Below are 244887 nucleotides of genomic sequence, written 5' to 3'. Positions count from 1 at the left end.
AAATCAAAAGGTTTTTATTGAACATAGAAGCAAAACAAATGTACCACAATACACTTCAGTTTGTCACCTTACAAACAAGCACATAACAAAATGACAAGTATCTTAATGAAAAAGAACAAAGAAAATGAAAAGGTCACCAAATCCAACTAGCATACCTCCAGTTTTACGATCGTACCATGATAAGCAATTATACAAGCATTTATACCCCTCTTGTGTATTTCCCTTAACTTTATAATACCCTTTATTCTTTCAGGGCAAACACAAACCTTTAGTTTTAGGGGCCTTGCAGAAGCATCATCTAGACAAGCTCTTTAGGGCTTAGACCTGGCATATCAAGCCAGGGGGCCCACAGTCTATCAAGTTTGGCAGGCCTCCCCCTATGTTGATATATGTATCGCTCAAAGATAAGAGTATTTTCCATATGCTGTATCCACGATTTAACAGATGGTGGGGTGGCAGACTTCCATCCCATAAGAATATTTTTTTTAGCTTGGAATAGGGCTCAGGAGAAAGCAACTCTCGTCACCTCCTCAGGCTTCATTGGGGCCCCAATTCGTGGGTAGCAGTGCAGCCCCCCTACAAACATTGGGCCCAGGGCAGGTGCCCCGTTTGCCCTGCGCTAAAGACGGCCCTGCCTCCTCTGGGACCACCGCCTCCAGAATACTTAGCAAACAACACATCTGGTCAAGGAGGACATTGGTTTGAAAAACACCATTGAGTGTGGCTAGAATCCCACTCCAATATCTATGGAGCTTGGGGCACTGCCAGAGGAGATACATCAGGTCACCAGCCACCAGCTTACACTTACCACATAGTGGGTCAGGTAGTCTATCCATTCTATGAAGTTTCACAGGAGTATAATGTGTTTCTCGCAGTATATATAGTTGGGATACTTTTTGCAAAACATTCAGAGAACAGGTGTTTACAGCCTGAAGGGCTTCCTCCCATTGATCACCAGACATAGGGCCCAGGCCATTCTCCAACAGAGCCAATGCCTTAATAGGTTGATTACCTAGAAAGTCAGTCAAAAGCATTAGTTAGCATTGTGAGATAAAGCCTTTTGTCTCTGTGGCAGTTTGAAGCAAATGAAAAATAGGGATAGATGATTCTACCCATTCCACCACCTCACCCTGTGCCCTGATAGCATGTAGTTGCAGATAATAGAATAACATATTGGAGAATAATGAAAACCTACACTGTAATTCAGAGAATTAAAGTAATTTCCCATTATAAAAATGTGTGAAAGGTGATTTACTACCTGGGAATGCCAGCTAGACCCCTGTTAGAGTTTAACCCAGGGGTGCCCAACCTTTTGAAGAGTAAGGGCCACCTAAGTGGCCTGGTAACCAGTCGTGGGCCATAATGAGCGGAGCGGGTGCATGGCAGCCCACTCTACTCTATAGAGCCCACTCTACTTTTTTGTTTTGTTTTTTTGCGGATCGGATTGGAGGTAGGCGTTTGTAAACGGACACAAGTGCATTTACATCTGCAACTCTTTAGAGGTGAATGAAGGGTCCAATTGGGTCGGACTGACCCTGTGAAAGGGGCCTATGGCTCAGTGCAGGTAACCCTCAGGTGCACTGCTATGCACCTGCGGATCAGTTTGAAAGCAGCCCAGTAACCACTGCCGAACAGATACTTACTATTAATAGCAGTATTCTATTCTATTCCATCACAGAGCAGGAGGTTGTGGGCCACATCAGAAGCCTACGTGGGCCACATGTAGCCCCCGGGCCACTGGTTGGGCACCCCTGGTTTAACCAGTTCATCATACGTTTTATTTCCCCATATCGGACTTTAGATTGTGAACCCCTTTACATGCAGCAATTATTTAGCCTTATTCCACACCTTTTGAAGGAGAGCATATGTGGGCATTTGTTTATTAGGCTTCTGGAACAGCTGAGCCTCCAAGCCCTCTGGGATAGTTTGTGCCCCGTACCAATGAGCAAGAGCCATGCTGATGGATCATTGGGAATGGAGAACATAGCTTCTATCAAATGCTGCATTTGTGCAGCCAGATAGTATAGCCAGGGATTAGGGAATGCCAGATCACCTCCATTTTAAGGATACTGCAGCAGCTCCAGTTTAATCCTGAGGGGATAGGTATTCCATAGTAGCAATCTGAAAAGTGTTCACACAGCTGTCCAGGTGCATCATCCAGAAGCATCAAAGCAAATTTGGTCCAATTAATAGTAAGGCCTGAGTAATGGGCAACATCTGAAACAATGGACATAATCTCAGGTAAGGAGATTCATGTCTCCCAGGAAAAGTAGCATGTCATCGGCGTAGAGCATGAACTTTTCATGCAATTCACCGTACCTACTCCCCTGAGGCTTTATAAGATGGGATATTATACAGAGTCACACTGCCACAGATGCAAAAGAGAACATGGTGATTTAATCCATCTTTTATCTTTTATGACAATGCCCCAAACTACATTTATATTGGAGGCAGCTGGTTGAAACATTAAATATGGTATTTAGGGTAAAAATCCTGTTGGAACCTAAATGTTGTATACTCAATATATTCGAGGGGGTGGTGGAGGAGGAACATCCTAGGATAGCTTTGGGTAAGGCTCTCTTCCAGGCCCGTAGACTAATTTTATTAGTGTGGAAATCCCCCAAACCACCCCCCCACACATAAGTCTTGGGTGGCGTCTGTAGGTAACTCCTTATAGTGAGAAACTCTAGAAAGTTATTGTTTAGTTAATCTTAACTGTGCCAAAAAAATAATAAAATTATATTAAATGTAAATAACAAATATACATCAATATTGCCAGTGAAGACACCATAAATAATAATAAATTGTCCTAATGTGATGTGAACATTAAACTGAAAGAAAGAAGCAATGTAACATCAATTAACCAATTGCCATAAGAAATTAATAAAACATCAATACGTGTGAAAAAATGATAACATTAGATATTGGAGTGTCCATAAAGTCCATGAAAAATATCTATTTTCAAAGTATTCCACGGTGATATGGTGACAGCAAAAATATCCAAAACGAACGTGAACAGTGCACAGCCTCCACCACAGATATTACTGCCGCTTACCGAAGGTGTATGGTTCCTTATTATAGAGAACCATGCAGAGCGGATGACTGATTCCCCCAGTCCAGGGTTTTCACAAATGGATACAAAGGAACTCAGGAACCCGTTCCCCTCCAAATACACTCCCTCTCACCGATTTTCATAAAAGATAATAAAACTCACAATAGTGTAAAACCCAAGTAAATTTTAATCGAATGTAAGAGACAAATGCACACTTACAGAAATAATGTCTAAAACGATCGTTCAGCAAATTCGAGCCGGCCGGTCTCGATTAGAGCCCAATACGTCCGCAAACATACAACGCGAGCTGGTGGCGTCAGGACGTCGCTCCTCCTCCCAACGTCCTGACGCCACCAGCTCGCGTTGTATGTTTGTGGACGTATTGGGCGCTAATCGAGACCGGCCGGCTCGAATTTGCTGAACGATCGTTTTAGACATTATTTCTGTAAGTGCGCATTTGTCTCTTACATTCGATTAAAATTTACTTGGGTTTTACACTATTGTGAGTTTTATTATCTTTTATGAAAATCGGTGAGAGGGAGTGTATTTGGAGGCGAACGGGTTCCTGAGTTCCTTTGTATCCATTTGTGAAAACCCTGGACTGGGGGAATCAGTCATCCGCTCTGCATGGTTCTCTATAATAAGGAACCATACACCTTCGGTAAGCGGCAGTAATATCTGTGGGGGAGGCTGTGCACTGTTCACGTTTGTTTTGGATATTTTTGCTGTCACCATATCACCGTGGAATACTTTGAAAATAGATATTTTTCATGGACTTTATGGACACTCCAATATCTAATGTTATCATTTTTTCACACGTATTGATGTTTTATTAATTTCTTATGGCAATTGGTTAATTGATGTTACATTGCTTCTTTCTTTCAGTTTAATGTTCACATCACATTAGGACAATTTATTATTATTTATGGTGTCTTCACTGGCAATATTGATGTATATTTGTTATTTACATTTACCGTAATATAATTTTATTATTTTTTTGGCACAGTTTATATTAACTAAACAATAACTTTCTAGAGTTTCTCACTATAAGGGTTTTTCGGTTTATAATTATTAATTTTATTTTTTTAGCGCAACCCACTCCTTTTTCTTTCTTTATTTCCAAATGTAGTATAACATTTGGGTTGCCGCTTAATTTTGTAATTTCCTATTTAACAAGCGCGGTTTTTCCTCTTTTTTATACTAGGTAACTCCTTATGCCTTGTACAAACGGTCGGAAATCCCGACAGACAAAGTTTGAGAGTTGGATCTAAAATTTTCCTACAACAAAATCCGATCAGACGTTTTCCAATCATTTGTAGAGAATTCCAATGGACAAAGTGCCACGCATGCTCAGATAAAATAACGAGACCAAAGCTATTGGCTACTAGCCTCTATGTAGTCCCGTCGTACGCAACGAACGTCACCTTGTTACAAATGATCGAATTTTCTGACAACTTTGTCCGACCATGTGTATGCAAGACAAGTTTGGCACAAAATCCGTCAGAAAAAATATGTTGGATTTTGTTGTCGGAATGTCCGACCGCGTGTACAAGGCATTACTCTTAGAAACCCATATCTATACACGTAGGGGCTGCCCTGGTAAATTTGAAAAAGTGTGGGGAATGTGGCTAAATGCCCCTGGACTCAGCCCGAAGGAACTATACCAGAGACTATTTACGTGTCTGAATAAACCATAAAGAATTGTCTTGTGTAGTCAGTTGACTGTGGTTCACGGTACCTCAATCTGTGTGGGATGGATACACTTTCTTAACACAGTGTAACATTTTGGAATGTATAACTTTCTGTTTATTACAATAAACATTTTCCTGATTTAAAAAAAAATAAAAAGAACTGTGCCTCGTCTTTTACATTTTTATGTGGTCAAATGGGGTTTATACAGGCTAAAAGGTGCTGGGACTCAAGTAGTTAAGTACCATCTGACTAAAGCTGGCCATAGATGGAACGAACTTCAGCCAGTTCAGCAGCGACCGAACGAATTTTGACCCATGTCTAGGCATTCCCATTTTTTTTTTTCCTTCAGCTCTCTGGCCGAAAAAAAAAAAAATTAGCCATCTATGGCTAGCTCTATTGACAGGCAGATCAAGACTTTGGACTTCGCTTAGACTTAATTTGCTGAACACTTGTTTCTTAGCAGCGATTAACAGTATTGATGCCAGAGACAGCAGCACTTTGAGAAGGAGGTTAGCAACAGTGGCTTTTGGGTTTCCATCACTCTAGATTTCATTTAAAGCTGGATTGCAGCCTTACTTTCTTGCAAGGTTGTACTTAGAAAAGCACAGAGACACAGTGATTTCACCATTGGGTTTAAAATATGGTATATAATAAAAACGGAAAGGTTGTATCTAGAAATTTTATTAGCATGTTGATGAGGGGGAGGAACCAGGGAGGCAACATCTAAGCAAAATAAATGTCAACTCTAAAGTCAACCTGTGCATAGGCAAAGCAAAAGTTTGACTTTCAATTGGACCTTGCATTTAAATGCCAAAAATTACCTCTAATTCTGTAGGCACCCTCCCCTTATAAAAGTGAAAGGAAAAAGTCAAGTAATTTAGAAGAAACAACTACATATTCTTAGTGATCATTCTGGCTTCCAGCAAGATTGCCTGGGTAATGGTGACCTAGGATCCGAGGAAGCTTTAGCCCTTGTACACACGGTTGGACATTCCGACAACAAAATCCGCTGGATTTTGTCCGACGGATTTTGTCCGAAACTTGTGTTGCATACACACGGTCGGACAAAGTTGTCGGAAAATCTGATCGTTCAGAATGTGATGACGTTATTTCATTACGACAGGACTACGTTCAGGCTAGTAGCCAATAGCTTTGGTCTAGGAATTTGATCTGAGCATGCGTGGCACTTTGTCCGATCGGAACTCTCTACACACAATTGGACAAAGTCCGATCGCATCATGTTTTCGGAAAGTTTTACAGCCCAGCTCTAAAACTTTGTCCGTCGGATATTGTGACGGAAACAGCCCGATGGAGCCCACACACAGTCGGATTATCCGTCGGAATGTCCGACCGTGTGCACAAGGGCTAAGAGACTAAATCCCACAAGAAGATCTCCTGCACAGTGCTTGAGCAACTTCTCATGAGATTTAATTTCGTCAAGGTTAGCAGGATCCAAGGAGAAGGCCCATTGACATTACCCGAGTGTCCAGAAGTTGTAGTGTAGGGTAAAGACTTTTTTCTTGTTTTTTCTATCATTAGAGTTCCTTAATGAGGGGGTAGAGGGCTACAAAAGTAGTAAACTCATACAAGGTCTGCTATAGGCTGGGTTGACACTAATCCAGTGCGAATTGCAGCTCAGTTTTCTGTGCGAAGATAAAATGATTCATTCAGCGGTTCCTCTCCGTTGTAGTTGCAGATTAACTGACCTGGGTGATAGGGGAGGGAGAAGCATTCCTGTTCAGAACGTAACACATCTGCAAATCAAATGTGTTCCCATTGAAGATTATGTGCCTGCAATTCACACAGCACTGTCTAGAAAACACATATGATCTTTGTGCAATGCGGAGTATGAATGCAATGCACATATGTGAATCATACCCATTGAAAATTACATGTTTGCAAATGTTCTGCGAATTGGATGTGGGGTAAGCTGCATCCAATTCACAAAGTGTGAACCCAACCTTAATGCCTGTCAAAATATACCAACCTCATTTGCTCTACTGCAATTCCATTATTCAGGGGAATTACAGAGAAATGCTCAATGGGGTTGGTTTACTAGAACTGTAGAGTGCAAAATTTGGTACAGCTGTGCATTGTAGCCAATGGGCTTCTAACTTCAACTTGTTTAAAAAAAAAAAAAAAAAAAAAACTTGAAGCTGATTTCAATGCTGAGCAAGATTTTACATTCTCCAGTTTTAGGATATCAACACCAACATGTCCCAGGGTTGGGGAACAAGTGACTCACTCCAAATTATTTCATGGGACAGCACTGGTGCCTTGCGGTTCTTCATTCAGCACTCTCTCATGGCTGCAGTGGGAGTCTACGCCTCTATGTAAGCTCCAAGCTGTGCCCTGTCTTTTAGGCTCCTTCTCTTCTATGGCTGGACATAATGGCCAAAGCATAGGTTCACTTTAAGTCCTTGCTTATTTACTGCCATATTGCACTGTATCGTTTGGGATATACTTACAGTACAGCACCCTTCAGTTTGTATGCAGAGCCCCTAGATATGGATACCAACTTGTGGACACTCCTCCAAATAATTTTTGTCTCCATTAAAAGGTACTATTATTAGTATAGCTTACAAAGACATTTTCGATAATTGTGCCCTACCAACCTTGTTTTAGGACCTTTTCTGTTCCAGCACTGCTGTGTCCATGCACAGAAAGTCAGGTCTACAAATCATGGGGTGATGAGTTTTGGCGACCTCATAAAAATTATTTTGGCTAAATGGGCACTAATCCCTACAGACACACTTCAAAATCTTGTTCAAGATCAACTCTTGTTCAAATCTTGTCTTCCTAGAAGAGTAGAAGCTGTTAAAGATGCAGATTTAATGCACTCCCACGTTAATGCACATAGGGGTTGTTTAATAAAACTGAAGAGTGTATAATATGGTGCAGCTCTGCCAGGTTACTTTTTCAAAGCTTAATTTGACAAACTGACGTTATAAGCTGATTGGCTACCATGCACAGCTATACCAGATTTTGCACTCTCCATTTTTAGTAAATTAACCCCCATAGTTAATGTGATGGTTGGATGATCACAAACTTTTGGCCATACAGTATACCAGAGCAACATCATTACTAGGTTACCAGGCTACAGAAGAACTTCCATTCTGCTAAAATGTTTTTTTTATTATAAGTAACATATTTTTGAGATCAGAGAGTAAAATAAATACTAGTATTCCAGAGCTACTCTTTTTTTAATAGAATTTTATTACAAAATATGTCATATCTCAATTTAGTTAGTAACAAAGTAATGACACTTGCTGAATAACATCAGTAACTACAACGAGAGGGACATATATTCTCAAAGGCCTGCAAATGTTTCTATTGCTCATACAATTTATAGCTATTTGTAGATCTGTTTCCAAAGTCAGAGCTAAAAATGCATTTTCCTTGTCAATGAGAAACTATCCTGGAATATGAAAAGTAAAACCGAAAATCCAAATAAAATAGATGAGGATTCAAAAATGTCCAAACTCCATCCAGGTCCAATTTCTGAGCATGAGTGGCATCAGTACGCTGCTGGAATTTGAAATAGATGGCTTCCATCTTGTCAAAAACACACCGTCCAATATCTGGTATGTTCAGGTTGTAAAAGAATTTTACATACATATGACATAATGTTCTCTCATAGGAGGCAGCAATATAAGGTCTACTTTTCTTCAGAGAGGTCCTCCACAAAATAATAAAATAATTTAGTTTTGGGTGGAAAAAGATAAGGGCAGCAGGTGTGTAAAAATTTAAAGGGGGCTTCACATCTGAGCATTGTGGTAACGTGAAGGAAAATGCAGTAAGTAGTTAACACACAACAGGCTTACCAAGCATGGTACATAAATTGTGCAGATGTGAACAGGGACTTGCACAATTTCTTAACCTTCTCATATGCTGGCCATATATATTACAATCTGATGGTACAGTCTGACATAGATTTACCAACAATTGTGTAGTTCTATTCATATCTGACCTGGTCAGATATAAATTGAATGCATTTGTTTGGTAGGCCAGTGCACTACATAGTTCTTGGTAAAGCTGAAGCAAATTGTACAGAGATTGTGTCATCAGAACATAACGCGTGGAGCGCTTAAATTCCTCCAATGATTTCCTTCCCTCGCTGTGCATACTACAGCGGCTTCTAGTATTCAACAGGGAATCTTCCAACACAAAACAAGCTGCATCACAGTGGACAAAAAAACTGCTATATTAACCCCAAAACATTTGTTTGGGGGTGCAGTGCTAAGCCTAAATGTACCCTTGCATACAAGCTTTCCCATCACTTTCCACCCATATCAATAATTCATAGTTTTGTTGGAGGTGTCTTTTTATAATTTCTTTCCTGAGCAATATAAAACCATTTACCCCAATTAAATAAAACAATGAGTCCCCATAATGTCTCTGTATATATACTTAGAATCTGATGTCATATATCTACAGAACAACACCATTACCAAAAAAACAGAACTAAAGTTAAAACGTAGATCAGTATTTATTTTAAAATTCGTCTTTCATAATGTCCATAAAAAAAACAAAATATTGCCTTTGTCCTGGTATAGTGCATAGTGATGCCGAATACTAGCATCTGATCAAATTATCCCTCAGTAGTCAGCACTTTGTAGGGCTTTTTGTTCTGGACCACCCAAAACTGTGATTTCAGTTGTGAAAGTGAAGGGCTGAATAACCTGGAACCATTTAGTCTGTCTAGGGAATACATCATTGAGATCTATCCTTTGAATTTGCAGGCTCTGCTACCATATGTAGGTGCCACTTTTCCTGTTATGTTCTATAAAAGTGCCTTTTATCACCTATATAAAAATATACAATCCACACAGATATAAAACCAATTGATGCAGATATTCAATTCATTGAAAATTAATTTGATACTTGATAACTAGCATAAATAACTGAATCTCTCAAGATATCAGATTCTTGTGAACCTCTGTACAAGAGGCCTCAGGCTTGGGTGGAGTGGCATCACCAGTTGGGGTTTACTAAATGCTGTCAGTCTAACATGGGTAGACTGCTGCCAGGTGCAAAGTAGATATTTGCCAGCACACCATGGATTGACATAAAGTAGCAATGTGTTGGAGTCACGCTGGACCCCATTGTCAGGTTCACATGCCTGATGAAAGTGTCCTGCGTGACTATGAAACATTGCACTCTCCTTGTGTTGTGATCATGCAATAAATAATCCATTTGGACGCTACTTTGCGTCAATCCACGGTGTACTGACAAATATCTACTTTCTGACTTGAACCAGTATCCAGCTGGTTTTTGCTGCAGCACCCAAACTTTGAGAGCTTATCCAGGAACGTGTGCGATGGGAATATGAAGTATTGCTGACAGGTGCAGACTCATGACCTCATCAGTATGCACTTCAGTGTTAAGTCACAGGCTGAGGCGGTATTTGAACCAAGCTGTACATAGAAGTGTAGTCTGCCTTATAAATACAGTAGCTGTCTGGGGTGTTGGGCTGGATCTTAGTCTCCCCATGGGATTTAAACTGCCCCTGTTGAGGCAGTTGGTGGTAATACTAACTTCAATACCGATTTTGGTACTTAAAGCAGAAAAAAAAGTTGTGCACAGCATACTTGCACATTATGGTACACTTACCTTAAGAGTGTGCCCTCCTGCAGCGCTGACCAATGTATGCTGCCAGCCATTGCTCTATACCCCATCACTGCCACCCCATTGGCTGTTACTCTGGGTCCACATTCATCCTCTTTGGCCATTAGCTAGCCTCTGATTATGTAACTTTTGCTGCACATGCACACAGGAGTTACGGTACATCGCTCCAGCATCAGCTCCACCATTCCTACCATGAAGAAGCGGGAGTGTACACTACATGGCCCAGACAGAATGTAAAAACCTGCCAGAAGCAAGATGCAGCAGTTTTTTTTTTTTGGGGGGGGGAGGGGGCATACTTTGTACACTTCTTCTGCTAAAAAAAACTCTACTTTCTAGAGGGTTTTTAGGTTTTAAATTTACTTCCACATTTAAACAACAATTAAAAAAGTATATTTCCCTAAGTAACTTGTTTATTTATATAGCACTTTTCTCCTAGTTGACTCACCCTTTTGGGGCAGATAGTAATGCAGCCATTATGACTAGGGCTGATTATCCTACCAGCCAGTCTTTAGAGTGTGGGGGGAAACTTAGCCCACGTACACACGGTCGGAGATTTTGCCAACCAAATCCGTCGGATTTTGCCCGTCGGATTTAGTCCGACGGATTGTGTCCGAAACTGTTGCATACACACGGTCGGGCCAAGTTGGCGAAAAATCCGATCTTTCAGAACGTGATGACGTAATTTCGTTACGATGGGACTACATTCAGTCTAGTAGCCAATAGCTTTGATGTAGGAATTTGATCTGAGCATGCGTGGCACTTGGTCCGATCAAAATGCTCTACACATGATCGGATTAGGTCCGTCCGGCCCAGTTGGTCGGAAAATATTTCCAACATGTTGGAAATTTGGATCGGACGGAATCAGTCCAATGCATACCACACACAGTCAGGTTTATCTGACGACACGGTCCGATAAGACTCATTCCGACAGATTCTCCGACCGTGTGTACAAGGGCTAATGCAAGCTGGGATTATATAAAAAACTCTGTGCAGATACTATCCTGACCTGGACACAAAGACACCAGTGCTGCAAGGCAGAAATTCTAATCACTAAGCCAGTGTAATGACAGCATGCGGACAGATCTAGTCTTTAATCAGAGCTATATCAGAGCCCTTCAAAGATTTATGAGTTTAGCAAGTGATTCAAAGCCCTTTCGTTATTCACAATAGAGAAAACAGTTTTGCATGGATGGACCATCCAAAAACAATGGACCATGGATGGACCATGCAATAAAAAATAGCCTTACTGTCTATAGCAAGCAATCAGCACTAGAAAATGACTAACAGAAACTGATTGATTGCCATGTGCAGCGCTTCTATTCATTCTGCACTAGTTTATCTGTGCCCTTTTTCTGTTGCTCTTTATTGAGCAATTATAGCAAAAGTCCCATTGATACACAGTTTAAGGCCTACAGATCCACATTTACAAAAGGTATAGTCAGCTGAGACATTGAGGGAACCTTTCCCTTGATTAGAAATAGCATTTGATATATACATATCACAGTATTTACAAAGACAGCACATAAACTGCTAGGCAGTTGTCAATGTCAAGGCAGTGTGGCAACTACAGAAATACCGAGCACAACATAGGTAGCTATACAGTTTTAGTCCCAAGTAGTGTATTACGGCTTCTGGCTAGTAACAAAAAGACTGATAAAACACTGAATTGCACTGAAATTGCTCGACATTTAAAATTTTCCGTAATTGAATTGCTATACTTTTAAAAATAAAAGAAAATATTTGAAGCAACAAATATACATATAGGATTGAAGCCTGTCAGTGTATTAGGAACTTTGGATTGTTGAGCACCTTAGTTATGACAATGTAGATGTCATTACTCAATCAACAGACTTTAACCCAAAAAATGAGCCAGATGTAAGTGAATGTTGCCCATAGTAACCAGTTTTTCCCTTTCACTCTCCCAGTGCAGAATGGGGAAAATAAAAGGGAGACAGTGATTGGCTGCTATAGTATTTGTTTTTCCTTTTGGCAAAAAAGTTGCAGGATGCAATAAATACAGTGAAGGTTAAGCTATATACAAATGAAAAATTACGCACTGGTTGCAAAATTAGCAAAAAAAATAAAAAATATGCGCAGAATGACACCGTATTGCACATTTCTTTCAGTGTTTACACATAAATGATTCTGCAGCCACTAAATCCGCTTGCATACTTGTAAGCATTTTAAAAGCAAAAATTTAAGCTACTTGAAACCCCTCCCCACATCCGAACGCAGTCCTGCCCAGATATTCCCACATGCCTTTTGGTTTTCCTAAAATCTACCCCTCCCCTACAGAAGCTAGAATTGGGGAGAGTTGGGTATGCACCATGATTGTATACTTGAGCAAGGAGTGTATTTTTATTGCATATGAACTTATTCAACTAGGCAAAGCTTATCGTGCAACAAGTGACAGCAATGATCCAGAGATGATTTTTCAGTTACCTAACTACTCCCTCTATGACTCTACTTTTTGTATTATTTGGCCCACTCCTTTTTAGATTGTAAGCTCTCATTCAGAGGACCTTTCTAACCCTCTTGAATTGTATTGTAACTGTTCTGTCTCCTTTAATTTTGTAAAATGCTGCACAAACTGTTGGCGCTATATAAATTCTGTATAAAAATTATTATATATGATTGGTTGCCGAGTCTCTGCTTTAGTTTTCACTGCTATGCAATACTTCGAAGGTGCTCCTTACATAGAAGGAATTAAAAAGGCACGCTGGACCAGGCCAGTTAAGTACTAAGACTGCCTAAGTCAAAAACAAAGGTCTGCATTGTTAGCTGTATTAAAGAATTGAATGTTTTTGCATAGGCAACAGTAGAGTATCACATCGTTTTTTGAATGCTTACTTGCTCAATGGCACAAAAAGCTGTTTTTTAAGGCAGAATGATCACAGATCTTCTCAGACTAAAGGTACCCATAGGCACTGCACAACTGTCATCTAATAATTCTGGGTGGAATCAGTCATTGGCACCTTCCACCAGTGAAGCAGTAGTCTATCAGCTGTGCTGAAATATTTGCTCAATGGCCAATTTTTTCCAGTGCATGCACAGCCCATACGCTCTTAAATGATACAGGCTTGCATGGGAATGTAACTGATAGATAAACAAAATATTCAGCAATCTGATGTTTTTTTGCTGCTCTGCCGCTGTTTGGTGCCCATGCATACCTCTAGAAAGAGTCATTGCTTTTCCTATAATCAATAGTTCAGTGGCTGCTTCCATGTTTATTGCATAATTACAGCACAACAATAAAATAAACACCCCTTCCTCACGCTGCGTATACCAAGAAATAACCGTTACATGTCCATTAGCGCAATGGCTTCGACCAATGTTTCACTTTCAATCCCATTTTGTTTAAGGTTTCCAATTGAGGTTTCGCTGTGCAAGTCTTAACTGCCTTGGGAGTCGAAACAATATCCGAAGACAATTCAAGTTAAAGCCTGTTCCCTGGAGCCATCTTTCAATTTACATCCATTATAAAAAAAAAAAAAAAAAAAAAAAAAAAAGAAACTAGAGCACAATAAAAACATTCCTAGGAATAACTTTCATTTTCATTCCAGCTGGTGACCCATTGCTTTTTTTCACTGTTTTGTTTTAATTTTCCGTCTTTAAATTGGCGTTCTTCTTTGGGAATTCGTACAGCATGGTATCGAGGGACACTATCATCGTACCTGGAACGTTTAAAAAATCCGCACTGCAAAAAGAAAGGACAAGAATTAGCACAGAATCTGAGCCTAGTTACGGGTCCATAAAGAGAACCTGTCTTCATTAGGCTTAGGAATACAATTTAATATGCAGTCTTAAATTATTAGACTTATGCAGCCCAAACCATTATTTAACTCCACCTAGTTTGTCTGAGGATGACTCAGTGCTGGGACACCCCCTGGGATCTGACATTTGCTGCCTGGGTAACTGCCTATCCCCATGCTAACAGCATACACTTGGGGGGATTTTCTAAAACTGGAGCATACAAAATCTGGTGCAGCTCTGCATAGAAACCAATCAGCTTTCAGGTTTTATTGTCAAAGCTTAAATGAATAAGCTGAAGTTATAAGCTGGCTACAATGCACAGCTGCACCAGATTCTGAGGGCTTAAGTTTTAGTAAATCTCCCCCACTGTTTCCCAGGTTCTGAGCGTGTAAAAAAAATGAACTAAGCCCAACAATTTAATGGTTTTCCAATATAGTTTCATTCGGGGTGTGCCGTGAATGAGAACTGTGACAGTTGCTTGAGCTCTCAAATGAACGGTCAAGACATTGTCATAACTGATCACATGTGCAGCACCATGACAACTGCAGCTCAAACAGAGGCTAAGATGATAGCTTTTTGGCTGTACTGGATAGGAGGGTTTTCGTTCTGCTTTAAGGAATGTAAAAAAACTCTGTAGCTCTGTTTTTCTACAGTATTAAGCTGGCCATATAGTAGTAGATTTTTGAACAAATATTCATATAAACATTCGTACAAATATTCTCACCATATTTGATGACTTGTTGAATATTGTTCAAAAAATTTCATTAGCTTTTAACATTCAATTTTAAAACAAATGGACTGGACTGAAAGAAAACTACATACACTGTTCCAAATTTGATCATTTCCCATCCTGCGCCATTTAATTTGTCCATCATTATGGTCAAAAATTAATGTCAGTTTGACCCCACTAAGGATGTTCATAAAATGAAAAATGTATAAAAGAAAATCTACTATTGTTTGGCCAGCTTTAGATAGTATACTGTATGTGTGTGCTTTCAAGTGGTTGTAAACCCTGTTACACCACTTGTACCTACAGGTAAACCTATAATAAGGCTTACCTGTAGGTAATGTAAATATCTCCTAAACCTGCAGCTTCGATCTAAGGTAAGTATTTCATAATGAGCTAGTATGCAAAGCATACTAGTTCATTATACCTTTGTCTTGCAGGTTCTTTTTTTACAATCACTTTAACACAGGACGTTCCCATAACAGCAACTGTCACACCACAGTGGAATCTGGGGCTTTGGCCTGCACCTCTGAGAGTTGTCCTCATGCAAATTAAAGTAAAAAAGGAGGTATATATTCATACTGTATGCACAAGTATAATAATTCAAGATTCATATTCTTCTATCAGCACTATCAAGACTGGTTCTCTTTAAAAGGGAAAATCAACTTTCTAACATGTAATATTGTAAAACAGGGCATTAAATAAACTCTGAAAATGGCATTCATTACTTATAATCTTTTATGTTCACACAAGCTGTTGAAATATATTTTTTGCTCAGAGGGAAATTTTCACATCTGGCTGGTAGCCAGCTTGTCTATCAGACCTAGATGACAATAGAATGGAATGTGTGCCAAGACTCAACAATTCTTGTGTTTACAGCTAGTAAAATAGAAAGTCAATACATGTGAACATTTACCCTAGAGGGTGCTCAAAGCAGTATTAAACCCAAAAACAAAAATGTATTGTATTGCAGCTTACCAGTTCTTAAGTTTCCTTTTTTTCCCTTTATTTTTACCTGGTGATCCTGCCAGTAAATCTGCTATTTTTCAACCTTCCTTAAAAGACCAAGCTATCCAGCAGAAGTGGCAGTTAGAGGGTTGAGACAAACCATTTAAGGGCATTTTCACAGTGAGGCGTTTTTCGAGTGCTTTTGCGTTAAAACAAAAAGCACCTGAAAAGCTCAAGAAAAATGTTTCTCTTTGTGTGCTGCACTTGTGGTTATGGTTGTAACTCTAGTGTATGCCTCTTGCATACTGTATACCTTGTTAAAATGAATAAAAAATAAAATAAAATTTGCAGCAGCTTGCGATGGTCTGCATTTATGTAAAACCTTTATCCAAAAAGGGAAAAACTGTTGTAACTGTATTAGCTGGAGTTCAGTATTGGTTAGTTAAGTTCATCTAAATCTGTTAGTCTAGTGTAACTAAGGCTCCCCATACACGTTACAATCCAGGGACGTGTGGTGAGGTCACTGGCTAGTATCAGAACCAGATACACACAGGTTACATACGCCATGAACGTTAGAGAGAGAGCAATAATTCTAGCACTAGACCTCCTCTGTAACTGTAAACATGTAACCTGTAAAATTAAAAGAGGCGCCTATGGAGACTTTTTAAGTAACGAAGTTTGGCGCCATTTAAAGTGTGATAGGTATCTATTTACTTGGCGTAACATCATCTTTCACATTATACAAAAAAAATCAGGCTAACTTGAGTTTTTTTTATATATATATAAAAAAACGCGTTTGAAAAAAACGCTACGCAAATACCATTTAACATAAAAAGTTGCAATGGCCACCATTTTATTTAGGGTGTCTGCTAAAGAGAAATATATATATATATATATATATATATATATAAATGTATGGAGGTTCTGAGTAATTTTATAGCAAAAAGATGATGATTTTTACATGTAGAAAAGAAGTGTCAGAATTGGCCTGGGTGGCAAGTGGTTAATTACCATAAGTAAGTAATATACAAATAATTATTATATATTATTTTTAAGGTAATTTACTATATTTTCAAAAACTGTACTCAAGCAGGTGGCTTAACGTACAAATTACTGGAGTTTGAAGTTATAACTTCCAACCGGTAATTTCACAGTAAATAGATAAATATTAAATTATTATGTTATAATATATAGCATATAAATATATGATTTAGCTTGATTAAAACAGTATCTTTTAAGCAGGCAGTGGATTCTCATTCTCCCTCTTAACTGTGTGAGAAAAACATTGGATTATGGGTAAATCTTATACACATAAACTCATGCTTTTTACTGCTAGCTAAGAGGCTGGGCTGGAAGGGAGCATGTGTCTTTTAGGCCGGGTTCACACCGTTGCGATGCGGGAACGCTGCGAATCCGCTGCGTTTTCCCGCATCGCATTACTCCCGCCGGCAGTTCACACTGCCCTATGCGGACGGCTGGGAGTGTCAATGATATGTTAATGACACCCCCAGATCCGTCCGCATATCGCAGTGCGATCTGCCGACTCGCACAGGAATCGGATCGCATGGTGTGAACCCCCATGCGATCCGATTCTGTTGCGGACCAAAAAAAGGGTCCCGTGCGAGTTTGCTGCGGGACTGATGCGAATTCAGCCATACTATCTGTATGGCTGAACTCGCATCGCTACGGAGATCGGATGTGATTTGCGGTGCGAATCACATCCGGATCTCCCCCCGCAGCAGTGTGAACCCAGCCTTAGACACATGCCCGTTTCTATGACACTGCAGTGAGAGGACAGCCTCCACTGCAGCATTTTTGGTCAGCTTGTTCCAATGGTGCTTTACCATTGGTCCAAGGCTCCAATCTGTCCATTAGGTTCAGTGCCTCTGACAAAAAGTGAGAGGCACTGTGAGCTCATCCTCTCAGTCTTGTATTTAAACTGGCTGCTCTGTATATAGCCTCTGACAGGCTGCACAAGAAGCCCCATATCTCTGGAACTATAGGTGGCAGGAGCCCCAAATGTTGACCAGTGGTGGGGTAGGACTTCAGATAGACCAGTTCGTCAAGCTATGACCCTCAAAGCTCAATGTTTTTTTTTGTTCATGGCAAGTGAGGCTCTGCATCACCCGACTGCACATCCCTGTTACAATCTGACCATACAGTTTTTGTACAATCAACTTTAGATCTATCAAAACTATATAATATAATGACAAACTGAAACAATCTAATCAATCTAGCAGGTCCCTGCACTACATATAGTACTTATTAGTTGATTTAAAGGAGACTGTACAATCAGATTGTAAAGTGTGTGCTGAGCTTTACACTACTGTCTGACTGACTATGCTGCTGTGCAAAGGTGTCTCTGTTGCTCCTCCAACCACAGTACAGACACCCCAAGACAGGAAGCATGCTACTAGCTGGAGCGCCAGGTAAAAATAAATGGAAAAAAAAAACCTGATGCAGACACCACATTTAATAATTGACAAGCTGCATTATACTAAGTTTTTGATTTTGGGATTAATACCACTTTCATTTTGTACAGGAATAGGTAATGATAAGAAATTAAAGCAATTTCAAAAGTCAGCTCAATGTCCTGCTTTACAAGATCTAAACCTGGAGAAAGATGAAATAATAATATTACCTATGCACTGTTAATTGCAATGTATTTTTTTTTTTTTTTTTAGGAAACAGATAGGAGAGCAAGTTACCAGACCCAAGGCGGTAGTAGACGGCAGAAGGAATGAGTTATCACTTATGCAGGATAACAAGTAGGAATATTTGGAAAGAACAGGACCACAAAGCAGAGGAGTTATTATTACCCGAGACAAGTAGATATGTATTTGTGCTCTGTATAACTATAAGCAAGCCTAAACAATATAGTTGTATGATCCTTAGAACAGATCATATGAAAACATACATTCTACTAGCATAGTAACTGCCAATAGTGTGCAAGGTGTCATTTGAGGAGACTTAGGGGTTGATTTACTAAAGGAAAATATACTGTGCACTAGAAGTGCAGTTGCTCTAGATCAGAGGGGAAGCGCTGCTGATTTCTATTATCCAATCATGTGCAAGCAAAAATGCCATTTTTTATTTTCCTTGCATTTTCAGATTTAGAGTGGCTGTACTTGCAGTGCACAGACTATTTACCTTCAGTAAATCAACCCCTTAGCATCCTATCAATCATTACTATATTAGTCAATTCAGATAGTGTTGCAAATTAATTGTATTATAATAACATTTTATATACATTTAAAATCGTGTTTTGTAAGAGGTTTCCTAAGTAATTGAAATAGGCTCCTGCCTATGTGATGTCCTAGTAAACACCTACAAACTGTATGTATATGGGTAGAGGCACTAAGGGAGATCCCTGTGTATAATGGAGGAACTGAGGAGGACTAATATCTGAATACACAGAAGATCTGAGGAGGACCCTGTCTATGGTTAGAGGAATTGATGAGCATCCATGTGTACTGTTAGAAAAATGTAAGAAATCCTATGTGCAATGGTGAAGGATTTTAGAGAGATGATGAGAGGAATTATGAATATATATGTATAGATTGACAAACTGAAAAGGATGTATGTCTATGGAAAGAGGAGAGTCTATGAGTAAGTGAAAATAAACCAATAATGACTCATGTGCTTGGGTTACAGGATTAAGGAGGGACAACGTGTATGGGTCCAGGAAAGATGGAGGACCAATGTCTAAGAGTGGAGGCATGCATGGTTAGCATGATGCAAGTAGTCCTATGTATACAGATAGTGTGTATCATTTTTAGGTATGAAGAAATGCCAATGTTTATAGGTGCAGAGATATACAAGGGCCCATGTATATGGGTAAAGGGATGAAGGAGGGCTCACATTAATGGATAGAGGGATGCAGTTGTACCCATGTGCATGGGCTGGGGAGATGAAAGAGGAATCATGAGTATAGGGGGAGGCATAAAGGAGGACCCATGTGTATAGGTGAAGAGATGATGGAGAACTTATGTGTATAGATGGCGGGTAAAGGAGGACCAATGTGTATGGATGGAGAGATGAAGAAGGGCCCATGTGTATTGGTAAAGAGATGATGGAGAACTTACAGTATGTGTATGGATGGTGGGTGAAGGAGGAGCGATGTGTATGGGTGGAGAGATGAAGAAGGGCCCATGTGTATAGGTAAAGAGATGACGAAGAACATATGTGTATGGATGGAGAGGTGAAAGAGGACCATTGTGTATGGGTGGAGAGAGGAAGAAGGGGCCATGTGTATAGCTAAAGCGATAAAGAAGGGCCCCTTTGTTTAGATGGAGGGATAACAAAGGGCCCATATGTGTAGATAGAGGGGTAAAGAAGGACATGGGTGTAGGGATATAAAATAGACCATATGTATAGGTGGAGGAATAGAATAGGATCTACAGTGTGTGTATGGGCCTTTTCTAAAGAGATTGTATTGAGCAATTATATCTGTGCCCATGTTCCACACTTAAGCTGCATCTAAACTTTGAATCACTATTCTATTACCACATCAAATTCAATGCACATTAAAATATTTGGAAATTAAAACTACACATTGTTAATAACTTCATTCTAATACAAAGTACACAAAAATCCAAAGAGTTAGTCTTGCCATGAAAATACGTTCACTCTTAACCTGATTTCTTTATACTTTGCCAGATGAAACACCTAGTTAATGCCATCAAATAACATTTTAGAAGAAAGAAGTGTAAGTATGAATTGTTTAGTCATTTTACATGCATGAGTAGAAGTCTGAACTGGGTGTACATAAAATCAACACATTTTTGAAGTCTCCCAGAAAGGCAAAGCACAGTAAAGATATGCATTCCGCTGATTAATCAAAGATAGCTCAAGCAGCTGATATGTTAAATTTGAAGACCTTGCAGCCAAACCAACACCCATAAGCTATGATTGAAACAATCAATTACCAAATCACAGAACGCTGATCAATACTATGCGTCAGATGTCAGCCTCTCTTTATCAGATGGCTGAGTATGGATTTCAGCTTTGTGATATGAGGCATCATACTGGTCTTGCTTACTTCTCTTGAAGAAGCCACACTACAAAGAATCAAGGTGATTAGATTGCATCGGATGATTTTTCAATGATTGGTGAAATGAAAACATACAAAATAAAAACAACAGTTATCACAATATGTTAAGATAAAATGCTATGTGTAAATGACACATGAATTGTAATTACATTTAAAAAAAATCCTCAGTTAAAATGGATGAACCAAACATGGCAATCTGCACATGATAAATGATGGGACCACATATAGGTCATACCCTACACCATCACGTTAACTGTTTTCCCTTTCAGATTGCTCAGCATCTACCACTTATTGATGGTAAGTTAAAAAATGAGAGATAGAATGTTACTGTAATATTGGTAATACGTGCCATGATCATTTTAGATAAGATTAATATCTTGGTGATGATGAACAGTGTTAGGGTAGCAGATCTGTTAAAATTCTTTGATCTCAAAGTGTACTTGCCAGGAAGATCAGAATAACCATACTAGCAGTAGTGCAAAAACTGTGTACCTTTGAAAAGACTGATTTCTGTGCTGCTTGGGGATCCTAGAACAGGGACTTCCAGGACAAACAGTATTAAAAACCTGGAATAGGTTTTACCTTTTTTCTCACGCTCACTTAAAAAAAAAGTGTTTTCATTGCAGTCTCAGCCCCCTTTAGAGATTTGTCACTTTGACTTCAATTTCACACATTTTTCTAGTGGGGACATAGGGTTGTGCACTTTTCAAAGTGCAGTTGCCATAGAGGTTAGTAAATGGGGTAAAGCTTCAGTTTGCAATCAATATCCAATCACGTGCAAAGAAAATAAAAAATATAAAAAATAGATTTTTTGCTTGCGCATGATTGGATGATAGACGTCAGTAGATACTGCACATTTACTAAGCTCTGGAGCAACTGCACTTTGCAAAGTGCACAGTCTATTTTCCTTTAGTAAATCAACCCCAAAGACTGCAAAAAAAAAGAAAAAATACTAATAGAGGTTTAAAAACATCCCACTCTCTCCGAATAATGGCCAGTCTCACAGGCCAATAGTGAGGAAAGATAGCAGAAGAAGCAAAGTGTTGACTTTCTAGATGAAGTCAGAATTTGCATAGTAAAGCACTCAGGGTTTTAGGACTCCCAGGATGTGCTACTACTTAAGCTGATAGGAACCTGAGCATGAGTATTATAAATTCCAGGTACCAAAGAAAACATGTCTGTGACCAAAACTTATTTATGTTACAAAACGTTGAAACCCCTGTCAGTTTTTTTTTTTTTTTTTGCAGTGGGGTTGATTTACTAAAGGCAAATAACTGTGCACTTTGCAAAGAGCAGTTGCTCCAGAGATCAGTAAATGAGTAGAAGCTCTACTGACTACCATCATCCAATCATGTGCAGGCAAAAATGCTGTTTTTTAAAATTTTCCTTGCACGTGATTGGGTATTTTTTTGCAAAGTGACTTACAACTTACTCACAACTGCACTTGCAGAGTGAAATTGCACTTTGCAAAGTGCACAGTCTATTTTTCTTCAGTAAATCAACCCCAGTGTGTAATTTTTGAGCTTTCCCCTCACTTCTAGTCCCAGAGACACAATAGGAAATAGATAAAAATCTTTCTAAAGTGAGGGGAAATACCGTCTTAGATCCCCCCCTTACATACTGTGGCTTTAATAACTGATGACTATGTTTTGTTTTCTGTAGCTATCTTCACATGGAACTCTAGTTGTGAGTTATCCCCACCATAAAACCCACGTCCCCAACTGTCGTTTGTTGCCATTGCAAAGCATGAATGTTTTATGCTTTAGTGTGGAATCCAGTTGTGGTAACCCTCAATGTTACGTGGATAGATAAAGAAGCCTAAGACCTTCATTTGTGAAATCAGCAAACAGGAATCCAGTAAATTATTCAACCCACGAACATCCAGTCAACACTAAAATATCAGTTGTAGGTGGAATAGGTCCTCAAGAGTGTATTGCTCCCAAAATGCAAATCCTTGGGTGTGCAGTGGATATGATTGTTGACTATTATATACTCACCTTCCATAAAATAAACACTACTAGTGCAAGCAATAAAATTCCAGAGAGTATGGCAAGCAGGATGATCCACCATGGTACTCCTGTGTACTGCGCTTGCCTCTTCTCCGGGAAAACCGTAACACGCACCTGCACAGGTGAGAAATACAGTGTTTGTCTTGGTTTACTACAAAGACTTTATTACAAATATATATTTAAAGATTTTAGGACAAAACTGTGATAGGTACAACGAAACTCAAAGAAATAAATACCCTGAAAAAAAGCTTTCCCTAATTGTTTGTCCATTACTGTTTCACATATGCACATTAAAGGCCTAGCCACATTTTCACACTGTAGCAACACATGGTAAAACGCAGATTGTAGTACACATCACAGCAACCCATGGCAACATCAGTACAGTACGCAATGTAATGCCCCGTACACACAATCGGACTTTCTGACAACAAAACCGTGAAATTTTGTTTGAAGGTTGTTGGCTCCAACTTGTCTTTCATACACATGGTAACACAAATGTTGGCCAACAATTACGAACGTAGTGACGTACAAGACGTACAGCGAGCTGATAAAAAGGAAGTTCAATGGTCACACACAACCCTTTGGGCTCCTTCTGCTAATGTTGTGTTTGGTGAGCATTGATTCCGAGCATGCGTCTTTGTACTTTGGACTTTTGTCCGACAGACTTGTCTACACACGATCGGAAAGTCTCGACAACACACATTTGTTGGTGGAAAATTTGAGAAAATGCTAGCCAACATTTGTTGGTGGAAAGTCTGACAACAATTGTCTGATGGAGCATACACTCGGTCGCACTTTCTGCCAACAAGCTCACATACAACATTTCCCGTCTGAAAATCATATCGTGTGTACCTGGCATTAGAGTACCTGCTCAGCAACACACCACAACAAATGTGCATTTTGGTGTTCTGCATTTGAAAAAAAAAACATACATTTTTATGGTGCAGTAAGGTGTGCTGCCAGTCAATTCGACATGAGCAACATACACTATAACACAATGAATTATCCCAACTAAATGGACTCTGAAACCCTGCCTCATACCGATAAGCAAAAACATGTGTTTTGGTTATACATATTTTTTTTATAAATACATATAACTGACATTTTTATATAGATTTTTTTTGGGTTGTATGGTTAAAGTTTAATAATATCACATTTATTTATATTTTGCCCTGATGAAGGAGACACAGATTCCAGAAATGATTTGGCACGCCAGGAATTTAAATAAGAATTCCAAAAATATATAAAGATTGCCATGGCATAGTACATTCCTTTGGACATGGGCACTGCTTCTCCTGACCTATTGGAATGCTCCCATTCCTGGTATTCCCCTACTTCTCATTGGTCAGGAATCCACAAAGTAGTAAAGGAAGAAAAATACTTTTGTGAAGCCTGTCCCTCCAAAACAGCCTTCATGTCAACAATGGCAGCTGCTATATTTCTAATTTGACCAGTTCTTTTACATGTTAATAATATTACCAAAATATGTTAATATTTTAAAAACATTATTTCTATGAGTAGTATGAATAATTATATGTGCACACATATTTGCTATTTTTTTTTTGATCTGCAGGAATCATGTTTTTTTGATCTTTAGCTGTGCAAGTCTTTGGGTCAGTTTAAGCTATACTAAACAATAACTCCAGGAAGCTTATCCAATAATTGGATTTTCCCGTAGCAGATATTACAGATACTAGACGGACAACCAACAGATCTTTTTACAAAACATCAGCATGAAAATAGGGCACAACAGGAACATAAAATGTAAATGTGTTACAATGTGTCCTCCCTAAAGAACCAGTATAATTCTTATTAAAGCATGCTAATATAATGAATTGGGCATAATGTCTTTTACCTGGTAACCCTCGTTTGACAATTTGATGTTCTCCGCTTGTGTATCAATACTGATGGCGGCTTTCACTATAATGTCCAGATAATTCATCTTTGAATATTCCTGGTAGCAGAAAGGAAAAGGATGATTAACTAAACTTGCTCTATTCAAAAGTGGTAATAATGTATATGGGGTTGCAGTGTTACCTCTATGAAGGTGCCATTCCATAGTCTTGACCGCACTTTAATGAATGCATTGATGTCCAGACCGGCAAGGGGGCATCTAATTGTAACACATTTTGCATGGTTTTTACAGTCCTACAATCAGAAAAGAGAGAAAAGGTGATATTAATCATTAGTAAGGTTAGAAACTACTTTTTTTTATGCTAACATAACATGAAGGAAAAATGTAATTAAATAAATAAATAAATAAAATAAACTGAACATATTAGGTTCTTATTAATGGCATAAGTAAATGTGATAGTTGATCTTATCATGATTTTTAATAGTAGGGGCATTAAAAATGATGAAGGAAAAATGCAAGAAGTGAAGGCGCTACAAGTCTTGGAATATTTGCGTCTGCTTTAATAAATTGTGGCGGGAAGGCAAATTAAAACCAAGTGAGGTGAAGTGAACAGGAGAATGATTAACTATAATGTAAAGATAGAATACAGAATACATTACCCTATGAATTACATGAAAACATCCAATCAGAAGCATCGAAACTTGGAAAAAGAATCTTAGTTTTTTTCCCCCATTATTGGATGAGCGCAGCTTTACCTTTTAAAAAATCAGGTCCTTAACAGAGCTAATTTATTTAATAAGCATGTAGGGTCCTGGTGCCCAACCTGCAGAAGTTTGGCATTTATTATGTGGCCCTTGGGGCCCTTGCAGACAGTGATCTGTTTTAGTGCTTACTTAAGTGAGTGAAAACAATATTCTTTAGAGTGGCTTTGAAAAGATAAAGTGGAAAAAAATCCCTAACTATAACTATTCTTAACCATCTCAAGTCCAGACACTTTCACCCCCTTCCAGTCCAGGCCATTTTTCAGCTTTCAGCACTGTCATATTGACAATTACTCACTCATAATTACAATTTCTAAATCATGCAACACTGTACCCAAATTCAATTTGTACTGGTGTGGTGGTGATCAAGGACATTGTGAGTGGTGTGGTGGTGATTAGTGACACTGTGAGTGGGTGGCAGTGATTAGGGGAAATACCAGTGGTGTGGCGGCGATCAGGGACACTGGGATTGGTGTGGTAACTGGTGTGCCGGTGACCACAGACACCGTAACCAGTGTGCCATTGATAACGGATGCGGTAACTGGTGTGCTGTTGATCACAGGCACCACCTGGTGTGCCGGTGATTGTGGATACCATACCTAGTGTGCCGTGATCATGGATACCATACCTGGTGTGTCGATGATCACGGACGCCATAACAGCCATGATGGCTGTAAAAGCAATCATTTTTCACTCTCCGGCTGAATTTCTGCAGCCATTGAGAGATACAGTGATAGCTGTGATTGATTACAGCTATAACATGGTACAGAGCTGCTGTGAATGGCCTTGTTCCATGTGATGTCTGTGGACGAGCACAGAGATACACAGTAGCAAACAATGTTGCCAGGAAAGGGTGTTGTTTACTACTGTCCATATGATTGCTAAATTGCTACAGCAATCACATGGTACCAGGGCTGCCCACAGTGGCCTGGTACAGTGATCAGTGTTCTGCTGTGTGGTGGACACAGCAGAACACTGTGCCCCAGTGTTCACCAACTCCTGTAGAATGTTTGCTGTCATTGATCATCTCCAGTTGCAAGTCTTATTCAGCTTAATGGAGCATTACATTCAATGAATATTATGTGCATTAATATGGTACATGTAAGGTGATGTAAGGGATCTGCACTTAAGCCCCCATAGTAAGTAGGTTGATTACCAGTGACATAAGTTATATATACAGTACTCATAAATATATATCTTGAATAACAGGGTTGTATTACTAAAGCTTTTCCTCAGGAAAATCTAGCATGATATGCACTATCCTGCTTACATTTCTATATACCATGCCTATTGTGGGACATGCAGGGACTTGTCACACATTGCTGGTCCACCTTACCAGTGTCATGTATTTCCTTTCGGAGAACAAGGAAAATGATTTCTTATCCTCTTCAGGTTGCCTTTCTCCGATCTCCCGCCTCTTTCGACCTTTTCCAGATTCCTGTCAGAAATGAAACATAACATGAACCTCAATGACATGGCTGACCCTTGCTATTATCACATTAGGGGTCTATGTATAGAAAATTTTACTGTATGAATGTGTCAAACAAATCTTCACCTTTAAGACTCCTTTCACACGGGGCAGAATCTGCTTTTTGCTCAGCAGGGGGATCTGTCCACTGATTATGCAAAGTCAACACAGACACAGCCCTCTCTGCTCTTTGGGCATTTAGGTGTAAACAGACTGGCTGCCCGTTTACACCCGACTGTCCTCCAATCCAATCCACCTAGATGGAGGGGAATGGATCCCCCTACACATTTTTTTTTTAAATCAGCATATTTGATAAATGCATTCGGCTTGTCATATAAGGATGAAATCCACGTCAAAAAATGCGTCCAAACCCCCATTTTTGAAGAATATATTGTAAGTATGGCCATGAGACAGTGTCAAATGCTTTTTTTATATCGAGCGATAAAAAAAACGCAGGTAAACGTCTGGATTTAGCGACATGGGCTAGTAAAGAAGCTCTATGAATTCTATCACTTGTTTGGTGCGAGGGGATAAAACCAACTTGATCTCGATGAATAAGTTTGCCTATTACTTGATTCAAGAGAGTCGCAAGTATTTTAGCTAAAAGTTTAATGTCAATATTAAGAAGCCAAATAGGACAGAATTTTGTCCTATTTTGTTTTCCTTGTAGCCGGTGCTGGCTGACATATGGAAGTTTATGTGACCGGACCAGCCTGAGATTAGCTAAGTATAGACATCTTTTTTACACAGGTTAGTTAGTATACAGTAGGGAGTAGGATTAGTTACTATCATGGAATTCCACTATAGGCAATCTTCAGTGAATATTCGCTGCATCTGTGCACATAATTGACACATTCGCACAGCAAACGTGTTATACATCGCATTACAGTCTACAGACCCTGTAATGCCTCACAATGTTGGAAGCCACCTACCAGCAAATTCAGTTTGTTAATTTCCTCCTTAGGTTGACAAGACACAGGCTCCAAGCCTTGGGAGTCTATTTTTACAATGTAAAGCAGCCATTTTCCATTCATGATCTCTTTTGGCCAGTAAATGTCTAAAAATGCTGTACCAAGAGCTTTCAGGGGCCGTCCGAAATTAGTGATCTGCAATTAAAAAAGAAAGAAAACATAAGAGTTGTACCTCAGTCAATCCCTGTGCATGCCTCCACCCCCCCCCCCCCCCCCCACACACACACACACACACACACATGCACGCACCTAGTATAAAACATAATATCGGAAGAGTGCCCGTGGTTTTCCCTTGACCTTAAAGCCCATTCACCACAATGTTGTGCACTCCAGCATATTCCCTGCTATGTGCTGTATTAAACAGTCAATTCAAAATTAATAGACTGAAATGCACCACAATAATAGAAAACTGCATTTTCCTGCAGCAAGACACACACGATACCGTACTTTGTACTGTGCTGCGAAAAGCACCGCAGTGGAGCCATGCACACAACATTCTTTACCGTAGCAAAATGGAGTACATGGGCCCTTATTGGCCATACTTTTTGGCATGCAAAGAGACACAGAAGCTGAGGTGGGAATAAGGTGTGCTAGGACTTGTAGTTCCAACTCAAAACTGAGCAAGTATTGGGACGTCTGCCTTTACACGCAGATGAACTTTAATGGCATCCCAGTCTTAGTCCGTTGGGTTCAGTACTGAGTTGGCCCACCCTTTGCAAATATAACAGGTTCAAATTTTCTGAGAAGGCTGTCCACAAGGTTTAGGAGCGTGTCTATGGGAATGTTTGACCATTGGGTCAACGCAATAATGAACCCTACAGACTAAGACTGGGATGCCATTAAAGTTCACATGTGTGTAAAGGCAGGCATCCTAATACTTTTGGTAATACAGTGTACCTCCAGTAGGACCTCTGGATAATATTAATTGCACTTATCTGCAAAAAACAAAAATACTACAATAGTGCAGTAACGTTTGACCAAAAAGTGCTTTTTGTATTTCGCGGATTTGTACTACAGTCCCTTTAACCTCCCTGGCGGTACGATTATTTCTGATTTTAGGTGCTTAAAGCGATACAATTATTTTGCATGGAAATTTGGCGTTTTATATTGTAGTCCTGTAATTCTTAGGAATAACTCACTTAAATCTGTCCAAACAAGAGTCTAGTAGAAATCCCGGGTATGATAAAGTTTGAAAAATGAAATCATAAATTATAATATAATAAATAATTATAAATAATTATACCAAATAATAATATAATAATAATAAAAATGATTCAATAATGTAATCAAATCAAAAACACAGAAATTTGCTCAGTTGCAGAATTGTTGCTGTCATTACTTTTCAGTATTTGACGACGGATCTCCCCACAAATCACTATCACTCAATTCTGCGAGTGATTCTAATTTATTATCGCTGTTTTCTAGCTGGTCTAAAACCACTTTTGCTGTAAAGGGACAGTTTTGGTTGCTATGGACAATCTTCAGTTTCCAAGCAGAAAGAACTGTTTTTATATTATAAAACGACACGCAGGGCACTGGGCAGACCACTAGGGACAAAAGGGATGTGAAATAATTACATACAGCAATGTAATCTGTAAGATTTCATTATGCTGTATGTAATTTGTGTGTTTTACTTTTTGAATTTGGCACCGTTGCGTTACAATGCTCGCAGGGAACGGAGCCCGGCTCCGTGATAGATCGAGCGGAATACGAGCCGCTCACACAGCGGGGGGACATCGCTGAATCCAGGGGATAAGGTAAGTAAACTCATCCTGGATCCAGCGATGCAATTCCGAGTCTGGCTCGGGGGTTACCGCTAATGGTTCTCAATTTTTATCCCGAGCCAGACTCGGGAATACCGCTAGGGGGGTTAACATGGTTTCCTATGTAACACATTCTGTAGTGAAAATCTGCAAAATGCAAAAGGCACTAAAAATGCATAGGTGTGAATCAGGCCTAAGGCCTTGTTCACACCACATTCAGTCCAGTACGTTTTTTTTCCCTATTTCAGAAACAAATGGATAGTAGGTTATATGGTTTCCAATGGAATAGTTCACACCAGTGCATTCCAGTTCCAGAAAAAAGGTAGAACATGCTGCATTTTTTCTGCACTGAAATGTAGTGGAATGATGTAAAATGCATCAAAAATGCACTGAAACGCACATAAAGGCACAAAAAATGCACCAGACCACACATGTCCCCATTTAAGACAAAGAAAGAAGAGGGGAAAAAAAGGTGCTGGAAAGCATCAAAAACTCATCAAAAACACGCATGGAGAAATGCATCTGGACTGCGTTGCTATGGTGTAAACTGGCCCTAAGGCCTGATTCACACCTATGCATTTTTAGTGCTTTTTGCATTTTGCAGATTTGCACTACAGAACATGTTCCATAGGAAACCATGGTAAATGGGCTGTAGTGAAAATCTGCAAAATGCAAAAAGCATTAAAAATGCATAGGTGTGCATCAGGCCTAAAGCTTTCTAAATAACTGACCCAAGAACATGTACTCTAATCAGCCACCGTGGTTTTTACTTCTCCCATGCTTTGTTAGAAAGTATTTAAATCAAAGACTGAAAGGCAACTGGCATTGTATAACAAGGTCAGCAATGGCAGTCCTAATATCTTTTTCAGGGCACCGTTGGGGTGTCGCTATTTGTCATCGGTGCTCAAATAAATTCACAGTGAACTGAAGAAATTATTGTATGTGGCATTACATGTTTTGATCAGCAGGGGGCGCTCCAGAATAATAAATAAAACAAGGCATTCGTTCACATAAACAAATCACAATACTCACTCTGAAATCAAAGTTCACCAAACTTCCAATATCGTCCTCTGTTTTCATGCCACTTTCTCCAACCACACTTCCTCCAAAGTACACCTGAGAGGGATCGGCAACCCTTATGAAAGAAAGAAAACCTATTAGAGTAAGGTACTTTAATAGTTACATGGTCTGGTTGAAAAAAGACCATCAAGTCCATCAAGTTCATTTGGTTTCGATTTGAAATGAGCTGCTTGCTTTATTTTTCTGGAAGGTACATTGCCTTTGGAACAGACTGCTTGCAAAACGAAATTTACATTTATTTGCAATTGTAAGACAAAGAACGAAGTTTTGCTAAACTTTATTTGTTCGATAACTTACCCTGATACTGACAACAGAAGCTCAACAACCACCCGGGCTTTAGCAACTACAGGGCCCAGGTTAGACTGAGAGCTTGTCCTGCAAAAGAAAAAAGAAAAAGTTCTTACATATGTAAGGAATTGTTAAATACTTATTTTTTAAATTACGCACCACACTGCCCAATACCGCAGCTGGGAACGGACAGATGCTGGAGCGATAACCCAATCACCCAATCACCCAATCACCCAAACCTTTACTATATCAGTAAATAAAAACACATACGTTTCCAACATGAGTGGAATCTGAAGTTCCTTGGTGTCAATTGTTATTTCATTTGTACTCATAACAAGATAAAATGTTACCTGGAAGAAAGCAGAGACGGATTTTTAATTAGCAGCTTGTTTTATGCGTCATTAGTTCACTTTGAAATTGCAATTTTTTACCTTTTTCTTAATCTTATGCCCCGTATGCACGATCGGATTTTCCGACAACAAATGTTGGATGTGAGCTTATTGGCAGAAAGTCCGACCGTGTGTATGCTCCATCGAACATTTGTTGTCAGACTTTCCACCAAAAAATGTTGGCTAGCAGGTTCTCAAATTTTCCGCCAACAAATGTTTGTTGTTGGACTTTCCGATCGTGTGTACACAAGTGCATCGGACAAAAGTCCAAGCATGCTCGGAATCAAGTACGAGCCGGAAGCGCCCGGTCTTGTAAAACTAGCAGTCGTAATGGAAATATCAAGTACATCTTGTACGTCACTACGTTCGTAATTGTTGGCTAACATTTGTGTGACCGTGTGAATGCAAGACAAGTTGGAGCCAACAACCTTTGGACAAAAATTCACTGTTTTGTTGTCAGAAAGTCCGATCGTGTGTACGGGGCATTAAAGTTGTTGTAAACCTCTGATATGAAAAATGAACAAAGCATATCCCTCTATATTGTGTACTTGTCTCAATCCAAAGCACTGAATGTGTTTTCTGTCTGCAGTCTGGTTTCTGATGGGCTGTAAATGATAAGCAATTTACGGGTAGCTGGTGCATTTCCCACCCTAGTCTTATACTCGAGTCAATATGTTTTTCCATTTTTTTGGTGGTAAAATTAGGTGCCTTGGCTTATATTCAGGTCGGCTTATACTCGCGTATATACAGTAGTGTGATTTTAGAAGTAGTTCATGCATTACATTTTCTGGACTTCAGAACAATTCACTGCCATAGACTATAATGTAAATTGTGCTGCAAATTGTGCCTGTGTCCTTATCAGCACTACTTGAGCCTGAAAGAAGTTAAATATTAGCCCTTTGCTAGTTAAACTTTTGTTCACAGCATCACTGTTCCTTCCTGTGACATGGACAGCCCATCATGGAAGTAGCACTGAAGTTGTATCAAATTGTTACAAATCCCACAGAAGTAGTGCTGAAGTAGTGGTCGAAGTTGGGCTTTAAATCACATTACTTTAAATCGTACCCGGTGTTACCGCAGACTTAGGAATTGAGAAGGATCGTGAAGGCTAGGGGAGCTCCAGCACCCAGCCTGTGATTGACAGCCTCGGCTGTGCATGTTTCCCTATGATTGTGTAGAGGGGGTTGTGTCCCTTCCCTCCACTCAGGTCTCCTAAGTCTAGTGACTTTATTGAGTTGATGTACAACCACTTTAAAGGGTATGTTCACCTGTATTACACTTAAAACTTTTAGCTAGCCTGGTGGTATGAGTCAACTGGCTTCTTAGTATATAACCTGGATACTCCAACAACGATATCTCCAAGCCATAATTCCCATCTCCATTTCTGTTAACCTGGAACCTTTGAGTAATGCCCAATTTTGTGTGTTCCAGCTCCTCCTGCTTCTTTCTCTATGATATAAAATTTAAAAAAAATACAAAGAAGAGATTGGGTTCTCCTAATAATGCCCAAATCTGGTGTGCAGTCCCAGAAACTTACCAACTCCCTAACAAATAAGCAGATGGTGTAACCTATCAAACATCTTTCAAATTTCTGGAATATTCGTTTTGGGTGGACAAGAAGGCAATATTTTTTTCAGGCCGGGTTCAAGCAAGCTGCGGCCGTGGCTCGCAGAGGGGGGTCCGATGCATTCCTGTCCGGTGCGAATCAGGTCTCAATTTTTGCCTAAATTTGGACCTGAAAGGGAGCCAAAGACGCACAGGACCCTTTTCCAATGCAGACCACAGTCGACCCGGAGGTGTGTGAATCGGCTCCTTTCAGAGCCGGTGTCCTATGATATAGAGTCCCCCATCGGATAGTGTCCACTGTGTACTGCGCATGCGCAGTACACAGCACACACAGATTCCGAAAATAGCCGAAGATGAACGGCGCCTGCGCTGTGAGTCCAGGTTCTAGCCCCACCATCCAAGTGGACATAGAGTTGGAATATAAAAGAGCCGAGCGCATTGAGGCCATGCCCGAAGTGTGGCGAGGGGCTCTCTAATATCACCAGCCCTATGTCCACTTGGATGGTGGGGCTACCACCTCAACTCACATCATCGTTCATCTTCAGAGATTTTCCAAAGCTTCCTCTGCTCCGTGCTGCGCATGCGCAGCACAGGGCGGACAGTATCCGATGCCAGGACACTATATGGCAGAACACCGGCCACACTCTCCTGTTATGCAAATTGGATGCGAATAAATCCGCATCCAATTTACATAAGTGTAAACCAAGCCTTAATTGAAAAAATTTACGTTAGAAGCTGATTGGCTGCGAGATATTTCACTCTCCAGTTTTAGTAAATCAAACCCAAAGTGTATGGATTCAAAGGCTTTTAACTGCAGGATTGACATACTAGGGGATATTTACCAAAACTGGAGAGTGCAAAATCTGCTGCAGCTCTGCACAGAAACCAATCAGCTTCCAGGTTTTATTGTCAAAGCTTAATTGAACAAGTGGAAGTTAGAAGCTGATTGGCTACCATGCACCACTGCAATAGATTCTGAGTGTCCCAGTTTTATTAAATCTCCACCGCTATGTCCCTTGCAATAAAGAATTATGAATTCTTACCTGCCTGTTTGCTATTTTCCTGACAATGTATACTGAGCATATATGCAACACAGTGTACAGTTTCAGCATATGCCGGGATGAATGAACTCCTGTGTATACGCGGGAGCTATGTCATCTGGGCACAACCAATCCAAATGCCCAAAGACCCCAATCCCAACAGAAGGTCGGGCAAAGATGTCATCAGTGAGGGAGCCCATGGACATCATAATGCTGGAGGGGAGGTGAGTATAGTTCCACTTTAAGAGAAACATTAAGGCTGCCATTACTGACCTCCCATTCTGAAAAAACGAGTTGCCTGACTTTCTCGAATTGTCTTTCGTTTTACTTTTGTAGTTTGTAAACTGTCCCGGATCACTTGCTCAGAAAGTACAGAACTCCACAATGTAGATTTATATCCTTTGTGGTTATTGAGGAATATATTTTAATGAAAGTTTTGTTCTGAGTTCCACTTTAAAGTGGTAACCCAAAACCAAAAATGTAATATATTGCAGCTTACCAATCATTACATGCAGTGGCTGCATTTGTTTTCATGTTTTAGTCTTTTCTCCCTCTGTGTTTTCACCTGGTGATCTGGCCAGTTACACACCTCCTGTATTACAGTACACAGAGACAGCTTTGGAGAGCAGCATTGTCAGCTGGGGGAAGGGGAGTGTTACTGGTGCACTAGCAGATTTAGATACACTAACAACTTAAAGCCAAACTTCAGCTAATACTTCTAAAGCAGTTAAAGCAACAGTTTTTTTCTTTTGTGATAAGGGTTTTACATAAATAAATAAAATCTGATCAGCTCTGAGGAAGTCGGTCTGTCCCCTACGTAAGCCTCCCAACCATAAAAGTGGAAGCTATCACTCACGGCTGGAGTTGGCGTTCAATATACCCATTTTATATTCTTGTTTGTGAGTACAATATTTTTTTTGACAAAGTCCCATCCGTTGCTCCCTTTTTTCTAAATATTGAACCCGGGATGGAGGAGGGGATCTGAACGGCCCCTACTACCTCATTTAAAGTCCCAAATATTGTTGCTCTTTTTCTTAATCATTTTTTCTGACATTCAATTAATGGTTATGGTGCTAATGCGCTAGGCGTTTGCGCCCTTCTGTTTTTGCATTGTAAGCACTCCTGTCAGTAGCAAATAGTTTGTCTCAGCTCTCTAACTGCTACATTTGCATAACAATTTGTTATGGGCTTACTGGCTAGATCACCAGGTGAAAAAAAAAGAAAGCCTCAAAATGAAAACGAATGCAGGCACCACATCTAAGAATTGGTAAGCTGCAACATAGTAATTGTTTGCTTTTGGGTTTAATACCGTTTTAAGCTTGTAAACATCTTAGAAATGTTATTGCTATATACATAAAGTATTTACATTTATAAATAAATGTAAAAAATAGTAAACAAAATAGTAATATAATAAATATATAAATAAATAAAACATTTATAAAATATAAAATTATATTAAATATTATATATATATATATATATATATATATATATATATATATATATATATATATTATATAATATAAAATAAAATTAAATATAATAGTAATAAAATAGTAAAACGAATAAGTACAATATTACAATAATTATAACTGCAATAATAATACAAGTGCATGACAAAAAAAAACGAAAATGATCACATACGTTGGCGTTTCTTTTGAAAGGGTTTGCAAGGTCGCACTCCACTATTGTTCTGTTTACACTCGGTACGCACAAAACCTGTTTTTCCTGTATTGTAATAAACGTAAAGAATAGTATTAAAGATCTTTGACCGCAGAACAGAAAAAAGGACAAAGTCACAGGAGAGCTTTTCATGTTGATTTTTCAGTTGAAACTCACAGCAAGCAAATTCCCAAATGAGCTTCTAATCGCAGTTAACTCTGGCGGGACGCTTATGGGAAAACTCCGATCCGATCAGACACGGGAGGAGATCACAAGCATGAAATTTCTCATATAAAACCAGCTATGGTCACACTTCAAGTATATGTATGGGCAAAAACTTCATGCATCACTGCAATATATTTACTTTACACCAAGTTTTATTCCTTTAAAAATGACAACGCTGCCCTTGCTGCGCTGAAAACCCAAAAATTATTACCAGCTCTGTCTGCCATTGTTAGACATAGTTACATAGTAGGTGAGGTCGAAAAAAGACACAATTCCATCAAGTCCAACCTATGTGTGTGATTATATGTCAGTATTACATTGTATATCCCTGTATGTTGCGGTCGTTCAGGTGCTTATCTAATAGTTTCTTGAAATGATCTATGCTCCTCGCTGAGACCGCTGCCTCTGGAAGGGAATTTCACATCCTTGTCGCTCTTACAGTAAAGAACCCTCTCCGTAGTTTAAGGTTAAACCTCTTTTCTTCTAATTTTAATGAGTGGGCATGTGTCTTGTTAAACTCCCTTCCACTAAAAAGTTTTATCCCTATTGTGGGGTCACCAGTATGGTATTTGTATATCTAATGCCATGTACACACGACCGGACTTTTTGACAGCAAAGTTCCGACGGAACGAGTCCATCGGACAATTCGATCTTGTGTGGGCTCCATCGGACCTTTGCTTGCCAAAAATCTAGCAGACTTTAGAAATAGAACATGTTTTAAATTTTTCCACCGGAACTCTGCCGGACCCAGTTCCTACCGAGAAATACGCTTGTGTGTATGCTAGTCCGACGGACAAAAACCGACGCTAGGGCAGCTATTGGCTACTGGCTATGAACTTCCTTATTCTAGTCCAGTCGTACGTCATCACATTCAAATCCGTCGGACTTTGGTGTGATTGTGTGTGGCCAAGTCCGTTCATTCGGAAAGTCCGTCAGAACTCCACCGAAAGTCCGTCGGACATAGTCCCTCGAAAAATCCGGTCGTGTGTACGCGGCATTAATCATATCCCCTCTCAGAAGATACACAGATTTTCTTTTTTTTTCCCAGCCCCTCTCCACATGCATTCTTCTTTCCCAGCTTGTTCTCAAATTGTGTGTAGTGAAAAACTGATCTGAACTGATCTAAGGCACCCTGCTGATCCCTTCTACCAGCAGCTGCCACTGCAACAATTTTCTGTCCACGGATGACATCAGAGGGGGTAAAAAAATGGTTTCTCATTATGGGAACATAGTAAAAAAAATAATAATAATAACAATAATGGGACATTCTTTGATGGGGAAGGTTAGAGGGGGTAATAAAATTGATTCTCATTATAGGAACAAAGTAAAATAAAAAATAAAAATAATAATACTGGGACATTCTTTGACGGGGATGGTCAGAGGGGGGTAATAAAATTGTTTCCCCTTATTGGAACAAAGTAAAATAAAAAAATAATAATACTGGGGACATTCTTTGATGGGGAAGGTTTGGGGCTACATTTGGGTCATGCCTGGAGATCACCTCTAAATGAGTTTCCAGTAGTGCTTGTTACTTACCTGTTGGTTTGTGGGGAAACTGACTGAAGAGAAAGACAGAGTGCTTGGCATATCTACGATAAGCCTGGCTTCATGGGCATCATCTCCATCTGCTGTGGGATTGTTAGGATTTGATGGCTTGTTTGTTACTGTAATTTCGAGAGCAATATGTTTCTGGTCCTGAAGAGCCAACACTGCAACCCCATTCTCTCTGTGATATCAGAAAACAGTAACAGTTAGGGCTAGTTCACACAAGCACTGATTTCTGAACAGTGGTCCGCATTCACATCTGAATCCCTCTTTAGTAGTAAGTATATGAGAGGTGGCGAGGAGGTGTATCCAGAGACAGATTTAGACATGGGGGGGGGGGGCTGGGGCACTTCAGATATTGGGGGGCCCTTATACACAGAGTTGGTTTAAATTCTCACTGACCGTCACACATTTTTAAATGCATGACACAATTTCATTCTGAGGTCACACATGCCCGCACACATGCAGCCACATGTGTGGTGTGCTTGAGCGGACAAAATTAATTTTTGAAAAACGATACAACATACCAGTCCAGATTTTTACACATGATGGCCAGCAAAATATTACATGATACATTTAATAAAAGAAAATACCTTTTTCATGATACATTTTATATTATTTTATTATTATTTATTTTTTGATATTTTTATATATATATATTTATATATATATATATATATATATATGTAATTTTTTTTTCATATATATATATTGTTTTAGATATTTTTTGCATAGAGGGGGCAGCACTGCCCTCTGAAAATGACAGCAGTGATAATGTTTGCTGCACCATGATGCAAAGCAATGCAGCTGTGGCATATGTGCACTCCTCTCCACTGTCTTTCCAACTAAAGGGGAAGTGGTTGGGCGTAGCAATACCATGGCTCAACCACATCATTTTAATGCCCCCAACCACTAATGAAAACGAGGCCTTATAGCTCCATTTATAAAGCAGTGGTGTGTTATAACCTCAATAGCATTGCTGGTTTTCTAATACTAGTGCTGCATTTATAAATTCTGCTAACCTGCATTAAAGATGCATTTTCATGTCTACAATATCGCTGCTTGGGAGATGTAAAGCAATACATTTAAGTAGAACCAGTTGCTCTGTGCTTTCACAAAGTTTCACTGCATTATTTATGCAGAAAGTAGAGAGTTCAGGATCAGTATATTGTAATAAAACATCTTTGCCATTCTGAAGCTTCCCTCCAAACACTTTGCATATTATTTTATGTATACTGTGATCTGTACTTGCCAAATATGCTTCAGAATTCTCCCTCCCCTGGCTGCAGCCATTTTAACTGTGTCTGTCTGCAGCCATTTTAACTGTGGGCAGCTGAAGCTGCTGCCTGTTCACTTCCTGGATTTACACACCTCCAGCTCTGCAGCTCTCACTGGCCCTCTTATGGTCCCCCCCCCCCCCCCTCCTGGCTAACTCTCACAAGAGTGAGAGAAAGAGAGAGCTGTGCATGATGCCATAAGCCTAGGCTAAGGACCAGACAAGAAACAGGAAGTGGGCTGTGTGAGGTATTTACTAGCAGAAGAAAAATCTTTTACTTGCCAAAGTTGAAGCAACAAGGGCAGAAGATTTAATAGATGGAAAGATGAAGAAATGACTGAAGGTCCCTGTTTAAGGAGGAGGTCCAGACCCCCCACAAAAAAATGAAAAGTCATCAGCTACAAATACTATAGCTGCTGACTTTATTAGGACACTTACCTGTCCTGGAATCTAGCGATGTCGGCACCCCATCCGATGTTTCCATCGGCTCTCGGGTGCTGCTGCCTCCATTGCCTGTAAGGGAGACCAACAGTGATGCCTTGGGCTTCACAGCCGGTTCCATACTGCACAAATGCGTGGAGCACACTGTGCTTTGTGAATGGTCCGGCGGCGGGGGAAGGAGTGGGCCAAACTTCCGGGGGACCTCACCGCATCGAGCCACACCCAGGTCTCCCAGACGTGGGGACGGGTAGCTGTCAAAAACAGGTACTGCTGTCCCCCCCCGCAGGGTGCCAAATGTGGCACCGGAGGGGGTGAGAAAGCAGATAAGCGGACCTTACACTTTTGGGTGGAATTCTGCTTTAAGTAAAGTTCCCCCAAAGTGTATTACAGAAGCCAATTTACCAACAAACAGCTAAATAAAGTGTCTTTTACACCAAAGGATTTGTAATTCTGTTCAGCTACTTCTGTGATTCATACACCTTTGCCAAAAAGCACAGTCAGTAGGGTGACGCCACTAAGTTATTTGTTAAAACTAAGGAATACAGTGGTGTCACCTCCCTGCCTACAGCCTGCAGCAACACATTGATATTTCACATTGCTCACTCTGCTTTCTCCTCCTGTCAGCACATGTGTATGCAGAGGAGCCAGACTGGTGTTGCTCCTACTGCTCCCAGTCTGAGCTCTGCTTTGCAATGAGTGTCAGTGGCTGACATCAAGAAAAATGCAGGTACTAATGATAGTTTTAACCCCAACTGTGTTAAATATTAAAAGCATTTATATATGTCTGAAGTTCAGCTCCTAATTTAAAATATGTTTAGTTATATACTTCTTCAGTTCGGTGTAGGTGTCCATGTCTTTATTGCAGAAGCTGTAAGAGATCTTCATGTTACTGTTGCAGATATTATCCTCACCGCATCCTTCTTTCAGAAACTGAGCCTAAAAGCAACATAGAAACTGGTTGGCTAAACATATCCATGGCATACGGCCTAGGCATCAGTATAGTCATATTCTAGTAAATCATTCAGTAAAGCTGGCCATACATTATACAATTTTCTTGTTCAATTTCCTTTAGATTTACCTTCAACTATGCAGTGCAAGGGCCTGCCTGATTGCATACACAATGAAAGTGTTTAGGTTTCACCTCAAATTACATAGTTTTGGTAAATCTAAAGGGACACTGTATAAGAAAATTGTTTGACCAGCCTTAGACTTAGGCTTGGTCTAAAACTACCGAATGCAGCACCTGAAAAAAGCCTGAATACCAGACTAAAAGTCATATTAAAGTCTTTGTTTTTTTTGCTTAAAGATAACATCTGATACTTACCTGCTTTGTGTTGTGGTTTTGCACAGAGCAGCCCCGATCCTCCTCTTCTCAGGTCCCTCGCTGGTGCTCCTGGCCCCTCCCTTCTGCTGAGTACCCCCACAGCAAGCAGCTTACTATGGGGGCACCTGAGCTGGCTTGCTCCCGAGCCGCCGTTCTGTGTATCCATTCAGACACAGAGCCCCGCCGCCTCTCTCTCTTCATTGGCTAAATGACTTTGATTAACAGCCAATGAGGGAGAGTCCTCAGAAAGCATAGGCTCTTGTGCACATTGCTGGATCGAAATGGGGCTCAGGTAAGTATTGGGGGGGTTGAGGGGATGGGGGAGGGGCGGCCTGCTGCACACAGAAGTTTTTTTTTATCTTAATGGATAGAATGCATTACGGTATTAAAAAAAATCTGCTGCCTTTAGAACCACTTTAAGCAAAAAAAGAAAAGGTTCGCATGCCCCTTTAAATACTTTGCTAGATACATATTAACAACAACGCAAATATAAATAATACAAATATCAATACAAATGTATAAACAACACAAATTAATTAATACTCCAGCAGTACCTAAGTGCATATGTGCTTGCAAATTAATAGTGAATACAAAACAATCCTTAATGATATACCAATAAATAAAAAATAATAAAGAAAGTTCATAAATATACACAGTGAACAGTCCAAGTCCACTCAAGGTACAGGCATACCCCACTTTTCAGTACACAATGGGGTTTATTTACTAAAGCTGAAAGGTGCAAAATCAGGCTCACTTCTGCATAGAAACCAATGAGATTCCAGGCTTCATTACCAAAGCTTAATTGAATAAGCTGGGGTTAGGATCTCATTGTTTTCTATGCAGAAGTGAGCCGGATTTTTGCACTTTTCAGCTTTAGTAAATAAACCCCATTGTGTACTTAAAAGTGGAGTATGCCTGTAATTTCAAATGATGGAAAGTGCTCAATGCCCAAAATTGCAAATACAGGTGCTCCTGTGGTAAACCCGCCGGCATCCGATCCAATAAAAATCCTCTAAAAGTAGATTCCAGCGGATCAGATGACAATCGGATGGTAACGGACATGCAGTCCATTTCCATCCAATCGCCCCATAGAGGAGAGCGGGTTATGTCAGTGTCTGCTCTGCATTTGGAATGGACACGGACCTGTCATCCGCCTGCTTAGCAAGGATCAGCGGAGAGATCCCCCACTAAACAGGCAGATTCCGCTTGGATGGATCCACCCCGTGTGAAAGGGGCCTTATCCACATGCAGAGCCTCTTACTGGAAAAAATTTATCTCACTCTAAGGAGATTTTAAGTGCTCCTCTAAATTACTACTTGCTGGCAGGAGAAAAGCCGCTTAAAAAAAATTCAGCAAAAGCCGCATTTTGCACACACGTTTATGTGCGTTTGACAGTAATGCATTCTATTGACCAGAATATTAAAGCGGTTGTATCCTCCTCTTGGAGATTTTTACCTACAGGTAAGCCTATAATAAGGCTTACCTGTAGGTAAAATGAATATATCCTAAACCTGCATGGTTTAGGAGCTATTCACCCTGATGTCATTGGCGCATGCACTCCGGCGGATCATGGCGGAAATTCAGAGATCTTTGCCGGAACGGAGGACTCCCGCGCATGCCGGAAGAAATGCAGAGGGAACACGTCAGCTCCTTCAGCGGTGACCGGGAAGCGGTGTGGACACTTTGTTCTAAGGTAAGTACTTCATAATGAGCTAGTATGTGGTGAATACTAGCTCATTATGCCTTTGCCTTACAGGTTTTTTTTTTCTTTTTTCTCAGGGCATACAATCGCTTTAATTCTTCTAGCTTATGGAATTCATCAACGTGCCTGAACGTGTCTAGCATTAAAGCAAACTTATGCTCATTTGTGCACGTTCATTCACTTTTTTCTGCCCAAATGCTCCTCTCCTGAACGTGATGGTCTTATGTTTCAGCCTGTAAACATCTGTAAACACCTATGTTTACATGGACATATAAGCTTAGGCTCTGTTCACACCTAGGCGTTACTGTTTTTCTGGCGTTTTTCCAGTTTTGCAGAGTTTTTGTACAGGCAGTTTCAAGGGTAAAAGGTCACCGATGTAAAAGAATTAAAACCGCCTGACATCTGCCAAAAAAAGAAGCTCCTGTACTTTTTTGAGCAAAAGGCATTTTGATTTAGGCATCAGAACACTGAGATGTGAACAGGGGCCATTGAAATGAATAGGATTTGTCTTGTTGGGCGTTTTTAGAGCTGCGGCTTACAGCAGAAAAACGCCCTAAAACGCCTAGGTGTGAAGGGAGCCTGATATACATGTGTATTTACAGGCTAAAAAAATGAACACCAAACGCCTGTAAACGTAGCATTTTTTTCTGCCCAGTTTGCATAAAGCCTTAAAGCAACGTGCATAGTGCAGGATCCTATTTACCAAAAATGTTTTCCCAATGTAGCTGGGTGCAATATTGTGCAAATGCAATAAAGAATCATACAACAACATCTATATACACCTCTACATTTTAAAGACATGAGCAAAATCATTCAAAAAAGCAGTAATAAAAATAAATGAGTTACCTCTGTTGTGATTGTTTTGGGCTCATTGGCATCCTGGATTGGAATAAGTTCTGGCAGGGAGCCACTTTGTCTCTTTTTCCGACGGACATTTTTAATATCCACAGTAAGAGACACAGGAATCTGTCGAAGTTTGTCTTTAATAGTTTCCTAAGATAGCAAAACAATTGTAAGTCTGCTGTACAGTAGTCGGGGGATTGATTTACTAAAGGACTGTTCACATTCAACTGAATGGTCGCTAGAATTAGTAAATAGGATGAAGTTATAGTCACTTCAATCATCCAATCATGTGCTTGTAAAGGTCCAGTTTTTTAAAACTTTTCTTGCACATGATTGGGTATTTACCTCATTCCACCCAGTCACGGTATCCCTTTAGGTGCGGGAAGGCCAGGCCAATCACAAGACCACTTCCCCCTTTTTGAACCCTAATGCCGCGTACACACAATCGAAATTTCGACCAGCAAAAGAGCGATGAGAGCTTTTTATCGGAAAATGCGACCGTGTGTAGGCTCCATCAGAATTTAGCTGGCAGAATTCCCGCCAGCAAAAATTGAGAGCCGGAAAAACTTTCTATGAGAAATTCCGATCGTGTGTATGCACATGGAATATGAGATGGAAGCTATTGAAGGTATTGAACTTCCTTTTTATAGTCCCGTCGTACGTGTTGTACGTCACTGCATTCTTGATGGTCGGAATTTGGTGTGACCTTGTGTATGCAAGACAGCTTGAGCGGAATTCCGTCTGAATTCCGCCGGGAAAACCATCAGAGCTTTTTCCGACCAAAATTCCAACCGTGTATACGCGGCATAATACTTTTAGTTTCAATATCTGTCCTAACAAATGTCTGTCTACTGCTGCCCTTACCTGTACATGTAGAACTTTCTGGAAACATTTGTCTTGGCCTTGTTGTCGTAGGGTTACTGTTCCTGGCTCTGGCAAATTCGCAATTCTGGAGGACAAACCTAATTTAGTCCTTTCACTTTCCACATCTAGCGTGTAGCCGAGGGCTGTAGGAAGCCAAAGAGAAGAATTACGTATAGACTAATACATAGTTATAATTTCTTATAATAGGAAAACAACAAGACTTAACGGCTTCAATACTGGGCACTTTTACCCCCCTTCCTACCAAGGTCAATTTTCATCTTTCAGCGCTGACGCACTTTGAATGACAATTGCATGGGCATGCAACATTGTACCCCAAAAATAGAGCTTTCATTCTTTTATTTAATCACCACTGAGTTTTTAATTTTTTGCTAAATAAACAAAAAAAACTGAAATTGTTGAAAAAAAATAGTTTTTCTTAATTCCTGTTATAAAATATTACAAATAAATAATTGTTCTTCATAAATTTAGGTCAAAATGTATTCTGCTACATTTCTTTGGTGAAAATAACCCAAATCAGTGTATAATATTTAGTCTGTGTGAATAGAGTCCATAAACTATGATATACAGGCATACCCCACTTTTAAGTACACAATGGGGTTTATTTACTAAAGCTGGAAAGTGCAAAATCAGACCCACTTCTGCATAGAAACCAATGAGCTTCTAACCCCAGCTTATTCAATGACGCTTTGGTAATAAAACCAGGAAGCTCATTGGTTTCTATGCAGAAGTGAGCCTGATTTTGCACTTTTCAGCTTTAGTAAATAAACCCCATTATGTACTTAAAAGCCTGTATATCTGAAGATTGATCAACCCTGATGTACTGACGGCCTATCATTTCATGAGGCCTGAAAACGACAGGACAGTATAAATACCCCCAAATGACCCATTTAAGGAAAGTAGACAGTCCAAGGTATTTAGTAAGAGGCCTGATGAGTTTTTTGAAGTTGTAATTTTTTTGTCAGAATTTTTGGAACATGAAGAAATTTTTTTTTTACATACTGTCACCAGTACAGTACAGCATTATCATATAACGGTTGTGGCGGTGATCAGGGACACTAACTGGTGAGCGTACCGAAAAAATAAATTATCCGACCGAATCCAGAACAGCTGTGCATAGTAACAGCTTTTCATTTCAGTTTGTTCAATTAAAGCGGAGTTCCCACTGTTAAAAAAAAACATTTTTTTAGAATGCAGATTTTTTTTTCTTTAAGGCTTGTTTAATCGCTGCTCAATTGCCGATTTCATAGAGGAATATATGCTATATTACTCTATCGTGGCAGTTTCCATAGTGCTTGTGGGCATGTGAAGCCCACAAGCACTATCTTCTGGGCTCTGGTGAAGCTGAGCGACCAGCATGCACCGCCCGTTCTCGCACATGCGCCGTATGTATGGCTCAGCGCCGCACACTTCTGATGTTGCCATCACAACGGACGATGTCGTCGGAAGTGCCCCTCCCCGTTGTAATGGCAACAAAGCCCTCGGCAATGCCCAGAGACTCCTGGGAAATGATGACAAGCATCTCCCAGGAGTACTAGCGAGCACTTGGAGAGGAAGAGGCAGATTACGAGGGACCCCCTAGCAACAAGCCTGAAAAGGTGAGTAAAAAAAAGAAATATTTTTCCACAGGTTGTTCTTTAGATTTAATGCTGCTGAATACTGTAAAAAAATTATGACTGGAACTCCGCTTGAAGCTTTGAAAATGAAAGATAAAAGCTGATTGGTCACTATGCACAGCTGCTTCAGATTCTAACTGTTCCAGTCTTAGTAAATTGCCCTCATAGTCCCATCCTTGTCATCTCACTGATATTTATATTACAGCAAATTATTTACCTATAGCTAGAAAGCTAATTAGAAAATAGTAATGCACTTACTTAGAACTGGATTGTAATTAAGGGGAATAGCAGTATACGACAAACAGACGTCAACTGTCAAACTAAACAATACAAAAAAAAAATCATTAATTAGAAAGTTTTGCCTGTTTGATTGCATTTAGTTGAAGCTGAACTCCAGGCAGATATAATATGATGTATTTATTCATTAATACATCATTAAGTGAAGTGTATTTTTTAAATGCAAGTAATGTAAGTATCTGAACTTGGCTTACAGTAGAACTATAAGCAAAACTTTTTTATTCATTTTGGATACAGTAAGGGGGGGGGGGGTTATAACCCCTGTCAAATTTTTTTCACTATCTGTGTCCCATTTGGGAGATTTCCTTTCACCTCCTGTCCCATAGCTAAACAGGAAGTGAGAGGAAATCCCTACAAATCAAGGGAATTACTTGGGGACCCCTAGGTCACCAGAACTAGTGTCCCCATTGGAAGATTTCTCCCTATTACTTTTTGGGAACAACACAAAATGTAGGTTTCTTTTACTTTCATTTTCAATGATAACGGTAAACTGGACAACTAGAGAGGGTGAATCTCCCTACGAGGACACAGACAGCAAAAAAAACTGACAGGTGTTCTAATCCCTTCCCATTCTATCCAAAACTAAAAAAAAGTTTTGCCTTTAGTTACACTTTAACATCACCTTCTTGCAGTCCACAGTACAGCAGAGCTCAGAAGGGGGAAAGGAGAAGCAGCACAAGTAGCCAATCAGGTGTGCTGTGGTGAAATAACAGAGAGATAAGCTTAAGGATCTGCTGCTTCTCCTCTACTGTCCAGTCGTAGGGTAAGGGTGGGGAGGGAGCCTGCAAGTGAAAGTGAAACTGCAGCAGAGAAAGATCATGTTCCCTCCCAAGACTGCACTGTAGGACAGAGTTGTGCAGATCTCAGAACTGGAAGGACAGACATACAAATCCCAGCTCCCATACTGTATGTATTTTATCTATGTATTGAGCTGTTTGCTTGGAGTTCAGCTTTAAAGTATATGCAAATCCTAACTGAATGACATTAGGGGGTCCATTTTTCAATTTAATCACCCAAGAATTATACAATTTTCACCCAAGATTTACCCATTTTTCACATAAGATTAAATTAGAAAAATGTGAATATGTAAAGTTGTGCAAATCTTGGGTGAAAACATTAAAAAACTAACCCCTTAGTTTTCAAAAACACTGTATTTTAAACAATTTACTTTTTTTAAATACTCGTGTCCCTGCTTTTTTCATCCTTTGTTGCATCTCGGTGCTGTAGATCTTTGCAATTACTTCCAGTCTACATGCAGACCAGCAATGACTGTATGGGATGTTTAATGGTGGGTAGGCTGATGGTGACAACAATAGACCATGCCTATACAATGTGTGCTGAACAGCTACTTGTGGTCTATATCTGTAACCTGTGTTATGCAGGCCATACATGAGTCGAATTCCGAACAAATTAGAAATCTGAAATTTTGTGCATTTTGTATTCTGATGGCGCCAACATTGATTTTAAAATTTAACCAACCAATCCTTCAATTTCTCCTCATGTTGCTACAGAAAATACATTTTGTGGCCGGGAATCTTCTTTTCTTACCAGGTCACAGCTCATGCACGATTATCCCATCATTGATTAGAAATTTGTCTGATTACTCAAATTTGATGACTGCACGAAAAGCGGTCATTGTTGCAGCCCCACTAATAGTGCAAAAATTTTAATGGAAATTCTTAGTTACAATTTTGGAAAGAAAATGACCCATTTAAGGCCGGTTTTACAAGGCTAGGGCACAACTGGGAGACAGAGCCAAAGCACTGCCACTCTATAACAGGAAGCGCCTGAACAAAGACCTTTTTCAATTACATGATCATGTTGAAGCTTATATGTTAATTTATTAATTAGTACTAGATCTCCTTTTAAAGCAGAAGGACAGTCAAAGCTTATTTAGCTGTCCTTCCCCTATGGATCACAGGAGTGAAGTTTGTTTTGCATTCCCGTGACCATTTTCAGCAGACAGTAGGCTGAATCCCGTTGTTGTCGGTTGACGTTACAGAGCCGGTCCAGGCTCGGGAAGGATTGCGTCAATATGGACGGGATCCACCCACATGACTGGACCGGCACCCAGCTCAGGCTCTCAGTGAGCCACATAGAGCCTGAGCTGCCCGTTCCTGCCCCTCACAGTCCAGTGCTCCAATGAGTGCAGGGCGGAGCAGAGAGCCAGTGACTGACAGTCAACAGATCGCTGCTCACGGAGCCCTTAGAACCAAGCAATTGGCATTGCTTGATCGATCGGTTCTCAGTTTTAGAGCTGGCAGGGGACAGATGCAGCATTGAACCAATGCTGCATCCACCTAAGTATGATTCAGGAAAAAAAAATTCTTTGCCTGGCAGCCTTTAAGCTTCTTCCTATCATTCACCCCATGCAGAATGGAGGAAAGGCCCCTATTACACTGGGGTGGAAGCGACGTCGTTTTACCATCGTTTTAGCGGCAGTATTTGGCCGCTAGCGGGGCGGTTTTACCCCCCTGCTAGTGGCCAAGAAAGGATTAAAACCACCGCAAAGCACTGCTGCAGCAGCGCTTTACCAACGGTATAGTGAATACACCGATCCTTCGCCGCTCCAAAGATGCTGCTAGCAGGACTTTTTTTTACCACCCTGCCAGCGCACCGCTCCAGTGTGAAAGCCCTCGGGGCTTTCACACTGGGGACACAGCACAGCTCTTTCAGGGCGCTTTGCGGGCACTATTTTTAGCGTTGTAGCGCCTGCAAAGCACCCCAGTGTGAAAGGGGTCAAAGAGAACCTGATTGGCTGGTTATGAGTATCCTGTATATGTTGCTGTTCTCATTTGTGATTCTGAGGCACGATATCAAGAAAACAGGGACAGAAGTACTTAGTGCAAATAGAAACCAATTTCCTACCAGATTTTGCTTGCTGCGGCACAGTTCATATCTTTCTTATTGAAGTCAATTTTGTCGGGCGTCATTTTGATTGTCTTCTTGATACTGATAACGGGGCGTGCCCTTTTGTGAAAAAGAAAATAATTAGGGATAAAGTTATGAGGCTTGCACAACCATATACATTAGTGGATACCATATTTTTATCTTACCTGAAAACATTTATAGAATCTGATAACGATCCAATTGCTATATCTGGGTATAAATTTCTGTCTAGATCCATGTTTCCAGCAATAGAGTAACCAAATGTCCGAGTATTTGTGCTCTTCCCATCAATGATCTTCATAAAAAAAAACAAAAAAAACACACAAAATATTAGACTGTAATATGCGCTAAAGTGGATGTAAATCCACTTATATACCCAGTGAAATAAATAGTCCCAGATGATACACGGAGATGAGAAAAATCCTCCTACATAAGTTTCACTTGTTTATCTGCAGTCTTCTCTTTTCTACATCCCTTCAAAGTGCTGAAAATCCTTCTGCATCTGTCAGTAGCACAGAGGAGGGGATCGAGAGCTGCAGTTAGAGCTGTTGTATAGTGTGTGAAAGCTGATTGGCGGAAAGGGACACCTCCCCCAGGGACTGCAGTGATTTGCACTGCAGTGCAGTGCGGTGCGAATCACATCCGGTTCTCCTAGCCGCAGCAGTGTGAACCCAGCCTAAAGGCAAACTTATCCTATAAGTGAATTGGCAACATGGAAATTCCTCTCTTTGTTTTAGGCTTTTTTAGGTGCAGTGCCAGCTGGAGCCCACTAGGATTAAGTTACATAAAAAAAAAAATGTGTGTTATTTGTTTTGTTTTATTTTGTTTTGTCTTGTTTATAATTATATATAAAAATTGGTATTGATAGCTAATTTTTTAGCATGTTTTCATTTGTGCAATTTCTTGTTTTTCAGTTGGTTGCAGCACAAATAGGGAATGTAGAAATATATTTATTTGGTTGGCCTATGTTTATTTAGGTCACAGTCAAAGAGCATAGTTATTTCCTATTTTTTCTGTATAATGCCATCCTTTTCAATAAAGATATAGTAAAGTGAAAATTAAAAAAAAAAAACACTTTAATCAGATTTACTGACCATGACACATAAAAAAATAAATAAATAATACCTGGGCTGGTGTTTCTATTATTCCAGTTTTGGAACCATGATAAATATAGACTTTTCCAAAACCTTCATCATACGGGGCTCCTACAGCGATGTCTAAAAAGAATTATATAGGTGTGTTAGTATACAAGAAACACATACTTATGAAATATCTGAAACTTGATCTTGCGCAATAAAAAGCTTCATAATTCTGAACTTGTCACTTGATGCAAAGCATTCCTAAATGTCAAAAATTCTTCCACACTATGAGCAAAACGTCTTCATTTGAAGGAAACCAGCCTATATAGTTCGGGCTGGGTGTAACAAGATGGCCGCTGCTGCTTTTAATGCGGCCGAGTGCAAGGAGTACTAAGATGGGCCTTACAGCAGCCTTTCCTCATAACATGACAGTGCCTGCCCATTAGTGCCCATAAATGCCACCTATCAGTGCCCAATGCCCATAAGTGCTGCCTATCAGTGCCAGCTACCTGTCAATGCCATATATCAGTGCCAGCCACCTGTCAGTGCCAGCCATCAGTGCCATCCGTCAGTGCCAGCCATCAGTGCCATCTGTCAGTGCCCGCCATCAGTGCCATCTGTCAGTGCCTGCCATCAGTGCCATCTGTCAGTGTACTCGGTCTTAAAAAAGTGGATCGGGACAACCCTAGTTAGGACTAACAGTTCAAGAGGATGTGATTAACTATATGTGAATACATTATAGTTTTTATTTCCAGCCAGTAGATGGCGCTCACAACCCCATTCTCTAACACAATAATGTTTTGTTAAATGGACAAAGTTACAATTTCTTGTAAGCCATTTTTTAGGTTATTTTAAGTTATTTCAAAAACTAGCACCATTACAAATACAGAGTTGGCAGACATATTTCAGCCTTGGTGAATGGTCCCAGTAATGCAGAGGGCAGCCTGAACGCTCATAATACAGCAAACTAAGAGCCAATCCAGATCTAGTTTCTAAATGATTATATTATTATATATAAGCACTGCATGTATGAATTGTGTATAACCAGATTATACCACATTTTCTTACCAGAGTAGCCATCTTGATTGACATCTCCAATATTTTTCACGGAAATACCAAACATGGAGTCCCTGTTTCCAACAATTCGTTTTGGTTGCACATTTTCCCATTTGCCAGCTTCATTCATATACACATAGATCGCACCTCCAATTTCTTTGTCAGACTTATCAAAATATTGAGGGGCCCCGACAACAACATCCTGCCAACTGTGGGGGGAAAAAAATCACACACTGGTCATCGCAAGAAAATAAAAAATCTGACTCACAAAGGTTTCTTATACAGTAAAACCAAAGCAAAGCACTCTCATATCAAAGCAAATTTCCCCATAAGAAATAATGGACTCTCAGATGATTCGTTCCACAGCCATTTATTCATAAGTCCTTCAGTTTATAGTATACATAAAAAGAGTATAGCAATGTGATAGGTTGTGTAACCATAAAATGTCCATCCACAAATGGAAGCCTCTACAAGGGGATTAGAAGCAAAATCCAGCAGGCGCTACAGAGTATAAAAAAGAAGAGAGGCATCTCTAAGTGTAGCAATATGGTTACATTTAATGAAGGTACAACATTTAGCAACTCACATGGTTGATGATTAAAAGAGGCACATCTAAGTATGCAGGCATCCGGGGTAATGCTGTCCACATTTTAGGGTGGCACAGTGGTGTACTGGTTAGCACTCTCACCTAGCAGTAAGAAGGGACGCTGGTTTGAATCCTGTGCCTGCGTGGGTTTCCTCCGGGTACTTCGGTTTCCTCTCACAATTCAAAGACATGCAGGTAGATTAATTGGCTTCTGACCAAAATTGGCCTTAGTATATGAATGGGGACCTTTGATTGTGGGCTCCTTGAGGGTAGGGACCGATGTGAGTGTGCGATCCCTGTACAGGGATAGGGACAATTGTAGATTTGTACATTCACTCAGGTTGGACTGGTGTCTTTATTCAACCTTTGTAACGGTGTAACTATGTGGCTGGCTCTCACTGCTGCCAGTCTGCAACCATGACCGGGAAGACTACCCTGCAGAAAAGCAAGGCGTGGCATGGAAGAAGGGATGACATTGATGGCGGTGCAGAGGATGGTCTATGTGGACAACTTTACCCGGATGCCTGCATACTTAGATGTGCCTCTTTTAATCATCAACCATGTGAGTTGCTAAATGTTGTACCTTCAATAAATGTAGCCATATTGCTAAACTTAGAGGCGCCTCTCTTCTCTTTTATACTCAGTTGTGACATGACGCTACTTGTATATCAAGACATCGCTTGTATATCAAGTCAAAATGTATTTAAAAATTTGGTTTGTCTTGCAAAACGCTCTCAAAATCCAAGGTATTACTGTATACAATTCAAGAAGCAGTACTAAAATGTAGCTAGCAGCAGGTGTGTGTGAAGGTTCAGTCACCTCTCCAAATTAAAACAAATGCAACCCACCGAAATACGACTCAGGTTTCGCCATTCCGGCTTCCTCAGTGGGATGAATCCTAGACGGCGTAACTCAAGTTGGGAATGCTGTTTAACACATACTTGTGTGCTTATAATAAATAATTGGAATTCAAAGTGTAGCTCGGATTGCGCTATTGTCCTTTGTCATCTGGTCTAAGTGTTCTGCATGGAAGCTTTTAAGCATGCTCCATGAAAAGATTTTATTTACTTCCTATTTCCAACCGTCCCTCACTCTAAAAGAAAAACGTATGCCTGGAGTAGTTAGTTAGCTTTAAAAATATTTATGGAGTTAATACATTATTAGTGCAGACTGGAGAAAAAAATGACTCCAAGCTAAATGAGCTCTAATATAACGCTTTTCATTTCACGCACATGGCGATGGAAAGAGTCTGACTCACAGGAAGGATGTGAGGTCCAGGCCTGCAGGTTACAATATTAGCAGGTCTGCAGCACACTGAGGGTCTCTAATACTCTGTTGGCGTTCTAATCCATTACTAACGTCATACAGTGGCACATTAGTACTAGTGAAAGCAGGCTCCCTGTAGATCTGTAACACTGGCTGGATTTTAATTATCTACTTTATAAATAGAAAACAAATACAGGAGTTCCACTAGAGGAAATCCCTTTGTGCAGGTTCGTTCACCCTGCCAAAATTCATGAAGCTACAAAAACATGACCATTTTGGGGGTATGGGAGGGAGGTGTATTGGAGCTTTAATAAATTACAGAAGACTGGACATTCCAAACAGTAAATATTCAACAAACCAAAATACATACACCATATTACCAATATACACACGCACGTGAACTTTAATGGCATCCCAGTCTTAGTCCATAGAGTTTATTATTGTGTTTGCAGCTATAGTAGTTTCAACTCTGGGAAGGCTGTCCACAAGATTTAGGAGTGAGTCTATGGGAACGTTTTACCATTCCTCCAAAAGTGCATTTGTGAGGTCAGACACTGATGTGGAAGAGAAGCCCTGGATTGTAGTCTCCACTCAAATTCATCCCAAAGGTGTTCTGTCAGGTTGAGGTCAGGACTCTGTGCAGGCCAGTCAAGTTGTTCCACCCCAAACTCGCTCATCCATGTCTTTATGGACCTTGCTTTCTGCACTGATGCACAGTCATGTTGGAACAGAAATGGGCCATCCCCAAACTGTTCCCACAAAATGTCTTGGTATGCTGACGTCTTAAGAGTTGCCTTCACTGGAACTAAAGGGCCAAGCCCAACCCCTGAAAAACAACCCCACACCAAAATCCCCCCTCCACAAAATGATTTGGACCAGTGCACAAATTAAGGTCCATAAAGACATGGATGAGTGCGTTTGCGGTGGAGGAACTTGACTGGCCTGCACACAGTTCTGACCTCAACCTGATAGAACATCTTTGGGATGAATTGGAGCACAGATTGCAAGCCAGACCTTCTTGTCCAACATCAGTGCCTGACCTCACAAATGCGCTTCTGGAAGAATGATCAAACATTCCCATAGACACACCCCTAAACCTTGTGGACAGACTCCCCAAAAGGAATGAAGGTGTTATAGCTGCAAAGGGTGGGCCAACTCAATATCGTACCCTGTGGACTAAGACTGGGGTGCCATTAATGTTCATGTAAAGCACAGTGGTGTAGTGAGTAGTACTCTCACCTAGCAGTAAGAAGGGTCGCTGCTTCGAACCCCAACCACGACACTATTTGCCTGGAGTTTGCATGTTCTCCCTGTGCCTGTGTGGGTTTCCTCTGGGTGCTCTGGTTTCCTCCCACACTCCAAAGACATGCTGGTAGGTTAATTGGATCCTGTCTAAATTGTCCCTAGTAGGTATGAATGTAAGTTAGGAACCTTAGATTGTAAGCTCCTTGATGGTAGGGACTGATGTGAATGTACAATGTATATGTAAAGTGCTGCGTAAATTGATGGCGCTATATAAGTAACTCAAATAAATAAAATGTAAAGGGAGGTGTCCCAATACTTTTGCAAATATAGTGTATAGGATTACCAGTGTAACAGCTAAAAGATTTTGTGATTTACAAACATTGTTCACACTGCACAGCCAGATAGGTTGGCAGACAGAGAATCTGATTCATCTTCCTGGTTCTACAATGAGGCTTCCTTTAATTCTCCATCTTCAGCCTCTGCAGTGGAAACTGAATTTGTATCCAAGACAGTTGAATTTTGGTAGATTCTTGCTGAACTGGAAACAATTTGAGCCATGGGTAGAACTGTGAGCACTCCTTAGTTTCACAAAAGTTGATTTAAAAATGAACTGACCTGGGTTGGAAATAATCAGTGATTCCATGTAGTCACTGTTCAGCAGCAGTAGCTGCATCAGCCATGACTGCTTGAAAACAATGGAGATTCCTCCACCCATGATATTCAGCATGGATAAGGCAATCAAGTGATCTTTCTGTCTCCTAGGGCTGAGCAGCTGAAATCTGAGCCGTCTATGCCCAGCTTTAACCTCCCTGGTGATTATGTCAGATTTTTGATGCTGAAAGCAGTACATTGTTTTGCATAGAAATTTGGCGTTTAATATTGTAGGCCTGTAATTCTTAGGAATAACTCACTTAAATCTATCCAAACATGAGTCTAGTAGACATCCCGGGTATGATAGAGTTTGAAACACGAAATCATAAATTATAATATAATAAATAACTATAAATAATTATAACAAATAATAATAATGAAATGTATTTAATAATGTAATCAAATCAAAAACACTGAAATTTGCTCAGTTGCAGAATTGTCGCTGTCGTTACTTTCAGTGTTTGATGACGGATTTCCCCACAAATCGCTATCGCTCAATTCTGTAAGTGATTCTAATTTATTATCGCTGTTTTCTAGCTCTAAAACCACTTTTGACGTAAAGGGAGACTTTTTGGTTGCTACGGACGATCTCAAGTTTACAGGCAGAAAGAACAGTATTTAATATAAAACTGCATGCAGGGCACTAGACAAAGCACTGGGGACAAAAGGGCGGTGAATTGATTTGATACAGTAATGTAATCTGTAAGATTACAGTGTACGTTATGTGTTTTTCACTTTTTGAATTTGGTGCCGGGCTCCGCCCCCATGAGTTGCGACGCTCGCAGGGAACGGAGCCTGGCACTGTGGTAGATCAAGCGGAGGACACGGCTCGCACACACAGCAGGGGACAGGTGGGTGGTTTTATCACAGGATCCTGGGGACAAGGTAAGTAATTTTGCTAGGATCCTGCAATGCAATCCCAAGTGTGGCTCACGATTACTGCTTTTGGTGGTGAAAATTCACCCCGAGCCACACCAGGGAGGTTAAAGAGGATCTACACTGTATCTGAACACCACAAAACAAAAGCACTATTTAAAAAAATGTTTAGTATTCAAAGCAAACTCCCCCATCCAACCATGTCTCCCTACTTTATTTTGCTGAAAAATCTCTTTGAATATAACCCCCTAGCATTTCTTGCCATGGCCATCTTTAGTATGGGCAGATGATTCATGTAGCATTTACTTCCTGGAATCCATCTGCCCTTAGTCTAGGCACTCAGACAGGAAGGCGTGCTTGGCTGCCAAAAACCCTCCTCCCCTCCTGAAGACTCATGGGATATATGACATAATTTGCCTAGTCAAGAAACCAGGAACTAAAGAAATGGATACAAAAAAGTTTAAAACATGAAAATATGATATACCTTCCTATCTATTTACTAATTTTAGCAGCATTAAAAATTAAAAATAGTCAATGTTGATTCCACATTAACTAGTTATTAAAAAAGAGGAGTTTTACTGACTAGTAGAAATGTGTGTCAAATATCAAATCTCTTGGCAAGTAAAACTAAAAATGTTGCAAATAAAATATCAGCCAATATCATATTCCGCCAGCAGCTAGCAACACATTTCCCCCCTGTTCAGGGTAAACATGTAATCTGGGCAAAGTAATTTTACTTACCTGATCCTCTGCTTGCTGCTAGACTGGTTCCCACAGCCTCTTCTCCCACTAAGAGTCAGTCTACCACTGGAGCTTTGGGGAAATGCCATTTGTCGAGGAAGCAGGGGGAATCAGGTAAGTAAAAGTGCTTTTCCTGTCCCCTAGATTGAACAAGCATTTAAAGTGGTTGTAAACCCTGTTACTCCACTTTTAATTACAGGAAAGCCTATAATAAGGCTTACCTGTAGGTACCGTAAATAACTTCTAAACTTGCACAGTTTAGGAGATATTCACTGTATACGCCATCGGCACATGTGCACTGAAGTAACGGTCCGCTCGTTTCCTCAGCAACCGCGCTGTGACCGGCGGCACCCGCACGCATGGCGTGACATCATCGTGGCTCCGGCCAATCAATGCACTGGAGCCCACGAACCCGGAAATAACTCCGTGAGACATGTCGCCAGTCACAGCATTGTGCGGGGACCACTGCAACAGCTTAGATCTAGGGTAAGTATTTCATAATGAGCTAGTATGCGATGAGTTTTCTGAGTTTACAACCACTTTTATGCCCTGTACACACGGTCGGAAAAGGTCCGATCGGATTATGTTGTTGGAAAATCCAACCGTGTGTGGACTCGATCTGACTTTTTCCGTCGGAAATCCCGACGGAAAAAGTTTGAGAGCTGGATCTAAAATTTTCTGACAACAAAATCCAATCGGACTTTTTCCGATCGTTTGTAGAGAATTCCAACGGACAAAGTGCCACACATACTCAGATTAAATTACGAAACCAAAGCTATTGGCTACTAGCCTCTACGTAGTCCCGTCGTACGCAACGAATGTCACCTCGCTCCGAGCGATCGGATTTTCCGCCAACTTTGTCCTACAGTATGTATGCAACAGAAGTTCGGCCGTGTGTACAGGGCATTACGCTTGACATAAAATGAGCAGAACTCTTTCTAGTGGAGATGCAGGACCCAAATGTAGAGAAGCTTTTTGTTTTTTGGGCTAAACGTCAACTTTTACTTTGTTGTTAAATCCTCTTTAAAAAATAAAAAGGGAACAGGGTGAATCCTCTTTAAAATAAAATAGGCAAATTGGGCAAATCCTCTGAAAATAATGGGGGATTACTTGAAAAATTAAGACCTAATTCTGTAAATTTACAGATAGATAAACATGTAGCATAAAAACGACTCCTATGGTAGATCAGCCCCTATGTGTATTTTATGCACATTGCACTACATGAAAGACCCTTATCTCCAGCATTCTAGATAAAAAAGAATCCCATATCTTCAAACCAAGAACAAGACTTTCATTTTCAAAGATGAATATCTTTTTCATCTAGTTTTTAGAGTGTACTACAATGATATCCAGGCAACAATGAAAAACAAGGTTTTGAAATAACAAAGTAGAATAGCCAAAGCATGTAAAAGAAATATGCCCTGTTTGTAATGAGGGGCTTTCCTTCATGTATTTTGTAATCACATTAACTGCATAATTGCTGTTGAAGTACGTTTTATCAGTAATGTTAGAAGTCGAATGGAAATAGGTTATCTTTAGTCTTCATAAACTAAGCAGGAACTTGCTAGAAAAAGTAAACACTGAGCTGCTAATTAGGGATAAACTGGACATTGTAGTTCAGGAGATGAGAGGCAAAGCTACTGAATGGGGCATTAAGGCAAAGTTAACACCAGTTATGCCGCATGCACACGACCGGACTTTTCGGCAGACTAGGTCCGACGGGATCAGTCCGTCAGACAATCCGATCATGTGTGGGCTAATCCGATCGTTTTTCAAAGAAAAAATCAGATGGACCTAGAAATAGAACATGTTTCAAATCTATCCAAGGGACTCAAATCTGACAGACTAAAAATCAGAAAAAACGTTCATCTGTGTGCTAGTCCGATGCACCAAATATGACGCAAGGGCAGCTGTTGGCTACTGGCTATTGAACTTCCTTGTTTTGTACCGTTTACGTTATCACCTTCAAAACTGGACTTTCAAACGGACTTAGTCCATTCTTGTGTGGCCAAGTCCGTTCATTTGGAAAGTCCATCGGAACTCTGCTGAAAATCCGTCAAGAAGGCCGTCGGACCTAGTCTGCCGGAAAGTCTGGTCGTCTGTACGCGGCATTAGAAGAAGGGATATAAAAGAAAAGAGAAGTTCTGCAAGATAAGCAGTTTCTCTTGAAGGAAAGAAAGAAAACGAAATGGAAAAGTTGGGTATGTAGATATGGGGGGAGATATCTGTAGATCTGGAAAAGAAGGCCAAAGACTATGGAGCATGAAAAAAAAAACAATGTTTTTTTTTTAGACTAAGATAACTAGTTTGTTTTTACATGGCTTGATTTTCCCTCATTCTGCTTGTGGGAGAATGAGATAAAATCAGTTCACCCAACCACAACAACAGTGGATGGAGGAATCTCCACTGCTGGCTGCGTGAGTATAACGGTGCTGCCAAACAACAACTGCATCTCTTAGCCCTTGTACACACGGACGGAAACGGTCCAATTGGATTATATTGTTGGAAAATCCGATCATGTGTGGGCTCTATCGGACTTTTTCCATCGGTAATTCCGATGGAAAAGATTTTAGAGCAGGATCTCAAATTTTCCGACAACAAAATTCGATCGGACTTTTTCCGATCGTTTGTAGAGAATTCCGAACGGACAAAGTGCCACGCATGCTCAGATCAAAGTACGAGAGCAAAGCTATTAGCTACTAGGCTGAGCGTAGTCCCGTCGGAACGAACAAATGTCACCACGTTCCGAGCGATCGGATTTTCCGACAACTTTGTCCGACCGTGTGTATGCAACACCAGTTTCGGACAAAATCCATCAGAAAAAATCTGACGGATTTTGTAGTCGGAATTTCCGACCGTGTGTACAAGGGCTTAGGATACAGTCCCTGTCTGGCCAATAATTTTCTACTTGGCTCAGTCGGTTTTAATATAGACTTTTGTCAAGTTGGATGGTGCTTGCAGGGCCACCTGCGAAACTTAAGTTTTTCTCTGATTCAGTAGGAATTGGCTGAAATTCAAGCAGTCCATGGGGTCCTTTAGGGATGTGATGTACAGAGCTGAAGAACTGAAGAAAGACTTACAGAAACTGATTCCAGGTTAAATATCTACATCATGAATACGTGTGAGTTATAAACCAACTGAGCCTTGAGCTTGGTGAACTTTGACTAGCCTATAATAATACAAAGTAATTTGCGAGGACACCTCTTTTACTATTTAACAATAGCCACCAAAAAATCTTACTTGTCACTGTTAAGGTCCACCACTGCCACATCATAACCAAAGGATGAGGCCAAACCTTCCCCTTGAAATACAAACTCTGGAGACAGCATCCTTTCATTGGGAGGATATTTCTTCAGCAGCACAACTGCTCCACTGTGATTGGCTCTTGGAGCACCGGATACAAAGGTCATTTCATCTTGGGAGGTTATTCCTTTACCGCTGTCCAATGAAAACCCTGAGAAGAATCATAGAGCAATAAAAAAACAACATAATAAAAGAATGATACACATGACAAAAATAATTAGGTAATGTTGCATGTTTTGTGGACCATTAAAGTGGATGTAAACCCTCAAATATACTCAGTGAAGTAAACCCTCAGATGGTACACAGGGTTGAAACAAATCTCCCTACATAGGTTTTACATGTATATCTGCTGTCTTCAGCTTTATGTACTGTTTAGAAAGTTCAGATCCTGTTACAAGATTTTCTCTTTCTGGTTAGCACTCAAGTGAAGCTTGGGCATACAGCAGGGGTCTCAAACTGGCGGCCCTCCAGCTGTTGCAAAACTACAAGTCCCATGAGGCATTGCAAGGCTGACAGTTACAAGTATGACTCCAACAGGCAGAGGCATGATGGGACTTGTAGTTTTGCAACAGCTGGAGGGCCGCCAGTTTGAGATCCCTGGCATACAGCCAAGACAGGAGGAAAGGCACACACCCCCTCTCCTCACAGGCAGAGATTTTCAGAGCTGTTTGTTGAATCATTCAGGGCTTTGCTAATTTATTCATAGCAGCCTCCCCAACACAAAACTATATATAATGGAGAACTTGTTAGGCGTTATCAGGCTGAGACAGCTAGGAGACATAGTGTTTTGAAGAGAGATAACAAAACACTGCAGATATATGTGCCCAGCTCAAATTTCATGAATTGGGTTTACATCCACTTTAATCAAAGTGAAATCAAACAAAAGGAAAAGGTATTATGATATGATGAAATGGAAGTTGGTTCAACCATCTCAATTGATCTTGGGCATGTCTTTGGTATATTGCAGTCTACTTTATATCCTACCAGTCATCCTATATACATTATTGAGACCAGAGCCCAGTAAAATCTCCAAAAACACATCCATGCCCCAATAATAAAAGAAGTTTACAGGCATACAAATGATGTATTGAAATGCTAGTATGCTCTGGATAGAGATGGTGTCACTGTGGGGATGGAGGCTCTGGAGGATGCTACGGGACTGCCACAAACTTGGTGGCCCTATAGGGGATGAAATTTCTGGAGGGAGCTGGGGACCCATCTGGGGGGTGAGGTCTTTCCAAGAAGCTAGGGGACTGTAGAGCCCTGTGAGGGCTGCGAAACACCATTGTAGACTGGGAGCTGTCGTAGTGGCAGCAGGCGTTAAAGCAAGCTAGGGGGCACTGCAGTGCCCTGGGTGGTACTGTAGGAGGATGAGTTGCACTGTGGGCACTGAAGAGCATCTAGGGACACTGTGGGAGGTTGAGGGGGCACTGTAGGTCATTATGGCAGGTTGGGAGGCAGCTGGAAAGCACTGAAGGAAGGGGATCTATAGAAGGCTGACGGCCCAGAAGGAGAGAGGCAGCAGACAGATAGTTAAGAACCACTGCTATAGCCTGCTAGCAGGTATGTTTAACATCCACATACCAAAATTTAATTTTTTTTAAAGGCAATAATATCTGAGAAGTTCATTTAATGTATTGGGTAGAATAGATGAATCTTTTGGTTGGCCTTTAGCTGTTATGACTTGGTGATATCAGTGACAGCAATGGGCAAGGTCATGAATGACGATGTTACCAAATTATTTTGACTCCATCCACAAACCTAAGTAGCTATTAGTTGTTACATCTAAGATGTTGTCGCCCCTGCCTCGTGGGGGTTCAGATTTGTACAGAAACTGATCTGGATCAGTGCTGGAAACTGTAGTCATGAACAAGAGACCTGGATGTGTTCATAACAGCAAGAAGACAGAAAAAGAGCAGATCGAAGGTTAAAGAGAAAAGCACGGAGAAGACTTCTGTGTTTAGAAAACAATACCATGAAAACAATAATCGTTACCTTGAAACATCCTGCATTTGTATGATTGCAACAAAATCATATTTAAAAAAAAGATAGACATTGGCAGAAGCAAATGCAATTAAATCTGAACTCCAGACAGATATAAAAACACACATACTGCATCGCTGTAATCAATAATACAACATTACATTTATTTTTTAACTGCTTCATCTCTTGGAACTTTTGTGCAGTAGCAGTCATGAGCTTGTATCTGTTTTGTTCAGCTGGATCCCAGATTTAATGTAAAAGTGATCCAGGCTCTGTATAGCCACCTGATTACTTTTACAATGCTGGCGGTGTGCCTAATAGACCCCTGATGTCTCAATAAAGAGAAGCTGTCACTTGCCCAATGATATGACATAGGGGGCTTGTTAGCCCTTTTGTGATAGCTATAAAGTTAAATCTTATAACAAATGTTAAAAAATGTAAACTATAATAAAATGTATAACATTTTTTAAAAATAAAAGCAACTCAGTCCCCTTGCGCTCACCCACAAATGCAAACACGTGCATAAGGCGTGAACCTGTATGTAAATAGCAATTGCGTCACACATGTTATGTTTAGCTGTGAATGTTAGCGTAAGAGCAATAATTCCTGGTCTGTCATTTACAGTTAACTCAAAACCAATCAGCTATCAAAGCATTTAAAGTCCCAGCACTAGGTACTACAGCATGCATGCATTGCATCCGTGTATTTAGATGTTTGCCTGGAGTTCAGCTTTAACATAATGCTCTTCTAAAGAATAGAAACATCAACCAATATTGTAGTCAAAGTGACCTCTCCTCCTATATTATTTACTAAAGAAACAATTTTTACATTTGATGAAATAAGCCTGCATTAATATCCAACACTTAATCATGTGCAAATGAACTAAAAATATAGAAACGCTGCACCTGATTGGATGTGTAAAGCATCCAATGTGTAAAGATTCCATCTTTGGTTGATTTACTAATCTGTATTTGTTATTGGCACTCGCGAGAATAAAACAAGATATATAGGCGAACTACATGTGTCAGCATTCCCTTGTAATGGGATCAACAGCTCAATATCTCATAAATGTATCTCAAAACGGTTACCTAAATAACTGTTCGCAGGAACAGGCACTAATTCAGCACTGCGTTTTGTTTCACCACCCGTTTCATATGGACCATCTTCTAAAATCCCAACGTCCAACAATGTGCTATTTCTGTGTTCTGCCCGAACAATTCCTGAATGATTGAAATGGTAAATTAAAGTGAACCATGGAAAATGAGCCTAAATGATCAAACCAAACAAAAATAATAGTTCTATTGTTGTGCCTAAAGTTATGAAACAAAAGTATATGGTATCCTCATCCTTATATAATGACTACAAAGAAAGTTTTGAGAGAAAAAAATACCAATACACAGGCCTCACTCCCAAACCCTAGTGGTTTTTTTCCGCTGGCCACACCCGATTCACACCGGCGAGGGAGTCTAGATGCATACATGCTAAAGACCCCCTTACCACATTAGGTGTAAATTATTCCAAAACTAATTCCCAGGCAGATACTGAGAACCTAAATATTGTTAATCTTACTCCCTATTCCTTGACCCAGGATGAAGAAACAGTTCTCCAGCTGGGTCTTGGCTTCAGTCCTTCGGAACCTATAAACGTCTATGAAACTATTAAAGATATATATCTTTTCGCTCGGAATTTAACCTACAAATTTATGTATGATAAGGATAGACATAACCTAAATTTAGAGAAAGAACTGGCTGAAAGAACAAAGCATTACTCTATGCAAGAATTCAAAGCCCTACGTGACCTTATGTTACTATACGACGAGGGGCAGGTTGAGGATGAAACAACTTTAGAGGCTCCATCAACCCCTGCACCCACGCCCCAATCCATAACAGATAGTATCCAACCACAAAAAAACATTTTTAAACTTAGTTCACGAGCATTCCCTGACCTCATGACATGCCCTACGATTTGGGCCTTTTTGACTGCAGTAATTAAATCTTTAAAAAAACAGGATTGGCCTGACACTCAATCCAATTTAAACTATAAACAGAAACAGGCATTACGTAGATTACAGAAAAAACCCGATATGATCATTAAGAAATCAGACAAAGGGGGCAATCTAGTCATAATGACTCATCAGCAATATCAATCAATGTGCTTAAAAATCCTTTGTAACCGGGCATGGTACATTCCAATCAACCATTTAATGGTTGAGACCTTTACAACTGAGTTTAGGTCCCTGGTTACAAGGGCATATGAACAAGGTTTGATAGATGTTGAAACCCTTAGATTTATAAACACAGCTAAACCTCGTATGCCTACATTTTACGCGCTTCCAAAAATACACAAGGATAAGAACAATCCCCCAGGGCGCCCAATAGTCTCGGGGATGGGTTCCCTAACAGAGAACGCAAGCAGGTTAGTCGATTCGTACTTGATTCCCCATGTTACAAGCCTACCTTCATATATAAAAGATACAAGCGATCTTTTGCGACACCTTGAGGACGTGCAAGTCCCTCCGGACGCCCTCCTCGTGGCAATAGATGTGGAGGCTTTATACTCCAGCATCCCCCACGGGCAGGGCGTCCGGATGGCCAGCACTTTCCTCAAAAAACAAGACCATACCACTTGGCCTCTAAATGACTTTATACTACATCTTTTAGATTTCATCCTTAGTAAGAACTTTTTTACATTTATGGATCAAATTTATTTACAAATTCAAGGTGTGGCGATGGGGACAGCCTGCGCACCTTCCTATGCAAATTTATTTCTGGGGGGCTGGGAGCGGTCAGTATTCTCTGATGAATCTTTACAAATCTACCTTGATTGTGTTCTCCTTTGGTATAGATTCATAGATGATCTTCTAATTGTCTGGACAGGGACTGTCCAGGCACTGGAAGATTTTGTCAAAACATTGAATTTAAATACATTTAACTTAACATTTACTTACACATATCATTTAACTAAGATTGCCTTTTTGGATCTCAATATCACTAAGGATAATTCTGGAAAATTAATGACTGACCTTTATCGCAAGCCATCATCTGGCAATACTTTACTACATGCTAAAAGCTCACACCCCCGCCCTCTAATACGCAGCATACCATATGCCCAATACATTCGGATAAGAAGAAATTGTACCACAGATCATGACTTTTTGGTTCAAGCCAGGGGTTTACAGGAGCGTCTCCTCAATAGAGGCTATCCACGATCCAATTTAAGGAAAGCATTTAACAAAGCGTACGGACGCACACGAGAATCTTTACTTTATGGCCCCCCCAGACCAGTCCACCCTTCTACAGTTAAGATCATCACCAAATATTCTACACATCAGAATACACTTAGAAACATCTTATCGCAACACTGGCATTTTTTAACGGATCATCATACTCTAAGTAAATATGTTAGACAAACCCCGGAATTGGTTTTCAAGAGGGCAGCTACCCTTGGGAACAAACTCACCAGAAGCCACTATCAAATCTCCGCACCAAATCGGCGGGATCCACGTGGCACCCACCCTTGTGGTGGCTGTCCACGCTGTCCCTGGATATGGGAGGGAACAACATATAATCTCCCAAGTGGAGAAATTTTTATTCCATCATTCTATGCCAGCTGCGACACGAAAGGCGTTGTCTACCTAATGGTTTGTGCCTGCGGGGCATTTTACGTAGGCAAAACCATTAGAGAGCTCCGCCAACGTATTGGTGACCATCTTTACTATTCTTCGGGCGGCAAACTGACGGCAGTCGGCCGCCATATAGGTATTCACCACCGGTACCAGCCACAAGTAGTTAAATTTTTTGTCCTTGAGGTAGTTTATGAGGACACCCGCGGTGGCGACTGGGATAGGGAAATTTTAAAACGAGAAACCCTATGGATAGAACGTTTAGATGCCCTGGTCCCACCTGGCTTGAACGAAACAAAAACATACAAATATTTCCTTAAGTGAAACAGCCTCTTGTGTGTTTTTTTATAATTATGTCCTTTACGGCAAACATGAACCAATTTCTCTCCCCCTTTTCTTCCTCCCTTCTTCATCCCTCTGTCCCCATGCTATCTGGTACCGTGTGAGCCCAATTTCTCGGTTTTTTGATGCCACTGCGATTTCTAGGTACTAGCAAACAGTATATTCTGTGGACAGTAGTCCGTCTCTGACTTAGTACCCTAACTTATTTTTATTTGTTTCTTGTTTTGCTTTTTCTTCTAGATAAGCGCCACGTATGGTGAGAACTATAGATTAAAATACCTGTGAATAAATGTTGCCAAATTAAATGATTTAATATTTTATTTATTCTTGTTTACCCTTTTGCATGTATTGATGTTTGTAAAGTTAAGCGAGGTGTGAGACACTACACAGGCTTTTTGTTACCAGGCACTCTGACATCGCCATGGTGCTTAGATTGGAGTATGGGAGGAGACTCCCAGGGGCGGGCACGCGCCTCTCCGGCGGCCTTGTAAGCCTCTCATTTGTGGGCGGCATCAGGTCCGCTGTAGCAATGAGTCACCATGGGTTTCCATGGTGACTCAAGCTGATGTGCGTCGCGACGTTTTCGCGCATGCGCAGTAGGAGCGGCGGACCCGACGACGTCATAGCTCGGCGTCTGCGTCGGGCTTTTGACGTCGTCGGGCCGGAGGTTAAAGGTGCGCCAATATGGCGCATATTCACAGCAGCGGAACGGAGGACGAAGGACCTCCAGGCTAAGAGCGGTCGTGTTTGTATGTGGGGGGGATTCCGCCTACCGGTAAGTGCTTCCCTTCCCAAACGTCCCCTATGCTGGCTACCCAATATATATATATATTTATCTGATCTATATCTATGCATATCTTTACTAGGTTAACTTTGCACATATAAATACCTATTGTGCATCTGGCAAAGATTTGGACCCCTCGCTGTACTCTCTATGGGCGCACTCCCTACTGTGCACCAGACCCATTACCACACCGTCCTGGGCATGTCTAATATCCTTATCTGGACCCCAGCGTTGATGAGTTGATGCATTTTTCCATGCTGCATTATTTAAAAAGCATCTGGTTATATCGGTATGTTTATGTTATACCCATAGTGAGATATAAATGATATGCTCCTTAATTAGATATATTTACCACTCAGATTCTCTGACTATTGTTTTATAGCTGACTCTGAACCTCCCGTGTCCGCCCCAAAGGGTGGTTAAAGCCTGGCTGGTTAGGACCACCCGAACTCCAAATGCTTTGTGACTTGATGCCTTTGTGGTGGTGAGCTGCACACTTCGTTTTCTACCCTCCCTTTTGTTTAGGGTCTTGTAAAATAATACATCAAATATGTTGAACTATGCTAATTTTGTTAAATAAACTGTTATAAACTTCGATTTCAGACAAACAAGGTCTCCTGAAGAAGCGACAGTAAAGTCGCGAAACTAGTAGAAACCAAAGACCGAATTGGACACCCAATATCGTTAGAATATCTCTTTTTGTCTATGTTATAGCTACATTGTGCAACCATTGAAATTTTATGTCTACACAATTTTTCTCTTTATTTTCTAAAAAAAACTTTTTATATATAATAATAAACATTTGTATTTTTTACAATATTGGTATCAAGACAGTCCGTTACTTTGCTGGGTGATCCTAAGGGAAACCATGGTTGTGATGTTCCATGTAAATCCCTTTTTTTCTCTCAAAACTTTCTTTGTAGTCATTATATAAGGATGAGGATACCATATACTTTTGTTTCATAACTTTAGGCACAACAATAGAACTATCTTTGTAGGGTGGATAACACACCCAGGACCAAATTTTGGCCCTAATTTCTCCGGTCATTTTGCCCGGTTTTTTCGTGCCTGATATGTTGTTTACATAATTTAATTGGCATCTAGTGAGCTAATAAATTCTCACACATATCTAATTTCACCATACGTGATTTTATTTAAAAAAATCTTTCTTTTCGCAGTAGTGTCTGAGATCGGGGTTCTAATTTGAGCCCACAGGTGGCCAGCAAAGTTATGGACATGCTTGGTTCTGATTGGTCGAATTTTATGTTATCTATAAAAACAGGTTGTTTAACAAATTACAAAATTGAGGATGAAACTAAAATATTCTTAGAAAGGATGTTTGGCCTGCTGAAGAAGAAGTCACACCTGCATTGGCACACGCAGTATTTCGAACAATATATTAGGGAAGAAATTTGCCCTCTAGGTCTTCGGATTCAAGTTTTCCCCACTATCAAAGATCCCTCTCCTGAATTTAAAAAGGACTGGGAAAATACATTAACAAAATGCAGTGTAGAATTAATGACTAAATTAACGATACAATACCATGCAGATATGACTTCTTTAGATGGGGAGATTGAACGCCTTAATGAACAATTTCCTAAAATTATGGAATCACCAATTTTTAAAGAAAAGTGGAAAGAGGTCAGGGAGCGTATTGAAATTCTCAACAGAGAGATTATTGTTAAAAAGCAGGGCAAGTTTGTCCAGGACAAGCTTGCCTTTTCTGAAGGCTATGCCTATAAATGGGGTAATAAATTGATAAGAAGGAAATTTCCAAGGACACGAGCACCTAAAGAAACAATTATTGTCACAGACTATACAGAATCTGATTCTTCAATTTCATCCCTTTCTTCACAGATCACTTCCCTAAACACGAATTCACGCGCACCGGGTCCCCCCCGTAAGAGGTCACTCACTGGTGGAGACCACTCAGCGAAGGACTCCAAAAAAGGCAAGAAAACGGGTAAAACCGTTAAAACAACCCCACCAGCACATCCTGATTCACAAGGCCAAAGCACCAGTACACAAATATCCACACTACACAATATTATTCCGAAAATATTGCACACCAATACACAGGCCTCACTCCCAAACCCTAGTGGTTTTTTTCCGCTGGCCACACCCGATTCACACCGGCGAGGGAGTCTAGATGCATACATGCTAAAGACCCCCTTACCACATTAGGTGTAAATTATTCCAAAACTAATTCCCAGGCAGATACTGAGAACCTAAATATTGTTAATCTTACTCCCTATTCCTTGACCCAGGATGAAGAAACAGTTCTCCAGCTGGGTCTTGGCTTCAGTCCTTCGGAACCTATAAACGTCTATGAAACTATTAAAGATATATATCTTTTCGCTCGGAATTTAACCTACAAATTTATGTATGATAAGGATAGACATAACCTAAATTTAGAGAAAGAACTGGCTGAAAGAACAAAGCATTACTCTATGCAAGAATTCAAAGCCCTACGTGACCTTATGTTACTATACGACGAGGGGCAGGTTGAGGATGAAACAACTTTAGAGGCTCCATCAACCCCTGCACCCACGCCCCAATCCATAACAGATAGTATCCAACCACAAAAAAACATTTTTAAACTTAGTTCACGAGCATTCCCTGACCTCATGACATGCCCTACGATTTGGGCCTTTTTGACTGCAGTAATTAAATCTTTAAAAAAACAGGATTGGCCTGACACTCAATCCAATTTAAACTATAAACAGAAACAGGCATTACGTAGATTACAGAAAAAACCCGATATGATCATTAAGAAATCAGACAAAGGGGGCAATCTAGTCATAATGACTCATCAGCAATATCAATCAATGTGCTTAAAAATCCTTTGTAACCGGGCATGGTACATTCCAATCAACCATTTAATGGTTGAGACCTTTACAACTGAGTTTAGGTCCCTGGTTACAAGGGCATATGAACAAGGTTTGATAGATGTTGAAACCCTTAGATTTATAAACACAGCTAAACCTCGTATGCCTACATTTTACGCGCTTCCAAAAATACACAAGGATAAGAACAATCCCCCAGGGCGCCCAATAGTCTCGGGGATGGGTTCCCTAACAGAGAACGCAAGCAGGTTAGTCGATTCGTACTTGATTCCCCATGTTACAAGCCTACCTTCATATATAAAAGATACAAGCGATCTTTTGCGACACCTTGAGGACGTGCAAGTCCCTCCGGACGCCCTCCTCGTGGCAATAGATGTGGAGGCTTTATACTCCAGCATCCCCCACGGGCAGGGCGTCCGGATGGCCAGCACTTTCCTCAAAAAACAAGACCATACCACTTGGCCTCTAAATGACTTTATACTACATCTTTTAGATTTCATCCTTAGTAAGAACTTTTTTACATTTATGGATCAAATTTATTTACAAATTCAAGGTGTGGCGATGGGGACAGCCTGCGCACCTTCCTATGCAAATTTATTTCTGGGGGGCTGGGAGCGGTCAGTATTCTCTGATGAATCTTTACAAATCTACCTTGATTGTGTTCTCCTTTGGTATAGATTCATAGATGATCTTCTAATTGTCTGGACAGGGACTGTCCAGGCACTGGAAGATTTTGTCAAAACATTGAATTTAAATACATTTAACTTAACATTTACTTACACATATCATTTAACTAAGATTGCCTTTTTGGATCTCAATATCACTAAGGATAATTCTGGAAAATTAATGACTGACCTTTATCGCAAGCCATCATCTGGCAATACTTTACTACATGCTAAAAGCTCACACCCCCGCCCTCTAATACGCAGCATACCATATGCCCAATACATTCGGATAAGAAGAAATTGTACCACAGATCATGACTTTTTGGTTCAAGCCAGGGGTTTACAGGAGCGTCTCCTCAATAGAGGCTATCCACGATCCAATTTAAGGAAAGCATTTAACAAAGCGTACGGACGCACACGAGAATCTTTACTTTATGGCCCCCCCAGACCAGTCCACCCTTCTACAGTTAAGATCATCACCAAATATTCTACACATCAGAATACACTTAGAAACATCTTATCGCAACACTGGCATTTTTTAACGGATCATCATACTCTAAGTAAATATGTTAGACAAACCCCGGAATTGGTTTTCAAGAGGGCAGCTACCCTTGGGAACAAACTCACCAGAAGCCACTATCAAATCTCCGCACCAAATCGGCGGGATCCACGTGGCACCCACCCTTGTGGTGGCTGTCCACGCTGTCCCTGGATATGGGAGGGAACAACATATAATCTCCCAAGTGGAGAAATTTTTATTCCATCATTCTATGCCAGCTGCGACACGAAAGGCGTTGTCTACCTAATGGTTTGTGCCTGCGGGGCATTTTACGTAGGCAAAACCATTAGAGAGCTCCGCCAACGTATTGGTGACCATCTTTACTATTCTTCGGGCGGCAAACTGACGGCAGTCGGCCGCCATATAGGTATTCACCACCGGTACCAGCCACAAGTAGTTAAAAAAATTTTTTGTCCTTGAGGTAGTTTATGAGGACACCCGCGGTGGCGACTGGGATAGGGAAATTTTAAAACGAGAAACCCTATGGATAGAACGTTTAGATGCCCTGGTCCCACCTGGCTTGAACGAAACAAAAACATACAAATATTTCCTTAAGTGAAACAGCCTCTTGTGTGTTTTTTTATAATTATGTCCTTTACGGCAAACATGAACCAATTTCTCTCCCCCTTTTCTTCCTCCCTTCTTCATCCCTCTGTCCCCATGCTATCTGGTACCGTGTGAGCCCAATTTCTCGGTTTTTTGATGCCACTGCGATTTCTAGGTACTAGCAAACAGTATATTCTGTGGACAGTAGTCCGTCTCTGACTTAGTACCCTAACTTATTTTTATTTGTTTCTTGTTTTGCTTTTTCTTCTAGATAAGCGCCACGTATGGTGAGAACTATAGATTAAAATACCTGTGAATAAATGTTGCCAAATTAAATGATTTAATATTTTATTTATTCTTGTTTACCCTTTTGCATGTATTGATGTTTGTAAAGTTAAGCGAGGTGTGAGACACTACACAGGCTTTTTGTTACCAGGCACTCTGACATCGCCATGGTGCTTAGATTGGAGTATGGGAGGAGACTCCCAGGGGCGGGCACGCGCCTCTCCGGCGGCCTTGTAAGCCTCTCATTTGTGGGCGGCATCAGGTCCGCTGTAGCAATGAGTCACCATGGGTTTCCATGGTGACTCAAGCTGATGTGCGTCGCGACGTTTTCGCGCATGCGCAGTAGGAGCGGCGGACCCGACGACGTCATAGCTCGGCGTCTGCGTCGGGCTTTTGACGTCGTCGGGCCGGAGGTTAAAGGTGCGCCAATATGGCGCATATTCACAGCAGCGGAACGGAGGACGAAGGACCTCCAGGCTAAGAGCGGTCGTGTTTGTATGTGGGGGGGATTCCGCCTACCGGTAAGTGCTTCCCTTCCCAAACGTCCCCTATGCTGGCTACCCAATATATATATATATTTATCTGATCTATATCTATGCATATCTTTACTAGGTTAACTTTGCACATATAAATACCTATTGTGCATCTGGCAAAGATTTGGACCCCTCGCTGTACTCTCTATGGGCGCACTCCCTACTGTGCACCAGACCCATTACCACACCGTCCTGGGCATGTCTAATATCCTTATCTGGACCCCAGCGTTGATGAGTTGATGCATTTTTCCATGCTGCATTATTTAAAAAGCATCTGGTTATATCGGTATGTTTATGTTATACCCATAGTGAGATATAAATGATATGCTCCTTAATTAGATATATTTACCACTCAGATTCTCTGACTATTGTTTTATAGCTGACTCTGAACCTCCCGTGTCCGCCCCAAAGGGTGGTTAAAGCCTGGCTGGTTAGGACCACCCGAACTCCAAATGCTTTGTGACTTGATGCCTTTGTGGTGGTGAGCTGCACACTTCGTTTTCTACCCTCCCTTTTGTTTAGGGTCTTGTAAAATAATACATCAAATATGTTGAACTATGCTAATTTTGTTAAATAAACTGTTATAAACTTCGATTTCAGACAAACAAGGTCTCCTGAAGAAGCGACAGTAAAGTCGCGAAACTAGTAGAAACCAAAGACCGAATTGGACACCCAATATCGTTAGAATATCTCTTTTTGTCTATGTTATAGCTACATTGTGCAACCATTGAAATTTTATGTCTACACAATTTTTCTCTTTATTTTCTAAAAAAAACTTTTTATATATAATAATAAACATTTGTATTTTTTACAATATTGGTATCAAGACAGTCCGTTACTTTGCTGGGTGATCCTAAGGCAAACAAAAATAATGAATAAAAAAAGTTACAGAAACAAAACTGATCATGGAAAGATGTGACACTTTGAAGAATGTTATAAATCAAAATAAAAAAACTAGCCTGAAAGTAAGTTTTAAAGGGAAACTATAATTTTATATATATATATGTTAAAGTGAACAAGACCATGTAAAATCTTCATGGTATTTTTGTATCTGTTTAGTTTAAAATCAGAATTATGTGGTTGATTTACTAAAACTGAAGAGTGCAAAATCTGGTGCACCCGTGCCTGGTAGCCAATCAGCTTCTAACTTCAACTTGTTCAATTAAGATATGAAAAAAAAACTGTAAGCTGATCTCTATGTACAGCTGCACCAGATTGTGCAGTCTTCCAGTTTTAGTAAATCAACCCCTATATGTGCATGGGGGCAGCCATATTTTTCTTATTACATATAAATGTAGAGTTTTCTGATTAGTAGAGATATATAGTTCTTGTGCTTTACAGATCCTCTATCCTATTGCAAGTGTATGGTGCCATTAACTATAGCAGTATGAAACTGCATTAGTGTACAACTACGTACCAAATTTAGTTTAATGTTGATAAACTGTGCAGTTCACATGATCAGTAAGGTCATGCTTATAAGTACAATGAGGTTTATTTACTAAAACTGTGTGCAAAATCTGGTGCAGCTGTGCATGGTAGCCAATCAGCTTCTAACTTCAGCTTGTTCAATTTATCTTTGACAAAAAAATCTGGAAGCTGATTGGTTTCTACACAGAGCTGCACCAGATTTGGTACTGTCCAGTTTTAGTAAATCAACCCCAATGTGTTAACTGATTTATCCAGCAAAAAGCCACTTTCTTGATACTAAAGGGCACTTATCTGTATACCAAATGAAATAACAAGCATGTAAAAATGTGAAAATTATAATTTCCCTTTAAAGTACTGCTAGAGCATAATGCCTTTTTTTTCCAAGTAACCTGAGGGTTACAAGCAGATATGGAACTGTAAAAAAATGAATTTATGATATTATTAATGAAGAAGAGTCCTTGTTGGATTCCCAGACTTACCTGATTACAGCTACAAAACTAAAGTTATTTATTACTATTAGAGTAAAGCTAAAATATCAGCTTTCTCCCTAACTTATCCCATTCCAGCTGTCATTTTCTAAAGCAGGTTAGCAAATATAAGGAAATATCTGTTTTCTGTAAAACATCTTATATCAAAACCTAAAGTCTATTTTATGTATAATAATGTAAGTCGGTTAGATACAGACAAACAGAATACGGAACTGTTTAATCACAAAAGAAAACAAAAAAATTACTACAATAATAAGTAGAAATTCTGAATTTGAATTAACAAGGCATTTCTCAGTTTTCACAAAATGCACCCTAATTTTCAATTTTCACTTAAGTGACTAACAAGTTTATCTAAACTTTTAAAAGCAGTTTGTGAAGTAACTGTACCTACTATTATTATTATTATACAGGATTTATATAGTGCCAACAGTTTGTACAGCGCTTTACAACACAAGGCCAAACAGTACATTTTCAATACAGGGAGGAATATAACAAAAAACTATACATACTATATACAGTAAGGGAAAAAAGTATTTGAGCCCCTGCTGATTTTGTACGTCTGCCCACTGACAAAAAATGATCAGTCTATAATATTAGTGGTAGCTTTATTTTAACAGCGAGAGACAGAATAACAACAAAACAATCCAGAAAAACTCATTGTAAAAAAGTTATAAATTGATTTGCATTTTAATGAGTGAAATAAATATTTGACCCTTTCACAAAATATGACTTAGTACTTGGTGGCAAGACCCTTGCTGGCAATCACAGAGGTCAGACGTATCTTGATTTGGCCACCAGGTTTGCACACATCTTAGGAGGGATTTTGTCCCACTCCTCTTTGCAGATCCTCTCCAAGTCATTAAGGCTTTGAGGCTGACGTTTGTGGCTCCCTCCACATATTTTCTATGAGATTAAGGTCTGGAGACTGGCTAAGCCACTCCAGGATCTTAACGAGGATGTAAACCCTCACATATACCCAGTGAAGTGAACAGCCTCAGATTATACACAGGGATGAAACAAATCTCCCTACATAAGTTTTACATGTATATATGCTGTCTTCAGTTTTATATACTGTTTAGAAAGTGCACTTGCTGTTAGCTTCATGTACACGGGATGTTGTTTAACCTCTCCTGAACAATTTAACTTGACAGCTAGAAACCAACGTCTAAAAACTTCAGTTTAGCTGCGTTTACATGCTGCGTTTAGCCGCATATGCGTCTAGACGCATTTTTATTTTTTGTTAAAATGAAAAACTTCTGTAAAGGAAACGCTGCTAAACACGAGTTACTGCGGTTAGCAGTGTTTACAGGCTGTTACAGGCATTTGGCGTTTCAAATGCCTCTGAACATCCATCCTGAATGCATTCTTTTGCATCCCCAACTGCCTAGAAACGGCTATTAATGACCCTGTGTACATGTACTGATAAGATAACATAGAGGAGTGTTCAGGGGCAGCTGAAAAAAATGGCCAACTGTTCCTAAACGTCCGTTTACCAGCAGCAGTGTACCTTAAGCCGTAGATTTTTCACTTCCTCATTCATCTGTAGGAGTGGATTATTGCGAGACACTGTGAGACAGCTGATTGGAGGAAAGGCACACACCCCCTTCCCACACATGCAGAGGTTGCCTGTGTATCATTTAGCTCTGTGCTAATCTATTTATAGCAACCTCCCCAACACACTCCAGGCTCCCATCTTGGAGAGCTTGTTAAAAGTTATCAGGCTGATAACAGAGCTACGGAGAAGAAGACAGCTACGGAACACAGTGCTTTGAAGAGAGCTAAAAGAACACTGCAGACATATGCTCAAATTTCATGAATCAGGTTTACATCCACTTCAATGTGCTTCTTCTTGAGCCACCCCTTTGTTGCTTTGAGCATGTGTTTTGGGCAGAAACACCCCCCAGCATATTGTTTCCACCTCCATGTTTTATGGTGGGGGGTTGTGTTCTTGGGGTCATAAGCAACATTCCTCCTCTTCCAAACATGGCGAGATTTTGGTCTCATCTGACCACAACACTTGCACCTAGTTCTGCTCTGAATCATTCAGATGTTCATTAGCAAACTTCAGATGGGCCTGTACATGTACTTTCTTAAGCAGGGGGACCTTCAGAATTTCAGTCCTTCATGGAGTATTGTGTTACCAACTGTTTTCTTGGTGACTATAGTCCCAGCTGCCTTGAGATCATTGACAAGGTTCTCCCGTGTAGTTCTGGGCTGATTCCTCACCATTCTTACTCTCATTGAAACTCCACGAGACGAGATCTCATATGGAGGCGCAGACCAAGAGAGATTGGCAGTTATTTTGTGCTTCTTCCATTTGCAAATAATCACACCAACTGGTGTAACCCACTTACCAAGCTGCTGCGGTGTTGTAGCCCATTCCAGCCTTGTGTAGATCTACAATCTTGTCCCTGACATCCTTGCACAGCTCTTTGGTCTTGGCCATGGTGGTGAGATTGAAATCTGATTGATTGATTGCTTCTGTGGACAGGTGTCTTTTTTTACTGGTAACAAGCTGAGATTAGGAGCACTCCCTTTAAGAGAGTGCTCCTAATCTCAGCTGGTTACCTGTATAGAAGACACCTGGGAGCTATAAATCTTGCTGATTGATAGGGGATCAAATTCCTTTTTCATTCATGAAAATGCAAATCAATTTATAACTTTTTTGAAATGCGTTTTTCTGGATATTTTTGTTGTTATTCTGTCTCTCACTGTTAAAATATACCTGCTATTAAAATTATAGACTGATAATTTATTTTTCAGTGGACAAACGTACAAAATCAGCAGGGGATCAAATCCTTTTTTTCCTTCACTGTACATACAGGGCTCAGTATCACATTAGACTGTAGCTGAGCCAAAAGTTGTAGTCCCTTGTGAAAATCAAAGAACACCATACCTTTCCAGTTGTATGTTCCTGGGGCCCCAAACACAACGTAATGAAAGTCCTTTGTAAATGTTGCAGCAACACCCTGCTGGCAAGATCCAAATTTCTCATGACCCCTGAGACGGCCATCACAAAAGTTCCATTCGCCTCCATCCATATCATCTGAAATAGTGAGGTCTTGGCTCAGCATGTAGCATCGTCCTGTAATATCTCGAGATTCCTGGGGAGAATTCACAAATCTTCTCCTCTCGTATCGATGGGCACATGTCTGTCATTTAATGGGAACATTTAATTGTTGCATTTTTATCTTTATACAATATATTACAGCACAAGGTTACTCCACTCAAACCATTTCTCCATCAGCTCCAAGGGTAGTGCAAGCCCGTGCTCCAAGGCAACAGAGAGCTACAGCACATTCTGTACTAAAAATGTCTCTTTATTTACACCTTCAGTTCAGAAAACCAGGTGATGTATTTCTGAATTACAGTCATCAAGAGAAGCAAGAAAATAAGAAAAAGGAATGATTACTTTTAATAGCAGAGAAGGTTAAGGCTAAAAACTTGCTAGAGAGACCATGGTTTTCCTTCTTGCCCTCTACGAAGCCAATAAAATATATACCGTAACTTATATTTCAAATAAACATAAAAGGTTTTGATATCACATACCACAATTTTGCCTCCTGGTCCTTGACTTTGTACACTGACACCCATCCATTGGTTTTCTTTACTCTCCACTTGCAAGTCAACTGTTAAAAAAATATATATATATATATTTCTTATAGCATATAATACATGATCTAAATTGGTTTCAAAAATAGAGAAGTCATATCTAAAGCTCAAATATTTTTTTTTTTGTATAGAGGATGGTATCTATTTTTTTTATTTTTTATATCTGCATCCTTCTTGGGGAGATTCAACGTCTCTAAAGCAGTGATCGCCAACCAGTGGTCTGTGGACCACTGATGGTTCACAAGAAAATTTTGGTGGTCCCCACGGGGTCTGCCGCAAATCGACATTTTGGCAGATGTATACCGTCCAATGTTGTTTCCAGTGTTGTTCTCAATGCATGCTGACAGTCAAAACACATTGATACCTGATGCCTCCTCTGTAGTTCTGGTTCCTGTAAACTCAAAGGGAGGCGCTGGGAGTAGTGCAGGGAGTGGGAGGTGAAGAAGCAGGGGAATTCCAATGGCAGCGCTGATCAGACTGTGGAAGGGCGCAGAGGGCTCAAGCACATGACTGGATAAGGAGGTGAGATCCAGTAAGGAGTCTGCGTAAGGCAGCAGTGTGATGTAGAGTGTGGGGGGGGGGAGGAGGAGAACTGAAGCAGTGTGATCCAGGGGGAAGGGGCAGAGAACTGGAGTACTGTGTGTATAAGGCAGCAGTGTGATCCAGGGGGAGGGGGAAGAGAGCTGGAGCATTGTGTGTATAAGGCAAGTAAGATTCATGTTAGTGGTCTGCAGGATTCAAAATTGTAAGTTTAGTGGTCTGTGAGGTCCGAAAGGTTGGCGACCACTACTCTAAAAGGCAGAAATAAAAATCCAAAATGTTATGTTTGCCAGGGTAAAGTGATCAAAATCTTCCACAGCTATTCCAGTGACAGCTATCTATTACCTCTTACTTTGGATACATTTACACTTCCTTCTCATTTTGTCCTAAGGGCAGGAAGTACAGGGAAGTTTCCCTAACAAGATTCAGGCTGGATTCAAATCTATGCATTTTTAGTGATTTTTGCATTTTGCAGATTTGCATTGCATAACATGTTCCATAGGAAACCACGGGAAATGGACTGTAGTAGAAATCTGCAAAATGCAAAAAGCACTAAAAATGCATAGGTGTGAATCCAGCCTTAGAGAGAATAACCGAGAAGCAGATAAAAACGGTGCATATTCCCAACTTCATGCTTTCAGACTACAGATGAAACTAGAGCTATGGGAAAAAAATGGACTATGGGCTTTTTTTTTCTATTTTTGGATAGAAGAAGGGTTTATACTCTGCTAGTACTTTGTATTTATTTTTTTTCACCTGATTCTAATTGGGGAGATTTCCCTTCCTGTCCAATAGCCAAAACAGGTAGTGAGGAAATCCCTGCAAATTAAGGGATTTCCTTGGGGCCCTCTAGGTCACCAGAGCTAGAACCCCCATTAAAGATTTCCCCTCTATTACTTTTCTGGGGACGACACAAAATTTGGGATTTTCTATTACTTTCACTTTCACTAACAGGACAAAAAGAGAGGGTGAATCTCCCTAAAGGGGGCACAGACAAAACAAATCTCCACTCTGTCCAATGCAAAAAAAAATTCTGCCTTTAGTTTTAAATGCCCAAACTGAGTGTGTATAAAGAAGTTATCTTTAGTGAAAAACCACATGTCAAATTGGTCAGCAGATCCAGAGATATAGGTAAGTGAAATTATATTTAAATATTTTTTATACCTCCCTGCTGGCCAAAATCCAATCACAGGACTGTTCACATCACATTACAGGACCAACAATGAGGCCTGGGTGGTGGGAGGGTGTAGGAGGGATGGGGCAGATGTGTGATAAGTTTAAAAAGAAGTTCCAGGTAACAAGAGAAACTAGACAGCAAACTGTCAATGCTAATCAGCGAACGCAGGCATTGTGCTTAAATGAGTATCTCTTGAAAGTAACAAACAGGAACAACCATCCCTTCCCCACATGCTGATCAGCATATACCACTTGCACCCCATCCTTCTGGACTGACCTTCAACCCCTGAACTAACCTGTGCCCATTACACAATCAGTACTGTGGTATATACTAACACACAACTGAGGCTATCAAATACCAGACACCCATACCCCTAAGCAGACAGGTGGGCATTTACAGCTCACCACTGGCAACCCTCACCCTTCCAGGCTTTCAAGCACCAGCATTCAACACCTCCCTCACTCATCTATGCAAACAACTGCCAGCCATTAATATTAGGAGGCTTGCATCCATACAATGGAGGAGCGCTCACTATATGCATCAGGCCCAACATCTGCCACCAAGGTGCATCAGCCAACAATCATTGCATTTCCAACCTATAGCAGAACGTAACATTTCCAATATATCAATCTATCTTGCTGGAAAATCAGCAGATTTCTGAATGGATTGACAGTTGAAAAATTTCTTTAAAGTGTAACTAAATTCAAAACTTTTTTAAGTTTTGGATAGAGTAAAGAACAGCTGTCAGTTTTTATTGCTGTCTTTGCCCTCATTAGGGAGATTCACTCTATTTGTCCTGTTTACTGTAAGGGCCGTTTCACATGGGCGGAACGATCAAGTTCGCCTGCCATTTTTTTAGACGGACCAGTTTGGATCTACACTATGGAGCAGCAGGTGTCAACAGATATGCGTCCGTTGGCACCCACCGAAAACTGTTTTGCTCCCCTAAAAACAGACAGATGGGGGATCTGTTCCCAATCCCTCATGCTGATCAGATGACAGTCGGATGTAAACGCACATACGACTATGCATAGAGGGAAGCGGGCTGTGTTCATGTCCACTCTGCCATCCGCCTGCTCAGCAGGGATCAGAGGACAGCTCCCCTGCTGAGCCACCCACCTAAAAGAGCCCTTATCATCAACAGTAAAAAAAAATTAATTCAAAAATACCAAATTTTTCGGGTGATGGTAGAACAGTAATAGAGGAGAAATATTCCAATTGGGGACACAAATTCTGGTAACCCTAGTGACACCCCAGGATTCCCTCACTTTGGGGGGATTTCCTGTCACTTCCTGTTTTGGCTTTGAGATAGGAGGAGAGAGAAGAGAAGTCTCCCCTATGGGACACATATGGCAAAACAAAACATAAATTTGAGATGGGTTATAACTCTCTCTTACTATATCCAAAATGTAAAAAAAAATGTTGCCTTTAGATCTGTGACAAAGCAAAACACCAGTGCACATAGGCACCAATAGAAGCCAATTCTTGACTCATGGTACCTGCAGCACTTTTTCTGGGGCAGTGGAGCTACACCTATCCCTCATTGCCCTGGAAATATTATATGGCATATAATTCTGGGACTGGCTACATTCACCAGATGCTCATCACTAGGGGTGCAACGGGTCAAAAAACTCACGGATCGTTCCTCAGATCAGAGTCACGGATCGGATCATTTTTCAGATCAGCAAATAATTGAATTTGCAAAAACCTGTGAAAATTCCACTGCCATATAGTCCCAACTGTAATATCCACAATCTCCCCCCACTGTAATATTGGCAGAGCATGGCTGGGTATGGCAGAGCATGGCTGGGTATGGCAGAGTATGGCCGGGTATGGCAGAGTATGGCAGTGTATTGGCAGGGTATGGCAGAGTATTGGCAGGGTATGGCAGGGTATGGCAGAGTATTGGCAGGGTATGGCAGAGTACTGGCAGGGTATGGCAGAGTATTGGCAGGGTATTGCTGGGTATTGGCAGGGTATTGCAGAGTAGGCTGTCAAAGAGCAGTGCTGTGGGCACTACAGATGCAGCCCACAGCGCTGCATCCATCCGATCTCTCCCCCTCCACTGTACAGATCAGTACAGAGAGGGGAGAGAGGAACCGGCGTCATCACATGGCGCCGGTTTGTTTACAAGTGATCGCTCCATCATTTGACGGAGCGATTACATTGTAAATGGCCTGGGTGTTGAAAGATGGCTGCCGCTTCGGAGCTAGGCCGAAGCCGCGGCCTTTCCTAAGGCTGTGACCGTGGATCGCGGCGTGTGCCGATCCGAGCGGGGTGACCCGTTCGGATCACAGATTGGTGACGATCCGTTGCACCCCTACTCATCACGCAAGTGTGTTGCATCATGGCAATTTTGTTTTACTCTCACAATATTTGTTAAAAATCAAAATACGTAAGAAGAGAGCAGTTTATTGAAATACTTATGAGACGTTAGAAACATACCTGTATCGTCAAACCTAATTCTTTCGCATGGAGCTGTGGATGTAATATCACAGAAGAACAATCCACCCGATACATTCGCTTTCTGACTGCTAAAGGCTTTTGCTCGAGGTGCACCGACCAACAGTCTGTAAACAAGGGAGATCGAGTTTAGATTCCTGGCAAATAGCTGTATTGGATTTCATCAGTAAATACACTTTAGCACAAAGATCATTATTAAAGTGGTTGCAAACCTCTGTCATGAAACTGGGCAAAGCGCACATATCTGTAGTGTTTACTTATCTCTCTCCAAAGCTCTAAGTGTTGTTTCTGTCTGGTGCTTCATTCCTGTTATCAGCATGAGTTACTTCTAAGAAGTTTTTCCGACATATGAGACAAATTTCTGTCGGGGGGGAGCTCAGAACTGAGCTTGACTATTTACAGGGGGGGCGTGTTCCATTCTGCCAATCAGCTCTCACACACTAGCTGCAGCCTCTCCGCCCCCTCCACTGTGATACTAACAGATTGAGAAGGATTTTAACAGGATTCTACCCTTTTTAAGGGTAGGGGTGCAGATAAAAAAAAGTACAATTTATGTAGGAGGATTTGTATCATCTAAGGCTGTTTGCTTCACTGGGTATACGTGAGATATTACAACCACCTTAAAAGAACCAGCAAATCTCAAGATTACAAAAGTAAGTGTAGGAAGAGATAGGTAGCGCAGACATTTTCTTTAAAAAATACTTCAATGCATTTTTAAATACTGATATAACATGTATTTAAACACTCAATGACAATCTAGATGTACTGTATTACACAGTTATTTAAATCAAATAAATCAAGCTGGAAGATTAAACGAGAAAGCAGAGATGTAACCTAAGCAAAGAGCTGCTGCTCCTTCACTATCCAATCATAACTTTGACCAAGCTGCATTACTTTGAGTGTTATGGGGAAAAGAAAATGTAGATTACTTGGAAAATCACTAAACAGTATGGGGTTGATTTACTAAAACTAGAGAGTGCATAAGCTGTGTATGGTAGCCAATCAGCTTCTAACTTATTCAATTAAGCTTTGACAATAAAACCTGGAAGCTGATTGGTTTCTATGCAGAGATGCACCAGATTTTGCACTCTCCAGTTTTAGTAAATGAACCCCTGTATGTACATGTCAGGTGACAAAAAAGCATCAAATTGTCTAAACAGTTGTTGCTAGATTCTAGTCTTGCTTGATTATTGGCACAGTGGTACAGTCAGGCAGTGTGGGGTCTGAACCAGGGCCATCTTTAATAGTGATTGGACCCTGGGCAAACGTTTTCTTAGGGCCCCCCATACAGTTTCGCTCTCCACCTGCTCTGAGACATACAATAAATAGCAGCTAGACTTAAAAGCAGTTTACTGTATCAGATCAGGAAGTGATTGCGATTGGTTGCCAGAGGTTACAGTGTATCATTACCTTTACTGACTGGTTGCTAGAGGTTACATCACACATTACGGCTCACTGATTAGTTGCTAGATGTTGCAACACATGATTTCTGCTTGTTGATTGGTTGCTAGAGATTATTGTACAGTAATACTGCTCACTGATTGGTTGCTAGAGGTTACAGCACATCATCTCCTCACTGCAGGGGGCATGATATACATATGAATGCCGCCTTTATTTACATATCTATGCCGCCGGATGCAACTATTTACATATGAATGCCGGTTATTTACATGTAAACACAAGGTCTGCAGGTGAGTCATCTGTCCACAACAATAAGGCAGAGCTGGGCAGCATTAATAGCAGCACTTTACACTGAGATATCAGGGCAAAGCTAGGGCCTAAACCTCAAGGGCCAAGGGAATTTAAACTGGAATAGTTGGCAAGTATGAGGCAGCTGCTTTGGGCCCCATAACAATGACAGAGCCCAGGGCAGCTGCCCCTTTTGCCCAGCCTTAAAGACGGCCCTGGTCTGAATGGCTGTAAAACAATACATATAAAGCAGAGGCATAAAGGGATTTTTTTTTTTTCCCTTTTCCCTCTCTTTGCATTTGAATGCAATTAATACTGCGAGGAACCTTGGTGTCTACAGCATCTAATGAAGCTGTTTTTGGACTGACCCAATCCCATATTCATGTTTTCGTGCAACTCTACTAGACAATATTTTTGGGGGTAAACTACCATTGAGCAGGCTCCTCTGTTCAATACTCTCATCTGAGATGGGCTAGCAGCATCTGATTTCTCCCCATCTCCTCTCACATAGGCATAAACATAAATGGTAGGCTATGCCAAGCGTTCATGTTTATGGGGCTCCGATTCCACGTCTCTACATTTTGTGGAGACAGCGCCTTTCTTACTGGTTCACGCTTGTAGCTTTTAAAAGCAAATGCATGTAATAAGATAAAGAAACAAGCATCAATGCCCTGGTAAAATTCACCACCCTAGGCCAAATGCCCAAAATGGCATTTTGCAGTTGCAGACGTATGCGATTTATACATCGGTGACTACAGAACAAACTTTTACATACTTAATTTTCCTTAAAGAGGTTGTAAAGGTCATCCTATGCATTAAGGTGAAAAAACATCTGTCAGTGACCAGCCCCCAGCCCGTCCGTTTTACTTACCTGAACCCTCTAACTTGTCCCACAGGGACCTACCTTCTCTCTGCTAGGTCCTTGGCTGTTGATTGGATAGATTTACAGCAGCACTATCCTGCTGCTGTCAATCAAATCCAATTACACGGCCCCCGGGGGGCGGGGCCGAGTCCTGCACTCGGCGTCTATGGACGCCGAATGCTGGACTTGGGAGCACGCCTGCAAGATAAGCCCCTGGGAGAGTGCTTCTCCCAGCGGGATATCTGATGCGGGGAGGAGCCGAGAGCGACGCCGAGGGACCCCAGAAGACCAGGATCGGGGCCACTGTGCAAAATGAGCTGCACAGTGGAGGTAAGTATGACATGTTTGTTATTTAAGAAAATACCTTAAGTGTTCCCAGAAAGCCCTGCCACTCCTTTCACACTGAGGCAGTTTTCAGACTTTTAGCGCTAGAAATTGCCTCTAAATAGCGCCTAAAAATAGCCTCCTATTAATTTCAGTGTGTCTTTTCACACTGCGTTAGGAAAAGTCCTGCAAGCAGCATCTTTGGGGCGGTTTGGGAGCGCTGTATACAGTGCTCCAAGAACACCCTGCCCGCCTGAAAAGCGGTTGCAAAGCGCCCCCTTCTTTGGGGTTAAAAGTGCCCTGCTAGTGGCTGAAAAGTGCAGCTAGCTAGCTAGAGCTTTAGCGCTAACGTGACCGCAGCTTCAGTGTGCAAGGGGTCTTGATAACATAAAGCGTTCGTGCTCTAAACATTGATAATCCATGCTGATATTAAATTTACTTGAAACGTTGGACATAAAAATTACATTGTCACAATGACCTACAAACATTTTAACAAATATTATATTCATTCTCTCTGAACAGAGGGAGGTTTATTGCTGGTAAGGTCACTGCTGCTAATCTTCAGTACCGTATATACTCGAGTATAAGCCGAGATTTTCAGCCTCTTTTTTGAGGCTGAAAGTGCCCCCCTCGGCTTATACTCGAGTCATCGCTGTCTGCCCGCTCGATCAGCGTGTCGAGCAGACAGACAGCGGCCATTCTATTCAAAAGCCGCGCCTCCGGCTCCGCCTTCGCCTGTGATAGGCGGAACACTGAATTTCCCAGCAGCCTGTGTTCCGCCTATCACGGACGTCGTATCATCCTCGTACTACGGACGAGGATGATACGACGTCTGTGATAGGCGGAACACAGGCTGCTGGGAAATTCAGTGTTCCGCCTATCACAGGCGAAGGCGGCGGCGCAGCTTTTGAACTTTACAATGGCCGCCGACGAAGAGGGCACGGGACGGCACGGCACGGGACGGGACGGGGGCAAGGCAAGGCACGACACGGGACGGATGCAAGGAGGCAAGGCACGGCACGGGACGGAGGCAAGGAGGCAAGGCACGGGACGGAGGCTCGGGACAAAGGTAGGCTGGACACACACACACACACACACACACACACACACACACACACACACACACACACACACACACACACACATGGATGGAGACACACACAGGGATGGATGGATGGATGGATGGAGACACACACACACAGGGATGGATGGATGGATGGATGGATGGAGACACACACACACAGGGATGGATGGATGGATGGATGGAGACACACACACACAGGGATGGATGGATGGATGGATGGACACACACACACACAGGGATGGATGGACGGACACACAGGGATGGACGGACACACAGGGATGGACGGACACACAGGGATGGACGGACACACAGGGATGGACGGACACACACACAGGGATGGACAGGCATGTCTCACCCTCGGCTTATACACGAGTCAATAAGTTTGCCAGTTTTTTTGGGGGTAAATTGGGGGCCTCGGCTTATATTCGGGTCGGCCTATACTCGAGTATATACGGTAATTGAATGTGAGAGTGATACAATAGACGTGCAGAGACTCAGTCACACCATTGACAGATGTGATGAGTGTGGACACGAAGGGTTATTCACAACCGCAGCCCAGTGTTGATGGCTAAAACTAATACAGTTAAGTGATGGAGAATTTCATTGCTTAAATGAATAGAGCTGTTGGTGGTAACTTCTGTATTGACCTAATTCTTTTGAAATGGACTAAACTAAAATTAAGGTAGAAGCACATTTATTTGATGTACTTCTAAGATTAGAAGATTGCAATGGTTATTCAGCTTACATGCCTATGTGTGTCATAGTGTGGGGTGTGTTATTGTGTTATCAGGTTTCCACATGCTTTTGATTATCTAGGGAGATTGTACCATTTAGTAGCAGGTCTGCAGATAACTACAATATCTCTATATAGATGGAAAAACCACAGGGAAATGCCACCAGAGATTGCTGATCCACAGAACACAATAGCTCCACTGGAGGAATTCCACATCAACACCGACTGTATTGATGGGTTAATCAAGCGATTTTTTTCCTTGCAACCTGTGGTTGGGGAGTAGGCAACCTTTTGAGCACAGCGGGAGCTGAAAAATGTTTTCAAAGAAATTCAGCGTGCTGATTTTATACCACAAAAATGTCAATGTCACACTATCATTCAAGAAAAGGATTTTTTATAAAGTAAATGCTGTAAACTACTTTAGTAGTGAGAAATTAACTTCCTGCACTCTCACGCCTCAGATCAGCCCCAATTCATGCACTTTCACACCTCAGATCACTGTCACCCCTGCAAATCTGTCCCACCACTGTACCCCCTGCTCATCTGCCCCACCACATCTGCTCCACCACTGTAACCCCCTGCTCATCTGCCCCACCAATGTACCCCCTTTCTCATCTGCCCCACCACTGTAACCCCCTGCACATCTGCCCAACCTTCTTTATCCCCTGCTCTTCTGTCCTACCACTGTACCCCCTTTCTCATCTGCCCCACCAATGTACCACCCTGCTTTTCTGTTGCACCACTGTACCACCCTGCTCTTCTGTCCCTCCAATGTAACCCCCTGCTCATCTGCCCCATCAATGTTCCCCTTTTCTCATTTGCCCCACCACTGTACCATCCTGCACATCGGCTCCACTGCTGTATCCCCATGCTCTTCTGTCTCACTGCTCAACCATCTTCTCATCTGTCCTAACACTGAACTTATCTGTTCATCTGCCCTACCACTGTACCCCCTGCAATTCTGCCCCACTACTGTAACCCCCTGCTCATGTGTTCTACCGATGTACCCCCATGCTCTTCTGTCTCAACATTGAACCATCTTCTCATCTGTCCTAACACTGAACTTATCTGCTCATCTGCCCCACCACTATAACCTCCTTTCTCATCTGCCCCACCACTGTATCTTCTGCACATCTGTCCCTCCACTGTATCCTGTGCTCTTCTGCCCCACCACTGTATCCCCCTGCTCATGTGTTCTACACTGTAGAACACGTCTTATGTCTAAACTGGCCCTAGCATGTGTTTGTATGCATGTGAGGTTGGAACCTTAGATTGTAAGCTCCTCAAGGGCAGGGACTGATGTAAATGTAGAGTATTTAAAGCGCTGCCTAAATTGACAGATCTATATAAATATCTATAATAAATAAACAACAATAAAAATATTTTTTGGTAATTATAACTCTGGATATTATGAGCTAAATGTAAATCCATTGTTGTTTGTGCTATTGCTACTGCATGTAGAACAGAATTACGCAGCTTAAGCGCTACTAACTTGATTGTAAAGTCATCTTTTGATTTACAAACAGACATTTCATTTGAGAGTGAATGGATATAAACGGAAAGTTGTTGGAAAAGTTAAAAGAAATTATGTGTGGCCAGCTTTAGCTTCATGAAAACTTGTAACATAACAAAATAGAGAAGCCACATGCAAATAACATGTCAACTGAGCTAATATCTTTTATTAGTCTGCTTACTTGCTCTAAACTGCTTAAATTATATTTTTGTTTGGGTTCTACAGATTACAAAAGGTTAGAAGCTCATTCATTTCTATGCAGAAGTGAGCTTGATCTTACACTTTTCAACTTTAGTAAATAAACCCCATTGTGTACTTAAAAGTTGGTTATGCCTGTACTGCATACCACTGCTGGTAATGATTTTAGTAAATAAAAGGTAAACTCTAGGCAAGCCACTAAATACACAATATTAATACACATATAAGGGTCTGTTTGACACGCCAAAAAATTTGAAATGCTGTGCAGTCAGTCTTGTGTTCAAGGCTTACAGTGTCTCCTAAAAATGGAATCTGATTCTTTGCCATTTATGGACAAAGAAAATGAATGAATATAAAATAGTAGCATAAATTTGTGTTTTTTTCTGTTTCAATATTTTTTTATTGAAAAAGAAATCCTAAATTAGGGGAATCCACAACGCAGGTGGTGCATATAAGGGTTGCCAACCTCCCGCAGAAATTACAGAACTCCTATTGAAAACATAACATGGTGAATATTTCAACAGTATAAACATGTTATGGAAACACTGACAATACCTATAACAAAGTAATTTGCTTGAATTACACTTAAGTCAACCCATCATGAAATTACCTGCTCCTGATATTTACTGGCAGATGTAAAAAAAAATCACAGATTTTTGCAAACTGTCAGTAAATTTAACCCTGGTGCATATTAAAAAAGTAAGAACAAGTATAAAGGGAAATCAAATATCATGCCACCAGTTACTCCCGACCCAAGAGGATGCCAGGTAAAGTAGGAATTCAACATACAGAAAAGGGTCATAAGGAGCCAACAGCCATCCCACTCAGAAAGCCTCCCCCCAAGGAAAACATTAGAACCTGACTTCGCTATCACCTACCAGCATGCCAGAATGGGCCATGGGTAAACATAATACGCAATCACAAGTGATAGCAACTCAACTAGATAAAAGAGGAAATGCGTATTCAATAATGAAAAGGGGTAGAAGAGGAAATAAAAGAAATACAAAGAAAAGAATGAAGGGAAGGAAGAGAGGAGAAGAAGGATGAGACACAGCAAAAAGGAAAGGACTGTCCGAACGCCTGCCTCCACCACCCACACCCCTCTGTCAACTGGAAGTTGGAGATACTTAACCCAAGGATCACAAAAAATGTGTGTTTTTTTAATCTACCTGAAGTTCAACTTTAACCCAACTGTCTGTTCATACATTCCAAACTCCCCAAAAAACAAAACATTTCTACCCTCTGAACCAAAAATAAGCACTTTCAAAATGTCCCATTGTTTGGATATGCCACTTGAAAGGAAAAAAATCATGTTTCCTAAAGGATTTTGGGGCTGTAGCAGTAAATGTAGCCCTTCTTGAACAGCTTTCTACTTATGTGTCAGTGGCAGCCCGTCCATAAGGGGTGCTGCCCCCCTAATCTCTATACGCCCAGCCCCTAATCTCCATGCAGGACGTTGGATGCATAGAGTTCTATAGGGTTTATTATTTTTGCAAAGCACAATTTGAGCTCGAGGCTTGCAAACGGGGCTGTCGAGCGGGTGAGCGGGGTGGCGGGTTGGGAGGGGGGGTTGGTTTGGTGCCCCCCTCACCCCAAAAAAATGAAGCACCAGGCACCATTGCTATGTGTATTCCAGACACCAGTTTCTGTGGGGGGAAGAACTACAATGCTCTGGCTGAAACCACACACTGGATGCAGATGTACTAACTGGACATGTGACCAGAACCAGAAGACTTTGGGTAGAAAAACTGCAGGAAAATGGTGCATCCCATCTGTCTTTATTTTCAATCCTTTCCCAATGGTGAGGTTTGGAGATGAAGTTTGAGCTTGCTACTACCATAGGGCTTTTGTGGAGAATCCTTAGGATTTATGACGATTGTAATTTGCAAATTCTTGGACAAAAAATTTGCAGGTTCCCCGCTAGAAATAAGAAACAACTTGTAATGAAGTGTAGCCTTTGCCTTGGTCAGCTGAGTTACAAGAGACAATAAATTGAAGTAATTACTAACCCAGCCCTGTCTATAAATGGGAAGCCTTATTATGGCTGCCAAATTCTAAGTGTGTGTTGGAGCTGCAAGGGTGAGCCAACAATTCTGTTTTTTCACAACAAACAGGGTCCCTTTATTTACTGAAACTTCTAAATGTACGCTTCAATAAAGTTAAAAAAGAAAAACCTGTTTAAAAAAAATAAAAGTTGATAAATATACTTAGCTCCTGTACTGCAGGGGGTAACATCAACATTATTTCAGGGAGATTCAGCAGAATGCACAGTGCAGGAGCATGGCCTTGAAAGATTTGGTCTACTCAACATTCCTCGGGAACTCACCAGAGGAATGGTGACATGACCTTCTACTAGGTGGTGCAAGCAGAAGCCACGGTAAGGTAAATACATTTACTAAATTTGTTTAAGTTTCAAAAATATAGAAACTCAAGCATTTAAAAATGAAAAGGTCACACCAAACAGTTCTTTAAGCTAAAAACTGCAATAACAACTCAAAATATCTGTTCAATAAAATACACAATACTTTCCCTTTAATGCACATTTTATTATGTTTGCTTCTGCTTTCATAATTATTATTTTTAACGTCGTTTAATTTTATATACATGATATGCAGTTAGGTAAAATGTTTCTTAGATTTAGCAGTAAAAAAAATACCGGTAGTATAAAATCCCTGTGTGAGACCGGCACTGGGGGGGGGGGAACAAGTGAATCAGCAACTTTGTGTTATTATTGTACAAACCCCTTCCCCAAGCAAATTTAATTAGGCTGGGAAAAAAAACATTACCAGTCTACCAAAACAACACTGTGCTGTCTCTCCACTAATTGTGTCCCTTTCCCATGCGGAAACATTTCATTGTTCTATAGTGTGTTAAAACTTTGTAATGCAAACATCTCTTCTAATAACTCTGTTTAGCTGTAAGATTTTATCCTCCAGAAGTCTATATAAATATGACAACACATCATACAATTTGAATTCTGAAATCCTAACCACTTTAAGACCAGGCCTCTTATTTTAGATGTGTTGTTTACAAATTAAAAACATTTTTTTTTTTTGCTATAAAATTACTTGAAACCCCCAAGCATTATACATTTTGTTTTCTAACATCCTAGAGAATAAAATGGCGGTCGTTGCAATACTTTCTGTCACACCGTATTTGCACAGTATCTTACAAGCACACTTAAAAAAAAATAAAAAATTAAATTTTTTGAATTAAAAAATGAGACAAAAGTAAAGTTAGCCCAATTTTTTTTTTTTATATTGTGAAAGCTAATGTTACGCTGAGTAAATTGATACCCAGCATGTCACACTTCAAAATTGCGCCCGCTCTTGGAATGGCGACAAACTTTTACCCTTAAAAATCTCCATAGGTGACATTTAAACATTTCTACCAGTTGCATAATTCGTCGGCGTGCGGAGGTCTGGAATTTTTTAAAGTGTTACTAAACCCAGGACCCTGCATTGACTATATCTGGTCTCCCACGGTACACAACATGAAAATGCAATAGTAAATATAAACTGCTAAATAAGTTTTCTCATCAGCAATATATAGCAGTTTTGTGACTTCTCTCAGTGTCTGGTTAAAGCTTGTAGGAGGAGTATGTTTTCTCCTCTGACTGTCCTATGAGGCTGCAGAACCCCTGAGTCTCTGTCTGGACAGTGCTGATTGGACCTGAGCTGATCACATGCACTCTCCCAAGAAAAAAATCTTTCCAGCAATACACACCAAACTGAGCCTGTGCAGAGTGCCCCCAAGACTCTGTTCAATCAGGTGATGGATTGGGGACCATGGAAGAAGGGGAGGATCAGAGAGGACAGGATCAAACAGTTTAGTAACACTTTAACTGCTTGTAGAAAACATACACAACCAGATTTACAAACCAACATTTGTATGAAAATTCTTGCAGAAATTCTTAGCACTTTCGATGACTTGACAAAGATGTTCAAAAATAGTTCAAAATGTAATCTGCATTTAACATTGGATTATGGAATGAATGAACTTTCCCTAACAAAAGCCACATTCACTGTGAGAAATTTTCAAATCCTGCTCTTTATGCCGCATACACGCGGTCGGAATCACACGATCACACCAAATTCCGACCATCAAGAATGCGGTGACGTACAACAAGTACGACAGGCCTAGAAAAAGGAAACTCAAATCCAGTTGCCAATAGCTTCCGTCTCGTAGTTGAATCTGAGCATGTGTGAGTTTTTGTGTGTTGGAATTGCATACACACGATCGGAATTTCCGGTAGAAACGTTTTCCGTCTGAAAAATTGAGAACCTGCTCTCAATCTTTTTCTGGCAGAAATGCAGCCAGCAAAATTCCGATGGAGCATACAGTCGGTCGCATTTTCCGACAAAAAGCTCTCATCGGTCTTTTGCTGGCCGAAATTTTGACCATGTGTACGCGGCATTAGAATTTTCTTGTCACTGAGGTCAAAAACAAACGCCAATTTGACCCTCCTAAATAAAATCTAACAAACGTTAAATTTCAAACAAAATTCTACTAGCTTTATGGAGTAGGTAGCCATTGCTTTTTATAGTATAGTACGATTGCTGCATGGCCAGCGGTAGGCTGCAGGCCCATATACAGCCAGAATTCTGTATCTGAGGTCTGGCATTGTGTTTTGTAATATGTGAAAGGGTAGCATTTGGTGGGCACAAGAGTTTGTATAGGCAGAAAGTTTTTTTTCATTACTGCATTCTATGCAGCTTCCCCAGCAGCCCTTCCTAAATACACACCTTAGACCAATCTCGATCCAACGATGTGCACAAGAGCTGAGTCTGTATTGGCTCACTAACTTCTCATTGGCTCAAACACAGCAGGGAGAGCCATTGGCTCCCACTGCTGTCAATTAGGGTCAGTGATAAGGAGCGAGGGAGGGGCCGAGCCATGCTATGTTTGCTTTCACACTGGGGTGTTGGCGCCGCCGTTTTTGCAGAGATTTTACAGGGCGGACGCTTTTAACCCCCAAAAAGGGTTAAAACCCACAAAGCACCGCTGCAACGGCACTTTGCCGGTGGTTCAGCGGTGCTGCCCATTCATTTCAATGGGGCGGTTTAGGAGCAGTGTATACACCGCTCCAAAGATGCTGCTTGCAGGAGTTTTTTTTAACATCCTGCCAGTGTGAAAGACCTCGGGCTTTCACACTGAGACTGCAGGGGAGCTGTTTTTTAGGCCCTTTATATGCGCTATTTTTAGCCCAAAAGCGCCTGAAAAACGCCTCAGTGTGAAAGGGGTCTGGACACACAGAGAAGGGCTTGGGAGCAAATACGCACAAGTGCCCCCATAACAAGCAGCTAACTATGGGGGCACTCGGCGGGGGGATTTATATCTATGCGCTGAATCAATGCACAATATATGTTAGCATATTGAAGTGCCATCCATTTTAAACAAAACACTGAAAGTGGTTGTATGGTCAATTTTTTAACTTTTACCTACAGGAAAGCCTATAATAAGGCTTACCTGTAGGTAAAAAAAATATCTCCTAAACCTGTACGGTTTAGGAGATATTCCCCTCGGTATGCGCCGCTGACTGCAGCGGCGCATGCGCACAAGGGGGTTCTCGCCGTGAAAATCCGGCAGCGCTCGTCCGGCCGGACTGAAATCTCCCGCGCGCATGCGCGGGAGTGACGATATCGCGGCTCCGGCCACTCACAGCGCCGGAGCCGCGATACCCGGAAGAGACGCCGAGGGAGCATGTCAGCTCCCTCGGCGTGGATCGGGCCAGATGTCGGGGCCTCGTTCTAAGGTAAGTATTTCATAATGAGCTAGTATGCGGTGCATACTAGCTCATTATGCCTTTTGCTTTGCAGGTTTAAAAAAATAAAATAAAAAAATTTGCGGGTTTACTACCGCTTGAAGCCCCATACACACTATCAGTTTTTCTGCTGAGTTTTTCCTTCAGATTTACCAAAACCATATAAAATGAGGTCAAATCTTAGGAGTTTCAGCTTTGTATGCAATCAGGCAGACCCTTGCACTACATGTTTTTGGTAAACCTGAAGGAAAAAATCTGCAGAAAATCTGATAGTGTGTATGGAGAATAAAGCCCCGTACACACTATCAGATTGTCTGCTGAGTTTTTCCTTCAGATTTACCAAAACCATATAATATGAGGTCAAACCTTAGGAGTTTCAATGTGTATGCAATCAAGCAGGCCCTTGCACTACATGGTTTTGGTAAACCTGAAGGAAAAAATCTGCAGAAAATCTGATAGTGTGTATGGAGAATAAGGCAACACAACACAGTGCACTGTGTGACATGACTGATAATTAGAACATTTCTGTGCACTGAAAGTCCATTGAGCTCATTACACTGCCTTAGGTCTTGTTCACAAATGGCATTGAGGCCCAAATACCAAGAATATGCAATTTTCTTCTGCTGTGTTTTTGAGGCCTCTCACCCGCACCTGTATGCCTGTTGAGCAGCTGCGTCCTTGCAGCGGCTGCATTCGGATAGGCATGAATGGGCTTCCTGCACACAGCTCAAACGTCTCAATCGCGGTATACAGTCCTCAGCGCCATGGGCGTCCACAGGTAGGGGCAAGGGGGGTCAAGTGCCCCCCCCTTGGAATCAGGGATCAGATCTTAAATACAATACAGTTCCATCGCTATCAGGGTGTGGGCAGCCCACACCCATGTGCAACCCGCCAGTGGGGTGACATCAAGGTGCTGTCAAGCCACCCTATCCATGTAGTGTGACTGCGGGCTCTTTTCCCTGCTCAGTCCAGCAGAGAACTCGGCGGCGCTGTGACAAGAGAATGGCGAGTTGCTGGCTATCAGGTTTCCCCCGGTCACCCCCCCCCCCTTTTCTCCTGTCAGGAAGAAGAGATGACGGCTCTCACCAGGTTCCTCGCCCAGCTTTCTGTCCGCTCCGTTCCTTCCCTATTGGCCATAACTGAGGGCCAATCAAAGGAGACTATGAGATGAGAGCATCATGGGACATGTAGTCCCAAAGATTGGTGGCCCCATTTTCCACAAGGAGGAGGCTACAGCTCAATCGAGAAAGATTGAGAGACTGCAGCCTGGAAAAAAGCTGAGGGAGAGAGTGCGTCAGGAAAAAGAACGAGGAGTGTGCAGGGCAGAAGCCAGAGAGAGAGCCACGCTGCCCAGCGCCACCAGAGAGAGAGCTGCACTGCCCCGCACCACCAGAGAAAGTCATGCTGCCCAGCGCCACCAGAGAGAGCCACGCTGCCCAGCACCGCCAGAGAGAGAAAGACTGAGCCACTGCCAGGGTACAGACATGCTACACTACTGACCAGAGTTGCCCGCGGGGGAACCCAGCGTGAGCGATCATCCAGCCAGAGGGATCACTGCTGTAGCTTCGACTGGGTCTGTTAAGAGGGCCTGTTGGCCATTATCCATTACTTATCCTAGGGATTGTACTACGTCTGCAGTCTCTGACCATGATAATGTGATAATGACATTGTCAAAAAGAGGCGGCACATTGGTGACCCTAAAATTATGTCACCCCCCCCCTGAAAAAAGTTCTGCGGACGCCCATGCTCAGCGCTTGTGTGAACGAGGTCTTATTGCACAACATGTTAATGCATGACATAACGTACATTAATACACATGCATTCATGTACCTAACAAATGTTAATGGGCCCTCATACTTTTTTTTCATACAGTAGATTATGTTTTCAATTTTTTTGGTCAGGTTTTGTACAAGACATAAAACTACACAAACTGCATTTAAGAAAAGCCTGACATTACAGAATGACACAATGCTGTATTCTGTATCATCACTGGAGCGAGGAGATAAGATTTCATAAGCTCTCAGTGTGGAACACAAACTCTACAAAGTGCATACACCACAGCTGCTGTCTCGGCATGTGAAGTGTCAGCTTACTTCAAAACAAGGCACTGCCTGCTTTCACTGCTAAAAGTGATTTATAAACCTGGGGAAAGCTGGAGATAAGTGATGGAAGGTTGAGACTTGCCAAAAGTGGAAAAGAATTTGGACTAAAACCCTGATTTAGATCCCCCGTCAAAAAGGGTGGGGAAGGTGAACTGACATAGGAGATCTAAGGAACAAGAAGACTGTCATGTATTAAATGTGTTTGTGTTATCCATGGCAACCAATTACCATCCAACTGTCTATTTTTTTAAATTCCAGGTAAAACTGAAAATATACATGTTAAACTATCTCATCTTTCGCCCTCTTCCCCTGATCCATCCTAACCCACCCTCCACAAATGCATGTTTACCACAATCAGGCAGGCAGTAGTTCCATAGTCTGTTTACATCCTGCATCGCAAGTCTTCATCTTTCTGGCTGCGCCTGCACATTCGTGTCCCCTAGACTTCTACAGCCTTGTGTAGACCCTATGGGGCTGTGTACATTTCTATGGGGCTGTGTAGACTTCTGTGGGGCTGTGTAGACTTATGTGGGGCTGTGTAGACTTTTGTGGGGCTGTATAGACTTTTGTGGGGCTGTGTAGACTGCTATGAAACTGTGTGGACTTCTACAGGGCTGTGTAGGCTTCTATGGAGCTGTGTAGACTTCTATGGGGCTATGTAGACTTCTAGGGGCTGTGTAGACTTCTGTGGAGCTGTGTAGACTTCTAGGGGCTGTGTAGACTTATATGGGGTTGTGTAGACTTCTAGGGGCTGTGAAGACTTCTATGGGGCTGTGAAGACTTCTATGGGGCTGTGTAGACTTCTAGGGGGCAGTGTAGACTTCTAGTGGCTGTGAAGACTTCTATGGGGCTGTGTAGACTTCTAGGGGGCAGTGTAGACTTCTAGGGGGCAGTGTAGACTTCTAGTGGCTGTGAAGACTTCTATGGGGCTGTGTAGACTTCTAGGGGGCAGTGTAGAGTTCTGGGGAGTTGTGTAGATGTCTATTGGGCAGTGTATACTTCTATAGAGCTGTATAGACTTCTACAGGGCTAAGTAGACTTCTTTGGATCTGTGCAAACTTGTAATGTGCTCTGTAGACATTTGTGGGCATGTGTAAACTTCTACAGGGCTGTGTAGACTTCTATGGGGCTATGTGGACTTTTGTGGGCCTGTGTAGATTTATATGGGGCTGTACAGAGTTCTGTGAGGCTATGTAGACTTCTATGGGGCTGTGTACCAAGGCTGGAAACACAGTGCACACAAGCCTTTAACGTTGCAACCCGTTGACTGGACAGAAAAATGTTTAGAGGCGTAGGCAAGGGTTTGGCTTTAAAATTCCAACCTGCAGGTGACACATATGGATGCCCATAGGGGTGAATGGCTGTACACGCTTTTACTTGTGTAAACATCAATGCTTTTTTGCATTGGCTTTTATCTGCACATGCACACATGGAAGTTTTGCATGTGTGGAATCCATCATGTTTGGGGAATACATAATTTGCATATGCACAGGTAAACACAGACACAGAAAATATTGCCATTTATATGGGTACACCTCTATGAACAGCTGTGCATACCACCTGGGCTCCGTGGTCACAGAAAAAACACTGGGATTCTTAGACCAGGCCCTGCCCTGCACCTCCAAATGTCTGTGTGAATAAGGCCTAAAGGGGCAGCAAACTGCTCATGGTTCTCTCTCCTCCTGTCACTATGTTTTACCTGTCAGCACATGTGCATGGAGGAGTCTGTTTTTTTGTGATGTCCTTGCCTCTCCCAGTCTGAGAGCTGCTGTGCAAGAGATAAGGAGGGACATTAGATCTTACAAGCCTCCAAGGACAAGGACTGACTTATTTTTACGAGAAATTTCTGTAAGGAAAGTAGAGATTTTACTAACTGAACTCCAGACAAACTTAAGGGAAAAGGATAGTCTTCGGGACAGAAAAACCTAGAGAGCACTATAAACACTTGTCAGACATTCTAACTCTTCCATGCTCTAATATTTGCTTGTGTTCCATTGGAAAGAATTCCTATCACCTCCTGCCTTGACATGAAGTGAGGGCCCATGTTTCAAATAGGGACAAAGACAGCAATATTAGCCAAACTTACCTTCCATGCTCTATCCAATGTGAAATAAAACATTTTGGGTGGAGCTGAGTATTTGTGCAGAGATTTTTTACTTCTAGTAGGTATGGATAAATAAAGTGACAGCACCAAAGCAGGTACCTCCAAGTCAGCAAGGACCCATAATTGCATGTCCTCTTAGAGCCTGCTGACTACACACTATGTCATCAGTCATTCTCCACATGTGCAGCTACAGCATGAATTACTCATTTAGGGTTCATTTACCTCCTGCTCTCTAGCTCCCTTGTTACCTCTTCCCATGCTCACCTTCAAGACTTCTCCAGAGCCTCTCCCATCCTCTGGAACTCCCTGTCCTAGTATATCTGATCAGCCCCTACCCTGTCCACCTTTAGGAGATCCCTGAAAACTCATTTATTCAGGGAAGCCTATCCCACCCCCACCTAACTGTCCCAGAGCCACCCCCATCAAATCATTTTCTGCAGCTATTACCTTTTGTACCACCCTCTCCTTTTAGAATATAAGCTCTACGAGCAGGGCCCTCCCGTACCTTCTGTATTGGACTGTACTGTAATTGTGTTGTCCCCCCTATACATTGTAAAGCACTGCGTAAACTGTTGGTGCTATATAAATCGTGTATAATAATAATAATAATTTACATCATTGCAATGCTTTTTTGCATGTGAATGTGCCAAAATGCATATAAACACACCCGAAAGCACTGCAAATGCAACTCAGTAAAACAAAAAGTATTGTAAAAAAAAAAAAAACTGAAATGGGACAAGAATAGACTGCAAGCATGCTGAAAAAGCATTACAAATGCAGCTCCAGATTATTCAGCTGTGTGTATCGGTTCAGAACATATGATATAACTGCATTTAGATCCTGCAATAAAAAAATTTACACATTACAGAACCAAACCCAACGTATTTTGCATTTGTGTGTATGAGCCCTAAGAGGATGTTAGTAGAAGTTTGCATCATCATTATGTAACAAAATCCAGACTTCCTATACATACAAAGCTTTGTTTCCCTATGGGGAGATGCTGGCATCCACTCTCATCATTATGGTATCCTGTAGATAATTCCCATTGGACAGCACATAGTAAACATTATTAATATACTTCGGGGACTACAAACACCACTGAGACATAAAGCACAAAATGACTCATACACTATTATGTTACTACTTCCCAGAATACTGACAAGCAGCTTACACCTTCATTTTGGTTGGCAGCATCAATTCTAGCCAGTAAAATATTAATAATATTACATCATTTTAGATATAATTGTAAATACAATATATTATTATAAAGATCATCAATGAGAAATAGGATGTCTGTGGCTACCTATCATATGTTAGGCTAGGTTCAGACTATTGTGGCTGCGGAAATAAGTGTAAATCAGATGCGTTGCCACTCCTGTATGCGCTGCCCTTTTGCAGATACAAACGGATGCCATTATTTCTTTTTGGCACCCCCACACATTAAAAAACGCATTTTATGGTGCGTGAAAATTCATGGTGCAAAAGTATCATGTGGTTCCATGAGGCCACCTTTTAAAAAAAGGCTCAGGGAGTTTTCCCTGCGGGATACACAGGTACAGCAGCCCATTCAAATGAGTGGGCTGCTCTGCCCTTACATACACAGCACACACCAACTGCATCAGTGTAAATCTAGGCTTAGATTGAAAGGGCCACTATAATGCAACAGTATTCTGGTAACTGTATTTGGCATTACCTTTAAAGAGGAAGTAAACCCTGATGGGTTTACTTCCTCTTTGATTCCCTGCAAAGGTAAAGCATAATGGACTACTATGCATCGCATAGTAGTCCATTATGTGTCACTTACCTGACACAGGAGCCAGCGAAGTCACCGCTGTCCCTTGTAGTCCGGAGCATCTATCTTCTCGGTGGGTCTCGCCGCTCCGCCGCTGTCATTCGGCGAAGCCGCGATGACGTCACTCCTGCGCATGTGCATGGGAGCCGCCACTCGTGGCATATCGCCGTTGACAGCGGCGCGCTCAGAGCGCCTGCACGCCGCTGTCTGTGGCGCATGCGCCGTAGACAGCGGTGCCTGTCTTTCGGCAAATATCTCCTAAACCGTGTAGGTTTAGTAGATATTTCTTGGACCTACAGGCAAGGCTTAATCTAGGCTTACCTGTAGGTCAAAGTTGGTTGTAAGGGTTTACAACCACTTTAATTATAGTCTTCAGCATAGGCATTCTTTTTTTATATGGCTTTTTTTTGGGAGTGTGTCTATGGGAATGTTTGACCATTCTTCCATTTGTGAGGTTAGGCCCTGATGTTCGACCAGAAGGCCTGGCTCGCAGTCATCCCAAAGGTGTTCTATCGGGTTAAGGTCAGGACTCTGTTCAGGCCAGTCACATTCATCCACCCCAAACTTGCTCATCCATGTCTTTATGGATGTTGCTTTGTGCACTGGTCCAAATCATTTGGTGGGGGGGGGGGGGGGATTATAGTGTGAGGTTGTTTTTCAGGGGTTGGGCTTGGCCCCTTAGTTCCAGAGAATGGAACTCTCCAGGTGTCAGCATTCCAAGACATTTTGGACAACTTCATGCTCCCAACTTTGTGGGAACAGTTCGGGGACTGTGACTGCAAGGTCCATAAAGACATGGATGAACAAGTTTAGGGTGGAGGAACTTGACTGACCTCAACCCAATAGAACCCCTCTGGGATGAACAAGAGTGGAGTCTGCGAGCCAGGTCTTCTTGTCCAATATCAGTGCCTGACCTCACAAATGCACTTCTGAAAGAATGGTCAAACATACCCAAAGACACACGACTAAACCTTGTGGATGGCCTTCCCAGAAGAGTTGAAGCTGTTATAACTGCAAAGGGTGGGCCAACTCAATATTAAACCCTACGGACTAAGACTGGGATGCCATTAAAGTTCATGTCTGTGTAAAGGCAGGTGTTCCAATACTTTTGATAATATTGTGTATAACAGGTCTCCTGGCAGGATCAATAGGTAGAAAATGATGTTGCAGGTGGACTCAGAAAAAATGAAAACGTCTTAATGCTACTGACAGAGTACATCATATATGATATTTTTCATTGTGCCCATAATAACACTTCAATTTTCACCAGAGTAATGACTGATAGATTATAGATCCATTGTTTTGGCAACATCTCTGGTTCTCTGCACTCTTTCTAAATTATTTCCATCGTTACTTCAGAAAGGGCGGGGAAATTTTCTTATACTATACAAAAAGTACGCTGACATGAAAATCCTTTTTGCCCATGTCAGCCAATCACATTACATCTCCTATTCATTCAACAGCCCACAACCTCTACGACTGACACTTACCTCCCCCGCACAGCCCTTTCCGCTCCCCTGATATGTGTGAAATTCCATACTTTCAGGTATGGGGGGCTATGTGACTTTCTCTCCCCTTTCTCCACTAAGGCAGGGCTCAGTGCCTAAGCTTTCAAACACCAACCTAAACTGTCACATGACTGCAAGGGGAGGGCCCTTAGCCCTGTGTAAGCTCCAATCCATAATGTACACAGAACTTGTTCTGGAGGCTCTTGTGGGTGAACAAGGCAGCAGGGCAAAATCATAAACACAGGACAGGCTATCAACTGCAACCTTTACTTTGTCTTAAGATCCGTTTTAAAGTTTCTTTTGACAAATAAGAAATGATTTGCCTATTTAGATCAGTCTAATAAATCTGTTCCGTGCTGTGCTCTGGCTGTAGATATGGCCTGTTTCCCTGTGATGTGCTGTCATGTGTTATTTAAACGCAAACATGCTCAGGCTACAGCCTTGGCCTAGAGGGTTACATTCATGAAGGATTACACATAGAGAGTTGCACGCAAATTCAAACTTGTATTTATTATATTTTAATGCTGAAGTTTGGTCAAAAAAACATTCTCTATAGCTTTAAAGGGGTTGTAAAGCTTTATTTTTTATTTTCTAAATAGGTTCCTTTAAGTTAGTGCATTGTTGGTTTACTTACCTTTTCCTTCGATTTCCCTTCTAAATGTTTTTTTTCTTTGTCTGAATTTCTCACTTCCTGTTCCTCCTCAGTAAACTTCACACCATCATCCAAGCGGTGTTTAGTCAGCCAGAACAGCTTACTGAACAGCTTACTGAGGAGGAACAGGAAGTGAGAAATTCAGACAAAGAAAACAAAGAAAAAAAACATTTAGAAGGGAAATCGAAGGAAAAGGTAAGTGAACCAACAATGCACTAGCTTAAATGAGCCTATTTAGAAAATAAAAAAACAAACCTTTACAACCCCTTTAATGACCTAACTTACTTCACTGCAGGGATGCCCCATCCTCATCCTGATGCTGAACTTCTGGTGAGGTGAGGGTTAATAGTTTAGGGTCTTTTGTGAAGCTGCTGAGAAAAAGTTTGTGATGAGGACCCGCCCACTCCTCCCTTCTCCTCCATTCAGAAAAGTTCTTTCATTGCTTTAACTGCCAGTAACAAGATCTGTGAATGAGGGAGAGAAACCTGTGACTCATCAGACCCTCCTCTATTCACAAATCATTTTACCGGTGTTTCGTCAGATTAGGTGACCCGTCAGAATGTGTAACGGAAGTGACGTTTCATCGTCGCTATCTTGCTACACCCCGCACTCCCCCACAGTAAGGATAGAGTGTGAAGGGGCAAGCAGACATCTTGTTACACCCACTGTAGTTTTGCATTTTATACTTATTTGTAACAGTAAACTGAAGTTATACAATAAAACCTTATTTGTTCCAGAAACAAGCTTGTAATCCAAAGCACTTGTATATCAAAGCAAATTTCCCCATAAGAAATAATGGAAATTCAAATGATTCGTTCCACAACCATTTATTCATAGGTCCTTAAGTTTATAGTCCATAAAAAAAGATTGTGCCAATGTGACCAGGCTGTGTAACCATAAAATGTCCATCCACAAATGGCAGCCTCACCAAGGGAATTAGAAGCAAAATCAGCAGGAGCTACAGAGTAAAAGAGGCGCCTCTCTTCTCTTTAAGTGTAGCAATATAGTTACACTTAAAGCGGTAGTAAACCCGCATTTTTTTTTTTTTTTTTTTTAAACCTGCAAAGCAAAAGGCATAATGAGCTAGTATGCACCGCATACTAGCTCATTATGAAATACTTACCTTAGAACGAGGCCCCGACATCTCGCCCGATCCACGCCGAGGAAGCCGACATGCTCCCTCGGCGTCTCTTCCGGGTATCGCGGCTCCGGCGCTGTGAGTGGCCGGAGCCGCGATATCGTCACTCCCGCGCATGCGCGCGGGAGATTTAAATCCGGCCGGACGAGCGCTGCCGGATTTTCGCGGAGAGAACCCCCTTGTGCGCATGCGCCGCTGCAGTCAGCGGCGCATACCGAGGGGAATATCTCCTAAACCGTACAGGTTTAGGAGATATTTTTTTTACCTACAGGTAAGCCTTATTATAGGCTTTCCTGTAGGTAAAAGTTAAAAAAGTGGGTTTACTTCCACTTTAATGAAAGTACAACATTTAGCAATTCACATAGTTGATAATTAAAAGAGGCACAGCTAAGTGTGCAGGCATCCGGGGTAATGCTGTCCTCATAGAGCATCCTCCGCACCGCCGGAGCTCACCACTGTCAGTCTGTAATCATGACTGAGGCTTGAAGGGATGATGTCAATGGCGGTGAGGAGGGCAGTCTATGTGGACAGCTTTACCCCGGATGCCTGCATACTTAGATGTGCCTCTTTTAATCATCAACCATGTGAGTTGCTAAATGTTGTACCTTCGTTAAGTGTAACCATATTGCTACACTTAAAGGTGCCTCTCTTCTCTTTTATACTCAGTTGTGACATGGCGCTACTCTTATATCAAGACATCGCTTGTATATCAAGTCAAAATTTATTTTAAAAAGGTGCTTGTCTTGCAAAACACTCTCAAACCAAGTTAATCTCAAACCAAGGTTTAACTGTATAGTGAAAAACAGTACCTAGAACTCCGTTTGACTGTTTAGTTCAGGGGTCTCAAACTGGCTGGCCTCCAGCTGTTGCAAAACTACCTCATGAGGCATTGCAAGGCTGACAGTTACAAGCATGACTCCCACAGGTAGAGGCATGATGGGACTTGTAGTTTCGCAACAGCTAGAGGGCCGCCAGTCTGAGAACCCTGGTTTAGATATTGAATTTTAAAAGCAGCAAACTTCTGTCAGATTAGCCAACCTGTGAGATCAGCAGGCTTTATCGCTACTTTTAAAATTCCACATCTAAACAGTCAAATGGAGTTCTAAGTACTGTATTTCAGTATATAACCTCAGTTTGCATTTAAAAATAAGTGTACAATGCAAAACTATGGTGGGTGTAGCAAGATGTCCGCTTGCCCCTTTCCCACGCTATCCTTACTGTGGGCGAGTGCGGGATGTAGCAAGATGGCGGTGACGAAAAGTCACTTCCGTTACCAATTCTGACAGGTCGCCAAATCTGATGAAACACTGGCAGTGAAAGCAACCAAAGCCTATTTCTCAACAGAGGAAGAGGGAGGAGAAGGTGAGTCCTTCTCCAGAGCTTTTTTACAGCAGTTTCACAGAAGACTCAACCCTGCAATGTCAGAAATGAAGCCACAGGAAGAGGACAGGGCATAATGCCGTGAGGATTTCTAAAGGATCCAGCTGCCTGCATGCTGTGGGAAACCTTCAAGTTTTTTTTCTTTTTCTTATGGCTAATCTTGAGTTTTAATGCTATGTACCATATACAGTATTTTGGAACACGTTTGGAACATGTTTTTTTACAGAACAAGGTGCAGAGAAGAGCTGGGTGACAAGGACGATGTAACTCTAGTAGGAGTTCCAGCACCTGTGGGACCTAGAAAAAGAGTCGGGGAAGATGGCAAAGTTGGTGGACGAAGTGGCAGTGACAGTTCTGACCTGTCACCACTAAAGGAGAGCACACAGGGAGATAAGTGTTTCATAATGTGCAAGTTATAATATGCACATCTGCATATTATGGCAAGTGTCCCCCCAAATAGGGACTTAGTTAGGCTTTACAATGAACACATTTACTAAGCTAAGTGAATCTTTGTCTGTGTTCACTCCAAGGCCAGGACAAGGGGTGGGCAGGGGAAGCGGCTACCCCAAGCAATGTGGTATCATGTGAGGTGGGGGGGCCACAAGGAGATTGGAGGAATGGGATTTGTGTTGGAAGGGGGATTTTGGGGTGCTGCAGGGGGCAAGTATTGTCCTAGGAGAGGAAATTTAGAGAGGTGCTAAGTAAGAATGATAATTTAGGGGGATTTGTGTTGGGAGGGTGGAGGACCGTGGGGGGGCTTTGGGGGCAATTTGTGCTGGGATGGGGGATTTGAAGTGGGAGGGGGGAAGACATGTACTAGGAGGGGACATTTTAAGGGTAGAGGATTTGTACCAAGAGGGGTGATTTGGGGAATGGGAGGCAAAAACTTGCGCTGAGATGGGGGTTTTCAGCAGGCGGGGGTGGATTTATACTGGGAGGAGGAGGAATTTATGCTTGGGGTTAAGCATGCAGATTAGTGCTCAGTGTTTTTGTGGGGAGATTTTTGCTGACACATAAAGCTCATACATCTTGGGAGGGGGGGGGGGCAGTTTGGCACGTTCGCCCTGGGCTCTAGACCTTGTCCCAGCACTGGTTCACCTACTACCTAAATAGGTGTACGTAAAATAAAAAAAAGATTTTTGCTGGCACGTCATTGGATGATAGATGTGAACGCAGCTTCGCCCTATTCAGTAAGCTTAGTGAACACAGAATCTACTCTCTTAGTAAGTCTACAGTCACACTTGCCTCCTGCCTTCTTTCTATTTAAGTGCACAGAAATTGATCTAGGAAGTACAAAACAACCGCTATTTCCCAGGTCACTTCCTCCTGCCTTTACATCCGTTAACATGTGTTTAGATGCATGCAGAATATTTAATCCTCCCCATGACGCACACATTTCTATCTTTTTCTAAATGCAAGTAGCAACCACATCTAAAGGGCTCATTCACATGGGCACAGAGGACCAATGTATTTCTGCGCCCAGGAGTCACAGGTGTTTGTGTACAGCAGTCTGCACAAATCAATGACAGGCTGACAGATTCCACAACTGTATGCATGTTACTGCACATCCAAGCAGCTCCATGTGTACAGGGATGGATGGAAGAGCAGCTCTGGACGCAGACAGGTTGGGTCCAGGACTGCTCATTCATCCCTATATGGATGTAATTGTTGGCTGTGCAGTTTTATGTGTACATCCATGGTGTCTTCCACTGATTTGTACAAGCTGCTGGCTGCAGCTCTATGCAAACACCTGTGACTCCAAGAAATAAACTCCTTCTTTATGGTGTCTGGTCCTCTGCGCCTGTGTGTATGAGCCCCAGACATAGGTAAACTGTGAATTATTCAAAGTCTGCATTTAGAAATGTCTTCTAAACCCATATAAAAGCATGTATGTCACTGCCGGTGTGAATGAAGTCTTATGGTGGCCACACAAGCTTTCATTTTTTATCCAATAATTAACGTTAAAAACGATCAAATCTGCAAATAATCAAATGGCCATAACTTCCCATTTGATCAATTTAGACTAAATTTTAAAGTAATTGGATCAAACTGCGTTGATCAGCCAATTAGAAAATGAGTGACCAATTGGCAGCCCTGAATTACTTTGTTTATGAATACAATTGTATTTCAATCAGATTATGAGATTACATGGTGGAAACAGAAATGCGATCAATAACTCTCAATCAGAAGTTAGAATCACATCTTACTATCAATTGAAATGCATTAACTTCCATATTGATCGAATGGGTTGTCAAGTCAACTATAGATAGATTTTTCCCATTGGAAGAGATTGATCGGAAAGAAAATTGAAAATTTATTGAAACGTGTATGGCCCCACCATACATTTTTCCTGTGCATGCATTTATCCTGCATTGGAAAACGCATTAGAGAACACATCTAAGAGGAATAAGCTTTCATGCCCATCAATGCACAATAGTATTAAAGTGAAAGTAAATTACATTAGAGGTAAATTATTTATAAATTGATTATTGCCTGCTGTTTGCACTAAAAAAAAAGATTTGAGCATACTTACAAAAATTTGAGCAAAGAAATTTGGACCAAATGGACAAAGTAATCATCAGAGTTACTGTATTTATTGGCGTAGAACACGCACATTAATTTTAATAGGGAAGTTTCAGGAAAAAACGTACATTTTAAATAAGGAACTTTGAAGCAAAATAAGGGTCAGTGCCCATCTGCAGCCTCACCATTGCTATCAATGCAACCTGATCAATGCTGCTCATCTGCAGCCTCACAAGTGCCATCAATGCAGCCTCATCAGTTCACATCAATGCAACCTCATCAGTTCACATCAATGCAGCCTCACCATTGCCATCAATGCAGCAGCCTCGCCATTGCCTTCAATGCAGCAGCCTCACCATTGCTGCCAATGCAGCAGCTTCACCATTGCCATCAATGCAGCAGCATCACCATTGCCATCAATGCAGCAGCCTCACCATTGCCATAAATGCAGCAGCCTCACCATTGCCTCAATGCAGCAGCCTCACCACTGCCATCAATGCAGCAGCCTCACCATTGCCATCAATGCAGCAGCCTCACCACTGCCGTCAATGCAGCAGCCTCACCATTGCCATCAATGCAGCAGCCTCACCACTGCCGTCAATGCAGCAGCCTCACCATTGCCATCAATGCAGCAGCCTCACCACTGCCATCAATGCAGCAGCCTCACCATTGCCATCAATGCAGCAGCCTCACCATTGCCATCAATGCAGCAGCCTCACCATTGCCATTAATGCAGCTTGATCGATGCCCATCTGCAGCCTAGAGGGGACAGGGAGGGGGGGAAGGATGAAGGCCGACAGATTACATACAGTGAGAATCTCTTATGATAGACAGAACAGTGGTCCAATGGAGGCTCAGAAGACGGGACATCCTAATACAGAGGCCACCAAGTAAACAGGAGATTCTCACTGCATGTAATCTGACGGCACTTGTTCCGCCCCCCTCCCTGTCCCCTCCGAGGCAGCTAAAAATGTAAAAATTGGTGTATAATTGGCACACGCTATTTGCACCCAATTTTCATGGTGAAAAAGTGAGTGTTATACGCCAATAAATATGTATTATCCTTTCTTGTTTTCTTTTTGATTCCTTAAAGTTTGGACAGCTCAACATAACTTTCCAATGAAATTAAATCACCAGCCTGTTGTATCAATAGCATTTTTTCATTAGCCTGAGAAACAGCTGCTGGTCCACAGGCCAGTAATCACTCACCGCTCAGATTACCAGCACCAGTGGTTGGAGAGCTCAGGTCACTATCTCCAGAAGAAGGAGACAGATGGCTATGTATGTAACCACGCTGTGTGAAATGTAAAGCTCACACTCAGTATGGATAACGGTGATTTGAAACTTCTTGAGAAGTGATGAGGGACAGATGGACCTGAAACAGCAATCTGCTTTTATATACACTCCAAAAAATCCAGAGCTGAGGAAGTTTGCATGTGACTAGTGATACGTGAAGCATAGAGAGAAGGTGACACCGTGTAGACTTTAGGAAGTACACGTCCAATAACTCTGCAATGGGTTCTATGGATTCCAGCTGCAGTGATTTACACAGAGTAAATATAAAATTCAAATTTTAGCACAGTTGTAGTTCTTGCTGGAGTCAAGTTGGATCCCGTGGAGTGCTGTTTATTTGCATTTAAGCCAGCCATAGATTATTATTATTATTATTATTACCGTATAAAGGATTTATATAGCGCCAACAGTTTGCGCAGTGCTTTACAATTTGAATGCAGACATTACAATTAGAATACAATTTGGTACAAGAGGAATCAGAGCATATATACAAGGGGTTCGCCCTGGGACTATGAGTGAGGTGAATACGGTTAGTCATAAAACATGCCATAGAAGTAAAATAATGTAGATTTATTACAATTGCAATAACTACAGGCCGATAAAATATGCATATAATGTGAAAATGAAACAATCCACATACATGATGAAACAATATATATCAATATAGAAACACCAGAGAAATTTGCAAGCATGAGTAGTACCCAAAGACATTTCATGAGACCATACTCGCTCTTCAGGGGTAAATGCTTTGCTAAATCTGTAAAACAAGTAGTAAATGAAATAATGAGTGTATGTCGCATCAAATAGGCAGGAAGGTGAGTAATCATCGGGGTCACGCTGTGGGCCCCATACTCACCAATGGGCTGGACCAGGCCATTGGTTGCTGATTCCACCGGTGGCGGCAACAACAACAAACATCCAGCACGGGAGCTGAAGGAGCGGAGCAAAGGGTAACCCCAACAGGGGAACAACCGGAGCACTGACATGGCCTTGGTAGATACAAATATAAAAGTGTCCCTGATATTTGTATATTGGTATATATTGTTTTACCTTCTATGTGGATTGTTTCATGTTCATATTATATGCATATTTTATCGGCCTGTAGTTATTGCTGTTATGTTTCCGATGCAGAACAATTGTAATAAATCTACATTATTTTACTTCTATGACATGTTTTTTGACTAACCATATTCACCTCACTCAAAGTCCCAGGGTGAACCCCTTGTATATATGTGTTGCATTAGGGATGGAGGTGACGTTGGGGTAACACCAGACCTTGTATCATTTGTTTTAAGAGGAATCAGAGGGCCATGCTCGTTGGATCAAATCCGTTCAGCAGGGACTGACTGAAATTCGATCCATCTATGGGCAGGCTGATGGTACCCAAATCCATCCTTCAATTGACATGGGTACAACCAGCATGTCGGATTTTGAGCATGCGATTATATTGATAGCAGGTATAGATGCTTGCCGTAATCACTGTGTTCTCCCACCAGGGACTGACTGTGTTGATGGGTAATTGAGGTTGCAGGAAAGAAAACCGCATAATCTATGGACTGCATCGCATTATATAGCATTTTTTTAATCCAAAAACGTCAGCTTTTATTGCAGTTGCTTTTGTTCATCACATCCAAAATGTATCCTAGAGTACACTAATGCCTCGTATACACGATCGGATTTTCCGTCAGGAAAAACTTGGACGGCTTTTCCGATGGAATTCCGCTCAAGCTTGGCTTGCATACGCACAGTCACACAAAAGTTCTCTGATCTTTCGACCGACACGAACGTGGTGATGTACAACACTACGACAAGTCGGGAAAATGAAGTTCAGTGCTTCAGAGCATGCGTCGAATTGTTTCCGAGAATGCATAATTGGTACAGACGATCGGAATTTCCGATCGAAACTTTTTCCGAACGAAAAACTGAGATCCTGCTCTCAATCTTTTGCTGGCTGGGATTCGGTCAGCAAAAGTTTGATGGAGCATACACACGGTCGGACTTTTGCTGGCGGAATTTCTGATTGTGTGCATGGGGCATAACTCTAAATCAGGCCATAGATTATGCAATTTTCTTGCAGAAAGAAGATTGCCTGATTCCCCCATATGCACAATCAGTGTGGATGGGGGAACCCCTCCCGTGGAGCTATTGTGTTCTCCCAGCCGGAAGGGGCTTGGGGTTGCTTACAGCCTGTCCATAGATGGATCGAATCTCAGCCGGTTCAATCCATCTATGGCGGGCTTAAGGACTCATTCACATGGGTGCAAAAGGCCTGTACAGCATGAAGATGTGTTTATGGGCCTGGGAGGTGCCCAGAAGTGAAAAGTGTTTGCATACAGTCCCTGTACAAATCAATGAAAGGCTGCCCCTGGACGCAGACAGTTTGTTTTTACAACTGATCATTCCTTCCTGTATGCATGCAAACGCTCGGATGTGCGATGATAGGCCTGTCATCGATTTGCACAGAGGCTATACACAAACACCTGGGCACCACTCCTGGCACTTCCTGGATGCATAAACACCTGTCTCTTCACGTTGTATGGGCCCTCTACACCACAAAAACAAGAGCTCTACCTCAGTCAAAACCTATGCATGCGCAGTATGCTTTATCTCTCCCTCTGTTACCTGACAACATACATGTAATATATTGCAGCTTACATGTCGGATGAAATGACTGCATTCGTTTTCCTTTTTTAAGGCTTTTTACCCTGTTTTTTCACCTGGTATCCCTGTGAATAAGACACGACATGTCCCTGTAAAACTATACTCATTTCCCCACTGTATCCATGAAACTCTCAATAGTTCTCATACAGGCATAAGCCGGCCATAGATCATTCAAATAGAACCATCTATGGGCAGGCTGACTGTACCCAAGCTAATCGATCAATCAACTGGGGCACAACCAGCCTGTCAGATTTTACACGTGATTATTGCTAGCCGCTAGCAGTAATTAGTGTGTATTCCACCTGTCGGGAGAATATAATGACTCCATGGGAGGGATTCCCCCATCAACACTGACTGTGTTGATGGGGGAATCAAGCAATTTTCCTTCCTGGCAAACCATAGTTGCAGGGAGAAAATAAAAATCGCTCCATCTGTCCAGCTTTTAGCTTCAAACAGGTCTGCCTTTATTCATCTCCATTACGTGATGATATTAGTACTTTACACAAGAAAGATAACATTGTTTTTTCTGTCTTTTCAGTTTAAAGGAAGTGACACTTTTAGCAAGATCAACTTTTTTTCTGTATTTACTAAAAATATTTTTAGGATGAAAAATCAAAATGAATGTGACCATTTATCTAAGAACTAGGAAGCTGAAACATATTTCATTTTTCTTTTTTGGGTTTGGATCTGCTGTTTCGGGGAATTATACAGTGTAAGTGCATGAACTGTGTATGGTAAGAGAATCTGGAACTAATATTAAAGTGGTGTTGCCACCAAAAAATTAAAACTGCTTAAAATTCGTAAAAAAAAAAAAAAAAAAAATAATTGGCAAAAAAAAAATTTTTTACTCACCTCTAAATACCGGTTGCTAGGGGGTCCCTCGTAATCTGCCTTCCTCATTGCCCGGGCTGGTGACATCACTTCCCCTCGCGCCGCACATTCACCTGGGACCTGTCATGTGTCCCAGGTGACTGTACGGCGTATCACGGCGCCCTGCGCCGCTCGCGCATGCGCAGTGGGTGCCCGGCTGTTAAGCCACAGCCGGGTGCCCACAGTATGCATGACGGCGCCGCGAGCGGAGCGGGGAGCGAGGGGGGGGCTTCGTTCCCCCCACATCGCTGGACCCTGGGGCAGGTAAGTGTCCGATTATTAAAAGCCAGCAGCTGCAGTATTTGTAGCTGCTGACTTTTAATTCTTTTTTTTTTTAGGGGGTACCCCACTTTAAGAGCAGCCTTTAAACAATAGGAAAGAAGACACATAACAGTACATATAATGTGACATCCCATAAATGGTGGTAGTTCACACAAAAAAGTCACAACTATGTAAAATCAGTGAAGCAATACCAGTCCATTTGAGGGCAAAGAAAACAACTTCTAGTGCTTAACAGTAGAACAAAAGATGACCAACATGACACACAAGATAATTGCCTAGTAGCATATCTTCTAAAAACATTCCAGCCACAGACAAAACACGCATTTCTCTATATAAACTCTTATCTATGACTGCGATTTTCCAGAACATTTGAAGTATTTTGCAACACAATAAATCAACTAATTAGAAATAAGTTAATTTCTTGGCTGCATTCACACTATAGTAGCACAAAAAACGCATGCCACACTTAGTTACATAGTAGGTGAGGTTGAAAAAAGACACAAGTCTATCAAGTCCAACCTATGTGTGTGATTATATGTCAGTATTACATTGTATATCCCTGTATGTTGTGGTCATTCAGGTGCTTATCTAACAGTTTCTTGAAGCTCTCAATGACCCTCGCTGAGACCAGCGTCTGTTCCACATCCTTGCCGCTCTTACAGTAAAGAACCCTCTACATAGTTTAAGGTCAAACCTCTTTTCTTCTAATTTTAATGAGTGGCCACGAGTCTTGTTAAACTCCCTTTTGCGAAAAAGTTTTATCCCTATTGTGGGGTCACCAGTATGGTATTTGTATATTGAAATCATATCCCCTCTCAAGCGTCTCTTCTCCAGAGAGAATAAGTTCAGTGCTCGCAACCTTTCCTCATAACTAATATCCTCCAGACCCTTTATTAGCTTTGTTGCCCTTCTTTGTGCTCGCTCCATTTCCAGTACATCCTTCCTGAGGACTGGTGCCCAGAACTGGACAGCATATTCCAGGTGTGGCCGGACCAGAGTCTTGTAGAGCAGGAGAATTATCGTTTTATCTCTGGAGTTGATCCCCTTTTGAATGCATGCCAATATTCTGTTTGCTTTGTTAGCAGCAGCTTGCATGCCATTGCTGAGCCTATCATCTACAAGGACCCCCAGGTCGTTTTCCATCCTAGATTCCCCCATTGCACTTGCAACGCCATTCCTTGTTAATGGCAGCCCATACACAGCATACGAGATCTCTTATTTATTTATTTTTTTTAAGCGCATTTATGTGGCTGGAATCACAGGTGGTTGTAGATAGCTGTGACAGGGAAGCCTGTACAAAGCAATGACAGGCTGACCAGCCCTGAACATACACAGTTGTTTTCTATTTGCCCTGTTTACACTACAATGCACCCTGGAGGTGGTTTGCAGCATGTTGTACAAGGCCCCTTTCACACATGCTGCAAACAGGTCAGGACCGTTCATTTCATCAATTCAGTCATGTTTTTTCAAAGAAAAAACAGATGAAGTTTTTCATCAGTTTTTCATACGTTTTTACATACGTTTTTTTACATTCTCCAGCTAGAATTCTTAGCCACTTGAGTCCCGGAGCCCTTTTTTCATGCAAAAATGAACCATTTGTCTGTTTTACATCTGTTTTTTGTCCGATCTCTTTTTTTAACAGAAAAAGAATAGGCCTTTGATCCGTTCCAAAAAACTGATGTTGACGGAAGTGGAAGTAAACAGATGTAAACGGATGATCAACCATTTACATCAGTTTTTTCATTAATCAACGGATGGATGAAAAATGTACAAGTGGTCCGCATGTGTGAAAGGAGCCTAAAAATGTAGACATGCTGCATTTTTCTGCAAAGTGTCTTCGCTGTAGTGCACAGAAATAAATTAACGGCTCGTTCACACCATACATGCATGAAAACGGATGGGAACTGATGGGAAAACTGTGCAGGTTTCATTTGCAGAGACTGAGTTTACATCAGTTTACATGTGCGTTTCAGTGAGTTTTCATGCACGTCAGTTATGTGCCCTATTCACACCAATACAGATGTGTCAGTTTTTTTTTCTCTGCAGAAAACTGCAAAACTTTGCATATTCCTGCACAGAAAAAAAGCCACACATTGTGGTGTGAATAGGGCACATAGAGAACCATTGTTTTCTTTGAGCCCTTGCAGCACATGCAGAAAAACTGATGTCTCTGCACCATGCTGTGAAAGAGGCCTAAATGTTACTTTGACATTTCAATAAAGTTAAAAGAAAAATATTTTTTTTTAAAGGAAAAAGTGCCTTGTGTTGAATGGTCCAGCCTATTCATGTGAGCGTTTCCACTGCAAGTTGGATCACCAAGGGCCATACGGGGTTTCGAAAAAAAATTTTAGCGTAGCGTCACACTGATTGGCAGATGTTTTTCTGTCCACCAATCAGTGGAATGTATCGTAGCTCCACCCTAACCATAGCGTACCATTTTCTATGGCCCCCATATCTGAAGCAGGACCATGAATGGTGCAGTATGGTTCGGTTGTATGGGTCGCTTTCATAATGGAAACACTCAAAATAGTGTACCATACCGAACTGGCACTAGAGACCTAGCAAGAGTGATACAGCAAATTCCTACCAATCCCATCTACCTTCCCGACAGCAAATTTCTACCAATTCAGCCTGAGCACCACAATGTAAGAAGCGGAACTAAACCCATCCATATAGCTGTTTCCCAAAACAGTTATATTCAAGGCATGCCATGAATTATCAGAACTGTCAAGCCATCCAATGGCTGGTGTCATAAATGATCAGGTATACAGCACCATGGCAACTGTGGTAACATGTGTTAGTACTTCATTCTTAATGGCACCCTGACCCACCTTGCCAGCGGCACCATACACAGGGTAATGTTGAGCATGGCTCCCAACTGTCCCTGATTTCGAGGGACTGTCCTTGATTTGGAGCAATGTCCCTCTGTCCCTCATTCTTCCTCATTTGTCCCTCATTTTGGTCTGATCTATATAGATGTACATAAAATGCACTTTTTTCTATCAAAAAGTATTTTCCAGCACTAAACCTTTCATCTGATTTATAAATTGCTGCATTTGTAAATTCTAAAAGCCAATATAACGGAATTGTAGTGGTAAAAAAAAGCACTTGTGGGTTTAACCAATCTTGTTTTTTGTGTACAATTCTCCTTTAAGGGGGCATGGCAAGGGGTGTGTCATATGCCTGCATACTTTTGCTGATAGGTGTCCCTCATCCCCATCTCAAAAAGTTGGGAGGTATGATGTAGAGTACTACTGTGTGTTGTGGTGTGATGTGTAGTATATGCACCCTTTTTGCACCATTTTGGTGGGTTTTGATGCAGTAGGCAGTCCATTTAAATGAATGGGTTGACTTAATACAACACGCATAATATGTGGTATATTCCTTGTCAACTTGTATGTGATAATGCACTGCAATAGTGTAAATTCTGACTAAATCAGCTAAATAAATTCCAAGTGCATCAAAATAAAAAGTGTGCAAAGTACAGTTTTCCTTACAAATGCCAGCAGCTGTAGAGAAGGACCCTTGCTCTCAGTGTAGAAGCAGTGGCCTCTCTGCAGATGTCTTACACCCTTCCGAATCAGAGCTAGAACTCTACATTCAGTAGGGAGCATGAACTTTGCGGACTTCAGAGATATAGGTCAGAGTAAGTGCTTACCAAGGAGAAATGCATCTGATATATACACTGCTAAAAGCTGACCTTCACCCTCCTCACATACTTTACTTCTACCCACTCCTTAAATTACAATTGTAAAATTATTTATTTTAAATACCTCTTTTGGGAAAGGGGGGCACCCTGTACTTCCGGGATTCTTGTCTAGGGAAACATGACGTCCCCGCTGCTACCCACAGCCTCTTGGGATATTCATGTCACGCATCTCAGGAGTCCTCTTTATCATCTACAATGCATGTTTTACAATGTGTAATCAGGGGACTGGCTGTCTCTTCTTGGCAAGAACCAAGGAGAGACAGCTGCTTCCCAGATGATGTAAGAGATGAATCCATGGTGTTCTGAGGTTGTGCTGTGGATGCACTCACTGTGCTCACAGAACACCAACTGAGCTGTCATTGATAGCTTTTAGTCTAGGCTTCTGATTGGGAACCAGCTTAATGGACTCGCGATCATTTGACTGCCGTGAGAGCCGATTGGTAAGCTACATTGCCTTCTTTTATGTAAAAGGCAGCCTGAAGATGGCATGAAGAGATTAAGCGCAACATAGGATTTATGTAGAGAATACCAGTTTGGTGGACTCTAAAGGACTCCTATTTCTGAAAATAACAATAACTATGGTGAACAAGGATCATTACAGCTTAGAGAACCAAGACCTAACAGAAATGCAGGATGCAAAGCAGAGCACATTTCATTTGTTACATGTGTCTATGCTGTCACCTGAGTTTTATGTGAAATGTAAGCACAACATTCTTTATATAATCTCCAAAGAAGTCTCGATTTACAATCATCATTAAAAATGCAGCAGATAAGGGTGAGAGATTGATCATGGCAAACAGGACATCAATAATGCTGTACAATCCATCACATGCATAATTTAAGAGGTTTAAATAACATAACCTAATTGACATTTTATTACTTAAAGTTTTGTTTCCCTCCAATAGCCTTCAAGTGGAATTCCAGGTTCTAACTAACTATGCTTAAAATGGCTCCCACCTCCCTTCTAACTACTAACTGCCCTGTGTAGAGGGAGGCTTATACTTACTTATTCTCAGAGCCACATGATTGGCTCCCAGAGGGACATCCGACAATGGACGTCCCATAGTAAGCCTATGGGTGACATCGCTGCCCGGGCATTCTATCAGTTGCCGACGCTCTCTTCTTTACCCAAAATGTGGAGCTGCAAAATCACTTGACCGGTAAGGAGTGCCCTGAGAATAAGTAAATACAAGCATATTCCTTATGCCGCATACACACGACCGGACTTTCCAGCAGGCTTGGTCCAGTGGACCGGAATCCGTTGGAGAAATCGATCGCGTGTGGGCTCCAGCGGACTTTTTTCCCGCAAAAGTCCGACGGACCTAGAAATAAAATATGTTTCAAATCTATCCGTCGGACTCAAGTCCGATGGACTAAAAATCTGGAAAACTGTTTGTCTGTGTGCTAGTCCGAGGGACCAAATACGACGCAAGGGCAGCTATTGGCTACTGGCTATTGAACTTTATTGTTTAGTCCTATTTACTTCATCACCTTCAAAATGAACGGACTTTCAAACCGATTTAGTCCGGTCATGTGTGGCCAAGTTCGTTTCGTTCAGAAAGTCCGTCGAACCTCCGCCGAAAGTCCATTGGGAAGACCGTCGGAGCTAGTCCGTCGAAAAGTCCGGTCGTGTGTCTACGCGGCATTACACAGAGTAGTCAGAACAGGAGTTAGAAGGTGGGTGTGAGACATTTTAGGCCTAGTTAGTTAGAGCTAGGAATACTGCTTTAATAATCAGATAAGAAAATTTTATGGAAATACTACACGATTAAAATCTAGATAAACTAATAATTTTGATTCATCATATCATTTTATTTAAACTGATAGCTGTAAACTATCACAATATTGGAAATATGCTGTTGATGCTTATACTAAGTGGGGCTGGTTTACTAAAGAAGTAGAAAATGTTCACTTTGCTTAATAAATACGGTGAAGCTGCTTAGGAAATGGGGTGAAACTTCAATCACCCAATAACGTGCAAGAACTATTTTTTATATTTATTTTTAGGGCCTATTTAGACTCATGAACTTGAACTGCTGTGCCCTTTTTTGAATGGCAACCAAACATATTGTACAATATCCATCAATGCACAATCCATGGAAACCATTTTCTGGTCAGAAATGCAATGGAAGGAGATTTACTAAAACTGGTGCAGCTGTGCATAGTAACCAATCAGCTTCTAACTTCAGCTTGTTCAGTTAAGCTTTGACTATAAAAGCTGGAAGCTGATTGGTTACTATGCAGAGCTGCACCAGTTTCCGGTAGGCTGGTTGTACTCAAGTTGATCGATCTTGCCCACACACAGGTCAAATCTTGGCTGCTTCCTGCTGAACTGGTCGATATTTGTACTGTCTACGGCTGGTCTAAAGCTGGCAATACATGTGCAGATTTTTCTACCCCTGCCCCCAGCCTAAAGACGATAAACTGATTCCCCCATCTACGCTAAACAGCATGCAATGGGGAATCCCTGCTGCTGGCTATTGTATTCATCAGCGGATGGAACAGACGCTGTTCAGAAACTTTTTTCTGACTGCCGCCTACAACAAAAGTTGAAAAAGAAAAAAAAATTTGACCGTGTGTGGTATGTATGTATAATATACCAGATACTAATACACCAGGTAACCTTAGGAGAGATACAAAGAAATACTCTTTGGTTTGCACTATTAGCTAAGAACTCAAACATCTTCAGGCAAAAAGCAATTTGCTGCAGCATCAATAAATTTCATGGCTAAAATACAACATATTCTTTTTCATAGGTATGTAAAGTGTGCTGAATATAAAAGCAATCCAGTTTCTATACATCCACTTCACTGGAATGTTGGCCAGACGTGTGCAGACAAGAGCAGAGGCCAGACAATATTTATCTTGTCTTTTTCTTTATTTAACCAGGCCTGGCTGCTAAAAGCCTCCTTATCAGCATCAATGTGCCAGTGATGTGTTATATTTCCAGTGATGTGTTAACCAAATTTGCCTGTTGCCATGGCAACACACTCTGCTGAAAGCGACATGGCGTCAGACATAAAACACAATACATTGTGTGGAACTTCGGAGCCAATCACATGTAAAAAATATATATATATATATATATTCTGCAGTGTAGTTTTGCATACAACAGAATTAAGTAGGTTCTAAAAGTCTCAGAGTAGAAATATAAAACAAAAATCGGTAATCATGTAAATTTGTTGGCAAGACAAAAAGTGAAAACATATAAATGGCTTTTTAAAGGAACCAACCAGATTGCAGCGGTCATTTTGCAACTACAGGGTACAAATTATAACCCAGTTAGTTGCCATGGCCATCAAGAACACTCTCATGCAACACATTTACTTGTGAAGGTCAAGGTCTCCTTAGAAATCAGGTCTTCCTTCTGCAAAAACGTAATAAACGCACATACATTCAGGGGCATCGGGAGGGAGTGGCTAGGGGGGTCTGAAGCCCCGAATGTAACCCCGAAAATACCCTGAGTCTATTGAATGCTGCATTCCACTGTTAGCCCCAAGCACCGCGACCATTCTGATCACGAGTGGGGCCGAAAGTGGCAAAGTGCGGAAAGTGGCCGAGTGCCTTAGTGGTCAAAAGTGGCCAAGTGCCTTAGTGGTCGAAAGTGGCTGCGTGCCATAGTGGGCGAAAATGGTAAAGTGCACCCAAGTGCCATAACAAGTCCAGCCTTCTGGAGCCTGCAGCGCCAATGCCAGGACCACGGGACATGTGAGTGACGTGACGTCACTGCAGGCTCCAGAAGGCGGGAAAGCCACACCCCCGCTCCCCACTCGGGGTGAACGGCTCTACTCTCCTCCTTGGGTCCTCTCTGACAAGTGACTGACTGCCTGCCTGCTGTGACTGCACACAACGGCTGAGCTGAGGTAGGTCAGACAGTGTGTGTATGTATGTCATTGTCAGTGTATGTAGGTCAGGTAGGTCAGTGTATGTAGGTCAGGTAGGTCAGTGTATGTAGGTCAGGCAGGTCAGTGTATGTAGGTCAGGCAGGTAAGTGTATGTAGGTCAGGCAGGTAAGTGTATGTAGGTCAGGCTGGTAAGTGGTCAGCATTGATGGGTAAGTAACACAACCCCACTGCCCACATACAATTCTTGGACTTCTGAAGCCCCTGGTCTTTTTGCCACCTAGCAACACCCCTGCCTACATTAGACATGTGCATGTATAAAATGTTTGCATCGAAGCCATTAGAGCATTGAAACCCCGATCAGAGCGTTGTGGGTGCAATACAGTATATGGGATTCTGCATTGTTTACATCCCAGCCTCAGATCCATATAAAAGGTAGAGACCTACCAATAGTGGATGGAAGACGTGAGCAGCAATGGAAAACAAGTGAGATGACTCCTTGGTGCACCATTAAGACCCATTGTGCATGAGCCCTTAAAGTGGTTCTTCACCTTGGGAACAAAAAATGTAAAGTACTGTAGCTGCTGACTAAAAAAAAGGACACTCACTTGTCCAAGGATCCAATGCCATCCTCACCCAAGCCAGAAATTCACTGGTCTCTGGCACCAGCACTGTGGGCAGCCAGCTGTGACTACTTGCGCCTTCACTGTCAGTGGCCCACCATGCTGTTCTTTGTGAATGTTCCCTTAGCCTTCAGGGACCTGTGATGTGTCCCAGGTAGGCAACTATTGAAGGTAGAAATGGCCAAGTAACTGGCATTTTCAGAAGTACATCAACATTGGCAGTATAGGGTTCCTTACTGACAAGAGGATAGTGGTCCCTCCTGCCTTCCTGTATATTCTGAGGGAGAAGGAGGTATTTATACACCCAGAAGTGTGAAATACCTGCAGTGACTGGGGGCCAGCAAAGCCTCAGTATAGATACTTTTTCTTTCCAGGCTGTGCTTAAGCTGGCCATAGATGGTTCGAATCTAGACCAGTTCAAGAGGGACTGGTTGAGATTCGATCCATGTATGGGCAGGCTGACTGTACTCAAATTGATCGATCAACTTGAGTACAATCAGCATGTCAAATATGTAGCATGCAATTATTGCCAGCGGCTGTAGCTGATAGCAATAATCACTATGTTCTCCCGGCAGGGTCAGCTCCCCTCCGCTGGGAGAACATAATAGCTCTGTGGGAGTGATTACCCCATCAACACAGTCAGTAATCGAGCAACCACAGGTTGCAGGAAATCGCATTATGTATGGCCTGCCTTAATTTACCAGCAACCCTGTGACAGAATCACATTAAACATATCAGGAGTAGGTCTGCACGAGGGTATTAACATTGGCAGTTGAGAAACTCGTTAAGCGCTCTTCAGTGAGACAAAAAGCAAATACATTCCTGCTAAGTAAATTTTTTTACAACATGTTAATATAACGAAACCACAATAGTGGCTTTTGGGAACAACAGATCAATAAAGCATAAAGCAAGCAAATAAACAGATTATCCCCTTCCTCTATAATAAATCACAAACCATTAAGGAATTCAGAAATTTTTTCCCCACCCATGCTAACGTTAAATCATCTATAAGTCAATCAACCATGTCAGATGGAATGTGCGATATAAAAGGTAGAAATTTACAGCAGGTTTGTGCTGAGTAGGGAGTGGAGCCTTTCATTTAATGCTGAGAGATTCATTACCCTCAGCCCCATCGGCTCATGTACACGTGAATGGATAGAATAGAATCAATACTTGTAAAAACTCCATTTGTTTTCAAAGTAGAGACGAACATGTCTTTACAGCTTTCAGGATAATAGAAACTTCAATACCAATGTAACCACTTGAGCCCCAGGCCAATTCTGACAGATCTGTCATACATGTAAAAATCATATATATTTTTTTGCTAGAAAATTACCTAGAACCCCCAAACATTATATATTTTTGTAAACAGAGGCCCTAGAGAATAAAATGGCGAGTGTTGCAATTTTTAATGTCACGCTATATTTTTGCAGCAGTATATCAAATGCAATTTTCTTTTTACAAATACACTTTAATCAACTTTAGTGAACAGAGACAAAATATAACACTCAATGTTTGGTAAAATATAAAACATGACGTTACACCGAGTAAATAGATACCAAACATGTCACGCTTTAAAATTGTGCACATCCATGGAACTGAGACAAACTATGGTACATTTAAGTATTGTATCCATAGGCAACGCTTTAAAAGCCTTTCCAGGTTACCAGGTTAGATTTAAACAGGAGGTCTAGTGCTAGAATCATTGCTCTCGCTCTGACATTCGTGGTGATACTTCACATGTGTGGTGTGCAGCTGTTTACGTATGTGTGTGGGACCGAGGCATGTGTTTGCCTTTGCACATAAGCACGGGGGAGATGGAGGTGCTTAGATTTTTTTTTTTTTTTTAAATTTACTTTATTTAATCTTTTTTATTTTTATATTATCCCTTAATTTTTTTTATCAACTTTATTGCTATCAGTAAAGAGTACCTGTCACTGCTTATGCTGAGAGATCTGGGGTCTATTAGACCTCAGATCTTATCTCTGCCCCTAAAAGCTTCAGATCAAACCAAGATCCGATCCGATGCTTTCACAGGCCGGTAACAGCCTGTTTACATTAACCGAAACAGGAAGTGACAAAATACTCATCACTTCCTGTTTCTTGGACCATAGAGATGACCAGTGAAGTTCCAGTCCTCAGTTATCTCTATGGTCAACCAGGGAACCGATGGGACGGGAGAGGCTGGAAACGCGGATGAAGGGAGGACAACCACCTGTAAAAGCGACCCAGTGGTCAAGTAGCTTTTACATTAAAGCCCATCTCCACCCATGGTGATCAGCAACTTATAATGGGGCTGCAATATTGCGGTGAGAAATCGGACACTAATTTACACTTTTTTGGGAACCAGTGACACTAATCAGTGCTAAAAATATGCACTGTTACTGTATTAATGACACTGGCTGGGAAGTGGTTGACATCAGGGGCGATCAAAGGGTTAACTGTGTGCCTAGCCTGAGTTTTTGTACAGCGAGGGATGTGCTTTTACTAGGCATTACTAGACATTTATCCTTTTTCCCAGGAACACAGGATCCATGCCTTCCCTGCTGAAAGAATGGCAATCTGCCTTGTTTACATCGTGTACCAAATGATCAGCGGGTGTGGGGGCATTGAGTCCGCTGTACCCGCAGACCATAATCACAGCAGAGGGTGGAGCGGCGGCGGCGGCGGCACGTATGCGCGCCACCTATCTGGAAGTGACAGATCACGTGCTAGTTACACGATCCGGTGCAGCAGTGACACCTTGCCACCGTATATGTAAGTTATACGGTCGGAAAGTGGTTATTTGAAGGATTACCAAGAAAAAACAAAAAAGATTAAAGGGGTTGTAGACCTTTGTGTTTTTTCACCTTAATGCATCCTAAAACACCTGCCAGTGCCCTGGAACTTCACCCGCTTGGGACGTGCTGTCAATCTGTTAGGGGTTCTCGGCTCTTGAGTGGATAGATTGATAGCAGCGCAGCCATTGGCTCCTGCTGCTGTCAATCAAATCCATTGACGTGGGGCAGGGCTGAGTCATACATTCGGCGGCTATGAATGCTGAATGCTGGACTTGAGAGCGCGCCCACAAGGTAACCCCCTCGGGGGTTATCTGATGTGGGGAGGAGCCGTGAGAGCCTCCAGGGGACCCCAGAAGAGGATGTTCAGGGCCACTCTGTGCAAAATGAGCTGCACAGTGGAGGCAAGTATGACATGTTTGCTATTTTAAAAAAACAAACCCTTACAATCACTTTAAGAACACCACATCTAAGTAGTGGTAAGCTGCAATATGTTAAAGTGGAATTTCAGTCTAGCACTAACTAGCTTAAAGTGGCTCCCACTCACCTTCTAACATCTATATCCTGTAGATTATACTTACCTACTCTGTTCACGTGATCTCCCCAATGGCAGGCTTCAGGGGAGACGAGGGAGCTCTGCCAACAGATGGAATGCCCGGGTGGTGAGGTCACCCATAGGCTTACTATGGGGCATCTTTCGTTGCTGTCTGTGCCTCTTCTCCCCTTGGGTGCCGATCACATGACCAGACCAGAGCGACCTGATAATAGGTAAGTATAAGCATCTATTACGGGGTAGTTAGTATAGGAGTTAGAAGGGGGGTGAGAGTCACTTTAAGGTCACTTATGCCTCCTTTCCACTGAGCGGAACGGTTCGGGCCGGTACAGTTTGGAAGGGATAGAATGGTCCGGCCTATTCAGGTGAGCGTTTCCACTGCAAGTCGGATCGCAAGGGGCCATACAGGGTTTAGAAAAAATGCCTTTGACGTGAGCATTGACGTTTTTTCTGTCCGCCAATCAGTGGAACGTATTGTGTAATGCCAGTAGCTCCACCCCAACCATACCCTACCCTTTTTTACAGCCCCACATCTGAAGCAGGACCATGAATGGTGCAGTATGGTTCGGTTGTATGGGCCGCTTTCATAATGCAAACACTGAAAATAGTGTACCGTACGGAACCAACCCAAACCGATCCGCTCAGTGGAAACGAGGCACTAGTTCTAGATGGACAATGTTTGTTTTTGAGCATATATACACTTTATAAAATACACAGCCTATCCACCCCATAAGAGACTAATATCATCTACTAGCCCGGGAACATGGGAGCATTTTAATTATACCTGATCTATCTGGATTATGATTGAATGAGAATGGATCAAAATGCACCAACAGTTGGCAACGCCTTCTGGAACTAAGCTGTCCGAACTGAAACCATGCCACTAATCAATGTATAATGCAATAATGGTAAAATAATATTGTATTGAATTCCCAGTAAATCAGGTATAAAGCTGCATGAAGATGAGAGGCTTTATAGAACAATGTAACCTCTCAAAGTTCTTCTAGCCCTTAATTTAATGACTTTCCATGCTGCTGATGTTTTTCATATTTATACACATACCAAACACACCAAAATAAACACACATGATGCAGAGACTCACAAACACTCGGCAATTTGGGAAAAACATATTTATCTAATGTTACATAATTACAAAGCATCCTTGTTATAATGTCCAGCATATTGATTTTGTATCTATGGACAAAATGTAAAATGATATATTCATTTCCAAATTGTATTTTAATTATTTCTAGTCTACGCTTATTAATCTGAACGATCTTGAACGTTGCAAATGTACATTGTGAAGATACTCACATATTTACTGAATTACCTATAATCACTGTGTCCTGTAGGTAGACACTGCTGTGTCACACATTTGACAGAGCCTGCCTTCTGAACTACCAAGGTGCGGAGAGGAGGAGTTTCAGGAGGCGAAGTCAGTAGGGGAATCACTGATTGCATGAAGCAAGGTACAAGGGATATGTAGTCCTCTCCAAGATAAAAAATGATATAGCGTACCTTACTGGTCCTCAGGCTAGGTTTACATCTGTGCGATGCTAGAACGGATGCAAAATTGTGTCTATTCCTGAAACACATTAAAAAAACGCATATCCCTTTTCCAGGTTGTGGCGGTTTCATAAATTCTTAATTGCACTTCAAAACACATTGCTAACGTGCCTGCTAAATCACGTGCCAACAAAGTACCATGCACTCTGGTGTGGCACAATTTAAAAAAAAGGGTGCTTGGGCTAATTTTGTGCAATTTTTGAGCATAAGGAAGCCCAATGAAATGCACGAAAACATACAAACACGCGTATGCACAGTCGTACAAGCATAGGTGTGTACTATGCCTTTGATTTGGTGGCTGCCTTTGTTTTTATTTTCTCATACTGTTTTCCCTTTATTCTCAAATGCTGGTCCTGCTGGTAACACCCTTTCTGTCCTAGGGTGACAACACTCACTCACCATATTGTATCTATGCAAGAGCTGCATTGTCACCCTACGCTGCTCTTCTGATCTGGACTATAGAGCACCGCCTTTTATTCATTGCTATAACATAGGGGGTGTTATGTAATCCACAGAAGGAAACTGGGCAGGGAACATGAAGTTAGGAGCCCGATTTCTGGCAGGATCAACAGGTATTTTTCTATAATAGCAGCATATGAAAAAAAAAAAAAAAAAAAAAAGGTAAAACAAGCGGAAATGCTCATGTATTGGAGATACATTGGGGTTGATTTACTAAAGTCAAATTTACTGTGAACTTTTGAAAGTGCAGTTACTCCAGAGCTTAGCAAATGAGGGAGATCCCTTCTGGCTTCCATCATCCAATCATGTGCAAGCAAAAATGCAGTTTTTTTTTCCTTGCATGTGATTGTTTATTCTTTTTAAAGTGAAACTTTACCTTATTTACTAAGGCCTGGAGCAACTGCACTTTCAGAGGGCAACTGCACTTTCAAAAGGGTACAGCTTATTTGCCTTTAGTAAATCAACCCCATAAGCTTTTACGAGAGTTTAGGAGGCAGTCAAAGCTCCTCTCCGGAATGTAAAAAAAAAAAAAATCACATTCAGGAGGGGAGCTTTAGGGCATAAAAAATGCCAAATGCTCCTAAACGTGCATAAACGCATGACCTAATGTCTGTTAAACTCACCTAAACTGGTTTGAAAATAATTGCAGCCTAAATGAGTTTATAACGCTGACTTTCTCCTGTCGGGAGCAACAGGGTTTACAATCAACTAGTGTGTATGAGGAGTAACAATGTGTGCCGCCTCCGATCCTCAGATCAGTCATTCAAAGCAATTTGTTGTCCTGGAATTCCCTGCCAGCCAATAGGACAGGTTCTATGTACACGTAGGCAAAGGACGACTGTCCCATTGCACTGCATTGTGTACAAAGCAAGTCACAGGGATTTCATGCTCATTACACAGCTGCTATGGAAATGGCAAGAGCTTAAAAAAATGTCTGCAAGAGCATTCCATCACAGCTCATGGTCAGAAAACAGACCAAACATGTAATAAGCTCAATGACTTAATACTAAGTGTGGCAGGAAAAACTTTCTGCTTTAAGGCCTGTTCACACCAGATGTAGTGGGTCTGTGTTGGCAACTATTTACTGTGTATCTTTAAGGCATACACAAGACAAAGGGGTTGATTTACTAAAGGCAAAGAGACTGAGTGCTCTGCAAGTGCAGTTGCTCCAGAGCTTATTAAATGTGGGGGAGATCTACTGACTTCAGTCATCCAATCATGTAAAAACAAAAATGCAGTTTTTTTTATTTTTCATTTCCCTTACATGTGAATGGGTATTCTTTGTTAACTACTTAAGCCCCCGGTCCATTTTGCTGGCCAAGACCAGAGCACTTTTTGCGATTCGGCACTGCGTCGCTTTAACTGACAATTGCGCAGTCGTGCAATGTGGCTCCCAAACAAAATTTACGTCATTTTTTCCAAACAAATAGAGTTTTCTTTTGGTGGTATTTGATCACCCCTGCGGTTTTTATTTTTTGCGCTATAAACAAAAAAAGAGCGCCAATTTTGAAAAAAAACGCATTATTTTTTACATTTTGCTATAATAAATATCCAACAAACAATATATATTTCTTCCTCAGTTTAGGCCGATACATATTCTTCTACATATTTTTGGTAAAAAAAAAAAAAACACAATAAGCGATTTATTGATTGGTTTTGCGGAAAAGTTTTAGCGTTTACATAAAAAGATAGTTATGGCCTGTGTTGCAGTGTGAATGGGACACTTAGGAAACAATTGTTTTCCTGTGTGCCCCAATGGTGACAGACAGTTTACCTGTGCGTTGAGGGGTTGAGCCAGTTGCGGGTCACAAATCTAGGTGTATCCCGACTAGGGTTGTGATTCAGTCCCCCCTGAAACCCGGACACATTTTTTAGACATGAATGTAGCTCAGAGCAGGGTCTGACAAGGAGGGTGAGGGGGGCACTATGCACGCTGCATTACTGTTCCAAAGGTGCCCCAGGTCTGTTATCCTATAGCAGTTATAGTGAATCTTGGCACCCCAGATGTTTTGGAACTACATTTCCCATGATGCTCATGCACTTTGCAGTGTAGTTGAGCATCATGGGAAATGTAGTTTCAAAACATCTGGGGTGCCAAGGTTCGCCATCACTGTCCTATAGTGTATACTAAAAAATATAAAAGATATAAATATAAAAGAAAAAAACTTTGCGCCACATATATAATTGTGTACAATGTGACAATAGTGTAACACAATAAATAATAAAAAATAAAAATATATAAGCTGCTCCCTTGATTGCATAATGTGAACAACAAGAATTGATAATAGATAGAGGGCGCTACATGAAATTAATATCATTATAGAGTGATAATTATTTCCACCAATAACAGCTAAAGTGCACATAAATATGTGAAGTAGACATACATCACATCACTCTATGCTGATATTAATTTCATGTAGCGCCCTCTATACTAAAAAATAAATAAAAAATTTTCTGTGCACCGCTAAAGTGTTCGGGTTTGGCTTGAGGAAAAAGTGGCAGCAGTAAGACCCCTGTCACACTGCCGCGCCCATAGCGTCGGCAGTAAAACGCCGCTATTTTTAGCGGCGTTTTACCATCGGATCTTCAGCGCATTTCGGCCACTAGTGCCGGCGGTATTACAGCGCTGCCCCATTGATTTCAATGGGGAGCAGCAGTGGAGGAGCGGTAAACACACCGCTCCAAAGAAGCTGCTGGCAGGACTTTTCCTGATGCCCTGCCAGTGCACCGCTCCGGTGTGAAAACTCTCGGGCTTTCACACTGGAGACAATGGTGCAGCAGTTTGAGGGCGGATTGCAGGTGCTATTTCTAACACTATAGCAAAACGCCCTCGGTGTGAAAGGGGTCTAATCCCGACACTATTGTTGGAATCCCTGCATAGCATGGACTGGCTCTGTGACGTCAGTGCAGAACTAAGTGGACTCCTGTGACCTACGACAGAAGTATGGCCAAAGCTCTTTGAATCTCCCACGTGCTGGGCACTTCCCAAATCAACAAATTAAAAAAAACAAAAAAAACGGTTGGACTTTAAAGTAAATAAAGATGACAATTCTCTAGGTCTGCCCATAGTTCAGACACAAAACAGCCACTAGGTAAAGATCTGGCTCGTTCACACCCAAAAGGGTGATCGACCCTCTGATAAAGCTGAAATGTCTTCTTTTTATGTGAACAGACACTGAAACATTTCAGAAGAATTTCACAGTGCACACACCACTTCCTCCAAGAAAGCACTGTCTGTAGTGTGAAATACAAGTCATCTTGTGTTTATGGCAGAATAACGCCGGTTTTTCGGTTTACCAGCAGTGCAATCATCTTCTATGTTACTTTAATAGCTGTAGAATTTGTCAAACTTGTCCACACATGCACATAGCCAGAGCGAATATTATAATGACAATTTCTATAACAGAGAATGCTATACATGCCATGCGGTCTTCATATGAAAACATCTATCAAGACTACAATTTACATTACCAGTCATTGCCTATCGGATAGATCTCATTGGGAGCTCTTTTTTCCTTACATATAAAGTTATTATTATATCTAATATTATTATTAATGATTTAAAAAGCTCCATCATCTCCTTTGGCATGATAAAGGAAAACATTCAGTAAAGCAAATTACCAAAAACTAAAATTTTTTAAAAAAATATAGAAGACTCTTATGTCACGTATACAGGACCGGACTTTTCGACAGACTAGGTCCGATGGTCTTCCCGACGGACTTTCGGCAGAGGTCCGACGGACTTTCTGAACGCAACGGACTTGGCCACACACAACTGGACTAAGTCCATTCAAAAGTCTGTTCGTTTTGAACGTGATGATGTAAACGGGTCTAAACAAGGAAGTTCAATAGCCAATAGTTGCCCTTGGGTCGTATTTGGTCCGTCGGACTAGCACACAGATGAACGGTTTTCCCGATTTTTAGTCCATCAAACTTGAGTCCGTCAGATAGATTTGAAACATGTTTTATTTCTAGGTCCGTCTGACTTTTCGAGAGTCCACACATGATCGAATTGTCATACAGATTCCGGTCCACCGGAAAGTCCGATCGTGTGTACACGGCACTATAGCTGCCTATAAATTATACACATTTATTGTTCAATTCCTTTAGATTTACCTTCAACTATGTAGAACAAGGGCCCACCTGATGTCATACAAATTGAAAGTGTTTAGATTTGTCCTCGTATTATATGGTTTTGGTAAAACTAAAGGAAAATTGTATAAGAAAGCTGTATAATATATGGCCAGCCTATGAAGGTTTCTATAGCTCTGCAAGACTTGAGATAAGGGATCTGTCTAAATTTACAGTGTGATGAGACATCTGTAAATTGAGAAAAATCCCTAAAAGGAAGTCTGCAGTATTTGGGTAATATTTTTCTTTAAAACCACAACATTATTTCAGTTGCCATCAAGTGTAAGCACTTTGCACTTGTATATGTGACTGTTAAAAACTGCTTGTATGGTTTGGTTTAGGGTGTTCTAGATCAGTGGTCTCCAAACTGTGGCCCTTTGCTTTCCTTTATCTAGCCCTTCAAGCATTATTCCCATCACTGACACCAACAATGGGGCATAATTCCAGCCACTGACACCAACAATGGGGCACTATTTATTCCACTAACAACAAAAACGGGGCGCTATTGCTCCCACTTACACCAACTATTTCTCCCCCTAATACCAAAGATCAGCCATTGTTTACTCCCATTGGGCACAGTCCAGCCCCCCTAAAGACAGTAAACTGGCCCTTTCTTTAGAACAATTGAAGACCCCTGTTCTAGATTAATGATTCTTAACCATTTTGAGACCAGGGTCCGGTAAATTCTTCCAAATGCCCCAACAATAGAAAAAAAAAGTTTATGCTCACACAATAAAAGTATGGGACCACTGTTGGAGGTCTGGGACCCTATGGAGGACTGGTGGCCAATGCAGGATTTAAGGAGGGAGCAAAAGGGGCAATTGCCCCGGGTCCCCCTGCTAGAGGGGACCCCAGATTTCCTTTATAAAAAAATTAAACATATTTTCCATCGAGACTTCAGTAGTGTGTTCGTTAAGGAAATTGTCCAGTTTGCAGACTTTGTCAAGGTCTGGTCATATCTCACTCCATCTCAACGGACAGTTTTATTATATGATGAAGGGTCTTGCTCATACCTTTCCAGGTGTTACTGTAGCTCCTAAAATTTATTTGAGGATGATAGTCTCAGTTTTTCAGGAGAAAGGTCATTCAGCAAATTGGCACCACGCTGACCATGAAAGACTAAGTGCGCTGTGCCTACTGGATGTGGAGAGCAGTGTCCTCAAGATGATACCGGTTGATGAGTTAAAGGTTTTGCAGATGCTAAGTGCAGAAAGAAAGACTTTTTGTAAATATTATAGTGTGATGCATAACTGTGATGTATGACTTGCTAGTTCCAAATACCTGTGTAATATGTGTTCTTACAGTCAATAAAACTGGGGGAAACCTTATTTTTTTTAGAACAAATGTGGTTTATTAAATTTATTTTAGTTCATTTTTTTATTTGTCATATAATTTAATGTTGCCCCCAAACTTAAAGTGTCCGTGCCCCCCAAGGTCTAAATCCGGCACTGCTGGTGGCTCTACAGCAGGGTGGGGAACACTGAGGACCACTCTTGAAGCTAGGATGCACTTTGGGGGGGGGGGGGGTTAAAGGATCTGCAGATGGTTGGAGGCCCAGGTGAAGAGAGGCTGTGGCCCAGCTGTGAGCCACAGCACAGTGGTTGGCAACCTGTGTTCTAGACAAATAACTTCAGCCTCATTACTGGTAAAGGGTAGCTATGGATCTTTTATGCTTATTGAACATTGAAGGACACAGAAGATCAGATTGTGAGGAGCAGTATCTTGCCATCTATGAAACCATCACACTGTCAATGTTCTCTGAGGCGACAGTGCTTGTGTCTGTATTTGAAGCAAATACAGTTGGAAGACAAACTGTCAGATAATGCCAAACATGCTGAAAAATCTCTCCATTAAACATGCAATTGGTTGAGCTGCATACTATACAAGACTTGATTAACTCTAGCAATGCTTGAATGCCACATATCTGGCCAGGCTTTGCACCTATGTCAACAGGCTTTCAAACAGGTTTTGCAACCCCATACATGTCTATGGGAATGCAAATGCAGGTCAGAAGCAGGTGGACTTCAGGACAAATGCACCCCAATGAATTCTGAATGATCTCAGAAGCCTCTCAAACCGGTGCCATCAGCACAAGCCAAAGCCGATTGACCTAAACCCAAAGACCTATGGGTTGATTTACTAAAACCGGAGTTTAGTAAATCAACCCTCTAGTGTGTGATCCAAGAATCCCAAAGTTTATGGAAATTATATAATCTTTCACCCAAGGTAGCCACCATTTTCTCAAATGTCATGCAAACAGTTAATATGAGATTTAAGGTCATTGAAAAGGATAGTTGGCTTCCTCTAGAACCTGGCAATTGTTTGCTTTTCAGCAGTGGAAACATTTGTAAGCAGATGGAAGTTGGCACAGTCAACATTTTTTATTTATTTTTTTCAAAAGAGCTTTCACTGAGTTCTTGGGCTTTATTTAAGATAGTATAGGCTATCTGATAAGCACAGGGCCAAAAATATTTACTATTAAAGGCATTGCCACCATATGTATCAAAATGTGCCATCAGTTCTGAACCATCGGGATAGACACCCAGGTATTATGCATAAAAGGCGACTAGGTACCAACAAACTTCTTGAGTTTCTTGAAGACCAAGGTAGGGCATTTTTCAGGGGACTCAAGTAAACAAGGTAGGACTTCAGGGGGGGCTCAGGTAACATATCTATGGGACAGCTAATAAATGTAATATTTTAAATCCGTTTTACTTTTGGAGAATAGAACTAGCTGGGTTAATGGCTGGTTTGGTTAAATACATCTGTAATAACAGCCATGTATGAAATGCCACAACAGACAATACCTGTGTAATACATCTGCACAGAAATATTTTTTGTGGCTTGCGAACATCTCCACCTCACTTCCTTCTAACGTTACAGTGATGATTTATTGTGCAGCTGACAGTCTGGATTCAGAGAAGCCATCAGAGTGTGAAAGGGCAGTGCAAGCACAGAGAACAATACAACCCATCTGAGGGCAGGGGAAATGGAATCTGAAAAACGAAATTCCCACAGGGACAAAAGTGCATGTGGGGGCAGGGGTTGTGGGGAGCAATTAACCCTACTGCTGTGATTAGAATCAATCAGGATCCCATAGAAAACAGATTTGTCCATCACAATGGAGATGCAAAGCCTAAAGTAACTGCAAGCTCCCTTACTGAGCGACCTGTGCATTCTCCAAGTTAGAGGAACTACGAGCTTCAGCCTATTAGATGTAAGTAGTTTCACTTCCCCCCGGTGTAATGTGTATAATCTACAGGGCCTTGTCATCTTAGTATTATTATAGAAGATCTAAACCCAAACACTGAAATCTCCTATAAGCTTTAACATGCTAATCAACTTCAAAAGCTGTTTTCAATCGTTATAAATGAGAAGTTTTCATTAATGTTGGCTTCACACTTATGTGTTGTGGTAACACAAGGTCAAATGAGTGTGGTGAGGCGCACTGGGTTAAACAAAAAAAATGCAGGTCAGGTTTCTTTCCATTATCATTTGTTGGCTGTCTATTGTAAAGGGTTAGCAGTTCTGCCTAGTAGCACTAGAGTCAGTGGTTCAAATCCCAACCACGGCACTACCTGGTTGGAGTCTGCATGTTCTCCCTGTGCATTTGTGGGTTCTCTCCCACACTCTAAATACATGCTGGTAGGTTACCTGACTCCTGTCTGAATTGTCCTTAGTATGTACTCTATGAATGTGAGTCAAGGACCTTGGATTGTAAGTTCCTTGAGGGCAGGTACTGATGTGAATGTTTAATATAAATGTACAGCACTGTGTAAAATTGACTGCACTATATAAGTACCTATAATAAACGAATGAGCTGCTTTAGGCCCCTTAAACATGGATGTTGTTAGTGCAGTAAAACCAGGCGGTTGAGGTGTGTTTTTAGTACACACCAGCTTGAATGTTGGGTGACATCAGCCGGTTCATTCGGCCCGTGTGTATGGCAGCCGGTTTGTTGAAGGATCATGATTGAAAACAGTCTGCCGACCGGCTCCCAATCAGCACTCTCAGCCAATGGCTGACCGGAGTGTTCTGGTGGGGGGGCTGTCCCTCTGTCAGAACACAATAGCAGAGCAGGGGAGATAGTTGTACTAACATCAGATTGTTAGTACAGTGGCTCTGACCTGAGCTGTGATTTTATTTCTGTTTGACCCGCTGAGTAGAACAAAAAAAAACGAGTAGTGTGGTACCATCTAGCAAACTCATGTATTGAGTTCAATGAGACTGCACCACAACCAATTACAATGCATGCAACTGCGGCACGGTAGTGCAGCACTACTGGGTTAAACAAGAAGATGAGAAAGCGATATAATGCCTCGTCAACTCCTGTGAAATGCCCTCTGAAAAACAATCTAAATGTCGATCACTCTTGAGAGCCCAAAGGGACCACTGAGCACATTATCACAAAGCACATTACCAGCTAAATACCAAATAATAGCATGCATGCACTTCAACCAAAGGCCAAAGTCTGAAGGCAACTTGAAAAAAAAATACCTGGTGATCCTGACATGAATTTCCTTCTTCAGGCAGTTCCTGTTATGGAATAACATCTGTCTCCCACTTGTGTGCCTACATTGTCACCCTGTCGCATGTGTCCCTGGGCGAGACTACAAATGACCATGCCAACACACACTGCACATGCATGGCCCATTGCTGACACTATCAGGAATCTGGTCCAGAGCACTGATGTACAGCTGACATTGAAGTGAGTACATATAGACCAGAAGTGGCTGAAAAAAGCTGGAGGAGATCTGCAGCACTGAAGTGCAAAAAAAGGAAAACTGGTATACCTAGGTTCACTAGGTGACGCAGCTCGTGTTTTGCGCAGGCATAGCAGTCTATTCATTTGAATGGGATGCTGTACCTGCGGGAAATGCAGGGAAAAAGTCCCTGATCATTCTCTGGCATCATGTGGTTTGATGCCTTCTCTGGTGCAGTTAAGGACAGTATGTTTTCCCTGAGGTTGTCTGCAGGTCAGGGAACGCAGACAATTTACACGATTTCCTGGACTGGCTACAGTGTGGACCTAGTGTAAAATATATTCTGGAAAAAAAACAAGGCAATTATTTATAAAAATTGCTTCAGTAAACTAAATATCCAGTTAGTGTTTAGTTCTATTTAAAAAACAGTCATGTACAAATGCCACACACAATGTAACAAATCTTATGTTTATATGTTTCATTTTTTCTCTAGCTAACATTTTATGATGATATTTACTCTTCTACAATGTGCTGGAAAAAGATGAACCACTGTCAGCCAATCTCTAGTACATGAGGTTCCCCTGTTGGTGCACCACTGCTCCAGAGGCACTGCCTGGCAATCTGAGACATGTGGTGCCTCAACCGCTGATGGTTTATCAACAGATAGATCTTCTGAGAGGCGGCTATGCCTGCATGCTGAATCCTCATCCTTCAGTTATCATCCTTTCTCCATAAAACGCAAACCTACAGCTTTGCGACTGCAGGGGAACTACAAGTGCCAACATGCCCTAAATCAATGTCATGTCATCTCTTGCACCCCTTGTTTACCAAGTATAGCCAAGTTCATGCTTGAGCTTCTGCTGTGTGTATATGCACATTTATGGATATTTTCAGTCTTGAGCATTTTCATTGTAGTCAATAGAAAGCTAGTTACCAGGAGAGAAGAAGAAGAAAAAAAATTGTGCTAAAAATGTGTATTACGCGTATTGTTTAAGTGCTGTCATTGAAGTCTCTAGAAACCAAAACTTTGAACGCACTATTCCCACCGAACACGTTCCTATAAAAATGGCTGAGCATATATGTGGGTGCTGAAACAACCACCGGCTTGAACCATGTCAAGTCAGAGCAAAAGAATGTTACTGGCACACCAAGGACCTCCAAAATGGGTCCTAAGCAGATTGCAACGTTTCAAAGCCACGCAGGAAACCTTCATCAGGCGTGTGACTGATGAACGGGTCCTGTGTGGCTCTTAACCGTTGCAATCTGCTGTAACGATGTGATTGCTGATTAAAGCTTAGGACCCATTTCGGAGGTCCTTGGTGTGCTGGTGACATTCTTTTGCTCTAGAAACCAAAGACACATACCTCTGCCCCAAAGAAGTTCATGTACTAAAGTTTAAGAGGCAAGCTCAAGTGGCACAATACCCCGGTGTGAAGAACACCACTAAATATAATGGGAGTAAAACACTTCGGGGAAACGGGCTTCAAATCTCCCAGGTGTGAATAGGGGTCTGGCTCCATTCACTGAGTATTATTACATGTTTGTAGTGCACGATTTACCATGAAGAGCCTTGCTACCATGTTTTAGACATATAACGTGTTTTAGGTCGCATGCACACATGGTGGCCAGCCCCACTGTCAGCTACCTGTTAAACTATTAGCGCAGCCTTTCTCAACCTTTTAACCCTAGAGGAACCCCAAAAATAATTTTCAGGTCTTGAGCAACCCTTACTAAAACCAATTTAACAGGGGTCAATAGGAACAATGCCCATTATACTGGTGGCCAATAGGAAGAATGTCCCACTTAAAGTGGTGCTCAGAATGCCACCCTTAAAGACAGCTGAAAAGATATTTGGTGTCATGCTGCTGGCTTTGCTAAGTGATGCTGAACCTTAAACTCTGTAGGCACCAAAAAAAAAGGTGGTTCATCGGCCACAGCTCAAGGAACCCCTAGCAACCTCTGGAGGAACCACAGGGTTCCACGAAACCCTGGTTGAGAATGGCTGTATTAGAGAGTCTGACAGCTGCTACCAGCCTTTAGGGCAGCATGTGCCTAAGGGATGAATGCCTGGAATGCAGATTTCTTGTGTTCTGAGCCTTTGTCTCTCGATACTGCATTAAACATTAGCAGCACTTGGTGTGCCATCCAGCAGCAACAGTTGGCAGCCTCACATATAGTTTAACAGCTGCCAGCAGCGGGGCTGGATGGTGCACCTGCACCCTAATGCTGAAGCCTCATGCATCAGTGCTAAACTCTAGGGTTGCACTGACACCGGTATTGGGATTAGTGCCGATACTGAGTATTTGCATGCAAACTCGTATGCATGCACATGCTCTGGATACCTAAAATTGATACTGCTGCGGTGTGATTTGAGCCCATACAAACTGAATGGGCTCAAATCACACTTCAAAGAGTCGCATGTGATTTGAACAGGAATATTGTGCAATTCCCGTCCAAATCGCAGGTGGTTTCCTCCACCACTTTTGTGTGAATCCAGGCTTGTCATAGTGAAACCGCATGTGATTCAAACACGAATCACACTATTGACACATCCATTGTATGGCATAGATCTGAATGAGGCCTTAGGTCAGGTACTCCTGACACATTCATTGTATGGCATAGATCTGAATGAGGCCTTAGGTCAGGTACTTCTGACACATTCATTGTATGGCATAGACACGAATGTGGCCTTAGGCCAGGTACTTCTGACACATTCAGTGTATGGGATAGATCTGAATGAGGCCTTAGGTCAGGTACTTCTGACACAGTCATTGTATGGCATAGTAGTTTAAACGAAGGGGTGGTGGGTATCTGCGCTAACAATAATAACAAAAATAAGTAAGGGCAGACAGCACAGTTTGTTGATCATCAAATAATAAAAATATATATATATATATATACACTATCTGACATTGGACCCTTCCTTGCTGCTCTACTTGTATCATCTGGAGAGTGACACCATGATTTCCTGGGATTGATGATTATGTGCCTTTATATCATTTCCTTCTGGTAAGTAGATTGGATTCAGTTGGGTGCGGTGTGCTTTTCCATACACACAGAAGCTGGTTAAGGGCCCTTCGTATTATCTACCTTTTAATGAAAGCGCTTTGATGCGATTTTAAGCACTGCATTTTGGACTTTTATATGGTATGGCGTTGACCTGAATGAGACCTTAGGTCAGGTACTCCTGACACATTCATTCTCAGTACATTCTAACTGGTTCCAAGCTATTTAAAATGTATTGGCTAAAAATACTTATTCTGTATTATACATATTTTATCATATGCAGAAAATCTGATTTTCTTTTTCCAATTAGCGCAGAAGTAAAACTAATTAAGAACCTGTGCCCAACATTTTACATTTAACTGTACATTTAGAGCCCGTTCACACTAAGGCAGCACGACTTGCAGCGCGACTGCCTCAGGCGACCGGGATCCGACTTTAGCGGCGGCTTGTGAAATGACTTCTGTATAGAAGTCAATGCAAGTCGCCCCAAAAGTCGTACAGGAACCTTTTTCTAAGTCGGAAGCGACTTGAGTCGCTCCGATTAGAACGGTTCCATTGCATAGAGCGGGACGCGACTTGTCAGGCGGCTAAGTCGCCTGACGGGTCGCCCCTGTGTGAACGGACCCTGAGTTAACATTTAACTTTACATTTATGTTTAAATTGAATGCCACTTTTTATGTTTCTATGTAATTTTATAACAATTCTGAGTGACTGGCACTTTATTGTCTTGTAGTAAATTGTTCATTTGCTACGACATATCCTGTCTGCGGTAAAAATCAAGAAGGCTGCAAGGGCGCAACACATAGATGACTTATTAGCTTAATCATTTACCTAACATCTACAGGTTTCAAAGTTCACTGAGCAGCATGTAAGGCGTATGTTCAAACACAAGATCCACAATAAAGCAGTTACATTCGACCTGTGCAGGAGAGCTCACAGAAAGCCTCCAGTGGAAGATAACGTCTCAATTCCTCATAAGTAATACATTGTCTGACATATTCTGTACTAAGTATAACCTTGCAGCCACTGCAAACCGCCCCATGCAACCTTCACCAGCAGCCAGCCAAATCCTACATTTCATTGTGTAACCTGTACTATAGCCATGGAATAGAAACACTCATTGCTTGGGACAAACAAGCACCTCCTTCTTAAATCTGAACTCCAGGCAGATATATTGTACAATGATGTTTTCATTAATAAAAGCAGAGCTCAGGCTGGTGAAGAAGAAGCATCACAGGAAGCCAATCAGTTGTTCTGCACTGCTAGGAGCATGCTGACAGTGGTAGAGAAGAGGGTAACAGAGAGAAGAGCTCATCAGTCTACTGCTTCTCCTTTCACTGTCCAGTTACAGGATGAGAGGATACCTGTAATGCCGTGTACACACAACCGGTCTTTCCGGCAGACTAGGCCCAACGGTCTTCCCGACTAACTTTTCAGCGGAGTTCTGACGGACTTTCCGAACTAACGGACTTGGCCACACACAATCACTCCAAAGTCTGATGGATTTGAATGTAATGACATATGACTGGACTAGAATAAGGAAATTTATAGCCAGTAGCCAATAGCTGCCCTAGCGTCGGTTTTCATCCGTCGGACTAGCACACAGACAAACGTATTTTTCAACTGGACTCGAGTCTGTTGGAAAGATTTGAAACATGTTCTAAATCTAAAGTCCATCTGATTTTTAGACAGCAAAGGTCTGATGAAGCCCCCACACGATCGAATTGTCCGGTGGATTCGTTTCATCGGACCTTTGCTGTTGAAAAGTCCGGTCGTGTGTAAGGGTTACTATAGTTTTGAAAATACTTTTGTGTCATTGATGAACTGTAAATGACTGTCAGAGTTCCTCATCTCTATACATATTCTGTATCAGGGGCTCAGAAAAGCATCAGCATGGCAGCCAGGGAACTAACGTTCCCAAGCAATGGCGCCCTCCATATACTTTCATGGCAGATTCACTTTAAGGCTGGGTTCACAGTGATGTGGGACCAACAGTGATTCCTGCATGGGTTCCCACATCTGACTCGCAGGCAGTTTACACTGTTCTCTGCGAATGCGCGTGTCAATGTGCAGTTAATGACACCCCCAAATTAGTTTGCAGAACGCAGGGTGAAATGTGAAATCAGAGGGCAATCGGATAGCATGAGTCTGAACACCGATGCAATCCGATTCCAGTGCGGTCCAAAAAAAGGGTCCTGCACCATTTTAGTCCGAATGCGAAGCGATTTCAGCCATACAAACTGTATGGCTGAATTTGCATTGCACAGACAATCGCATGTGATGTGCACAGCAATATGGTGCAAATCACATGCGATGTCTGGCATCGCATTCGTGTAAACCCAACCTGAGTGCACAAGACCAGGGATGCTTCTATGGTTCTAGGACTCGGGGGGCATCTCTGGGAATACAGATTAAAAATGCTGAGGGGCTGGTGAAATACTATGATGGCTAGCTTGGGTCTAATATGAGTCTTAAAACTAATATAATCTTTTTAACTGAACAAAAATGAATGTCACATTGTGATGACATGGATAAAATAAAATAAAAAATGTATTACTGTTTAGAATAAAAAAAAAAAAAAAAACAATAAGAGAAGGATGGAAAAGAAGTTAAAATATACTATGTTACATAACTGGATTATGCATAAAATGTATTATCTCCATATTTCACAGGAGACCACAAGTACACTCAGCAGAAGACCTGGGACACTTACCCTGAGTACCAGAGTCTAACAACCACTCCGCAAAAGACACTGATATAAACCCATCAAATCAGGGGAAACGCAATTGCCCATCATGCAATGCCTCTATTTCAGTGGTACTAAACCCGAAAACAAACATCTTATATATAGTAGTCTATCAATCCTCAGATGTGGTGGCTGCATTTGTTTTCTTTTTTCTTTTATTTTCACCTAGTGATCTAACCAGTAAGTCTGTTATTTTCCAACTTCCTTTACCAGACCAACTGTCCATATAAAGTGGCAGTTAGAGGGTTGAGACACCATTTACCACTGACGGGGCGCCTACAATAGTCAACTTTTATTAATTTATCTCAAAAGGAAAACATTTTTAAAAGTGTAAAGCTAGGTATACACTAGTAGAATTTTGAACGAAAATTTGCCCAAAAATTCTCAGTCCACATGAACGGCGTTTGAAAGCAATTCAAGATTTCAACTGCTTGTAACATTTGATTTTAGAATGAATGGACTTTACCAAACGAAAAAAAACCACACCAGCGGATCATCACGGGGTGGATCATTACTGATCCGCCCTGTGTGAAAGAGGCCTTAGGCGACTGGAAAAGAAGATAAATTCTCAATTTTTCTGTAAAATTATGCAATGTCCCATAACTAGATTATGCATAAAATGTATTATCTCCATATCTCAGAGGAGACCGGGAAACAGCAGAAATCCTGGGACACGTGTCCTGAGTACCAGAGTCTAACAACCACCTCATACAAGACACTGATATAAACCATTCAAATCCAGGATCCACATATGTCTGGCCACGGCTTCAGCGCAGTTTTTAAAAGTAGTCCTGTGTGGTTTTGTTCACTGGTTTAGCTGTGCAACGTGAACCGGACTGAAAAACGCACAGGACTCTTTTTAAAGATGGACTGCGGACACCCGGACATATGGAATCCAGCCCCATTGAAAGATGTTCTGTTCACGTCATGGGAATCGAATGCAGTTCACAATTCACCGATTTGCATAAATGTGAACCGAGCCGTACAAATTTATACATTTGAGAAATATTTCCACCCTGCATCACTGTTGTTGAAAATGAAAGTTGACCCCACCGATGATTAGAAAGGTGAATGAACATTCTTACAACATAAAATGTTGTTACAAAATTCTACTAGTGTTCCTTTGGCAGAAAAAACACTCATATAGAAATGTAGTCTCCAAACTGCGGCCCTTTGCGTGCTTTTATCTGGCCTTTGGGGCACTATTCCACTTACTGATACCAACAATGAGAGGATAATTCTTGCCACTGACACCAACAATGGAGAACATTTCCTCCCACTAATACCAATGATGGGAATCCTTCCCCCCACTGACACCAATGATGGGGCACTATTCTTCCATTGACACCAATAATGGGGCACTATTCCTTCCACTGACACCAATGATGGGGCATTATTCCATCCACTGACACCAATGATGGGGCACTATTCCTTCCACTGACACCAATAAGGGGGCACTATTCCTTCCACTGTCACCAATAATGGGCATTATTCCTTCCACTGACACCAATGATGGGGCACTATTTCTTCCACTGACACCAATGATGGGGCATTATTCCTTCCACTGACACCAATTATAGGGAATTATTCCTTCCACTGACATCAATGATGGGGCACGATTCCTTCCACTGACACCAATAACGGGGCACAATTCCTTCCACTGACACCAACAACGGGGCACTTTTCCTTCCACTGACACCAATAACGGCCACTATTCCTTCCACTGACACCAATAACAGGGCACTATTCCTTCCAGTGATACCAATAATGGGACACTATTCCTTCCACTTACACCAATGATGGGGCGTTATTCCTCCCACTAAAGATGTGGCATTATTTCTCCGGTTGGCCACAGTCCGGCCCCCTAAAGTCTGAAGGGCAGTAAACTGGCCCCTTGTTTGAAAAGTTTGGACACCCCTGATATAGACTTTTTTTGTACAGGCATTTAGAGTTTTCTTCTATCAAAGAGCTCCTTTCAAAAACACAAACAGAATTTGTTAGTCAAGTCCATCTAAATCTGCTACACACTAACAATGGGTGCCTCCATTGCTCCTCTGTGCAGATTGGAGACCTCCTAAGACTGGAAACTTGTTACTGGCCGGATCATCAGATGACAATAACGATAACAAAGCCTAAAAAAAGAAAAGGAATGCAGCCATCACATCTAATTATTGCTAAACTGCAAAATATGAAATTGTCGGGTTTATAATCGATTTATCTATACAGCCATTGCACTGCCACTTGCCAACCACTGTGCCAACAATCCCCCTGTCCTTCACACTCTAGATCTAGGTAAAGAAGTTATGCAGCAGCTCTAGCTGTCAGTAATGGAAGGATCTATAGAGAAGCAGCAAAGCGATGAACTTTGTCCGGATCTCCTCCGACACCTGAGCCGTCTATGGGTGGTGAACTTACAGTCTCCGGTCCTGGGGTTGCAGCTGCCAGTGCATGGCGAGGGAGAAGCCGAACAAGCTCCCGGGCTCTCCTCCTTTGGAGATGGCATTGTCGGTATCCAGGTTGAAGGCGGCGATGAGTGTCGCGGAGAGGAGCGCGGCACAGTACAGGTAGAGCCGGGCGGTAGACATGCTGGTGGTGGAGGTGCTGGTGGTGGTGGTGGTGGAGGTGAAGGTGCTGGTGGTGGAGGTGAAGGTGCTGGTGGTGGAGGTGGTGGCTCCGCTCTCTCTCTTAGTTCTCACGCTGACTTCCTCCCCCCTCCGCTTCTTCTTTTTATCCGGGTCCCCCTCCCTCCTTGCGCCCTTTCCAGTCCCCTCCGCTCAATGCAAGCCTTGTTCTCTGGAGGGATCGGGCTCTTTATATGTCACACACCCCGCCCTGCCTGACTACCCGAGTCTTGCCTGCCAGCTCTCTTCTCTTCTTCAGGGTTCTCTGCCCAGCCCACTCTTCACTAGTCCTCACTCCTCTTCCACTCCTCACTCCTCACTGTGTCCTGTATGAGCAGCGAGTGATCTCCATCCCAGGGAGGGGCTCATACAATGCAGAGGTCTGGGCAGGCTTCCAGGGGAGGATCTCTGTCTATGGCCTCAGGTAGCACAAATCCTCCAATGTGAGGCTGCAGCTCCTGTTTCCAGGGACAGAGGAGGCACTTGGTGTACAGGAGCTGCAGCCTCACCCACAGCCCCCTACACCATGCTTCTAGGTGATTGGACTTGTGTCTGAGCTGCTTACAGGTTGCGTGAGTCCACCTATAAGCTGCTGCAAGCTTTTCTTACCCTAGCTACCAGTTGTCCTTTATTTGGAAAGAATGTCCTTGTCCACTTGACCTCTGGAAAATGTAACCCCCCTTCCTGACCAGGTCATTTTTTTGTGATAGGGAACTGCATTACTTTAAAGTGGAGTTCCACCCAAAAGTGGAAGTCCCGCACAGGCTCGGACTGGGAGAAAAAATAAGCATGGACATTTTAGACTGAGCAGCCCAAGACATATTGACCGGCCCCTTCCCCAAGCTCCATCCTAATGGAGGCGAGGGGGAACTGAGAAAGAGCACAGAGTGGGGGGGGGGGGGGTTGTATATGATTGAGGGGGTGGAGAGCACGAGGGGGTGGCAGAGAGCATAAGGGGGTCTGGCAAACGTAGGGCACCGTGGGGGGCTGGTGAGCATGGGGGGCTGGCTGGAGAGCACGGAGGTAGAGAGAATGGGGGGCTGTAGAACACTAGGTGGGCTGTAGAGCACTTTGGGGAGTCTGAGAGCACAGGACTAGGGGGATTAAGAGCATGGGGGGGGGGGCAGAGAGCACCAGGGGGCGCGAAGAACACAGGGGGGCTGGAGAGCACAGGGTGGAGAGCACATGGGTGGAAGGAACACATGGGGGAGCTGAGAGCATGGGGGGGGGTGCTGAGAGCACTGGGGGGAGCTGGAGTGCAAGGGGGGAATCAGAGCACTGGGGGTGGAGAGCACATGGGGGGGACCTGAGAGCCCTGGGGGGTCAGAGAGCACTGGGGGTGTGGTGGAGAGCACATGGGGGGTCCCGAGAGCCCGGGGGAGGTCAGAGAGCAATGGGGGTGGGGTGGAGAGCACATTGGGGGGGGGACCTGAGAGCCCAGGGAGGTCAGAGAGCACTGGGGGGGACCTGAGAGCCAAGGGGGGTCAGAGAGCACTGGGGGGAGAGCACATGGGGGGACCTGAGAGCCAAGGGGGGGTCAGAGAGCACTGGGGGGAGAGCACATGGGGGGACCTGAGAGCCCAGGGGATCAGAGAGCACTGGGGGGGGGCAGAGAGCACTGTGGAGGTGGAGAGCACATGGGGGGACCTGAGAGCCCAGGGGGTCAAAGAGCACTGGGGGGGTTGAGAGCACTGGGGGGGTGGAGAGCACATTGGTGGACCTGAGAGCACGGGGGGGGGGGGTCAGTGAGCACTGGAGGGTGGAGAGCACATGGGGGGGACCTGGGAGCCCCGGGGGGTCAGACAGCACTTGAGGAGTGGAGAGAACATGAGGGACCTTAGAGCTCAGGGGGGTCAGAGAGCACTGAGAGGGTGGAGAGCACATGGGGGGACCTGAGTACCCAGGGGTATGAGAGAGCACTGGGGGGTGGAGAGCACATGGGGGGACCTGAGAGCCGGGGGGGGCAGAGAGCACAAGAGGGGCATCAGAAAGTAGCCGAATGGGGGATTGGAGGATATAGAAGAATCAATCTCTCCATCTTCCTCCTGCAGCCTCTTAATGCATCTGGGAAAGAGAGGAGGAACATAGTCACAGGCACCTAGGCCTTGCCAATTGGTGAGTACGGGGTTGTTTTTTGTTTTTTTTTCTGTAAGGCCCCTCTTACCGTTTGTCCATCATTTATTCATGTGTGAAATTACCCTTTTGGTCATTCATTTCCATATATATCCTGCATGCATCCACCCCTGAAGAGCGAGTCACACATCGGGTGTTTTAGATGTTATGTATACTCATGTATTTCTAATGCAATGCAATCTTTAACCCTGTACAAATTGTATCGGCTTTGCCTTTGTTTATGCCACTCTTTTCTGTGTGATCATTTCTGCAATAAATATTTTTATTGTATTTATATTTGTCAATTTCATCAGCCTATTGTGCACACCTCATATAAAGTCCCAAAGGGCGATATCTTTGCTTTTATTGTACTATTAAGGATGGAGGTGTCACCAGACCTTTCTTTTATCTGCAAAGAAGAATGGGAGAAAGTGCCAAAAATAGGTGCCAAGCTTGAAGCATCATACTAAAAAAGACTTGAGGTTGTAATTGGTGCCAAAGGTGTTTCAACAAAGAAGTGTTCACAGCCTTTGCTCAATAATGTACATGTGATTTGTTTTTTTATTTTGAATAAATTTGCAAAGATTTCAAACAAACACCTTTCATGTTGTCATTATGGGGTATTGTTTGTAGGATTTTGAGGAAAATAATGAATTTAATTCATCATCATGCAATAAGGCTGTAACATAACAAAATGTGGAAAAAATGAAGCACTGTGAATACTTTCCGGATGCACTGTACACCCTACTGAAACTGAATAATTTTTTTAAACATTTTTAAAAATATTGTTTCTTCTTTTTTTTTTTTTGTTAACATTTTTTTTTTACATACTGTGACAAGATCAATACAGTGTTACTAAAGTAGCACTGTACCACTCTGGGGAGTTAATCAGGGTTTTTTTTAATTTTTACATACTTTTTACTATACTATACTTACTTATTTACTTACTTACTATACTTACTTATAGCAGTAAATTTCACTGCTATAAGCAAATATTTTTACTAAATGATAGCGTGTAGACACTGTGATTGGTCACATCTAATCACATGGTGCAAATGGGCTGTGATTGACCCTGTCTGTACCATGTAATCACTGTGACCAATCACAACTAGCAATACAATGGTATACAATGAATGTCATGAAAGGAAGCCAATTATTGTTTACAATTGTCATGTGGTCTGCTGTGATTGGCCACACCGATCACATGACACTGGCAGTCGGGCAGTGTAGTGATCAGTCATTTTCTGGGTCTGGTGGATGCAGCGGGTGACAGATCATGCCGGAGTGGCCGTGTGAGGAGCGTTCCAGGGAGGACGTCAAATGACGTTCTCCCAGAACAATAGGGTTCCCACCCGTCTGTCATTTTACAATGGCGTTGGCGGGAAGCAGTTACAAAACACACAACTAGTGGATCGTATGGTACTTCTGTACTATGCGATCCACTACAGGCAAATGCACTGCGTTTGTGACCTGTATTTGTGGTGTCATTAAGTTAACACTGACTCTCCCCCCCCCGCCGCAGATTGCAAGTTCGGTGCGTTTTGAACACGGTGCTGGAAATGCTCATGGAATGTGGGTTTCCTGCATCGCGTTTTGGTGTGAACTGGCTTTTAAAACACACTGTAACTCATGTAAAAAGCACATGTATTTCAACACAAGTTTAAAAGGCATGCCATGGCGTGTGCCATGGCGTGTGCTATGGTGTGAACAGGCCCGGTGTACAGGGCTTCACAATCAGATGCAAGTCAAGCACAGGAGAGCTGATTTATGAGCTGATTTATGAGCTGATTCATGCATCCTCTGAGCTGCTGTGAGCTTCTTTTAACATATCTCCCAGCCGCCCATGATGAAGAGAGACTGTCACTGATTAGGTACCTCTGTCCCTTATTCCACCTTAAAGGGTAAGTTCACCTTTACAGAAAAATCTGTAAGATGAATTTAGACAGGACCCCCTCCTCATCCCCCCAGTCCTGCTGACCTGGATCCTAGTAATCTGCCGTTCTGAGCCCCAGTATATTCGCATCAGGAGCCCGGGGCTTAGAAATCTCCTTGGCATCCACGCGTCTTCTTCCCAGCTGACAGGACATTCTATGGTGCTTCTGATTGGTCGGCGCCACCCATGTGATGGCGCCAGCCGTTTAGAATGCTCCGAAATGTCCCTCCTGACTGGGTACGTTTTGGAGATTCAGCTGCGGGGGATTTCTGAGCCCTGACGCGGATATACTGGCGGAGCTCAGAAAGGGAGATTGCCGTGATCCAGGTCAGCAGGACTGGGGGGGGGGGGGGGGGGTCCTGTGTAAGTTTATCTTACAGATTTTTCTCTAAGGGTGAATTTACCCTTTTTTCAGCTCTGGTTTAATTAAGATCTAAATAAATGTATTGCTTCATTCCCAAGCAGTGGCGGCCTGTCCATAGGGGGCGCACGGGCGCTGCCCCCCTCAGCAGTAAAAACATTTTTATAAAATAAATAAAAAAAATTTCTTAAAAAGGCCCTTAAAGAAAAAAATTTCCTTTAAGTGCACTATGTTGGGGCGCCTGGACACAGTGCATTATGGGAAGTGCCACATCCAAGCAATCACGAGATTGCAGACAAGGCCCTTCATTCGCAGGGTATTTACCTGCTTTGTAGCGCATTCCATCGTGCCAAACAACTTCCACTGGTGCTTTGTTCTTGGGGTTAAGACGTTACTTCCGGTTTCCCTGTGCTGTCAGAAGCTCAGTGGAATGCATGGCCCGAGCAGAGCTGGTAAGTAAGGCTGCAAAATAGGTGAACTGCTCGCAGTCCACTCATCTGTGTTAGGAAAGCGAAAGACTATTCGCTTTCCTAAAACTGAACCACCAATCAGGTGCTCAGGTCTGTTACCTGTTACCTGATTGGCTGAAACGACAGGCACCGCTAAAGGACACCTGTCAGGAGGGAGGAGACGCATGAAGGACCCTGCTTGTTGCCGTCACCCGCTGCGCCAGTTTGGCCCACGGTTGGGCACACTGGCAGAGTTTCATGGGCACACTGGCAGCATATGATGGGCAGTTGGGCACACTGGCAGCATATGATGGGCACACTGGCAGCATTTGATGGGCACAGTGGCAGCGTTTGGCACAGAAGCTGCGTTTGATGGCACAGTGGGCGCATTTGATTTCATAGTGGCAGCATTTGATGGGCACAGTGGCAGCGTTTGGCACAGTAGCTGCATTTGATGGCATAGTGGCTGCATTTGATGGGCACAGTGGCAGCGTTTGGCACAGTAGCTGCATTTGATGGTACAGTGGCTGTGCTTGATGGCACAGTGGCTGCGTTTGATGGGCATAGTGGCTGAAATTGATGGGTTTTTTTTCAAAGTTTTTTCAGTTTGTTTGAGCCCCCCAAAAATTTTGAGCACTAGCCACCACTGTTTCCAAGGTTATACTAAACTTTTTATCCATCCTTTAGATCAGGGCTGGTCAAGTTACTTGATACATGGGCCATCATGTGCGGCCCCTGAAAGCTCCTAAGGGCCATACATAATATTCAATGAATATGATACTATAGAAAACTGTCAGAGATTGATGACGTGCTGCCTCACCAGTGCCCATCAATGTTACCTCACCAGTGCCCCTCATTGCAGCATCACCAGTGTCACTCAATTCAGACTGATCAGTGCCCATAATTGCAGCCTGATCAGTGCCCATTAATGCAGCCTCACCAGTGCCCATCAATGCAGTTTCACCAGTGCCCCTCAATGCAGCTTCACCAATGCCCATTAATGCAGCCTCACTAGTGCCTCTCAATGCAGCCTCACCAGTGCCCATTAATTCCGCCTCACCAGTGCCCCTCAGTGCAGCCTCACCAGTGCCCATCATTGCAGCCTGATCAGTGCCCATTAATGCAGCCTCACCAGTGCCCATCAATGCAGTTTCACCAGTGCCCCTCAATGCAGCTTCACCAATGCCCATTAATGCAGCCTCACTAGTGCCTCTCAATGCAGCCTCACCAGTGCCCATTAATTCCGCCTCACCAGTGCCCCTCAGTGCAGCCTCACCAGTGCCCATCAGTGCAGCCTGATCAATGCCCATCATTGCAGCTTCACCAGTGACCATTATTGCAGCCTCACCAGTGCCCCTCAATGAAGCATCAGCAGTACCCCTCAATGCAGCCTGATCAGTGCTCCTCAATGCAGCCTGATCAGTGCCCATCATTTCAGCCTCACCAGTGCCCCTCAATGCAGCCTCACCAGTGCCACTGAATGCAGCCTCACCAGTGCCACTGAATGCAGCCTCACCAGTGCCACTGAATGCAGCCTCACCAGTGCCACTGAATGCAGCCTTACCAATGCCCCTCAATGCAGCCTGATCAGTGCATGGGGGTTAGAGAGGAGAGCCGCCAGATCTCACAGAGTGGGTATCCCCGCTGTGACACTGGGCAGGCTGCTGTCATTGGATGTCCCACCTCCTTGGATAGACATCACACATCCCGGCATTGGTCCAGTGTGACGTGTATCAAGGGAGCCCGTGCAGGAGACGAGTCATTGGATGACAGCGGTCGCCGGGTAAGCGGAAGATCCCTGCTTTGTCTGATCTGGCAGAGCTTGCCCTCCCCCTTACCATCCAAAGCAGTGCTGTGGTGGGGCGGGCCCCAAAAGATGGTCCCCGGGAGACCTGCGGCCACAAGTTTTTGGCCCTAGCCCCCGAACCAGTGTTGCAGCAGGTGGCACTTGGACCATGGCCTGAAGTGACCAGCCATTCAGTCCACCCCTGCATTAGGGGTTGTAACCCTCCCTTACCTTATCCAAAATGAAAAAAAAAAAAATGTTTCCTATAGTTCTACTTTACTGGCCCTGTAATCTGTTTTTCATGAAATCATGTCTTATGCCTTGCACATGGTCGGAAATTCCGATGGAAAAGGTCTGATCGGATTATATTGTCGGACTTTTTGCGTCGGAAATTCAGACGGAAAAAAATTGGAGCGCAGGATTTCAAATTTTCCATCAAAAAAATCAGATCAGACTTTTTCCGATCGTTTGTAGAGAATTCCGATCAGACAAAATGCCACGCATGCGCAGATCAAATTACGAGACCAAAGCTATTGGCTACTAGCCTCAACATAGTCCCGTCGTAACGAACGAATGTCATCACGTTCCGAACGATCAGATTTTCCGACAGCTTTGTCCGACCGTGTGTATGCAACACCAGTTTAGGACAAAATCCGTTGGAAAAAATCAGACGGATTTTGTTGTCGGAATGTCCGACCGTGTGTACAAGGCATTACTGTGTTTTCTGGCTCCTTCCCCTTCTTCTCTCACTTGTGCTTGGAATGAGCAGTGCATGTTAGTTGCGGTCATATACACTGTTCTATGCACACTACAAATCCAATAGTCCATGTCAGGAATGAGCAAGAGAAGGTGGCTATGCTCTTACTTACAATGGGTCCATGGAGAATAATTGTAGCCACTCTACCAAGAAGGTGGATCACAGCAAATAAAAAAAAATCTTGCAATTTGGAGGAGAGCGCACTATTTTTTAGTTAAAGCCGAGCTTCATTTGTTTGCACCCTCCACTGCCATATTCGGCACTTTTTGGGGAGAGGAGGGAGCGGTTATCTGGCTTTGACAGGTACCTGCTCCCACTTCTGGCTCAGATCGCTGTGGCCCCTCCTTCCTCCTTCCCCCACAGTATTCTTGGACACATTACAGGTCCCAGAAGACTACGGGACCATTCACAGATCGCAAATGTGCAGTAAGAAACAGGCTGTGAAGCCACAAGGCTTCACTTCCTCTTTCCCTTACTAGAAATGCCAGCACCTGCACCCGAAGATGATTGAGGAATCGGTTCAGGTGAGGACATCACTGGATCCCCGGACAGGTAAGTGTCCTTGTATTAAAAGTCAGCAGCTACAGTATTTGTAGCTGCTGACTTTTATTTTTTTTCTGAAGAAGCCTGGAGCCTCCCTTTAAGAAACATATTTGAATAGAATATTTTTTTAAAAAAAACAGTTTTAATTTAATACTAATATTAAGAAAAAGTAAAATGCTGAAAAAATGGATGACCAGTCTTTCCTTTTACTTTATCCGGTTTCATTTTGATCGAGGGCACAAGGCTGTTTGAACTGCCTAAATATTTTATGCAAAAATGTGTCCCTCTCTCCAATATCAGAAGGGGCGGCTATTCTTTTACATTTGCCTTGACTTTTATGAGTAAGGAAAGCAACTGAGAACAGACAGAGGCACGTGTACACAAGCCTTAAATGAGGTGGCAGGAGCACCCTTTCACACCTATGTGCATGCAGTAACGTGTGTTTTTGACATGCCTGTAAGAAAATATACATGTACTTTTAACACCGATTTTTTCCCATTCTAATGGCATGGCAACTCAGATGTGTTTGAATGAAGAATGTTTTAGAACAATTCCACCCAGTCACATAATGCCACAGATATACAAAGTCCAAAAAAGAGCACCATACCAATGAGATGAGAGTCCAAAAACTTTTAATACTGTTGTTCGTTCAGCAAGACCATATAAAACAGCCAACTCCTCTATCTACCTTTGAACCTCAGAAACATGTTAGATGTTTTATATTGTCTTGCTGAGAAAGCACCAATTATAAACATTTTTGGACTTTCAGCCCATTTGTCTGATGCTTTTTTGGACTTTGTAGAAGTATCTTCAAAACTTGAGGTCCCCTGTTTAATGGGAGCACCCTGTCTGTGTTTAGAGAAGACTCACTAGAACCATTGCACCCCACTTGAGCTTGTTTGATCTCCAATTGTGAGTTACACATATTCACGTAAAGCCACTGGGTTCCATTTTTTGGTAGTACAATCTTCAGTGACGCAGAGAGTGTCGCCAACACAATATCATTATCACTATTCTCTGCATCATTGTATGTGAATGCAGAGCACCGCGGTTAATGACTTCAAGTGATTGTAAAGGATCGTTTTTTTTTGTTTTTTTTAAATAACAAACATATCATACTTATCTCCACTGTGCAGCTTGTTTTGCACAGTGGCCCCGAACAGCCTTCTGGGATCCCCCGTGGCACTCGCGGCTCCTCCCTGCATCAGATAACCCACTAGGAGAAGCACTCTCCTGTGGGGGTTACCTTGCGGGCACGCTTCCAAGTCCAGCATTTGCTTCCATAGACACGAATTCCGGACTCTGCCCCGCCCCCGGCATTTGATTGACAGCAATGGAAGCCAATGGCTGTGCTGCTATCAATCTATCTAATCAAGAGCCGGGACCCTGTGGAGAGAGGGACAGCGCATCCCCTCCGAGGAGATGAAGGGACTCAGGTAAGTAAAAGATTGGGGCTGGGGGGCCGGTGACAGCCAGGTGTTTTTTACATCATATGCATTAAGGTGAAAAAACACGAGGGTTTACAACCCCTTTCAGTGCTTCTGCTGTGAAATTTGAGGATGAATCGCTCCACAGTACTTGGAATTGGAAATAAAGATCCTGCCTGCTCACTATTTTTTACTTTGACACTTTACTGGGCTTTAGATGGACTGCATGGTGTTAGCCCTGCCCAGTGTCTTTTGCTAAGCTACCCAACCTTTCTCATTTTCAGATCTCTACAACATAAAAGCTAATTATTCTGTTGTCCTACATAGGATCTAAAAGGACAAAATAGGAATAATGCAGGAAGTATGCAGAGGACACAGCTCTAAATTAATAATAAAAACCACAAAATGCTTACATTGGTTATTATTAATAGACTTAAAGTAGGCACATGAGAGAAATGTATTGTTATTACATACACTTTAACCACTTGACCACTGGGCACTTAAACTCCCTTCCTAACCAGACCAATTTTCAGCTTTCGGTGCTCTCACATTTTGAATGACAACTACTCAGTCATGCAACACTGTACCCATATTTTGTCCTTTTTTCCCCACAAATAGAGCTTTCTTTTGGTGGTATTTAATCACTGCTGGGTTTTTATTTTTTTGCGCTATAAATCAAAAAAGACTGAAAATTCGTTAAAAAAATTAATAAAAATTCTTTGTTTCTGTTAAAATTTATTGCAGAGTATTGGCAGAGTCTTGGCGAGTATTGGCAGAGTATTGTAAGAGTATTGGCGAGTATTGCAGAGTATTTTAGGGTATTGGCAGAGTATTGCAGAGTTGCAGAGTATTGCACAGTATTGCACAGTATTACAGAGTATTGGCAGAGTATTGAAGAGTATTGGCAGAGTATTGCACAGTATTGCAGAGTATTGGCAGAGTACTGCACACTGTTGCAGAGTATGGGCAGAGTAATGCAGAGAATTGTCACTGAGCAGCGCTGTGGGCACTACATATCCAGCCCACAGAGCTGCTGCAATCTCTACCCCTCTCCCCTCGCACTGTACCGATTGGTACAGAGAGGGGGAGGGAGGAACCTGCGTCATGACGTGACACCGGTTTGTTTACAAGTGATCGCTCCCTCATTTGACGAGGCGATCATGTAGTAAACGGGCGCTATCGCGATCCGTGATGCGCCTGGTCTTCCGGACACGGCGGTCATGGATGTTTGCGTGAGTGTGCCCCAGGGGGCGCGTGAGAGCAACATTCTGGGAGGATGTCCATGGACGCCCTCCCAGAATAAGCCGACCATCCTGTAGCCGTTTTTCGGCTATGGCCCGGTCGGAATGTGGTTAAAGAGACACTGAATCTGCAGGGATTTGATATGGAGATCGGCGTGCCCACTGCGAATCTATAAAGGGCGACATTCTCAGATTTAAGAGCCATTATCTCCTTGGCTAGAAAGAAAGCAATCTACCACCCATGAGTTCCATTGGTGAATCGATTCCAAAATCTGCACAATACATTGAATGACTTAATACAATTTATTATGAGATACATTAAAAACTGAAAAAAATTAAATAAAAAATACAGCAACTATGTTGAAAGCGATTAAATTTTTTAGCAATGTTCAGTCAAGGCAACTGTAATAACATCTCCTTGTTGTCGTTTGAAGACACCATTTTATGTCTTTAATTGCTTTGTAATTTTGACAGAAATTGAATGGAAAGCTTGGCCACTCTAACAAACTGTCACATAAGGGGAGTGGTTAATTGCTCACAAGTGCTTGAGGCCTATATACATTTCTGTAGAACTCATTGTGAGCCTGCTCATCTTTGAGCTTGCTGGAACTTAAACCAAGTGAAACTGGACTAAGTGGTGAGTTAAAAGTTCAGCACTGGGTGTTTACTTCCGCGTGTAATTGTGTTTATATGGCGGTGTGTCAGCACGCCGCCCGTGCCCCTGGAAGACGTCAGTTGTGATGAAACGGCGTAGGGAGGAGCGACATGCTGACGTCACCGTGTACTGCGCTGGACCTGGAAGACATGGGCAGCGACTAATTGAACCGGCCGGCTTGTTGATTTTAATAGAGCGCTTATGAGAAAGAATACGTTTGTAAGTGCAATTCTTTATTTTATTTTAATAAATAATTGTGTGTACGAATTACACTATGGAGGCATTCTTGTTTTTCACATGGGGGAGGAATATTGCCTAGAAAACTCTGGTACCATCTGTGACGTTTCCGTGGGAGCCACTCTCTAGATTCTTAAAGTGAACCCCTGTCTGTGAAAGGATTACATGCCTGTGTAGATCTCCCTAAAAAGAGATCTTAAAATCTGGTAAGCGACAGTGTGAATAGAGGTGGAGGATCTCTTCCTTGGAGCAGGCCATCACTTTTCATATGTAAAAAGTAAAAAAGAAGGGACGGACCATATTGGCCCCATAAAGAATGAGGAAGGACATCTGGTTACAAAGGATGGGGAGATGGGGAAGGTATTGAATTTATTCTTCTCCTCAGCCTTCACGAGGGAATCGGGGGGCATCAGTAACCAAAACTGCAGTGTTTATCCTCATGACACATCACAGGAAGCACCTCCATGGTCAACAGAGGACAGAATTAAAATTAGACATGGGGAACTTAACATTAAAAATTCACCAAGAACAGATGGCTTGCCTCCTAGGGTACTTAGGGAACTCAGTCAAGTAATTGCCACACCATTGTTCCTAATTTTTACTGATAGTCTACTGACTGGAATAGTACCAGCAGATTGGAGAAAAGCCAATGTAGCACCAATATTTAAAAAGGGCCAAAAATACATCCCTGGGAATTACAGACCAGTTAGCCTAACATCAATAATATGCAAGCTCTTGGAGAGGATAATAAGGGAATATGTACAAGATTTTAGTAAAGAGAACGGTATCATTATCAGTAATCAGTATGGATTCCTTCTTGCCAAACCAATCTATTAACCTTCTATGAGGAGGTGAGTTGCCATCTATATAAAGGTAGGCCCATAGACCTGGTGTATCTGGATTTTGCAAAAGTGATTTCGACACAGTTCCCCATAAACGTTTACTGTACAAAATAAGGTCCGTTGGCATGTACCATAGGGTGAGTAGTACATGGATTGAAAACTGGCTACAAGGGCGAGGTCATTGGTTGGTGATAAATGGGGAGTACTCGGAATGGTCAGGGGTGGGTAGTGGGGTCCCCCAGGGTTCTGTGCTGGGACCAAACATATTTATTTTGTTCATAAACAACCTGGAGGATGGGGTAAACAGTTCAATCTCTGTATTTGCGGATGATACTAAGCTAAGCAGGGTAAAAACTTCTCCACAGGATGTGGAAACCTTGCAAAAAGATCTGCATAAATTAATGGGGTGGACAACTACATGTCAAATGAGGTTTAATGTAGAAAAATTTAAAATAATGCATTTGGGTGGCAAAAATATAAATGCAATCTATACACTGGGGGGGAGAACCTCTGGGGGAATCTAGGATGGAAAAGGACCTGGCGGTCCTAGTAGATGATAGGCTCAGCAATGGCATGCAATGCCAAGCTGCTGCTAACAAAGCAAACAGAATATTGGCATGCATTAAAAAGAGGATCAACTCCAGAGATAAAACTATAATTCTCCAACTCTACAAGTCTCTGGTCCGGCCGCACCTGCAGTATACTGTCCAGTTCTGGGCACCAGTCCTCAGGAAGAATGTACTGGAAATGGAGTGAGTACAAAGAAGGGCAACAAAGCTAATAAAGGGTCTGGAGGAAAGGTTGCAAGCGCTGAACTTATTCTCTCTGAAGAAGAGGGTGGATATGATTTCAATTTATAAATACCGTACTGGTGACCCAACAATAGGGATAAAACTTTTTTGCGGAAGGGAGTTTAACAAGACATGTGGCCACTCATTAAAATTAGAAGAAAAGAGCTTTAACCTTACACTATCCAGAGGGTTAATTACTGTAAGAGCGGCAAGTATGTGGAATTCCCTTCCACAGGCGATGGTCTCAGTGGGGGGCATCCATAGTTTAAAAAAATCCCGCGAGTGTCGGCTCCCGTGCGCATGCGCGGGAGTGACGTCATCGCGGCTCCGGCGAATCACAGCGCCGGAGCAGCGAGACCCGGAAGTCACTCCGGGATACATGGCAGCGGCGAAGAGGAATACGGAGGTCCGCTTCGGGGGCTTCGTTCTCAGGTAAGTTATTCATGATGAGCTAGTATGCTATGCATACTAGCTCATTATGCCTTTGCCTTACAGGGTGTGCTTTTTGTTAAAAAAAATGTTTGCCTTTACTTCTTCTTGAACAGCACAAGTTCCTGACATTGCAGAAGTTGGTATTCATTTGGACAGCCAAATACAGATGAGCACTCTGTGTTTAAAGTATAACTATGGCCTCCAAGTAAAAAAATATGTGCTGCAGCACAGTGCCGTACCTAGCACATTAGGCAGAATGGAGACCACAGCTCTACTTTAAATGCAAAGTGCTCATCTGTATTTGGCTGTCCAAATCAATACCAAACTTCTGAAATGTAAGGAACTTGTGCTGTTCTCTGCCTCCTAGTCCACAGCCTCCCCCAGTCCTCACACCCCCTCTCAAAGTTTATGGCCTCCTCCAGGCACTCCTCTTTCTAGCCCAAGGTCTCCTCCACACACTTCCCTATCCTAGTCCACAGCCTCCTCCGCACACCCCCTCTCCTAGTCAATAGCTTCCTCTGCACACTCGCCTCTCCTAGTCCATGGCAATCTCCACACACTCACATACCTTCCAACATTTTGAAATGGGAATGAGGGACACCTACTAGCAAATGTATGCAGGTATAGGACACTGCTCCTGCCACACCCCCTTAAATGAGAATTAACCAAAAAAAAGTTAAAGTGGAGGGCCACCCTGAAAACAAAAAAAATATTAAAAATTACAAAAAAATATAAAAAAAAAAAAATGAAAAAAAAGTATTTTTTTTTACTTACCAGAAATGCCTGTTGCTAGGCACTTTCTCCCAATCTTCCTCTTCCTCCTCCGCGGAGATCTTCTGTCTTCTGTCTTCGTCGCGGCGTCTTCTGGGTAATGGGTCGCGCTGTGTTCTGGGAACTGTGTGTTCCAGAACACAGCGCGTCCCATTCAGAAAGCGCTGCGGGACTCGCGCATGCGCAGTAGCTGCGGGACTCGCGCATGCGCAGTAGGAAACGGGCAGTGAAGCCGTAAGACTCCACTGCCTGTTTCCCTTACAAGGAATGGCGGCGCCGGGACCCGAGAGCCGAGGGACGGGTCGGCCTCGGGCGGCCGACATCGCGGGCGCCCTGGACAGGTGAGTGTGTTGATTAAGTCAGCAGCTGCAGTGTTTGCAGCTGCTGACTTTTTTTTTTTTTTTTCGTATAACCGGCCCTCCTCTTTAAATAAATCCATAAGGGCTTTTTTTTTTTTACCACTACTATTCCTTTATATTGGCTTTTAAAATTTACAAATGCAGCAATTTAAAGTGTGGATGAAAGGTTTAACACTGAGAAACACTTTTTGAAAGATAAAAAGTGCATTTTATACACAATTATATAGATCAGACCAAAATGAGGGACACATGAAGAGGAAAGAGGGACAGAGGGACTTTGTTTAAAATGAGGGACAGTACCTCGAAATCAGGGACAGTTGGGAGCTATGCACTCACCTCACCTCTCCTAGTCCACAGTCTTCTCTGTGCCCCCCACCAGTCCAGGGCCTTCTTCAGCATATATGACACGCCTAGTCCACGGCTTTCTTTACACATTCCCCTCTCCTGTTCCACACCCCTCCTTTTCTAGTCTGGGACCTTCACCACAACAACCCACATTTTCTATTCCAAATCCTCTCCAAACATCCCCCCTTTCTCCTAGTCTAGGGGCCTTCGCCACACAAACACCCTTTTCTAATGTAGCACTTACAGATTCAGGTAGGCTTTCCGATTACATTTAAGTGGGGTCCACTTGGGATACAAAGGATTGGCATCAGTGTGAGGGGACTGTAGATGGCCAGGCAGAATGGGCACATCTGCAGCAATATATTGGTGGTACCCCCCCCACCAGAAAACTGTGCTGGCGAGGTACTTCGCTGAGTATACTTTACTTCATATAACAAAACTTGTGCAGGATAGGTAAGAGGGGGGTAATATTTGCACAGAAGGGGGCATTAACTTTATGAGGCTTGTGCTTCACATGATAAATGGATTTACTGTTTGACTTGTCATTTAGGAGCATTTAGTTTGTTCTTTAAATAAAAGCAGGCTTCAGTATTTGGGGATGCAGATGCTACACTCCATTTTCACCTCACAGCAGGGAAAATAAAAGTAGCGTTATTAGTTTTCATTGACACCTTTCCATGTAAATGTAACTTTAGGATGCATATAGCAGGTGATGTATGTATGCACTTACATACATGTGTGTATAATCATTTATACAAGCAAAAATGTATTATATTGCAGATTATCAGTCCTTAGATGTGGTGGCTGCATTATTTTTTCTGTTTAGTCTTGTCTTATTGTTTATCAAGATAACAAGCTATACAGAGCAAAAGTAAACATAGTACTTATCAGGTGTCAGTATAAGTACAGGAAATCCTCATATTGCATATTCTCTGAGTATGACAGGAAGAAATGAACCAGAACAATGTGCTAAACTAGCCACTGAAGCATACATAAACCAATGTAGTAAGGTATTAAAACATCAGCCTGAATCACAAGAGAGGGACATTAGGGTGGCAATGAAAATATGGGACCAAGACAACCGCCAGAAAGGTTACTGGGGTAAACTTGGGGAAAAAGAAGGTGGGGGGTTCAAGGGAAGGGAGAAAACATGTCCAACCAGGCTAAACCTACCAGAATTCAGGAAACAAAAGATGCCAACTCTGTTGAGTATCGGAAGTATGACCACACAGTCCACATGAGGCCATATGCTTCCATTTTATACTTATCCCAGACAATCATATGTTCCATGTGACTAATTCTCTCCAGTTCGCATGTTTATTTGGCTAACGAGGACAGATCAGGTTTACATCAATGCCTTGCTATCACTGACCTTCATGCTGTGAGAAAGTGTCTAAGCAGGCGTTTTTTTTATCTGCTTATAGGAGCCTGGTGACAGAGACAGTACAGTGACATGAGGTGTGTTAAGCCTGCAGTTTGACCAAAAAAAAAACTGTCAGCTCTGGTCAGTGCCGCTGTACTAAAGACGTACAGAGATCTCCCCCCACTGAGCTGTTGTGTTCTGATAGTGGGGTGTCCCCCCCCCCCCCCCCCACAAGAACACTCCAATCAGCATTCTCAGCCATTGCCTGAGGGCACTGATCAGGAGCTGGTCAGCTGCTGGTTTTGGCCGGCTTCTGTCGGACCAACTGCCATATACATGGGCTGAATATCGGCTATTTTTTATTGAACCGGCCAATGTTGCCCGGCATGCAGCCCCTGTGTACGGGGCTTTAGGGACTGAGTCCTCTACCAATTCTGTACATAGCTGTAAAATCTTCTCTCAGAAAGAGATTATCTGTGGGCAGGTACCACAAACATGAGACAAAAGTGTTGTAGTGGACACCTGAGGAATTAGATGGTAAATTGTACAATTTATCTTACAAAAAGCAAAATAACCTATTTACGATCTTATGCCTGTACACGATATGAGTTTTTTCTGTTTAACCCAGCAGGTTGAAAGAAAAAACCTGTCAGCTCCGGTCAGAGCAGCTGTACTAACGATCTGACATTAGTACAGCGATCTCCACCACTGAGCTGTTGTGTAATACAGGGGGACGGACCCCTGCCAGAACACTCCGATCATGAGCATGTTTTCCAGCATGCTCGTCTGGCAGAAGGTGGCCAAATGGTCGGCTTCTGTCGGATCGGATGCCATACACACAGGCCGAATGTCGAACATTTTTTATTTGCCCGGTCGATGTCCCCCATCATTCAGCCGGTATATACAGGGCTTTAGGGTGGTGGGTGATTTAACCCTTGGGTTCCCCGAGCTTCAAGATGGAAGTAAGGCCATTTCTAATGTGGAGAGCTCTGGCCAACAGTTTACCGGGTTTGTTACCCTCAGCAGAGAAAGGTTTTTGAAACCTATCCTGCACAGAAGGTTTTAAGTTCCACAAGTTGGAGGATTTGAAGCCTGGTTTCAGAAAGTTAAAGCGGATGTTAACCCAAAAATGTTTTTTTTATGTAGAATATAAGATTTCCTATCATTTGAGCCCAGTCTTGCCACAAAGAGTTAATCCATCTCTGAGCAATCATATTTTATTGTTCAGTCAGATAATTCTTGACAAACAGAGAAAAACTTTGTCAAATCCTCCCCCTTGCTGTGAGTGACAGGTGATTTACATATCTGGTGCACTAGCCTAGGAGACATGCATTATTTTTTAATTCCCTCCCCCACTGCTTTTTTCTGTTGCTCTGTCAGGATTGGATGTTCCACACCTCAGCATGATTTGGCATGCTGAAGTCATGTGGTTACTGTCCTGTCTTTTCACTGGATGTTAGAGATCATAGCAGAAGTTCAGTGTAAGAAATACACAGGACAATATGCATATTGACAAGGGGAGTGTAGAGGTGGGCGTGGAGTTTACTGACATCACGACTCCACCCACCAAGCTCCAGACAACAGACCCGCCCACAGAATCTGCAGTTTTTCGTGTCTCATAGCAGACAGAGGGAAGACATTTGACAGGTAAAGATACATGCAGGAGGCATGTATATCCTTCTAGATAACACCTATGGCAGTAGTTTAGAAAGGATGACATTGGGTTTACATCCACTTTAAGGCATAACAACTGGGTTCGTCGTTTGTCGTTTATGGGATTTTTCAAGTTGGGTAATGCGATCAGTCAAGTCATGTATTTGCTCTAGACCAGAGGTCTCGAACTGGCGGCCCTCCAGCTGTTGCAAAACTACAAGTCCCATCATGACTCTGCCGGTAGGAGTCATGCTTGTAACTGTCAGCCTTGCAATGCCTCATGGGACTTGTAGTTTTGCAACAGCAGTAGGGCCGCCAGTTTGAGACCCCTGCTCTAGACGGTCTTTTTTAATTTTCAAGCCATATTTGATGAACACCTCTCTCAGGTTCTATTTTAGCGCCTTCCACAGGTAGAAAGAGGGGTATCATCATTTTGGTGGTCAGTCATGAAATTAAACCCTTTGAGAAAGTCACGTGACGGTGACGTAACGCGTGAGAGAGAGGAGCCTGTGACAGCGCACGATAGTGCTTGGTAGCACAGAGGCTGCAGATACAAGCGGTGTGATCTGACCATTCTATTTGTTAGAAGCGCTTCCAATATTCAACGCATGTGAGTGGTTTTAATGCTGATCCTTTTCTCTATTGGAAACATTGAGCAATGATATTTTTTCCTTTGCTTTTCATGAATCAATAACCTTCCTTGAGCGGAGCAGCAGGACTATCCCTTTGGCTTACCACCCCACCTGATTAAGATTAAGGTGAAGGTTTTTTGGGATATCCCTATCAGGCGGAAGCATTTAACACGCTCAGGAGTGGTTACTTATTATAGTACTGACTTTACTCCATAAGTACTTTTTATTTTGAGATCTACCTGTATGTATTATTTAATATAGCCCAGTGGCTGTTTTTTTTTGTGCACTTTTATTAATTAATTCAATTTAATTTATTGCACACTGGGATTTATACACATATTTAACCTATGTACACATATATACCTTTATATTTTTTTTAATTTAAGAATTTTTTAATTTAAGAATTTTTAATTTAAGAATTGTTTCCCTGGTTTCAGAAATTCATCCTTAATTTATATGAATTTATAATATTAACTTCAGGGTGTTGATAATTAATTATTTCACATAATATATATATATATATATTCATCTGGCAATTAGTGATATTTATATATATATATATATATATATATATATATATATATATATATATATATATATATATATATATATATATATATATATATATATATATATATATGTTTGAAATTACACTTATATATTTTGAAGGAGTAGGGGAATAATTGGGATGTCCTTTTCCTCGCTTTCCTACTCCCCACATTTTTAATTATTATAAAAGAATTTCTATTACTAATAGTTATTTTTGTGATATTTTACACTTAGTACTTTCGGTTTTATAGGTGGAATATTGATGATAGCGCAACACTATTTACTTCATGAAATGGGATACAGTCACCCTGATGTCAGTTAAGCATAGGTCGTCTTGGAGCAATGAGCCCTTCAATCTCCAAGTCCACTCCTGTTGAGACAGATCCATAAGAGATAGGGTCAAGATCACTGGGCAATGGTTGAACCACAAGACATTGCCAATGGTACACGGCGGGTGAAATGTCAGGGCATATTGGCTAATGAGGAAAAAATCAATTTGCGAATATTAATCATGGGCCACCAAGAAAAAAGTATAATCCCTATCAGTGGGATGGGTGTTGCCACATATCCAGTAGGTTGTGTTGCAGCAAGACTTTCTTCAGTCTATTAACCTGTGAATAGGTAAATTAACTCCTGCCTGTAGAGGTGTCTATTGTGGGATTAGGGACACAGTTTAAATCACCCGCAATAAGGATAACTTCTTCTGCAAAGCCCAGTAGGGTTTGCAGATGTTGACTAGTATAAGCAACTTGATCTTTATTGGGAATGTATATGTTGGCTAACTTGTATGTATCTGCTCCTAAGTGGGGATGCAATCTGTACAAAAAATAGTTTCTTGGAAGAAAATGATCCCGACTTTGGATTTATTGAATCATATAGGACCTGTGACCTTTTGGAAGGCCCATTAAGTCCCGTGCATTGAATGTGCAGAGTTTCAAAAAAGCTGAGGTCTGGGGTATAGCCATAGTTAAAAAACAAAACAAAAACAAAGGTGGGGGGAAGGGAGGGGTTTGAAAGAAAAAGTAGAGAAAAAAGAGGGAAAGCCTGTAACAAAATGTCAGAATGACCTCAGAACAAAGGTCAGATGCCAGTATAAACACTGACTGTGTTACAGAAGTCTAGTGGCTTTGGCAATTCAAGCCTTCAGCATTTCTCTTGACTCAAAATCATAAGACAAGCGAATCCCTGTGTACTATTGGAGGAAAAAGCTAAGCAACCTGCCTTGTATCGGCTGAATTCAACATGCAAAAATATGAAGAGAAGGAACTTATGTGGAAGTCTAATGTGGTTGAAAGGAGGTCAGTAGGCCAAAAATTTGACACACAATAGCAGTGCAACAAGAAACCTGAAAAAGAAGCCACACTACATAGATAACCAAATGATCCAACAGAATAGCAGGAGTCTCATGTGGAAGGCATCCATTGCAAGATCATTGTGAAGAGGTTATGATCCCTTTGCTAGGGATACCAGTAGGACATTTGACACTGGATGCATAGAGCCCAAATAAGCATCCCCCTGAGGATAAAGTCACAATCAAATAGACAGGCCCCCAAAGGGGAGGGGGCGGGGTGATAGGGAGGGGTAAAAAAAAAAGAGAAAGGAAATGATAGGAGGTAGAGCCTTTCACTAAAAAAATCCTCATGTTTTCCCAAGATGATCCTAAAGCTCCAGTGAGTGCACGGAAACGTCCACATTGATATTTATATATGTTTTTGCAGATATTCTAGCATCCGCTCCTGAGGAAGTGGAGTGAATCAACAAAACGCGTCAAGATTTACAGGGTACAGTCATGTTTTCCAACATACAATGAACTGTCCACTCAGAACATACTAGACCATATTTGCAATTTTGTTCTGATTTTATGATATGTATACACTGTCTTATATTATGGGCAACTGCAATGTGTCATCATGTGACTTGCTTACATGCATAGACTGCAACTCGTTTATGGTGTGTGTATGTATATAAGATTTTGTTACTACCTATGTATTACCTATGCAATTTGCTATATTTTCTGCTCATGTCAATAAATGTGTAGCAGGGGCTGCTAAGTGAAGTGGCCCACCTGTCATCCTGTCCAGCCCGGCATTCACTTCCCAATACCTTGGAGACAATGAACAGTCCATATGTTTGTTTTTGGGATTTTATTGAGGGAATTTAACTTGGATGGGGAAGGGAATTTATGGGAATGCCCAGTGGAATTAACAATTGACTGGCTCTACAGCAATCAGTTCGGATGACTATATACATTTGGTTACTCCAGTCTCCTCCAGCAAATCACATGCTTGCAGACTGTTACTCTCTCTCTATCCAGGACATCATTTACTTCTCAGGCACACTGGCTCAGCCAGACCTAAGCAACTTGCCCTTTGCAGGCAGGGACCGCTGGCCCCTTTAATGTAGCAGAAATAGAAACAGGAAGTCTTTAGTGCTAGCTGTCCTAGGTGGACTACTGCTCCCAGTAAGTCCTCTTCAGGCCCTGCCAGCCCTCCTGACTGCAAACGCACTGACTTCACTGACATTGCAATCCTCACTGGCTCTACACCCAGCTCTGACTCTTTTTTCTCAGTCCTCTCTGGCATGCCTTTCCAGTCCTCCTGACTGCCTATGTCACTCACCAGCCCTCCTGGCTGCAAAATGGTCAATCCCTCCTGAAGACTTGCCCAGCAGTACTAGCTCTTGCTGTCCTCTCTGAATCCTCTTTGTGCCTCCAGTTCGGATCCCTCATGGGTTCTTGAAGGGCTCTGTCCTGCAATGCCCAAGGTCACCCCCCCCCCCCCCCAGACTGGGGAGCTCCCCTCAAGGCCCTGTACTCCATCCTCAGTTCTTCCACCAGACAACTCATGCCTAGCTGGGCTGACCCTGGGTATTTCAAGGAAGCCTGCCCCCTTCCAATCCTAGTTGGGGATTCGTCAGGGCTCCCTGAGACACCCCAGACAGCTCCACCTCTCTTCCCCTTCTCTTCTTCTAGAATCCTCTAGACGCAAGAGGGAGGTAACTGTGGAGTGATGCTGTCTGTGAGTCACAGCTGCTTCTCTGAGCCACTCTCAGCCCACACAGATCAAAACAAACAGGCCTAGCTTCCAGCTAACCCTGTCTAAATTTACCTGCACTTACAAAAAATCCTAACCTCTAGCACCTACATAAGTAGAGGGTGCTACAAATACAACAATACAATTTTACCTACCTGGTCATTACTTGCCTCAACTAAAGTCCCAGAACCCCCTTTTTATTGCTTCTAGTTCAGTTAGCCATTCCAAAATAAAGTCTTTGTAAGTTTGCAATGTGGCCACTGAGTTCTTAAGCACACCAACGGATTGTTTGCTGAAATATCAACTCTCAGGGAGGTGTCTATTCTGGTGGCTTTAGATTCTTGGTAGGGAGGGAGAATAGAATGGCCAACATTTCGTCTCGTAATAGAATGGAGCCAACTACTGCTAAGGTGCTACCAGTTTAGAAACTGTTTAGACTGGGCTGGGTATGCCAAGTAGGACTGAGGCCGCGTACACACGGGCGGACTGTTCGCCCAACCTTGTCCACTGAACAGTGTTTGGGCGGACAGTCCGCTCGTGTGTGGGCTTTCAGCGGACAGTTTCAGCGGACAGTTTGACGGACAAAGTCTTTCGGAAATTCCGAAAAACTGTCCGCTGAAACTGTGTTTGAGCGAACAGTCCGCCCGTGTGTAGGCTACTTTCGAAATGAGCAAACTGTTCCCGCTCGGAGGAAAGTCTGCTCATTTCGAGCGCGTGTGAAGGTAGGCGGGGCCCGCGAAGGAGACGTACACCCGCGAAGGAGACGTACACCCGCTACCCGGCCCCCTTTCCTGGCCGGCCGGGTAGCGTGCTCGGACAAGGGTCTGTTGTGGACTTTTGGGGGGGACCCCACGCGGATTTTTTTTCGGCGTTGGGGTTCCCCTTTAAGTCCATTCCAGGCGGCGGAGCCCGCGACGTCTCCTTCGCGGGCCCCGCCTACCTGTACACGCGCTCGAAATGGGCGGATTTGCCTCCGCCTTACGTGGGCGAGTCCGTTCATTTCAAAAGTTGAGCGAACTGTTTGTCAAACAGTTCGCTGAAACAGTCCGCTCAAAAAGTGCCGTGTGTGGCCATGTCCGTCCATGCTAATTTTGAGCGGACTGTTTGCCGAAACTGTTTGACAAACAAAGTTGGGCGAACAGTCCGCCCGTGTGTACGCGGCCTGAGTGAGGGCTCATCTCATAATAGGAGCAGGATATAAGCAAAGTGATAGACCAAGTGAGACATGGCGCTGGGTCAGGTAGTGTGGGGAGCAGACCATTCACCATGTGGCTGTGAGCTGGGGGAGCTGTGCCACCTCTAAATGCCCCTTTCTAACAAATTAAACCACCAAGCTAACTCATTCACTCATTATCTCGCTTTGACTATTGCAACTCTTTTCTCATTGGCCTACCTCTCCATAGGCTATACCTTCTTCAGTCTTTCCTAAATTCTGCTGCCAGACTTATCCACCTTACTAACCGCTCAGTGCCTGCCACCCCTCTCTGCCAATCCCTATACTGGCTCCAGAACACCCAGAAAATTAAATTCAAAATACCAACTACAACATACAAAGCCATTCACAACTCTGCCCCGAGCTACATCACCAATCTTGTCTCCAAATATCACCCAAACCGTCCTCTCTGCCCCTCTGAAGACCTCCTACTCTCTAGCTCCCTCCTCCCATGCTCGTCTCCAGGATTTCTCCAGAGCCTTTCCCATCCTCCGAAACTCTGTATCTCTACCTGTCTGGCCATCTCCTACTCTAGCTGCCTTCAGGCAATCCCTGAAAACTCATCTCTTCAGGGAAGCCCCTCACGCCTCCAGCTAATCTTTTACCACTTTCATCAGTTCATTCCCCACAGTTACAACCTTTTGTACCACCTGCCCCACCCTATTTGATTGTAAACTCTTCTGAGCAGGGCCCTCTTAATCCTCTTGTATTGTATTGTAACTGTATTGTCTCCAGCTGCGTAAACTCTTGGCGCTTTATAAATCCTGTATAATAATAGTGTAGTCACTGCCTCTATATGTCGGCTGATTCCTGTCCTCCATGCCCCCCCTCTGAATGCCCCATTTTGGCATGAGGCATATGGGTGTTTAGAAAGAGATACCCCTTGCTTTGAAGCAGCAGTTGTGGAACATGTTCAGATTAGTAGTCTAAAATAATTGGAATACAATGTGAGAATGAATATATGCTTTGAAATTTAGCAAATAGACATGCTTTAAAGAGGTTGAACACCTCAGTAAAAAAAAAAACCTGCAAGACAAAGGCATAATGAGCTAGTATGCAGCGCATACTAGCTCATTATGAAATACATACCTCAGAACGATGCCCTGATTCGGAGTTAGCACTCCAAGGACAGGACTAACATCTTCCACCAGAGTTACTTCCGAGTTCGTGGCTCTGGTGCTGTGATCGGCCGGAGCCACGATGATGTCACTCCCGCTCATGCGCGTGGGAGCAGCACAAGTCCTGAAGAAATGGCACCAATGTGCCGTTTTGTCAGTGCGTGTGCGCCGATGAATTTGGCAGCAGCGCATATACCAAATATCTCCTAAACTGTGCAAATTTAGGAGATATTCAAGGTACCTACAGATAAGCCTTTTTTTAGGCTTACCTGTAGGTAAAAGTTGTGTAACAGAGTTTACAACCACTTTAACAGACAAAGGGGGCAAAGAAGATAAGGTGACCAGATTTTCAAAATTTCAAAATTTAATTCAGAGACACCCTAATTGCTACCCCCACTTATATTGGGGTGAAGCGGGGGGGGTGGAAATAATATTAGCATGCAAATGTCCAAATTGTGCTAACAACAGGAGGGGCTGAAATGGGTATGAATTAATAACACCAGAGCCTACTTTGCTCTGGGTCAAGAATGCAGGCTCAGGTGTGTACTGCAGGTCACTATCACAAACAGGGGCAAGGCAGCAAGCAATCCATTTCTTTTCCATACCAACAAAGTCTGCACAGGCCAAGAGGGAAGGAATTGGAAAGACCACAAAATATCAGCATGTGATATCATCAATAACCCTGGGAGCAGACACACCCCTCCCAACAGAAATATTGATTGTTTTACCCTGCGGCTGCCTAGGCCGGGGATGCCAATTATTAAAGCTGGAAAGAAATCAGGAACTTTTTAACTTATCAGGAACTTAAATCAGGGTAATTTTTTCCCCGAGCACAATCCCCTAAAATTGGGGAAGGTCCCCAGGAACATCTGGTCACCTTAAAATAAAAGTTAATTGTTAAGATTTACATACCCTTTAATAAAAGTTGTATACATTTTTGATACACAAAGCTAGCCAAAAATCCTTGCACCAGCCCTGTCTGCAGCTAGCCTGTAATAGTTCAGTATGGAATATAACACGCAACAAAAATATTCTTAATATAATACAGCAGTTAATATTTGCAGGCCAATGAATGTGAATAAGTTTACTAGTCTGAACACATGAGGAGAGGCCTCTCCTTTTCTCCTTATTATATGTGCCACCGATATTTTGACTGAGCATCGCTGGCATTGCTGCTTACCCCACGGATTATCACTCGAGCCACCGATCAGATGGAGGGTTGACCGGACGGTCGTATCTGGATATTTGAACATCCGAGAGTTCCTTTAATGTGTATTTCAGCTGCTGATGAGGTAAGCACTCTGTGAGCTCATTATTTAAGGAGGATTTTATAAGAATCATTTTAAAAGAAGCACTTTATAAGGAGCACTTTATAAGAAGCACTTTATTTGACACATGAACTGCAAGACTCTATTATAAATCTAGGATTCGTTTGTTTGAACTAAACACAATATAATATATTTTTTTGTTCACGTTGAATTACAATATTTTTAGCTTGTTAACATTTTATTAATTTGGATCATCAATTATCACGTGATTTAGTTATTATTTTTATTCATCATCGTCTCACTGTTATTTTTGTTTGTGATCGTCACTGTTTTGAGGTTGCGCTCATCACTATTTATCTATTAAGTTTACTAGACTGCCTAATAATTCCAGCTCTGTCACTGGCTGATTCCACATTCACTTACGACAAAACATTTGCATGACAATCATGTACATACAAAGAGAAGCAAGGCAATGAACGGGTAATCCTGTTTATCTTCTGTACTGCAATGCAGATGCCTGTAGTCTGGTGACAATAGATTTAACCATATGTAACTTTCTCCAGCATGACCTATTCTTAAACCACTATTCAAATCCACAATGTATTTGTACAGTGTTGCTCTGGGAACTATCCAGTTGATAATAATAATAATAATCGCTCGACATTACTCACATCCTGTATAACATAAATCTCACTTTCAAACCACACGCTGACATATAACTATCATAAATGACAGAGGTATTTGTTTTTTTACTTTACTAAGACATACATTTAGATCATTAGCCCCATACTGTTTTATATCCAACTTATTTGGAATTCTTTTCACAGTGGAATGAAATAAGAGTTCCTGATATGCATTTCCTGGAAACGTATTAAAATGTTTCATGTCATCCTCTGAATTCTCCGACACACCCCAATATTATCTCTAGGCAGATAGCCAGGATGCCAGTTGTTTAATAGACAGAGAACGCTGGCACTGCCTGTGTGTGCACATAAGGAAAAATGGAAAGATCATTTTAGTTTAAAATATGTTGATGCAATGAAGAGGTTTTTTTTCACATCACTTCTACTGAAAGAGTAATAGACACTTTACAGTGGATGTTTTGTGCATTTCTGAGCTATGATAATTGCAACATATTAGAATTAAAGCGGGAGTCCACCGGGACTCCGCGTTTTTTGTTTTTTTTTAAAAGCCAGCAGCTACAAATACTGCAGCTGCTGACTTTTAAATAGTGACACTTACCTGTCCAGCGCGCCCGCGATGACGGCACCCGAAGCCGATCGCTCGCTCGTCTATCGGGTCCTGCCGCCGCCATCTTGGGTATGGGAATCAGGAAATGGAGCCTTTCGGCTTCATTTCCCGGTTCCCTACTGCGCATGCGCGAGCCGCGCGGCGCAATCCGGACGGTCCCCGCTGCCTCTGTGAGCTGTGTGTTTCCCAGCAGGCAGCGGGGCACTTGCTGAAGGGGCGGGCGCTTGCGGAAAGGGGCGTAACGTACGCCCCTTTCCGCAGAGAGCTAGCTCGGAAGTGGGTGCAGTTACCTGGATTATCCAGGTAACTACACCCCCCTCCCCCCTGAAAGGTGCCGATTGTGGCGCCGGAGGGGGGGAGGGTTCCGATGAGCGGAGGTCCATTTTAGGGTGGACCTCCGCTTTAATAAGTGAGGCTGTTTTTATTCTGGTTTTACAACAGCCCTGTAATGTGTCTCTTATGAGAAACAGGATGATAGAATACAAGGTGTGATCTAAGTATATTCTGTGATAAATGATCAATATACCAGTAAATACTGAGTATAGTTAAACAGGTTGCATACATAATAAGGAAGTTTGACATTAAAAAAGAGCTCCAAAAATATATTTGTGTTACTTATTCAATCGGTACTAAACACAGGACCCTGCATTCACTATATCTGGTCTCCCACAACACACAGAAAACGGAAAAGCAATTATTTAGGTAAATATAAACTGATAAATGCCTTTTCTCTTCAGCAGTATATAGCAGTCTTATGACATATTTCAGTGTCTGGTTAAAGCTTGTAGGAGGAGTTTTCATTCTACTCTGACTGTCCTATAAAGCTGCAGGACCCTCTGTCTGGACAGTACTGATTGGCCTTATGCTAATCATATGCACCCTCCCAAGAAAAAAAGAAAAAATCTCTAGCAATACACACCAAACTGAGCATGTGCAGAGTGCCTCCAAAGGCTCTGTACTATCAGGAGATGGATTGGGGACAGTGCAAGAAGGGGGAGATCAGAGAAGACAGCCTTTTTACACAATGTGGAGGAGTTGCCCCTTAGGTTCCACAGTGAGTATAGCAAGTATGCTTTACTGCATATACAGACTGTTTTTACTGTTGTGGGTATAGTAACACTTTAAATGGCATATAAATCTCATTATTTGTATGCCATTTAGAAGGATTCCATATCTAAAAAGCAAAGCAAACCACATTATTATATGCCTGACTAATGATTAGATGACAATACTAGGTATTCTCTCTGGAATTCTCTGAAATGTCTTTTGTTTGCAGAAAGATATTGTTAGAGCAATGTCTTTGGAAGGTCTTGTTGTGCAGTCTGTAGCACACCAGTAGTCTAATATGCTACAGCAATCTCAATCAAGCTAAGGTGTTCCAAAATAACAGAAATTAATGTTTCTTGTAATTGATGATGTGTGGCTTGTGAAACTTCTTAATCAGTTAACACGTAAGATGTTTTAGGGAGTTCAGATGGGGCAACGGTCTTAAAAGCCTGTGTTTCTGTGAAGATGCTTGGCACAGTTACTTATGTCAGGCCTCTACAGGTGTGCTGATCTCTCTACTTTCTAAACTTAAGCATTTGTTTGTTATTCTTCTCTTTCACAATCATTCACAGTGGGCAGAGGTTGTTGTTTACCTTATCAATCCTTATCAAGGAAAATCTGTCGCAGTTGGTCCTATTCTCTTGACAGAAGATTTAGGGCAGTGATGGCGAACTTTGGCACCCCAGATGTCTTGGAACTACATTTCCCATGATGCTCATGCACTCTGCAGTGTAGTTGAGCATCATGGGAAATGTAGTTCCTAAACATCTGGGGTGCCAAGGTTCGCCATTAATGATCTAGGGTAATTGGACATGTTCTCTTGACAGAAGACCACCTCCTTCCTCACTGATTCTCATCTTCCTCACAGCTTAACCCTGTGTAAGCTTATCGTCAATGAGTTAAAGCCGATAACCCATTCGCCACCCAACGCCACTGCGATTGGCCATGCAGGCCAAGTACTGCATTTTGGGAATAATGGGAAAAGTTCAAATGCTACCCCATACCCAAAAGTACTAGGAATTTAATTTAATTTATACCTACCTGTCATAATCTTTCTGCGCATCAGTTTCTTCATGAGAGAATGTTTGTTACTGTGTAAATTAGCATACGCATGTGACACATTCAGGCAGTTGTCCAATGAATTTGACCTGGTCTATTGATTTTTTTTATAATGCTGCCATTTAGGTCTGTTGCAGCTGTACAGAAACAGGTCACACCATTTGTAACTGTGGACATTCATCTTGTCTTAATACCTTTAGTGATGTTCCCCTTTTATATTAAAGATGACAAGATAACCTTAAACACAAATGCTTTAAGCCTTCTTCAAGGACAAATTCCAGACTGAGTATGAAAACGCTAAACTTTTATTGAGTGATAACTTTTTTTTTAAATCTGAATATTCTAAAACACAAAAGGACACTCTGAACTACACAATTTTATTTGTACTATAGAGCAATTGTGGGCAAAGATGGAAGCAACCATCAAGCAACTAATATCTCAGTCTGTGGTACCCTCAAAGTACACCTATTGCTTTGAATGGATATGTGGCTGATTGTACTGGTTTAAAAAAACGTGATTTCTATGTTTCTATGAAATTAGGCTAGTGCTGTAGCATTTGATCCCTTCTTCTACATACTTAAATTTGCTCTTTCATCTGTCTGAGGGTGGCTGGATTGTGTCTGCCCTACTGTCTTGAAAATTGCTGACTAATGCCATGTACACAGGACCGGACATTCCAGCAGACTTGGTCAGACGGTCTTCCTGACTGACTTTTCAGCGGTGTTCCGACAAACTTTCCGAACTAACAGACTTGGCCACACACAATCACATCAAAGTCCAACGGATTCGAACGGGATGACGTATGACTGGACTAGAATAAGGAAGTTCATAGCCAGTAGCCAATAGCTGCCCTAGTGTTGGTTTTCGTCTGTCGGACTAGCATACAGAGGAACTGATTTTTCAACCAGACTCGAGACCGTCGGAAAGATTTGAAACATGTTCTAAATCTAAAGTCCGTATGATTTTTAGACAGCAAAGGTCCGATGAAACCCACACACGATCAAATTGTTCAGCGGATTCTTTCCGTCAGACCTTTGTTGTCGAAAAGTCTGGTCATGTGTACATGGCATTAGAGCATGCACCACAAGCTGCATGCTGTCACCTCTTATATGCAGCAAAGCTTCATCTTAGCCTCATCTGATTGAATGAATGAAATACTTGTATAGCGCACAATGCGAACTGAATCGCCTCTAGGCATCTGAGATTGCTTTTACTTTGCTATGAAGGCATTAACACCCTGGTGCCCAAGCTATGGCCCAAAGTCCACATGTGTTCCTGTGGTGTTTATTTTTGCGAGGCCCTCATTCTGTATCTGGAGTAGGAGTATTGATTTGTAATGTTAACAGTCATCTCTATGTCCACAAGCTCTGACCATCATTTCCTCTAGCATGTTGGCAGTCTCTGACAGTCCTATAGTAAATTACATATACTGAAAATTATGTGCAGCCCTTGGGGATATCAGGGGCCACAGTTGACTATACTTTGTAAGTATGGCAACCACTGATTAAAATTCTCAGTTACTGAATTCCTTATCTGGAGGGCACTCTCTCTGGATAGGGGGCTGCTGGTTGGCCTAAACTTAGGGCCATAGGTGGACAAGATTATGCCTCAAATAGACAAACCAAGGTCTCCATAGCAAAGTGAAAGTAATATTAAATGAGGGTCCACTGAGGCTTTTCTAGACAGGAAAAATAAAAGAAGGCAAATTGTGATGTCTGCCCTTAATAATACTCTAAGATTTCCGGAGTAGAGGACAGGTTCATTTTTTAGTGGTTGTAGACACTTGCACAAACTTGGTATTGCTCACCTATTAACTCCTGAACTCAATTTATCTTCGGAAAAGTCAATATTGGATTGTGTATGGCTTGCCACAAATAGCTGTGGCACCACCATCTGCCTGTTCAACATTGAAGGAGCACTGATACCATCCACAATATGTTCCCCAGCGTACATGAAATAAGGTATGCCAATACCTTCACCATAAAAAATTTGGTACTGGATCTCAATAAGACTTTCTATTGTGATTTCCTGCTGTTTAAAAGTATGAGACCCAATAATGCATGTACAGCATCTAATAAAAGTGGTTCAGTATTGTTCCCTCTTAGAGCGGTGCATTTTTATTAGAACCAAGATTGGAGACGGAGCGGAGTTTAATGAACCGTATTACAAAATTCCACAAGGTGGGTGAAGCATGTAAAAATACTTTCAAACAGCAGTGGGAGGATGCAGGGAGGCTGGAAAGGTACAATATCAGCAAGAAGGTGGGAACATTATATCTGGATTTAATTGTTCGGGATTCCTTGTAAAGGAATTATAATAATAATATAAAGTAGTAATTTTCCTCTGTACATGATAGGATGAGTGCATATAGCCATACTAGGCCTAATAAAAATGTATTTCTTTTAATAAATCATTCCTAATTTATAAAGGAAACACACTCAGGACAGCCAAGCTAACATTTCAGTTTCAATAGTTTTTATTAATTTTCAAAAAAAGAGTAATACAAAACAATATTTGCTTGTATAATGCTGAACTGTCAGGAGACAATGGAAACAAGCAATAATATCCAGGTCAAACAGGCATAGATATAGTCTTACATCATAGTCCACCACTTTCAGGTGACCTCTGATTAGTGATGAATACAAATAAACATGTATAATGTGCGCTCAGGGTGAACCCCTATAAAAGGCGGTGTAAAAACAAGTCCAAGTACTTATCATGAAGTTCTGCAAAAGATTATATAATATCCAACAAGGTCCATATGAAGTTCAATTACAAATAATGCAGGACCAATGAGGAAGGAATGGGCCACAGGCTGGAGTTTGTAATGCTTGACTACTCAGGGCTAAGGCTTTTCTCAGGTGTAGAGTCGGCTCTGTAGTGGATGCATTAAAAGACAGAACGAACAGCACCTCTAAGTGTAGCATTTATTAGACATGGCAACGATAACAATAAGACTCACAGGAAGGATATATAGTATCGGCTCATCTGTTGATGAAAATGTCTTGATGGGAGAAGTTCAGCGTGCTGCTCCAAAGAAGCCAAGACTGCAGTGACATATGGGAGGAAGCTGTCCGCGTGGTTCCGGGTATGTTTGTGTGGATTGCATCATGGAGCGCAGAGCCGAAGATGGCGTGTGACATCACCGGAAGGCTGGGAAATACAACGCGTTTCAGAGCATGGGTGACACCAGCACTGAGCAAGTTTGCTCGTCGGGGATGACACATAGCAAGGCTGGTAATACACTTGTATGACAAACAATAAATATTGGTGACGGTATGAAAAAATCAAATGAGAATGTATTGCTGTCGAAAAACATTATGTAAAACATGGTCAAAAAAAGTTTTACTCATAAAGGGAAAACATACCACTTAGAGAATGTCTACAACTGTTCTACAGATTATGTAGTACATTGTCTTATATGCTCGTTTAAATTACTGTATGTTGGTCGCACCATTAGACCCCTCAGACAACACTTCAGCAAACACTGTCGCTTTGTTGAAGAGGGATGTGACCAACATAGTGTACCGCAACATTTTCTAGCGGTACACAACAAATCTACTGTAGGACTACAAGTATGGGTCATCGAGTTCATAACAAAAAATGTATCTGAAGCTGAACGTTTTTCTAGATTTTTGTCACCGTGAGACTTTCTGGATATAAACCTTAAAGCCGCGTACACACGGGCGGACTGTCTGGCCAACTTAGTCCGTCGAAACACATTTCAGCGGACAGTCTGCTCGTGTGTGGGCTTCAGCGGACTTTTTCAGCGTGCAGTCTGGCGGACTAAGTATTTCGGAATTTCCGTAATATTGTCCGTCATACTTTGGTTTCAGCGGACAATCCGCTCGTGAGTAGGCTAGTTCGACGGACTAAGTATGGCGCATGCTCAGAAAGGATTTACATGGCGAAAGGTTGCATTGCTGTGTATTGGACTTCCTATTTCTAGTCCCGTCGTACGTGCTGTACACGTCATCGCGCAAACTTTCGACGGACTGTTTGTGCATCCGTGTGTGGTCAAGTCCGTTCATTCGAAAGTAGGACGGACTGTCCGTCGGATTGTCTGACGGACTAAGTTGGCCATACTCTTGTGTACTCGTGTGTACACGGCTTTAGATACTCTTGTGCCTAATGGCTTAAATGTGGAACTGGAAATTAATACTATCTTATAATTGTATATCAATCCCTACATTCATTGTCATCTTTTCTTTTGAAAATGGGTTTGTTACTAACTTGATTCATTTTTTCTATGTTATATTAACACATTACTTTTTATAATTTTCAAGTATGTTTACATCACACATAGCATAAAATGTCCTTCCCTCTTATCTTTTCAAGAGCATCCACTGTAAGTACTAGTCCATCATATGGATTCACATATATGCCAGTATCATCTTTACATATAGATATACTTCCATTAGTATGTCTTAACATCTGTGTATCATTATCTTAACACTTCATTTTCATCTCTAGTAGCATATATGTACGTATATAACAAACTGGATACACACACTATATCTTCCATATTCATATAGATGTTGTGTTATTATTATTATTTTTTAGTATTTCAGATTCTCGCCACCTACACTCTAAATTGGAGTTTTAAATTAATCGAATCATATTTAATCATAATTCAAAGTTTATATTTTATCCTTTTCATGCAACTAGCATACTTATGGTATTACTACTTTTATTTCTGATATGTTTGATGTGTTTTTTTAACTAAATTTTCTTCCCTCTTTTAATTAGCTGCTACTATTTTATGTCAGCTACTGTATATATAGGTATGGATTTTATCTATATATGTGTATGCTATTAACATTAATAGCGTCACTCACATGTATGTATGAGTCTATATTTGTCTTTTCTGATAAGTGATGAGCTCAGGCTGAGAACCCCTAGGAAGCTGTCTTGTGATAGTAAGCCGCTGGCCCAATCCTCCATGACAGTGGAATTCTCTTCCACGCAGCCACACGTAACAAAGGGGCGGTGACGCTAGTGACATCATTGACCTAATATGGCCATGTGTGCTAAATAGCATCTAAGAGTAACTTTTGCATGTAGGCAGGTGCAGGTTGACTTTCCTACATAGGCTGTTGCATCTGCTTTGCAGAGGGAGTGGAAGATGGGAGGGATACCCATTACACCTAGGCCTCATGTACACTGCTGCTGGTAAATGGACGTTTAGGAGCAGTTGGGCCTTTTTTTTCAACTGCTCCTGAACCCTCCTCTATGTTATCTTATCAGTACACTGGTTTGTTTATAGTCATTTCTAGGCAGTTGTGTTTAGAGGCTTTTTTTGTAACCCAAAAAAATGCATTCAGAAGTTGTGTTTAGAGGCATTTAAAATGCTAAACGTGGCTAAACACGGCAACTCGCATTTAGCCTTGATTCGTTTACAGGCGTTTTTCATTTTTGGCTATTTTGAAAAATTAAAAAATTTAAAAACATTTTTTGTGAGGGCAGACCTTACAAAAAGTCCTGGCTCACTGCAGCTGGTGTGTATTCTGCATGTGGATAGGTGACAGGAACCTGCTTGTCAGGGAGAAGGACAGCATAAGGATTGTCATCAGAGCTTCTTGGGGAATGCTTCTGCTATGTGAGCTTACTGCATTTGCCTCCCAGATGCTTTCTGCACCAGGTGCTGCCAGCCTCTGTGCATCACCCACTTTCTGTGAGTCCTGTATACTGCTTTGAGTTTTTTTTACTGTTGGAAAGACTCTGATGTTGTATCTGGAACAGTTTGACAAATTACTTTGCTTTCTGAACCACTGTGTGTGCTGTGTCTTCCCTCTTGGTGACTACTGCCTGGGTCTTCCCCCACCGCTCAGCCTACATGCAGGCATTTATTAACTCTCGGAGAGATCACAGTGCTGCTCATTATAATGCCTTCAGCTTTTTTCTCAGGTGACTGGTGCTGTACTGGTTCAGGCATTATTCCAGGTCAGAATCCACTTCCTAGGTTAAGATGCTAGTTTTAGGGTGGTACAATCATGTAAATCCCAGTGTTCATGCAGCCCCCACCTCCTACTGCTATTTCACACTTTGTGACTTGCCAGAAACCTACAATGTGTAGTCCAAGTAAGGAAATGCTTCCTTGCACCTGCATTGAAGACATAACTATCCCAAATGCTAAATACTTAGACCACTTCTTGGACTTTTGGCTGAGATCAAGTTTAGTATTGGTTCTTACCAAATAGGGATGCTCCGACATCATTCTGGCCTTTTGGTAGGAATGGCTGACTGTATAGTAAGCCTGCTGGTATGATGATGGCTCTGAAGGCATTCACTGGGTAAGGTGGGGCATGGATGTAATTCTACTGTGATGAACTGGAGGGATCTTAGCAACATTTATGCCTGCCAGATCACTTATTTTTTTATTGCAGGTATTTCCTGCATTTATATGTTCCTGCTTTAGGTGCACAGAATTATTTTTTCTCTAAGCCCAGCTAAACTGACCACACCTAAGGGTAAGTAAAATGCTCAGTGTGAAAGGCACTATTGAAAAATCATTACATGCACTTATATGTTTAGACATGTCCACTGAATACGTATACACATAAGTTTAATAGTGCCAGTGTGAATGAGGCCTATGCTTTAATTGTTGGACTCTGTTATGGGATAAACCGTATTTATCGGCGAATAACACGCGCCGGCGTATAACACGTACCCCAAGTTTAGGAGGGAATTTGTAAAAGGGGCTTTCGACTTTCCGAAAGCCGCAGAGAGCAGCCGAGTGCGGGCGAAAATAGCCAAAAGCCACCAAAAATGGCAGAAAGGGTTAGAAACGGTGGGGGGTCAGCGTATAATATGCACCCCAAATTTTCCCCTGATTTTAAGGGGAAAAAAGTGCGTGTTATGCGTGCCGATAAATATGTTACATAGGTGTACGTTTCCTAATTTAAGCTGTCCCAAAGTGACCAATCTGATTTTCTGTTTAATCTTCCATATAATAAAAAATGTATTCTGATTGGTCAATATGGGAAACAACTCACTTTTTTTCACATTGGGGGTTATTTACTAAAGGAAAATCCACTTTGTACTGCAAGCGCACTTGAAAGTAAATTCGCTGTAGATCCGAGGGGGACATGCAAGGAAAATAAAAAACAGAATTTTTTTCTTGTACATGATTGGATGATAAAATCAGCAGAGCTTCCACTCATTTCAGATCTACCCCTTAGATTTAGAGCGACTGCACTTCCAAGTGCACTTGTAGTGCAAAGTGGATTTGCCTTTCGTAAATAACCCCCATTGTTTCTAAATAGCTCTTAAACAGTTATACATTCCATCAAACTTTGAACATACAGAATATTAATTTGATAGGATAATATCTTTATCTTACCAATAAGTAATTTTTTTAACTTCCAGTCTCCAAGGGAACATTACGTTCGCTAAGTACGTACTTCAGATTCTTACTATTTTGGGCACATTTCACTTTAAATTGTAAATTCTGCATTTCTTAATGCTGCCTTTTATGCTTTTGTTAACCTTTGCTAACCTCTGAGTAGAACGGCAAGCTACAGAGAAATCATTAATATCTTTCTAAAGTCATAAAGCAGGCAGGCAGCCTCTGAATGGTGGTAATTATACAGAAATGTCATTGCTGGGATGAGGTTAGCCATGTATTGAGAATAGGCTAATTATATTAAGAGGTGTATGTAAACGGCTTTCAACACTGACACTTGTGTGGTATTAAAGGAAGCTTAGTGCTCGCGCCTAAAACAAAGTTTACTTTTGCTAAAACCTCTGTTTGGTTGCTGTTAGTTACAGGAATGTGAAAAGTGAATGACACATTGATGTGATATAACATGGAATAGGGAAAATTTGGCAGATCTTTCTCTGTTTACTTTTTCTTCCCAAGTACTTGAAATTCTAAACTTGCCAACACATTCAAGAGCAATGTGTGGCACATCTAATGTTGTTTTTGATTACATATTTGCGCTAGTGTTTATTTGTTGAGAAACAACTGTTTTTTAATAAATCATTTTATAATCAAATGGTCAATGAAGCTTCCAAAATAGTTAGAGGGGTATTCTGTTCTGAAATAAATGCAACTGGGGAACGCTACAAACATGCTTTTTTGCAGCCTCCAATAAAATAATTGTAATCTCTTGGCAGCCATGTACTGGCTATGTGTGGTGGCAAAGAAGGTGGGCTTTAACAGCCATACGCTGCACATATGCCTTCATGGGCTGCTCACTGCACACTCCCATCACAGTAAGACATCTCTCAGTCCATATTAATGATCAGGAGTCAGTGGGACAGGCTCTCGATCATGTGGCCACTGATCATGTGACCACAGAGGAGATTTGATTGGCTGATGCTTCACTGCCCCACCCCCCTCCGGGGCATACAGACCCTATGAATAGGATGCCGGTGTTCTGTCAAAATTCATTGAGATCTCCAATTATGTCACTTCCTGTTACTGTAAACCAGGGATATGCAATTGTGTAATTCACCTGGCTGGTGAATGCAAATGTTCCTCCAGTATTTTTTGATAACATACTGCATTCATCTTGCCAACAAATTTGACCAAATTTTCTGTGCCGTTGTAGCTCACACATCCTCAAAACATCAGCGATCCACCTCCATGTTTCACAGTAGGAAAGGTGTGCCTTTCATCATAGGCCTTGTTTACTCCTCTCCAAATGTAACGTTTATGGTTGTGGCCAAAAAGCTCAATTTTAGTCACAACACTTCAAATGACTTTGTGCCAGAAGGTTTGAGGCTTATCTCTGTGCTGTTTGGCATATTAATGGATTTCTTCTGGCGACTCGACCATGCAGCCCATTTTTCTTCAAGTGCCTTATTATTATACATCTTGAAACAGCCACACCACATGTTTTCAGAGAGTCCTGTATTTCACCTGAAGTTATTTATGGGTTTTTCTTTGTATCCCAAACAATTTTCCTGGCAGTTGCGGCTGAGATTTTAGTTGGTCTACTTGACCGTGGTTTGGTTTCAACAGAACCCCTCATTTTCCACTTCTTGATTAGAGTTCGAATACTGCTGATTGGCATTCTCAATTCCTTGGCTATCTTTTTATATCCCCTTTCTGTTTTATACAGTTCAACTACCTTTTCCCACAGATCCTTCGACAATTCTTTTGCTTTCCCCATGACTCAGAATCCAAAAACGTCAGTGCAGCACTGGATGAAAGAGGCAAGGATCTGTCAGGAGTCCAGAAACTCACTGACCTTTTATACACAAATTACAAGCAAACAGATCTCAGGTGAGGATGGTTACCTTTAATAGCTATTCAAACCCCTTTGTGTCAACTTGTGTGCTAGTGATCAGGCCAAAATCCCCAGGGTATGTAAACCTTTGATCAGGGTCATTTGGGTAGTTTCTGTTGCCTTTATAAAAAGAGTAAACACAGTTGATTGATAATAAATGGCTTCAGCCAAACACTAACAATGAAAGAAATGTTTTTGTGTTATCATTCGTATTCTCTGAAAAATGGTCAAGAGATCATAAATTCTGCCAGCGTATGTAAACTTATGAGCACAACTGTATATAGGTAGCTCAGCTTTAAAGTGTTACTAAACCCATGACCCTGCATCCACTATATCTGGTCTCCCACAGTACACAGAACATGGAAATGCAATAATTTTAGTAAATATAAACTGCTAAAAACATTTTCTTATCAGCAGTATATAGCAGTCTTGTGACTTCTATCAGTGCCTGTTTAATGCTTGTAGGAGGAGTTTTTATACTGCACGGAGCTGTCCTATCAGGACCCCTGACCCCCTGTCCGGACAGTGCTGAAAAGCCCTGTGCTGAACACATGCACTCTCCCAAGAAAAAAAACAAATTTCTAGCAGTACACACCAAACTGGGCATGTGCAGCCTGACTCCAGTAACTCTGTCTTATCCAGACATTTTATGAGGACAATGAAAGAAGGGGAGGATCTGTGCATACAGGATCAAACATCCTTTTTTACACAATGGGGAGGAGTAACCCCTTAGATTGCACAGTGAGCATAACAAGTATGCTTTATTGCATATACAGACTGATTTTACTGTTGTGGGTTTAGTAACACTTTAATATTGGGGTGTTAGTTGGCATCTAATGTAGGAACAGTTAAATAGGCTATAAAACTGAATAAAACTTCCATACTTTGGTGGTTTATCTGCTAGCTCAGTGGTCATCAACCCTGTCCTCAGGGCCCATTTAAGTATTACCTTGGAGGAGATGCAGAGAATACTGCAATCAATGAGCAGCAAATGATATCACCTGTGATGTATTTCAGTTATCTTGCAAACCTGGCCTGTTAGTGGGCCCTGAGGACAGGGTTGATGACCACTGTGCTAGCTGATTACTTTATTGGATGACAAAGACAAAGTTTAATTTGGTGTTCTCATAGTAGTTGAGATCCTACCATAGCTCCAAAGTTGGGCACAAATATACTTTTAAAACATTCTGGGGTTGATTTACTAAAACTGCAGAATGCAAAATCCGGTTCAGCTCTGCATAGAAACCAATCAGCTTCCAGTTTTTTTTTTTTTTTTGTCAAAGCTTAATTTAACAAGTTGAAGCTAAAAGCTTATTGGCTACCATGCACAAGATTTTGCACTCTCTAGTCTTAGTAAATCAACCCCCATGTATATTCCTGTGCACGTACGTGCCATTGCTTCAGTTAGTGTGCCACTCCCAGCGGCTCCCGCACGCATGCGTGGGAGTGACATCATCACGGCTCCAGCCAATCACAGCGCCAGAACCCGTTATACCCGGAAGTAACTCCGGGAGAGATGTTAGTGGCTTTACAACCACTTTAAGTCTCACTGATGGTTCACATCACATTTGCCTGTAGCTTCTTTTTATACTACAGTATAAAGATTATAAACCATTTCAGTAATACAATATGATCATTACTGTTGAAGATTAGCCTTTGCAGTAATGTATACACTGAACAGAAGCAATTTAATTAGCCCATGGCATCAGTGACCCTAGGTACACATCTAATTACCAATTTATCTGACCACAGTAAATGCATTACAGAAAAATCTTCCTAAAATAGCAACAAATTACAATGATACGTTAACAAAGAGGTTTATTATGAACCACACACCCAGTGAATGTGTTTTTTTCCTTTCTGTTCCATATAGCCCTTCAGAATTCAGACATACTGTATTGTAACAAAGTATAAACCCATCTTTTTTATGAAAATGAGAATGCAATTATCAATCACTCCCATGGGGGTTCAGATACAATTTCTATAAACTCTATAGTGGTGGGTTAGCCCTAAATTAATTTTTTAATTTTTTGAATCAAACCATTTTTATTAAGAAGATTTTTTGACAATTTGACAATTTACAGTTTACAATTACATACCAAACAATTCCACACCAAAAAGAAAAAAGTATGAAAAGTCCCAAATAAACTATGCATTTTACAGATTATATCATTGTTACTTAAGATCCTTTATCATAACATTAAAGAGGGATTCCGCCCCAAAAAAAATATTAAAAGCCAGCAGCTATAAATACTACAGCTGCTGACTTTTAATAAATGGACACTCACCTGTCCCGGGTTCCAGCGATGCCGGCAGCCGAGGCCGATCGACCGCTCGGGCCTCGGCTGCCGCCGCCGCCATTCGAGGTGAGGGAATCAGGAAGTAAAGCGAATCGGCTTCACTTCCCTACTGCGCATGCGCGAGCCGCGCCGCGCAATCGGAAATCTCCGCGCTGTCACTGGGACCCGTGTGTGTCCCAGCAGACAGCGCGGCAGGGCAGGAAATGGCGTAGACTCCCGTGGGAGTCTATGTCCGGAAGTGGGTGAAAATACCTGTCTTTGACAGGTATCTCCACCCCCTCCCCCCTGAAAGGTGTCAATTGTGACACCGGAGGGGGGGGGGGGTTCCGATCAGCGGAGGTTCCACTTTAGGGTGGAATCCCGCTTTAAGAAATACATAAACCAATGTATTCAATTTAATTTAATGATTGCATCTTTATAACTCATATATACAATTATCTCTCCCAGGTATCTATTACACTACTTATTTTGAACAAATTTCGCACAATCTTTTTTGCACAAACAGATTCAAGTCTAACCATCAAGACCAGATTTTCTGATTTTTTTTTCGAGCATTTCCTATGTTTATATATCAATTCCTCCCTATGCAAATTAAAATGAATCGCATCAGATGCCCTCATTTTAATTTAACCACTTCAATACCAGACATTTAAACACCTTCCTGCCCAGACCAATTTTGAGCTTTCTGCGCTGTCGCAATTTGAATGGCAATTGCGCGGTCATGCTACACTGTACCCAAATGAAATTTTTATCATTTTTTTCCCACAAATAGAGCTTTCTTTTGGTGGTATTTGATCACCTCTACGGTGTTTATTTTTTGCTAAACAAATAAAAAAAGTCTGAAAATTTTGAAAAAAAATATGTTTTTTTTGTTTCAGTTTCAAAACGTTGTAAATAAGTAAGTTTTCTCCTTCACTGATGGGCACTGGTGGGGCGGCACTGAGGGGCACTGATAAGGCGGCACTGATGAGGTGGTACCAATGAAGTGGCACTGATGAGGTGGCATTGATGGGCACTGATATGTGGCACTGACAGGCGGCACTGATGGGCACTGATTGGTGGCACAAATTGGCACTGATATCTGCCACAGATTGGCATGGATAGCTGGCACGTATTGGCATGGACTGACACCCCGCAACAACGATCGCCACGATGTGTGCCCCCAGGGGCACGCAGCCGCTCAAAATCCTGAGGACGGTCTATGACGTCCAGTCAGGATTTTGAAACCACTTTGCCGCCGTCATTTGACAATGGGAGGACGGCAAGTGGTTAATCGCTGCAGTTGTTATTGGCGTGATTGTTTCTCGGACAATCAATTTATAATAGCTTAAAAACAAATGTATCAAACCTAAAAATTATTTATTATACCATATAAACTAACTCGAAATACCAAAAAATAAATAAATAATTGCACTTGAAAACCTAAGATATAAATGATACCCCAATCCTAAACTCCAATGGAATCTCTAGGCCTAATTTTAAAATTACTCTCACCCCATTACGTAACCTCTCAAACTGAACCTAAAGCGGAAGTAAACCCATCCATAAAACAGTTTCATTTCCAGCCACTACTTGGTTGTGCTCTCAACCAAACTGTCAAACCATCCAATGGCTGGTCTCAAAACTGATCACATGTGCAGCATCATAGCAGTTGTAGATTAAACAGAGGCAAAGATGGCAGCTTCCTTGGCTGAAAACGATAGAAGGGTTTACTTACACGTTAAAATGTTACTAAACCCAGGAACCTGCATTCGCTATATCTGGTTTCCCGCAGCACACAGAACATGGAAATGCAATTATTTTACTAAATATAAACTGCTAAATACCTTTTCTCATCCTCAGTATTCTTATTAACATCAGTTTCTGGATAAAGCTTGTAGGAGGAGTTTTAAATTCTGCTCAGACTGTCCTATGAGGCTGCAGGACCCCTTAAAAAAAGTAAAAGGATTGAGCCGGCAACTCTGTAGTTCATAGAGCGATTTTATTGGTAGGTTACAAAAAGTGACAAGCAAAACAGCTAAGGCGTTTTGGCAACAGCCTAATGGCGCATACACACTTTCCGGCAGACTAGGTCCGACAGTCTTCCCGATGGACATTTGACGAAGTTCCGATGGAATTTCCGAACAAACGGACTTGGCCACACACAAATGCACTAAGTCCGTTCGAAAGTCCTAGGCTGCCGGAAAGTCCGGTTGTGTGTACGCGGCATTAGTTGTAGCATTGTAAGGAAACATTGAGCCTGAGCACCTGGAAGAGGATCTTGCAAATCGGACTGGGAGTTCCCCGCTGTGTGCGCTGTCTCTCGTCAAACTCACCTGCAGGACCCCTGATCCTGTCTGGACAGTGCTGATTGGCCCTGTGCTGATCACATGCACTCTGCCAAGAAAAAAAAGAAAAACTCTCTAGCAATACACACCAAACTGAGCATGTGCAACTTGCTTCCAGGGCTCTATTCTATCAGAAGGTGGTTTGGGGACTGTGGAAGAAGGTGAGGATCAGAGAAGACAGGCTCAAACAGCCCTTTTACACAGTGCAGAGGATTAACCCCTTAGGTTTCACAGTAAGTATAACAAGCATGATTTACTGCATATACAGACTCATTTTACTGTTGTGGGTTTAGTAACACTTTAACGGTTAAATTAAAGTGGACCTATGTTGAAGTAATTAAAGCGGAGGTCCACCCTAAAGTGGACCTTCCACTCATCGGAACCCTCCCCCCCTCCGGCGCCACAATTGGCACCTTTCAGGGGGGAGGGGGGGGTGCAGGTACCTGTACAGTACAGGTATCTGCACCCACTTCCGGGATAGCTCTCTGCGGAAAGGGGCGTAGATTACGCCCCTTTTCGAAAGTCCCCCCGCTGCCTGCTGGGAAACACACAGATCCCAGAGGCAGCGGGTCCATCCTTATTGCACATCGCGATTCGCGCATGCGCAGTAGGGAACCGGGAATGAAGCCGAAAGGCTCCACTTCCTGATTCCCATACCCAAGATGGCGGCGGCAGCACCCGAGAGACGATCGAGAGATCGGCTTCGGGTGCCGACATCGCGGGCGCGCTGGACAGGTAAGTGTCACTATTTTAAAAGTCAGCAGCTGCAGTATTTGCAGCTGCTGGCTTTTAAAAAAAAAAAAAACGTGGAGTCCCGGCGGACTCCCGCTTTAAGTAAAATTTTTAATAGTCTTGCTGGAATGGATAAAGAGTGATAGAAGTGCTAAATATTTGTTTCTTCTCTTCATTGTATATCTGAAGGCATATTAACTTACATATTTAGTCTGGTTAAAAAAAGGCACAAGTCCATCTAGTTCAACCAATAGAAAAGAAAGCACACAAAAATAGAAAACCTAAATCCAAATTTGATTGAGAGAAAGACAAAAAAAAAAAGAAAAACAATAAAGCATGATCCAGTTTTTTTCCAGCAGGGACAAAAATGTCTTCCTGATTATCAAGGAAGCAAATGAATATTCCCTGGATCAACTACCCCTGGTGCTAATCCCTATAAATTGAAGTATCCAGTTACTGTATATTTTGTGCATTGAGGAAAGAATCCTTTTTTAAAACAATCTACTGAGCTGGCCAGAACCAGCTGTTGAGGGGGTTAAATATCTTTTCCTCCAGTGCCCCTTGTCCTTTGTGATGACCTTAAAGTGAATAACTCTACACCAAGTTCACTGTATGGACCACCAATGGATTTATAAATGGTGGTCATATCCCTCTTTAACCTGTTAAGGTCCGCCCTGCGCATATATACTGCGGCAGGACAGCCCTCCTGTACATGATTTTGTGCACAGGGTCTGGGGTGCGCACTGCCAGCAACCCACTCCTGCTGTGAGTGGACACTGTGGGAGCCAATCAGCAGGTCCGGCAGACACAATGTCAATCGGGACCCGGCAGTTGTTCTCAAACAAGGAAGACCACCGTTTTGTGAGAGGGGAAGAAACACGGATCTCTGTCTTTCTCCAGTCAAAGCATCCCCCACACAGTTAGTAATCACTCCCTAGGAGCAAACTTAATCCTTTGATTGCCCCTGATGTTAACCCCTCCCCTGATAGTGTCATTAGTACAGTGACAGTGCACTCTTTTTTAGCACTGATCACTGTATTAGTGTCACTGGTTCCCAAAAAGTGTCCGATTTGTCTGCCGTGATGTCACAATCCTGCTAAAAATTGCTGATCGCCACCATTACTAGTAAAAAAAAAAGAACGCTATAACGTTTGTGCAAACCAATCAATATACGTTTATTGGGATTTTTTACCAAAAATATGTAGCAGACTACATATTGGTCTAAGCTGATGAATAAATTTGATTTTTTATATTTTTATAGCAGAAAGTATGAAAATATATATATATATATTTTTTTTTTAATTGACGGTCTTTTTTGTTTATAGCGCAAAAATAAAAACCGCAGAGGTGATCAAATACCACCAAAAGAAAGCTCTATTTGTGGGGAAAAAAAGGACATCAATTTTATTTGGTTACAGTGTTGCACGACTGCACAATTGTCTGTTAAAATAACACAGTGCCGTATGGCAAAAAATGGCCTGGTCATAAAGGGGGGTAAACCTTCTGGGCTGACGTGGTTAATCTCCGCTTCTTCAGAGGGAATAAATTCTGTTCCTCTAATCTTTCCTCATAGCTGAGCTCATCCATGCCTCTTATCAGTTTGGTTACCCTTCTCTGTACTTTCTCCAGTTTCCCGATATCCTTTTTTGTGAATATGTGCCCAAAACTGAACTGCATATTCCAGATGAGGTCTTACTAATGATTTGTACAGGGGCAAAATGATATCTCTCTCTTTGCAGTCCATACCGCCATACCTCTTTTTAATACAAGAAAGTATTTTTCAAGCTTTAGAATCTGAAGCTTTGCAATGCATGCTATTATTAAGTCTATGATTATTATTATTATTATTATACAGGTTTTATATAGCGCCAACAGTTTGCTCAGCACTTTACAACATGAGGGCAGACATTACAGTTACATTACAATTTGGTACAAGAGGAATCAGAGGGCCCTGCTCGTTAGAGCTTACAATCTAAAAAGGAAGGGTCAATTGATACAAAAGGTAATAGCTGTGGGGGGATGAGCTGATGGAGGAAGTAAAACAGTGTTAGTTAGAAGCAGGATAGGCTTCTTTGAAGAGAAGGGTTTTCAAGGGATTGCCTAAAGATGGATAGATTATGGGACAGTCAGACAGATTGGGGTAGGGAGTTCCAAAGGATGGGAGAAGCTCTGGAGAAATCCTGTAGGCGAGCATGGGAGGAGGTGACAAGGAAGCTAGAGAGCAGGAGGTCTTGGGATGACCGAAGAGAGCGTCTTGGTTGGTATTTTGGGACTAGGTTAGTGATCTACCAGATCCTTCTCTACTGCTGATTCCCCCAGTTGTACTCCCCCTAGTATATATTATACATACCCCAACTCTCTCATCACAGAGTTTGAGTGACAGCAGAGGGAATGCATTAAGGTAAAAAAACTTTCAGCCTTTACAACAAATTTAAACTTTACACATGTGAATTCAGTATAGCATTGAGAAGAACCTAGAGCCGCATATTTCTCTAGTCACTAAATTCTAGATGCATCTGCTCTTACAGTTTTCTTACTCCCCCTGCAAAGCCTCCCAAAAACCTGTTGAGCCTTCCAGTGAAGTCCACCTAATGCAGTTTTCTGTGATGGTCTGACAACAATGCTACACTGCTTCGGAATTCACAGCAGAGTTGTCACACTCATGTAGGTTGTGCCTGCTTGCACTACAGTGGGGTGAAAAAATGCTGCTTGGGCGTGGCTATTGGCATTGTCACTTCTGATTCAAAAACCTGTGGTTTATCAACTAGTACTTAGCCACACCTAGTCCTGCCCATTGTATTCTGGACTAATAGCACTGCTTCGGTTTCTGAAACACTTCCTCTGTGTTTTGATTAGTATGGGAAAGTTTCAAATTTCTCTCCGGTTTTTAATTCTATCTGAAGCAACAGAAAGGTACAGACTGCAATAAAACACTGTCAGAGGTCCTAACCCAGGAAATATTACAGCGCACACATTAGGGTTGCCACCTTTTCTTCAAGCCAAATCCGAACACTTTTGCGGCACAGGGCACTTTTTTTGTGCAGTGTACACTATAGCAGTGGTCATCAACCCTGTCCTCAGGGCCCACTAACAGGCCAGGTTTTATGTATTACCTTGGGGAGATGCAGACTAGAATACTGCAATCACTGAGCAGCAAATTATATCACCTGTGATGTATTTCAGTTATCTTGCAAACCTGGCCTGTTAGTGGGCCCTGAGGACAGGGTTGATGAACACTGCACTATAGGATTATAAAAGACCTGGGACACATTTGGGTGCCCCAAGGAGAGTAGTAATGTAGTGCACAGAGCGTGCCAGTGGGTGTGGCCAAATTGTTCTTGCTGACATTATCGTCCCATCCTTCAGTGATGCCAAACCAGCCCCCAAACAGCCGCCTGCAGCGGCAACAGATTTGTGTATGACTATCTCAGCTACTTGGGGAGCCACAGCCTGGTCTGAATAATGTGTGCGGGTTTCAGGTGGACTGAAACCTGGACACATGATTCAAAACCCGAACTGTCCGGGTGAATCCTGGACAGGTGGCAACCATAGCACACATGCAAAAAAGACATTTACCTCCTGCAAGGCTGCAAGGAGACCTCTGGTTCTCCCATATAGAGAAGCAGGATCTCCCAGTCTATGGATAGTGTAGGACCCACTAATCATGGGGTACTTTGTCGCAGTAAGTGGGCTTAAGCACCATATAGCAATATGGTGTGACCAAATCCCAATGTTTTTTGATAATGTTTTTTGAAAATGTCTAGGTGTTTTAAATAAGCCTTGTAGGAGGTAAGTGTATTTTCTGCATGTGTGCGCTGTAATATTTTGTTTCGTTGAAGAGATTTCTCTTCACTTCCTGTCATGGCAGGAAGTCAAAAGAAATCTCCCCAACAGTAATGCCCCATACCCATGGTCGGACATTCTGACCACATCCAATCTGTCCAATCATCAGAGCAAGGGGTGGGATGAGCTGCAGATCGGAATAGAGAGTTCACAGGAGAGAGGACCCAGACTGATCACAGCCTCTGCCCTGCTAAAGATGGGACTTCTGTGCAGGGGAGGCAGAGATTAGAATACCGAAGAGCGATGTTAGAGAGGAAAGGCAGCAGACTGCAGGGGCACTGTGATGGGCAGACTGCAAGGGCATGGAGGAGGCTGTGATTGCTAGAAACAGTGTAATGTAAAGGACACTGCCCCTTTACAGTGCAGTCCCCTTTACATCACAGCCCCTCTTTACATCACAGTGCCCCCTTTACAGTGCAGTCCCCTTTACATCACAGCCCCTCTTTACATCACAGTGCCCCCTTTACAGTGCAGTCCCCTTTATATCACAGCCCCCTTTACATTACAGTGATCCCCGTTACAGTATTGTAAAGTGAACTGCACTGTAAAGGGGCACTATGATGTAAAAGGGACTGCACTGTAAAGGGGTACTGTAATGTAAAGGGGGCTGTGATGTGTATAGGAACTGAAGACGCTGATTTAAAGGGGGGGGGCTGTGCTGTAAAGGGTCGCTAAGGACAGACTCACCCCTTCCGCGGTTGGGGACAGCCGCTCTAACCTGTAAAGTTATTCTTTACCATTACCTCCAAACTCAACAAAAATGTATGCCTGACCCTATCCACCACCCAATGATAACAATGCCATCAATATCAAATATCAAAAACTATTTGGAGCCAAAAAATATGGTCATTCCCTTTAAAACGTTAATCAAATAACATTTCCCATAAAAAGAAGTGCTTCACATCTCCACAAAGACCATCCACACTCATGTGTATTATAAATGTTCCTGTTGTTTGGTCAGTGGAAATGACTTTATATATGTAAATGTACATTATTCATACTGTAATTTCTACATTTTAAATAATGAAGTTCTAATTCTTTTCTGAGACCCTAGAGATTATAAAGTGCGTGGGATCTTCTCGCTGAAGCCAGAATCGCTCATTGTTCAGTGGAAGGGCAAATAGACAGCTGGCTGTTACTGCAGTTCTTGACATATTTAAGTTATTCATACCATACATTGTTATGGAATGTTACAGTTTAGGGACAAATGACAACAAAAGAGCAAAGAGGTGAGGTTACGACTAGACTGTTCAACATCAATCAGGTAAAGTGTAGCTAAACTCAAAACCAAAAAAATGTAACATATTGCAGTCTACCAGTCCTTAGATGTAGTGGTTACATTTTATTTTTTTCAGAAGCTCACAGTGTACAGCAAAATCAGCATAAATAATTTTAGAGAAGCCTGTACAACTGTGATCAAACTTTATTCCCTTAAAACGGAGTTCCACCCAAAAGTGGAACTTACGCTCATCTGTCTCCTCCCCCCCACCGGTGCTACATTTGGCATCGTTCGGGGGGGCGGGGGCAGGTACCTGTTTTTGACCACTTCCGCCAGACCTTGCAGCGGCGAGGTACACCAGAGGTCCGGCTCCCTCTTCTTCCCCTGCCACTGGGCCAGCTAAAGAGCGCAGCATGCTCCGGGCCCACACAGTAGGGACCTGGCTGTGAAGCTGCAATGCTTCACTGCTGGGCTCCCTTACCAGCACTGGCGGCGGCAGCACTCGACAGCTGCTGTGCTGACATTGCTGGACTCCAGGACAGGTAAGTGTCCTAATATTAAAAGTCAGCAGCTACAGTATGCGTAGCTGCTGGCTTTTCGTTTTTGAAGGGGTGGGTGGACCTCAGCTTTAACAGCACCTCCCAGCAGCCCTATCAGTGGGATTTTATAACTGGGAGGCTGTGGGCATTTGTATATTGTGCCTGCTGCCACTGGCTCTCATGGCAGTCGCATGATCAGGAGCTCCTCCCTGGTTCCTGATCAGAATCCTTGATCAGGGCCATTGGTGACAGCTCAGTCACTGTGCTCAGAATGGGCGGCGAGCGCATTCTTAGCACATGTGTGCTGCGAGTGAACACATATGTGCAGCAGCTGGGCATTAAAGCCTACCTTTCTTGCCACTGCATATATGCATTATGCAGTTGGCAAGAAGTTAAAAATGATCAGTTGTTGTATGAAAAAAATCTTCATGTATGCTTTCCCCAGCTGTTTTATTAGGTCAGGTTACATTTTGGAGTTTAATTAATTATAAAACTCCTTTGAGCCCTACTTTTAAAGAGACCTTGTCACTGGACCTTACTTTTTAAAGTAATTCTGAGGCCGCGTACACACGCGGGGACTGTTCGCCCAACTTTGTCCGCTGAACAGTGTTTCGGCGGACAGTCCGCTCGTGTGTGGGCTTTCAGCGGACAGTTTCAGCAAACAGTCCGCTGAACAAGGTTTTTCGGAAATTCCGAAAAACTGTCCGCTGAAACTTTGTTTCAGCGAACAGTCCCCTCGTGTGTAGGCTTGTTCGTCAAACTAAGTTCCGCGCATGCTCAGAAAGGATTTACACGCCGAAGTTTGCATTGCAGTGTATAGGACGTCGTTTTCTAGTCCCGTCGTACGTGCCGTTCACGTCATCGCACACGGTTTCAGCAAACTGTTCGTTCGTCGTGTGTGGCCATGTCCGTCCATGCTAATTTTGAGCGGACTGTTTGCTGAAACTGTTTGACGGACAAAGTTGGGCGAACAGTCCCCGCGTGTGTACGCGGCCTAAAAGTTGTGATTTAAAAAAAACAATAAAACCCCACACATGTTATACTTCCCTGCTCTGTGCAATGATCTGATCCTCTTGTTTTTGGGTTCCTTTTTGGGTCTCCTGCTGGCAGTCCTGGCACCTCCCCCCTTCCTAGTGCCCCCAATAGCAAGGCTTTTGCTCTGGGGCACTCAAGCAGACTCACTCCTGAGTCGTGCTCATGTGAATAGGCACCATCCATTCACACACACCCTGCCCCTGCTCTCTCCTCATTGGCTCACTGGCTGTGATTGACAGCTGCAGGAGCCAATGTCGCTTTCTGCTGTGTGAGTCAATGAGGAGAGAGAGACCTGAGAGAGTGGCTGCTCTCATGCACATTGCTGGATCGAGATGGAGCTCAAGTAGGCATGCGGGGGGGGGGGGGGGGTAGGGTTACCACCTCATCCCTTTAAACCCGAACACGCATGAATGCCACAGGTTCTGTGGCTTTAACACTGGAGAGACAGCAGCGGCTGTTTCAGGGTGCTTTGCAGGCACTATTTTTAGTGCTGTAGCGTCTGCAAAGCACCCCAGTGTGAAAGGGGTCTAAGAGAGAGAGAGAGAGATGGAGTAGTTGCACAGAGCCAAAGAGAACTCCATCCAATGGCTCATCCACAACAAAAAAAGTGTGAAAGCATTGAAAATACACTATATGTTCCCTTTAAACAGGGATTAAATACATTTGCTGATGATCATTAGAGAGTGCAATTACACATGTTTTTATGAAATACAATAATCAAATTATAGAAAGGCCTGCTGGAAACTACTTAAAGTAGAGCAGCTAAATTTCTGCTGTAGCTGGCCCAGAGCAAATTTTGAATAGTTATACCAGGTTCTGGAGGGTCGGGATGACAGTTTAGGTTAGGTCTGTTTGTTCTTTTTGTTTATTTGTGGAGCTCTTAAAAAAATCATTCAGCTCACCTTGGTGCCCTATGCTGCCAAGTGGTTCTAGCTAAATCTGGTCATAGATGATTTTTTTTTTTTTTTCAATCAGCCACCTGGCTGAACAAAAAAAAAAAAAAAGATCTGATTCCTCCATCCAAACAAGCAAGGTGAGTAGAGAAATCGTGACTGCTGGAACATTGTATTATGATAGCGGGGACCCTTCAATAACAGAATACACTGATTAGTGGCTGCAGATAGAGAACATTTTTCCAACAAGCCTGTTTGACAAAAGTCAAACCATCGAAAAGACATGGCCACACATGGTTCAAATTTCCGCTGATCCTTGCTGAACTGGCCAAATTTTGATCCATCTTTGGCCAGCATAAATAATATGTTAATCCAAAATTTCATATTCCTGATATGTGCCTGTTGTAGCATGTACTTGTATGAAAAAGTATCTGGTTCTCTTTGTATTGCTTCCTTTGTGTGAAATCACTGGTGATCCTGCTAGTCCCTCTGCTTTCCTATTAAAAACTGACTACACTAAGCAGGAGAACACAAGTGGTCAGTTCTCTAACAGTGCCGGGAACTCAGCCTGTTCTCCAATGATCAGACTTCTGATCACATGCCAGTCAATGTGCTGCTGTTTCTCCTCCCTCACTTCTCGGTGCTGCTGAGAACAGAGGCTATGCAATCATTTAAAAAAAAGGGAAAAAATGTATTTATAATTTTTATTTTTATATCTATACACAAATATTTTGCCTAGAATTTCTATGTTGAACTGAATGGGTTGTTTTGCAAGGTGAGGGTTTATGCTTTAAGGTTGCATTTGCACTTGAGCAGAGAGATTTTTTGGTATTTTTTAGGTTTTTATTTAAGTGTTTTCACATACGTATATGAGTATTTTAGATGTGTGTTTCAAGCATTTTCCTTGTGTATTCAAACTTCAGGTATTTTTTTTTTTTAGCCAATGGAAAGCAATAGGGAAAAGAGACCAGTTACAGGCTAATAATATTTGATGAAACACTTGATTTGCACATTTACATGAGCTTCTATTAAAGCCTATGGGGCCAAAAACACCCAAATGTAGCTTGTGTAACTTTCAACATGCTAGGCATAGCGATACAGGCACCTGAATGCTCACATGTGAACAGCACCATTGATTTTGTTTCTTGAGCATTTTGGAGCTTTGAGCTTAGAGCTACAAGAAGCTCAGGTGTGAATGTGGCCTAAAGCACATTCTTATCCCTTTATCTGCTTGAACACTTTAAGGACATGCTGGCACATGGAGAGAGAGTAGAGAGATGACTACATCAGTCTCTTATTGCTGCTCTTTTGTCCAGTCATATTCTGGGGTGCAAGGACATGCTTACCTGTAGCTTAACTACAGCAGACCAGACAGGGGACCAGATTGCCTCTGCTGTCTGGTGGGTCTGTGTAAATGTCAAGATTGGGAAAACTTGAATATACAGTGCCATGAAAAAGTATTCACACCCCTTGAAATTTTCCACATTTTGTCATATTACAACCATACAAGTAATTGCATTTTACTGGGATTTTATGTGATAGACCAACACAGTTGCAAGTCTTTTTGGGGATGTCTCTACCAGCTTTGCACATCTAGAGTGTGAAATTGTTGCCCACTCTTCGTGCAAAATAGCTCAAGCTCTGTCAGATTGGATGGAGAGCGTCTGTAAACAGCAATTTTTAAGTCTTGCCACAGATTCCCAATTGGATTTAGGTCTGAACTTTGACTGGGCCATTCTAACACATGAGTATGCTTTGATCTAAACCATTCCACTGTAGCTCTGGCTGTATGTTTAGGGTCCTGCTGAAGGTGAACCTCCACCCAGGCTCAAGTCTTTTGCAGACTGTAACAGGTTTTCTTCTTAGATTGGCCTGTATTTGGCTCCATTCATCTTCCATCAACTCTGACCAGCTTCCCTGTCCCTGCTGAAGAAAAGCATTCCAACAACATGATGCTGCCACCACCATGTTTCACGGTGGGGATGGTGTGTTTAGGGTGATGTGTAGTGTAAGTTTTCCGTCACACATAGTGTTTTGCTTTTAGGCCAAAAAGTTACATTTTGGATTCATCTGACCAGAGCACCTTCTTCCACATGTTTGCTGTGTCCCCCACATGGCTTCTCACAAACTGCAAACGGAACTTCTTATGACTTTCTTTTAACAATGGCTTTCTTCTTGTCACTCTTCCATAAAGGCCAGATTTGTGGAGTACATGATTAATAGTTGTCCTGTGGACAGATTCTCCAACCTGAGCTGTAGATCTCTGCAGCTCCTCCAGAGGTACCATGGACCTCTTGGCTGCTTCTCTGATTAATGCGCTCCTTACCCGGCCTGTCAGGTTAGGTGGATGGCCATGTCTTGGTAGGTTTGCAGTTGTGCCATATTCTTTCCATTTTCGGATGATGGATTGAACAGTGCTCCATGAGATGATTAAAACTTTTTTTTTATATTTTTATATATATTTTTTATAACCTAAACCTGCTTTAAACTTCTCCACAACTTCATACCTGACCTGTCTGGTATGTTCTTTGACCTTTATGATGCTGTTTGTTCATTAGGTTTTCTAACAAACCTCTGAGAGCTTCACAGAATAGCTGTATGTATACTGAAATTAAATTACACACAGGTGGACTCTGTTTACTAATTAGGTGACTTCTGAAGGCAATTGGTTCCACTAGCTTTTAGTTAGGGGTATCAGAGTAAAGGAGACGATATACAAATGCACACCATACAATTTCAGATATTTATTTGTAAAAAAAAACATTTATTATTTTCCTTCCACTTCATAATTATGTTCCACTTTGTGTTGGTCTATTACATAAAATGGCAATAAAATACATTTACAATTTTGGTTGTAACATGTAAAAATGTGGAAAATTTCAAGGGGTGTGAATACTTTTTTTTAAGGCACTGTAAATCCTTTTGCTGATAAGACAGCTCCTGTGCATTTTTTTAACCACTACAATACAGGGCACTTTCACCCCCTTCCTTCCCAGCCCAATTTTCAGCTTTCATCGCTCTCGCACTTTCAATGACAATTGCGCGGTCATGCTACACTGTACCCAAATGAAGTTTTTATCATTTTGTTCGCACAAATAGAGCTTTATTTTGGTGGTATTTATTCACGACTCCGTTTTTTATTTTTTGCGATATAAGCGCAAAAAAAGCGTAAATTTGGAAAAAAAAACTATATTTTCTTTTTTCTATTTTAAAAGAAATCCAATAAAATCTAATTTTGTCATAAATTTAAGCCAAAATGTATTCTGCTATATGTTTTTGGTAAAAAAAAATCCGTTAAGTGTATAATAATTGGTTTGTGTGATCACGGACATATGTACGCAAATGATCATGTACATATGTGTGCAGGTGATCACGTACATATGTGTGCAGATAATCATTGGAACATGTGATTTTAGTGGGACATATGTGGGGGACATGTGCTTTTTTATTTGGGGACATGTCTTTTTATTATTTGGGAACATGTGTGTTTTGGGGACATGTGTGGTGACATGTGTATTGTGGTGACATGTGTGTTTACACTGTGTGGTGATTTGTGTTTAAACTAGACTGGTGATCAGTTAGTAAAAAGCTGTAAAAACAGCTCATACTCACTGATCACCAGCCGACTGCAGCGATCTGCTCTCCTCTCCTCAGCGATGACTTCTGTGTGAGGAGAGGAGGAGCCGATTGCCTAGCAACCGGCTGTTTGTTTACATCACATGACGGCCGTGATTGGACACGGCCGTCATGTGATCAGGAGGGCCAATCACAGAGCCCTCCTGCCGATCCGAGATGCGCGGTGTCCGGATGACACGAGCACATCGGGATCGCGCTGCTGCGCGGGCACATGCGCGCGCGATCCCCCTCCTTCTGAAGGACGTTCCTGAACATCCTATCAGAAGTAGATGGCTCCCACCCGGCCGTATATGTGCATTGTCCGGGTGGGAAGTGGTTAAATTCTGTACTTAACTGCTTGCCTGGAGTTCATCTTTTTGCTAAACCTTTCAATCCCTGGCCATAACACTATCTTAGCTTAACCACTAAACTTAGCCTATTACTGAGGCTCCATTCACACTTGGCATTTTAGGCTTTGCGTCAGAATCACCCAAAAAGGATTTTTTTGGGGAGACAAGCTTCATGCAATGCAATTTGCAGCGATTGCCGCGCAATAAATTGTCCAACAATCACTGCAAAACAGCATTGCGTTTTAGGTGCCATTGAAAATAATGGCACCGCAACCTTCGTTTTGTGATTGTAATGCATTTTGAGATCCCAAAATGCCAAGTGTGAATGGAGCCGTAACTAAACCCCTTGTTCTTCTGTATACTTACACTGGAAGCAACTATGCCAAATCCACAAAACTGCACCAAAATCAGCAATTGCCAGTTCCAATAAGTACTGATTTTCCTCCTTTTTGTAATTATGGAGACCTATAGACTAATATGTTAGTAACTGTAGCCCTATAATAATAGTACAAGAAGAAGAAGAGTTATTCCACAAAGAGAACACCTGTGATGGTTGCATGAGTGAATTAAGCCAGCGTAGAGTTCCATTGTACACAATTATGTTCCTTTGGATAACAGCTTTTCACATGGAGGATGTAGTATAAACTCTTTAATACTTGTTTAAACTGATGGGCTCAAAGATGACACAAGCAGTTGACTCGAAGGAAAAATTCTCCCCGTGACTGATGCGAGCCAACACCCAGATTTTTTGTGGTTTGTCTCTACTTGCAAAGACATAGCCCTAAGTAGTTTATAGTGGATGTTGTGCTGTTGTAGGAAAGGTAGTGCTGGCAACAGGCACATGCTGTACTGATAGAGCCACACCTGGCAGCAGTAATTTTCAAAGGCTAGTAGTTAGTGAAGCAGCACACAGTCATCAATTTTTTATCAGCATTAATCATGAAAAATCATAGGAAAGTCATGTCTTCCGGCATCCAATTATATGGCAACTGGCAGCAACGCAGTACTGTAAAATAATTTCTTTCACAGTGACCCATAACCCATTTCACCCTTTATTGATGTATTGATGGTCTGCTTCTGCAAAATTCTGTGCAGACTATACATGTTGTATATAGTTTAGCATCTGGAGCAATCATACTTATCACCCATCATTATCCCTCCAACTATATCAGTTTAGTACTCTTTGTTCAAGAATATCAAACCCTGATGAAAGGGGGGGGTGCTTTAAACCCCCAAACCACATTGACTTTTTAAGACAGAAGGTGCTACATAAAATTAAAGTTGAGCTTCGTATGTTCTGGTTTGGGTGCTCTGCTTCTTGCACATCTAGTCTTTACTACAGTACAGAGCCCATCTTTGGCCACCACTTCTAGGAGAGCTTTCCAAGGGTAAGCATTCCCTCTATATCACTTAAAGTGGTTCTGCACTGAGGAAAAAAAAATTTTTGGTTTAATCTTTAAAATAGATGTCTTTAAATAAAACGTACTTTTCCTACCTTTTTCTGCGAACCATGTCCGTTTTTATTCCAAAGTTTTCTTTTTATCCCTATTGTTCGGCCGTTGTCATTTTGCTTGTGGGCATTTGAAGCCCAAAGCAATTACTTCCTCCTTTCCTCCCTTGTGAGGAACCAGCATGCTTTGCTGGTTCCCACGCATGCTTTGCTGGTTCCCACGCATGCTTTGCTGGTTCCCGCGCATGCTTTGCTGGTTCCCGCGCATGCTTTGCTGGTTCCCGCGCATGCTTTGCTGGTTCCCGCGCATGCTCAGTAGCTACAGCTCCGAGCGCTGTTATTGAGCAATGTTGCCAGGACAATGGCCGGCGTGATGACGTCACGTCGTTGAAATCTTGTGAGATTTCGCAACTGATAGGCGCAATGACTCCTGGGATTACTTAGACGAGATCCCAGGAGACAGTGCAGAGATCAGCGGAAGTGATGCTGATCCCCGCAGAAATCCTGCCCATAGTCGCAGGGGAAGATAACAAAAATAGCTGAGAACGAAAGGTAGGAGAAAATAAAATTAAAATAAAGGGGTATTGAGTAATATTTGGAGCAGCGGGAAATGAATGACAATAAAAGATAAAAATGTGTGCAGAACCGCTTTAAAACCTGACAAAAAATGTCCAGATGCTATAAGAGTATTAGTTTTCTTTCTTTAGATGTTTTCCCCCTTTATTCTACCCAGTGATCCTGCCAGTAACATACTTTCTGTCCTGGAATGACAACGTTCACTCACTATACTGTATCTATGAAAGAGCAGCATTGACACCCATCCTATGCTATTCACCTGTTTTGGACTACAAACAACTCCCCCTCTCCATTACATAGTTCACAGAAAATTGCTGGGAAGGCGGGTCACTTTGCTGAGAAATTGATAAAACAATCTCTAACTGTGGCTTCATATCTTGACAACTGGCACTGCCAGGTGTTAAATTATGTAAACAGTGCCCTATTCAGCCCAACTCCTTTGAATTTAGCAGTTTTAGCCAGGTCATCAGAAACTAGCCAAAATTCACTCCATGTATGGCCAGCTTTAGCCTGAAAAAATTGCATCCAAAACATATACTGTAGGTACTGCTGCAACAGAAATATATTACATCTTTGTCCTTGGTTTTTAGATATCCTTAACATGAAAAATATAAAAGTGATTACCATATTTTGTAGAAAATTAGAGAACGGAAATGGGACTTTAAAATAAATATGTCATTGTGGAAATGGATAATGAATGTAAATAAATTAACCATAGGGGTGGTCTATGATTTTTAAAAGCATAAACAGAATAAAATAGAATGCAGATTGTTATAGGATGCGGACAGGTAAAGCGCTCTGGCGCACAGCTGTGTGCAATAGGAATAAACGAAAGCACACAAGCACACACACCCTCGCTGACCTATAAAGGAAGTGAGGTCATCCAAACACACTGCTGGTTTATCTTCAGCTTCCTGTGTTTCCCACGTCTGTTCCTGTGATCTCTATTACCCGTTTTGACCCGGATTGCCTCATCGACCTTGCTGATCTCCTCCTGACCCGTCCCCTGGCTTGACCTTGGACTCCCGCTTTCTAAACGTGTTTGACCCTCAGCCTGCATCTGGACTTACCTGCTATCTCCTGTGTTCGACCCCCCTGGCTTGTCTTGGATTATCCTTCTGTCTCAGCGTTCCTGGTACTTGTTGTCTTCTGATCTGGACTGTGTTTGACCCCTGGCCTGTCTCCTGGATTCTGTCTTTGCTTTACGGACTTGCTACCTTTGCCTTTGGACCTTCCCACGGGACATCACCTTCAGCTCTGCTCAAGCTACCTGCTGATCTACTAGCAAGTGACTGTCCTACTGGTAGCTTGTGCCTCTTGGTGCAACCACCCTCTGTGCCACCTTCAGGGGTGGTCTGCGCCGAGTCGCAACAGCGACCGCTCTCGGCATCTTGGTCTCGGTGAGTACATTTATATGATACAGATATAATCAAAAAAGATTATTATATTTAGAATGATAATCAAAAATTAAATGCCAACAAATCAATGGATACAAATTGGTGCAATTCTTAAAAAGAAATACATGAATCATAAATTTACCAATCAAAATGACATAAATCACATAATATGAATACAGACGCGGGAAAATAGTATTAATTGAATTTATGATTAAAAAAGGCTTAGCTCTGCACCCTTGGTTAAAAAGCCAACACATTTCTTGGCTTTTTGCCAGCCATCAGGGGTGGGATGCACGTATTTGCTAAAAAAATCAATAAAATAGGATGAATATTAATATATGTAAAACCTGCTGAATAGAGATATAATATTGGAAACAACCACTTAATTGAAATTTACTTACAGATTAGCCTATAATTTGGGCAAAACTCCAGCAATGGGATTTTTGGTGGTGCAGAACAAACTGTCTCAGTTAAAGGTTGAGGCAGGTTAACATCCACCCCCCAAAAGATCAGAGAGTGGGACAGAGGAAACAACAGCCATGAACTGACCCAGACACCCTCGACACCGATCCAATGGGTGTTGTATATGTATGTATTGCCCAAATCTGTGAAAAACTTAGAAAAATTGAAAACTAAAAAAACACAGTGTCAAAAAAGTAATAAATAAATAAATGTGACTGCTAAAAAAATGTGTGTGTGTTGGACAAATGGGGTTTGTATGTATTTGTTGAAATGTCTGCAGAGTATGTGAAGACAAGGTGTATGGGTGTGAAGGTGTACAATCAGTGCACTAAAAACTAAGTGTGTATGCGTTGAATGTGTGTGCAGACAAGGATATGTCTGCCATTACCCATGTGATGATAAAAGCTACTCAGGGTAATCCCTTCCTTGAGGAACACAGTGGAGGAGTGAACTGCCACAAGGTCCCAGCTGAAGTAATCCCGGTCCTGGGCGGGTCCCCGCCAGCATCATATATTGACGTCTATGCAGCATAAGAGAGGTGAGGGAACACTCCACCTGAGGATAATCTATACCCCAGTGGGTGCCCGCCCACCTCCGCTGCAGCATATGATGAAAAAAACAAAACAGGCTCCTGCCTCATGGCGTCCAATGATATGATATCATTAACCCCATGGGGGTGGTCCATGATTTTTAAAAGTATAAACAGAATAAAATAGAATGCAGATATAAACAAAAAGATGAATATATTTATAATGATAATCAAAAATGAAATGCAAACAAATCAATGGACATAAATTGATGCAATTCTTACAAAGAAATATCCTTAACATGGTTTGTCATGCCTTCTAAACTAAGTAATTTTTCAAGCTGACAATGTTAGCAAGTACCATATTGGCAGCGTTCAGTCCCAAATCTGTTGAATGACCTCTCGATTCATTTTACTTGGGGTTACTCTTGTTCTTAGAGAACTATACTTTAATAATAATAATGTTTAATAAAATAATATTATATTCATTCCTCCAGATGAAGCCACGTGTGAGGTGGTGAAACTAGTAGAGGTGTAGCCTGGCGGTGGAATCTTGTAGCAACTGAGTGAGACCTTTCTGATGTATTACCAATGCTTTTAATGTTTTAAATAAATGTGAGTTGTATACTAGCTGGGGTGGAGAGGTTCATTTTTTAATCCTTCGGATACTGCACTATTGGAGGCACTTTCTGCTTTTTTCATGTATTGTTGAAACTACCGGAAGTTAATGTGGATTATACTGGACCGAAGTCTGAAGCAGCACAGTGGAAGGAACCCTAATCAGATATAGATCATTACCTGTGCCTTGAGAGTCCAATAGAGGTTACCAAGGGCCAGCGAGGATTTCCTGAAGGGAGAATTGCACAGAGTACAAGGCGTGTTTGACCCCTAGTAGGGTCTTGTAAGGAGATGAGTATGTGGTGGCAGGAGCATTATGCAAATAGAGGCTGATTGAAGCAAAGAAACACTTTACATTCCTCTGAATGTCAGCAGAAGAAATCATCACTTTAATATTGGACTTTTGTTGTGAACACATGTTGCACATTAGTTTTGTTCTGTGTTTTTATATTTTATATATATATATATATATATATATATTTTTTTTTTATATTATATTATATTTTATATTTTCATGTTTTTCATTGATGTCTCATTTATATTTTATTTACTGTTTTTCTGTGGGAGCATATAAGTGACAGCAGGAGCAATTTTAGGTCTTAAAAAAAAAAAATTTCTGCATTATAGCGAGCAACTATCCTTCTTTTAAATAATATTATATTACACGTCAGCCTAATTTGTAAAAGCCTTCTTTTCAGGCTTATTTGGTAAACCAGTGTAGTACTACCCCCCACAAAAGCCGCTCGCTTGGTAATTTGGGTCCTCTATTCTGCACCTCGACTCCAAGAACAACTTCAGCCCCTTTAACACACTCGATTGGATGAAAGTTACTGCAAACACTTATGTAGATACTCAGCTGTGAATTAGCACCAGGAAATAGACACAAGAACCTTTAGTGGTAAATGAATAATATATTGGTACAGGTTAGAATAATTGGTGGTAAATGAACACACAGAAGGTAGGTTGAGACAGTCCACTAGGCTGTGTAATCACTATACCAAGGCAACCTGTACCACTAGACTTGGATTAACTCATTAATCAGCAAAATCAGCAGTAAATATCACATATAAGCATTAACTGCAATCTGAATAATAATACTATAACTAGTTTAGAGTGCACTCCAGGAGAATGGCTAGGATATGATGCAATATCCCCTGAGAGGTACCTCCTAGCATGAGCAATAGGTGAAGGTCTTTCTGCAGCAGCTGTAAAGGGACAACATTTAGTTCTAACTCTTCAGCTGGCTTGCGTTGGGGCCCAGTTGTGCCGTTGGTGCACGTAAGAATAGTTTTAGTCAAGCCTGCAGGCAGTAATAAGGCTACTGGATAGCTGTATGGTCAGTTTATAAAGGGTTTGGTATCTCTTTAGCAACAGTCGCTCTCCTCTGGACTATAGTACCCACAGTGCAGTGCTGCCTGAGTCTATTGAACTCTTTCTGCTCAGCAGCTCCCTCCTCTTGCTGATATAGCTGTTAACCAGTTCAGTACCACAGGCCAGTGGCTACAGAGAGCAGCACCAGCCAGTGTTTATCTCACTTTCCATTCTTAGCCAAGCTGGCTAAAACAGTACAACCAGAAAATGATAACTTCTAGACAGAGTTCATTTTCTCTGGTGTGGCTGCTGGTTGCTAACTTGCCTCTTAATTGTACTTTGTGTTTACTAAGCCCATTTATCTCCACGTTTTACCAATTTATGCAAGGCCTGCTTTCTGCAATGCATTGCTGCAAATTAGTTGTGCTTTACTGCTCTCTCTGACTCCTTGAAAATAATATAAAATCAAATATGTTAATCCCTTATTCTGTAACTTTACCATTCTAAAACATTGAGCTGATAGAGTGGTCTTACTGGCTGCTATTCTTGGATTAAACTCTGGACCAACGGCAGTCTGCACATTGTTAAGGGCGGCACACACTGGATGAATATGTGGGGGGGCATTAGGTGGTTCAATAGAAACCGGCCGACATTCAGCCTGTGTGTGCGGCAGCTGGTCTGACAGAAGCTGGATGTTTGGCCGGCTTCTTAGGAAGGGGCATGACTGAAAAAGGTCTGCCAATCGGCATCAGCTGACCAGTGTGTTCTGCCGGAGGGGGGGCAGTCATCATAACCCTGAGAAGATTATCTTTGCCTCTGCCTCATTCTATATACAGTAAATAATAACATCAATAATGTTCCTAAGGTAGCAGCAGCAGATATTTAATTGTCAACTTTGTGTATTTTCTGAATCAGGTTCCTTCCTAATGTGACAACATGCAGATGAGTCATTATGTTTCATATCAGCTTTGATATCTTTCCACTAAGACATTACTCTGTTCTGCGGATTTGTGATTAAATTAATTTTCCTCTTCATTTCTCTTAGATGGTAGATTATATAAAAGCTTTATTCTATGCCATGACAGTCCAGCCTCACAAACTCATGCAGTCCATTATCTTCAATTAGAAAGTTGCGGAGGAGTTAGACTTTGCACACAATAGAGGTCTGTGCAGAACTGATGCTGCCAGTCTCGTTTCATTTTGCTGATACATTTGAAACATAAATATAAAGGAAAAATGAACTGTTCCAGCTATGAAAAGCATCTTTGACTTGGAGAAGAATGGAACAGTATGGAATTCTTGTCTTACCAACATAAAACTTAAATTGTTTCACACAGTAAAAAATAGAATGAAATATGTGTGGCGGGCAGATCAGGCCATTCCATATATATGAGTGCCTTCAATACATTTGTTTTCAGTGCCAAGAGATTGGCACTGGTAGTTTTCTGTGCAGACTGGGATTCCCTACCCTGAATGCTTCTTTCTCACTAACCTTTCCTATCTTTTTAAAGCTGAACTCCAAGCACAAAAATGTTCTTATGAATATAATCCTCATTAGCCATAAAGCATATAAATCCACATTTCCTGCACACATAAAAATCCAGATGTTATCTTGTAAACATAGTGACATCAATGTTCTACACACAGCCTGTGCAGAGAACAGAGCTGTGGGAGGGGCTCAGCAGGTTCCACCCACTACAGTCTGCCTGCAGAAATTTACAGGACGGGGCGGAGACAAGACCAGTCTCCCTGCAGAAACACAGAGAGCAGAAGTGACCAGTCTTTATTACAGGAAGCTCCCTCAAAGTGGCAAATTTATACACTGGATTATTGCACAAACCTGGAAGAAATGCACAAAACACAAGTTTCAAGTAAGAATACACATGCCTCTTATATTTAAAAAATATTTGCTTATTCCAGGGTTCAGCTTTAGCCCTAACCCTTACAATAAGCTTTCTTGTGACCCTACCTAACCCACACTGTAAACATAACGCTAACCCTTAGTCAAACCCTCCCTGTAACTATAGCACAAACCTTTTTTTTTTATGTTTTAATCGTTTTTATTAAGCTTTTTCTTTCCAAGATATAAAAAAAGATATAAAATATCGCAACAATAGTAGTTTGCTAATGGTACATACACAGCATCATCAAAATAGGTTGCAGAGCATACAACCTGGAGCCCACCCAAGTGTGTTACAAGAGCAAATTAATATTCGCTCTTTTAACACTGATCTTTAATTCGGTCAATCAGAAGCGGGTGTGATACCCATTTTCCGATTGGCCAAAAAGAGAAGACTCCCAACTGGCCGCTGAGGAGGAGGGAGGAAACGGAAACTGCCGCTGGGGAGATCAGGAGAACAGGAGTCCACCAAGCAGAGGGAAGCCGACCCCGACAACCAACGGCTAGGGTTGTCGGGAAGAGGCCCTTGTCCTCATCAACATGGGGACAAGGGGCTTTGGGGTGGGGGGGCGCGCGGCTCCCCCTTCCCCAAGGCACCCCCCATGTTGATGGCACGCAGCCTGGTATGGCTCAGGAGGGGGGGGGCGCTCGCTTGTCCCCCCCCTTCCTGGCCGGCCAGGTAGCGTGCTCAGACAAGGGTCTGATGTGGACCTAGGGGGGACCCCCTGCCGTTTTTTTCAGCGTTGGGGTTCCCCTTTAAGTCCATACCAGGTGGCGGGGCCATCGACGCATCCTTCGCGGGCCCCGCCTACCTGGAGACGTGCTCAAAATGAGCGGATTTTTCTGCGGGCGGGAAAAGTCCGTTCATTTCAAAAGTACGGCGGACTGGCATACGCACGGCCTGATTGTCCGCCGAAATGCAAGTCCGGTGGGAAGATTGGAGTGCAAAACTACTTTCTAAGCCCGCCGTACTTTCGGGTAAAAAAAGTACGCCGGAGGCTACACACGGGGGGATTGTCCGGCGGACTTGAGTTTGCCAGACTTTTCCACCCGATTGTTAGATCGTGTGTACACGGCATAACACTGACCTTTCTGTACCCCTAAAACTAACACTAACCCTCCTGTAATCTACAGTGGATATAAGTAGTTTTTGCACATTAATTTCTAATTTTCAAGGGTGAGGAATAATGAAGTTTTTGCCTAAATGTCCCACTGTCCCATCTCTGAAAATTGGCAGAATTTCAGATAGTTACACGTAACAAAACCAAGGACAAAAGGAATAAAATTATTAAAGGGCGTATACTTGATAGATCATTCTTCCAACAAGGATAATGGATAGGGGCATGCACATCATTATTTTGTGCAGCAGTAGCTATCTGTACATCTGGAACAAACATGCTAACAAGCCTGAAACAGCTATAATCTAATTGAACAAATGCTTCCGTATTTCAGACTACGGCGGTGCCATAAACCAATGATTCTGGATGTATAATTAGTTGCAGACACATAACCAAATTAATTCCAAGGTTCTGCCTCCTGTGCTTAAAGGAATCCTATTCTTATAAAAATACACAGGTTGTCATTCCTTCTAAAAATCCTAGCTGTCTGAATGTCATGCTGATCCAATGGCTTCGTATTTTATTCACTGATCTAGAAAAAAACATAGGGTTTAGTATTTTGACTTTACTTTGACTTTTTAGCAGCAAATTTGTTCCAGGTTATGTGCCTCTGAAAGTCAGTAATAGTGGTGTGTATATTTTACTAGGTAATGTTTCCTTTTAAAGCAATATTAAACCGCAGCAAAAATTTTAAAAAATTGTCCCCTGGACAGTTTAAATCATATTGTACTAGTATGCATCGCATACTAGCACATTATAAAAGACTTACCTCAAAATGAAGCCCTCCAATGGCGCATTATCACCGTTGTAGGCACTTCCATCTTCACCCGGCCTTCCTTCCAGGTTCATGGTTTTCAGTTGTATGAATGGCCAAGCCGCAATGATGTCATTCCTGTGCATGCATCACTGTTTACTGCACAAGGTTCTGAAGGAACAGCAGGGGTGCTTGCTTATGCTACCCGCCGCTCCTTTCAGCATTGCAGCTGGTAACAATACCCACATTGGGGGGAAGTAGTGGTGGAAGAGCATTGGCAGGGTGAGCATCAGTGGGTCAGGCAGGATGTAGACACAGTCACATTCCCCTAAATAGGGAAGGTGGCAAAGTCTTTATAACTTGTTCTAAAGTGCCCCAGTTATTTCCCTAGTGGGCGCTGCCATCTTGCGTTTGGCTTAGCATAGAGAAGGCACATCCAGACTGTCATTTACACCCTGCACATCAGACACGTCTGACTGCCCTCAAGCCATTTTATTTAAATATTTCCATGGGAAATCAAGGCAAAGTGGTTAAAGTTAAACATTTTTGTCAAGTATTTCATTTTGCATTTAAACAATACTGCTTGGATCACATATATTAAGAGAGAAGGAGTGCATTTGAAATAGCGTATGAAAAGGCTTATCAGGGTACCACTATGTTTACATATTTAAGGAAAGAGAAGGTTCACTTTACCTAATAATTACGTCAGTTAGTAAAAACGAAGTCTACCTTTCTGTTTCAAGCTTCATGTTACACCCATATTTAGAGAGTAACATGAAATATGTTTCAAGGCTTCATTTTCCATTCCTTCCCAAACCACCCTACCACCTTTTACATTATCAGGGTTCTCCCTGAAGACTTCTGTCATTATTTGAATTTGGTGAGGCTGTGCATGGCTTCACCCACCCAGCCACATCATCCACTCACAGAGATCTGTGAAAGGAGAGAATACAAGTCCCATCTTCCACTGTGGTCAAAGGAACTTGTGGTTCTCAAAAGTGCACAAGTGTGGTGACAATCAGTCCATTGATACTTTCTTCAGCCTCATAACAGAAGCTCAGTAGGAACCGGGAGGATAAATAGTCTACAGGAGCCAGAGCATTGCACCTGATCACAGTTGCAATGCTTTGCAGGCTCCAATGCAAAAAAATTTAAAATGGAATTTTTTATGAACAAGATTAATGGAATCACTCAATTCTGAGGAAAATATTATGGAATCACCATGTACTTTGCAGTTCTAAAACAAACATCTGCATCAGACAGGGGCGTACCTAGAGCGTTTGGCACCCGGGGCGGATCCTACACCTGTCACCCCCCCCCCCCCCCCCCAACTTTTAAATGAAAAAACACCCACAACTTTTTTTCATTTTCTCGAGAATATTTATTGCACAAATTTGTAAACGTTCCATCAACTTAAAAAAAAAAACATTGTAAAATAACTTATTAACTTACTTAAACTTATTTCAATTATTTATAACATTTACTGAACAGATAATACTGCTTATTTTAAGCAAACAGATCCAAACTCCAAAGTGACCGCTCAGTCTATATTGAAAGGAGTCATTCACATCCTCTGCCTTCGAGCCTTCAGTTCTGCAAATTCATCAATGACTGCATCAAAGTTAATCGTCTTTGCATATTCGTGTTCGATTGAAAGTATGGCCAGATTTGTCAGCCTTGTCTCACTCATGGTAGAGCGGAAGTAGTTTTTTATTAACTTTAATTTTGAAAAACTTCTTTCACATGAAGCAATGCTCACACAGAGAGTCAAAAAGAATCTAAAACACAGAGACAAGTTAGGCAAAGAGTCACAAAAATCCCATTTAATAATGAACTGCAGGAATTGCAAAACCATCCATTTCTTTGCCTCTTCAATACTGATCTTGGCAGCTTCCAAATGCCTCCGAAGGCGTTCAATCTCCACATAGATGTCTTCATTCGAGAATTCATCAAAAACCTCAGTCAATTTTGAAGTATAATTCTGTAGATCTTTTTCGGTTGCAACAACCAGAGCGTTTGGCTGAATAACAGCAAACATTGAGAGGATATTTTCAATTGCCTTAGTGCGAATTTCCAACTCCTGGTAAAACCGATCAAGGCACTCAAACATAGCCCTTTTAATTTCCTCTGGCAATGTGAGGCCAGCATCCTTTGCCTTCTCTCCTGGCATTGTTTTCCGGAGCTTTACTCGCCCTCTTCTCTCCATTGAAATGCCCATTTCCTCACACATGGTAGTTGCATAATGAATTGCCTTTTCCACAATTTCATTTCATTGACCTGCAAGAAATGCTTTTAGAGCTTGTAGCTTCACAATGCACTTTTCAAGAGTGAGTCCCACTGTTTGCAAATACTTCTGTGTGATATTAACTTCTCCCAGAACGTCACACCAGAAAGAAAGATAACACAAAAAAGTAAAATCGCATACAGCAGGCAGCAACATCTGAGCAGATCCTCTTGTGTCCACATTTTCTTTGGGATCACACAGCTTTTCAAGGGCTGAAGTAAGTTTTTCAAAATTTGCCCTCACTGGCTTCACAGCATCATAATGAGCGATCCATCTTGTTTGGGAAAGTCTTTTCACTGTCACACCTACATTCTCCATCAGCAATTCCCAACGATGTGTAGAAACTGAAAAGAACAAATACACTTTCTCCAATGTTCCAAAAAAAGTAACACAGGAAGCAACACTTCCAAAAGAGTGCACCCCACAAAGGTTCAGAGAATGGTTTGCACATGGGATAAACAAAGCCTTGGGATTTATCTCTTTTATCTTTGCCTGAACACCACCATGAATCCCTGCCATAGTTGCAGCATTGTCATATCCTTGACCACGGCAAAGGCTTATGTCCAGTCCAGCTTCCTCCAGATGTTGCAGGATATTGTCTGTGAGCTCAGCAGCAGTCTTTCCAGCAATAGGAAAGAAGCCCAAGAATGATTCTTTTACTTCAACATTATCACCTTCAATATGAACATATCTGATCACTTCACACATCTGATCAATGTGTGACACATCAGGGGTACTGTCAAAAAGAATCCCAAAGTACTTTGCTTTCTTGATGTCAGCCACTATTTTCTTTTTCACTTGATTCCCCAGAAGACAAATAAATTCATTTTGAATTTTTGGCGAGAAATAAGAGGTCATTCTCTTCCCAGATTCGGTAGAACGTTTCAGCCTTATGAAATGTTCCTTTAAAACTGGATCATAATTTGAAAGCAATTCTGCCAATTCCAGGAAGTTTCCTTTATTTACTGATGACATGATCTCTCTATGACCACGAAAAGGAAGATTCTGGTGAGCCAAAAACAAGGTTATATCCAAGAGGCGATGCAAAATATCCCTCCATTTCTTTTTCTCATTGTCCACTGTTGTTTGGTGGACATGATCAATACATTTTTGTAGCCTCAGTCCTGTTCTCAAGGTCTTCCATTTCTCCAAGCATGTAAGATGCTGTTCAGAAGCTTCATGATCAGATACCTTTGGATTCAGCTTCCACCACAACTGAAACCCGGTAACAAAACTGGATGTTACAGTTAGTTTTTCATCAAGCGCAAAAAGTCTGCAGCAAAAACAAAACAAACTTTGTTTTGATGGAGAGTACACCATCCAGGTTCTAAGAATTGTCTCACCATTTGGAAGAGCCTTATAGAACCATGCAGTGGTGAGCTGTCGACTTTTCCCTTTCGATTTCTCTCCTCGTCTTTCAACAGCACTGAAAGGCCCATCTCTATTTTGGAAAGGTTCACTTCCCCTCTTAATAAGGTCCACTCTTAACTCATCTGGAACTGGAACTGGCCAAGCAGCAACATCAGAATAAACTGATAGTTTATCAGTCTGCTCTGCTTCTTCATCAGAGTCTTGCTGGGGGAGGCTTCTTCTGGCATCTCCTTCCGCGACATCACTCTCACTGCTTGAACATAAGTCGATCTTCTCCAATTCTTGCCTTTTTATATATGAATGCTCTTGAGAAGATACTTCTGGTATTTCTCGCTCGAATTCAAAAGTCTGAATGCCTTCAGCACTTTCTCCTACTGCAGTAGATGTTGAAGGTGTGACATATTTTAAAATGGATCCAGACATTGCCTCAGCTGACTGTTCTTTTGCCTTCTTCATCTTTCGTTGCTGAAACCCACTAGGTCGATTTCGCTTCATATTGGTGTTTTCTGAAAAATATACTTTGAACGTAAGCATAAATACATGTCTCTAAAAAGTCCAGTGCTTCTTCTTCCAAATCTCAACATGTGCAGTTGTGCACCAGCAAACTGTGCATGGTGGACTAGAAAATAACTCCTTCTCTTAATACAAAATCCCATGCACTTTTGGTGCTTATACTCAAATTGTGCACTCTCCAGACATCCATAACCCTCTTAACTTAATAAGTGGGTCCACAGTAGCTTAAATTTACAATATCCTTCTAAGTGAATTTATACCAAAAAAATTACTTAGAACCCCCAAACATATATATATTTTAAGCAAATGACAGTCATTGCAATATTTTATGTCACTCAATATTTGCGCAGCGGTCTTTCAAACGCAAATTTTGTGTAAAAAATAAAATACACTTCAAGGAATAAAAAATAAAAAAACGAAACAGTAAAGTTAGCCCAATTGTTTTGAATAATATGAAAGATAATGTTACGCTGAGTAAATGGATACCAAACATGTCACGCTTTAAAATTGCGTACAATCATGGAATGGCGACAAATGACGGTACTTAAAAATCTCCATAGGCAATGTTTTAAAATTTTTAAAGGGTTGTCTTTCCTTTAAACAAAGTTGGAAAAGTGGGTGGAACTCCACTTTAAGTTTGTATAGGATCAGAAACTTCCAGCACAGTAGAATGCTGTAGAGCAGGGGGGTCTCTAAACTTTCTAAGAAAAGGAAGGGTTCACTATACTTCAGACTTTAGGGGCTGTGGCCAGTGGTGTTAGAAAATGCCCTGCATCAGTGGGAGTAAACAGTGCCTCAGGCTTGGTGGTCATTGGGAGTAAAAAAAAAATATGTAGCACCTATGGTTAGTAGGAAAATAAATAGTGCCCCATCAATTGTATTAGTGGGGAGAAAAGTGTCCCATCATTGGTGTCCGTGGAAAGAATAGTTCCTAACATTGGTGTTAGTGGGAGGAATAGTGTCCCATAACTGGTGTCAGTGGGAAGAATAGTGCCTCATAAGTAGTATAAGTGGGAAGAATAGTGCCTCATAAGTAGTATAAGTGGGAAGAATAGTGCCTCGTAGTTGGTGTGAGTGGAAGAAATGGCACCAAACGTTGTGTCAGTGGGAGGAATAGTGCATCATAATTGATGTCAGTGGGAGGAATAGCGCCCATCATTGGTATTAGTGGTAGGAATGCCCCATCGTTAATGTCAGTGGGAAGAAATGTGCCCCATTATTTATGTCAATAGGAGGAATCATGCCCTATTGTTGGTGTCAATGGGAGGAATGGTGATTCATTGTTGGCGTCAGTGAGAGGAATAGTGTCCCAAGAGCCGGATAAAGATGATAAAGATTTTTTTTCCACAAAATTGTCATTGTAATAGGTCATTCCTCTCACATGGCATGTGTATACCACAAATGACACCCCAAAATAAATTCTGCTACTCCACCTGAGTATTACGATACCACATGTGTGGGACTTTTTCACAGCCTGGCCACTTAGAGAGGCCCAACATGCAGGGAGCGCCATCACATGTTCTAGGAGCATAAATTACACATCTAAATTGTTGACTAACTATTACACTTTTTAAGGCCCTGGAGCACCAGGACAATGACACGTGACACCGATATGGCACTGATGACACGTGACACTGATGACAGATGCCACTAATATGGGGCACTGATGACACGTGACACTGATGACAGATGGCACTAATATGTGGCACAGATGGCACTTATACGTGGCACTGATGACACGTGGCACTAATACGTGGCACTGATGACAGATGTCACTAATACGTGGCACTGATGACAGATGGCACTAGTACGTGGCACCGATGACAGATGGCACTAGTACGTGGCACCGATGACATGTGACACTGATGGCAGATGGCACGTGACACTGACAGGTGGCATTGATGACAAATGGCACTGATACGTGGCACTGATGACAGATGGCACTAATATGTGTCACTGATGACACGTGACCCTGATATGGCACTGATGACAGATGGCACTAATATGGGGCACTGATGACAGATGGCACTAATACGGGGCACTGATGACACGTGACACTGATATGGCACTGATGACAGATGGCACTAATACGGGGCACTGATGACACGTGACACTAATATGGCACTGATGACAGATGTCACTAATATGTGGCACTGATGACAGATGGCACTAATACGTGGCACCGATGGCACGTGACACTGATGACAGATGGCACTAATACATGGCACCGATGACACGTGACACTGATGACAGATGGCACTAATATGTGGCACAGATGGCACTTATACGTGGCACTGATGACACGTGGCACTAATACGTGGCACTGATGACAGATGTCACTAATACGTGGCACTGATGACAGATGGCACTAGTACGTGGCACCAATGACATGTGACACTGATGGCAGATGGCACGTGACACTGACAGGTGGCATTGATGACAAATGGCACTGATACGTGGCACTGATGACAGATGGCACTAATATGTGTCACTGATGACACGTGACCCTGATATGGCACTGATGACAGATGGCACTAATATGGGGCACTGATGACAGATGGCACTAATACGGGGCACTGATGACACGTGACACTGATATGGCACTGATGACAGATGGCACTAATACGGGGCACTGATGACACGTGACACTAATATGGCACTGATGACAGATGTCACTAATATGTGGCACTGATGACAGATGGCACTAATACGTGGCACCGATGGCACGTGACACTGATGACAGATGGCACTAATACATGGCACCGATGACACGTGACACTGATGACAGATGGCACTAATACGTGGCACCAATGACACGTGACACTGATGACAGATGGCACTGATACGTGGCATTGATGACACGTGACACTGATATGGCATGGCACGTGACACTGACAGGTGGCATTGATGACAAATGGCACTGATACTTGGCACTGATGACAGAAGGCACTAATATGTGGCACTGATGACAGCGGCCCTGTCCGCAGCGCGCCGCTGCCACCACTATAATCGCGGAGGGGGGTGCCGGCCTGACACCCCCCCAAGTGTGCATCACCCGGGGCAGGCCGCACCCCCCGCCCCCTACTTAGTACGCCTCTGGTATAGAGCTTTGTATAGAATTTGTGCGGCTTACAAGCAGGTGTACATTAAAGAAAATCCGACCAACGTTCGGTAATTATAATCATTTGTCATTAAGGAGAAGGATTTTTTTTGGGGGGGGGGGTTGCATTTTTTTTTGCCACGTATCTGTAAATTTCAAATTACCTTAAAAAATTTCACTTTCTTGTACATAAGCATCCTTTCTGGCTATTTATCTTTGTGAACTGTATTACTGTATAATATAAAGTTATAGCTCTAGACCAACCTATACTTTGGTAGCCAAATGGGGGGGGGGGGGGGGTTGATGGAAAGCCTATATAACACTCAACTTACATACTGTGTACACTCACTGTGTAGATCAGATGATGCCGCCCGATGCTGAGTGTGTCCTGTGTCCTGTGATCCTGTGTGTGCACTGTGAGTCTACAGAGCCAGATCCGCTGCTCGCCTGAGTAGTGAGTCGCTGGCGCTGCCTTCCTGCTTCTACATGCGGAGAGACAGGAAGGAATCACTCCGCGGCGCCGGGGGGGCGGCACTACTCACGCACGCACTGTGATTGGCTGGCCTGGCCGTGACCCGCACGTACTGTGAATGGCTGGCCGTGACCCGCTGGCTGGCCTATCAGCGGCCCTGTCCGCAGCGCGCCGCTGCCACCACTATAATCGCGGAGGGGGGTGCCGGCCTGACACCCCCCCAAGTGTGCATCACCCGGGGCGGGCCGCACCCCCCGCCCCCTACTTAGTACGCCTCTGGTATCAGATTACATCTGCTAATTAGTCTGTTAAAAAAAAAGAGTGATTGCACACTTTGGTGAGCTGTTGCACCACCTGATTGACATGACTCATGGCTCCAACACCAGAGATGTCAGTTGAAACAAAGGAGAGGATTATAAAACTTCTTCAAGAAGGTAAATCATCACGAAATGTTGCAAAAGATGTTTTGTTTGTTCCCAGTCAGCTGTGTCTAAAATCTGGACCAAATACAAATCAAATGGGGGTACTGGTAGACCAAGGAAAACTTCAAAGTGTCAAGATAGAAATTTTAAAGCAATATGCCTTGAAAACGGTAAATGCACAACAAAAAAAATGAGGAACAAAGGGTCAGAAACTGGAGTCAATGGGGGTTATTTACTAACGCTAGGGGGTGCAAAATATGGTGCAGCTCTGCATAGAAACCAGCTTATAGGTTTTAATGCCAAAGCTTAAAGGATAACTAAAGGTTCAGTTTTTTTTATAACAAACATGTTATACTTACTTCCTCTGTGCAATTGGTTGTGCACAGAGTGGCTCCTCCTCTTCTGGGGTCCCCCAATGGTGCTCCTCCTCTTCTCAAGTGCCCTGTCTGAGACTCGCTCTCCCTTGGGGCACCCGTGCGTGCACGCTCCCATGTCCTGCTGCTGCGTCCATTGACACAGACAGCAGGACTCGGCTCCCTGTGTCATTGGATTTGATTGACAGTAGCGGGAGCCAATAGCTGCAGTGCTATCAATCTATCCAATCAGTATCGTTTGTTGCTCCATCGAACAATTGTTGTCGGACTTTCCGCCAACAAATGTTGGCTAGCAGGTTTCCAAATTTTCCGCCAACAAATGTGTTTTCGGACTTTCCAATCGTGTGTACACAAGTTCGTCAAACAAAAGTCCAAAGTACAAACGCATGCTCGGAAGCAGTAGCGGTCGGTCTTGTAAACTAGCATTTGTAATGGAGAATTAACATTTGTGACGTGGCATGAAATCTCAAAATGCAGCGCACAATTCTCTTCTTCTTTAATGGGATAATAATGAAGCTGCTTTGCTGGTGATACTGATGGAGTTTCACCACAAAACGCGATCCAGAAGGTTTTTTTTTTCCCTGCCTCTGAATGTCCCTGTCAGAAAATGTGTGTAGTTGTCATAATGTGCAAAGACCCATAGAAGTGCTTCTACAGGCAGGTGAAAAAAATGTCAAACTCCTGTAGAATCAAAGTTTTTTTTTGCCAGTGTGCATGGAACCTACAAGTGAAACATCATAAAATGCAATGTGCAAAAAAACCATAATGAAATCACTAATAATAATACATATGTCCTTTGAGTAAAAAAAGGAAAAAGGTCCAAGAATAAGTGTATATTCCACCACCAAGTGACTTGATGCAGGGTTTTCAGTGGAACCCCGCATACAGTAGTCAGGGACTTTTACCAGATGGTCGGGAGCACCTAGCACTAGGATGGTCAAACAGGAAAGCAGAATAACCTGTGTGGGGTAGCAAAAACCTAGCCTACAAGGGCATTGGGATGGTGGATGAATCCTTCACAGTAGTTACCCCTCGCAGTGGGACCTCCCAATCATCCAGGGGCAGAAGATATTCATACAAAAAAACAAGCTCATTCAAAAATGAATGGCTACTTACAATGTACAATTCGTATACGCACATAAACTCATTTGACGGCAAAGATAGAACAAACCCGCACTTCTGGCGTCACGTAGGGCACGTTGGCATCAGCTTTATTAAAGAGGAAGTAAACCCTGATGGGTTTACTTCCTCTTTTTTTCCCTGCAAAGGTAAAGCATAATGGACTACTATGCATCGCATAGTAGCTCATTATGTGTCACTTACCTGACACAGGAGCCAGCGAAGTCGCCGCTGTCCCCTGTAGTCCGCCGCATCCATGTTGCTGGTGGCGTCTCGCAGCTCCGACGAATCACAGCGGCGCAACCGCGATGACGTCACTCCCGCGCATGCGCACGGGAGTCGCGTCTCGCAGCTCCGCCGCTGCCATACGGCGAAGCCGCGATGACGTCACTCCCGCGCATGCGCACGGGAGTCGACAAATTAGGCAAATCCATTCTTGGATTTGCCGCATTTAGTGCGCATGCGCGCCGTAGACAGCGGTGCCCATTTTCGGGCAAATATCTCCTAAACCATATAGGTTTAGGAGATATTGCTTGGACCTACAGGTAAGCCTTAATCTAGGCTTACCTATAGGTCCAAGTTGTTTGGAAGGGTTTACTTCCTCTTTAAGCTGTTATAAAAGCCAGAGATGGTGCAATAAAGTAGTTGTTGTATGGTAGTTTTTTTTTTCATGATTCAATAATATTTTTAGTGATTTCATATTTTTCCCCTCTGCTTGATCTGCAAAACAGTTGCAATTGATTACAGTTTTCTTTCTTTTTGTTCCTTTTGGAAGATTGGAATGTTAAATGAAAATAGTTTTGAGGCATGTCTGTGATTCGTTCTTCTTCTACACAATTAAGCAATAGAATGAACATTTTCCATGAGTGGTGATTCCATACTTTTTGTAGTAATAGCAGTATTTTTAATTTATTTAGCAAAAGGTGGATTTAGCCTTTTAACTTTCCATCACAGACTAGTCTGTCATTCTCCATAAACTTAACTGAACTCTTGAATTTTAGGGGCTTTTATCTGACCTGTAACAACATGATTCTGACAGATATATGTTGGTTCACACCAATTATTAGTCCTTTGCCTGAACTTGAAATCTAAGTTGAATTGTTAGGGGACCTCTGTACCCGTCTGAAAGCCAAGTTTTGTCTGAGGGAAAGATAAAAGTATTAATAAATATATAGAGGATGCTGTGTATCCGAGATAAGGAATGAAAACATGTTAAATATCTTGATAAAGAATAAGGAAGCAGTTGTTTCCTTTGCACAAGCGACTGTTTCTGAACCAAGTCCATAAAAGTGGATGGCCTCATAAGCTGCTATTTCTCAAAATGCAAACAAAAAGATTGGACTTTTCCATTTCTTGGTTTAAGGTTATACATTAAATCTCTGTATAATTCCAGTATTCTGCCAGTGTTTAACTGTCTGCATTGTATTTATTGTCAAGGTTTTTTTTTTTTTTTTACTGTTTAACCAAATGTAATAAATTAAACTAACTAAAATTGTTACAAACAATGGGGTATGTAGAAAACTACAAAATTTGAAAAATATTTTAATTTCTCAGTAATTCTGGGAATTATACTTATATATGTACTGTAATATATTTTTCAATGTTATTATGGCTCTTCTGCATTTTAAAGCTAAAACCCAGGCAGATATTAAAAAAAAACAAAAAAACATAAAAAGTTGCTATACAGGGTATGCACATTAAAATATTGTGTTTTTTAAAAAGATACAACCTAATTAGTTTGTCGCTGCCCCTTCACTGTCTATTGATGGACTGGGGATAGGGAGGTGACTGTGTTGCATAACTGTAGCAGAGAAAAGTCAGGTCGCTGGGATCTGCTATCTGGCAGGGATGTGAAAATCTTAGAACTGGATTAACATAAATAAAATAGTTTGTAGGTAAGACAGCTCTGTTATAGTATTTTAAATGTGTATTTCAATGTTTGTCAAAAGTTCAGCTTTATAGAGTAACTTCACATTTGTTGAGAAAGAACATTCCCCTCTAAGTGATCCATGTACTGTACTGTACATTGCAAGGATTATAACAAACATTGCTCCAGAGTCCTACCTGTTTCTGCCCTAAGGTATAGCTCTTTGTTAAATCATGTCTTATACAAGTCTTAGCCTGGGTTCACATTTGTGTGAACACAAACAGTGCATGTGATTCTCACCCGCACTGCAGTGCCGATCGCATGCAATGTCTGTGCAATGCGAGTTCAGCCATACAGTTGTTCTCACCCATGCAATCTGATTCTTGTGCGAATTCACAGTTCACACTGCGATCTGTGAACCGATCTGGGGATGTCATTACCATTGTATTGACCCTCCCAGCCGTTCTCAGAAGGCAGCGTGAACTGCCTGCGGGAGAAATGCGATGTGGGAACCAGCGCTGAAATCACGCCAGTTCCAGCATCCGATATGTGTGAACCTAGGCTTAGTCTGAATGGGAGTGACATTTAAATTTTTGATCAGCTGATGCGCTTGAGGGGCTCTAATGAGGGTCTACTTTCCTTTACATGTAATTAACCTTTTAGGAGCATTTCAACTATATTGAAACTTTTGTTGTAGGGGATGCCTAAAATCAGACTTGTATCTCAGTGCAAACTTCTGGGAAAATCAGTGAGCCAATCACACAAGTGGGAAACTACATCTCTGGGGTGTTCTGTACACCAACTGTGTAAAGAATGTCTTCAGATAGCCATATTACATTAAATACACATAACAAGTGCACATCAACCAAGAACAACAACAATAACGATAAGTAAAAATATTGAAGTATTGAATATATCAAAGTCCAGCAATGTGAAAGTCTTCAGCATGCTTGCAGAGAAAACTGAGACAGGTAAAGTATTCTGCCATATAGCAATCAAGAGAAAGAATCCTGAAAAGATGAAAAGATGACCTTGTGCCTTCCCCCACAGGTAACAATGGCCTCTTACCAAATAAAATTGACCCCTATGACAGAGATCAAACAAGCATGTTGATATCAAGCATCCAGCTATCCAGTTAAAGTTGCCAACTTTTCAGCCTTGGGCATTCCATAGATTAGCAAGTCAGGCTGGGCAGTACCCACATTTATAGGAAAGAACAGAGGCTGCACATAGTGTAAAAACATGTGCAGGGCCACCTCTGTGACCAAGCCCCCAGTGAGCAGGGCAAAACATGTCAGGGGGGTCAGGGGGGTGTGGCTGTAGAGGTGCTGGTTGAGGTCGCGTTCATCTACATACTGATACACTGTGTTGGCGAGTGGTACCTTTTCTTCTCTTTGATAATGTTACATGTAACACCCTAAATATAGGTGTAACATGTAACATGTTACAAAAGGTCAACTTGAAGGTTTAGATAAAATAAAGATTCATGAGAAATCTGGACTACAAGTGGCCAAACAACTATTTCATGTGAAAATAAATATTTCCACACCTTTTACATGTGAATAAAATTTTTCGATGAAAACAATAATATGAGAGGTAATAAAAACAGTAGATTAGCATAGATGAGCAACGAAATGGGGAAAAGTGGGGGGGACAATATCAGGAGAGACTTCAGGAACTTAAGAAGTACAGTACTGAGAAAAGGAGGGTAAAGGGCACCATGATTGAAATCTAAATACATTAAGGGTGTGAATAGGGTTTGGGAGGGCAGTATTTTCAATATGAAACTAAGATCATGACCTCAAACAAGCAGGTGTAAAGTTCAAAATTAAAAGAGAAGTTTGGGATTAAAGAAAATGTAAAAAAAAAATTATACTCACCTAGGTGGATGCAACATTGATTTGATGCTGCATCTGTCCCCTGCCAGCTCTGCAGTGAGAACTGAGCGATCAAACATCACTGATTGCTCAGTTCTCCCCCTCCACTCTGACTGTCAGTCAGCAGCTCCCTGTTCTCCCCTCCAGCGCTCACTGGAAACCTGAACTGTGGAGGGGGCAGAAAGGGCTGGCTCAGGATTACTAAGAGGCTAAAACATGTGTCGGTCCAGGCATCTGGGTGGATACCAACCATATGGTTCGTATCTTTCCTGAGCCTTGACTGGCTGTGTGATGTCAGCCGACAGCGGGCTTCAGTCTGCTGTTGGCTGAAAACGGGCCATAGGAGTGCAGAAGAACGAACTGCACTCCTGTGATCCATAGGAGAAGTATAGCCAAAATAGCTTTGGCCATACTTCTCCCTTATCTTAGAAAATATTATTTTATTGAAACAGTAGTTTGGTATAAACTTTCAGCAGAGCCAGTCAACAGTACGTGGATTCATGGTGAAGGAAAAAATTGGCGTACTTATATACAACAGCTGCCAGCTTCAGCAAAAAGACTAACCAGGTATCCAGGAATAAAATACAAAATATAAAGTGCAAAATATACAAAGTGCTATATAAAGTGCTAAGTGCATATAAAGTCAAGGAATAATCATAGAAATCAACTAGTAATTGTATACAAAATGTGGAAAATGCTATGTGCAGCATATAAACTCCAAAGTATGAACCTAGAAATAAAAAATATAAAGAAAAACGTTTGCAATGGTACAAGTACACAGACATGATAGACTGCCTTGGGTTGGCTTAAAAATATCACTCCTGAAATATCACATAGAATGATACCTGTGAAAAAAGCATGGACCTATACAGGAGAAGTAGATGGCAACCTAAAAGTCATTGAAGTATAATAAACACTACACCTGGGGATGTGCCCCCAACTCCAGGGGAAGGGGATGGGTACTTTTACCCTAAGAGGGTAAGCGGCGGTGGGTAAAACAGGTATGGACAGCAGTCAGGAACTCGATCTCCAACTTGAACTCACACGAATGGACTGGCAAACACCTACATCCGTCAAGCCAAGGGTGAAACGGAAACCTGGATGCCAATGGCAATGTCCCCGATATGGATGGTACTATTCACATCCGAGAACCAGCATGGACCATAGGAAAAAAAAGGGAAGAAGGCCTCCACATAGTGCAGATGAATACAGCATTTAAAAATATATTTTTTATTTTAAAAAAGAGTAAGTACAAATATGTGTACAAAAAGTGATCACAAAGCTGATAATAACAAGTGTGGTTATAGAGATGAACAGGCTAAAACCCAAAATGGATTCAAACAAGCTTGGGAAAAATATAGATCTATACTCAGACAACAAAAGTTAAACATAAAAATTTAAAAAATATCTAAATAAAAAAAATGGGGCAAAATTGATGATCACTTGCTCTTCTTTCTGCCTTAAAGGGGTTGCAATGGTTCAGGGCAGGGCCGTTTTTAAGGCAGGGCAAAAGGGGCAGCTGCCCTGGGCCCTGTCCTTGTTGTGGGGCCCAAAGCAGCTGCCTCATACTTGCCAACTATCCTGGTTTAAATTCCCTCGTCCCTTGAGGTTTTAGTCCTGTGCTATGTCCCAATATCTCAGTGTGAAGTGTTGCCCAGCTCTGCCCTATTGTTTAGTACAGATGACTCTCCTACAGACCCCGTGTTTATATGTAAATGATCGGCGACACTCATATGTAAATAGGAGATATCATGCCCCTCCCCCTCAGGGGGGAATGATATGTATATCATGCCCCCCCCCCCCCCCGAGGTCATGGCCACTGTAATCTCTAGCAACCAATCAACAAGCAGAAATCATGTGCCGTAACCTCTAGCAACTAATCAGTGAGTTGTAATGTGTGCTGTAACCTCTAGCAACCAGTCAGTGACCGGTAATGATATACTGTAACCTCTGGCAACCAATTGCAATAGCTGCTTGATCTGATTCAGTAAATTGATTTTGAGTCTAGCTGCTATTTATTGTATGTCTCAGAGCAGGTGGAGAGCAAAACTGCATGGGGGGGGGGGGGCCCAAGAAAAGTTTTGCCCAGCATCCAGTCAATATTAAAGACGGCCCTGGTTCAGGGTTTTAAAAAAACAAACATGTCATACTTACCTCTGCTGTGCAGTTGGTTTTGCACAGAGTGGCCCTGATCCTCCTCTTCTGGGGTCCCTCAGCGGCACTCATGGCTCCTCCTCTTCTTGAGTGCCCTGTCGGAGAAGCGCTCTCCTTCGGGGACACCCGTGCGGCCGTGCTCCCATGTCCTGCTTCTGCATCTATTGACACAGAAAGCAGAACTCGCCCCCCCCCCCCTGGGGGCCTGCATCATTGGATTTGATGGAAAGCAGTGGGAGACAATGACTGCGCTGCTATGAATCTATTCAATGGGGATACAAGACACGGGCTGGAGCTGATGTGCTCCTTCCCATAGTGGGAAACACAGGGCTCAGGTAAGTATAACGGGGGGCTCGAGGGGACTGTTGAGTGACAGAAGTTTTTCAACTTAATGCATAGAATACATTAAGGTAAAAAAACACAAGGGTTTACAACCCTTTTTAACTTCTGTATATTTACTTTTGTATTATTTGTTCCTGTGGCTTAGTCAGTTGACCATAAAGTATAGTATTAGCGGATTTGCTAAGTAGTTGAACCATCAGTCCATTTATTGATCATTTATATTGTGACCATGCATAAAATTTAGGCCGACATTATATTTGGGATTACAATAGTATGAGTTTTCCAAGGGATCCAGTTTGCTGGTATTTCAAGTCACATTTATATAAATATATAAAAGGGAATGCACTAAGTTGCAATACCTTAAACACGTCTGTGATATATAATTATTCGTGTTGAGCGGTTCTATCAGTAGAAGTCTAGACATTCCTTTCCTTCCACTTTCTCAGGTACAAAGTCATTACAAGAACCGAGCAGTGACTAATAGCTGGGTGTGAACAGGAACCTGCAGGTGACCAATTCCTCAATTCAGAGAAAGGATTACCCAGCCTTCAGGATAAACATTTTGAGGTTTATGTTCGTTACCATAGGTGTGTGCGTGTTAATAATTTACACATCTGCATTTCCTGTATATTTCATAATTCCTCAGCAAATATCCCATTTTATTGAGAGCCACCTATATGCGTTAGCAGGAAGAACATCTCAGATCTTTGACAAGCCTCAGCCTGCCGATCGCTCTCAGAGTTTTTGCAGTATGTTCATGCTGTATATTTTATTCTGACATCTGTCACTGAGGTGCTATTTATCAGGACAGTGTGATCCCGCACAAATTCAGTCATTTTAGGAGAACCTGTTATTAGGAATGTCAGTATTTCTACAGGTTCTGCGTGGCATGTGATGGCGGGACACCTCTCATGTCTCAGAAGCTTTTATAGTTTGAGATACAGGCAGGAAGATAAATCCATTAGGAAACAAGCTGCAGATTTTATTTTATTTTTTGAAGGGAGAGTCCTGTTTTTGATCAGATAAATCTATCCGGCCATCTCTCCATGGTTATCCTTCTATTAGGATGGCAGCACAGATCAGCATGCATAAATTAACTATTAAAATGTGGATGTGTAATTGCTTTGTGTATACTGTATATTATGCTTGTAAGATGCTCTTAACCACCTCAATACCGGGCACTTAAACACCTTCCTGCCCAGACCAATTTTGAGCTTTCAGCGCTGTCGCACTTTGAATGACAATTGCGCGGTCATGCTACACTGTACCCACATTTTTATCATTTTTTTTCCCACAAATAGAGCTTTCTTTTGGTGGTATTTGATCACCTCTGCTAAACAAATAAAAAAAGACCGAAAATTTTGAAAAAAAATATGTTCACACACTACACCCGGGGATGTGCCTCCAACTCCATGGGAAGGGGATGGGTACTCTTACCCTAAGAGGGTAAGTGGCGGTGGGTAAAACAGGTATGGACAGCAGTCAGGAATTCGATCTCCAACTTGAACTCACATGAATGGACTGGCAAACACCTACATCTGTCAAGCCAAGGGTGAAACGGAAACATGGATGCCAATGGCAATGTCCCCGATATGGATGGTACTCTTCACATCCGAGAACCAGCATGGACCATAGGAAAAATAAAAGGAAGAAGGCCTCCACATAGTGCAGATGAATCCAGCATTTAAAAATATATTTTTTATTTTAAAAAAAGAGTAAAAAGTACAAACATCTTGGCAGATGTGTACAAAAAGTGATCACAAAGCTGATAATAACAAGTGTGGTTATAGAGATGAACAGGCTAAAACCCGAAATGGATTCAAACAAGCTTGGGAAAAATATAGATCTATACTCAGACAACAAATGTTAAAAATAAAAATTAAAAAAATACCTAAATAAAAAAAAGGGGCAGAATTGATGATCACTTACTCTTCTTTCTGCCTTAAAGGGGTTGCAATGGTTCAGGGCAGGGCCGTTTTTAAGGCAGGGCAAAAGGGACAGCTGCCCTGGGCCCTGTCATTGTTGTGGGGCCCAAAGCAGCTGCCTCATACTTGCCAACTATACTGGTTTAAATTCCCTCGTCCCTTGAGGTTTTAGTCCTGTGCTATGTCCCAATATCTCAGTGTGAAGTGTTGCAACTAATGCTGCCCAGCTCTAAAGATGACTCGCCTGCAGACCCTGTGTTTATATGTAAATGACTGGCATTAATATGTAAATACCCGCGACTTTCATATGTAAATAGAAGATATCGTGCCCCCCCCTCAGGGGGGAATGATATGTATATCATGCCCCCCCCCCCGAGGTCATGACCACTGTAATCTCTAGCAACCAATCAACAAGCACAAATCATGTGCCGTAACCTCTAGCAACTAATCAGTGAGTTGTAATGTGTGCTGTAACCTCTAGCAACCAGTCAGTGACCGGTAATGATATACTGTAATCTCTGGCAACCAATTGCAATAGCTGCTTGATCTGATTCAGATCAAGCAGCTAGTCTAAACATTCCTTTCCTTCCACTTTCTCAGGTACAGAGGCATTACAAGAACCGAGCAGTGACTAATAGCTGGGTGTGAACAGGAACCTGCAGGTGACCAATTCCTCAATTCAGAGAAAGGAGGGGCTGCACTGACGGGCACTGGTAAGGCGGCACTGATGAGGTGGCACCAATGAAGTGGCACTGATGAGGTGGCATTGATGGGCACTGATATGTGGCACTGATAGGCGGCACTGATGGGCACTGATAGGTGGCACAAATTGGCACTGATAGCTGCCACAGATTGGCATGGATAGGCGGCATGAATGGGCATGGATAGGTGGCACAGATGGGCATGGATGGGCACTGATAGGCAGCATGGATGGACACTGATAGGTGTCACGGATGGGCACTGATAGGCGGCATTGTATTGTATTGTTTTGTACTGATGGATGCCAATCAGTGCCAAACAATAATGCATGCCAATCAGTAATGCCCATTGTGGGCACTGATTGGCATCCATTGTGGGCACTGACTGGCATCCCTGGTGGTCTAGGGGGGCATACCTGGTGCTGGGCATCCCTGGTGGTCTGGTGGAGTCCCTGGTGGTCCAGTGTGGGCATCCTCGGGGGGGCTGCGCTGATAATTGATCAGCACAGACCCCCCTGTCAGAAGAGCAGCCGATTGGCTCTCCTCTACTCGCATCTGACAGATGCAAGTGAGGAAAAGCCAATCAACGGCTCTTCCTATTTACACTGTGATCAGCTGTAATTGGACACGTCTGATCACATGGTAAAGAGTCTCCGTTGGAGACTCTTTACCGAGATCATAGTTGTGGGGTGTCAGACTGACACCCCTCAACAGCGATCGCCACGATGTGCGCCCTCGGGGGCGTGCAGTGGCTCAAAATCCTGAGGACATCATATGACGCCCAGTCAGGATTTTGAATCCACTTTGCAGCTGACATTTGCCTATAGGGTGGCGGCAAGTGGTTAAAAGCGGCTGCCCATGTGCTGGTCTGTTATGGGTGGTAATTCATAGGGCAACATAGCTCCCAACTGTCCCTGATTTGGAACAAAGTACTGTCCCTCTTTCCTCCTCATTTGTCCCTCATTTTGGTCTGATATATAGACTTGTATATAAAATGCACTATTTATCTTTCTAAAAGTGTTTCCCAGTGTTAAACCTTTCATCCGATTTCTAAATTGTTGCATTTGTAAATTTCAGAAGCCAGTATAAAGGATTGTTAGTGGTAAAACAAATCACTTGTTGGTTTAACGAATATTTTTTTTCGTATAATTCTCCTTTATGGAGACGTGACAGAGGGTGTGTCCTATGGCTGCACACTTTTGCTTATAAGTGTCCCTTGTTCCCATCTGAAAAAGTTGGGCAGTATGAGGCAATCATAACATGCAGCATGGCAGATTCAACCAAAGCTTGTGACGCCTTGTGTAGGGGTTCACAGCTCAGCCATATAGAGTGAGTTCCAGCATTTGTACACAGAGTTTTTACAGCCAATAATCACTTGAGAAGGTATGAGTACAGGGCCTGAAGCTAGATCCCCATGCTTTCTGTCATTCCTACCATGTGAACAAGTAATGATAGAGCTCTCACTGCCTATTATTGCTTACAGTTTATATTATTTTTTTCAGCCTTTGTGTTATTTTTTTTCCATTCTTTGAAAGTGGCTTGTAGGCAGGTGTCTATTTTATCCACAGCTGGTGGCGCTCACCGCAGTGGCACTGTTGGCGAAGAGGAATTCAGGAGGAACAAGGTTCCTATATGGTTTCCTGGGTCACTGGGGGAGCTATCCTATTGGATGCTGCTGCCCCATGTGACTCAAGCAGACATCTTGGGTCAGGTAGAGTTTATTTAAGACCCTGGCTCCTGGTTTTGGCACGCATTTTGAAAGCAGGGACAAGTACCCCGCCTGTTAGGGACAGAACTATCGTAAATTAAAGTTTTTTTATGAGGAGGGAAAGCGTAGGATCTCTGCTTCTCTGGACATCTTCCCGATTGGGTGCTTGATGGCCAGACCACATTCTGCCACTCTCAACAGGTGTTGTCATTCCGGCTGGAATCTGCTCCTGTCACACTACTGCATCTGTGAGTGTACCTGGTCTTCCCAAGGGGTTTGTTGTGAATTGTTACTGCATTACTTCAATACAAGTTTCCTTTACATCTGCCTGTGTGAGTTATTGTCTTTGCACCGCACTGCACCCCACCTACATGCTGCCCATTTGCTGGTATGTTAAGGGTGGTAATCCATAGGTCAATCATAACAGACAGAGGGGGTTATTTACGGAAGGAAAATCCACATCTCTGTCACCATCCACTGCCTTACTGACACCAACCTCTGCCCTACTAACAGCATATCCCAGCATCCACTGCTCTACTGACATCATCCTCTACCCTACTGACAAAGTCCACTGCTCTACTGACTCACACCATCCACTGCTCTACTAACACCAACCTCTGCTCTATTGACACCATCCTCTACCCTGCTAACAAAGTCCACTGCCCTACTGACATCGACACTGCTCTACTGACTGACACCATCCACTGCCCTTCTAACACCAACCTCTGCTCTACTGACATCATCCACTGCCCTACTGACACCAACCTCTGCACTTCAATGAGAGGGAGCTATCTGAATAAGTCTGCTACAAAGGTGTACCACATCCCAAAGAATATAGGAATATAGAAACCCCCTATGGGTGGGACTTTATAGGTACTACCATATCAACATTAGTAGAAAAATATAAAATTTTGCCTGCATCCCTCTGCTGTGGAAACAGCAATCTCCCCTTCCACAGCACTTCGGCTGAGGAAGGTGGAGGAGGTGAAGAAGTTTGAGGACCTGATACTCACAGCACAGCACAAGCAGGAATCTCATGAGAAATCTTTATTTTTTATGATCAGGGTCAGCGCCTCCTGAGACAAAGATAAGCCCCCTCTATACACACCCCATTCACAGTCTTCCTGGTCCTAACTGCCGCCATGTCTCCCCCCCCTCCTTCCTCTCCTCCCTTTCTTTCCTACCCCCTTTCTCCTCCCCCCCTCCCTAACCCTCTCCTTCCCCCCTCTTGCATATCCTGACTCCCCACCCTTTTGAAAACTGGAAATTGGTGCGGTGATTCCCGCAGTCATATACCCCCAAGTAAAAAGCATGGTCGCACAGAGACGTAATGGATGTAAAGAAACCCTCTTGTACTTTTGTTCCATGCCCGCATGCTATACTGTACAATGTATACCTCTTTCTGTGAATAGCTGCTATATGCTTGACATTTACTGCATTGATGTTGTATTGCGTGGCCCCCCGCCCCATGGATGGAGTTTAATAAAACTTTATATTTGAAAAAAATATATATATATTAAATTTATTATACAAAGAAAAATATACATATATAAAAAAAACACATAAATGATCAAGGATGCATAGTAATGTACAAACAATAGTGGATTGATACAATGGAATGAACCAAACCCAACGACGTTTCAGAGATGAATTGTATTCTCCTTCATCAGGGGTATTCTCAGGTAGCACCATATCTACAAGATTTAAATGTAAAGCAATCAGCCAACAAATCATGACATATGCCGTGTACACACGGTCTGAGAAACCGTCGGAATGCGTCTTATCGGACCGTGTCGTCGGATAATACGACTGTGTGTGGTATGCATTGGACTGATTCCGTCCGAATCTCCGTCGGACCCAATTTTCCAACATGTTGGAAATATTTCCTGACCAACTGGGCCGATTGGACCTAATCCGATCATGTGTAGAGCATTTTGATCGGACCAAGTGCCACGCATGCTCAGATCAAATTCCTACATCAAAGCTATTGGCTACTAGCCTGAACGTAGTCCCATCGTAACGAAATTACGTCATCACGTTCTGAATGATCGGATTTTTCGACAACTTAGTCCGACCGTGTGTATGCAATAGTTTCGGACAAAATCCGACGGACAAAATCCGACGGATTTGGTTATCGAAATCTCCGACCGTGTGTACAGGGGCATAGACTGCTACAACATCATAGAATAGTACAAAACATATACTTACATCCTAATCACTAGATAAGTACATTTGAGCATCCAAAGACATTTTTTTAAGATAAATGAGGAAGAGACATCATGACACAGGACCTCACACTGACCCCATCCACCCGTGTATTAGTAAAAATGATATATATACTTGAAAAGAAGGGAAAAGGTTCGGGGGGGATAATGTTGAAAAATCCCCCACTATGTCACATATCCACCAGCCACACTGGAGTCTAGATTTCCAGACCAACAGAAGGCTGACATGTATACTGGGGCCCCATAGATGGAGAATCTGAAAAGAAGGTAAACATAGAAAAAACTAAAATAGTTATAACGTAAAAAGATGGCATGAATGAAAATTATAGGGGAGGGGAGAAGGCATTAGTAATTGCCCCTCCAATAAAATCGTCCATAATATATTGTAATAGTGAAACCTCACCTCAGTCAAAAAATAATGTCACTCACAGGTCAATGACAGAACAGAGAGAGGCACCCTAGGGAATCCAATGAATACAGACCTGCTGGCATGTAAAAATACTGTCATAAAGACAAGAAAATCCAAAGTAAACCACAATAAAAAACCAAACATGCCTGTGTATATAATATGATATCTCGAGTAAATGTAAAATACATCAAACCCAAAAAATATTAATATTGGCTGAACAAAGTGTAAGTTACCTAGATAGTCTGGATTTAAATCATGGATCCCAACAGCACGTCAAATAGGTGTCCTCCTCCTAGCCCTTTCTAGCCTGCAGTGAATCCATGCTTAAATACTAAACGCTACACAGATGATGAGCCAAATACGCCGATCAGCTGTGTGTCGTCTACCACAAGCCAAACCTCCAAGGGCGGGCACTGCGCCACACCTCCACACCGTGCAGGCGCCGCTAACGGAGCGCACATGCACGCGCACAGACCGGGCAACTTGCCAGGTCAAGCCAACGCTGCAAGCTCGCTGACGTCACACCGAAACCGTATCGAAGGAGCACGAAGCAATAGCATTTAAGAGTGTGCCAATATTTAGAAACAATCTTACAAATGTCAAGTTTATGTTGATTAAAATATTTTGTTATAATTCTCAAGGGATTGTCTGAACTGGGGGATCTCTGAGAATAAAGAATGTCCTGTCTAGTTCGAGTCGTAGCCCGTCAAATAACCCCTCAGCGGCAGCCTACTCCACAATTTATCTGCCTCTATTTTAAAAGTAGCGTCATCTGTACAATTGTGTCTCACCCTTAAATATTGACTAAATGGTATAGACCTAATCAAGGTCTCGGGGTGAAAGCTGGAGGCATGCAAAATATTGTTACCTGCAGTTTCTATGCGATATAGGCTGCTGCCAAGGGTACCATCCACATTCCTAGATTCCTGCACATCGAGGAATGAGATGGTATCAGTATTTGATGACATGGTGAAAGCAAGATTGAATTCATTACGATTCATTCTTGCCAAACATTGACTCAATAGCTCCAATGAGCCATCTCAAATGGTGAAAATGTCACCAATATACCTAAACCACACTAAAAAGTGGTCTGTGTATATTGATAAGTCCTCACCATTCAGGAACATGGACTCCCACTCCCCCAGGTACAGGTTGGCATACGATGGGGCACAGCAAGTCCCCATCGCAACCCCCGGCACCCGGAGGTAGTGGGAGCCATTAAAAGTAAAGATATGATGTAAAATGTATTCTAGAAGGGACAAGATTAATTTGTTGTATCCCCAGTCCACATCACTACATTGATAGATGGTGTGCTTCACAGCTGCCACACCCTTATCATGGGGGTTGGAGCTGTAAAGCGCCTCTACGTTTATAGTGACGAGATGGGCATCCTTGGGAATCACCAAATTCTCAATAATCTTGAGAAAGTGGATAATATCCTTCAAGTATGATTGTATACTGGTGACAAATGGTTTAAGATGCTCATCAATGAGCCAACTGGCATTCTCACTAATGGACCCCCTACTTGAAATGATCGGTCTGCCTGTGGGGTTGTGTACATCGTTGTGGACCTTAGGCAATGAATAAAAGGTCAGTACTCTCTGATACAGTTACATGTAAAAACAAACAGAATGTAGTCTTGTTGATTACATTATTCGAGTAAGCCTGTTCAACAAGTTGGTAATACTCTAAGTTGTATTTTTGGACTATATCAGAAGTTATCTTTCTGTACCAGTTCCTATTTCTCAAAATCTTGGAGCACATAGCCACATATTGGGCATTGTCCAAGGGCAATATTCCTCCCCTTGTCCGCCGGTTTAATTACTACAGATGTATTTTCTCAGATGTACCAAAATTGGTTGTTTTGGGGGAGCCTACATAAAGCTTATCAATTTCCCCAGTAACCAGCCTTAGAAAAGTAGCAATATTAGGATTAGACCTGGGGAGTGGAAACATTGAAGATTTTTTCTTTAATTTAGATCCTGAAGGGGTATCTTTAGTTTTACCTGCTGCAGCTTCCAGCGACAGAGAGAGCACCTGAGGTAGATCGATATAATCGATCAGATCAGTAGTATCATTCTCCTCCAATAGGGAGACCAGTTGATCAATCGTCCTGTTTTCACTGGGCGTGAGAGCTGTCTGTCCCCCACATTCTTTAAGATGAGTTTTCGTGCAAAAAGTTGAAGATCTTTGACAAGTTCAAACTTGTCAACATTTGCATTCGGGCAAAACAATAAGCCTTTTTGGAGTATCTGTGACTCTTCTGAGGAAAGTGTATAAAAGTATATATAAAGTATATCTATATGTATATTTTTATTGTATAATACATTTTATATTTTTCTACTAATGTTGATATGGTAGTACCTATAAAGTCCCACCCATAGGGGGTTTCTCTATTCCTAACCTCTGCACTTCTGACACTATTCACTACTCTACTGACATTGTCCTCTGCCGTACTGACAAAGTCCACTGCCATACTAACATTGTCCACTGCTCTACTGACACCAACCCCTGCCCTACTGACATGCCCACTGCTCTATTGACATATTCATTGCTCTACTGACATGTTCATTGCTCTACTGATACCATCGACTGCCCTACTGACAATGCCCACACACTGTCCACTGCTCTACTAACACCATCAACTTATCTACTGACACCAATCTCTGCTCTACTGACATCATCCACTGCCCTACTGACACCAATCGCTGTCCTACTGACACCAACCTCTGCCCTTCTGAAACCATTCACTACTCTACTGACATCTTCCTCTGCCCTACTGACAAAGTCCACTGCCCTACTAACACCATCCACTGCTCTACTGACATATTCATTGCTCTGTTGATACCAATGAGTGCCCTACTGACACTGCCTACACACTGTCCACTGTTTTACTGACTGACACAGTCCACTTTTAGGATAGGCTACGTTTATATTTTACAGTGACATTTGTTCAATTATATTTTTTATAAATGTTTCTTTCTATTTAGTTAAAAGACTGTGAGGCCCGTTGATCTTTGATCTCTTTCATGTTATTCAGGTAGATCTCCACCTCCTAAAGGTTGTCTACCCATGCTTTAGATCTTCCTATATAATGGTTTTCCATTCTTTCACATATTATGATAAGCTTCATAGTTTTCCAGTGATTTACATTATTCCTGCATAAACAGCTGTTCTACCTCATTTCCATGTAAAAAGATTTTCCTCATCATTACAATATTATTCCAGGTTTCTGAGTGCTTTGTGTTTCAGTATGTGTTGTCTTATCTGTCTGCATACTCATGATAGGCTCGGGATGAGTACTGAGGCCAGACACTGAGCTCAGCTGAAGTCAGTTATCTCTGGCAGTGTTCCCAACTGACCAAAACAAGGACAAGGGAAAGAAGCTGATTACACTACGGTGCATGATCACAAAGTTATAGTGTAACCAAGTATGGCGCTACAGTTTGTAACAGTAGTTGTTTTGGAAGAATTTGCAGGATTATCAGATGATAACTTTGCACTTGAAGAATGTGACAGATGAGGTGTAACTCCTTTATATCTCTCACAAGGCGGATTTCAAGGAGAAGTATTTAGCCTAAAATTAGGTAAGATTTTCTCAAAGCTGATGAAGGTCAATTGCATTGCTAGAATAGGGTTAATTGCCAAATTATACTCTTGTGAAATATAAATCAGGATTAAACCATACCGCTTTTATTTTCACTCAGCCGTCATAAGAGTGGAAAAAGTCAAGCTATACATCATTAGAATTGCATTTGAATATATTTGTTTTTGAGCCTTTAATAGTTGATGGGGCAAATTGGTGATAATTTTGGGCTGTAGTGACAAGAAAAATCAATGCCAGGGGATGGAAATGTTTTCTCTGAACAAATGGAATTCTAAAGTGTCAATGTGTTGCTTGTGATAAGTACTTTTTTATATTAATTAGAACTTTCGTGGTCAAGAACATTCATTCTACTATAGGGTGAGACCTAGGATGGGTGTGACCAAATGGCATTAACAGGGAGCAAGTCTTGAAGGAGTGTTGTTAACCTCTGCTATGCTGGGCTTCTGTGTTTACAAGGGCCAGTGCTGGAGGTGAAGGAATGGAATTCTGACATGTTCTGGCTGAAAAAAAATCCTGTATATAGCATATCCACTACAGCCCCATTCACTGATGGACATGTAATGTATATATAACATATTCATGACCATCATCCGTATTGCTTATAGAATAGAACAAGGATGAAAAGAAAGTCAGAATATACAGGCCAGACAAGAAGTAAACTATTTCTATATAAAAAATATGAAATTTAATTTTGGATTATTCATAGATATGTGTGTATGAATATGCGTTTCTCCAAACTTAGTTTCATCAGGGCTCATGAAAACAACATTGCACTTGCATTTTAGCGTGTTACCATGCAAAAATGCAGTGCTTTTTAAAGTTGTAGAGTGAGTCCAACTTTACTACTTGTTGAAATCTGTCACATCACTCGCTAAACTGGCATCAGTATTGAACATACTTTTGTAGAATATCATGGCTTAGTCCCCTCTAATGAAACCCACCTGAATTAGGGCCGGTTCACACAGCGAGGCGAGGCGAGGCGACACGGCTCGCCTCGCCTCGCTCCCGCAAGTCGCCCCCATTCAGTACTATGGAACCGTTCTGAGAGGAGCGACTCGAGTCGCTCCGACTCAGAAAAAAGGTTCCTGTACTACTTCGGGGCGACTTCAGGGGCGACTTGCATTGACTTCTATACAGAAGTCCTCTGCAAGTCGCCGCTGAGCTCCCCGCAGGTCGCGGCGAGGTAAGTCGGAGATGCCTCGCCGCGCCTCGCTGTGTGAACCGGCCCTTAAAGTCCAACTCCAACTGACCCTGAGTGTTATTCAACTCTGAAGAAGAGCAGCAATTAGTGGTAGAGTCAGATGCGGCAGGAAGCACTGGAACATGGACAGACTGGTGCAGGAAAACCAGAGGGGTGGAGGGGAGTAATGTAAACCTGTCAATCAATCATCATAGATTACCCATCACTAGGGATGTGCCGAACACCCCTCGGTTCGGTTCGCACCAGAACTTTCGAACGGACCCCAAATTCGTACGAACGTTAGAACCCCATTGAAGTCTATGGGACTCGAACGTTCGAAATTAAAAGTGCTAATTTTAACGGGTAATATGCAAGATACTGTCCTAAAAAGGGTTTGGGGACCTGGCTCCTGCCCCAGGGGACATGGGTCAATGCAAAAAAAAGTTTTAAAAACAGCCGTTTTGGCGGGAGCACTGATTTTAATGACGATTAAAGTGGGAAAAAAAAGTGAAATATTCCTTTAAATATGGTGCCTGGGGGGTGTCTGTAGTATGCATGTGAAGTGCCACGTGTTTCAGTCCCTGCACAAAATGACATTTAACGGAAATAACGTCATTTAAAGCTGCTTGCGGTTTTAATGTTATATCTGGTTCCTGCAATATGGTTGAAAATCATTGAGAAAAATGGCATGGGTAGCCCTCCCTGCCCATTACCAGCCCCTTTGGGTCTTGTACGCATATTAAGGGGAACCCCGTACCCATATTAAAAAAGGAAATGCGTGTGGCCCCCAGGCCCTATATACTCAGAACAGCAGTATACAGGCGGTGCAAACAAGACAGGGACTGTGTAGGTTTGTTGTGTTAAGTTGAATCTGTTTGTAATTTTCAACTGGTACATTTTTAAAGTGTAGCTCCAGTCAAAAAAAAAAATTTTAAGCTTTTTGGAAAACATAGGGAAGGGTTATCACCCCTGTATAATTTGTTTTGTCGCCCATCTTTTTTCATCTCACTTGCTGTTGTCTCCTTCCGTTTGCAAGTAGAAGATGTTTGTAAGTTGGATGTTTGAAAGTAGGGGCCTGCCCTATATGCTCTGCAGAAATGGCGGAACAAGGTGTTGGTTTTGCCACAACATTGTAAGCCCTCAAAGTGACTCTTGGTGGGCGCTGGAGAGCCCTGCTGTGAACGATTATATCAAGAATTGTAATTACATGCCATTGTTGAACAGTGGTAGAAAAATTGACCTTTGGTGATTGTGGTGCTGGTGCCACAACACTATAAGTCCTCACCGTTACTCTGGGTGGGCACAGGAACGGGCCCTCCTGTGAAATATTATATCAAGAATTGTAATTACATGTCCCTGTTAAACAGAGGCAGAAAAATTGGGCCTTAGGCACTGGTGCTGGTGCCACGACACTGCAACCTCTCCCATATACTCTAGTTTTATTGCAGGAATTAGCCCTGCTGCAAAGCATTGCATCAAAAATTGTAATTAAACGCCCCTGTTAAACAGGGGCAGAAAAATTGGGCTTTAGGCACTGGTGCTGGTGCCACGACACTGCAACCTCTCCCATATACTCTAGTTTTATTGCAGGAATTAGCCCTGCTGCAAAGCATTGCATCAAAAATTTTAATTAAACGCCCCTGTTAAACAGGGGCAGAAAAATTGGGCTTTAGGCACTGGTGCTGGTGCCACGACACTGCAACCTCTCCCATATACTCTTGTTTTATTGCAGGAATTAGCCCTGCTGCAAAGCATTGCATCAAAAATTGTACTTAAACGCCCCTGTTAAACAGGGGCAGAAAAATTGGGCCTTAGGCACTGGTGCTGGTGCCACGACACTGCAACCTCTCCCATATACTCTAGTTTTATTGCAGGAATTAGCCCTGCTGCAAAGCATTGCATCAAAAATTGTACTTAAACGCCCCTGTTAAACAGGGGCAGAAAAATTGGGCCTTAGGCACTGGTGCTGGTGCCACGACACTGCAACCTCTCCCATATACTCTTGTTTTATTGCAGGAATTAGCCCTGCTGCAAAGCATTGCATCAAAAATTGTACTTAAACGCCCCTGTTAAACAGGGGCAGAAAAATTGGGCCTTAGGCACTGGTGCTGGTGCCACGACACTGCAACCTCTCCCATATACTCTTGTTTTATTACAGGAATTAGCCCTGCTGCAAAGCATTGCATCAAAAATTGTACTTAAACGCCCCTGTTAAATAGGGGCAGAAAAATTGGGCCTTAGGCACTGGTGCTGGTGCCACGACACTGCAACCTCTCCCATATACTCTTGTTTTATTGCAGGAATTAGCCCTGCTGCAAAGCATTAAATCAAAAATTTTACTTAAACTCCCCTGTTAAACAGGGGCAGAAAAATTGGGCCTTAGGCACTGGTGCTGGTGCCACGACACTGCAACCTCTCCCATATACTCTTGTTTTATTGCAGGAATTAGCCCTGCTGCAAAGCATTGCATCAAAAATTGTACTTAAATGCCCCTGTTAAACAGGGGCAGAAAAATTGGGCTGATGGCATCACCCAGAAACAGAAATGTTCTTCCAACATATCATCGGAGGAGGAAGAGGATAGACAATCAACATAACAGGACAGTCACTCAGCATCAGCATAGGCAGTCTTGAAGGGATGTGATATTTCAAAAAAAATTATTCGTTTACATCAGCTTCAGGTGCTTGGTAGCTGTGGGTGATCCAAGACTGATTCATCTTGATGAAGGTCAGTCGATCAACTGATTCGGTAGACAGCCGCACCCTGTGATCAGTAACAAAGTCATCAGCAGCACTGAAGGTGCGTTCCAAAAGAACGCTGGATGCAGGACAGGCCAGTAGCTCAATTGCATACTGTGCAAGCTCTGGCCAGTGATCCATCCTCAAGACCCAGTAAGCCAGAGGATTTTCGGTGGGAAAGGTGTCCAAGTCTGACCTTGCCCCTAGGTATTCCTGCACCATGTAAATCAGACGCTGGCGATGGTTGCTGGAACCGATCATACCTTGGGGCTGCGGACTAAAAAATTGTCTGAAAGCATCAGTCAGACGGCCACCTTCTCCACCGCTCCTTCTGACCGATGCCTCAGCAACACGTTGTCCAGGACCAGGAGTTTGTAACCTCCCAGTCTCTGGGAACGCGTTGCACAGACCTTTCTGCAAGGCCTCCCGGAGATGTCTCATCCTCTGCTCCCTCTGCGATGGCAAGATAAGGTCGGCAACCTTACCCTTGTATCGTGGATCAAGGAGAGTGGCCAGCCAGTAATGGTCCCTCTCCTTGATCCGAAGAATACGAGGATCCTTCCGCAGGCTTTGCAGGATCAGGGAGGCCATGCAGCGTAGGTTAGCTGAGACATTCGGTCCGGAGTCCTCTGGGTCACTAAGGACAACATGATCCGCAGCTACCTCCTCCCAGCCACGTACAAGTCCACGTGTTTCTTGGGACTGTAAATCATCCCTACAAGACTGCTGCTGCTGCTGATGCTGAGTGCCAGCCTCCACCTCCATGCTGACACAATCATCCTCCTCCTCCTCTTCCTCCTCCTCATCCTCTTCCTGTGTGATGGGTGGCACAGCAGGAACACTGTCTGGATAAAGGGGGCCTTGAGAGGCAAGGAAGTCCTCCTCTTCCTGCCTCTGTTCTGCCTCAAGTGCCCTGTCCATTATTCCACGCAGCATATGCTCCAAGAGGTGGACAAGAGGTACAGTGTCACTGATGCATGCACTGTCACTGCTCACCATCCTTGTGGCCTCCTCAAACGGTGACAGGACAGTGCATGCATCCCTGATCATGCCCCACTGGAGTGGTGAGAAAAAACCGAGCTCCCCTGACCTTGTCCTGGTGCCGTAGTCGCACAGGTACTCATTGATGGCCCTCTGCTGCATGTGCAGCCGCTGCAGCATGGCCAACGTTGAGTTCCACCTGGTGGGCATGTCACATATAAGGCGGTTCTTGGGCAGGTTCAACTCCTTTTGGAACTCAGCCAGCCGAGCACAGGCATTAAATGATCGGCGGAAATACACACAGACTTTCCTGGCCTGCTTCAGGACATCCTGTAAGCCGGGGTACCTGCCCAAGAACCGCTGCACCACCAGGTTAAGGACGTGAGCTACACAGGGCACATGGGTCAGTTGTCCCTGTCGGAGGGCGGAGAGGAGGTTGGTGCTATTGTCGCAAACCACCATTCCTGGCTTAAGCTGGCATGGCGTCAACCACCTCTCGGCCTGCCCCTGCAGAGCTGACAAAACATCCGCCCCAGTGTGGCTCCTGTCCCCCAAACAAACCAGCGCAAGCACGGCATGGCATCGTTTTGCCTGCGTACTTACGTAGCCCCTGGAACGCCTACGGAGCACCGCTGGTTCTGAGGACAGAGCACTGGAAGAGGCCATGGAGGAAGAAGAAGAGGAGGGGGTGGAGGAGAGAGGTGTGTCACAACCAATAGTAGCATTTTGGAGGCGTGGTGGCGGAACAACCTCCAACACTACTGCACCTTGTCCTGCATCCTTCCCAGCTGCCAGAAGAGTGACCCAATGGGCCGTGAAAGACAGGTAACGTCCCTGTCCATGCCTGCTGGACCATGAGTCAGCGGTAATATGCACCTTACCGCTGACCGCCCTGTCCAGCGAGGCAAGGACATTGCCTTCCACATGCTGGTAGAGAGCCGGAATCGCCTTCCGTGAGAAAAAGTGGCGTTTGGGGACCTGCCACTGAAGAACCGCACATTGTACAAACTCACGGAAGGGGGCCGAGTCTACCAACTGAAAAGGCAGCAGTTGAAGTGCTAGCAATTTAGCCAAGCTAGCATTCAACCGCTGGGCATGTGGATGGCTGGGAGTGAACTTCTTTCGCCGGTCCAGCAGCTGGGGCAGGGACATTTGCCTGCTATAATCGGACGTGGGTGTACTGCTAGCAGAGTGCCCGGAAACACTTGGCTGTGACACACCTAATTCTACACCTTCATTCCTCTCAGAGCAGGTTTCAGAGAGGACTGAAGGTCTAGTGGGGTTGGAGATGCCAGCTGATGAGGAGCAAGGAGAGGGCCGCTTTGTTCTTTGGTGTGGGTCTTTGAGGTACGCTTGCCAACGAGCTGCATGGCAGGTCAACATATGTCTGGTCAAGCATGTGGTGCCCAAGCGGCTGATGTTTTGGCCATGCGAGATACGCTTGAGACATATGTTGCAAATAGCAGCGGTGCGTTCTGATGCACTCGTCTCAAAAAAGGCCCACACCAAAGAACTTTTAGAATAACGTGCAGAGGCAGCTCCCTGCACAGGCGGAGCTCTGCGGTGTGATTCAGTCGGTGTGCTGCCCCTAAGCTGGCCCCCGGAGGGCATCCTGCCTCGTTGGACATGTGCCTCCTCCTCCTCCTCCTCCACCTCCTCTCTCCTACCAGGCACCCACGTGGAGTCAGTGCCCTCATCATCCCCTCCCTCTTCATCGCTGTAGCAAACCTGGCAGTATGCTGCAGCTTGTGGAACATGACTGCCAGATTGCTGTCCTTCTTGAGCATCCCCTCTCTCTGCATTCACGCTACTGCCTTCCTCTAGCTGAGTGTCATCATCAGAGGCTACAAAACACTGGGCATCCTCCTGGAGCATGTACCCAACACTGTGCTCAAAGAGTTCAGGAGACTCCTCAGGAGGATGTGGTGGGTCTAGGGAAGAAGTCACTGATGATGACATTGAGAGGAGGGAAGACGATGCGTTGGCAGCTGCTTTGCTAGTACCCTGAGACTGGGTGAGAGAGGATGAGGAGGATGAAGAGGGCTTGGTCATCCACTCTACCAAGTCGTTGGCATGTTGCGGCTCAACATGTCCAGCTGCCGAAAAGAAGGACAAGCGTGTCCCATGGCCACGTGCTGATGACAATGCACCGCGTCCACGACCAGCACTGTTGTCTCTAGACACAGAGCCTGCTTGCCCTCTTTTATCGGCTCGCGCCTGTCTGCCTCTCCTTGCTGGCCTTCCAGACATGGTAATGGCCTGAAGGGAGTTGGGTAAAAAAGCAGTTGGGTAGTGTATATTGTGCTAGAGGCACACAACACCCACTAACTCCTGCAGATGCCTTTATTAGAGAACACCAGAGATAAAGGGGTATATACAGATGTATACTGTGCTGTGCTGGAGGCACACACAACTTCCAATAACTCCTGCAGATGGCAAGTGGGCTCAAATAGAGAAGAGCTATGTAGGTGGATATAGCAGTATGTACTAGGTACAGAGCACGCAGACAGCACGCACAAGCTCCTAACACTACTGACTGCAAGCTCTATTATAAAAGATAGATCACTAGCTATATAGGTGAGGTGAATATAGCGGTGTATACTGCGGTCAGGGCACGCAGACAACAACCACTACACAACAGCAAGATCGAAAATCGTCCGAAAACGATCGGTGTGTACTGTGTTGAAGGTACACAGAACACCCACTAACTCCTGCAGATGCCTTTATTATAGAACACCAGAGATAAAGGGGTATATACAGATGTATACTGTGCTGTGCTGGAGGCACACACAACTTCCAATAACTCCTGCAGATGGCAAGTGGGCTCAAATAGAGAAGAGCTATGTAGGTGGATATAGCGGTATGTACTGGGTACAGAGCACGCAGACAGCCCGCACAAGCTCCTAACACTACTGACTGCAAGCTCTATTATAAAAGATAGATCACTAGCTATATAGGTGAGGTGAATATAGCGGTGTATACTGCGGTCAGGGCACGCAGACAACAACCACTACACAACAGCAAGATCGAAAATCGGCCGAAAACGATCGGTGTGTACTGTGTTGAAGGTACACAGAACACCCACTGCTTCAGACGCCAACACACCACACAAGGCCGCCGCGCTGGCGGCCTTATATAGTGTGGGGCGTGCACTACACAGCCTGAGCTATGATTGGCCACAGGCATCCTGCCTGTGGCCAATCATGGCTCTCCTCGCTGCTGGCTCTGCAATTGGCCAAGCATGCGGGGTCACAGTGCATGCTTGGCCAATCATGAGCCAGCAATGCACTGCGCCACCGCAGTGCATTGTGGGCCGTGAGCGCCACACGAATTTGGCGCGAACGGACCAAAACGTTCGGACTTCGCCGAACGGGCGAAGAGCCGATGTTCGAGTCGAACGTATGTTCGACTCGAACACGAAGCTCATCCCTACCCATCACATATGTATTGTGTGTCCCTATAAGAGCCTAAAAACTTTTCTCCACACCGAAGCTACTTTATAAAAATGGAGTCCTTCTATTACTGTCTATATACTGTCTACATACTGTCTATATAATCAATATTATGCTATACATCCAATTCATATTCTTTCATTCTAGGTACATTTTACACGTATCCACCCCTGAAGAGCGTGCTGGGTCTCCTGAAATGCGTCGGGTACACTAGATGCCTGTGTGTTATATGATTGCTATTACATTTATCTACTACTATTTCATTTATATGTATCCCTTATGAATTGCCATTTGTTGGTGACATCAATGCATGCATTATTTCTACTTGAATACATTTTTATACTGTATTTACTTCTGCTACGTTTATTGGCTAAACCGTGCTCACCTCACTCAAAGTCCCAGGGCGAATTTTCTGTTCTGTTGCACTTTCAATAGGGATACACCCATGTCACACCAGACTAATTTCTGTTTAAATATTTGTAATAAAGTTTCTAGCATTAGAACAATATTGTGTATAGCATTCAAGAGCAAAATCAGGAGAATACCTGTAATGCAGACTGGAAGAACACTTAAATAGCATATGTAAAAGACATTGATTATAGAAATGTGTTTGCAGATCAAAACATAGGTCAAAACTAACAGGAAAATAGAGTATAATAGTTGTGAACAGTCTCCATCATGTGGGAACAGACCCCATGGAGCAAATGCAAGGCGCCTGCTGGGTGCAAGACATATAACTGTATTAGGAATGACCATCCTCGAATAAAATTACCCACATTCAATGTTAATCAATAACGACACCATCAATGGGGGAGGAGGATAAGAAAGAAAAGGGGAGGAAGAAAAGAGCAAAAGATGGGATGGAAGCAACAGTCCACCTGAGAGCCTGGCCCCACTTCTGCCATGGCAAACCACAATGAGGTATCTCTCAGAATGCTAACCATCTTTTCATTAGCCATTATCCATGTTAATTTCCATTTCATTACGACCAGATCAACAGCAGCACTCTTCCAGGAGGTTGTGATAGCTATTTTAGCTACCAGAAATATAAAGTATATCAAGGTCTAAGTTTGTCTGTGTATGCATCGAGGGGTAAAGCAAGCTTAGGATTTTTAACAGTATTTATCATGGTTACAGACAATATCAGGGTGTGAACTTTGATCCAGAAGCGTTTCACTTTACTGTATTGGATGACCATCATGTATAGTACATTGGGGGTTATTTACGAAAGCCATATCCACTTTTCATTGCAAGTGCACTTGGAAGTGCAGTCACTCTCAATCTAAGGGGTAGATCTGAAATGAGTGGAAGCTCTGCTAATTTTATCATCCAATCATGTGCAAGCTAAAGTGTTGTTTTTTATTTTCCTTGCATGTCCCCCTCAGATCTACAGTGACTGCACTTCCAAGTGAACTTTTAGTGCACTTTCAAGTGCACTTGCAGTGCAAAGTGGATTTTCCTTTCATAAATAACTCCCATTGTCACTACATGTCCGCCTCCTTGGAAGCAAAGTGGCAATGAGCCGTAAACATTTTTGCCAAGTGCTCAGGGACCAGGTAGCATCGATAATGAACCTTGTAGACTGCTTTTATAAGGGAAATATTCATGAAGCCTTTATAAGCTCTAATTGACCAGGCCCTCCAGTAATCCTCATCTATCTCCGTTCCCAAATCCTTTTCCCATGCAAGCATGTGGGGTCGTTTGCTGGTGGAGTTAGCAACCAGAATAATTTTTGGTTAGTCTGGAGAAGATACTATGGGTTTCTGCCAGAAAATTTAGGGCAGGGGTGTCCAAACTTTTTTAAAAGAGGGCCAGATTTGATGAAGTGAACATGCTGTCAGAAACCATGAAATCAGACAGAGACAGAAATACAGTTAAATCACACTTGTTTAATAATAAAAGTAAATTGAACAAAACATAGTCAAAACATAGCCAGAGTTCAGGAACCAGAACATAATGTCAGACAAGCCAAATGTCAGGGAGCTGGAGATGAGCATAGTAAAACAGCAAGCAG

General features: G+C 42.3%; 2 protein-coding genes across 3 annotated transcripts; both read right to left on the bottom strand.

Annotated features, from left to right (window-relative positions):
* Nucleotides 1-7937: 7937 nt before the first annotated feature.
* On the bottom strand, nt 7938-143001 carry ITGA6 (integrin subunit alpha 6). Of its 2 annotated transcripts, XM_077448007.1 has the most exons (26): nt 142423-142999; nt 81403-81527; nt 77178-77257; nt 76525-76780; nt 62619-62750; nt 59485-59698; nt 50892-51088; nt 49870-49961; nt 48912-49039; nt 48724-48825; nt 45817-45878; nt 43925-44067; nt 43064-43210; nt 40018-40127; nt 37466-37655; nt 35687-35770; nt 31318-31397; nt 31057-31134; nt 30712-30814; nt 27878-28051; nt 26814-26915; nt 24900-25010; nt 24718-24816; nt 22851-22976; nt 20729-20860; nt 13862-14069 (listed from the first exon to the last, which is right to left on the bottom strand). In XM_077448007.1, the coding sequence occupies exons 1-25, from the start codon at nt 142590-142592 to the stop codon at nt 20753-20755; spliced, it is 3213 nt and encodes a 1070-aa protein (XP_077304133.1). In that variant the 5' UTR covers nt 142593-142999; the 3' UTR covers nt 13862-14069; nt 20729-20752. The 2 variants fall into 2 exon arrangements, with proteins under 2 accessions (XP_077304132.1, XP_077304133.1); XM_077448006.1 differs by lacking the exon at nt 20729-20860 and having other exon boundaries at nt 7938-14069; nt 142423-143001.
* Nucleotides 143002-210324: 67323 nt separating this feature from the next.
* LOC143925683 (zinc finger MYM-type protein 1-like) lies at nt 210325-212205 on the bottom strand. Its single transcript, XM_077450145.1, has one exon. The coding sequence runs from the start codon at nt 212203-212205 to the stop codon at nt 210325-210327; it is 1881 nt and encodes a 626-aa protein (XP_077306271.1).
* Between the last annotated feature and the right edge of the window lie 32682 nt (nt 212206-244887).

This window comes from Lithobates pipiens, unplaced genomic scaffold, assembly GCF_037356315.1.
Source record: "Lithobates pipiens isolate NorthernLeopardFrog02 unplaced genomic scaffold, aLitPip1_a1.2 Scaffold_22, whole genome shotgun sequence".
Classification (NCBI taxonomy): domain Eukaryota; kingdom Metazoa; phylum Chordata; class Amphibia; order Anura; family Ranidae; genus Lithobates; species Lithobates pipiens.
The sequence above is the reverse complement of the archived record's forward strand: the minus strand, read 5'-3'. Positions and strand labels throughout refer to the sequence as shown.

Coding starts and splice junctions, on each gene's coding strand:
- ITGA6 (XM_077448006.1), bottom strand. CDS start 142,592: ATGTCTACCGCCCGGCTCTACCTGTACTGTGCCGCGCTCCTCTCCGCG. Junction 25,011..26,813: donor AAAGGAAATACATGACACTG/GTAAGGTGGACC, acceptor TTCTGATTGTAG/GACTGTAAAAACCATGCAAA. Junction 22,977..24,717: donor TGTCAAACGAGGGTTACCAG/GTAAAAGACATT, acceptor TCACCTGTGCAG/GTGCGTGTTACGGTTTTCCC.
- LOC143925683 (XM_077450145.1), bottom strand. CDS start 212,205: ATGAAGCGAAATCGACCTAGTGGGTTTCAGCAACGAAAGATGAAGAAG.